Source organism: Adelges cooleyi, unplaced genomic scaffold (assembly GCF_023614345.1).
Source record: "Adelges cooleyi isolate 19-005CV unplaced genomic scaffold, UGA_ACOO_1.1 ACOO_flye_CR_arks_rails_tigmint_CR_PRNA_376, whole genome shotgun sequence".
Taxonomy (NCBI): Eukaryota; Metazoa; Arthropoda; class Insecta; order Hemiptera; family Adelgidae; genus Adelges; species Adelges cooleyi.
The window spans coordinates 5,966,269-6,214,464 of record NW_026096053.1 but is presented as its reverse complement, the minus strand read 5'-3'; the positions used below and the strand labels follow the sequence as shown (position 1 = coordinate 6,214,464).

At 30.6% G+C, this 248,196-nt stretch overlaps 24 protein-coding genes across 47 annotated transcripts; 9 read left to right on the top strand and 15 right to left on the bottom strand.

Moving 5' to 3' along the window:
* Positions 1–702: 702 nt before the first annotated feature.
* Positions 703–5,197, bottom strand: LOC126840672 (uncharacterized). Its single transcript, XM_050576559.1, has 4 exons — positions 5,187–5,197; positions 2,889–3,006; positions 2,353–2,509; positions 703–1,061 (listed from the first exon to the last, which is right to left on the bottom strand). The coding sequence occupies exons 2-4, from the start codon at positions 2,964–2,966 to the stop codon at positions 970–972; spliced, it is 327 nt and encodes a 108-aa protein (XP_050432516.1). The 5' UTR covers positions 2,967–3,006; positions 5,187–5,197; the 3' UTR covers positions 703–969.
* Positions 5,198–7,127: 1,930 nt separating this feature from the next.
* On the top strand, positions 7,128–13,243 carry LOC126840604 (glucose dehydrogenase [FAD, quinone]-like). The gene is made up of 3 exons (XM_050576462.1): positions 7,128–7,220; positions 8,700–8,741; positions 11,173–13,243. Exons 1-3 carry the CDS (start codon positions 7,188–7,190, stop codon positions 12,961–12,963), a joined length of 1,866 nt encoding a protein of 621 aa, XP_050432419.1. The 5' UTR covers positions 7,128–7,187; the 3' UTR covers positions 12,964–13,243.
* A 2,816-nt stretch (positions 13,244–16,059) lies between these two features.
* LOC126840340 (glutaminyl-peptide cyclotransferase-like) lies at positions 16,060–20,679 on the bottom strand. Of its 2 annotated transcripts, XM_050576004.1 has the most exons (7): positions 20,304–20,679; positions 19,034–19,058; positions 18,039–18,170; positions 17,627–17,893; positions 17,345–17,500; positions 17,069–17,279; positions 16,060–16,701 (listed from the first exon to the last, which is right to left on the bottom strand). In XM_050576004.1, exons 2-7 carry the CDS (start codon positions 19,040–19,042, stop codon positions 16,553–16,555), a joined length of 924 nt encoding a protein of 307 aa, XP_050431961.1. In that variant the 5' UTR covers positions 19,043–19,058; positions 20,304–20,679; the 3' UTR covers positions 16,060–16,552. The 2 variants fall into 2 exon arrangements, with proteins under 2 accessions (XP_050431961.1, XP_050431960.1); XM_050576003.1 differs by lacking the exon at positions 19,034–19,058 and having other exon boundaries at positions 20,304–20,674.
* A 4,295-nt stretch (positions 20,680–24,974) lies between these two features.
* LOC126840716 (uracil-DNA glycosylase-like) lies at positions 24,975–26,117 on the top strand. The gene is made up of 2 exons (XM_050576629.1): positions 24,975–25,631; positions 26,046–26,117. The coding sequence occupies exons 1-2, from the start codon at positions 24,975–24,977 to the stop codon at positions 26,115–26,117; spliced, it is 729 nt and encodes a 242-aa protein (XP_050432586.1).
* Positions 26,118–26,944: 827 nt separating this feature from the next.
* Positions 26,945–43,668, bottom strand: LOC126841136 (E3 ubiquitin-protein ligase UBR5). 9 transcript variants are annotated; one of them, XM_050577442.1, is made up of 43 exons: positions 43,425–43,668; positions 41,535–41,879; positions 41,093–41,470; positions 40,801–41,030; positions 40,491–40,726; positions 40,143–40,414; positions 39,824–39,975; positions 39,488–39,742; positions 39,277–39,387; positions 39,025–39,212; positions 38,840–38,957; positions 38,621–38,775; positions 38,266–38,539; positions 38,070–38,183; positions 37,052–37,183; positions 36,721–36,988; positions 36,261–36,610; positions 35,589–35,836; positions 35,242–35,480; positions 35,033–35,154; positions 34,712–34,953; positions 34,484–34,644; positions 34,233–34,407; positions 34,020–34,164; positions 33,580–33,928; positions 33,421–33,515; positions 32,676–32,998; positions 32,425–32,611; positions 31,973–32,232; positions 31,604–31,880; positions 31,273–31,377; positions 30,691–30,810; positions 30,503–30,630; positions 30,333–30,418; positions 30,035–30,251; positions 29,754–29,942; positions 29,390–29,692; positions 29,092–29,299; positions 28,810–29,020; positions 28,266–28,472; positions 28,052–28,199; positions 27,743–27,976; positions 26,945–27,670 (listed from the first exon to the last, which is right to left on the bottom strand). In XM_050577442.1, the coding sequence occupies exons 1-43, from the start codon at positions 43,484–43,486 to the stop codon at positions 27,458–27,460; spliced, it is 8,832 nt and encodes a 2,943-aa protein (XP_050433399.1). In that variant the 5' UTR covers positions 43,487–43,668; the 3' UTR covers positions 26,945–27,457. The 9 variants fall into 9 exon arrangements, with proteins under 9 accessions (XP_050433399.1, XP_050433401.1, XP_050433406.1 ...); XM_050577444.1 differs by having other exon boundaries at positions 30,503–30,627; XM_050577449.1 differs by having other exon boundaries at positions 34,712–34,926.
* Positions 43,669–44,618: 950 nt separating this feature from the next.
* LOC126840579 (uncharacterized) lies at positions 44,619–48,427 on the bottom strand. The gene is made up of 7 exons (XM_050576428.1): positions 48,135–48,427; positions 47,506–47,628; positions 46,351–46,555; positions 46,174–46,266; positions 45,670–45,970; positions 45,539–45,579; positions 44,619–45,355 (listed from the first exon to the last, which is right to left on the bottom strand). The coding sequence occupies exons 3-7, from the start codon at positions 46,543–46,545 to the stop codon at positions 44,741–44,743; spliced, it is 1,245 nt and encodes a 414-aa protein (XP_050432385.1). The 5' UTR covers positions 46,546–46,555; positions 47,506–47,628; positions 48,135–48,427; the 3' UTR covers positions 44,619–44,740.
* Positions 48,428–51,090: 2,663 nt separating this feature from the next.
* On the top strand, positions 51,091–111,622 carry LOC126840699 (histamine H2 receptor-like). Of its 2 annotated transcripts, none has more exons than XM_050576606.1 (4): positions 51,091–51,228; positions 94,283–94,556; positions 108,781–109,118; positions 110,036–111,622. In XM_050576606.1, the coding sequence occupies exons 2-4, from the start codon at positions 94,289–94,291 to the stop codon at positions 110,612–110,614; spliced, it is 1,185 nt and encodes a 394-aa protein (XP_050432563.1). In that variant the 5' UTR covers positions 51,091–51,228; positions 94,283–94,288; the 3' UTR covers positions 110,615–111,622. The 2 variants fall into 2 exon arrangements, with proteins under 2 accessions (XP_050432563.1, XP_050432564.1); XM_050576607.1 differs by lacking the exon at positions 51,091–51,228 and adding an exon at positions 91,712–91,853.
* A 3,612-nt stretch (positions 111,623–115,234) lies between these two features.
* On the bottom strand, positions 115,235–118,336 carry LOC126840698 (queuine tRNA-ribosyltransferase catalytic subunit). Of its 3 annotated transcripts, XR_007686087.1 has the most exons (3): positions 117,992–118,336; positions 115,817–117,711; positions 115,238–115,729 (listed from the first exon to the last, which is right to left on the bottom strand). XR_007686087.1 is itself a non-coding variant. In XM_050576605.1 (2 exons), the coding sequence occupies exon 2, from the start codon at positions 117,683–117,685 to the stop codon at positions 116,498–116,500; it is 1,188 nt and encodes a 395-aa protein (XP_050432562.1). In that variant the 5' UTR covers positions 117,686–117,711; positions 117,818–117,956; the 3' UTR covers positions 115,235–116,497. The 3 variants fall into 3 exon arrangements, 2 of the variants coding, with proteins under 2 accessions (XP_050432562.1, XP_050432561.1); XM_050576605.1 differs by lacking the exon at positions 117,992–118,336 and adding an exon at positions 117,818–117,956 and having other exon boundaries at positions 115,235–117,711; XM_050576604.1 differs by having other exon boundaries at positions 115,236–117,711.
* A 184-nt stretch (positions 118,337–118,520) lies between these two features.
* Positions 118,521–121,679, top strand: LOC126840688 (transcriptional adapter 3). 2 transcript variants are annotated; one of them, XM_050576589.1, is made up of 10 exons: positions 118,521–118,710; positions 118,793–119,064; positions 119,130–119,326; positions 119,418–119,495; positions 119,557–119,646; positions 119,709–119,923; positions 119,995–120,104; positions 120,174–120,400; positions 120,467–120,625; positions 120,693–121,679. In XM_050576589.1, the coding sequence occupies exons 1-10, from the start codon at positions 118,700–118,702 to the stop codon at positions 121,392–121,394; spliced, it is 2,061 nt and encodes a 686-aa protein (XP_050432546.1). In that variant the 5' UTR covers positions 118,521–118,699; the 3' UTR covers positions 121,395–121,679. The 2 variants fall into 2 exon arrangements, with proteins under 2 accessions (XP_050432546.1, XP_050432545.1); XM_050576588.1 differs by lacking the exon at positions 118,521–118,710 and having other exon boundaries at positions 118,717–119,064.
* Positions 121,680–124,298: 2,619 nt separating this feature from the next.
* LOC126840696 (juvenile hormone epoxide hydrolase 1-like) lies at positions 124,299–129,088 on the top strand. The gene is made up of 5 exons (XM_050576602.1): positions 124,299–124,606; positions 126,053–126,591; positions 128,126–128,340; positions 128,403–128,634; positions 128,712–129,088. The coding sequence occupies exons 1-5, from the start codon at positions 124,421–124,423 to the stop codon at positions 128,923–128,925; spliced, it is 1,386 nt and encodes a 461-aa protein (XP_050432559.1). The 5' UTR covers positions 124,299–124,420; the 3' UTR covers positions 128,926–129,088.
* Positions 129,089–129,854: 766 nt separating this feature from the next.
* LOC126840691 (putative inorganic phosphate cotransporter) lies at positions 129,855–135,594 on the bottom strand. The gene is made up of 8 exons (XM_050576594.1): positions 135,306–135,594; positions 133,980–134,428; positions 133,548–133,635; positions 132,644–132,867; positions 131,688–131,840; positions 131,475–131,607; positions 130,969–131,207; positions 129,855–130,382 (listed from the first exon to the last, which is right to left on the bottom strand). Exons 1-8 carry the CDS (start codon positions 135,367–135,369, stop codon positions 130,176–130,178), a joined length of 1,557 nt encoding a protein of 518 aa, XP_050432551.1. The 5' UTR covers positions 135,370–135,594; the 3' UTR covers positions 129,855–130,175.
* Positions 135,595–136,037: 443 nt separating this feature from the next.
* LOC126840690 (sialin-like) lies at positions 136,038–141,043 on the bottom strand. Of its 2 annotated transcripts, XM_050576593.1 has the most exons (8): positions 140,838–141,041; positions 139,569–140,023; positions 139,215–139,302; positions 137,627–137,850; positions 137,389–137,541; positions 137,178–137,310; positions 136,626–136,864; positions 136,039–136,541 (listed from the first exon to the last, which is right to left on the bottom strand). In XM_050576593.1, exons 1-8 carry the CDS (start codon positions 140,863–140,865, stop codon positions 136,320–136,322), a joined length of 1,542 nt encoding a protein of 513 aa, XP_050432550.1. In that variant the 5' UTR covers positions 140,866–141,041; the 3' UTR covers positions 136,039–136,319. The 2 variants fall into 2 exon arrangements, with proteins under 2 accessions (XP_050432549.1, XP_050432550.1); XM_050576592.1 differs by having other exon boundaries at positions 136,038–136,541; positions 137,178–137,541; positions 140,838–141,043.
* Positions 141,044–142,246: 1,203 nt separating this feature from the next.
* LOC126840692 (sialin-like) lies at positions 142,247–149,825 on the bottom strand. Its single transcript, XM_050576595.1, has 8 exons — positions 149,090–149,825; positions 145,605–146,059; positions 145,251–145,338; positions 143,959–144,182; positions 143,721–143,873; positions 143,518–143,650; positions 142,725–142,963; positions 142,247–142,638 (listed from the first exon to the last, which is right to left on the bottom strand). The coding sequence occupies exons 1-8, from the start codon at positions 149,115–149,117 to the stop codon at positions 142,414–142,416; spliced, it is 1,545 nt and encodes a 514-aa protein (XP_050432552.1). The 5' UTR covers positions 149,118–149,825; the 3' UTR covers positions 142,247–142,413.
* Positions 149,826–158,381: 8,556 nt separating this feature from the next.
* LOC126840693 (lysophosphatidylcholine acyltransferase) lies at positions 158,382–176,571 on the bottom strand. 5 transcript variants are annotated; one of them, XM_050576596.1, is made up of 12 exons: positions 176,438–176,571; positions 174,120–174,635; positions 168,070–168,215; positions 165,971–166,188; positions 163,351–163,463; positions 161,106–161,260; positions 160,840–160,977; positions 160,636–160,761; positions 160,413–160,572; positions 160,221–160,322; positions 160,025–160,151; positions 158,382–159,102 (listed from the first exon to the last, which is right to left on the bottom strand). In XM_050576596.1, exons 2-12 carry the CDS (start codon positions 174,225–174,227, stop codon positions 158,966–158,968), a joined length of 1,530 nt encoding a protein of 509 aa, XP_050432553.1. In that variant the 5' UTR covers positions 174,228–174,635; positions 176,438–176,571; the 3' UTR covers positions 158,382–158,965. The 5 variants fall into 5 exon arrangements, with proteins under 5 accessions (XP_050432553.1, XP_050432554.1, XP_050432555.1 ...); XM_050576597.1 differs by having other exon boundaries at positions 174,120–174,627; positions 176,438–176,556; XM_050576598.1 differs by lacking the exon at positions 176,438–176,571 and adding an exon at positions 176,155–176,171.
* A 687-nt stretch (positions 176,572–177,258) lies between these two features.
* LOC126840700 (ras-related protein Rab-23) lies at positions 177,259–185,085 on the top strand. The gene is made up of 7 exons (XM_050576608.1): positions 177,259–177,572; positions 181,973–182,039; positions 182,127–182,248; positions 182,858–183,020; positions 184,112–184,191; positions 184,273–184,451; positions 184,858–185,085. The coding sequence occupies exons 2-7, from the start codon at positions 182,007–182,009 to the stop codon at positions 184,974–184,976; spliced, it is 696 nt and encodes a 231-aa protein (XP_050432565.1). The 5' UTR covers positions 177,259–177,572; positions 181,973–182,006; the 3' UTR covers positions 184,977–185,085.
* LOC126840702 (BAG family molecular chaperone regulator 2-like) lies at positions 184,441–186,810 on the bottom strand. Its single transcript, XM_050576610.1, has 3 exons — positions 186,563–186,810; positions 185,688–185,900; positions 184,441–185,592 (listed from the first exon to the last, which is right to left on the bottom strand). The coding sequence occupies exons 2-3, from the start codon at positions 185,893–185,895 to the stop codon at positions 185,234–185,236; spliced, it is 567 nt and encodes a 188-aa protein (XP_050432567.1). The 5' UTR covers positions 185,896–185,900; positions 186,563–186,810; the 3' UTR covers positions 184,441–185,233.
* An 868-nt stretch (positions 186,811–187,678) lies between these two features.
* On the bottom strand, positions 187,679–189,923 carry LOC126840689 (ATP-dependent RNA helicase DDX24). Its single transcript, XM_050576591.1, has 2 exons — positions 189,757–189,923; positions 187,679–189,679 (listed from the first exon to the last, which is right to left on the bottom strand). Exon 2 carries the CDS (start codon positions 189,672–189,674, stop codon positions 188,040–188,042), a length of 1,635 nt encoding a protein of 544 aa, XP_050432548.1. The 5' UTR covers positions 189,675–189,679; positions 189,757–189,923; the 3' UTR covers positions 187,679–188,039.
* Positions 189,924–194,405: 4,482 nt separating this feature from the next.
* Positions 194,406–200,159, top strand: LOC126840701 (transcriptional repressor scratch 2-like). Its single transcript, XM_050576609.1, has 5 exons — positions 194,406–194,718; positions 199,060–199,214; positions 199,289–199,453; positions 199,543–199,669; positions 199,775–200,159. Exons 1-5 carry the CDS (start codon positions 194,685–194,687, stop codon positions 199,969–199,971), a joined length of 678 nt encoding a protein of 225 aa, XP_050432566.1. The 5' UTR covers positions 194,406–194,684; the 3' UTR covers positions 199,972–200,159.
* A 595-nt stretch (positions 200,160–200,754) lies between these two features.
* LOC126840685 (ubiquitin carboxyl-terminal hydrolase 47) lies at positions 200,755–210,479 on the bottom strand. 2 transcript variants are annotated; one of them, XM_050576579.1, is made up of 25 exons: positions 210,269–210,479; positions 207,310–207,386; positions 207,008–207,247; positions 206,614–206,916; positions 206,212–206,536; positions 205,949–206,127; positions 205,699–205,873; positions 205,356–205,477; positions 205,092–205,285; positions 204,850–205,030; positions 204,573–204,788; positions 204,342–204,509; positions 204,101–204,280; positions 203,858–204,038; positions 203,543–203,778; positions 203,354–203,477; positions 203,120–203,233; positions 202,936–203,056; positions 202,807–202,870; positions 202,620–202,746; positions 202,023–202,291; positions 201,836–201,954; positions 201,486–201,750; positions 201,280–201,419; positions 200,755–201,212 (listed from the first exon to the last, which is right to left on the bottom strand). In XM_050576579.1, exons 3-25 carry the CDS (start codon positions 207,242–207,244, stop codon positions 201,107–201,109), a joined length of 4,146 nt encoding a protein of 1,381 aa, XP_050432536.1. In that variant the 5' UTR covers positions 207,245–207,247; positions 207,310–207,386; positions 210,269–210,479; the 3' UTR covers positions 200,755–201,106. The 2 variants fall into 2 exon arrangements, with proteins under 2 accessions (XP_050432536.1, XP_050432538.1); XM_050576581.1 differs by lacking the exon at positions 210,269–210,479 and adding an exon at positions 207,835–207,942.
* Positions 210,480–213,287: 2,808 nt separating this feature from the next.
* Positions 213,288–216,262, bottom strand: LOC126840697 (cyclin-dependent kinase 12-like). Its single transcript, XM_050576603.1, has 3 exons — positions 216,030–216,262; positions 214,006–215,129; positions 213,288–213,944 (listed from the first exon to the last, which is right to left on the bottom strand). Exons 2-3 carry the CDS (start codon positions 214,871–214,873, stop codon positions 213,505–213,507), a joined length of 1,308 nt encoding a protein of 435 aa, XP_050432560.1. The 5' UTR covers positions 214,874–215,129; positions 216,030–216,262; the 3' UTR covers positions 213,288–213,504.
* Positions 216,263–216,592: 330 nt separating this feature from the next.
* Positions 216,593–222,803, top strand: LOC126840687 (cyclin-dependent kinase 11B). Of its 2 annotated transcripts, none has more exons than XM_050576587.1 (11): positions 216,593–216,788; positions 217,801–217,915; positions 219,197–219,255; positions 219,336–219,516; positions 219,892–220,075; positions 220,270–220,509; positions 220,785–220,977; positions 221,366–221,655; positions 221,740–221,969; positions 222,044–222,315; positions 222,385–222,803. In XM_050576587.1, exons 1-11 carry the CDS (start codon positions 216,766–216,768, stop codon positions 222,650–222,652), a joined length of 2,055 nt encoding a protein of 684 aa, XP_050432544.1. In that variant the 5' UTR covers positions 216,593–216,765; the 3' UTR covers positions 222,653–222,803. The 2 variants fall into 2 exon arrangements, with proteins under 2 accessions (XP_050432544.1, XP_050432543.1); XM_050576586.1 differs by having other exon boundaries at positions 219,859–220,075.
* A 1,512-nt stretch (positions 222,804–224,315) lies between these two features.
* On the bottom strand, positions 224,316–232,146 carry LOC126840695 (histone deacetylase HDAC1). The gene is made up of 9 exons (XM_050576601.1): positions 231,755–232,146; positions 228,464–228,576; positions 228,276–228,393; positions 227,863–228,218; positions 227,265–227,466; positions 226,843–227,151; positions 225,513–225,687; positions 225,354–225,445; positions 224,316–225,121 (listed from the first exon to the last, which is right to left on the bottom strand). Exons 1-9 carry the CDS (start codon positions 231,798–231,800, stop codon positions 225,057–225,059), a joined length of 1,476 nt encoding a protein of 491 aa, XP_050432558.1. The 5' UTR covers positions 231,801–232,146; the 3' UTR covers positions 224,316–225,056.
* A 209-nt stretch (positions 232,147–232,355) lies between these two features.
* On the top strand, positions 232,356–233,913 carry LOC126840703 (uncharacterized). Its single transcript, XM_050576611.1, has 4 exons — positions 232,356–232,503; positions 232,567–232,680; positions 233,481–233,567; positions 233,632–233,913. Exons 2-4 carry the CDS (start codon positions 232,582–232,584, stop codon positions 233,704–233,706), a joined length of 261 nt encoding a protein of 86 aa, XP_050432568.1. The 5' UTR covers positions 232,356–232,503; positions 232,567–232,581; the 3' UTR covers positions 233,707–233,913.
* Positions 233,914–233,967: 54 nt separating this feature from the next.
* Positions 233,968–246,143, bottom strand: LOC126840686 (myosin-6). Of its 4 annotated transcripts, none has more exons than XM_050576582.1 (29): positions 245,735–246,143; positions 243,039–243,137; positions 242,801–242,955; positions 242,602–242,732; positions 242,390–242,512; positions 241,494–241,634; positions 241,153–241,418; positions 240,684–240,837; positions 240,487–240,597; positions 240,288–240,416; positions 239,908–239,995; positions 239,748–239,842; positions 239,514–239,651; positions 239,357–239,446; positions 238,523–238,676; positions 237,655–237,781; positions 237,479–237,593; positions 237,240–237,398; positions 237,063–237,175; positions 236,786–236,990; positions 236,570–236,725; positions 236,167–236,322; positions 235,989–236,096; positions 235,410–235,849; positions 235,148–235,250; positions 235,017–235,087; positions 234,811–234,937; positions 234,638–234,738; positions 233,968–234,569 (listed from the first exon to the last, which is right to left on the bottom strand). In XM_050576582.1, the coding sequence occupies exons 1-29, from the start codon at positions 245,830–245,832 to the stop codon at positions 234,464–234,466; spliced, it is 4,059 nt and encodes a 1,352-aa protein (XP_050432539.1). In that variant the 5' UTR covers positions 245,833–246,143; the 3' UTR covers positions 233,968–234,463. The 4 variants fall into 4 exon arrangements, with proteins under 4 accessions (XP_050432539.1, XP_050432540.1, XP_050432541.1 ...); XM_050576583.1 differs by having other exon boundaries at positions 242,608–242,732; XM_050576584.1 differs by lacking the exons at positions 242,801–242,955; positions 243,039–243,137; positions 245,735–246,143 and having other exon boundaries at positions 242,582–242,719.
* Between the last annotated feature and the right edge of the window lie 2,053 nt (positions 246,144–248,196).

The window sequence follows — 248,196 nt, the reverse complement described above, 5'->3', positions numbered from 1 at the left end:
TTTTCGTGGGTACATGAAAAAAGTATGGCTAGGTATAATGAAAAAACGATTATTTTTAATGAGAGTACTAATTTGAATTTGTATTTCATTAAATTAATAATATTGTATTTACATTCGAATTTCGTATACAATTTATTATTTAATCAATTTAATATATCAATCAATCAATTTAATATTATTCAATCAGTGAACAATTTAACACATTCTAACGGAATACCCAAAAAGTTGGTTATATTATTAACAACTTTAATTTACTTGGTATTCATTAAAAATTGTCTACTTTTATCAAGTATCGTTCTAAAATATGTAGATTAAAATTAAAAATAGCAAAAACCCTTTTTAATGTATGTATATACAATGTATAGTTTAAATTTATTGACCGATTTCTTCGAGTAACACATTTTTTGATAACGTAATCACTAATTGTCAGTACTTTTAAGAGATCGGAAGTTTAAAAAAATTGTCTTCTTACTCTTAAAATCAAAAAAAAAAATTCACTTTTTTCAACTTTCAACTTTGATACTCATTAACCATGTATCTAACAATAGCCTGAAATCCAAAATTCAACAAATCCCCAGTACCACCTAGAAGAGGGGTGGTATTTGGTCTTATATATTATAGCTGCAGTTTAGGAACTTAAAAGCTGGAAATTGTTTTCAGAAGATTGATCTTACGTATATATTAAAACATAAAAAAAAAAAATCATGAGGATAAACTTTATTTATTGCGGAAAGACTATTTATTTAACTAAAACTGTGTAAGGCTTAAAATTAACATTGGATTATTATCGTATAGTATTACAGTTGTATTAAACTTACTCTTATATAACGAGACATAATTTGTTTTAAGTATAGTTTTAAGTATAGTATATAACATGACGAAACATTTTTTTAATTACTCAAACGCTTACATTTTTTAAAGTAATATGATCTTAACATTAACATTGAATTATTATTGTAAACACATATTTTATCCCCTCATTTCATAGAGTGAATTCCTTAACGGTTCCACCAAATTTAAAGCTGATATAATAAACTCAAACAATGGAAGTTGTATGTCGTCTAAAAATTAAACAGATGTATTTTAATTTTAAAATTCAATTATTACTTAAACTTTTATAGTAGAGACAGCAGATGTACATTAGGAAATAAAAATAAAATATATATGATTCAAGATTATACAGAAAACAATTTTTTTTAAAAGTACATCTGCGTCGAAGCTAAAATGTTAAGACATTTAAATTTGCTTAGAATAATAGGTATATAAGATAATATGTTGCTTCTTCTTAATTATAATTAGAAATATCTCTATTTCTCACTTTTAATATTCAAACTAATTATTTGTTATTTTGAACTAAAAGTACCATTCTTAGGTCATACCCGAATGCTGCAACATTAATGCTAATATTATACTTGTTCCAAAGAAAATTAAGTGTTTAAAATAAATTTTAGTTTTGGTAGATATGACATTAGGATTTTTTCAATCAGATAATAGTTATATTTCACACAATTTTCATAATATTCTAAATAGTTCACCTGGTTCAATTCGAAATTGAGTAAAAAATCTAAAAATATAATTCATGTTTAAAACTAAACTTACTGCGCGCTATAACTTTTTTTAAAAAATAATCTAATTAGTTCCAAATTTGTATGGAATATTCTCTAGATCAAGTAAAATTTTTAAGCGGAATTTTAAGAATTCAGGATATAGGAAAAAAATTGTTTTCTAATTTAGATTTTTTAAATTTCTTTACTCAAATTTTGTTTTAAGTTTTATATAATAGTTACTAAAACTCATCATTAGATTATGGATTGTTAAGATGATTAGTACATATTAAATACCTAAACAAACACTTGTGACCACTTTTAGCGTTGATGCCGAAATCATTGAAACAGTTTGTCATTTTTGTGCTAATATTTTTTTTTTTTAATAAATGTTTTAATTGTGCAACTAATATGTATAATAAAGATTTCTTTAAAAATGATTAGCTATATATAATAGTTCTCTTTAAAAAAATTACTGTAACATAAAATTTCGATCATTCTGCCAAAACAGCATACAAAAATGTAAGTTTCCATGGGAGGTTAGGTTAGGTTAGGTTGGGAACTGGGAACTGGGAACATGGGAACTGGGAACTTATATTTTTCTTTTTGTGTTGTTTACTTGGATGTATTTAGTATACAGCATGATGATTATTGTTTATCGAAAAATATAAATTACCATATTATAGAAAAATTAAATAAATTTAAGAATAATTGTTCAATGCCATAAATCGATCAGTAAAAACTATCATCAAATTATTCATATTTTAAAAAGTTATTTATATAAAAATGTATAACGTCTAATAGTTACTTCGTTTTTGTATTGAATAGCTGTGTTCATTAAAAAAATCGTGTACTTTTTGTGAATGCGAGGGACCCACAAAAGCCACCAAATTTGCTTCTGAAAGGCCTTTGCCCTCAGCAACGTGGAACGATTCTTTTGCTTTTTCGAATCCTAGTTTTAGAACCTGTAACAATTATTTTTATTAAAAAACATTTAAAAAAAATTGTCATTGCAGATATTATGCCAACTACACATAGTAAATATACGTTTAAATGTTTTACAAAAACATTAACATTACAACTTTTTTATGGTAACCGAAACTAAAAATCGTACAAAATTAATCTAAACATGTGTTTTAATGTGTGTTACATTACTCAAAAAACCTTAATCCATTGTCAAACACTAAGACAAAGTTTATGTAAAATTATGCCCAATCGGTTAAAATATTTCCATAGAAAAAAATTACTGTAAACCATAACTTGATCATGAGTAATCTAGTGAATGGTTGACAAAATACTGTAGTTTCCGAATAATAATAGTCTAAAAATATTATTAAAAATTACTTGGTCTTTAGTTAGATGCTGAGCGGTATTAGCAGTTAGAATAAAAGAAATTAACAAAATAAACAATTTGAAGTACATTGTGATTTGTAACCCGCCAGTTTCTAATTGTACAAGAGAACTGAAAACAAAAATCGGAAATATTCAATAAGTGTATCTTTTAAGAATAGATTTATTAAGACATTTTCAATCTGTGGCATATTTCAAATGCATATTTAAACAGTTATATAAATAAATGTATATTATAGTATTTATTTTATGTGAATTATACAAACATATAAACGGCAAAACGCACATATTATGCCTAGTGACGTGTTTTTTTCTCACACCATTTTAACCACCATGAAGAAACTGTTTAAAGGACCTCTATAATAGCGTTTATTAACGCGTATTGTATAAGCAATTTTTCTCTAATACTCAATATTAAGCTAAAATTGTTTAACGTACCTAACGTATATTCCCATAGGCGAAAAGGATCTATTTAGATATTTACAATTTTTTTCCTAACTTTTATAACCTATGTAGGATCTTTTTTTGTACAAAAACATATGTTTCTACTTTGAACAGAACTTACCTAAAAATACTCAGATTTAAGTTTTAAAACTATTTTTACTTATTTAATTATTTTAATGTAAAAAATGCAATTTTTAACTTTTTTAAACTGATATAATTAAAGAACAAAACAAAAAAATTTAATTATGCCACGATCGATGCCTTGCAAATGTTATGAAGAATTCAAATATTTGTTCAAAACTTAAATCGGAGTATACTTAGGAACAAGTAGAATGAGTTGTTTTTGACCAAAAATACGCATGTGTAGAGGCCCCTAATTAAAAACTGTTTGATATAATTCATTTCGAATCTACCCAAAATTCAAATCAGCCCCATAGCATGTTAAATTACAATAATTAATTAAATATTTTGCTATTACATTTGATATTACTACTAGAAATGCGTGATTTACAGGCAATAAGTAACATCAAAGTATAAGTTCAGAATTCAAACAACAAATGTAATTATTTTTACAATTCCTTAATTGATGTATATTTCGTCTAAAGTTTCAATTAAAGGCATAAAACAATTAATGGCATACACAATAGCTTAGGTAAATATAATGTTTGTCAACTCAAATGTATCTATTTTAGTTTTTTTTTTATAGTTGGCTGGCAGTAATTGTTTCTTGTGACGAAAAGAGTTTAAACATTTGAAACCAATTTTAAAAGTACCAAACTCCGTTTTCATAGAGACTATTTAATTTTACAAGTTTATACTAGTTTTTATTATTAAAATATATTTTTCAGTCTTCAGTATTATTTAATTAAAAAAAAAAAAACAACATCAGTTATACCTAAGTAATTTAGTTTATTTTATTATTCATAGTTATTTTAATCGCTGGCACAAGACTGTAAATAAAATAATTCAACTATATAAAACACCTGTATTTGCTTTTTTTGTAAATAATATAAACATAAACATTTTTTATACTGGTTTTACATACATATTATATATATTAATTATTAAGTATTATACATATTATAATTTACAGATATGATCTATATCACATTCACTTATATATATAAAACTATTTGTATATTCTCGGGGCTTAGAATTATTATAAAATGTAAAAAAATACTGCCTTTAACGTATTTTTTAAATGCGAATTAATTTTCTAAGATCCTCTATGAGAACGACGGGTAAATTAAAGTATTTTTCTTTTTCGTAGAAAAGCAAAAAATCAGTTTTGCATACTAATTATAAATGAATACTTTGTTGATTGTATTATACTGTTTTGAATACTACTTCAACTCTAAATAGCACCTCGTTATGCCACACAATATATTTGTTACCTCTTGCTGTCTCATACCCAACCACACTTTTAGCATAGCAAAAAAAAAGTAAATTAATAACCTCAAAATGTTGTCATAGCGTTAATTAATACATTAAAAAATCAAGTTTTGAGATTAGATTTTTAAAAAATAATTTTTAAATAAATGTTAAAAACGTATTAAAAGGTGAAAAAAATAATTAAAAAATATAGTTAAGTTATAAAATGAAATTTAAACTAAATAAAATTTAGTTATATTTAGACAAAAAAAAAAAAAATACACAGTTAGTTAACAAATTATTTCCCTATGACATGAAAGAATTTCCTAAAAACATTTGGAAGTAACTCGACATTATTTTAGCGTGCATTAAATTTAAATTTGAAATTATTTATATTATTTGTGTTTCTTGATTTTTCAACCAACCTTAGGAACATTTAAGTGCTATTACTGATCTATTATACAACTATCTACCTACTGATATATTACTGACTGGCTATACAAGAATAATTCGGTTCAACGGTCGATGGTAGGTGAAAGCTCTTAGAAATGCTTAGATCTAAATAAGGGCATTTAATGTTTAATATTTTTTTTGTCATATATTTAAATAATACAATTATGATTTAAGGTTTTGTATAAACATAGTTATAAACCCGTTTTAGCTACGATGCGTAACTTAGAAAAGATGCGTAAGTATTATTTTTACAATAATGAGTTTTTATTATGTATCTATAATTTATTTATTTTTGTGTCTAGACCCAAAGGTGTCTCCTCAACCACTGACCTGATTTCTTCGTGTAGCAAGTGTCTGTAGTCGTACATATTATTTACAATGTAAATAATTAATTAACTGTTTAAATAAAGAATAACTTGCTGAACATTTTGTCTTGTCGATAAACAGGCTTGGATAATTATTTTTTAAGTTATTAGAGTTTAAAACATAAGACGGGAGGTAGGGTGCAGTGTAGTAACAATTTTATCAGCGTGTTTTAGTCTAACACACTCCACCTCGTATCCAAGTTTTAAACTATAATAACTTTAAAAGTAACTTTCAAAAAGGTAATTGGTCAGTCAAAATGTTCAGCATATTATTCTTAAATAAAACATTTGATTAGTTATGTACGTTACCGATTAAGTTTGAAAAAAATATAAAACTCTGGAAAATACTAAAAATGTAGTAATTTAGCGTAATTTTCTAATATAGCAAAATAAAACAATCAAAATTGTTTTCAAAAAGAAAAACTATGAAATTGCAATTATTTTAAGAAAATTAGAATGTCTAACTCTTAAAGATTCACCCGTACACGGATGGCAACAAATTATCATAGACAGACGATCAACCCTATAATCGCGTCAATCATAATACAGTTCATAAAAAACTAATTTAAAACACTTTATCGCCATTAAAATTTTTTTTGTTGTGTCTAAAGACACGATAACTTTTTTCCTGTGGACCGATTTACTTGTAGATCTCACTCTATAGATCCGAAATCGTATTCGAATTGTTGTAGGTTTAACGTTTAAAAAAAATTGCAATTCTTTCACTCCCAAAACCGGGAACACTCGAAAAAAATTTTTAACGGTTTTTCAACCTTCAACATTGATATACTATAACTTAGCGAAAAACTTCGGATCAAGTGGAATTTTTTATAGAATATTTATTAGGTATACTTCTATTCACGAATTACCTCAAACCTAATTTTTTTACCACCCTTTGGAAGACTTAAAGTTTTTTAAATTTATTTTAGCAAAATTTTAGAGGATTTAAGAGTTAAAAATTAGTTTAATCTAGTCTAAAATTGTATGTTAGACCTTTATATAAAATGGAAAACTGATATATTAGATTACAGAAAAATCACAGATTTAATAATTGCTTTGGCCCAAGTTTGCTTACTCATTCTGTACAATACTGTATTGATTGGTTTAGACTTTGCTAGCTTACACTGCACTGGTATTTTTATATCTAATTATCCAGGCACTCGAGAAATCTGGATTTCGCTGTCCCGTTCCCAATTTTTATCCATACCAATATACTATAAAGAGGGTGTTTCACTTAATACTTCTAGGTGTGATCTAGGTGGTTTTTTGCCAAATGGTGACATTGACCTTTATTTATACTCTAAGTACAGACAATATATGCGTAATCAGGTGTCGGGTCAACTTGTACATAAAAAAAAACCGAAAGCGTGCCGGTGAATTGATCCGTTTTCGTCGCATGTTACCTACTCATTCCGCGGTTCAAAAATTATCTGGATCAATGATCTATTGTAAAATATTTAGGTTATTCGTGCAAATGTCGTTTAAACACTTATACGTGTCCCAATTTTTATTCATTCAAAGACGATAATAACCCACACGAATGTGCCAAAACATATAAAAGCCGTTTGAAAACATCAGCGCCGTGCAAATTGCGCGAACGCTTTTGCCGATCTACAAGTGTCTTTTGTTAATCCCAACAAAACAACAGGTATCGACAGCCATGATCAAGATAACTGCCGTTATCCTGGCCTTGGTGAGTAATATATCTTATGTATCATCTATAGAAGTAGTTTAAGTACCAATTATAATTAATGTGAAGTAACGGTAATTTAGATTTTAGACCGCAAACATTCTGATAAAAGCCCGATAGACCAATATCACTAATATTAACATTATATAAATTATTATTAAATGCGTTGTTTTGAATACTTGAACCAAATATTAGTTTTTTTGAACTAGAACGGGGGAGCCTCGTTTGTAAATAATACGCCATTTCAATTCTGAATTGTTTCTTCTGTCCCTTTCTACCTTAATGGTTGAGAGGAAGTGCCTTTGATAAGGTGTTAAATCAGTAGAAATCCACATATCTTTCCGTAGTGGATTATTAAACAATATTTTTTTAGATTTTAAGATTGAAAAGACTGAATTTGGAGATTCGAAGACAATACGAATAGATCTTGGCCTGTCGCCTATTTTACCAAGGCGGTCAACGGAGGTAACTGGTAAATTAGACTTCAACGATTTCAGCATATTGTCCACCAAAGCCCTAATGTCATTAGTATACTCTCTAACATTAAAAATCAATATATTCCGAGACTTGGTATCGCGATCTTGCATTTCACGCGCCAAATCAAAACCAACCGACCGTGAAAAGGTGTCATAAATAGGCTTATTATTAGTAGAATTAGATTTAAGGAAATCTAACTCCTTTTTCAGTTCAGCATTCTCATTTTTTAGTAATAAAATAGATTCAGCAAGTTGATCCATTCTGGATAAAATTGCATCAGATGTATTTTCTTGAGTGGTTAGTTTTGTTTTTATTACTTGAATATCCTTATGTAAGGGTGTTCAAAATATCGGCATTAGAACATTAGTCTAAATTGGATTTAGATTTTCCACTCACAGAAAAGGCCGATTTTATAGGAGTTTTGTTTGACATATTTAAGCGTACACAAAACTATTATGGTTGGCGTTTAGATATAAACTAATTGAGTACCTTGGATAAACGACAACAAAATGGTTTTAGATCTTGACTGCGGTAGCATGAACTACGAAGAGAACAACCTTGATCGAAATCGCAACAAAACCCGACGTTTTACTATGCACTTGTATTATTAAAAATCATTAAATTTAATTGAATTAATAACAGATTTAACGAGATAAACTTGTAGTTAAGCTACAGATATTATTGACAAAAACTCTGAAGATGAATTCACTTGTAAAAATAATTTATAAAAACAATAAGTTGATGTTTCAACTACAAAATAAGAGCAGCAATACACAAAGTGTGTGTACTGGTCGAACGCTAGTACTGTACTTGTAATCAGTATTTTACAACTTTGTGTTTGATTTTTTTTTTGTTTTAAGCAAAAAATAATCTTCATATTTTACAACAAATTTTTAAAAATAGTATGGCCAGGTGTCAATATGGCTAGCAGGATGTAATTAATTTAAAAAAAACAGTATATTCAATCTTTATGTGTAAAACTAATCAATATTTCTGTTGTTATAGGTGTTTGCTTTTTATTTAAGCGAGCCTCTACTTCGGAAATATGTAAGTACCTACCTAGTTATATTTTTTTTATTAGGATTAATTTATTATAGAAATACTATAATACGACTCAACCATAGTTTAATATATATTATCAACAATTCACATGATTAACAATAACTAATAAATAATTAGGTAATGTAAATGTTTTTTTTTTTTTTTTTAGTAGCCATTATTAAAAAATAGAATGACTGAAAATGCCAACGTATATATTAACTAGTAGTATTACTACTGAAAACATATACTAACAATGTTTGTTCGTTGCAGTAGGTTTGACTTCATCATCCATAACTCTCCAATTCATTTTGGTTTCGACAACTTGGGGTGGTACAGTGTTTCCACAAAATACCCGCATTACCCCCCTCCCCCCTCAGCCGTCATTGTTTATTATTTGTGAAAATATGTGTACAGCTTAATTTAAATTTCAATTGATATAATGTAGAGGCTCTATCCTCTATAAGTTACTTTTAGCATACACTATAAGTAAGGTTTAGCCTTAGTTCTGATTGTGGTCTTGGACTTGTTTGCCGGCCCCTTCTTTAAGATATTGTGTATGTATTCATCGATCGATACTTCTGAACTTAGCATCAGCTCGTTCATGGTTTTCGGCTCTAAGTTTTCCCCAAAATGCAACGAATAAGTCGTCTACCCAGTGGCACAATTAGCCCTTTTATTAAGGATCGGTCAAACAGAAAGCGGACTGTCCGCGCGGACAGGTCGCCGGTCCGCCGCGGACTCTGTACTCTATTTAAATGCATCATTCAGCAACATTAAACAGACAGCAACCTACAAACGGACAAACGGATGGTTGTATTTTTTCACAAAGTTCGCGGCGGACTGGAATAATTTTGTAAAATAAAAAATATTTACTATAGACAATACACTGGATTTTCCACACGTATTAGCACTTCTAGAATATTATTATTATATAATTATCGAACATAATATATACAAACAATATTGATGACAATATATTGTACTTAACTTTAAAATTTTTTTCATTTTAAAATTGTGCACTGAAAATGATCGATGAAACGGAACGATTGATTGATCTAGTTGGAGAATGCGTTTATTTGTATGATACGCGGCATCCACTGAAAAATGGACAGATTCGGCAAAAGACTGGTATCAACACTTCACAAAAATGTAAAATTTAATAAAATTTTTCAGCCGAGTCTGCAACCACGAAAGAGCATTTTCATGTCTCGTTGAAGTACCAAATTAATTTATAGTAGTGGTGGAATTATAGATAATCATAGATAGATAATGGTGTAGTATATTAACAAGCAGTAACAAGCTAATATCTAAGGTGGCTAGTATATTAAAACATCAAGTTTCTGGCTAATATTTTAGTGTTTAACATCTGGCTTAAAACAATTCATAAAAATATTGAATTATTAAATTATTGAATTCAATTCAATTCAGTTCAGTTCTAGTTTGAACGTTGAGAATACAGCATAGTCGGTGAAACTCCCCAAATTATTTTCTTTTTTGATTTAGTTCATGTATCCATTTTCTTTTTTTTCGTCTTGCTTGACTCAAGGCAAGCAGAAGAAGCAATTCTTCTTTGTCAGAAGAACTGCTAGACATTTTGTAAAATAAAATGAAAACAGAAAACGTGAGATAAAAAAGTGAAAAATAAAAAACAACCAGCAGTACACTCTTGGTTGTGGCAATTTTCACACTGGTTCGCTCAAACTTGTCCGCATTCTGTTTGACCGATCCTTAAGAGGACGCCGCATTTACTATTTCAGTCTAACTAATTAGCAACGTAACAAAATTACGTTACTTAGAGTTTAAATTGTGGGGTTTAGGTTAAATAAAAAAATAAAATTTTTAAGAGGAGAGCATTGTCGAAGTCATCTTATTAATTTTTCAATCAAACAAAGAAGTTACAGCTATTTAAAAATGCAAAAACTAACATGAATGTATCTTAAATTTTTATTTAAAACTATTTGTTTAAGTTTATGATTTACCTTCTAAATAATATATACTATTATGCTATTATGGTTATTTAGCATGACCATTTCAACACCAAAACTGCTTCTATGTAATTAATAAAGATACAATTGATAAAAAGTTCATGCTCTCAATCTGCGCCTAAATATTTTTACTCCTATATAATTACAAATATTTTTTTACAAACTGTACTTTTTTAATATAAATCTGTCTAAGAAAGGTATTCATGATATTAATAAAAAAATGCATATAACACAATCACTTATAGGTAGGTACTATAATCACTACTAGGTATATACCTATTACCTAATATGACTTATGATTTTGAAGAAGTAATGTGAAAGCAATTATTTCACTATGTTATAAATTTCAGGGAGCAAAGACTGAGGGCATCATAATATTTAGTTATGCACTAGGGCACCAGTACATCTAGTTACGTTGACCTAGCCTAACTTACCCGTTGAAATTCTTACAGTTGCCTTGGCCGATGTCCCGGGCAATCGTGTACCCAAAGGACTACGCACCCGAGTTGGAGTACGGTCAGAGCAACGTGCAATTCGACTTCATCGTGGTGGGTGCGGGAAGTGCCGGCGCTACGTTGGCCGCCAGACTCAGCGAAGTGGCCGAATGGAACGTGTTGCTTCTGGAAGCCGGCGGCGATCCACCAGAAACAGAAGAGGTCCCTCTTTTGTGGGAGACGATGCTACGGACCGACGTTGACTGGAACTACTCGACGGAACCGGACGAAAAGATGTTCAAGGGTATGGAAAACGGACGCGTTTATGTGCCTAGGGCCCGCATGGTGGGAGGTAGTTCATCGTTGAACGTCATGATATACTTAAGGGGCACTAAACGTGATTTCGAAAGATGGGTGCAAGCCGGTTGCGACGGATGGGATTACGATACGGTAATGAAGCATTTCAAGAAATCAGAGGACTTTGTCGACAACATGCGTTTCAACAAAACCATTCACTCTCGGGGCGGTCCGCTGACCGTATCGCCTTACGTACCCTCCGACCCGGCCATCGCAGTGTTCTCAGCCGGTGCGACGGAGCTGGGAATGAACCACGTGGCGGACTTTAATCAGATAGATCCAGTTTTAGGCTACGGCATGGCCGACAGCACTACCAGAGACGGTTTGCGGTGCAGCACGCTAAAGGCATTCCTGTTGCCGGCCAGTGAGCGACCCAACTTGTACGTGGCCAAAAATACGAGGGCCACCAAAATATTGTTCGACGAAAACCGCAGGGCCACTGGCGTGGAGATCTTGATGCCAGGCGGCACCAAAAAGGTGGTCAACAGTAGGCTGGAGGTGATCGTCAGCGCCGGAGTGATAGGCAGCCCGCAATTGTTGATGTTGTCGGGAGTGGGGCCCGCAGAGCACCTACGAGAAATAGGCATCGATTTGGTGGCCGACCTAGGGGTCGGAGCAAACTTCCACGACCACGTCGTGTTTTTAGGTCTAGTGTTTACCGACAGGAAGAACCGTCCTAAAGAAGAGATACAGGCCGAGAGCACAAAGCGAGCAGCAGAACATATGGCACTGACCGCACAAGGCAAAAGCACCCTTGGGCTATCGGGAATGCTCACTTTCATTAACACGAAAATGGAGCAAACGTACCCCGACGTGGAAATGATGAAGATGCGATTATCGTATAACATGTTAGACAAGAGCATGAACGGCAAGAACATGCTGAGCAACATGTTCGGGCTGTCGGACGAAGTGGCCGCTCTGTACAAAGATCTGAACAAGCAGAGCGACTTAGTGTTGATGATGCCAATCTGCAACAATATTATTAGCACCGGTTACGTGCAGCTCAAAAGCACCGACCCGTTGGAACACCCGAAAATCGTGGCCAATTTCTTGAAGCACGAGGAAGAACTAGAAACAGTATTGGGAGCCATCGATTTCGTAATTCAACTATCGAAAACCGAAGCCGTGATGAACGCCGGTTTAGTGTTGGAACACTTGAAGTTCCCCAATTGCGCCGGTCACGAATGGGCCACACGCGATTATTGGTTGTGCAGCATCGAGCAAGTGGCCACTTCATTGTATCACGTGGCCGGCACAAACAAAATGGGAGCGGTCGAAGACACAACAACAGTAATCGATCCTCAAATGAGAGTGAAAAACGTCACAAGCCTGAGGGTTATCGACGGTTCTGCCATACCGCATTTGGTAGCGTACAACCCAAATGCGGTCACTATAATGATGGCGGAAAAAGGAGCTGACCTCATAAAATCCAGTTACGGTAAAAACGTATGAACGATGTAAAACACAAATTTTTTTATTTGTCTTTTTTTTAAACTATTATATTTTTATACTATTTATATATAACGTTGCCAAACCTGACCCACTGCAAGGTACTTACTGACATTTGTTTGGAAATGTATTTAAATAATATATTCTTTACCTATTTTTAAGTTCCCATACCATTTTCATCTTATATCGTACAAGAAATTAAATTTACACAGCAAATTATAAGTTATGTGCCAATAATAAATACTAATATAAAATTATTATGTAAATGAATAATTAACTTTTCAAGTGCACAATATGTTATTATATTGTTAATATTAAAAATGTGATAAATCTAATTTAATGAAAATTGTTGGACACTATTTGTTTTCTGATTACTATGCATAACAAATGTTGATTGTAACTGGAAGATGGACATGTTTTCTTTCAAAAATAAGTTTATTCGTAAAAAATAAGTTTGCATATTGTCACAAGTCACAGGTACCCTATACGTTTTCACATTAATGAACACACATACTTAAAAAAAAAATTACTTAAGTTTTAAATGTGCTTTCCAGCAGTAAAAATAATTGTTAACAATGAGCACTATAATCTCCGGTTAAAGGTGACCGGTTTGGGCGTCTTAATAATAATATTTAAACAGATTCTGTTCTCCTTCAAATTTATTTTTATTTTGTTCAAAACGGTTTTAAGTATGTGATCGTATTACATTGATTCCCCGTACAAACTGCATTGCAAAAATCAAGTCGTAAAAAACAGGTGTCCATTGTGAGAAGTGAGAAGCTTTGAGACCAATGTATCTCATTCATGTACATTGATCCCTGATTAACTAAGCCCCTGAACAAGTATATACTTGGACGAAGGTAGCCTCGAGACAATTCCTCCTTTGTCTTTTTTAATTGCCTGCGTTTATAAGTCTCTTTTTGTTGTTTTTAATAAAATCATAATAATAATTAGTGTCACATGAATAATTTTCGGATATATCCGCGTCAATGGTTGTTAACCATGGTGGGTTAACACCGTCACCATTGACGCGGATATATCGGAAAATTATTCATGTGATATTTCAATCCGCGAAAGCTTCAACACATTAATAATTAGTGTATTAAAATGTTATCGATCTGAACCTCAACCGATATCACTCAACCCATACAACTCTGTTATACTATAATATTTTCTCAGATTAGAAAACATTAGGTAAAAAGTTTAAGAGAAGCCCTTGCCCCTTTATACTCAGACAATAAAAAATTATGGCTATGAGGATTGCATGCGGTCTATTTTTAAGGAATTTTGTATAGACAATATTTAAGAAAAAAACGATTTTAATACATTTCGACCATGTTAATTAATTTACCGGTTAATTTGTATAAGCTTCAAGGTATTTTTTTAAATTTAAATAATTTTTTCTATGAGTAACAGCCATTTTTGTTTATTTTAGACCAAAAAGCTAGAAAACATTTCTACTACATAAGATGGTCTGATTTCAATTCTATAAAGAAATTCGAGTTCTTTGGCTACTTTATAGAAGAGCTTACATGTCCTACTATTAAAACTAGATACTTTGATTCCTATTCTCATAGGTAGCTAAAAAATCCATTTAATCATTTAAAAATACTTGCCATATCTCTGAATATAATAGTTTGTAGTATAAAAAAAAAATTGTGATTTATAGTATCATTTATAGTTAAACCTTAATAGTATTATTCAGCATAGATATACATAAAATTGTTTTAATAATTTGATACATTTTTTTAAGATTTTAGGGTTTTTTCTGTTAAAATGTACGCAATCTGCGAAAACACAGTTTTCCGGAAATTAAAGGAAAACTGTAGAGCCGAATTTTTTTTCCGTTTAATATGTTATGATTACATATGAGTTTTAACTACTGGCAAATTTTCAACCCAAAGGTCTTAAAATTACGGCTAAAAACCCCAAAAAACAAAAAAACTTGTACCCCCTAGGGGGAGTGTGAAATGGGTATAATTTAAATTTGATACAACTGACGTGTGCGGGCATACCAAATTAATATTCCTAACAAATTTCAAATTTCGACCGTGAAGAAGTAAACTTTTTCAACCTTTACCCCCCCCCCCCCCAAGTACCAACTAGATGAAATTTGTGATTTATAGAGTTGCTACTCGAAGGAATTGGTCCAGTATTAAAAAAGTTAGTGTATACAGATAAAAAAAAGCCCACATCAGAGTAAAACCTTCGGCACTTTCCATCGAAGCTAAAAATTGTGAAAAATTAAGATCACATTATATAAAAACAATATAAAAAAAAAAATTTAATTTCCTATTAAACCCTATGAGATATTGAACGGCCAATGATAAAATAATCACCCTGTATACATATCTTTACATCTGTATACATATATCTTTATATATAAATTTCTTCTGTCTGTGTGTAAGTATGCAAACTCCTCCTAAACGGCTGGACAGATATTTATGAAATTTTGTGTGCGCGATTAAGTTGATTCGAGAAAGGTTTAGTTTCACAATTTGATCTGATAGAACATGTTTTTAATTTTTAATTAATTAAAAAGAATAAAAAAAAATTTATTTAATTTCGAGTGGACTTATTGACCGGGATTATAGCTAACGTGGTCCTCACCGGTCGGCCTAGTGGTGTGATTTGCCACTAAAAACCCGGGTGGTCACCCATCCGGGATCAAGCGGTACCAGTCGCAGCTTAACCGCAGGCGCCTTGCAGCAGCTGCGGTATCCACTGCGCCACATCGTACCGGTAAAAAAAAGATTATTATGATTATGAATAGTATCGATAGTTATTAATCACATCTCTATGGTTTTTCATACCACAGGGATACAGTGATCCGATCAGCTGATTGTGTGTCTATTCTAATACACGGGCAACGCCGGGTCGGTACAGCTTGTATATATATATATATATATCTACGGTTACGCACTGAAGCTTTTATTTAAAAGTGATTTTACTTCTTTTAGTTTAAGTAATACCTATAGACCTATGACCTCCCGTATGTACTCAGTATACACTATGCCCCAATTGCACTCTACTGGCTTTTTTCTATTTTTATTATACTTAAAAATAGTAACAATTTAACAAATGTATAAATCATAAAAATCTCCAGAACGTATGTTTTATTTATAAAGCGTATGTTTGAAATATCATAAAATACTTAAAATATAAAAACTGGTAATAACAATTAAAAAACGTTTCTTTAATTAAAAAAAAGTTACATATATTTCTTAATTTTGTACCTAACATATCATAGTACTTCTCTATCAATTAAAATAATAAAAAAATAACAACAACAAATTAAAAATAGGTAAAAATAAATTGTTAAGTACCCAATACGTCTAAATTACTCTAAAAATACCCAACTTGAAGGACTGTTGGCATGTTGGAAAACAATTATTGAAGAACTTTTTTTCAGAAAAATATAACTAATTTGTTTTTTTTAAACATAATAACTGTAAAAACTATTTTAAAGTAGATCTTATTCAATAGTCATTATAGTTACTATATATAGTCAAAATATGTGCCACAAAATCACCAACAGCTAATTTAGACGTATTGTTACTTAAGAATCTTATTTGGCTTATAAGCCAAAAAATTACTGAGTTTCCAAATACGCAACTAAAAATACCTGAAATATTTTCATTAAATTTAAAATAGTAGGCATATGTAATGCGTTCCTATTATCGGTAGTTTTGTGCCATTCTTTTGGAAATGGATTTGGAATGATATGCAAAATTTCGATACCTGCCATTAAAAACACAAAAGTAACTTTTATATTATTTCTTCCAAAAACAATGTATTAATGATTAATATCATTGATAAATTAGCTTTTGGTACAAAAAAATAATCATTATCAAAATGTTCAAAAATACTTTAACTTTATTACTTCATTACGAAGTTTTTTACAAGCATGCTTGAATTATTAATTTTGAACTGTAAATTTCTTTGATTACCATTTATACAAACAATTTTTTGTGCTACTTTTTTGCAAAGCTAAATTAATCATTTAAACCCATTATTCATATTTAATTAAACTTGTAACCAAAATTAATTTTATATAATCGAGTTATTTAATTGTAATAATTCTTTATTTATTAACTTAACGTTATACCTTTTTCATAAAATGGTATATGATCATCATCAATTCTGACATTAGCCGACATTGGAAGGAAATAATTTTTAGTATAATCGGTAAAACAATTGGTTTCATTTAATACTTTTTCAGCTGTAAGCATAGAACGATAAAGGTCAACAGTTTCGATAAAGTAATTATAAAAGGTTGGATTCTTTGTTCCCAATAAATCCAACAACATTAAAAATTCCTGAAAAATATTATAATAATTAATATCTAATTTAATTAAAAGATAATGTGCCATTATAAACCAACTATTCTATGTAACTGATTCAATTGACGTCCATTGTGCACAAATCTAAGGTTTTCCATTTTTGAAGCTAAATGTCTCGAACCATACAACGAATCGGACTCGTTCCATTCTACAAATGCTTCTTCTCCATCAAAAAACATCATCATCAAACTCAAAGGCTAAATAACATAAACAATACAAGTAAAATATTTAACACTCACATTAAATAATTAAAATTTAATAATCGATCAAGGAGATTTGTAGATGTTCAATTTTTGTAAGGAAAGATAATATTAAATACTTACAGTAGTTTTGAACATTTCAAGTCGTTGTTGTAATGTTTTAGCCATATATATCATCATTGCACAAGGTACTGCAGAATCGGTAGCACCCTCAAAATAGAAGTCCATTTTTTTAGAATCGTAATGACATGCGACAACTAAGTATCTATCGGCCAAAGGATTCAAAGTTGCTATCACATTAGTCATATTATGAACACCTAATGGCGTTCTAGCATTGAAGGAATCTAATTCAACTGACCATCCGACACTTTTCATTTCTTCTGCTATAAACTATAAATAATAAATAAAAATAACTAATATATAGTAAAACAATGTTAATATCTCTCTCTCACTAATAATTATGTGTTTATTTATATTTTAAATTTAAATAATGTAAAGTTAGTATACTAATGTTTGAAAAAACATAAATAAATACCATTTTAACAAACTCATGTTTGCTGGTTCCAACTACTCTTTCTATTAAGATTTCATCTAATATTGGCTTGAAGTCATTTTCAAATCCCAAATGACATAATTTTAAAATAGTGTCTTGTGAGATTCCAGCACCCTAAAGTGTATAAGTCAAATAAATAAATAAATACTGACTAAAGTTCCAACTAAAAAAATTTGAATATAAATTATAAATGGCTATGTTATGGTTCATTGTTTAAAGGCAAAGATCCAGGGCTTCGGCTAAGTAATAAAGTTAGGCAACATTTTATCATCTTTCGATTTCATATTAGGTGTTTTTGTTCTAAAACTACCATGGACTAAGTAAAACGTAATCTACTTAGCTCTGTTTTAATTAAAAAATGAAAAATGCCATTAACGGTAGCTGTGAATAAAAACATGAGCTAGTAATAAAAGATCGTTATTACTGTACTAATAAATTTACACAATAATTTTAGAATTTACATGAGAACTTTCGATAAATTACCTATTTTGAATTCCTTTATAAACTTTGTGTGTAATGTCATATTAATGGTCATTTAGGTAGATTCATTAAATATGTATAACTCACTTATTAAAATATTAAATAATATTCTATAAAAATCTTATATAACATTATTAAAAAATCCATAAAATGTGTTATAAGTTATTATACAAAATTTTAAAGTAAAATATGATTATTTAGTGATTCTACCTAGGTATGTTTCTGGGGTTTACACTGGTTCACATAAAAACAACATATATTTTCTTCAATGTAATTTTTTTTTCTCTAACTTGTTCATTCCTAATAGTTCAATTGATTAATTTAAATTTATTTTTAAAATCTATTTTTTAACAGGAATGTCATCTAAATATCATCATAGCATATATATTAATAAATATGACTTAGTTTAGCTGTATTCATTAATAATATCTAAATTCAAGCATGATATTTTACTAAACAACAATGTCATCAAGACAGTTAAAATGTCTACAACTCACCTTTGGCATCACACCTGGAAATTATCTACAAACCAAAAATATATTAGGTGAAAATTATTGACATCAACAAAATTAAATGTACATGTAATCTGTAGAACATAACATATGTTTGTTGGGTATAATAAAAATAAAAAAATTATAAATTTAAATACCAAACTAGATTTTAAGTTTTTTTACAGTGTTGTAATATTTATAAATTTACATTTTATAACTTTCATATGCCACACACAAAATACATATTACGGCACAGTTATATAAATAATAAAATATTTAATATGTGCATGTTATTCAACACATGTAAATCAAAGATTAAAAACAACAGGTTTTTTTTAGAAAGTTAGGCAGGCAGATACATCTTACCTACAACACATTATACGAATAATAATATAATGTATCTTAAATTTTCTTATATTCAGTTCCTAAAAAAATACTTTGTTGTTTGTACGTTATAATATAGTTCTTAAATTTAGCTTTGAAACCTATATTGTTATGAAATTTAATTTAATACTTCCAAAAAAGTATCTACTATATTCAATACTGGCCTCTTTAAAACATTCTTGACAAATTTGAAAATAACTCAAAAGTATATATTTTATGTAACTAATATTATTTATGATCAAATTAAAACTTTAATAAAAAAAAAAATTCAAGATTTCACTATAATATGAAACACCAGATAAACTGAAAATCTTAAGCGATGAAGTAGGATAAGTTTTTTTTTTAAATCTAATACTTTTTGGTTGTAGAGAATATGAACGATTTTAAAACTACTAACAAATTTCATATGTTTAATACCTAATTGAAGTATAACAATTAAATGATATATAATATGTATGTATTTTCCAGAAGATAATTTTATTTACTTTTATAATTATACTTTACTAAGAAATATCTAAGAACATGTACCTTTAATCTTTTTTTTTTTATATGTAGCCTATTAATAAAAAATATTTGGCTCAACAATTAAACATACTTTTAATCTTAATACTATAAGTTTGATTGAATCTTTTATTTTTCAAAAGATCAAATACATTAAAATTCCCTAATGATAAGCTATGCAAGATATTAAAATTCATTTAGGGTGGATTAGTATAACAATTTGGGCAGAAAATAGAGAGTACCAAGCTCTTTTAAATCCAATTTACAAACTTATTTTTTAGTCTATACCTAGATTATTGCAGTTCCCAGTTTACAGTTACAAATTAGGAATAGGCACCTATTTAAATTTAAAATTGTAAAAAAAATGTATTTATTTGTGCAAAATTCTTACCTGCTTATTTCTCGAACTTATTAATTGTGAGGCTGTGAACGTGGTCATCAATACTACCATGGAAAAATTAATTAATATTGCCATTTTGACAAAATAAAAATATTAAACCTGACGTTACATCCACTAACGCAATGGACAACGTTTATACTGACGAAAATGACATAACAACATAAGAGCTAACCGAACTGCTGTAACGACAATTTGCATATGATTTTGCTGTTAATATAGTTTTTGACTGGCTTCAATGCATTGAAATGGCTTCAGTGGCATTAGCGTGCCACCGTGGACTGTGTGCTATATTTGCATAGACTTCCGACTTTATATTATACTTCACGTAGTATAATGTATATACATTTGTTTACTAGTTGTTATCAATTTATTTTTTAATTCTTATCAGTAATGTTTACGGATCAGCTGGTTACATTCTTGCACCTTGCAAGACGTTCTAACCACAGAATACATTTAACGTTGATTAAATACAAATAGATAGCCAACGTCGTGTTTACAGTCAGCCGCTCATAAATGGGAGGCAGAAATTTCAGTAGGAACTAGTGTGGGAGCCAAACCGTAAATGGGTGCTCTGGCCTCTGAACACATGACATTCCGGCTCAAACCTGGGCGGCCAATGCATTTTTTTTTCGCAACGTTTTCCTTTCTTTTTTTCTTTTTATTTACATTTAATTAAAGTACAACTGTTATAATAAAAATAAAATACTTTTTTTCGTATAAAATATCATTTAATACATTTTTTAATAAAGCATAAACACAATATTAAGCATAGGTCATGTACTAATAAATGTGTATGCACATGACTACCGATTTAAATTGTAATCCTCAAATTTACATAAATTAATGTTATATATATGGGAAGACTATAGAGGCCGGGTGGGATTATTATCTGTTTAAAAATAAGTTCTCAACAGGAATCGAACTCAAAATCGTTGAATGTGAAATTTTCACCATACAAAATGTTTGAAATATATAAGTATGGATGGAGTGGGCTATATCTCCCTCCCCCTGATTTTACCTATGTCAACCAGCCCCCAACAGGTTGACTTTTATTTAAAAATTACATATACGTAGGTATACATAACAATAATAATAATAGCAATAGGAAAATAATACACAAATTCTTAACGTTAAAAACGAAGATGAAGTCAGATTTTGGTGGTCGAACTTTCTTTTAAAGTTATAAGCCAAAACTTAATTAAGGTCATTCATTTTTTTGAAAAAGACGTCAATGCTCATAATTTTAAAAGTAAATCGTTCAAGCTTCGTTAACATAATTTCTTTTTTTGTAACATGCTTAATAATAGTTCTATTTAAAATAATCGACTTGTTAAATACATACTTGAATTTCATATATTGTACATTTAAATTTGAATCGCTAAATTTAGTTTTAATTAAATCTCATTATTCCATGTCTTTTCAATTTTTATTCAACGCGATCCCCAACCTTTCTATTCTTCTCTTTCTATCGATATTAACCCCGTGGTGGTATAGGGGAGGGGGTATGTAGGAAGTACAGACCATTTTTTCAAGTCGTTTTATAAGTAGGAGATCATCAGAAACAATCGTAAATGGTGGGGATCACTCGGAACAGAGTTAATGAAAAGTCAATTACCATCGGCGCAGCCGCCAGTCTTTCTGGTTCATCTCATTTTCCTATACGACTTGCAATATGGTTTTTCTGTAGACTGTAGCAAGCCATATACAAATGAGATGCAATCCAATTAGTGTCAGATATTGTACTTTAAATCGAGCTTTTTTTCTTTCTTAATAAACAGGATAAAGTAACACAATAAAAGTATAAAAAAAAATACTACAACATTTTAGTTTAAGTTGTATTGTAATTATTTTTAATTAGTTTTTGTAAAACTATTTATGAAATAATTTATAAATAAATAAATAAAAAATACAACACGACCAATAACTTCAGAATACTGCTATAATAAGTAAGTGAAAATTTTACTACCATATCAATACAAATTAAAAATATCTATTTAAAAGGAAATTCGAATTTGATGTAATAAATATTACATTACCTGCGCATAGTTACTACTGACCAATTTAAAATACATTTTATCAAAATTAACAATTTACCTTTCCCCACTTAGGTTTTATTTTATAAACAAATATATCGGGTAGTGTTTTTGATTAAAGGAGTACTAATATTTGTTGGTACATATTTTACTGTATTTATCAATACGCTGAAAATTTTTTACCATCATTCCTTATACGTAAAACAAGTATGGATCTCGTTTTTTTTTTAATGGGGAACATATGAATTTAATTCCATTAATATGTAAAAAAAAATGTTTTAAAAATCTGCTAGCGTTCGACGTTTTAATTTTCATCTATTTGTTCGTATGCCTTTGCATATTACATTTCCTTTTATGATTATCATAGGTAATATGACTTCGGTTTTCCAAATTCCAGTAGCCCATAAAATTCAAATCCATGTTCGCATTGTTCGATAGGCGAGACACCAATAACCAGACACAATGAGATGTTTTGGGGTAATGATAGATAACCGGACCTTATCTACCTATACCTATTCAAACACAGTAACGGTGACAGGGTTATCGACGGGGCAAAGGCGCAACTAGGGGGGTACTAAGGGGACTTTAGCACCCCCAGACTCAAAATTAGCACTCCTAAAAAAGCTCCAATCCTTGATTTGTACGCATACAACTTTTATAATGTTTATACTCTGTTGAAATTTGTTATTATAGATTTTTTTTTGTTTTCAAATGTTTTATAAGAAAATGTTAATAGTGTCTATAGTATTGTAAAATAAAATAAACTAAAACTACTACAAAGTTGTAATTATTTTAAGAGAAAATTAATGTCTATTGTCCACTCTGTACACGCGTGTGACAGCCGACAGGATAATACAATTTTTGGCTTACGTCGACTGTTTTTGTGGGTTCAGACACTCATGGCCGGTCATTTGACCAGTTCTCGGTAAACATTTATTTATGATAAGAAATTAAAAAAAAATATATATATATACGTATAAACATTACATTGTATTATGGTATTAAAATCAACAATTTGTAATATTAACAAACCATTATGTGAATCAGTGAAATGTAAAATATAATATTGTATTAGTAGTAGTTATCCTAATTTTTAAAAAACCACCAAGTGATCGCCGTTAATATTTTTACAATAGAGATTTTGTTTTGCCCGTACAAATATACTTTGCCGAAAAATGTAAAAAGTTTACCCATTTTCCTTTAAAATCGAGGAAAACGCCCAAAACATTTACATATTAATCAACTTATACACCTAATGTATCGTGTTAAGGCTTGCTAAAATTAGCTTAGGTTTGCACAAATAGCCGATTTCTCCTTGAATATTAATAATATTTTATGTACAACCTAAATGGGTTTCTCTCTACTTTGTATGTAACCAAAAGGTTAACAACACTATAAATGTAAATTATAAATTCAGTTTATTTATACAAATACTAAGAAACCGTATACTTTGTACAACTGGAGATTGCGAAAATGCGCAAAAACACATTAAATATTGTATAAATTATATGTATCCGACAATGTTCCGCGAATTACAGTGGACAGCTTGCCAAATCATCTTCGAACCGGACTCCACGGATTGAAGATTGCACAATGCCAAAAGGTCACTCAATGCGGGGATGCCAATGACTCCTTCCATTTCACCCGGATGGCAATTTTGCGTAAATACCAGCCGATCTGCAGGGCAGAGGCAGAAGTGTCCTGGCTGTGTTATGCTCAACATACCTGCAACAAGACACTCGTTATACTGTTTGTGTATTGAATTTATGCTTGTGAAAATACATAGCTTACCATATCTTTGTTATTGAAAGTATTCTTTTATTTTAAAACATCCAAATTCCATCTTCAACCTTTGTGTTCAAAGTCTTCAAAGGCCATAGACTTTACAATCGTCTACTATATTACCTATCGATTATTATTGTATGTTACAGATTTAACAGTGTAATGGATTACTGTAATTAGCTAAGCTTTACGACAAACCGATTTCTCCTTGAATATTAATAACATTTAATGCACGACCTAAATGGGTTTTTTCTCTACTTTGTACGTAACCAAAAGGTAAACAACGTCATAAATTGTAAAATCCAATTATAAATTGTAAAAACCAATTTATTTATGCAACTATAAGAAATCATATACTTTGTACAACTAGAGATTGTGAAAACACGTAAATAAACACATTAAATATTGTATAAATCATCTATCCGACAATGTTCCGCAATTAACAGTAGACAGCTTAGCCATTCACCAACAACCCAGACTCAAGGATTAGCGGTTGCACAACTGGAAAAAGGTCATCGATGCGGGGATGCGAAAGACTCCTTCCACTCGACCCGGATGGCCATTTTGCGTAAATACGAGCTGCTCCGCCATAGTAATTCAGAAGTGTTCTGGCTGCGTATTATCTATGATATACCTGAAACAAAACACTCATTTTTACTGTTTGTGTACTAACTTTATGCTTGTTATAATACATATCTTACTTTATTTTTGTGATTGAAAGTATTCATTTTATTTAAAAACTTCCAACTTCCTTCTTGAACTTTTGTGTTCTAAGTCTCCAAAGGCCACAGACTTAAGCAGACATTACAACAGAATAAAAAAATTAAATTTAGGCACAACTCCGAAAATGGAACAATTTGTCGAGGAATATCCTACGCTTTTCCCGTTTGTCCAAGTGACTGAAAAAAATTGGTTTTACAACGTGTTGAGAACAATTTTTTACAGAAACGAGTCGACGCTCAGGCGCATCGATCGTTTCTTGTCCAAGCGTAGTTACCGCGACGCCGACGGACAGACGAGATTCCGTTCGGTCAATCCGGACACGGCCGAGGCCATTTGGTCGTGGACTTACCGGACACCGCTGGACAAGCTAAAAGTAGTGGTCGTCAGACAAGACCCGTACGTGACCAATCACCCGAACGGATCGGTGGCCGACGGGTTGGCTTTCTCAACCAAATGGGGTTATTTGACGCCCAGTCTGTCGCGCATATTCGACGCCGTGCGCCAACAGTGCGGGCGCCACGTCAACTTGGGCCATACCAATTTGGACAACTGGGCCAGACAGGGCATACTGCTCTTGGACACCGCCATGACGAGCGGGACGAGGCCCAAGTCGCACCGGCATCTGGGCTGGACCGCACTGACCGAAGCCATCATCCGGTCAGCGTGCGGATATGCTTTGAACGTGTTGCAACGGCCCCTGATATTTCTCCTGTGGGGATACCATGCCGCGTCCCTGGCCAGACACCTGTATGCTCACGACGGCTCGGTTACCAGGTATCCGGTAATAAATAGTAGGCTCCACACAGTACTTATATCTCGACATCCGTCTCCCGTGGCCGATCGTTATTTTAGAAATACTTTTTCCGAAGCAAACGACGGCCATTTTTTAAAGGTCAACCGAATATTAAATATGTGGAACGTCAGCAAAATCGATTGGGCGACGAAAAAAAAAAGTTATTGTTTTCAGTATTAAAAAGTGTAAATGTACGTTGATTCAGTGGCGCACATAATACGAGTAGGTACGAGCAGGTATGTGGTATGTATTCATGGAGGGGTTCTCCCTCTATGTCCTGGTGTAAAAATAGTTTTGGAATTTGGAACTTAACCTAACCTAACATTGATTTGGATGAGTTAACCGTTTGATTATTTTATATATCTTTAAACTTCATTAATTTCTTGTGTATTATGCATGCAGTTCAAATCAATTGCACACAAAGAAGATGCTGTCATGCATAAAGGAACTTTACTTACAACACCTTGCGATTGAATTTCAGTTTGACCTAACCTAACCATCGTTAATAAGTCGATCAACAAATGGGCCAACATCAGAACTACTTCAGCCATTTTCTTTGGTAGAGCATTTCAAGCTTATAAATTGGTTTTCCGTCTGCCATGATTTCATAATTTGATCACTACTTTTGGCAGTTTTTAGATAGAATTTTTAATACCTTTAAAAAATGTGGTTTGGCTGTTTGAAAAATACTTTTAAAAAAGCTACATTTGGCCTTTCATTAAATTAATTTCTAGCACTGCTTAGTGTTAAGTATATGTAAACCGTGAACTTAGTAATAGTTCAATAGTGCATTTTGTTATAGAATATGTTTGTGTTACATACGGTGAGAACACCATTAGTATTGTATTTTAACTAAAAATTTAAATTATATTTAATTTAGGTACTGTGAGAAATATATTTTTTTTAAATTTCCTATTAATTTTATCGTAATTTATTTATTAAGTAATTAGTAATGTACTCGTATTATAGTTAAGCATATTATATTGTGTAGTTTCTTAAGTGTGCCAATTAATTTGTTTTAACGACTCGTTTCCATACAACCAAAGACTGTAAAATGACTATTTTATTATTTTATTTTTACCTACTACTACTTTATGTGTGTACTAGTTTTATCATTATACAATAAAAAATTGATAAAAACGGCTTCATTTTTAAACTTTTTATTGTAACCGCCCATTTTACCAATGGTAACCATAATACAGACGTATTTTAAAATCTCATTTTTTTTGCTATGGCACCACACTAATATCATGACCCTTATTTTTATTGTTATAATAAAATTAAAAATAATTATAATACGATTGAATAAAAGATTTATTTTTTATTTTACATTACATTCGAGAAAAATAATCCGATAAAAACGTGTTCTTAATAAAACATAAGGCATAAATTGTTTATATAAAGCACTAACAAATAACAAAGTCATAATATTACATACATTTTTTTCATTCCGAGAAAATATGAGCGTAGAATACATATTATTATCATTGGGTGTCGTCGCACCATACAATATAAAATGACCGATAAAATATTTTTTCGGATCAATCGTAATTTTACCCAATTTTCAAATTTAAACGTCACTTCAACATAACATGAGGGGAATTTTGTTTTTAAATCTATTAACTGGGGCAGAAAAAAAAAGGAAAATATTATCGAAAAATAACCAACCACGAAAATAATAAATACATTTGGAATTTGAAGTTAAAAACAATAAATCATGATTCTTTTAACTGGTCAAAATTTTTTTTAAATATAATTTTTTTTTTTTATAGAGTATTTTCTTTTGTGTAAATTTTATATAACAAACTAAAAATTCAAACAAATCCAAAATGTTTAGTCTTTATGGCAATTAATAGCTTGTGTCGGAGTATGGAACGACTGCTGTAAAGTGGTATGTACAATCTGGATATGCAAGTGTTGGCCGTCGGTAAATGTGAATCATCGGCAGGGCGCATTGTGACACTGGGCATCGGTTGGAAGCCTTCTTCAGAAGCAGGCAGTGCAGGCGAACCAGTCCAGAAATAAACCTGGAAAAATAAAAAAATAAATTCACTTTTTAATTCTTTAAAAAGGCACAAGGCAATTTTTTTTAAGCTTACCAAATCTTGACGTTCCGAAGGGGTCATCTTGTCGACTATGGACCAAAGCCAACGTTTAAATTTTATCTGTCTGTCGCTGGTGGCAAGACCGGACTCGTCATTGAAGCTCGTATAAGAGATCAATAGTGGAACGTTTATATCACCGACGCCATTCAACAACAATCGTAAATCTTCTGCAGTCAAGCCATCCAACGAACTCTCCGGAATCACATCAAACACACCAGATCTTAAGGCCTGCAAAACCGTTACAAAATAATTTGTTGATACTTCATGATAAAAAAAAAAAATTGAGTAAATTTGTCAACATACGAGGAATGCTTTGTCTTGAGTTTTAAACATCCTAAACTCAGCGTATCTTCGAACGTAGTCATAAACATTGTTGGGTGTTACTTCAATGTCCACGCCACAATTTACTAATTCTACACTACCACCTCCTTCTTCTTGACTAAGATCAATACTGAAAAAATGTATGATTAAATTATAATTTGTTCGTAGCAAGTGTAGTTAAGTATTCTCCCCTTACCTAAAGTTTAAATCCAATGCCGAGAACAAAGACTCTTTGTCTTTAGACTCTGCGTCCAATACGAGTTGCCTCAGGCTTTCGTACATAACAGGATCGAAGAACGCCAAGTCGTGGAATCTAATAGTTCTACCCAAAATCACTTTGAGAACGTGCCGATTGAAGTACATTGGGCATAATTCGTTTTGTAGAAGACAAAGTCCAATCAACCTGCAAAACGAAATCAAGGTTAAAATAATCTACTACTATTATTCAGGGCTAAACATTTATTTTGGTTGAGGTTATATTATGTAATCTTATTAGTAAGCGTTTCGTTCTTTATTAGATAGTATATTCCATAACCCATCTTCTTCATAACTATGAAATACCCTCTGAAAATGCACATACACTTTTTTCAACTTATGTATAATTAACACATTTATATGTGTAAACAAATTATTTATATTTAATAGTTTTCTATGTTTTATCACAATAAGTTATAACAACTCTACAACCTCACTAGACAGCCATTTGTATTTTGTATAGCATAGATGATTATTAAGCTTACCTTCCGGTGTTTCTAAAAGCATTCAAGCGCTCATATGACGCTTTTCCTTGGCGCGGCGAATAGAATCCTTGTTTTCCGGGGCAATAAAACAATGGCATATTGTCATCTAACGTTTCTTCAGCAGTATTTTCTTCTGTTACATTTTCTTTTGCGGGCGTTGCAGTTTTCGAGCCATGTTGTTCAGATAAACTTAGGAACAAGTCAACATCTTCTACAATAGAATATAATATACATAAGATAAAAAGACAAATTATTGTATTTAAAAAGAATATTTAAACTAACTACCAAGTAAACTATCAGCCGGTGGTAGAGGATGAGGAATATCTACTAGTGATGGAATCTCAACAGTTTGCATAAGTAACGAAATAGCTTCGTTTACACGTATTCTTAGAGTTTCTTCCGATGCCAACAAAGTTAACAGTTGGGCAGGCGATAACTCCAAAAGCATTCCAGTGATTTTACTTGCCAAGCTCGGTCTAATTTGAACAACCTAAAATTATTTCCATCAATAAAACATGTTGTTATTACTTAATACAATTATGTTTATTATGAGTTTTAAGTGAAAGCATTGACATCACACCTTGGGATAAAGTCGTTCCCCAAGTTGTTGTTGATGAGGAGTAAGGTGGGCATTAGGATTTACATCCGATGTGCCGGAATTAGGAACAAATGAACGAGCGTCCACTGACAGCGTTCGGCGTTGTTCACGATCGCTGCGTTCAGAACGTCTGGATGGTACTCGAGGTGATAGCGGGGCATGTCTAATCCGTGGGGACTCTGTACGTTCACGATTCCTAAGACGCTGAAGGACGGTGTATTGAGAATATCGACCGCCAACTTGTACCGATTCAAGATTTGGTAATTTTTCACTTGATAAAAGAGCCTACAATCATGATTAAATATAATTATATATTTCAATATTAAGCTTTTTATATATATTTTACTTCAGCCAATGCAGTGTAAAATGATCTAGCAACGCCGGAGCCTTCCCCAGGCTCGTCCTTGAATGTTACTTTTACTCTATTTACGGCTAGACATGGTTGAGTACTAGATGTTCTACGATGGTACGAATTATACTGATTGTTCAATTCTTTGAAAGTCATTAAAATCAATTGACTGCGATCACGTTCTAACTGAAAGATTTTAAAATGTTTGATAAGTTTTAATTTGTATTTTAGTTAAGATTTTAAATATAACATAGAAGAAAAAAATTTAATAAATTTACTTTTGACAATGTTAAATCTCGGTTTTGTTGATTCCTTAATTTTTCCATGTCCCTACGAAATTTAGCTTCTTTAACAGGAAAACCTCCGAGTTCCGACACAACTGATCCGGGTTCCAAGCCGACATCTTCCATGAATACACGACCGAATAAATCCAAAGTTAACCGCCAACGACCCAACAACAGATCATGTGACACACTTTCACCTAAACGACTTCCCCTTTAATGCAAAAAAAAAAAAAAAGTTACATTAAAATATAAAATAGCAAAACATATCAAACATTTAAGTGTTAAACTTTACTTGTTCAATATTGGTTTTATATTTTCGGTATTGGAGTTACGACTGTCTTCGTTCATTTCAGAAGAAGGTTTTGCTTGTGATGTACCCTGAATAACAATATATTAATGTATTATTTTTAATTATTTTCGTTCATAAAGTAGCAATGATTATTTTGAACAATTATATCTTACCGAAGTAGATGGAGTACTGCCTGAAGGAGCACGTACAATGACACTTTTAAGTACAGGCGATACGGTGTCCATTGGATAGGCAGTAGTCGGAACTATAATTACATCTCGACTTCGTTTTATTTCAGCTGCTATACAAAATACGATTAAATAAGTATGTACACAAAAATAAAATTACAATTTCATCTTACAATCAGGAATTGGTTGAGAGCTTTCAGAGTCATCGCCACTACCATACACAGAAGCAATTTCATTTAACTGCTCAACTATTTTTGGTCTTACCGAAAGATCTTCTGGCTCAGTATCATATCCTAAAATAATTTTATTTGTGGTTAAGTAATTTGCAATATATAATTTAGCACACAGCACGCTCTAATGATCGTAAGACACAATAAATTATACAGGTAGTAAAAATCAGGCAATAACGAAGATCGTCACAGATGTCACAACACTCATCAGAATCTTCTCATTCATAACAAAACTACCAAAAAACTCTATGAAACCAGACTTAACAAAAATCATAAATAATAAAAGACAACCAAAATTAACACACAAATAAAATATATTTACTGCATTAAAAACAGACAAGAAAAAGCACGCTTATTACTTTGGAAACTAATACAAAATTTAAATAATTTTTCTAATTAGATTTATAAAGTGTACCAAGAATCTATTATAATTAAAACAATTTTAGATATTTGATCGAATGTAAATTATTATTCGACTAAAAACAAAAGCAATTCATGTAATAAATTCTATATCAATATACATACTTTTTCTTTCACGTTCTTTAGGCAATTGTTCACTTCCATTATCGCTACGACCAGACAAACTAAGCCTTGACGGCAGACCGCCTTCTGACGAACCATCTAACGGTGCTACAAAATCAATTAGTTTAGTAACACCAAAATGATATAAATTTTAATAATCCAAAATTACAATTCCTATTTAGTGTACTTTTTAAGTATTATGACCATTGATGTTTGACGTAGGCATAACAGATGTGAAATTATTTATAATATAAATCTAAGCTAATCATTTTCCCCTCCACTATTTTTCTTTCTTACAATTGTTTATTTATTATATTTTATTTGTTGGTTTTACCTGTTAATTTTGGAGAACCGAACATGTCTTCTTTTCTAGCGTTTGGCTGTAATAATTGTGGTTGATCCGCTAGAGGCATTGCTTGAGTCATAGGCGTTTCAAAAGGGTCTGGTGGAGGACATCCCAAACATAACGTTGAATCTGATCTTTGGAAAAAGGCATGTCGCCGACCTCTAACTCCTGAATCCAAATCAACAAACCTCAGATTAGACGACTGATTCATATTAGTCACAGAACTGTTAATTTCTTCATCATTTTCTTCGTTGTCATTTTCATCCTGAAACATTATTTGTCCAATAAAAATTATAAAGCATTAATGTTTGGTTATGATCAAATACGTCAATCATAAATAAAAAAAAATGTATTTACCGGGTCTATATTCCATCCCTCGGCTTCAATAACTTCGGAAAGTATTGATGGAGTTATCGCTTGACAATTAACAGCAGCTGTATCGGCCCGCATGTAATATACAAGAGCATCCAGAACATAAGCAACATGTTTCAAAGACGAAACATCAAGCACGGGTAACGAATCTCCATGTTCATTACTATGAGCTCGCATGAGTGACAAACAATAAGATATAAACTCACGACGAGGTTCTATCGCAGGATTATTGCTATTGCTTGTACCTAAAATTTTTAATTCAATATTATTAAAAAAAAAACATTAACTATACTCTGTTCGGAATAAGAACAGAGTATATTTCAAGCTTGGACATTATCTAAAAACAATTGACAAATAAACTTGATTTTTGAAAAAAAGAATTTTCCACCAGATTATGAAATATTAGAAATACATATAAAAGTAAAGAAAAAAATTACCTATGCCTGAAGAAGCTGGAGGAGATAATGGAGTATTGGCAATAGTAGACGGATGTAACGGGTGTCTGGGATGTTGTGGATCAGATGTTTGAGTAAGCGAAGCACCAAATCTAAGTTGAGCTTCGGTTGAATCCATAATTGCCATTAACCAATCCCAAGTTGGTTTCAAAGATTTTTCAATTATTGTCTAAAAAAAACACGAACAAATTTTATAATAAAAATTATTTCTAAAAAAAAAATTATAACATTACCTGCAAGTTGTATGTATCTTGAGCCGAGATACGTACAGGTATTGGCAAAGCTGGTGGGTCGTTAATAGATGTTACTAATAAGTCTGCGATTTGTCTAATAACTACAGCAAACGCTCTAGCTAAACTTGAAGCGGTAGTCGCCATTGTGATTGAATCGTTAAGACCAGCTGCAGCAGAAGCAACTGCGGCAGCAGCTGCAGCTGCTGCGTTATTGCTTCCACTGCCAGAATTATTTGCACTATTACTAACTGCAGCAACAGCTGAACGTCTCAACGATGATGGATCAATGAATACTAGTGAATTCCCTGAAGCAACTCTAAAGCCTAAAAATTTAATTAAGATTAAAGACCAATTATATTCAAACAAATATTTATCAGTGTTTGAAAAAACGCATTCTATTTTTGTCAACAATTCGACTCTGAGTGCATAAATGTTTGAATTAAAAAATTGTATTTTTAGTTTCACCCCTAAGCAAATAAATTAGTATGACGACAACTATATTGATAAATAATTAATAGCAAAATAACTCCTGCTTTCTCGAGTAAAATGTCTTACTAAAAAAGTAGCAGCCATATTGTGAATATTGTCAATTAAATGAATGCTTTGGAAGAATGACATCACTTTTTGAGCGAACATTTCTAAACACTGATTTTTATTAACTTTTTATCATCCAGTTACAATTTGTTTGGATATAAACAAATATTTAGAATTAACTGAATTTAAAAATTAGTACTATAATGTTTACCAGTTGCGGTTCGTGTAGCTGGATCTCGGTTTCTGATAGCCCATTGCATCGACTGAGGAGCTAAATTAGTTCTATGTCCTTGAGTTGTAGTAGTGCTGTAAATGCAAATTAATTAACGATTATAAACATAACATGAATAAGTAATCTAGATACACTTACGCTCTTCTTTCTAACTGATCTTCCGACACTAAAAATTCTTCTGTGTCCAGTTCATCTGTTTCACCAGCTTCAGATTCTTCGCCGTCTTCTTGTTGAGTGGACTCTCCAGATTCGTCATCGGTATCTGATCCAGCAGTAGCTCCAGTCTGAACACTTCTTTGACCACCTCCGTCTTGGTTACTTTGATCAGAGTCTGAATCTGTTTCAACTAGCATATCTTCTGTATCAGATTCTGGATCAACTGCGCCTTGTTGATTTGAATCTGGGATACTATTTGGTCCTAAATCGCCGCGATTGTCAAGACCGTTACCCATAACGTCTTCTGCATCACTTCCATCGCCGTCATTATCTAATAAATTATTCACAATATAATATAATTAATGTATTAACTATTTAAAATCCCACTCTACTAAAACTATAATAAACTTCTAAGTACTTACTATCAGCCATTTCGTCTTCCAATTCTATATCAATTTGAGGTTGATCATTTTGAGATTGTCCACGATCGCTAGCATTTTCTATTTGGTCAGATGCATTTATAGTGTTTGGTGCCATTGGTTCAACAAAAAATATTTCTTCGTAAGACTAAAAAGAAGAAAAAAATTATCAAATTAGTAAATAATAACTGAAGTGCTATAAAATGTCTGCATTACTGATTGGTCTGGATTTGAATTGGATAAAGTAAATGGAGCGGTAGGTCTGGCTACACCAAGACGAACTGGTGCAATTAAGCTTTCGGCGGTTTCACAAAGTTCCTCCACCGAAAGTTTCATTAATGATTGGAATATCCGTCTAGCACGAGCAAACGGGGAAGACAAATTGCCGAGCCTAAAACAAAATATTCAAGTATTTAATTGATTTAATTGATAATAACGTTACAAATTATAATGAAAATTACACTTACATGCGTCGTTTGTTATTTTGGGGTGCCAGTTCAACGCTATAAACAACAAACACTCGTATTACAGACCTAATGAAACGTCTCGCTATCAAATTTACTTCAGCAGAACTAGACATTGGATTATGGAGCTCCTTAACAATTGTTGAAACTATAGCATCGACCATCTAAAACCAATACATAATACTATAATAACAAGTTCAACAATATATCAATTGAAAATAAATAAATTACCAAATTTGAGCTGGCCAATACTTCGGCATTGCATTTGAAAAGTAAACAGTGCATAAACTTATCTAAAAATGTAGTACCCGATTGATTTTTTAAATACTGTTGATCTGCTGGTTTGCATTCGACATCGTTTTTCACTCCAGACATTATCATAGCTTTAACCGCAGGCCAATCATTTAGTAATCTTTCTAATGCTTTTCGACTAAAACGTGGTGGCTCTAAATCATGATCAGGCATATCCATTTCTTTAAAAAGTTTTCAAAAAAAAAAAAAACAATGACATACAACTATCTAATTTAGACAAAATTGTAGTATAAACCATACCGATATCTGATGAAGGAGTTTTCCGCGAAGTAGCTCGCTGTCTTGACGATCTGTTATATTGACGTTGTTCGTTTGTCTGCCGTCCAACAGTTTGTACCAAGAACAACAAAATGCTTTCTCCTCTAAATAATTAGTAGGGTATGTAAAAAATATAGCTCATTTATAATAAACATATAAAATAATTTCTTCTTTTTTAAAGAAACCCATACCTTGAATTATAGTGAGTAACTAGATCGGTTTCATTTATTAATCTATTTAAAAGTTGAAATCTAGACACTTGATGACCTTGCACGAGTGCTTTGCAACGGCATTTTTCCCAACAGTCACAATATGCAGTTGGTGAAGTTCTTTTCAATTTGCAATCGTGGCCACGATGGCAAACTCTAGCACATTCTGTGCAACAACACAACGATCCTGTCAACCCACATGTACGGCATTCAAATATATCCTTAAACAAAATCACAAAACAATATATCATTGAATGATAATAAAATACACTTAATTGTAAAATAATATATTATAACATATATTAAAATACTGCATTATTGTTTTGTACCTGATTAATATGTTCTGCTCCAGTCCAGGTGAAACTACACGTGTCGTTACAACATAGTACATGTAATGGACAGTAATCGGGGTTCGATCCAGTTGGATATATCATTGAAGCTAAGACTTCTTTAGCTTTGATTATCTTTTCCTTATCGTTTTCGATGTACATGGATCTATCGGTGTACCACACGTGTGTCTTATAAAGAGACGTCAATGGAAGCGGTGGTGGCGGCGGCGGCGGAATGGTGAAAAATCCTGAAAAAATAATATAAAATACAAACGATTAAGAAATAATTTAAGTTTAGAATATGAAATGAGACAATAAATATTATGTTGTTTTAGCTTCAATGCAAAAACGAGAAGGTATTTTTTTTACAACCTTATTTTAATTTTTTTTTTGGGCCTAGACCCAGTGTTTTTTTAAGCGACAAGATAGTTTCTTCATGTAGCAAGTCAACAGATCAGAACTTGTACATAAAACAAGTTATACATATGTTGCTAATTTTAAAAATACATTTTTTATTCAGAAAACCCTCCAAAATACTAAATAACGCAGCTACTAACATACTTGACATCTAAAATCTGATTTTTATTTCATCTTTTTACTAACACAAAACTAATGACCTCACCATCCCAAAATACTGGGGCATTTTTTAAAATCTTTAGTTATTAAGATCACCTTTAGAAAAATCATTAGGTTGTTGTTGTTGTGAAAGTCCAGGAGATGACCATTGGTAAGTTGTTTCAGGATTGCTAGCTGAAGAGTTTTTAAATAAGGACACGGGTTGACTGACGTCAGTGGCGACTTTACTGTTTGTAGAACTTGGACTAGTTCCGGCGCTAGAAGATCTCCATGCATTCATTACATTTTTAATAGCGTGTTCTTGATCATTGACAGATGTACCTGGCATTTCAGGAGGTATAACCACTTTAGCAACAACACGGTGAATAGTATCAAGTAATATTAACGCAGCTGGATAAGCTCTGATTGTAATGGCTAACATAAATGGAGTTAATCCTTGAGCATCTCTGAAAAATTTAAAAAGAACAAATTTAATTACAACACATGTATTTAAAATTATCTAATCAAAGTGAACTAGAATATATCCAACATTAGTCGTTAGTAAGATTCAACTCACTTAGCCGTTAATAGATCTAATAGATATGGAGACAAAACATTGGATTCACATAGTAATCGTAATATGGCCAGAGCGTTATTGCGCCTTTCTGTTGTTGGATTAACAGCTGGAGTAGAGGGAATTGCGTCGTCCTCAATAGGTAAAGTGGTAGGTGGCTGGGTAGTTGCGTTTACTGGTTCTTGCCAAGGTTCTGGAGCTTCCCTTAAGGGTAACTGAGCATCTTCAGCCATTTCCATTGGTTCAGAATCTGATGAATTATTTGTAGTACCTGATGGTTAGTAAAAATAAATTTACAAAAAACTTGTCAGGGGAAAAAAATCACAAAGCATACTTGATCTAACAGCAGCTGATGCGCGTCGCATCATTTCTCTCAAGCTAAATGACGATCGGACACCAAATGCTTTTTGAATTACATTTAAAGTATCCACACTGGCATTCGATTGGTTGGATACATTTTCTCCTTCTAAGACAAAAATTTTAATAAAAAAATATATTCAAAATGAAACATTAAAATAAATAAATATACAAAAATATCAGGCCTTTGAACAGAAATAATTTGTCTTATGTTTATGGATTAAGTTTGATTTAGTTGTTGACAAGTACGAGTTTTGGGAGCTTAAATGTTTATACACAAATAAATTATATCGATGCCCGCCACAAAAAGGCATACATTTCCATTAAATTTTGCCTCCGAAATCGATTTTATATTTATTTATTTATTTATTATGATGAAGACGATATGATAATCACTCTTTTTCTTCAAAAAGGTCGTTATTACAATAAAATATTGAAAGTTGTGAATTTTTTTTTTAGAAAATTATCTTTAAGATCTTACCAAGAATGAAAAAATACTTTTCTCACAGGAACATTGTAATAAAAGGAATGAGAAAAAAAAATAGTTAAAACAAAGTACCACACTACAAGCGGATACATATGTCTTATGACCCGAGTAAATGTCAATTTAAGTATACCTACATTTCTATTTTTCTGATTTTTAAAAAAAAATGTTGTTGGCCAAAAGTCCGACACCACGGGAGACATTTTATCTCTAATCTCTCATTTTTAATACATTATCTCTAATTTGTTATCTTAAATACATTTCTCTATTTTATTTCTAATCTCTTATCTCTAATCTCCGCAGCCGCCGAGTGTGAGATCTATCATTACATTTCGGATAATTTTTAGTACCTTACCCCCAGCCATATAACATATATACACTTTAAAAAATGTAAAATTGTCTACCTAACTAAACTTGTTATCTTAAAATGTAGTACAAATCAAGCAATGCCCTTCTTCGTTGAGGGTGTCAATACTTAGATATTAAAAATATATATAATATAGTACTTTACCATTATCATGTTCTTTATTCGAGACGGGTGCACATACAGATACACATGCATGCAAAAGATTTCTATTACCGTCGCAACGTTCTGCCAAAATTTGGGATAACAGTTCTCCATTGTCTAGTAAAAAAAAACCAATACAAATCATATTTTTAAAAGTGTTCCCTTATTTTTTCACATAGTATAATTTGTTTTTACATACCATTTTCAACAGACAACTGTTGTACTAACAATTTAACGGATTCCAAGTTTGACTTTAATACTCGTGACATTAATATTTGTTGTTCAACATCTAAAACTATTATGGCGGTAGTAGTTTTAACGTATGGAGACATGACAGTATGGGATCCAATACCAATGCATCGCACTGGACCTAAATCTAGCCATTGGGGTTCTCGCATTGAATCAGTGCTGTCTTTTGCCAAGGGATAAATAGTTCGATTACCATCACGTAGTATACATATGTTATCTTTACTCTGAAAAAAAAAAACAAACAAATTTAAGTTAAAAAAAAAAATCCATTTATTATTTATTTACCAAATCAGCAAATTATATACCTCAGCAGTGCATAGTATCTGCATGTTGTCAGGGCTTAGTCCTATTAAAGCAGTAGAATCAACTGGGAACGGACTATCTTGTTCTATTTTGCCGCTAGTAACATTGAACTTAACGTAACTTATTTTAGGGCCGTTTTTAACAATCGCATGAATTCCTACAAACAAATGTTAATACCAATTTTTTAAAATACAATTTTTGATAAAAATTTTTTATATTACCTTGTCCGTCAATTGTCAATGTCAAAATTTGATTTCCATTGTCAGTTGGTATATTTATTCTTCTTGGGGTTCTTTGAAAACAATCAGGTACTTTACTAGCAACAGCTACTTTACATACCTAGACAAACCAATGTTTTATTAATAACAACATATAGTTTTAAGTAGTTAATTAGCACTGCATTTACTTGTAAATCGTCTTTCTTCATTAATCGAACTTCATGTTGGTCCAACATTTTAATTATATTTGTCACGACATCATCACTAGCCGGTGCTGCGCTATCTTTATCTTTTGGAAAGATTCCTGAAACAAGGTCTTTTGACGCACATGGGAATTTCACTGCGGCATATGAACCATCCACGTGAACAACCCGGCCTGCAACACAATTTATTTCACATTAAATGTCATATATATATATATAAATTCTCAAACTACATACCAATAGGTAAACTTTTTTGATCTTCAACAAACACAACATCTTTCAACGGCCAATCTTCTTCCAAATTTTTGTCATCTTCTGGACCCTTCATAGTCACTCTTTTAGTTCTCTCTACATAAAAAAAAAAAAATAAAAACAATATTTAGACATATTTAATGGTTTTTTTACTTCACAATTATGATATATAAACAAAGCATCTCTAAAAACTCACTAGAACTTTGAACAGTGCTCCCAGTATCACTGCATGTACTAGACGCTGGAGAGGGGGGTGGCGGCATGTCAATTCTGTCAGCAGTCTCTTTACTTTTATCAACTGGAGTGCTAGATTTAGAAGCATTACTGTTAATATTTTGTGCTTGGAAAATTTGTGGAGGAGTCAAAATTTGAAATCTGCAAACATCAGCATATGTCCAAGCCGAATTCAATAGTTGTCCGATTTTGGGTTCACCGCCGTATAATGTAATACCTATGTAAAGAATTTTTTTTTTTTTATTAAATAATGTCAATTCTTAAAATTAAGAACTCGGTACATCATTTTTAAACATACCTATAGCACCGGGTTGATAAAGAGGGCTATTTTTCATACAGACTTGACTGCCAACTATAATATCGGAATTTAAATTGCTTGTTTTTTGTTTTCTAGCTTTAGTTCGATATTTATCCCAAATTTTACGCCTCTGATTAAACGGCAACACTCCCCTAAAATTTTTTTTTATAAATACCAGTAAAAAATGTTATAAAATTATTTAACAAATTTGAAATTTTGATTTATTTTTTCAAATGTAACGTAAAGAGGTAAAATGATGTAAGTAATTAATTAGTTGTAAATTGTAAAATATACTGCAACATCATAAATCGGAACTTACCACCAATAAAGAGCTCCACTTTCTAAACGGGCCAATGTATAGAGTGGACAAGTGTGAATAGAAATTATATGGTCTACTACAAATTCCGAATACAATTGTGCGGGGTGTTCAAGTTTAGCAGCAGTAGCAGCGTGTGTAAGACTTTCGTCCATCCACGTAGCTACTTTGTTTGATTCTGTGACAACGGACACTCGTATAATAGTCCCGGAGAGAAGAACTATTTTTTCATTGTTCAGGCCAAGAGCGCATGTTTTCGGATGATGCACATTATTCTATAAGAACAGGATAAATTGATTAAAAATAATTAAATATAGTACTTTTTTAGTAAGTATTTTTTTTGAAAATTACATCTAATGTTTTATACGGGTCAGCATCATCCCATTTCCATTGATAAAGTTGTCCACTAGCTGAAAGTGCAATTAGTTCTGAATGAATAGCAGCGATTTGAACAAATTTAACAAACGGTTCAGGCCAATATTCTATTTCGTCAGATAGCCATAAAGGGTTTCCAATATTATTATCTTTCTTTTTGGAGTCTGCAGAAAATTCAAAAGCTCCAACGTTAGATTCTTTCTTTTTAGAGTCTATAAAGAAAAATTATTCAAATATATATTACAACAAAATACTCCTAATATTATTATCAAAATAAATTAAATACCTGTATCTTTGTCCCATGCCGAATCTCGTAATGCTCCTTCCAACCACTGATGTTGTCTCTGTCTGTGTTGTTGTTGTCCATAGCAATGACGATCCCTCCACCTTGTGAAACTGTCTCTATCATTCGGTCCCAAATTACGATCATTAGAAGTACTGTCACTAGCGCTGTTGTTAACACGATCACGATCACCTAACCGCCTAGCTCCACTCCTACGAAATGTATATACGGGTCTAAAACCAATGTAGATAGCCTATAAGCTGAATAAAAATGTAATACAAAATACTACATTTACCTTCTAGATGAAGAATACGAAAACATATCTTCTGAGAAAATTGCATCAGCATCAATTATAACAGAATGATCAGAATGAAAGCCGCCGCCATCCAACAGAGACATTAAGTCTTCTGGAACATAGGAATCTCCGCCTGGACCACCTACATCGTCACCACCTTCTCCGTCTCCTTCCTCGTCGTCGCGGGATAAAAGATTGTTAACAGCTAAATTTACATCCAAATTTGTTCGTTGCAATTCCCGTATTATCAAGTTACGACTTTTGCCTTGTAACACAACCTGTGCTTGTGCAACTAGCTCTTCTGGCACAAATTGCGCTGGCATAACTGGACGTCCACTTGATGAGCTGCTACTCATTATTACACCACTTCCGGAAGACCTATCAATTAATTAAATTGTTTTAGGTATAGTAAAATTATAATTTATAATTTTTTAATATTCACCTTGAAGTTCCACGAAATGTACCAGACCTCATGATTCGAGCTCGCCTAGTTAGGTGACGAGTTGCAGAACTCAAACTTCCACCTCCGCCCGTACCACCACCACCACCGCCACCACCTCCGCTGCTAGTTTTCGAGGGCAATTTGTTTGAATCTCCAGTGGCTCTGGACAAATCCAACCTATCTGCAAGTACAGAGAATGCAACACGTGCCACTCTGCCATCTTCAAACAATAAACCAATGTGGTGTGGTCCAACTACTATTTGTTTGATAGGAGACTTGATACTAGGTAGCCAAGAAGCGTTCCCCGAACTGTTTCGGTTAAGACGTTCAGAAATTTCTTTAAATCTGTAATAAAAAATAATAAAATTAGTCGTCTAAATATTTACGATTATTATTAAATTTTCAAGTGTAATTTGTTTTCCTAATCTAGTTGAATTATATAAAACATTGCTTTTTTTTGGTATCCTTTACTTTAAAAACAATAACTGGAATATTGATGTATCTTGTTGGAGCTGTTTTTTTCAATAACAGAATCAAACAACAAAGAGTTTAGTATAAAATGCATTTATTGTTTGATAAGGTTAGGTATCTTTAGATAGATATGAAATCTTTAACATAATTTCTTAGTTTAAAGTACATAGTACAAACTAGTTCCATATAAGACTTCCGCCACATTATCTGTTTTTTATCAAACCGTTAAAAATACATCCGGATCTTATAAACCATAATACATTAGGTGTTCGTTAAAGCGGCAAAAAATCAGACGACCACTTACTTTTAACTAGTTTCAATTTTACACCACACACGTTTTTTATTGAACCAATAATAATGAATAGTGTGATGGTTGGTCAGTACTACAAAAAAGTTCACCTAAACCTTCCATACATTTTTTTTAGAAAAATATGGACAGGAATATTAAACAGATCAGACATGGATAAAATAAAAATATTACTAGTATTAAGTAATATAATTTATAATTTATTTGAACTTATGCATAAAAAAAACATACGGTAGCAACATATGTTACTTTTTTCAGATGATCAATCTAAAAACAAAATACTAGCATCTACTTCAATTTACTCTCCTCAAATATACTCAAAATTGGTTCTCACAAGATAACCAATTTCTAGAGCAAGACAAGGTAGTTAAACACATTCACCTTTCCAATAGACCAATAAGGATGGACGTTAAGTTTTAACTTTTCAGATTTTAAGTTCAAATTTTTAATTAAGATAGGAACATATATACAAACTATAGCTAAAATAAGTAGAAATGTCTTTTATTTGGCTAAACAATTTTTTTTTGTTGAGAAAATTCAAATTTGAATGATTTTAACTCTACAGCCAGCATTTTACTTCTTTACACTGTTGGAACGAAAATAAAAGGATGTCATATTGATGTAATTAGATTTAAAATCTATAATAAAACATTGTCTAAAAACAACTAATTAACATATTACAATTAATATATTTATATATTTTTTTATTACTAAAAACCCACATTAATCATTTAGTTAGTTGCAATTATATATACATAAATATATATATACATGTTAAAATTTAATAATTTATTTAAAAATAAAATTGATCTATTTTATAGGTAATCTGGGTAATTATGGTTATAATTAAGTAATAGGTTATTAGACTTTTATTAGAAGTGCAAGTCTAGGATAAAGAATCAACAAAGTATTTTTCACAATACATCATACCACACCCAGGAAAATCTTCACACACAAGCATGTTGAATAAAACCACCCGTGGTCGTCGGGTGAGGACAGTGAAGTCGTTATTAATAATTTGATATGTTAACATTGTATCACACGGTAATCGACTGCTGCCTAAAGCCTATGTGCAGGACCAGATACAAGACTGAGAAGGGTGATATACGTGCCTGTCATTTAATTGATCGTCCGTTCCAGGAGCTGGATGCACAATAAACTGCAAGGACGACATTTGTTGTTATCCAGAAAACGATCTGGAGGTATTCATCAACACAAATGGTTGTTTGAACACCACGTTGCTTGCAAGTTTTCTTGACGTTAAAATATCACATAAAATAACTATCGGCAAACAAAAAATTATATTTACTGAAACATGCACAGCGCACACACGTTCAATGAACGAGATATGCTATCGCCATTTTTGATGATCACGACGAGGGGGGTGCCGACTATGAGACGGTGGTGGGAGAGACACCGACAACAACCATGCCGCTAGTAGAATATGGTCACCGGTGGTAGCCAGTGATTATATATATTTTATACCATGGTTACAAACATTTTTTTTTTTGATTAAACAAAATAAAGTACCGGATTATTAACCCTTTAACGGGCAACGCACGATGTAGAGAAGATATCTTCTCTACATCGTGGGGCAACGGCAGAAGTAAGAGAAGTTTGAAGTTTCCCACCTCTGTTCGTGTTTAGGGTTATGACTCGCTTATTTAAAAAATCATTAATTCGTACATCTGTCTATGCTGCATAGACTTTACATCAAATAAACGAGTCGACCGGACTACTTCTCGTCCGGCGATATTATATTTAAATCTATAATCTCCTTTTACGCATAAAAGCTTTATATAATTAGCCAATTTATTACCTCGGTAATTATAAAAATGTCAACTAAGATTTATATCTAATTTTTATAAAACAACTAAATCTCACCACTTAACCCTCAACTTGGTAACGGTCAATTTATAAATATCAAAAATAATTAAAATAATAGTACTATTTACTATTTAGATTGGTCATGGTAAGTTTTAAATAAAATGTAAGTATATTTTAAGTGCTTTTAACGAAAAAAATTATTTTCATCTTTATGGACAAAGGATTTGTTAGTTAAATTTAATGGTATATCCTAGGAATGACAGTAGCTAGATTTATACTTACCATTTTTTATTTCACATTAGGGCATCTCAAAGTTATAGTAACAATTAATAAGTTTATGGGTTTTTCTTAAGTTTGGGAAGGTTATGCATAAAGTTTAAATTATTTTCAACTTATCATTGACCAAAGAAACAACAAGCTTTATCAGGTTCATATGAAAGCTAAAGAATAATGGATGTAAAATAAATTATAAGAAATAATCGAATTATAATTTTTAATTAAACAAAAACACATGTTATGACAAAAAAAAAATAATAATGAGTAGTCATAAAATATAAAATGAAACATAATCAATGGTTAGGTATAAAATAAAAACAAAAATCTACTCTTCATCAGACGACCACCATACATTGAATTCGTCGTTTATTGAAAGTTGTTTTAATTTTTCCTCTAATTCTTGAGGTACTGGAAGATTTTTGGAATTTTCTTGAAATTTTCTTCTTCTAGAGTCACGAACCAATGAATGCATCGAACATCGACTATAATTACTTGCAAGAGAACTAGATGAACTATTCGTCGTTATATTGCTTAATTCTTTTTTTGATGTGTCTATATTGCTTATTGCTGATTCGATGCCAATAAAATTTGCTGAGCTTGATGCATTCCTATTGAGGTTATCAGAGCTATGGGGAGACTTCATTATTTGACTAGAACTAGAGCTAGTGCTTGAAACAGCACTTTGATGTTCTGTACTATTAGATGAATAATTTGATGAGGAATATACTTTTTGTTTAGCGATTGGTATCAAGTCGTCCGTTTCATGAAACTTTTCACTGTCATCTTTATAATTATATTCGTTTAAGAACTGTTTAGGTATTAAACGATTAAAGGATGAATTATCACTTAAATTAATATTATATATATCGAAATAACTGGAAACTAAATTTCCTTCGAAAACATCTGTTGTATTGTGATCTCTAGGAGCAAAAATAGGTACCTAAAAAATATAAATATCAGTATTATTATTATTTAATATGTATAGAGCTAGTATTTTACATTTATACATATATAATTTTGGATGTAATTTTATTTGGGACGCCTTTTAAATTTGTTCAGAATACATAAAAAAAAAGGACACCCAAATATTTATATATAAATTATAAAATAAGAAGAAACAAACCATATGTGCATACTGCATCGGATCAAAAATTTTTAGATTATCTAAAAAACACAACAGATAAATTAGTAGGATTATAAATTTATTTATTATTTACAGACTTAATACTAGAAACACAATATTGTTATAATCACCTTTAGAGTTTGACTTTGAGTAGAATGATTTATACATTTTTTTAAATGGTATAAACGATTTGTTATTTTCTTCGTAGACGAATAGTTCACCTTTATAAATATTGTCGTCAATACTATGTGGAACAAAACCGAAACTTATTTCACCATGTTGATTTTTATTGATTAACATGTTTATCATAGTCCTAATTCTGTCATTATTATTACATAAGTCTAGATCAATATAATAAGTGGGAAGTTTTAGTTGTAAAAACTTCGGATGGCATACTCTTAATTCGAGTTCTTCACGACAATCCGTTAATCTCTACATAATAAAAAAAATACAAAATAGTGAGACGTACGTAACATTTTTTAACTAATTTAAACTATCACATAGAAAATTAATAATACTCATTGAGATGTAATTGAAACCAACCGACTAAATGGTTCATTAAATGATCAGTGAGCCATAGTAAATTTTAAACACATGTGCCCCAGAAGGCGAATTGAATAAAATATAATTATTACCTGTGTGTCAATTAAATATAACTCGGGTCCATTCGGATTTGAAATAATGCTTCGCACCCATTTATTATGATTTTTTTTTTTGGAAATGATTGCCTGAAAATACATTCATCATATTATTATATATACATATTAATAATCATTTATTATGAATAAATTTAGCTGTGTGATTTAACCAACCTTCCCAGTTTCAATCTGAGGAAAGTTCATGTTCAAAAACCATTCATCGCAGTCTTCGTCGTTAAATGTTAACAGCTCTTTATGATACTGCATAAAATAAGGTGATGCATTATTACAAAATTTTTCTACAACTATGAAATATCCGTTTTTCAATTGACATAAAATATTAATTGTATATCTTTTTTCCAACTCCATTATTTTGTCACTGTAAAATACATTAGAACAACAAGTTAGGTAGGAAACATAAGAGGTATGACAAAGTTGATTATTGCTATATGTCCCCTTTTAGGTTATCTTGTAGACATATAAAATATGTTGAAAAACCAAAACCAAAAGATTGACAAAAGATAACACAATGACTTTTGTTATCGTCAGGGTAAAAATTGAGGGGAAGGGAGTTTACTGGGAGAGAAATCGTCTAGTGACGGACTAACAACTTATTTGGGAATAAACAAATTCATCATGTGTTAACCTCCTTCTCCAAATTGAATGCAGCAATAAAACGTTCTAAGAATCGAAATAAAACATTTAATTAGCTAAAAAACATAAAACTTTATTTAATAATAAAATGATCCCACCGTTTTTAAAAAGAAAAGATTAAATGGTGCCAAACTCTCGAGAATTTGACACACTAACCTAACACAAGTCCACTTCAAAAATGAAAATCCTCCAAGAAAATAACACAGCAACAATTTCTTGAGGGTTAAACAAATTCTATGTGAATGACCCAGACAGAAACAAACGAGGAAATTAATCAGAGAAGTCAACAATATTGCAAGAATACTTTCACCCGAGAACACATCCCGATTATTAACATTTTAAAATGACATTTGTTTATATAAACCAATTTAAGAAATACATTTAAATGTTTATATCAACTATATATATAATTGTAATTAACAAATATTAAATTTATGTATTTTAAACTTGAATTAGAAATTAAAAAATTATTATGATATACAATATTATTATGATACATTTCTAGCTATTCGATTTTTTTTACTTTATACAAAGGAGGACGTTTTTGCATAGTGTAGGGGAATCAAATTCTCTAGATACAAGTTTGATATCTTGGGTTAGGTTAGGTACACTTCATATGTTGACTAATAATACGTTAACATATTAGATGTAATATCAAATAATCAATTCTGTTACCTTGATTGAAGATTTTATTTTCAACCGTATTAGTATGTAAAAATCTAGAAAATTTCCCAAATTTGGTTATAATAATTTTGTGTCCTCCATTTTTGCAAGGGAGTAGGACAATATTACACAAGTCTAGAACAAAAATTCAACATGTTATATATTAATTATTGTGTTTTCATTTATAAGTCATCGATTGATTAGTGGATATTATAACATTCTATTCTACAATTAATACAAACACTTAGGCTAGATAATCAAATATTTTATAATTAATTAAAAATTCAAATAAATATTTTTATGTAAAAGAAAATTAACGAAAGAACAAAATAAGTAGAAAAATTAACTGGCTTACATCATAGATTATAAACTGTACATTAATTATTTACAATATATTTTGACTAGTGGCGGAACACCATACAATCGCATTTAGGTAAAACAAATCTATGATTAACTGATACAATAAATCAATAAGAGCAGTTTATTTATACAATCTAATTTATTATGAGGTTTTGTTAAATTTTTTTTTTTATTAAAAATAGTTTATAAAGTGTATGTTAGTAAATTATTACGCGGCTGTACTTAGAGAATTTTCCAGCCTACTACGAATAAAATCTTATACAATAATAATCTATACTTACTCATGCGGCCAATAGCAAGTAATTAATTTTCATAATAAATATTCAATAAAAGTACTGAATTTTGTGTTGACGTTTATACTTAAGGTACAAATTATGCTGACTAAAGCAAAATGTTAGGAATTAGTATGTTTTACTTTTTAGTTCAAATAAATAAATGATGATGATGATGTATTATTATTGTAAACATTAAATATTTTAAATGAAATTAACTACTAACAGATTCTGTCATTCTGACATATATTAACTTTATTCGTTATTTTTTTTCGACTGAATAGTGAATACAGAGCTGACTTGATTGTGTTACCACGACAATCATAGAAGAACTATATACTGATAAGAACGTTAAATTTCATGGCTTAGAATATTACTCTTCACGATCTAATGTCGAATTGTTGTTTTAATTTAAAACAACTTTATTTTTTTATATTCTTTCGTATATTCGGAACAGGTATTTAATTTTATATTTTGATAATTTTAGTGCAAACGTAGGGACACTATTTAATATTTTCTCTTTCCCTTCGAAGTACCTACCTAGTTGACTTTTTTATATATTTTAATTTTTGTGGGTAGTTTTTAGACTTTGGATGTGAAATTTGGACTCGTGGTATTTTTATACGTACCTATTTAAACATTAGTTATAATCAACATTGTGTAGTAAAATATTTTGTTATAGGGATGTAAAATCAAAGCATATTATAACAAATGTATGCAATTTGTATCCATTTACAAAATGTGCTGGTCATCAAAACATGATTGGTTAGATAAAAAGAATCATTAAAATTTTAATTTCTACAGATTTATTTTTTATAAATGTTTATTTATTTATTCGTATTTTTTTTTGGTTTCGCCCAAAACATTTACGTTGACGGCAATATACCTGTTTCTATTATATTGAAGATGGAAATTTTGTTTTTTTTTAACTTGTGGTGTAAAAAGTACCTACTCAAAAGTAGTGTCACAAAATAATAAGTAATTTGAAAAAAAATCTATAATACCTAGTAATAATATAATTAATATATAAAATGTATGGCAAATGACCCCAGAAGTCGAGGCCCTTATTATAATAAAAAAAATATATATTAATAATAAGAGTTGCATCAAAATCATTGTAATTTGTACCACTGGTTTTTTTTTAGGGAGAGGGAATTTAAGGTTATTTAGAGTAATTTTTATTATTAAATCATACTATTATTATTACACTATTATTTATACAAACCTTCAAATTTCGATTAAGCTATTTATCCGGATAAGTGAGAGTAAAGTATGTTTAAAAAACGACACAGCGGTGATGAATTTTTCTGAAAACTTGAGCGGTGATATCGAAAAAGACCTTTTCTAATGGTTTATAATATAGCTACATTTTTTACATGGACGATTTTTTATAGTTAAATATAATAATTGTAAACGTAAAACAATAAATTTGTTACTACCTCATGTCCATTGAACGACTATACACGTTTATTTGTAATACGCGTTGTCGATATTTCAGGATGACAGATTTGACATGTACCGCATGTTTGTGCGGTTGAAAAAAAAGTATACACGCTACCAAAATAATATTATAAACGTTTTAAGTCTACCTTTGTATTATTTACGTACATTTTCCTGCTACTGTCCCACACGACGGACGTCGGCCAAAAAATCACCAGGTGCGGCGGTCAGATGACTGCGACTTGATGAGATTCAGGTAAGTTCTTTTTAACAATTATTTTAAAACATAATATAACACTAATATGTAATTACTACTCAATCAGTCCATCGGTGAGTAATGTTTAAGACGAAATATAAATTTAAAGATTACACGGCGGCAGGGTTTAGGTATTGATGCCACGACGTCTTAGATATTTAAGTGAAGCAAAATCTAAAATATGAAATACTCGGAAATCGGACCATCCTAAGTAGTCAGCATTTTGAACGAAGCAGGTAAGAATAGACATACGTCAGTTCCTACCGGTATAATAGTGGTGTACAATCAATACTACCTATAAGTACGATATTTCATGTGTATATTGTCAAGAATTCATATGGATATTAAAATCGTTGAGGTTTATCGCTGAAGCATTTTACGAAGTCAGATACCGATATATTTTTTGAGTTATAATCAGAAAATTTTCATTTATAAATTTATTGATATTTTTCTGATTTTTTTGTAGGTTTTTGTCGTTATTATTTGTATGCAAGTGTTTGTTTAAAAAAGTTTAAAGAATTTCTATTAGTAAAGATATAAAATCTACTTGAACCCTAAACCATAAAAATTATACACTTCTTGCGTACACGTGCTACGACAACGATGTTGTCATCTTCAGCGCTAACAACAGACTGATTTTAGGGTTCAAGTAAATTTTATATCTTTACTATATATTTAACCATAAGTTTGCTTAACAGTTTTTTCTAGAATTTCTATTATTTTAAGTATGTATAATATGCGGATGTTGGTGGTAAAATTTGAATTAAAATCGTCTTGAAAACTTGTGCAAGCGTTTGTCGTATGAATGATGTTAGATTATGCATGAACCCATATTGTCGGTGGAATAACATTATCGTTCGATACATAATATATGTAATACTTATCTCATATTTTCCACGGTGTACAAATTCAGTATGTATATTATATCACCTGCTATACTCGTGTAGAAATTTGCCGTTTCCTATAATGTTGTCATGCTTTTTGTTCGAAATGGGGGAGGGGGGGACCAGACAACTTTCATTCCACTTGAATAGATCATCCTGGAGATATGCAATAGCCGTCAGCGGGGAGGGGTAGGTAATAATAATTTTCGGCGGGTTAGGGTTTTGTTTTGGGCGATTTCATAATATTATACGTGTGTAAAAGAAGGCCTAGTGGTCGGGGTAAGGGTGGAAAACGTCCCTGTTGCCACTAGTAGCGCGGGGTGGTCCGTTTTCACATCGCCGATGTGTGTTCAACCCCGGGAAACAGTAGTGTTGTCGACCACACTGAGAGTTGGCCGTACCGATTGTGCGGTGAGTTTTGCTGTGTATTTGTTGGATCTTCGGACTTCACGTTTGCCCAGCTCCAGTATAGGCGAACACCTGTAGATTCTGCGTTCAGTAATCGTTTTGTGTCGACAAACAGGTATTTAAAATATTCATTAGAAACCTTTTCGGCCATTTTTTAGCTTCAACGCGCAACCGAGAAGGTGTTGTTTACGCAATGATGTTTTTTTTTTAGATTAAATTTAATTGTTTTTTGTTGTTGTGTCTGGACCCGTGATATCTTTTAAAACACCGAACCGATTCCTTCCGTAGCAATACAGTTCTAAAGTATCACTTAATAATAATATGTTTTTCATTGTGCTAAAAAAAATTGTTTTCAACACTTTGACATGTTTAAAAATACCGATTATGTTCAGATAATAAGGAGTATATTGTTATTTAGTTTAGATTTTCGAATGCATATCAAAAAGCGATGACTATATTATTATTCGAGAAGAACCATTTCCAATGAAATTATTATTGAGAAATTCGCGAGACTCTTCACGGTTAGAAAGTTTAAAATTGGTTCCAAATTTGTATGGAATATTCTTTAGATAAAGTACTATCGACAAACCATCAAAATATTACTAACTTTTTCCCACAGAAGGAGTGGAAACTTCTTCTTTTTTTCACTTTTTCGAGCGTAGTGTTAGGAGTTAAAATTTGTGTGTAGGTAGATAGGTAGGTGGGTAGGTAGGTGTGTCTAATTTAGAGTGAGGTTATAACATATTCAGTTTTCTCAAAAATCTGCTGTCAAACTTTTTTTTATCAAGATAAGCATAAAAAAATAGCTAAACTACACTTTGACCGTAGTAAATTTCTAAATTGCTATGTGATAATCAACAGTCAATAGGTATCCAAAAAATATTTCAATCTAATGTTGACTTTGATAAATGGGTAACGCAACAAACTATTATAGATAGGCGGTCAACACTATCCACTGTAACCATCCTAATACTCAAAATAATATAACTTTAAGCACATTATAGCATTAACATTGCTTTTATAAGGTACTTCTTTTTTTTTTTTTTTTTAATCGTTGAGCCGTCATATTGCAAGCAAATAAAGGCTAATTAAAAAAAAAAATTATAATTATAAAAGATTATAATAATGTATTATCAAACAACTATCTATATTATAAATTACTATCTCAATAAAGTATTAAACACTACAACACAAAACAAATTAATTTTACATTCACAATTATATGTATAATGTACAAACAAGTTTTTTGAATAATGTGTTACAACGATAATAATTGTAATAGGTAATTCATTTAGATAATTTATCCTTTTCGATAATGTTTGACGTTTTTAATTTGTATTCATAATGAATATTATCAATCATACTTTAAAACTGGGCAAATGAATGAAAGTAAAATTAGATATCCAGGATAATGTTAATTATTCAATATCTGAAATATGATTCTAACATAAAGAGCTTATTTTAGCTGTGCAATTTACCAAAGTGTACCTTAACTAATCTAAATACATTTATAAAATGTACAATTTGTCAGGCAATCTCCATTATTTGTTTTGAGTATCATTACTATTAATTAAAACAAAATATGCATCATCATTTAAGCGTAGCAGGTAATGCAGTATTAAGGATATCTTTTGGGTAAACAACAGTATTTACTTTCCTCTTGGTCTTTGCAACTTAGGGTAAGTAACTGTGTTGGATTAAAAGACATTATTGTTAAAAGTGTTTTAACTTCGTATTTTACATTTCACTATTATATTACAATTGTATACAAATATTAATTATATTATTATACTCTACGTAATAGTTTTTGGACGTTTATCATACTAGCCCTCGTAGTTCAAAATATAATGTTAATAACCCTTCACAAAGGCAAAAATGTGTTGGTTTTTAAACATAATTTTAGCCTTTGTAAGCTTGTGTAAAAGCCATGGATAGTGGTAACAAAATTCGAAAAATAAAACACTTAGTTCATTATCGTTTGATTTTTAATTAAAAGTATTAGAAATCCTGAAAATATTTCTATTATATCTAAATAGGAAATTTGGAACCCAATTGTTTTTAAACGTTGATATAGTGAAATTGCCAAAAGAGGCGGTCGATTTGGCACGTTCTAACGAAAAATTAGTATCGGATTCCACATATTATATAATATATATATATATTTAAGTTCCTATAAAGTAATTGAAAATTTAATTAAGGTGTTTGGAACTACTGAACAAGTAAAATGCTGAAAATGTATTGATAAACTTAAAATTACTTCTTTTGATGTTTGAGAAAAGTATATTTTTCTAATTTATAGTGACATAATTTTTGAGCTGTTGTGACTTTACAATGAAAGTTTCTAAACTAACTTTCTCACTCACTTTATTTGTAATGGTTATTTTTAAATTTAGTGTTATAGACCATATGCCTAATTTCAAGTTTTTATGCTCACAATGGGCTTTTTGTCACTGGCTTTTTTTTTTTTTTTGTTATGTTTTATCTTCTATAGATAAGACTAGATCTACCTTCGCCTAATTTTCTGCTCTCAAATTCTGAAAGTGCGCATCAAAAATAAAATAAAAACCTATCCTAACCTAACCTTACCACCCAAAGGACGGGGGGGGGGGGTTAGACAATATTTAGCTTGAGGTATACAGGTTTACTGCCGTCAGATAGTTGAACATTGTTAGTGAGCTACACAATGTCCATCTATGAATCACTATATATATCTTAGAAAAATTAATAGTCCTTTGTCCTTGAAATGTTAATAAAACAGCTAAATCTCTAACCGAGTCAGCAGTACACTGTATTATTATACATTTTTTTTATATAGTTTTTATACATTTATTTTTCTTATCATACACGTTACATTTTACAATGTTATGTTCGCCTAGCGATTTGTATTTTTCCAGCTTTTTTTTTGTGCATTTCGTGGACTTTTTCATTCAACATTATTAATCTTCATTTTCCTTTTACGGCTTGTCTTTTTTTAATTACGATAATGACTTGTTAATCCGGGCCATTCGCCGTTTAACCTTTTTGAATTTCAACAGCACAACATATATACTTATACTTAGCATTTTGGAAATTATTAGCAAAAGGTTATATGCAATATATGAAATGCTATTTAGCCGGCTTACAAGATAAAAAAAAACACAATAGAATTTCAAATGTTAAACTAATCTTATGTAAACAGCAAATGTTAATGTAATATTGCAATTTACACAGTTTATTTATTTTAGAATATATTGACATAGATATCTGATTCATACGTTTTTTTGTTTAATTTATTTTGCTGTTACTTAATCTAATCTATTGTTTAATTGAATGTTAATATTTACTCTAAATTACAATAATAAAAGAGGTGACCTTCTACCTACTTAAAGGCCTAAATTAAGATAGTTAAGATTTTTCACATGTGTTTACTATAAAACTTTAAAAATTGTAAAAATGAAGATAAAAGGGGTTTTCCAAAGTAATACAATTTTGCTAAAATTATTCAATTTGGTAGAAATCCTTCAATAATAGGTAGTCCCTTCTAAAAAAACTGAGAAAAATCTTGTGGCTTATAAATGTTTAAATAATAAGGTATTGAAAAATATAATGATAAAATATTAGAAAATATACTATACAATAAATATGACATTATTTTTCATTCTGACTTGACTTTAAGTTTACTCTTACCTTTAGTTTATTAAAAAACATCATAACTCATTTATAATTTTGATTACATATTTACCAATTCATTAACTTTATCCTATTACAATAATGTATCAAAATTTTAAGAACCTTATAATTCTCTTTTTTTAGTCGTGTTTGGCTTACACAGAGTATTATTATTAAATAGTTAGAAGGTGTGCATTTAGTATTGAATATTATTTATTGACATATTAATAACATATTGACATATTGAATCTCATTCAATACATATATTTAGTATTTAGTTGGACATTGACATATTTTGTTGGTTTAGCTTGGTATTCTCAGATAGATTATTAACTATATTGTTAACTCTTTTTTTAAAATAGTCTCGAACTGAGATATGCAATACACATCGAAGACATGGACTTTTAGACGGAAAACATAATTCAACTGCCCCAACGAAAAGGGTCGTATCTCGTTTTTTGTAACTTTTCAGGATGAACCAAACAAACATTCAAATTTAAATTCTTATTCGGTTTTTAACATATTAGTTTGAAAATTTTGATACATGTTATAGCATAATTTATTTATTAGATAGATTTATTTGGGGGTTCCGCCATCAATAGTGATACCCTTGGCATAGTTTACCCCCCGCCCGCCCATAAACTATGACGAGGGTGCCTCTATTGACGGCGGGAATCCCCTATAAAATCGGTAGCCGTTCTTGTTTATAGCCTGGCTTGTCTGTACACGTATGTTTCAAAATCAAAGGTATCGTTTAGGTTAAATTTCAAGTCACAGTATCGGAGCCAGACATTTCCATAGATAGACACTTTTTGCATAATTTTAGCTTCGGTATGGAGCTGAGAATGAATTGTTTTTACTAAGTTGTGTTTTTATTTTTGTGTCTGCACCTACGATTTCTTCTAAACCGCTGACCGTTTTCTTCGCGTAATAAGTCTATGGATCAGAGATCGTACCCAAAAGTTACTCTGTCGGGCAATCAATTTAAAAAGTTCATCCTTTACCTTTTAAAACTGAGAAAAACACCCAAAAAGCTTACATGTTTTTCAAATTAAAAATTACGGAGTACTGTGACTTTTTTAAAATTAGTCGACCTAACCTAACCTCCCAGCCCTTTAAAAATTTAGTTTTAATTTTAAAATATGATATTTATGAGCTTGAAATATATTATGGTAGAAATCGATATAAAAAAAAAAACCTAATAACATCCATTTTGCGGGCACGTTATTGAATATAAAAAAACGTGCGTGTTATGATATTGTTTAGCCATCACGTTTTATAATTTATTCAGGTTGTAACGTTACAATGTTTTAACACCTTTATAAAATATTCCACAACTATTGATGTTGTGGGGTTTTCGTCGAAAACGGCTATGCAAACAATGTACTTTACAAGCAACACATTCAATAATAAATTACTCCACGCTAGGTTAGGTTAGGATAATGTTTATTATGTTTTAATTTTTAAACGTGTTTACTCTCTCTCTCCCCCCCCCCCCTTTTATCCAAGACTAATAACATTCTTTGGAAATAATAAAATATTATAATCGGTATAACATTATGCAGCTTCAACTTGGAAAATGTGACCATTTTTTTATTTTTGGTCAATTTTTAGGTCAGATATTTGGTAAAGGGCGTTAGGTTAGGTTATGAAAACAGCTTTTGCATATTTCGATTTCTTCAAAGTTCAAAAATTCCCCGTAAAATAGTAATTTATAATTTATAAAATAGTTATATGACGGCGACACGAGAACCTACCATTAAAGTAATAGAAAAAAAATCACACAAAATCAATAATGTCTCGCCATTTCCATTTAAGCCACATACGTTATAATCGTTCTCATAATTCTTGATTTTATTTATACTTGCAAAACTTTGGTTATTATGATAATTATAATAAATAGTGAAAATAAGAATAAATGAACAATTTTAACTATTTAAGTGCGTTTATTGTCTGTAATTGATAAATTACAAGAAAACTCTGGAATGCCGCGAGATAATTTTTTTTCCATCAAAATATCAACCCCTATGACATTACCTTTACTGGTGAGCAATAATAGTGAGAGTTGTAGTTTTATTTATAATTCTTAAATCTATAAATCTCTGTTTTCACTATTTAAGTCTAACACCAATTTTGAATAACTATTATTTATAATTGTTTAACTTTAAAAGTAATTACTCCAAATTTTCAGTAAATTAGTTTTTAATTAAAAACTTAACTAGATATATATTATACGTTAAGTTTAAGTTACAAAAGTCGATAGAGTTCAGAAAAATAAACAAAACATTAATTATTTAATTTTATGATATTGTAAAAAAAAGTACAGAAAGAAAACCCATAAAATTGTAATTGTTTTCCGGGAAAATTAGTGAGCTAAAGCTTGAAATGTAGAAGCATATTGATAATGTTTACAGACTCGGTTTAGTAAATTAAGTTAATGAGTAACCGAATCGAGTAAACGAGTAAATGAATCGAGTAGATGAGTATAAAAATCCAAGATGAACGTCTCGTAAATAATTTCATAAAGCTTCTCGATCGACCCAGCTCAGCCTAAAAACATCATGTAAGAAAATGTTGAAATAAAAAAAAATACTAAGAAAGGTGTCTTGTTTTTTTTTTTTTTTTATGTTCAGAACTGGCCTTTGGATCATCGTTTTTGTCAAACGAATGTGACGCATTATGTACTTGTTCGGTCCGTGACACTTATTGAGTAATGCGGGTTGCTGTCGGTAAACCTCGTTAATAATAAAAAAAAAAAAAGCGAAAACCAAAACGTTGTATAAGTCACTATTGACTAAAGGGTGTCCTTTTAGTCAAGAATTTCCTTCTCCGCAGTAGTTATCTATCATTTTGGACACGTTAATACCTTTAAATTTGCCCCGGACGTACTCCAAAGTTACCATATTAATTAAATGCGTTACGGCTCACCGATTTGGACAAATTGTTAAATAAACGCTGTCAGAGTAAATTATGTACTTTATTAATGCCCTTAACAATGGATGGCGTTTTATATTTAATAAAAATGCTCACAGAGCTAAATTATCGCATTAAGCAAACACGTTTCAACGAAATTGTCTAACAAGGAAGGTGTTTACTAATTTTGAAATACCTATCTACCCTCATTATAAAACCTTTTTTATTTTGATTCGATCAGGTCTGGTTTTTGTGTTACAGCTACTACTAGTAAAATTGAACGTTTATCGTTTTTACTTACTTTTTTTGATTTAAGGTGTTTTGTTTTCCAGTAAAGAGGTTGTGTTTTCTGTTGGGCCTTCAAGACCGGTTCAGTTACCGGTCTGAAAGATTATTTACCGAATCAACGGTATAATTGTGTACCGTCTGCTGTGTTTTGAAGCCCTCGATTAAATAAACATTTACTATTACAAGGGATCTGAATTTGATTTAATCGTTTATCGTTCAAGTGGCTCGAAGTGACCGTTTTTAGGTGAAGTGGTCCCTGTCTGCTTCAACACACTTAGAAATTTCTAATAGGTACCTCCTATAAAATTCCCCTATATCATCAACTGTATAGGTTTCAGTTAAAGATGCAACAAAACAATTTCTTTCTCCAGATACGTTTTTAGAACTTTCTAAATGGTAACCTGAGATAAATGTAAATTATTAGTGTTAAAAATATTTGTCTTTTGCTGCAAGTTTTTAGTGTTTAAATGTTGGTTCTATATAAATTTCTGAAATCTCTGATGATCAACGGTCAAACAATTTGGTTTCGCTTCTTGATTGGTCCAATCATTATTATACATTATATGATAAGTAATTAGTAATTACCGGCTATAAATAATAATTTTATATTAAAATACTCATGAACAACTATAAGATCTTTTTTTTATACATTTAAAACTCTTAAAAATACTTTTTTTTTATTGATTAATAGGTCAAGGAAAATCATAGGGTAAAATAGATTGGAAACATTATAATGTTTTTTTTTATGTGAAAATATATTTCTCTTAATTTGTGAGGACAGGATGGAAAAATCGTATGTACTGCTACAAATAATCGTTTTATTTAAATAAATTAACGATTTTATTTTATACATAATATTTTCGAGACACTGTAAATAATACTACTCGTGTTTAGTAAATATATTTTATTTATTAGATTCGCGTTGTATACTTTAATGTTTTAGAATATATCTAAACATTAGCGAGGTTTAAGTTTATGCAGTAATACTTCAAAAGAAACGCAAAAGTTGTCGGGGTCTATTCATGGTATTTAATTTATTAATTATATTACTTAAACAGTAAACTACTATTTTATACAATGTAACGTGACTGTTTGGCTATGTGACCATTACAATAATTTCCTTAATGTAATGTGTTCAAGTGTAATGGATAGCGAAAATAATTATTTTAACGTGAATATGTTTTATGGCTGGGATCAGTTTAAAATGTCTATAACACTTAACAGTAATATTGCATTAGGATTGACCATTGTTTTATGCTTTTATATTTTAACCGTTTACTCGATCCATTTATTTGACGTTATATTATTTACTCATCTACTCGATTTATTTACACGTTTTCGCTATTTATTTACTCATCTACTTAATGTAATTACTCATTTATTATATTTGTTCACTCAGTTTGATTACTCATTGACGCAGTATTATTACATGTTTTTCTATAACTCGCTTACACGTACGCTTGTACGGGTATTTTTCAAATCTTGTAAAATTAATTTAGTATTCTATTCAAAATTATTAAGTAACCTTTACCATTTAACCTGTACCTTTAATAGGACCATAAAGTAAAAATAAAATAAATAAAAAACTTTTTTAAAAACACGCTTTTCAAAAAATAGTAAAAAAGTGAACTAAAAAGTAAAAAATAATTTGATTACAAGAACAATTTACCAATCAATTGTAGAACATTATTTTTAAATGTCAATTACTTTGAAAACAACCGAAAATTGACTACAACTTAAAATAATGTTAAACATTTTTAATTTTTGACTAAAAAGAAAAGCGTGGGCCCCATTCAACAAAGTCCCTCGTAAATTTATCAGATAAAATTTCAAATAATGTTTTATATTGTAATTTTTTTGGTAATTTAAATTTGCTTCAATATTAGTGTGTGACACATACATTTCATGACACAATGAATTTGGACTTTGTTGAATAGGGCCACTACGCTTTACATTAATCCCTTAGACTATAAACGATTGTTTTTTCTCAATAGTGCGGACGCCCCAGTCCAATTAGGTCAGTATTGTTCTTCTGTACCCAAGAATAACCTCCTGCACCCTTGGACTACAATACCGTAGCCTCTCCACGCTTTCTTGGGGGGGGGGGAGAAGAATATACTTTCGTTTAACTCTCCACTTCGTACCGTATATAACGTTTGGACAAATGGACTTTCTTTTAATTTCCCGACCGACCTATTTGTCTTAACGTCCTCAAGCTCCACGCGGGCCGCCGGCTGTCTTTTAATAACAATAATACTAATGGATACAACGCGGTAAGCGAAAAGTCGCTGACGGTGAGGCCGGTCGGACACGGTATGGACAAGGTGTATATTATAACAGCCGAGACATGGTGGTGCAACAGGGACTCTCTGCCGGCACAATCGATCGGATAACCCTCCTGCCGCCTTTTTCGGAGCTGCCGCCGCCGCCACCGCACGTCACCAACAAGAGAGCCGACTGTCAAGACTCGAAATCTCTCCTGGAAATTACCATGTTTAATACGGTTTACCCCCTTCTCCACGTTCGTCCCCTCCGTCCTTTATCCCTTTTATAACTGGACTCGGCCGGGATTCATTCCGTTTGGTTCTCCGCCTCCCATCCACTCCAATCCCCACGAGGCCTATGATAAAATCGCATTCAGATGAACGCTTTCACTTCGAATCTGTGTGCTGTAGATGTACGAACAACGATGAAAATCATTGTAATAAGACCTAAATGGACTTTTTTATTATTAGCACGGACACGATTAGGGTTAATCGTCCGTCTATAATGATTTGTTGTTCCGTATAATATATCTCAATTTATTAACAATATAATGAATCCAATTTTAAGAAACCTGTTGATTGTTGATTCACTCTCACATAGTGCAATTTACACTTTTTTTTTTAAATTTTCCTTAATAAAAAGTTTGCTTACAGTTTTTTTTTAGAAAATTGTTTATGTAATAGCTTTACTTTAAAGATCTACCTACTACGTGCTCCCCTCGCGTAGAAATAGATCAAAAGTGTACCGTAGAATTTTGATAATATTATTAAATTGAAAATTCGAATATTTTATGTAATACAATGAAAAGAAACGACAATTCTTGAGAAAGTTTCTGCTGGTAATTTTATTTAAATAGTATACACTATTGCGGTAAACTTATGTTTTAAGTAGAATTTTACAAGTCTGAATTATTATTCAAATATAAGGTATAGTTGGCAGCGGTGATTCTCACAATCAGCAGCAATGGTAGATGTTAAATATTTTACTTACACAGTATGAAGTAGTACGTTTTGCTGACAGATGAAAACGAGGCAGACTTCACGGCTCTTTTGAGACGTTAATGTATAATAAATTATAGCAGAATAAATTATATAATTCTGCGGGCTTTGCCGCTCTGAATTGCATGATACAAATGTTGGCAATTCCTGTTGGAGCTTAGAGCGTTTGTTTTTTTTTTTTTTTACACCAACCAACTTAAGGGACTTTTGGAACTTTCATTTTTCAGGTGTAATGCTGCACTTAAAAAGTTTTTATTAGATTGAACCGAGTGACCTTGTTTTTAGCAATAAATTTAAATATATTTCAATCAACCTTCATCGGGTGACGTGGTTAGAATAATTTTGGATATTTTATTTGATAAAATAGTCCTCGAAAAAAAAAAAACTACAAGCGACTAAAATAAACAGAGGTAAAAATATGATAAAATATCCCCAAGTTAATAAAACTTCAATAATCGGAACCCATATCTAAAGTAAACAGATAAAAGTGGATGATAAATTTGCATTTAATAAACAAAGTTAGAAGTAACGTTAAAAATTGATTTCGAAATACTATGAGACTATAAACTACATTATTAGTTATGTGTAAGAAATTGTTTCTTTAAACTCTAAAGTCCCATTTTCGGTATTAGTCTTGACCAAAAGTTCTTGGGACACACACAGGCATAAAATATGCATTTGAAAAAGAAGAAAAAATGTTTTTTTACTAAGTTTAATATAATTGAAAACTAATAAAGAATGCATTGTTTTACTATTTGCTTGTGGTCGAATCGGTTACTAAATCTTGTTTATTAATTACTGTTCACAAACACACGAGTAAAATTATTCTATTTATTTAACAAATGTATTTACATTATATAGTCAAAAACACAGTTAAAACTGTCTAAAAAAAATACTTAATACATTTTATTTTAAAATAAATATATTTAACTGAAACTTAATGAGATATTTTAGATTCGATACGAAGCTAAGAGAAGGTATTTTTTTACAATAATGTAAGCCTGTACGTTAGAAATTACATCTGATAGATACTTTATTTGGCCAATAGTTTATAAAACTCAACCATTCCCCCTCAAAATTGAGATAAACACCCTAAAACGTACACTGTTTACTCATCTTGCAGTTACTCCTATTTGAATATATTGACAAGTCTGAAAACATTTTAGAGCACATCAGTTCGAAATGCCATGGAATGTGCAAGTGTTCCAAAACGTTGGCAATCAATCTATTCAAGTGGGACTAACCGTAAGATGTGTAAATGAATTAAATAAAATACCCCACTCAAGCTTCAATAATGTTTTAACCCTAAAACTTTACATTTTAGTCTAATTACTACCAAACTTGTATGAGATATTTTTTATGTATAGTACCACCGATATACAGTGAAAACCTAAAAATATATCATTAACCCTCTCCTCTAGAAAGGATGGATACTTTTTCGGATGTAGTTTTGGTAATTAAGATATTAGCATATAAACAACTTTCTTAAAAATCTGTAGTCAAATTTTTATTTTATTAACGGCCTTTTTAGGGTTATCATTACTTTTTCGAAAGAAGAGTTTTTTCCAAATTCAATTCAAGTTTATGGGTAGTTTTTTTTCATAAAACTTACTTTGCATTGTTCTATCGATTTCCTATTGTACTGTTCGTGTCGTGACTTATTGAACTTGGCCAGCGGACATTAATCGATTTTAGTTTCAACCCGATAACCCTTACTGAAAAAAAAGATTATATGCTATACCTATTATAGTTGCTACCGGTGGCCACGCGAGATCTACACAACCATACCGTATAGTAATTAAAATTTGTAGGTAGCTAATCGCGGAAATGGAGCCGGCCAATTATTGTGAGTGCCTCGAAACGTACAGTAATAATTAGGGGTGTGAATATGAATAGGTATAATAACTACCAAGTTGAAACCGCCCCGATGGTGTGAGTTTCCTCATAATCAAAATGGTACATATTGTATACATTATAATATTAAAATACAGCTTTTAAATATAAGATTTATAATATTCAGTTAAAATACTTTTACTCATCAGTAGCTCTTAAGCCACTACAGTTCAACCAATGACGAGTTTAGTACTATCTACTTAATACTTAAGTGACTTAAAAGTGTTCAGGCACAGATTTAGTTCATCGCTGTTTTAATACATGAGTAGATAACTAATACAATTGACTAAAAACCGATTTTAGACCTGTATTATTAAAAAAATTGAGAGAACAGGGAAAAGGGTGCGGGTAAGCTAAACTATTTGATTTAACCACTCGACATAACATGCATGTTACACGACTAGTTATTTGTCACTTCAGTTTCAACTAAATTGCTGGTATAGCGTGAACTAGACTTCGAGCCTAAGAATTATTTAAATTTAATTGATTAAAATTCTCTAGCTGTTATTCTCGAGGCATTTCTCATGAGCGAATGAAGAAAAGCATTCAATAATGCTTGCCTTCATTGCTGGATTTAACTTCCAACGTTCACAAGCAATAAAAATATGTATAAGTATATACACTATGTGCTACACGACGTTTTTTTTCAAAATAATAAAACACACATTGGTCGGTCATATCTCTTTAGTCGGTCATTCCAAAACATCGACGAGACATAATATTACACATGTAAAATATAAATGTGGTTTTCGTATGTTGTGTCAGAACAATACAACTGTTTTCTGTACAACCACAAATGATATATATATAAAAAAAAAGGTATTTACCTAAATCAAAACCACGTTTCTTATAATGCGGTTTTGTTTCTGTAAAACTTAACTGTTTTTTTTTTAAATTTTATACCACTAGCTAATAATGAAAATTTCATACCTTTATTCATGTTACGTTTTAACGAGAACCGCCGCAATAAGTAAATCTTTTGTGATTATAATGGCGTGGAGAGGGTTGAAATTTCCACTGAATAACAACCCGGTGTCGCAGAATAATGTAAAAGCCCAACGTTAAAATATATATTTAATAGAATAAACACTGAAAACCCATAACCTGTTTATTGTTGAGATTGTATACACCGGTAACTGTATAGTACTAAATTAATAACACCAAATGCTGACAGAAAAGCTTCCCCTCCCCCCCTTGTAAATATCACCCCCGAGAGTCTTGTGGGGTCTTAAAATGTATAACAAATTATAAAAATCGGTAAAACGAAAAAAATATATCGTTGATGGCATTGAAAGTGTTTTGTTTTTTTCTGACGTTTTAGAATTAAATCTGGTTCTAAGTCTACACTATGAACGGCAATTGTTTTGCTTTTTCGTGTAAAACGTCATTATAATTTTCCTCCATATTTAAAAAAAAAACCAAACATCGAATTAATTTCAATATACATAATTGTATGACATTTTGATTTTATTTAAGCACACAATGATATTGTATAGCAAATTGTAAAAATGTTAAACATATTCATTTTTCTTCATCCCTAAATATTATTTCTTGAACATTGGAGTCATATGAAAACATTTATTTTTTACTTATTTTTTTTCACCCTCAGGGCAACTGCTCCCTTTGCTCCCCACATAGCACATCACAGTTAGGTTATTTTTACATGTCACCCCTTTCCACCCTCACTCTAGTAGTGCCCCCACACTACTAGAGCAAATGGGGAAAACACTCCCCAGTGTTTTGCCCATTTTTACCCAGTCCATAGGTCATATCACTACTAAGTTTGGTTGAAATTGCTCCAGGCGGTCCAAGTGTTATGCTTGAACACAAACACATTAACAAAGTTTTCATTTTTTTAGGTTTCCTACCCATACCTCCACACACCCACTCCTCACCATTTTGACTTTTCCATTTTTCTGACCGCTTTTTGAGACTCTACGCGTGCACTTTCCAGGATTCAAATAAGGTTTGTTCCAAGTCTGATAAAAATGTCTGAAGCCAAATCGTGTCAAAACGATGAATACACGTTGTTCTGACGTAATATTAAAACAATTTGTTTTAGTGAAGTTTAACAGCTATGGTTAAAACGCGATGAACAAAAGTTAATAACTTGTTAGTCGTTATAACCGCCACAAAAAGTCATAAAACCCTCTAGTGCGGTTCATCATAACTTTGGAATAGTTAAAAGTTCAACTACTTCTCTTCCAGAAAGGTTCATGCAATTGTAAAACTAATCTAATTATAAATTTAAAAAAAGTTAAAAATTATAAAACATAAAAAATAATTTGAATTAATTTCATAAAAACCTAGTATCTAAAAAAAAATTAAAAAATGTTCATTGCAGAATTGAAGAGACTTTATAATTTAAATATAATATGAAGGGAAAAAACCAGCAGTCATTTTTTAAAAATGACAATTTTTTGTTATAAAATTCGTTTTGATACAAAATGAATCTGTTCTTTACTTTTAAGCACGATTATAAACAAAAATATACAATATTTTTAAAAGTTTTAAGTATGTCTTTAACATTTTAAAACATATTTTAACATTACTTTAACATGTTTTTCTTAGATTAGAAAAAAGTGACTTGGCTGTTTTTTTCCCTGTATACTTCATATATTATTTGGACTGTTTTTTAAAAGTTGTTTTTTATTAACCACATTTTTTCTCACCATTTCATCTTGTGGTTTTGAACTGGATAAAAGGATTTATGTTGGCATATGTTGTATATTTTTCCGAAAAAAAAGACTATTTTTATTCTTTTATGGACAATGAAGTAATTATGTAAGCTAAAAGGAGTTTCTAATGGAATACTGATTGTATTTAAAGAAAAAAAAGTTATATTTTATATTTAATCAAAATATTTATATTATATTAAACGGTAATTGTTAATAGTAAAATAGGTACAATAGGTATATTTTAATAACCGGTTAAAAGCTCAAGTTCAGACATCAACGCCTCTAAAAATTAGTGTCTTTTATAAGAATACGAGGCCTCCTCCAGGCAATAGGCGACCAACTCTAAAACACACTCTGGTCCATTCGTGCTTATAAAAATAGTTTAAAACAATAAAATTCAATAACGGTTTAGGTGCAGCTGTCATCTAGTGAATATTAGGTAAAAGCATGGGCTTAGACCGTTTATGCATTGAATTTTATGGCGTACCATTGCTATTGCCTATTAATGGCATTTAGTTAAATATGGTAATTTGTCGCTTAGTCCATTACGGTACTGAAGGCCACGTATTATACGGAGTGATCCATCACTGATGTAAGACACTCGTTTTCTGGGAAAATATGAGTATTTTAAAAATTATAGTAAAACAAATATTCACAATATTATCCGAGAAAATGAGTGTCTTACATCAGTGATGGATCACTCTGTAAATTACAGGGTGATACGAACAACGCGACACCGAGATGTTATGCGTGTGTTTATTGTCATTTTGCGTGCATTGCCACAGCCCACAGCTACCGTTATTGCCACCGCCACGACGGCGGTGTCCTGGCCGTTACCGACGCCGCGACGGCAACAGACATCACGCGGACAAGTGCCGTAATCGATCGAGCACGGTTGGCGACGGCGGCCACCGACGAGGCAGACGCGTCATCAGAACTGCGTACACGCTCCTCCGTAGTAACCGACAACCGGCACACATGTTGCGTCGGATAAGCCGCATCCGACGCAGTGGCCCTAACCTGCCCCAAAGAAAATGTGACACACTACCGCACCGGGGGTCACATATTTCGTATGACAGTGTTTTTTCCCTTTTATTAAGTAATTGATTTTGGTTAAAAATTGTTCAAATAAAATCTTTGTATCGTGTTTTTAATAAAAAACGATTATAAATAATACACTAAGCTGTAAATACATGTACAGGGTTATGCAAATGTTGTGTTACAGAGTTTTTTTCTATGGATTATTGGTTTAGCTCAAAATTATAAATTCACATTAAAGTAAACGCTTCAATGCGGATCTGTAGACGGTAGAAGTACAAATATCGATAAAAAAAACATTGTATGGCCAATAAAGTTTAAAAAGAAATGTATTTCGCGTATTAGGGTTGATCGTCAGTCTATAATATTTTGTTGACGTTGTTTTGCATTTATCGTATTTAACGATATAATGGAAATATTTTTCACATATAGCAACCTAAAAAATTGACTTCAGTGAAATAGCAATTATCCCCCTTTTTGGGTTTTCCTTAATAACAAAAAAAAGTTTATTATAGATTTTTGAGAAAACCGTTTATTAGGTTATGGCCCTACACTAGATCTGACTTTAAGTCTAAAACTTTGCTAGTAAAAAATAAATAAAGAAAAAGTTTTCACCCCTTCTGTGGGAAAGGGTTATTGGTATTTTTTCGGTTTGAAAAAAAATCAAATTAAATTTATTTTTGCTCCAGTAAAGCACCATTCAGGTACAATTTCTGATTTATAGACTTGGCACTTAAAGGAACCGGATCAGCGGTTCGGTAGATGTTGTGGGCCCTGAAACAAAAATGAACACATCATTGTAAGAACTAATACATTGTCAACTACGCATCGAAGCTAAAAAACGCGTCTATCCAAGACCAAAATAAAAAATAATTATCAACAAATATCTCATAAGTGAATATCAACAGGCACCCAAGTCAAACGTTATGAAAATTATTGCGTTTAAATTAATGACGTTTTTAGGCTTTTTTTATGAGAAAAGTTTGGCTTCAGATTTTTGCAAAAATTTACCCTAATACTGAAAATACAATAATTTCAAACACAGTTTTGTCTACGCAATGCTCATATCGTTATTTATTATTTAATAAAATCTTCAGATTCGCATCAAAACGTTTGTCCGTATGTAACTTTCAGTTTTTTTTTTACCTTTTTTTTTTATTGTTAAACATATATATTAAAATAAATCCCAAGTACCCGCATCCAGACGGTGTTGGCGCCTCTGACAGTTTTCTAAAATCAATCCGGCGCCGCTGATTTGATTTAATTAAATTCCGGTACATACTAACTAGTAACTACTATATAGGTGTATTTTGTCCGCTGTTTTTTATTAACAGCATACCGTCTGGAGAATTCCGGGAAATCTGATCGAACAAACTTGCTTTATCACCACGGATATATTATTATATGTATACTGCGTAAAGTGTACGATTGCGTTTTGAGTACGGGAAAGACCGGAAATGCCTACCGGAAGAACAACACAAAATATGTCACACCAACCACAACCGAACGTTTGCCACGTGTTGTTGCCATCTCTTTTGCAGCAAATAATATAGGCGAACAATGACGATAAATTAATAATAATTTCCATCGATTTCTTATTGAAAAAAAATACGGTTAAACCTCTTTAATTTTAAATTTACTCGTTTTTTTCTCCCCGAGAAATAATCGGAAAACCAAAACTTTACTCATTTCGATTCTCTTCTACAAAAGCACTAACGCATACGCTTGTTTAGTTTGTTTGTATGTATGTAATATAAAAATGTATATATAAATTCAATGAAAAAACACATAACTTGAGTAAAATTTAAACTCGAGACATTTACCTTGTATCTATGTACATATTCTATTGTAATGAACTGTAGAGTCCAATACAAACACTATCTTAACAGTATACGAAATATAGTAATTAAATGATTTAGACTTTAGTAAAACAAATAAACTGCCAAGATAGATATGGTTCAATTTAATATATCACTTTTATAAACAGTACTTGCACGGGTAAAACAAGTAAGAGCAATTGAATACATACTCGCTGTTTCATTGGGGTTTTATAGTACAAGAATGCAAGCTAGCATATCCTAATACTTGTGGTAAACAAGTATTAACAACGTCATTTACATAGAATTGAGTACAATGATAAAATGCTTAAATGCTAACTAAGTCTTACATCTTAATTAAAATCTACCCAAAACAACAGTAAGCAATAATGTTTTACACGTGCCATGGTCAATATTGTATCTCAAGGAGATCTGACCATTACACTATCTATAATTACAAATGTATTGCGTCTACTCTTCTTTAGTTTGATCAAAATATGTCTTAATTAAATATTGTTTACGCTTTTATCGATTTATTAACTCGTTTAGTCGAATTTCTTGCTCGCTTACTAGATTTATTTACTCGTTTTTACGATTTATTTACTCAATTATTCACACAATATTATTTACTCATTTACTCGATTAATTTCCTCGCTTTAGTTACTCAATTTATATACTTGTTTACTCGTTTATTGGCCGTTATAATATTTACTCGTTTACCGGACGTTATATTTTTTTACTAGTTTACTCGATTACTCGATTACTCGATTAATTTTTTTAATGTATATACTCGTTTACACAGTCTCAGTCTGTAATGAGCGCTGATGATGGAGTATTATTTTTGTGGATTTTTTTAAATATTCCAATGTTTTGTTTACTCGACATTATAATTTTTATTTGTTTACAAAATTTATTTACTCGTTTACTACCTACTAACTACTACGGCCTAACATAAACCGATTACCGATTTATTTACTATAGTTGTTAACTCGTTTGCTTGATTAATATACTCGATATATATACTTGTTTACCCGTTCATAGACGTAATATTATTCACTTAAATGCTGGATTTATTTACTCGTTTGCTCTACATACGATTCGTATTCACTTGTTTACTCAATTTATTTACTCATTTAATCGATTTACTCGCTTCTTAACATAAGGAAAAACATTTGAATCGTATGAAACGTTCAGTTAAGATTAGGAGCGTGTTGCTGGTATACAACATTCATTATTCAAATGTATTTTCTTTTGAAGGAGAGAAATACAGATTTACAATATCTTTTCTGCAAACAAGTCCTTCGATCCTGGAATATTATAACGCTTTATCAATAATAGAAAAAAGTTTCATAGGTTTTTCCTTAGAGACTTTTTCGATAACGTGAGAAATTAAAGCAAACAGAAAGAAAAAAATGAATGAAATTTCAAAGGCTCGTCATAGTCAAAGCGATAGAACGCGGTATAACAATAGGTTATATGTAATTTACTACGCTTTATCTAGTTCGGGCGATTCGCATTAGATAGAGAAACTAAATAAAATAAAAATAGGGAGAGAGAAAATTGCATTATCATCGCTCTTTTTGTTGTACTTTATGTCAATATCTTTTGAGCGTGGGATTTGACAGCTTACTGCTATAGTAAAAATTGAACTGGAGATTTATAAGATAAATAACCATAAAAGAAGATTTATATAGGCAATTATTGTCGAACGTACTAGAAACACCATATTAACAAATAAAGTTTCTGAAAGCTTTTTTGAAATCAATAATTCGGGAACACCAGGAAAAGTATTTAAGTACTTTAATGGTTCTTGGAGCCAACTGTCGTCATTGTACCATTTTAAAACAAAAACAGCAGTTTAATGTAGATACGACGTTTTGTTAGTACGTGAGTCATCCCATCTGAAAACAACGCAAACATTTTCAATAAATATTTTCAAATGTTTGGATATTTAGTCAAGATTTTTTGAGAAAGCTTATGGATGGATCTATTGATTGTCCTGATTTATTAAGTGAACTCAACTTCAAAGTCCCTAACTTCCATTCTAGATCACCATATCCTTTCTTTGTACCGATTTGCACCACTAATTATTCATATAATAGACCTATTTTCAGGATAATTTTAAAATTAACAAAATATTATATATAACTTGTTTTGTTCCCCTGCGGGTAGGGGTTAGAATACACCTGCGGTAGTCCATGCCAGTCGTAAAAGGCGACCAAAATGGACCAAACAATGGGCAGCAGCGTTGTTTGTATCAAGTATAGATTTATCTATACTTGAAAAGCACCTCATAGAAATAAGAGGTGCTACTGCGATGCAGAAGGCAAGGGGAAACCACTGCATTACCATTCCCAACACACAGCCATTGATACGCTCTTCTAGTAATATAAAAAGTACTAGCCATGAACCCAGAGAAACAAATCTGGGGAATATGAAGAAGCTATTAGCTCTAGCAAGTTATAAAGAAATGAAAAGATTAGCAGATAAAAGAGAAGATTGGTTGAAGCCTTTAGACAATAAAAAAAAAAAAACTTGTTTTTAGTAAAAAAAAGAATAATTTGCCCAAAATGCTGACTTTTGAAAACTGGTTATCGTTTTCAAAAGTTGATAGTGTTTTAGAAATTACAATTGACTAAGAAAATGTAAATATCAGTGAATTTTATAACTATAAACAAAACAGAGATCGACAAGTTTTCAAAAAGAAAATCTATAAAATTGTAATCATTTTCTTAGAAAATGAGTGTCTTACGATAATGAACCACTGTTTTTTTTTTATTAAAATAAAGACATAATTTACAATCTGTATACAAAATAATACAATAGGTTATTAATAGGTATCAATAGGTAGGAGCTGAATATAGAAACTAGACAAGACGACGTGTAGGAAGGGAGCGTTCATTACACTAAAACTTCCAAAACTGTTTACTTACAAAAAAAAAAAACCACCAAGAGGTAGAACAATGTTAACGGTTTGTGCGGATATAACACGAGGGTTGTAGAAATTAACAATTTGGAGGGAAATCAACCCCCCCCCCTCCATCACACACCACCATCGTCTATCCACTTTAATCTTCCGGGTTAACTCCATTGTTGTTCACGCACAAACTTCATACTATAACGTGTGACCTTTGTTGTTAGAATTGTGTTTGAACAGTAGCGGCTCACGATTTCTAATAGCAAGTGTACAAAGTTTTAAATTTCCTAAAAAGTATATTTCATTTTTTTTATGTTTTATGGACTGATGGTCAACCGATAAAAGTTTTTTGGGGCACTATAATTTTTTACACTCATTTGTTTTACTCGTTTACTTGGTTTGTTTACTCATTTATTCGATATTATATTTCTTACTCGTTTATTTGATTTCTTCGCTTGTAACAAGACTCAAAAACATAATCATGCTTCTACATTTCTAGCTTTAGCTCAATATCATATGAGTTTTTTCGTTTTCCCCACTTTGGAAAATCAATTGATATAAAATTAATATATTTTGTAAAGGACAAAGGTAGCTTTTTGTTTGTTATCGCATCTACTTATCACAATCGTTTGGATGATAACAATAATAATAGTATAATATACTATACATCTATTCAGTCAATGCTGGCGTTATAGGGACAATAGAACGTTAAAGTTCTCAAACGCTCCTTTCGAAGAGCTCGTAGTATATCCTACCCAACCTATCCTATTATATTGATAAATGCATCAATCACGAGCAGCGTTTCGCTCTACTTTTTTCCCCCTGTAAAATAAACGTACATTAAGAACAATTCCCGTCAATCAATGTAAAAAAAAAAAAACAAATTAAAATAATTTCTTTATAAACAATACAAGTAATTACATTAATGACGGCTAGAAAAATGAAACCATCACGGAATATATAAAAACTAGTATATTAAATTTAAAAAAAAAAAACGATTTTTTTATTATTTCGCCTCAAGGTTTTTTTTTTATTGAACCAAGTTTAACCAATTTAAAAGAAAACGGTACTGAAACTTTTTTCCTGTAAGAAGAATTTGTTCCTTTTGGAACGAGCTCTTTCTGAACACTTGCCTCGGGTATAAAAGCTATATGCTACGATTATGTCAGATTTTCCAATTAATAATGCTTGCTGTGTTAGAAACCGCACCGTTTAGTTAAAACAGTATTTAATGAGGTTCATACACATTTAACATACATGATATGATATTTTTGCCATGTTACAAAACCCTTTTATTCGGAAACATATATTTAATAAATTAAAACATGTTTTATTTGTGTAAGTTCAAAATCGGTTAACTGGGCTTATTATTTGTTTACCGTTGTTTTCAATTAATTACATATTATGGATGTTATTTTTGGTCGATCAACATTTCTGTACAAAATATCTTTTGAGGTAAAAATCTATTCACTGCACAAATCACAATAATATTGAACTGAGCACTAGGAATCACATGTTTGTGTACACAAAAACACAAAAGAGACTAGGCAAAATATTTCACAATGTTTGAACGACAATATGATATGTGAACATAGTAAACTACCGTTTTGGATTTGTTTTTTTTAATATTCTTTAAAAAATCCATTGGGTTCTGCAATCAATGGTAATAGAAATAGCTGTTTTAAATTAATTTATAAATACAAAAATAAAAAGTAATCAAATTGTTCAGAAGAATGTTGTGAAGTGCAAATGACACTATTATTTTCTTCAGAAAAATTCAACATCTTGTTTTTTATTAAAAAGAATAACCGCACGGTTTAATGTGTTTAAGGCGTTCACTAAGGCAAAAGAGCACAATATATATTTTTATCTTGGTAATAAAAATAAGTTTTTTGTAACACTGATGATGAGTTAAGCCGCGTACTACTGTAATAAAAAGTATAATTATCGTCACAGTTTTTTTTTCATTAAACGCCTTTTATAGATCTTTTAATAAAGTCAAAAAATCGTAAATAATAATTGTAAACTGACAAAAGAGACTTTTGTATGTAAATTACTTCTATAAAAGATTTTTAAAGTATTATGTACCCGAAATCCAAAATGCAATACATAGTTAAGTATCCTATAAAAAATATAACGTTGACCTTATATTTGTTGATCTTTGCGTATATTTATTTGGGAAATCGTCCTTTGTAAGTTGTTATACGGCGTTAAAAGAACTCCACTGTTATTATAGTCTAGTTTTTTTTAGTAATTTATAATTTAATCTTAAACACATAATAATATCTACAGTAAAATTCAGTACCGAACAAACAATTCATTAATTTATTTATTATATATCCCCAGTTCGAGAACCGTGCACTGGTCGTAAAGTAATTCAGACATAAATAATTTATCTGTTTTTAAAAATATTATCGGTTGCTCAAATGATGCACATATTTTTTCAAGAAGAAAATAACGTATTAAAAAAAAATCTCAACGGTAGACATGTGTGGTTTTACAGTAATACTTTTCAGTTGTTGTTGTTGTTGTTTCTATAATAACTTTTTAAATTACTTTCCTTGGCTCTATGAGTTTGTTTCATTGTATTCGTCTAACGATTAAATAAATATTAACTATAAAAAAAGTTATACTAAAGTTAGTATATAGTTGATATGTTGTATTTTATGAGTAAATCTGAAAATATCACTGTACTAACAAACGACGATCAGAAGTTAAAACATATAATACCATATTAGAGTTTCTTAATTCATTTCTTTTTACGACTAAACATTTTTACTGTAATTCATCAATCACGACAATTATTATTATTATTATCATGCCTAATACATTTAGAGAGTCATACTGTGGAATTTTTTTTTGACTTAGTATTTGCTGAATATGAAATGTTTGTAGAGAAATTGAAAAAGACAAGTGAAAATAGTTTTGTGTTTAAGTGACATCGCCCAAATAAATAGGCCAATATCATCTTTTACCTAATTTTATAATTTATTATTTAATTATAAGTAGAAACTAAAACTAAACTGTCATCGTATTCAACGTGTTATCGATTGAACCATGTGTAAAATCATATCTAACTGGTGATAAGAGGGTTAAAAGTATCTAAAAAAAGTTATTATGGAAAATTAAAAAAAACCTTGGTAAAGTCATAACTTTATGACAAGGGTCGGGTGGTGTAAAAACACTTTTGGATGTTCACTGGCACACACTGTCTACTATTATTAAACTAACGACAAAAACTTTTTTCGGTAAAACTTAAAAAACGTTTTTGCCTAACTATTTAATACTTTAGGTCAAGAACAGTTGGAAATTCGATATTAATAAATATTTCACTAAGGGTTTTCAACATTTTAGATATTTTTAACGCGCCCTTAGTTTTGTTTAGTATTTCGTTTTTTTATGTCGAGAATAATCGCATTTTTTTCGACATGAACTTTTTGTCTTGCTCATTTGTCTTTTGGCTGGGTGTCTATCTGATATTCGTAGGCTTTTTTTTTTGTAACAACTGATGAAGTCATCAACTGCTATGTCTATTTCTATAGATAAGAGAATCCACTGATATAAGATATAAAAACAGATGATAGTAAAACATTCTTATGGTTCAATCTCTTTCCTTCGCGGGAAAGATTGAATTTTTGTTCATTCATTGACTAAAATAAATTAAAACGTTTGTTAACAACAGATCTCTTTAAAAAAAAAAACAAGATTTTATGGTAATATCTTGTGACATACTCGAGTAAACACACTTGGGAAACCACTTGTACTACTCTGTATCCACAAAATCGTTTACACACATAATATTTGTGCACTAGGTTAATACAGTAGGTATTATATCTGATAAATATATATAATAATATAATAAACTTTACTTAGCGGTAAAATTTAGCACTTCAATACATTGCAATCCGAATTAACATTTAGAATGGCCAGGCACTCGTCGCCCGAAAACTCGAGAAGGTTGAAGCGATGCGTTGAGAAGTGGAATTAAAGGATCTATGTGCTCATATTTTATGTATTTCTATATTATGGCGTCGAGGAGATTACGAAGTCCGTGTCGAGTTTTACCTCCGACATATGTTCTCCTTGCCCAAGATACATATTATTATACATCAACATATCATATTATACAAGCACAATATATCATAAATTGCATTGTACCCACGCGTTTCGGTTAACCGTCAAGTGTTTTGGACGCCCTGTTTTCCACCAATAACCGTTGCTCGCCCCCACACCCTTCGTTGTTATATATTGGGGTAGTCCTTATTTTACATTTTTAAGTTTTCCTATCCGACTCCCCCATTATACATTTCTGAACGTAATTGTGCCAATTTTGATTATAACTCACCGATTCGAAGTGTTTAACCTGGAAATAGGGAGGGGAAATGGGGAGGAGAGGATAATGACGGGCTGGGTAGTGGATTGATGATTAGGTGCGGATGATCCCGTCCATGGACGATGATAAGAGCAAATCATTAATTCCCGGATAACTGGTGATATAGTGGTCTAATTTGATCAATTATTTAGCTTAACACGTTCACTGTCCGATGACCCTTATGCGGTTCATGTTTTATTTATAGATAAGTCCCTAATTAATTAATTAATTAAGTCCCTATCATCTCACCTGTCCAACTGGTGTTATTATAAATTTTATAGAATATAGTCCACACAAATAAATCTCCAGAGAAATAAATGTTTGAAATGAACTACATGTGGATCATGGACTCTAAAATAGGTTTAACGTGACCCATTATAGATCATAGGACTGATAAATTTTGATTTAATTTAACATTAGGACAGTGGACGTGTTAATCCCTTGTATCAGATTTGTTAAATTTTTTCATAGACCTAATTCTGTATCCGATGTATATAAGTATATTCAGGATTTAATTAGAGTGGCAAACATCTAATTGCTATAAATTTATAATGCTGTCGATTCTCATAATTAATTTTCATGACATTGTTATTTATAAATATTTAAATATGTATGAATTCTCTAAGTCAAAAATATAAAAAGGTGATATAAATAAAATGTATAAGATTATTTGTTAAATTTTTTCATAGACCTAATTCTGTATCCGATGTATATAAGTATATTCAGGATTTAATTAGAGTGGCAAACATTTAATTGCTATAAATTTATAATGCTGTCGATTCTCATAATTAATTTTCATGACATTGTTATATATATATATATTATATTAATTATATTATATCCTGTTGGTTCAAGGCCGGATTTGTTATTTGGATCCAACCCCTCATAATCCAACAAATACGTTTTGAAAATAAGTATACTCAATAAAAATAATAATATAACTCAACGACTTTATAACTCAAGTGTCTCAGCCCCAAAAAAATCTAGAAATCACCAAGAAAACTGAAAATTTGTAATTTGTAATATATTTATCTATTTTCTAAAAATGTGAGGGATGCCCCCCTTTTGACCCCTTGGACATGAAAATAATTGTCCTACATTACACAATTTGAAAGTTGGCAACCCTAATAGTGAGTCTAAAAATTATCAGAAATATCAAAAATTTCTTCTGCGTATACTTGGTAAATACACTTCTTGGTGTGCAAAGTATTACAATTTTCAGCTAAAGATAAAAACGTCGAAGCGATATAGTTTTTATCTTATCAGCCGACTCTCACCGCGTCTTATTACTTGTCCGTAATTATCGTTTGATATTTTCCTTTATCAATTGTTTTTCTTATTACTATCATGTCTATTATCAGTTGAATTCTTCTGTGTCCAATAGAGCCGCGCTATCATAGGTATTTTTAAGGCTTTGTGACGTGTTCTGTCATCGATCGGTTCATTTGAAGTTTGGCATACTCGCGTTTTTAAAAATAATAAATAAATTAAAGCGGAAGGTGGTCGGGTAGAAAAAAAAAAATTAATATATTGACCACCCTAATGTTTATACATAGTATGTTTGCTTCAACGACTCAGGTCCGTATGTTATATAGGCAAGGCACGCAACCCTTAATATTCATTTGAACGGCGCGGGGGATGCACGACGATTGTGGGGTAGGTCTTAAGAGGGTAAATCGATCGAGAGGTGATGTACTTAGGTATGTATATACGAATATAGGTACCTATATTAAACAAGAAACAGTGCTAAGGACCACACGTATGTGCTTTATGGTTTTCTTTGGAAATCAACCGCCTTGGTCACACAACACGTTGACGTAGTTTTGCAACAGTTAACTGTCGAGGTGGGAATATGCAGTCTCATTAGGTCTTGCGCGTTAACCTTGCCTTATTGATCACGAAATTGTACGTTTAATACTTAAGAGCACGATCCACTACGTGTTAATTTAGAAAAGAAACTTGATAAGACGCTAGAATTAACTTGTGTAATATAAACATTAGGGATGCGACTGGAATCCGGTTCATTGAAGTATCTTGCTTAACGAACTTGATGGATTTTAACTTACATATGTTTTATTTTAGGGGTCAATCTAAAATTTGCAAGGACATCTTCGCATCACGAAATCTGTCTTGTTGACGGCTGATAAGGGATTAACGATAAACTTTAAATCTTTGGTTTTTAAATATTTTTGTTAGATAAAATTAAATTTAACAAAATTGTCTAATCGACAAAACATTTGTAGTTCTCAGCTTAAAGATGATGACATATTTATATACATCTTATTCAGTTTTTCTATTATATTATGAAAAATTATAAAACAAATTAAATCCTTTCGCCTAGAAAGAGAAAAAGCTTTGTAACTATTTCGAACTTAGTGTTGGGACTTAAGATCTGAAAACTAGATTGAAGGTAAATCTACACTGGGGTAGTGTATTACTTTCTCGAAAATCTGTAGTCAAACTGTTTTATTTTTATTAAAGAAAAACAAAAAAAGGGGGGAAATTACACTTAGACCGTATTAAATTTCTAGATTGCTACGTGCGAATGAGTCAATGCCCATTGGGTCAACAGGTATCGGAGAAATTTATTTTTCATTAGTACCTAGTTAATTAGAGGAAATACAGACAATCTCATCACTCTTAGCTATAATTATTCCTGTAGTCCAGTGAATTTACCCTACAAGAGGTTTTTGTGAAAAGTTCTAACGTTTGCGCAAAAACAATTAGCCGTTTCGGGACACAAATAAAATTATAATTACTGATCCTCTAATTGCAATGTACGTGTCGGTGTAAAACTCGAACTTTACCAGTAAGCCTTCACTTCAGTTCGTGATGGATAGATATGAGCTAAAGGCACGTATGACCTCTCACGTAAAACAACTAGAAGCGTGTTTACACAAATCAAAGTAATAGTTGATGAGCAAACTCAGAGTTGCAACTTTGACACACACACGGTATTCACTCGGTCTGATTATTCGTCATGGTGGTCATCAGCAAAATAGCAGAGACGCTTCAATGTTGGTGGATAATAGCTATCAAATGTGTACTTTGTGACTAAACAGAACAGATATTGGACAAAAGTAATTTTATTCTTCTCTCATGCCGATTAGTCTAGCACGAGTTCTAACAAATATATTTCACAAACCATAAAAACTTAAAGCGTTTTAGTAAACTAAATATTATTGCAGCAATTAACAAATACGGGCATCTTCAAATAAATAATTATGTATACAAAATAAAGATTATCAAAATTAATTTTAAGTTTGACAATAATTTTTCGAAGAAACCAAGTCAACATAGACTGCTATTATATGCTAAAATCTACAATGACTAAGTGTACATACTTAGCGGATTCATGACTATTTCCAATGTGTTTGGGTTTAGTCTGTAATTAGTTGCGCATTGGCCGAAAGTTTATAACTATGTTACATTCAGTAACGAAATTCTTCTGTAGTTCTGCCGAGTTAAATTATTTTACAAACGTGTACAACAGCTGCGAGCCCGTATTATTTAATGTATTCATGATGTTCTGGATGTAGGATTATAATTTAGTGTTGTTGACAGATTTAATAATGTTGCGCTCTAATTACTGTAGTAAAATCAATTATCAGGTACCTGCTAGCTATTGTTGACAAGTGTATACATTGTCATTTCGCAAGTGTTTCTTACACTAAGGTGGACGGGTAGATGTGGGAAACAACAGCTTTAGCACAGATGGCAACTTCAGAGGTAAAGGCATGGTCGCTGTCACATATTAAATCGTGACCCGAGTTGCCAATGACGTCATAACCGCATCTAAATTTCTAACTGATTGGGAAAGCTTCTATATGCTATTTTTGTCTTCCTAGATAGTAACTTAGCTTTGATTGGTGGCATCAATCCATAGTACTGCGATGAGCAATTTGTTTTTTGCCTTTTCAGGTTCCTAACCTATAATAATCCTCTACTTTTAAATGGTTAGTTCAACGATGGAACACCACATGGACTCATTATTCTTTCAAACCCACAATACTCTACTGTTAAGTGGTTAGTTCAATGATGGAAGTTGGAACATTACAAAGACTCTGTATGATATCCACTTGAGTGTTATAAACTGCGTCCGTCAATTCTAGAGAACTAGTTCAATATAATATAATATACATCAACTCAATACTATTGTTGCACATTAGTGATTTCCCTAGCGAGGACGGTCGTTTCCTTACAGAGCAATCCCGTTAAACGACAATAATACCATATTTTATCAAGCATTTATGAAACCGTCGCGTCTTGATCTCGGTCTGACATCTTAGTGGTTATTTGCTTGCAGTACATTGTTATTAAACGACCTTAAATTTCCGGACACCGAGCCATAGGCTAATCCTGGTCCAAAATTATTCGGCGACCCCCTTTTGGTAGGGTTACTCCGAAATTGCTTCAACTGTATATGCCTCAGTGCATCCCACCTAATAAATACTCTCCGTTCGACTCTGATCGAACCAAAAACGTTTGCTAAGTAGTCGGATAAACAGTATAGATTCAGTTATAGTGTATAAACCTACGCTATTAATAAATTCGTACCATTTTCACTTGACAGCAGAACCCAGGCTTAGAATACCAGCTCGAATTTACTGAAATCTAGTTAATATTTCCCAATGCAAACGGGTACCTTTAAAGCTAAGTACAGGTAAATCTAAGCCTAGCGCTGCGAATACATATTTTAGTTAAAGTACTCTGCCATTTATTGAAGGTTTAAAAATAATTTTCAAAAACGCTTGTCAAGTCGTGATCGGCATACAATGGTAGACTTTCTTGATTTTAAATGTTTAGAAAACTATTTAAAATTCATCTTTTATTATAGTAAGATTATACCAAATTGTATCTAGTGCATATTAGTTGATCTATGTGTGTAATACGTGTTACTTAAGATAAGCTGACGGCAGTAAAATTACATAATACATTCTATTCACAAAAAAGCTCTCAAAGGTATCAGCACCAAATTATTTTTCATTTAGATAAGCATACTTACTTAATTTTTAAACATCAAGAGAGTAAATAAATTTAAACTATATTACTTTGTATGTTTTAGACCATTAAATGTGTAATAACAGTGTTAATGTTTTTTTCCCAGATAAAAATGTATTTGCTTGAGATTTTCGTTCAACCCCCAACCAAAATAGCAATTCAAAAAAGTTTCAATACCTTCCGGGGGAAAGAATTTATGATACTATTTTAGTTTTTGACTGCAGATCGAAACAGTTTTTTATAATAATTATATTTTTTATTTGTACTAACATTAAGTAATATACCTAATGGAAAAGGCAAAAAGTGACTTTAATAACAGCAAATTATTTTTCTTTTAAACTTTTATATTTAGTATGTCTAGTGGATATTTACTTTTTCGAACAGTAAAGAATACTTACCTTTTTGTTCTAGAATCAAATAGTTTATTATGGACATATTTTAGAAACGAATAGCAAAATATGTCCTTGCCATATAACTTATTAAAAGTAGATTACGGTGTACTTGTAAATAAAAATAAAACTCGAGAAAGTTGTTAACATACTTTTTTTTTAAAAAAATGTCACATAGTATGTTTTTCGTTATGCTAAAAAAATTATTTTCAAGAGTTTTACAAATATCGATTTGACAAGGTCAAGAAGGAGAATATTGTTATTAAGTTTTGATTTTGAAATACACACAAAAAGACCATGGTAATATTATTAATTCGACATGGACAATTTTGAATAAAATTATTGGAAAATGTATGCGACTCGTTTGATTGGCAAAAAGCTAAAAAATAATGTCATTTAACAATGACATTATCACATTGGCACATCACATTGTTTTCCCTGCTTTATTTTTTTAATTCTAAAAGTTTGACCATAGATTTTTGAGAAAAATTTTTCATGCTATAACCCCACTCTAGATCTACGGTCTGGTCTAATAATTTTCAGACTTGAGTCATAAAACTACGCTCGAAAAAGTAAAATAAAAACATATTTTCCAATCTTGTTTTAAAATCGATATATTGTATGTATAAATAATCATAAAAAATTGTTTTTACTTGACATGCGCACGCAAAATATGATTATTTATTAACGGTCTACGAAAATTGAATTAAAAAAACAAAATTCGTGACAGTTGATAGTATTAACCATGTAAATAATTTAAAAATATACTTATATATACAGGATGATCCATTTACGTAAAAGACTGATTTTATCGGAAAATATGAATACTCAAATAAGAACATATGTTTTTAATTCTATAAATATGTAGTAAACTTGTTTTAAAAAATGTTAGCGTTTGAATCGGGTTTCTCGCCTTTCGGACAATGTGAATATAAATATACTTTTTTCGGGTTAATGGATTTTGAAAAACCAAAGTCATAGGACAATTATAATTGATAAGGGCAAATGTACCTAGTATCTGTGCAATCGAACAGCTTGAGGAAAATTAAAAATTCAAACGATAATTTTTTTTTTTTTTTAATGTTCTACTTATTTATAGGATTAAAAACATATGTTTCCATTTATAAAAACGAGGCCCATTCTTGTTTTACGTATAAAAGGGTAGGTAAAAACCAAAATTAAAATGTTTTCATGTTTTCTGAGAAAATATGTATTTTACATCAGATGGATCACCCTGTATATATCCAATTATCAACACCTTAACTAGATTTTTTTTCGATAGGTTTACCCTGCGGATAATGTTACAGTATTGATATTTGTTTTGGTATTGATTGATAATATTAATTTAGGTTATAATAATATTATGTTTTGACGTTTGCTAACTCGTATTGTAAAATTTACTTTTGCGGTGGTCTTACCCTTCGGGTTACAATAATGTCTTTATTATGCACATAAATTATACCGACTCTATTAATGGTAAAACTATATAAGGTAACGGTGCTGTGCGGTCGACTGTTAAATTAATCAGACATTTGATATTCATTATTCGGTTAGTCGTCGAATCGTCTGTGGCCGGTCGGATGGAAATTTAAGATAAAGGGAAATTTTCTTACCCGGTATCGTCTTTTGGGTATATATCTAGTACTTTGTGTATGGTTTAAAGCATTACATTTATTTAAAATTGAGACAATCATATTATGTAACACTTGATTTCCCGCCAAAATCACAGTACATTGGAATATTTTGACAAGCCGCACAGTGGAGGCGAATAATATGTAAATTTAATATGGCCAAAGTGTGATATTTTTACCTTTTTTATGGTTACACCTACTTCCATTAAAAAAACTAGGTGTATTCCAGAATTTCAAGAATATTTTCTATGATGTATGTGTCCACTGTAGATACACCTTCATTCTAACAAAATTAGAAAAATTAAACCACATTATTGTAGAAACCATACTGTCTAAAAGCTAATGCCATTATGACCATTATTAGGAAATACTATTTTTCAAACAAAAAATTATTTTAATTTAATAAAACACAGTTGGAATGTGTCTACTCTATACTAATGACTTTTCGGATAACCCAATCAGTTGAACATGACTAGACCTCATGAGGAGACATCAGTTAGGAGGGATCTAATTATTGTTATTATCAGGTTTTATTTTACAATTATTTTATTTTAAGATTATTATATTTTTTTCTTATTTATATGTGACTTATTAGATTTTAAACTACATCAAAATAATTCTAAGCGCAGTTTTAATTTAAAAATAGTACATCGATTTAGCTAAGAATGACCAATAGCTTCAACGAAGCAAAGAACTCTGTCGAGATTAAATGATGAGAAAAAAAGCAAGAAAATCGGCTTTAATTTTCTCTGGGTTTTCGTAGAGGGATTTATTTTTGATTAAACGATTCTTTAATGACAGAAACGTATTTCTTTTTCTTTTTTTTTTTCCGTTGGTTCGAGTTAACGCAATAAACTTAAGCACTTAAGTCGCTCGACGCCGTTTTACGGTTATTACTTTTCTATAAGATCACACACTCCGTTAGTCGATAATCCGGTTGTAAACAATTTGAATTGAAGTCGACAAACGACAAATTTTATTAAAGCTCTTTCCACACGATTATTGTTATTGTGCTATCCTATGGTATGGTGGCTTTTATTAGTACTAGCCTCTGGGTTCGTGTGTATTAGAAAAAGTATACTAGTTTAAGGAATGACGAGCTAGCGAGTACACGGTTTTCGTTTAGTAGAATATGTCCTATTTTTCGCACCATTTAACAGCATAGACATATTGACGGCCAGATTACAGAACATTTGTTTAATGGTACGTCATGACCAACTACCGAGTATTTTGTATTTTATATTGGTTTAGAAAAAAAATTATTTATTTATTGGGGTTCTTTTTATAGTTTATACTTTTAATGACCACAATGTTTGAACACATTGTAAAATTTAACTTTTAATAATTTAGAATGTAGTTGTATTTTATATATATACATATATATATGATTTTGATCAGAAGATTTGTATGGATATGTAATTTTTTTGTGGAATCATTAATAATAGGTTATAGTTTTATGCCTGTAGGTAGTCGAAGGTCTATGTGGAGAGAGTCATTTGAGATATACCATGGAGTTTAAGAGACTAATATTTTGGAAGGCATGAATGGGACAGACATTGGAAGGTTTGGCAGGACCCCCAAATTAGGATACCGTTGCACCATATAGGTTAAATATTAGATTTGTAAATTAGGACTTTATCGTAAATACATAATTTAGATTTAAGGGTAAGTCTAAGCGAATGAAGACGGGAATCAGGTTGTTTGTGTTTAAACTTAGTGCGGTGAGCCCAAGTAAGGCGCTTGTAAGAATAATAATTAAATATTTAAAACAAATATATTATAAACAATTTTTACAGGTTGTATGTTTTAATAAAATATATATTAAAAAAAATGTAGCTTAATGTTGTACCGGTATAAATTTATTATTAATTTGAAGTTTAGGGCCATTTATTACCACATAGTCTAAAATTAACCAGAACAGACTTTTCTTCGTTGATTTATACTTTCCATTTATTTTCCCAGAAATGTATTTTATTGAGATAAAGCTGATAGTATATTATTTCATTTTATTATGACGATTGTGAAGTCAGGAAACAGAGTTTCTATTAATGTTATATATATTTATAAATATTTGTTTAAAATTCATAATAATATATACTGGTAAAGTAGTTTTGGTTTACATTACTCTATCGCACACAACCCGTTTATGATTTAGTAATTTTATTTATGAAAAGGATAAAATACGTTCAATTAAAAACTCTTACTGTTGGTTGAAAAATACATTTAAAAAATTGGTATTCACAAATTTAAATAAATATAGGTAGTGCATGTGAAAGTTTACTTATTTACATACATACATACATACATAGTAATATACACACAGTGTGGGCTAGCGATTTTGTCAAATTTATAAGCAACTGGCGCCTGCGGGGTGACGGAGTTGATGTTTATGTAAATAACACTATAATGTATACAAACAGGGTTGTGTAAAAAAAACGTTAAATAACAACATACTTTAAAAAAGAAAAGAAAAAAAACCTAGCACGAGTGATAAAAAAAACGCTTGGAAGCGATATGTTAGTGATAGAAGTACAACTATCGATTGAAATGTTGTATTGACAATACTATAATTTCTATAAAATTATGTTTTTAGAACTAGAGTAGATACGATTGAGGTCGATCAAGTCTGTCTTTCCTAATAATGCATTGCCGTCGTTACCATTTATAAGCAAATCAGTCATTTAGAATATATCTTGGGTAAAAACAAAAACAAATTTAAATTAATTTAAAAAAAAAATAATATCATTATAAAAACAATATCTTCACTGATAAGCAACGAAGGTAATATTATAAATGGCAGTGGAAGCAGACTGAATAAATTATTTTATTCAAGCCGACAAGTACTACATTATTGACTTAATGTTTGAATCGAAAGTTTTCCTTTAGTTAAAAGTGTAAATATTTATTTTTTTTTACCAAAGAATTATTGCTGTTAAGTAGCCGCTTCGAGTAGTTTGTATAGCCTTTTCAATTTAAAACTGCTTTATTATTTTTTTTTTTTTAATTAAATTAATAAATTTAAAGGTTATGAATAATAACTGAAACGTCCAAACAAATTATTATATTATATATTCCAGTTTATAAATGGTAAAAGTTTTTTAATCTGATTAAATCATTTTTAGTACATACAATGAGTGTTTTTTCGTTTTATTTAATACAGTCCTCGTGTTTCCATTATGAAGAGTGAATAATATTTATACGTTACTTAATATAAGTATACTTATAATTATTTCATTATCTCCGTTTGATGTTAAAAAAAAATACTCAAAACCATACATATAAATATATATTTTAAGAGAATGTGCTTAGATCGTACATTGGCATTTTGTTATAAGCAAGAAAACCAAATTGAGCATTTAAAAATGTTCACTTCTTTCAGGCGTGTAAAAATAAAATGGTAAATGTTTAATTAGAATTTTTCTCAAAACGTTCATTTGGTTTTTCTCTAAAGCAAAACAATTTTTCTTTTAAGATTTGTTATATATTACAATATTTATTAAATAATATAAAAGAGAATAAACAAAATAAACAAAACAATTTAATGGAGTAAAGTTTTACCGTTATTTTTTTATTCTCAGTCAGTTATTGTTTTTTTTTAACTATGCTTTTAAAATTTAAAACCTACCTATGTATTGTTGTTACACCGAATAAAGTATATTATAAACATTTTCTGGTATACATTTAATATCAGTCTTACTACAACAGTAAACTTTTAGTTTCTGCTATTTTCCGTATTTTTTTCATATTTGATTTATGAGAATAAGCCCACCAGGGACAAAAACCTAAAAAAAGCAAAAAACATAACAAAAATGTCAAATGCAATCAGAACAAAGAGCTTTTATGTGTTTTAGCTTTGTTCAAAAAATTGCGTTTTTCCAATTTTTTAAATTTCATTTACTCTCATTCTCGAATAACCGTTTTAAATAATCATACTGTATTAGCATAATAGTCTTTAAATCGTTAGATAACTCAAGAAGGGGCACTTCTTATTAAAGAACCGACAACATATATATTTTGTTCTTCATATTATGCCACTTTTCCTAGATGAGTATCAGAATTTTTTACATTAATCACGGCTTTTTTATTTTAAATACTTAGATGTTTTCTGATTTTTTTAATAACCGTTTCGTTATGTGTACAATATAATAATTATAATAATGTATACACTGAATATTATTTTTTTAAAGAATTATCGATAAAAATAACAAATGTGACGCGTACCCACTCGAGTATAATGTAAACATTAAAAAATTATTATTGAATTCCATGTACGACTCGAGGAGAAAAACACTTTCACGTGCCTTGATAAAAAATACAAGAAAAAAAAAATATATCGAATATGTATTCTGTATTTATATTTTATTATGTATGCATTAAATTTGTTTGCAATCGACTTTACATCGAAGACAAAAACCGGCTGCTGCTTTTGACACGTTTAACAAAGCCTTTCCGTTTGGTCTTAAGGCCTTAAGTACAAAGTGAAAACTGACTTAAAGTCGGATTTGTCTAAACGGTAGCCTAAATTACTTTAATATTAGACACTCCGAGACGACACCAATGTCAAATGTGAACATATACCAAAACAGATTTAAATTTGGCTCGATGCCTAACGATTATTAAATTACAGAAAACATATCGCTTACAAAAATCTTCAAAATTTTCCATTCAACTACTGTTGCTAAACACCGTACTGTTGTGTTTAAAATAACTGTACTAATTTGCAAATAATTATAGCATTAGTAAACCAAAGAGTACTAATTGGGCACAGCTCTATCGACTTTGAAAACTAACAAGAAACTTTTAATGTTTTTAGACACGAAAAAAGTCAATAAATAAATCATCAAAAAATATTAATTGAAAATGTTTTCAAATTACACAACAGTATACAAATATATTTCTTTCCTTCTGATTTTTTATTTTTACTAAAATTTTCAGTAAGGCAAACTTATTTATTAGGAAAATAAATAACTATATCTCAAAAAAAAAAAAAATTAACTGAAATGTTTATAGGTACTTAGAGGTAATGAAATACCAGTCAAAAATATAATATTATTATACAAATTACTAAATAATAAAGTGGTGATAAATCTTATTAAGTACCTTTAGGATCTTGCCACATCTGACTTGCTATACAAAGAATATGATGTGTCTATATAATTATTAGGAAACCCAGCTGAATGCTGATCAACCCTAAACGTGTCCACTCTAATTAGTAACAATACAATTTTAAGCTCATGTTGTTTGTATAATGATTTTTAGCGTTTTTTTTAATAATCCTTCCATCTATGGATTAGCATTTAAGCTTTTATTTGAAAGTGATAATATAACTTTCAATTACCTATACATCCTACAGCTCTATCTCCGCTGTACTGGCTTTTTACTAGTCGTGTATTAGATTCACATGTTTTATATTTTAAAGATACAATATTAATCACTTTATTGTATTACCTCACATTATTGAATTGTGAGTGGACACTGTTCGTATGGAAGTTATTTGAAATATAAACATGACAGAGGGTTGTTGGTTCTTACATACTGATTACCATTATAGCGGTTTAATTTATTTTATCCGGCACGTTTTTAGGCTTGTAAAACGTCCACGAGGGAAACGTGTATAATATAATAATATGCCTAAGTAAAATAATGGAATTGCGTTACAATGAAGGGGGAAAAAACAAAAAAGGCGTGAGACGAATAACCGAAAAAATCACTTTTCTTTCTTTTTTCCGTTCCATCTAAGAGTAGACGTTTTATGCATTACTTGTGTTGTCGTCGACAAACGCACCGCGAAAAATATCAAGCCATTAATCAACCTCAGAAACAAAAATATTTTAGGTAGATTGCAGTGGCCCTTCACGTGGAACTATGGAAGGGAAAAAAATGGGAGAAACAGTTTGCGCCGGATTTAATGAACCGAACCCAACGAAAGTGTGCCTATAAAGTTTTGCGGGTAAAAAAAAAAAAATAAAACTATAAAAACAATGAACTAAAATGAATTGTTCTCCAACATTCGTTCCGGCGTCTAATGTATGGAAAACAATGAATTACCAAAAAAAATTACATCGCAGAATTTACACCACCATAAGACACAATATACGTGTCAAAATCTGCGTTTTCGAATGTTAAATGAACAAAATCACAAAAATAGTGTAAACAGGATCTTATTATCAGCTGATTTTCTGTCTCTTATCATCTGATTATCTTATCAATAACCTCCTATCAGTTTTCCAAGAATTATCGTTTTTCCCTTATCATCGTTCCATCCTCACCTCATTCACACTCATGAAGAATTCCATCCCCCCCCCTTTCCCTACCCCTCCTTATTGTTTCACAAAATTGGACTCCCAATCAAAATATAGTTCATGTCTAACAAAAAAACGCACACACATACAAGAACTAATTATAATTAAATTAACCGCTCTTGAATTTTTTCGGCCCTGTTGTCTGACACCTGCTTAGCTGGTCAGGAGTGTACCATTGTGCAGACATTTTTGGTGAAGTTTTACGTTATACATTCATCGGCCAAGAAAACATAATGAAAATCGACACTTTTGTAAAGCCAGAAAATTACAATCGCGTTAACCAATCTACTTGGCAAACCTAGTTGTTCGTGGGTCACGTTTCCCCTCAGAAACAACAAGACGAGAGAACTGAAAATTTCGACACGTTGGCACGTTACCGAATCGGTTCGGATATAAGATTTGGGATTTCCTTATAATAGTTTTCCATTCACGTTCATTGGGCTATGACGTTTATCGCGTTTGTTTGGTGCGTTTACCGTCGAATAGAAATACCGAAGATAAACATCAAAATGTGAGTATAGAACATCCTGACCCTACAAATATAGAACAAAATCCAGCACGGGGTGCACAGGATGTACAGGAGTTTGGAGAATATTGAGGGGAATATTGGAAAGGGGTAACATTACAGGACTTCAGCAATTATTACAACTGAAAGTGTTAAAATCACTTTCAAATAAAGGTTTCGATGTGAATCTGTACAAATGTATATAATGTACCTAAAATTATATATTTTTAGCATAAGGGTTGATCGTTTGTCTCACCTAATAATTTGTTCCCATCATATGATTAAACATTCGAAACAAATGTTTATTTACTAAAAAAACATACAACTCCAGAATGTTATCATATTCTGTATCCAAAAAATGTTAATAATATACTTTATTAGGTGTAACAATAAGTAGGTTTTTAATTTTAAAAGTAAAAAATAAAATAAAAACAGTAAAAACTTTATACAATAAAACTTTTTTGTGTTTAACCTACACTATTTAATAAATATAATACATCAGTCTTAAAAAAAAGATTGTATTGTTTTACCATTTCATTATTATACGGCCTGAAAAAAGTGGTGGATTTTTTAAAATTTATTTTTTTGGAAAGGTTTTAGATGCTTGATTATACTTTTTCTTGCTAACGTACGATTTAGGCACATTCTTTTAAAAAAGATATATAGTTTTGAGTACATTTTATTTTTGACATCAAACAGAGAGAATAAAATAAATATATTAATGAATAAAACATATTTACTTTAAGGAGTGTTATTAATATTTTCCTCTCCGCATAATCGAAAAACGAGGTCTGTTTTAAATACAATAATTAAATACTTTTTTTATTTACTAAAAATTTAATCGAATATAAAAAAACTTCCGTTTATAAACTGGAATATAAAAAAAAAAAAATTAATTGTTTTTACGTTTCAATTACTATTTATAACCTTTAAATGTATTCATTTAATTAAAACAGGCAAAGGTAGGTTTAATTTGAGAAGCTTATAAAAAACTACTCGAAACGGCTATCAACTAATATTTCATTTTAACTAAAAGAAAAGCGCAAAAACTTTTTGACCGAAGTCAATAATGTAGGACTTAAGGTGTGGAAATTAATCCGTAGACCTAAAGTGGGGTTATAACAAAAATCTTCAGTTAAACTTTGCTCTAAATTATGGATAACACAGAAAATAGAGGACATTACACTTTGTGAATTTCTACGTTGCTATGTGTGAGTTTTTAACATTGAACGGGTATCAGAAAAATATTTTGATCGAGTTGTTGATTTGCCCGTTGATACCAACGGTGACGAATATTATTAAGAAAGACAGACCAGATCAGCACTAATCTTATTGTTCCTAGTGCTGAAAATACATTTGTATTGTCTTTACATGGTATTATTATCGATTTTCGTACTGCTATCATCTCTGCAAAACGGCATTGAAGCGTTTATTTGAAAATGATTTTATCAGTTTCGGTTATAAGAATTCCTGTAGACCCGGACCTCAATATTATCCGTCTCCATTATGCTCAGACCCCAGCGTACTGTCTTTTTATTTTAACGGCGTTGTAAAAACGGTATAATATATATATATATATATATATATATATATCTGTAATAAATTCACATATCTTTTGGTTTTATAACTTTGTTTTGTCCGGGCTCTCGTACACTATCGATCGGTCGGTCTACAGCTATATGGACGGCTGTGTGGCGTCAGTGTCGGGTGTTTGACATGTTTATTAAAACAGGCATTCAACACGTTCACAGCACAAGGTCGCCCAACGGAAAACTCATTAAAAGTCATTTTATTAGAGTAGCTTAACACACGATCGAATGGCAGAATGTCTCCTTGTGAGCTCCGGCAGAGTATACATGGCGCCGGCCTGCCGAACGCATCGCAGTGTTTTCCAATGTTAATCAACTCGACGACCCCTCGCTTTTACTAAACGTCCAGACGAATAGAATGCAGTATACAGTATGCCCCATGAGTCCAGCAAATTATATATAGCTTAATTTAACAAACAAACAAAAATACGAAATCAATATCAATAATGTATTTACACAGACAGACACGGAAACAAGTTTTTGAAAGTCAAAATGGGTGAGTGATCTTTTATTAGATAGAGAGAGACACACACACAAAATATTCAGTATATTTTTTTGTGATATAGGACTAGGGTAGATTTATAAAGACCCGATAAATACTATTATAATACAATACTTAATGCACATTTAAATTTACTCAAAAAAAAATTCCGGTGCTCTTCAATTCTTCAGAACTGCCATCTCCAATGCTTGGCTCGCTAAGTGGTCCTACCTTCCTCCTAACTTTGCAAAATGGCATTGGCTTGCCATCCCTAGTTCCCTAAGTTATCTTTAGTTCCACCATACTGAAGTTACTCCTCAAATATAATTCCTCTTTTTCGTAACTCACAGCAGGTCTAAAGTTTTACCTACCTAGCTAGAAGCTAAAGTGACTTTTTCTTTCCTAAATAATCCTAAATTCTGGTGGTCTCATATGTTTTTCATTAGATATTGCTTTTGCAGATACTAGATAACTGCTATACAAAAAACTCTTTATATTCTTTTAAAAAGTCCAATTTGTGAATATTTTTAATTTTTTATGAATTTGGAAGCTATTTTTAACGTTTAGTGCAAAAAAGGAAGAATACAAAGCAGCGTTAGACTGGAAAATAGAATAAGACCTGTCCTTCTTGCATAAAACAATTTAATTAGTTAAAAAATTCAACTAAGCTACTAAAACATTTAAAAAAAAAAAAACTTTGAAAAAAAGAAATTGTTAAAACCTGAAAAACAAATTATTTTATAAATATGATTTAGTTTTTTTTTCTTAGTAGTATAATTACAAATAAAAGTTCACTTTTATATAGGATATTTTAAATTAATAAAAACTATAAAAGGATGAAATCGAACACTCCCTTTGCTGACCTCATCCATAAAAAAATGAATTACTGTAATATAAAATGGAAATATGTAATAATAAATCACCACGGTGGCAATTTACTAAATTGCTTCATTGCACAATTTAAACCGATTTTATAGGTCAATTGGGATAAATGCATGCAAATAGGGCAAATGTGATTATACTTACGTTTTTTTTTTAAATAATCAATCCGTTTAAATTGAAAGCTTTACTTTTTTAAGATACTTCACATGACCCTACCTAATTCCAGATCACATTTAATACTTTTTAATGTATTGTATTGTACTTTAAAATCCGTTAAAACTATCCATATGATAAAACCAAATTACGTCAGGGTTCAAAATATGTTAATAAGATAAATTAAAAATTATACTTAATAGATTAATGTTACCATATGTTCCGTTGTATCTACGATTGATATGTATGAAAGTATTAATTGTATATTATAGTAATATGTATCATTGTGATTTTCTTTCAATTGACATTATAGCTTTTGAAGAGCAGGTAATTTATCATTTCTAAACGTAATTTTGCTTCCAGTTATCCTAGCTATCTTTTTAATAATAATATACTGTGAAAGTTTACAGTATCAAAGGACGAGATTCACGATATGTTTCTAAAAAAACCTAGTAACGTCCATCAAACGTCAGTAAACCGGGAAATTCTATACAAGCGTACCACCCGACGAATAATCATAAACCTTTATACTTAATACCGAATGATATATAATTTTTTTCTAATGTACAGTACATAAGTACAACCACATTAGTATTTAAAGAATGTATTAACATGAATATGTTTAATGGCTGCAGGTTAGTACAGTATTTAAGAAGACTTTTCAGAACCCTTATCTCTTATCACCCCTCTTTAACACACTTCCTTATCTCTTATCATTCCTCTTTTTTACCAGCCTTCTTTATTTCTTACCACACAGATATAAATGAGAAACTAGAATGATAACTAACATTTTGGAAAGAAAGTTTGGTGACACATATTTTCCACCATCTTAGTTGTGAGTTCAGGGTAGGGCTCCCTATTTCACGTGAATCCGGCTCACGGATTCACGTGAAATGAATCACGAGTTTATAAGACCCGTTATTGGAAATTGTCCGTGAATTTATAATTTTATTCACGTGATTCAGGTGATATTACGTGATATCACGTGAATAGGATTAATATACGTGATCACGTGAATTTCGTACAACGAATTCAACGAATATTACTTTTATTCACGAGATCACGGAATCGTGATCACGTATGTATTACTTCACGTACGAAACCGAGACCCCTAGTTCAGGGCAATTTATACAAAGCCCACAACCTAGAATGACCGGTTTTTCGCGCTACCTATAATCAAAAGTTAGCATTAGAGTTTCTTGTCTATAACCGTGTCTTATCATTTCTCCTTATTCACTCATCCTAATTATAAACTATTAGGTTTGGTTAAGTATTCATGATTCAAATGTTTTTTTATTGAAAAGGAAGGGTATTTCTTCTACTCTTTCTTTGTCTTCCAACTATATTCCTAGGACATTGGCAAGAGCTTTTGGTCTAGATCTTTGATTTTTTTCCTTTTCGATTTACAGTTCACCATGTTGGATGATTATAACGCGACGGACACCGCCGTCAACGACACGTCAACATTATTCACAACGGCAATCGTGGAATCAGTATTGAGCACAACCATGATGACCGATGGCCCATTGGCCGACAGCGATGCAGTCTCTCCGGTTACCTTAAGCATGGAATGGAGCAGGGTGGCCAGGTTGTTGATCATGATAGGGCTGTCAGTGATTGGCAGCATTGGCAACGTGTACATGATCAGCTCGGTAATGATCGAAGATCACCTGAATAAGAGAGGTAAGATTTTATTAAGTCTAAAAAGAAGTAATCAACGCCTAAGAGTAATTGATAGTAATAAATAGTAATAGATTAGATAAAACCAGATAGTGCACTTAATTGTAAAACAATAGATTTTCAAATAACGATTTTTGATTAGTTTACTCTTAATGCAGTAAAGCCAAAAATATTGTACACGCTATTACAATAATAACGTAAACTGATAAGAAATTCTTGTTAATTAACGACTGTTGATGGTGATAATATTTCTTTGACCACATTGTATAACAGGAGGATTATCTTTTTTCATGTTTTGGTCACACTGGCCTGAGAGTATAAAAGTTTTATTTACATTTTTTGATTTTTTCTAAGTGCACTATTTGGTTTTATCTAATCTGTGGTAATAGATTGATTATTTTTGTCCACTTCTTCCGACCACACAGTCTAAAATAATATGTCTATTGATAGGCTGTCTAGCTATTGCTAGATTGTCTTATCAATAATCTCATATCACCACCCCCATCCTCACCTCTTCCCCATTTAAAACTAAACCGAATAAGGATTTTTGTTTGTTATAATTATTTATGTTGAAAGAGGAGAATAGGGAAAAACTGACAATTAGTGACATATCAACTTTTTCTATCCTACCACAGATTTGATAAAAACAAGTATACTGTAAAAGTATTAAATACTTGAATAGTATTAAATCGGTTCGGTCTAAGATATTTTCAGGTTTCATTACTATTTTAAAGTATTATTATATCGTTTCAATTAACTACATACATATGTCTAGAAACAATATTTTAAGTAAACCTCATAAATCATTTAAAAACGTTTTTTAATTTAGATCGTTGTTTTAAGGCCTCGACACTAATATAACAGCGTTAAAGTATTATTTTTCCAACCTATTAAACAAGTTTTAACGTTATTTTCTTATCTTAAGTCATTAATTTTCACGTCTTAAAACTATTATATTACATTATATACTTAAGTATAAATTTTAACATCCGAAATATACCAAATTAATTTATACATTTTTACAGCCGACCGAAATTAATCATAATTTTCACGCCACGCCATTCGGTAACTAATAGTTTAATAATTAATCAAAGGTATATATATATTTAAAGTTATATATTCTCAATTAAAAACGAAATAAACAATTATAATGTCTGACAGTTTGGCAGAAATGAATAATTATTTTAAGTGTATAAAGAATGAACATATTGTCTTAAAACTATACATTAAATACAACCTATTGTAATTTTTCTATAACTGAAAATATATTAAAATCAACAAAACTACATTTTTTTTTATAATTTGCTATGGTGTTATAATTAAGACTTAGCTGTCAAATTTCAAATACAAACACAACATTATGTACTGTTATACTTTATACAGTACTACTAGATAACCTATATAAATGATTATGTATATGTATACATTTAATGAAATTAAAAGTGAAATAATGTTGCTTACGTTTTCAAAAATATCAGTAAGTATTTATTAAAATTAGTATAATATGTTAAATAAAAAAAAATTTTAAATAAAACAGAAAAGAATAAATATTCACTCTTAACCATTATATTTATAGAATTATAAATTAACTAACTCGATAATATTTACTGATATTTTCGAAAGCGTGAACAATATCGTGCCACTTTTAATAGTAAAAAAAATATATAGATTGTTGTTTGACTTTTTAAAGTTACCCTTTTAAAACTACCCTTTAAAATAATATTGAACACTAAAGACTAAGCTTTGAACCGAAACCGAACTTTTTTATAACACCGACAAAAACCCAAAACCCTAAAAATATAAACGGTTTTTTATGTTAAAAATAAACACATTGTTTATTACATATTTTTATTTTAGTTTATTTTAAAGGAAACCGCAAAAATGTAACCAAAATATATATTATGCTAAGAAAATGTATTCCTAGTAACGACGAAAGAAAAATTGGGGATTTTCTTATATTCTTTGCACACGCAAATAGTGTGAATAAAATCAAATTCACTTTACACGAACACATTTTTATTTAATTTCGGCCTATTGTTCTGGAAATAACAAATAGGGCAAAAAAATCGAATCACGTTCAAGTAACGCTTTCCTACAAATATATGTAGCAAAAAATATCTTCAGACTACATATCGAAAACCTTTTTTAAGAAAAAAGGGTCAAGCGAAAAAAGTAATTTAAAATAGACATTTTATGATAACAGTATTCAGACGACGGGTATTGTGTGGTGAATTTTTCTATAAATATCCTATATACATGTAGGTATTAATCCATCTGACACTCATTTTCTCGGAAAATATGAATATTTTGAAAATTATTCTTTTCCTATACTTGTAGGTTGGGTGTTCAAAGGCTTCTTTTTAATAAGTTCGTTTTAGGAAACGGTTTAAATTACTTATAGTAAAAAAAAAATTAATTCAATAAAAATAAAATTTGGTTATTAAATGTAGTACAGATTTCTTTTATTTAAACTGGTGTTGAAAACGGACCTTAAAAAGAGGCTTGTAAGAAATAATATTGTACACTCATCTTTTTTATTACTACTAGTACTTAAACCAATGTAATACAACTAAATTGCTAAAGCACTAAAATGAATCCGAATTATTTTGTACAAATTCAAATAAAAAATTATAACCAATTGGATTAGATCAATTAATAATTATTCGATCGTTCTATTACAATAATAAATAAACGTTGCCCATATTTTATCATCCACAGATACGCATCGCAACGATTATTTTAAAGTGATTTTATCGCTTTCATTGATAATAATACTTAAACCTTTAACCCCTCCGACCATACTGTGCTGGCTTTTTTTTAAGTAAGTGTAATATAACTTGGTTATTTAGCTAATAGAGTTTAGGTTAGATTAAGTTAGGTCATTGAGATTTGGTACGAATAAATAAATATTTACATATATTATATAAAACTACAAAACCAAATTTATTTTGTCAGTCTCACATCCAACATATTGTGTAAGCTTACACCGCGTGCAAATGTCAAATGTTAGAGGAAAAAGCCTTTTTTTTAAATAATGTTGGTCAGTATACTGTCGGTATACAGCCCTTTCTTTAGCTGTTTAGCATAGTTCAAACCTTATAAAATAATGTGAAAAAAAATGTGTCACACCATCTGGTATGTGTCTGTAAAAAAAACTTTGCAATTCGATATGACGATGGAAGTAATGTTTAGATGTAGAATAACAATAAACCAGTAAAACTAGTAAACCAAGTGTATAGCAGTAAAACGTTTTGACAACTTTGAATATTATAATAAAAACAACAAACGGGACAAACATAAAAATTACAATTTGTCCATTAACTATGTTTACAGTCGCCTTTTTGCATATTAGCTTCGATGTGAGTTGAGAAGGTATTGTTGTGTACAACGACGCGTTCTTATTTTATTTATTTATTTTATTACTTCTTGTCTATGGACTATGGGTTATAAACAGTACCTGAAAGATACTTTATTTGGCTGTAAATTTAAAAAGTTCACCCCCTGCCTATCAAAATCGAGAAAAACATCCAACATATTTACATAAATTTCAACTAAAAATAAGATAAAGTACTATCGATAAAAGTTTACACCCCAAAAATACATCATAAACCATTTTCTCTAGAACAGGTGAATTCCATTAATTTATTTCACGTTTTTAGGTTTGGTTTTAGGGTTTAAACTTTGAAGTCTGAAAATTAGACCAAATGTATACTTAGTCGAACGAGACTGTAACAAATATAATTTTTTTTCAATAATCTGTAGTTATTTGTTTTTTATTAAGGAAAAACAAAAAAAGGAAAAATCTACTCTTTAGTCATGACCAGGCTACACCACAAGCAATGCACGTAATTTTGGTCCTTGACTTTTTTGTTAAGAAGTTTCGTATATAATACAGTAACCAAACCAAACCGTTGAGGAGTAGTTAATTTCACTTAATAAATAAGAATCGTTCACTTCGTTATTAAGTATTTTTTGTAAAAATATAAGGGGAAAAATAAATTAACTTTTTTTTTTTAACTTGTTTGTCTTCTATCGACTGAAATCCAAAGTTTAAGAAATTATTTTCGAGTTTACTATTCTCACTGTTCTTAAGAATACTTTCATAACCCAAGTATCGTTGGTAGACTCTGATAATTGTAAATATAATATAATACGAACTTGAGAATTATATTTTAAGCTGCCGCCAAATAAGAAGTATGATATTTCCCAAATAATAACTGTTGCTTATTATATTTGAGAACGCACAAGCATTTTTTAAAGTTAATGGATCCACCGGATATTACTATAGATAATGACTTATTTTTTATGTTGTTTACACGGTATAAAAAAAATTAATTTAGGATGAAAATAAATACCTACGCCTTATAGTAAATAGCTATTTGATAAAAATACAAAGTCTAATTTTTGTCCTTTCTTGATTATAAAAACTAAGGGTTTTCAAAACCGATTTTTTTTAAAAAAAATTTCAATTTATAAAACAATTTTTGGGAAAACTGCTGTGCGGACGGTATCGGTTAGACTATCACTTGAATCAACAGTGGTATTACTTAGTACTTTACTATAAAAGCGGGGCAAATAAATTACTGCGTGAAACGAAATAAAGACGAATAGTGTGATAGAAGAAAGTCTCTATCGAGCTAAGCCTTACAGGATCAGTGGAAAACATTTGCCGGAGAAAAATTACTTGCTTCTAAACTGTTTGTTTGCTCCGTAATAAGGGCCACTCGAGCCGGATTATTTTGTTTTGTTTTATCACCCTTTGGTATTTTACAAGCTTTCTTTTAAATCCCGTCTCAGTACTTAAATCACGAGCAACCGACTAATGCCACAGAGACATATCTCTCTCTGCACGTCGCACATTACACAGTTATATAATTAATAATATATATTGTCAACGACTGTATTTATTTTTTTGATACTACCATTCTCTCTTGCTACTCTTGTTGCTATAAGCCATGATTACGCTATAAAACGTTCATAATGTTTCATTTAATTTATTATCATGGACACAAATAGCCCGATATGTTTTAAGAGAATATTGATAAGAAAACGAAGAGGAGCTAAGCAAATATCGAAGAAAAAAAATATCACCATTTATATTATACACAAAGAGAAAGATAGTTAGTGAAAACAGTTTTTACATTTAATAAATTTCATAGAACAATATGAAATAATAATAAACAAATTACATAGTATTATATTTCGTTATATTGTTTGATATAATTGGTAAATATTTATATAGGGTATTCAGAATTCCACGTAACTCCGGATTTTTTGATGACTATAAATTCTCAATTATTACATCCTATAAATTTCATATACCATATACTATAATCATTAACCTCTGTTGTACAATTATCCTTGTTAGGTTAGGTTAGCAACACTGTCATGGTTCACCTCCTTATTAACACTTCTAACATCATCAACTAATTTTATACTTCATGTCTTACAAGAATATAATGTAGGTGTTAAATTGAATGCGCATATTGCTTATCGCATGCAGAAAACACTATATATGTGTTTAGAAACTGTTAAAAGTTTATACTGTTAATTGGACATCGGCTTATAAAAAAGCAAAGTTTTAAACAAACTTTGGCCGCTTGTGATTGTTTAGTCACAGCTTCGTCTTTGAAAAAATATTTACCGCCTTTTTCACTTTGTTTGTTGCATTGTTTTTGTTTTATCCAAAGGAAGATTTTTTCTGTAATTGCGTTCGTTTGTTTTACGACTAAAAAAACATTAAAACGACGTCGTTTCAATAAAAACGAAGGAAATAAAAAAAACAATGAATGTAAAAATACAATAATATACTAGATACACTGCTTTACTCTTATACAGTTTGAGTGGCTTAAAAAAAATAAGAAAACTTAATAATAATTAATTTCTTGATTTTATTATAAATGGTATTTTTTAATAAAAAAAAAGAAATTTGACTAGAGAGTTTTGAAAAACCCTGTTTTGAAGGTGTTTACCCTCCTTTGAAAATTTTACAGAGGGGTGGGATTTGGATTGTCAGTATGTTAGTTAGAGGACCCCCTTAATGATTTTCCAAAAAGTCGATAAATGAACAATAAAAAAACTCATCCTAATAATTTATCAGTCCAGCATAGGCAATATTTTATTCCAACTCCTCGGTGTACCTATTTTACATATGCCTTGCGCCCTATAAACGTTACCCTTAAACCATTAGTATCTTCAATTATTGACTTAAAAACTGCTACTAAACCTGCTCATTGAAATAATGGTTTAATATATATTTATTTAAGTAGGGTTTTTCGATTGATAAATTCAGTACTACAACCGAAACACCCTGAACGATATTCCATTGTAATAAAAAACGGTTTAAATATATACGATCATTCGTCATAAACGCAAATGTATAGTTGAAATTCAATCAACCCCATTGACCCCTACAAGTAATTCTTGGGCTGGGAGTGAGAATCTTTAACAGAAACGTTAATGGACTTGAAATTTAAAACAATCATAATTGACAACATCGGACTCTAGTAGAATATATAGATTTAAACGCTGTGTTAATAAAAGTATTAAATTACAAAACGGATAAATGCCCACCTTCAGGTACTCCGGACGTTACCTTAATCATATTTGATGAAGAACCAAAAAAAATGTATAAACTGTCATCTACCAACCAAGTAAAAGTGGACCAAGACAAAAGCGAATCACCAAAACCTAACTTTTCTAATATTGTACAAATAAGAAAATAATTATAATAAACCTAATCAAATTCTTTCGAAAAATCGATGAAAATAGTATCAATTAGTATTCTAGTCTCAAAAGCATCGAGAATAAAATAAGGGAAATCCAAGGAACTATATATTCTAGAGTAATCCGAAACATAACCATATTATGCTATTGATGACAAAAAAACTGGTTCAGTCATCTGACAAAAGAACAAAAATAAGAAAGTAGGAGTGGAAAAAATGTTCTTCTTTTTAAGGAGAAACATGTGAATCATGAACATTTCACTCGATTCATCTAATAGTTTGTTATAAGGATACGTGATAAGATAAGAATAGATGATAAGATATATGGAAGTGTGATAACGAGGCACATAGATAAAAACGTTAGAAATCAACAAAGGGACAGATTTTCAGAATCCAAAGGGTAAAAATGATTAAGTCATTAGATCTTGTCGATAATAATTATTTGTGCTACTTGTACTTCTATTAAAATTAGTTTATATAAAGCTTTTTAAGGATATTAAAAAAATCTTCTCTTCTTGGAGAAACATATGTAGCCGTATTTTTCCAATATCGCGGCCAACGTGCCTGAACAATGACATCAAAACTCAAAAAGTTTGCTAAATAATGGAAGATCAAATACCTATATCCCATAGGAATGTGACTCGAATGAAATGGGTCATTAAAATCAACCTAATCAGGGATTGTATATGCAATGCATTTTGTACATTGTGTTTGTGTGACAAATATTAAGGACTTGAACAGTTACGTAAATATTACTCTTAAAACAAAACAGATGGAAAGAAGAGAAAATAAAATAAAAAAGTTTTAATTAAAAAAAGGTAACTCGACGCTCCCGAATTAATTAGCATTTTAGATGCGGTTATGACGTCATTGACAACTCGGGTCACGTTTTATTATACTAAGGCGACCATATAATTCTACATCTAAAGTTGCCTTTATGTGTGTTAAAGCTGCTGTTTCCCACACCTACCCATCCCAACACTTATGTACGGAACACTTGCTTAATAACAAGGTACACACGTCGACAACAGCTAGTGGGCTTAGCAGCTACCAAATAATTGTGTTTACTATGCGCACCGTTATTAAATATATCAACAAATACTAATTATATAATCCTTACCAGAGCATATCGACGGTATAATAATACAGACACGCAGCTGTTTTAAACGTTTTAGAATAATATTCAACTTAGGAGAACTGCTCAAGAATTTCGTTACTCAACACACCATAATATAAGCTCTTGTCCAACACACTACTTATTATCAGGGTTAGGGACTTGAAATCATCAAAACAAAAGCTTAAAATGTATTATAGTCACCCAAATTAGCACTTTTAAAATATTAAAATAAGCTAAAAAACAATATAAAAAAAAAAAAAAAAAAAAATAGCGCATCACCTTAAAAATACAAAGTATTCCTCTAATATTATAAAATACTAGAGATTTGTGTCTATGCTAAGTATACTTTTAAAAAACTACAAAAACAATTAACACCGAATGACGTTTAGTGAATTGAAAAATGTTTAAATAATTTCCGATGTAGACAACGCCTTATTTCTTATTTTAAAAATGTAATTTATTTACTCTCAATATTTATTTTTAACGAACAAACATATGAAGGGCTGCGGAGAAAAAAGATCAATGTCAATTTTTTTTGAAAATGAGTTTTTGATATCAAATTATTTGCATTGACATATTGTATCTTTTATGCGCTCGAACCAGGGAAAAACAGATTAGTCGAGAGTAACGACCGCCGAAGGTTTAGGCAAAATGTATTACGTTTTGAAATTAAAAACATGATTTTCTCAGAATGAAAAAAAATTGACATTGATCTTTTTTCCCAGCAGCCCTTCATATTGTTCTTGTTCTAATGAATTCGATAAATGTTATTTGGTTCGGTGTACAAACTAATAAACTACCCGTACCGGATTAGTTTTGACGCTAACTACAAGGTAAAGCAGACGTGGCCCAATGTATTTACGTTTATCGTTTAACTCGTTAAGAAAACTTTCTGTTCAAACAATTCTGGTCGAAACGGTTGTTTCCCCGGAGACCGTAAAGTTTAATAACATCGCCAATTTTCTGTCATTCCTTAATATAATATATGAATTATATGTACCAGTATATTGTACAGAAGATAAATGTTGGTATTTAGATGGAAAAATTAGTCAATGTATAGTGTGAGGAGACACTAAATGTATTTATAAGACGTTCGGTCTGTAGATATATTTAAAGGGTTGGTTTAGTTATACTTTGTTATACAAGATACGACGTTGAAAAACGACTCCTTTTAAAGGCAATTTTTCAGAAACTCTTAATTTAGAGATAAAATAATTTTGAACTTTACGACGTGAATAATATGTCTTATGGTTGAGGACGTGTCGATATTTTGCATGACTCTTTGGTAGCACTTAAGTAGGATTGATAGGGGATGGGATGGGAAATAGAAGGGATCGGATAGTGATAAGGGAAAATCAATAATTCCGGGATAACTGATAAAAAATGATTGATAAGAGAAACAATTTATGAGGTGTTATTGGTATGAAAATAACCCGCTAAGTGTTGATTGATATGGGACATAACATCAATTGGTCATAAGACGCGTGCATAAGCCAATGTCTTGTTCAAGGGAAACATTGAACCGATATTTGTATTTTTATCAAATCAATGTTTATAGATAAAATGATTTTCGATATTTTTTTAGGTAGTTTCGAGGATAATTTATTGGTACTTAATTTTTTATCAGACAATCGCAGCGTTTGTGTTAGCAATTATTTTCCAAAAAAATAGCTTTTCGTTTTGTCAGCACCGCGTTTATAAGACAAATACGATTAGAAGATGTTTACTGAATGTTCTCTTGTAAGCTAATACGAATGTTATTTTATCCAAATTGAGAACAGTTTTGCGTTAAATATAATTTTGAGTGAGTTTAGATGTACATTAAGTATTGGCATAGGTTAGGTTAGGGTATATGTATAAAAAACTCCATCCTCACAGGGTTCTTTAAAGGTGGCAGGGATGGTATTTATTTTTTATTTTGAAATTATTTATAACATGTATTGTATTATAATAGTATTTATCGGGTCCTTATAATTTTTAAACCTAGCCTAACCCTATATCACACAAAACTAAAAACATATCAACAATTCTGCTAATATGATTGTAGTTCCTGAATTGTTTTATGCCTCTCAAAAATAAAGGCCACGCTCCCACTTAAAATTTTGACATACTGACGCCCTTGTTAGTCTGTAATACATTTTTGAGTTTGATGTGTTCATAATTAGTTTATTGTCTACACCTTATCGGATACTAAAGCGCGTTGCTAAGTTTTAATGTATTTTTTAATAACGTAATACTGTGTTGTTTTATTTTATTGTCTACTGGCTGTTCACAATGTATAACAACAATTATTAATAATTATTTATGACAAAAAAAATATGAAAAGTTTTTTTTTTTTAATGACTCGTACCTACGCATATGCACGCACATAGGCGTGCGTGACTGGCAAATTAGGGTTAATTAATATTATTCTAGCCTGTCCCTCAAAAGTGTTTTGTTTCCACGGCTTTGGATACATTATTATACAACCTATCCGCTTTGTGATGATTATTTTAAATTAAATGTATTTATTTTTCAACCCGCTCGTTTTTCTGATTCAGTTGGTAAGGGATGATTGATACGAGACAGAAAATTAGCTGATCATAAGACATGCATTATGAAAAACGTTGGGTTCTTCCTTCTGATGGGAAGATTGAACATTTTTTTTTAATAATGAACTGCGTTAATTTACTTAATTTAATGACTTCGAATACTAATCAACCTTTTTATGTACCGCCTGCGCGTGTTATGAGCTGTATAAACGCAACTGCCTCACAACACACTCGGGGCTCATGAATATTCTATTAAACCCACAATAACCGTATAAACAAGTCCGCTAGGCGCAAACAGAGTAAAAAAATAATGACCGGCCTAAAGTTTTATTAAAGTAGATACAATACAACGATGAATGTATATATATATATATATATATATATAACTTTAATGTATCTAATACTGGCCTGGAAAATAATTTAGGAAAACTTCAAGGTTACCTAACACGGATCCAACTTGATATTCATGAATATTTTAATATTGCTCGTATATTTATAACCTACCCGTACTCGTATTTAAAACCTACCCGACTAACCCCATGGATTTATACGGTTATACTCGAGGTGTACTTACCCTTAAATTTATCTTATTACTATATAGTCCCATTCAGTCGTCAAGCGAACAAACATCGGCCGACTAGATAAAAGTATACCTATTGTAAAAAAATTTAAGAGCCCCAGCCCATTGGTGAAATTTGAATAAAACATATTCAGAGGCTTTGGCAGTTTGTATAATTGCCAAAAAACAGTGGGTTAGGACAAACGTGGAGTGAACGGGAATTGTAGGAACTCTTTGTACGGTCTTTGGAAATAACTCAAAATAAAAAATGTGTAAAAATATATTTTAAATAATAAACAAAAAAATATGTAATTTTGTTTTAGTTAATGAAGAGGGTCATTTTTTCTCTTTGTTGCGGATCATTCCTCTGTACTCTGTGAACTAAGATTGGCACAGTAATAATTGTCTCGGCCCGAATATCTGCGCATGTCCATATTATGTTAAATAGATTGTTTTATGCTAACTAATACTGCATGGTTTATTAAATCAATAGCAGTTTCCTTTTGGTATAAAAATATATGTGCGATTATGTAAATAACACTTGTCGGACACGTCTTGTTTAAAACTTATTTTTTTATTATTATTAATATTTGCACACGCACAGTTCGCTGCTGTGTAATGTCCTGCTAACTTCTTCGTGCTGTAGACATGGTGGTTTTATTTTTTAGTTAAATTAATCTCAACTTGTGTAAAGACGGAGGGTTTCATCACAGGTCACCCCGGGTCTATGGGTCATTTCACCGAAAGTGGTGCATTTGTGTCCATGGCAAATCATAAGTCGTTATCATTATTTTTAGCATGTCTAAAATATTTTCTATTTAGGATGTACAGTTTTACAGGTCAACAAAACGCTTCGACCAGTATCATTAATATGCTTCAATAAAAAATGTAACAAAATCACCCCAAAGCCTTTTCATAGAGCGCTTAAAAAAAAAATTACATTAGAATAATAAGTCAGCGTTGTCTGCTAAGGGATGGCTTTTGAAGGAACAGCAATCCATCATCAGTAAACTATAGAGATCACATTTAAGGTGTGTTCTATCGATGGTACCTCACTCCCTTGTCAAGTTATGAATTTGCCGCTAGGGTAGAGATGGTTTGAGATATATTTTTTTAAGGAGTCGGTAACCGTAACCCTAAATTCCCACCGAAACCATCCATAACGTTGGCTTTGTCCGGGAAGCAGTCTATTTTTAGTAAAAACTGAACTCTCCTCATAACATAACCGAACCCTCTCAACCTATTCCCTCTCATTTTGCCCACAATTAATGCAATTTCTAGACTCCTCCTTATGTATTCATTTCTTATTCCATCCACCTTAGTCACTCCACTCTTCCATCTTAGGATTTTCGTCTTCACAACACTCATCCTCTGTTCAGTTTTCTTGTCTACTGATCAACATTCCCGGACCCATATAACATTGGTGGCCTCACTACCGTCCTATAAAACTTACCTTTCAATCTTACAGGCATCCTCCTGCCATACAAAACACCTTACGTTAATTTATAACTCAAATAACCGAAGAATGCGCAGTAACGATTTGTAAAATGCCTCGCTTAAGCTAATAGCCGATAAAACGATCCAGAAGCGATGGGTTTGGTAAAAAAGAAGCACAAGTTGTCATAATTTTATTGTGTCAAATTAGTTAATAAGATACACCTGAAAAACTTATTGTAAATGTATAATGTACAGATTGCTTTCTACAAACACGGAAATAAACAACAAGTTGTTTCTTTCAATATAATTTTTTATATTTTTTGCCTCCTGAAAATAAAATGAATTATTTATCGTTAACTAAATGGGAGACACCATTAAAAAAGGTGTAATCGTGCATGACTGCTTTCTATGTATACATATATATATATATAAACCAGACAAAATAAAATTTCAAAACGATCGCTGTGATAGTCTATATAATAACATACTACTGTATATTATAGCTTATCCGAATTGATGGTATGATAAATTATGACAATAAATTTTGCACAATACATATTCACGTTACATTATACAATGCACGGAACTTATAGAACGCCGTATATATTTTTGGCTGTAGGTAAAATATTTTATTATTTCTGTCAAAACGGTAAAAGATATAGTTTATACGGTTACTTGCTCTGTTTTTTGTGAATACGCCAATTCTTTTACCCCGTAAAATACATTAGATGTCTAAATTCAACTGGGGAAACATTCGACACATTTTGCAAGTTTTGTCAGAATTTTTAATACAAGATTTATGTAATGCATCAGAAAACATTTCAGAAACTCATTTAGCCCCTCTTTCATTCAGGTAAAGTTCATATAGGTTACCTTAACCTAACCCATTCCAAATTTATCTACTTTCAAGAGTTTATATCTCGAAACAAGGACCAAATTTAGACAATTATAAAAGGTGAAAAATGGAATTCGTTCAAGTTTTTCGTTCCTTGAATTTAAAAGGAAGCAATTCCCAACGTCGATTTTACGAAAAAAAAATTGTTCCAGAAATCCGTTTCTTGTACAATACGGTTTCTGAATAATAATATTATTGCTTATGTTGCACATAAAACGTATGTACTTTGTTACACTAAGTATTACGGAAAAGTAACATTTATTTTACGGTCGCCATTTTGTAAAAAATTAAGGGGCCATTAGAGTCTATATAATATTATATTTTGTTTGGCTTTTGTATTTTACTTTGTCATTATATCAAAAGTAACTTTTTGATATTTATACCATTCATATTCGTCTTCCGGTGTTTGCATTTTAATGACTGAAATCAACAATCCTTAAGCTTGGGATAATAATTCCAAAAAAAGTAACTCAATATTCAAAGGTATGGTTTTTTATTACATTTTAAACAAAGATGTTATGTTTTTTTGCCAGAAGGTCAATCCAAAATTCACCGAGTACATTTTGACGTCACGAAATTGTTCACGTTTGATAAGAACCAGCTGACTAAAGGTCAGTGATAAGAGACTATCAATAATTTCTTATCGCTGATCCCTGGCCAGCTCGCTTAAGAAGGGGAAGGGATATGATGGAGTAATGCTATAATAACATAGCCATGGTTCAACGTTATGTTTTTGGACTGGGAGTGATTCCATAATTTGCGTCACGTCACGGATATGTGACGAGATAAGAGATTAAATATCTAGAGGGGAAGGAGAATAAAAAGAAAAGATAGGAGTTTTATTATTTTTATCACGTTCATGCCACATATAATACATTTTTTTTAAATCTAAATTCAAATAATTACATTTTTTTTTTCATGTAGTAGACGTTTCTTTATATTTTTAAAAAAAAAAAATTCCAGGCAATACGTTCCTAGCAAACGTAGCATTGGCCGATTTGCTAATCAGCGGTCTGGTGATTCCGGCATCGGCTGTGGTCATACTGGCAGGCCTCCAAGACTCGCCTCCGGTATGCCAATTTCAATGGTTCCTGTCCATCTTGTGTTGTCTGGTGACCGTGATGACCATGACTGCGGTAGCGGCCGAAAACTACGTTCGACTGTGCTTGACGCCTGAATGCTACGCAAAGCTGACCGTCACGAAAATCACGACTTTGCTGTTCGCCATTTGGATACTCAGCGCGATACTGGTCACCCTACAGTTCATATACCACATGGGACCTAACTACTGTGCCAAAAGAGTAAGGATATAGTAATAGTTACAGTAATACCTAACCTAACAGTCGCATGATAGTATGTACCTGTTCATTCAAATTAGCTCCATCACCGATTGCCTTCTGCTCCAACCTGACCTTTACAGCGTTCGTTTGTATATTGTGGAATTCCTTGATCTCCTCATACCTTAATGTCCTTTTGCCGTTAATTAATTAAGCTTAATGAGTTAATGAACATGAATATGGGATTTTTATGAGTACGTGACTTGGGTTTCACTTAACCCGTTCAGTCAAACCCATTCAGAAAAGTTCAACGCCCTATTGGTACTTCCAACAGGATCTTTTATCATTATCTCCGTTTTTCTCCAGTTTTCCTATTAATGAGTACCGCCTACGTGGATGCTTCTTTTTCTATTTGCTAACTATTATTTTTATAATTTTGTAACCATATACCGTTAAATATTATATTATATTATATATTGACGTGAATCATATCGCGTGAACGGTTTGAAATAAAATAACTTCTCAGCTTCGCATCGAAACTAAGACCAGAGAAGCTTTTTTCTAGTGAGTATACTCTTCTTCCTTCGTGAAGCCTCTTCGTTATCGGGTATCCCGTTGCAATTGCAAATTTTATTGCATTTCTTTATGATCAATGATTGATGAATATGAAGTGTGAGAAACATTTTTCGAGATGCCGTTTCCATTGTGCAGGATTATTTAGGTATATCAAATGAAATAATAATTAATTTTGGTTTATAAAATTGTACTGATTCCGTTTTTGAACTAAATAAGGAGGGCATGAGTGATGGGTGAAGCGATCAGAAGCTTAAGTCCTAATTTATTCTGGACTGGTTGAATGTGGAACTCAAATCGTAGAGTGAACATTAGGGCCCCCGACATAGAAAAACAACAATGATAAAACGACGGTTTGTCTGGTGCAGGTGAGCGGCATCGTTCCTGTCCAAGCGCTGGTGGCTGGATTCATCGTGCTGGTACCGTTGATCATAACGGCTGCGCTCTATTTGCGGATCACGTACCAGGTGCACGTAGCCCGGATGAACCCGAGCTTCAAACCGCCGCTGGCGTTCAACTGGGACTACTCGCTGATGTTGGCCAACGCGTATAGCTTCGTCATGTTCCTGTTGTTCTGGGCGCCGTTCGCCGTCGTGCTGGCCCTGGCCACCGTGCAAAAGCTGTCCGCGCAGATGTTCTACAACCTGGCGTGGCTGGCGCTGAGCAAGTCATGCTTCAACAACCTGCTGTACTGCGCCGGCAACCGGCACTTCCGCAACGCCTACGTCAACCTGTTCCATTACTGCTGTTGCAAGACCACCGTGACGTTTTCCAGGCGTGCCCGCGACGGCGCCAGCCGCCCGTCCGGCGACGTCCGCGTGCACATCATTCCCGGCTACAACATGTACTCGTACACCAGTCCCACCAGGTCCAGGGAATCCGGATCGTGTCCGGTACAGAACCGACCTCGGACCCGGGCCAACGGCAGGGACGTGTACGAACTTTAAGAGTTTAACAAAAATCCGGCGATCGACTTTTTTTTTCTATTTTATACTCTTTTTACCTATTATTCATAAAAAAAAAAATATTTTGAAAAAAAAAGCCACTCGGGGGTTAGTTCCCGAGCGTTTAGGTCTATATAATCACCGAAGCAATTGAGGAGAACTAATACTCACTTGAAGTCATCCGAAACCGATACGAGAAAGTAAAATTACTAATATTGGAAAACGATGAGGACCAAAAGGGTACAATCACTGATTTAAGGACCCCGCCACTTCGTAAAACAAATCGTCTCTCCTTATTTCCTATCACTGCTCATCTGTTATCTCTTAATATAGGTCAACAATGAGACAGACTTAATTGATCTTACTGAAAAGTGGTCTGCAATTAATATTGAGATGACCCCCGGCCATAAAATATATTCATGTGAAAACTAACAAACATAATCCATTAGGACAAATTGAATAGGGTGCAATGCGGTAAATGCAGTTAAATAGGGCAGTGCAACTGCTTAATTTTAGAAACTTAGAAATAAACATTTTTTTATTGAACGTCAAAATGCTTTAACATAGGATTGAGCCAAATCGTTCAATTAAAATCTAATATTTTTTATTATGCCTTAGAAAATTTTAGCGATTACACTTGCCTCACTTACCTAATATAATTTTTATTTCGTCTTTCTGTACATTTTTAAAAAAAAATTCACTTGTACCCTTTTGATTCTCACCGCGGTGGTTGTAAATCTACAGTGGTTGATACTTGGATATTTTAGTAAGGCCGAAGAACCCCACCATCTCAAAAAAATTGGAAGCTTATTGCGCCACCGTCTATTTATTATAATAATGTATGCCTAAATGAGCGCTTTTGTGTGTGTTTTATGCTCGCCAACGACCAATTATCACTATTCATTCTCCATAATATTACATTTTATTATTATTATTATATTCTCATCCGTGGCAGTAAAACGCGGCGACAGTGTGCCACATTAGTAATAATAGATTATTTTTACCGTTTTATTTATGTGCATGTAAAAAAAATACAAAGTAATATAATATTATCAATATGGCTCTCACGTACCCCCCCCCCTTCCCCTCCCCAGACAATATCGGCAACAACAGTCATAAAAATCGAAATACCAAATTTCAACAATAGCAAGTTACATATTGTAATGTTTATAAATTTAATTCGTCGAACTTTTTTTTTGACTAACTCTAATATTGTAAGTCCCAAAAAAAATATTTTTAAAACAAATGCCATCCGCAAAGTAGTAAAATCTACGTCACCTCACGTCATTGCCCATGTACTAGCTTTTATACATATCCTCTAGGTTTTATCTATGACTAGATAAACGTCATCGATGAAAGTATAGTAAAATCAGAAATCGTTCACCAAAGTCTTACTGCCTACTCGGCTTGTTGAAGACAGAATTTTGATTTTTTAACTTATTTGACTTTGATGGAATACTTTCCATCAAAGTCAATACTTTTCATCAATACTTTTTTATTGAACATAAAAAAAAATAAAATCATGAATTTTTTATTTCATTAAAAAGTCAAAAAAGCTATTACAAAAAATTAGGGTTTCCTGTACATATTCACTTAGTCTGTTATCTTTATCTACCAAATTGCCAACACTAATGTAGAGGGATTTTAAATGAAAATCAACTTCCTCGCAGAATTGAAATTGGACTATCCCAAGTAGTCAAAATTATGTCTGGGTTTTTGGTCCAAAATAAGCCAAAAACGACTTTTACTCATAGATAAAATTGTAATAAATTAACAATAATACCTCGAAGTTTATACAAATTAACCGTAAAATCAATTAACACGGTCGAAATTGATTAAAATCACTTTTTTCTCGAATATTGCCTACACAAAACTCCTTAAAACCCGACCGCACGCAATCAATTATGCAATTATTATAGCTGATGACTGTGCTGTGGGATGTAAGTATTATATGAAATGTCCAAAGAAACCAAACAAATACTTGGCCCGACCGTTGTAACGACTAGAACGTGCCACAAACGGCCGTTATGTAAGTGGAAATTGACTTTTCGATGGGCTTGGCAATGGTCTTGTGATGTGACGTGTGCAATCGGACAAAATTAGAACTTGGCATTCCGCACTTTAGTGGCACGTCGTTGTTCCCCGGACAATATAATAAAATATAATGCAGTCCATTCGTTATGGCACTCTCCTCCCCAAAATTCAACCACCCCTTCCGCAACCCCTTTTCGGGTAGGTATTAGCGTGATGTATATTTTTACTATCTCCGTTCAGCGCACATTCCGCAAAAGCACGACTTACAAGTATACTTAAGTACATACTATACATTCCAACCATTGTTGTTAATATACAATGGTCGTTCTCCCAATAACACTGCTAATAAATATACTAACCCGTGGCTTGCTGTAGGCGGGTACCGGCCAATTAAACTTCAAGGGAGACCTCACACCAGTTGCCCACAAAAAACGTATGACACATAAATCCTCTGTCCCGTTAGGACCGCCTATCTATTTCAACAAAAGCTAGGACCGAAATATTTTTAAGACGAACAAAACTGGAATTTTAATAGAAAAGAGAGCGTTTAATAGTAACTTGTCTTGAAAGGAAAACTTAATTATAAAACAAAACTTTTTTCATGGATAAGTTTGAAGTTGGAAAATTGATCGCAACGGGAGAACGACCCACTTACTACAAATAATATTATTACATTATATTGTTACCCGTCCACAATTATTATTAATTTTTATCTTTAGAAATAAATGATTTAACTAATAAAAAAAATGTCCCCGAACTGCAAAATTGTACGAGGCGACAATGCGGTGTCAATTAAATAGTTAACTACCTAATTACTATAAACATATAATTCGATTGACGATTATATTTGAAAATTGATTTTATATTAATACATATTTATATTATATATATGCGATTTAAACACGTACTTACTTATATATATATATATATATATATATATATATATATTACATTGTTTAAATTTTATTTTGTTATTGTCTATATTCGGTCAAACGTATAATTTATTATTATAATATAATATATTAGCTACAACTGTTTACTACACATCAACCGAACATGAAACTAGTCATCTAAATACACCATAAGTATTTTAACTTTGTATTAGGTTTAAAATTAAAATTTGCCATGCAATTTTTTATCGCATCGTCAAAAATTCCCCAAGTATAATATGCCAAGTCAATTAAAAATATATATTATATCGTATCTCGTTGCCATAATAAAATATTTTTAAAATCAAAAGCAAATATCTTATTGAATCAATAGATAAATTAAACGAAGTCAAGCTTAAATATAATTTTATGAAACATTTTTTTCTTCTACCTTTGATAAAAAACAATTTAGTTAAAAGCAAAAATATAACAACAAAACAAATAAAATTTAATTAATTGTTGAATAATATAAAATATAAAAATATGTTATTCGATTTATAATAAATTTTAATTAGATTGAAGTTTTTTGTCTGTAAAAAAACTGAGTTCCAAATTAGTTAAACACAATTTTTTTTGTTAAATTCAGAATTAAGGGGAAAAAATGTTGAAAGCGTATTTTATGTGTATTAATGTGTTTGGTAGTACATATACTGGTAAAGCACAATCAGCGTTAGGTTATTTTGATTGTACTCCAGTAACTAGATAGACTTTAATATTTATGTAAAACAATAATTCTATAGTCAATTAAAAATACATTATTATACAAAACAACAAACTTCTTCAATAAACATTTTATATACTTCAGTCGACACTCTTGTAAATGGTTAAATAACAAATAATTATGTAAAGCTATTAAAATAAAATATATTTCACTAAGTCTAAGTGTATAAAATTTAATCTACATGTTGTATTGAAAAAATAATAATAACAATTTTTAAAATATAACTTAACAGAGGATTGCATAAATGGTTTTCTAACGGCTCGTTAATATGTTAATTTCCCAAAACTATTACCAATTATTTGTGTAAGAAATATTTTATTATTTAATAATTTGTTTACAATTGTCATTTTTGTTTTTAAGCACTTTGAGTAAAACAAGTTTGATTTACTTAAACAAATCTCATTTTATTTACTTTAAAAATAATTTTGTTTTATTTTACTGCTTCACATCATATTTAAACGCAACGATTATTGATCGAACTTATCTGCAAAAAATCAATGGGACCATGATACTTTGTTTTCAATATCAAAACTTCAAAATAAGTTCAGTAAGTTATTTAATTTTTTTTTTTTTACTAAAATACTATTCAAGGGTTTGCAACACTAATTAAACATAAAATAACATCATAAATAATTGTTAAGAAATAAAAATCTGTGATACAATTTAAAGGAAGAATGTTTTAAAAAAAAAAAAACATAATATGTAGATTAAGTATAATTATACTTTGAAAAAAAAAGTAAACATTTAATAAAAAAAACCTTTAAATTACATCATTTCCAAAAACTTTGTACCACTTGGTCACCGACATGATTAAAAACATTCTAAAAATTCAATATCTGAAAAAAATTTTTACAGATGATTTTTTTTTCTTATCTTCTAAGTAAATGTTTGCAAATTAAATAATAGTCAAAATTGTATTATTTAATCGATAAAAAATATGCGTACATATTGCTATATTATGTATATATTCGACTAAATAACATTTGGATTCGTACATTAAATTGAGTGTTTAAGGATAAAAATGATATACATTCAAATAGAGTAGGACTTTTTTTTTTAGAATTGCACTGAAACTGAAAAAATATATATATATTATATTAAATAACGCGCATTGTTTAACAAACTGATTTAGCTAAGAGCACATTGGATAGTTGTTAATTAATTTTGACCGATAAGTTAACTTGGTTAAACTGTGATAATATATTTTTATTTCTAACTAATTAAAAAAAAAAATTGTAATTCAATAGTTAAGTTGATTTTATATTTTATACATATAATTTTTTATAACATAAAATATTGCACTGTCGGCGAATTATTTAATTTTTTTCCATTCCTACAGCGATTAATAACAATATAATATTATATTTATTGTTTAACGTATACATTTTTATACATCTCGTATCACACAAATATTTTTAACCAAAAAAAAAAAACCTTTAATGTTCCATTAAAATAAATTCCAAATGTGTTTTTCTTTATATCTGTGTGAAATTATTGAATATATTCTTTAAAAAAAAAAACCTTTAATGTTCCATTAAAATAAATTCCAAATGTGTTTTTCTTTATATCTGTGTGAAATTATTGAATATATTCTTAAAAAAAAAATACATTAATCAATTTTTACATGTAAGGTCATAAAATTTAGAGCTTGACCGGTGTTATTTATACAATAATATTATGTACCAAATAATGTAACATAAACAATTAATATAACATTGTAAGGTGCTTATTACATGAATTGTGAATGTAATTATTTCAATGCCTGTTTGTGTTTAAACGAAATATAAACTAAATATTCACATTAATAAAATTTACTTTGACGTCGACAATATGTTGTTTCTTGGATTACAATAAATCTCATAATATATTTTACAATATATTATTATTGTTTATTTTATAGTAAACCGAAAATATATTATGTAAACCTATTAAGGGAAAATATATTAAGGTAATAAAACATGAAAAAAAAACAATTAAAATGTAATCTAAAATTATATACGTGACAACACTGTTTCTTACTTTATTGTCTTAGTATTGATTGACAAGACCTAAGATAAAAAATGAGGTACGCAAATAACAACTAGATTCACCCAAGTTCAGTCCACAACAAGGAATTATATTAACTAAAATTAATAGTAGTTTACTTATTGACTCAACCGTCATACCATTGACAGAACAAAGCAAGACGACAAAATCTATTTACTAATTATCCTCTTGTAAACTTATATTGACACTTTGCAACGCGTCGATACACCACTGAGGATAATTTTTGCTAGGGTACATATTCGACATGAACTCCTGTACGAATCGTGGGAATCTATTTTCTTTGATGCTATTCCTGATGCCTTTCATTAAGTCCATTTGGTAAGTCAAGTTGTGCACAGACAAGAGATTGCATGCCACCGACTCGACAGCAACAATCTGGTGTAAATATGCACGAGAATAAGTTTTGCAAGTGGAACATCTACAATTCTTATCGATTGGGTCAAAATCCATTGTGTACGTTTTTTGTTTTAAATTTATTTGGCCGCTTGACAGTAACGCACATCCAAATCGAGCTGTCCTTGTGGGAAAAACACAATCGTACATGTCGGCTCCTAGCGCACAACAAATTACTAAGTCAACGGCAAAACCGACTCCCATCACGTATTTCGGTTTGTTTTCAGGTAACAAACCTGTCGACAACGAAACCATCCGCCAGAAATCTTCTTTAGCTTCGCCGCCGACGAGTCCGCCGATTGCATAACCGTTCACTTTTCTCTCACAATGTAGATTAGCACTCAACGTTCTCAAGTCCTTGTCGAGCCCTCCTTGTACTATTGGGAATATATTCTGCTTTTCTGGATGTTTGTGCGATTTTATACAACGATCTAACCAACGGGTGGTACGATACGTCGATTCTTCCATCCTGGCACTGTCTTGTAACGTTGTTGGGACAACATCGTCCAGTTGCATGATAATATCGGCACCAATCGCGTTTTGTATTTCAATAGACTTTTCTGGTGTCAACATGCACTCTGAACCGTCCTCGGGTGACTGAAACTTAACACCGTGCTCGTTGATTTCGGCTAAATGCAACAATGAAACCATTTGAAAACCTCCAGAGTCGGTTAAGATGGCTCGGTTCCATCCCATAAAATTATGTAGTCCGTTTACTTTTTTAAGTAACTCGATACCCGGCCGGAAACCTAAATGATACGTGTTTCCCAAAATAATTTGACAGTCGATTTTCTCCAATTGATCGGGCAGCAAAGACTTCACCGATCCTTTGGTACCGACGGGCATAAATATTGGAGTTTCCACTGTGTAATGAGGCAAGTGCATTAGACCGGTACGAGCTCTAGTAGAATTGCAAGTGCTGAGTACTTCAAATTTTAATGTATTCTCCATATTGTATTTATTTTTCAACAATTAATCTAAATACAAAATAAAATTAAAATCCCACATTATATTCGTTCATTTTTAAATATAATAAAAAATACAAATATTTAGTAAAGTAAATCAGTATTTATAGAAACTCACCGCCATAATGAAATTTTAAACGTTACAAATTACATAATATGTTGTGGTCAGGAGAAGCATACTATTTGTAGTTTTATAATAAAATAGCAGTTATCATAACGAAAATACTATTATTTTTCAACAAAAATGGAAATCGAATAATAATATATTTTACAGAATGTTATGTATACTTACAAAGTATTCAATAGTATGAACTATATGCTTTTTCAAAAAGAAAACTGAATTAAACAAGTTAAATTTTAAGGGAATGTAACTTTTTCAAATATTGTACTATGTACTTGAACAAGTTGAATCAACTTTTAAACATTTTAATAACAATTCAATAGTAAAATAATTTTTAAAGACTAAGTACAAAACATTAAGTCTCAACTCTCAACTATTACCGGCAGATACGTTATTTGCCATAACAATATCACGTTTTACGTTGTCAGACTTATCAATCAAGTAACCATTGATAAACTTCAACGAAGCACAACACGACAACATCGTGCCGAAAATATGATAAACACAATTAATTTTAATTTACAGACAAAGATATAGCATAAAAGTTTACTCGACACAAGCTGTTACTTACAACAATAATAATATTTATGTTCATAGGCCGTTTTTAGCGAAGACATTTCACGCTCGCTATTGTGTACACACTGTCGGTTATCAACTGTTGTTTATACTATTATCATTTTATATGATAACGGTATTTTTGCATTTTCCAAAATTTATAAGTCGTTTATTTTTTGTTCGTTTCGGCGCTTCGATAATTCATAATAGTTTGACGTTAAACGGTAATCGCCAAATGTTTCCTGACGTGTACGGTGAAGATTCGTTTAGAATGCCCGTTTGAAGTGGCAAGCCCGTTTGTGTGTATCCATACAAAGCACCACTATGTCGCCCAAGTATGATTATGATACATTGAACGTTTACAATTAAATCGATTAAAATGAATAGTTATAATAACGATCGTAAAACATCTCATAGGAAACGATCGCGGCGTGGAGGTAGGAGCGGCCGTGGCAGGGGCATAACTAAGAAAACCGGGCAAAATAACAACGGGCAACCGTTGGGCCCTGACGACGTAAACGCTGAGGAAGCCGACGGAGATGAATCATCAACGGACATTCCCTTTAAACATTTAAAATCACCCGTTGTGTCACCCAAACCAAGAATCGAAGAGATTATAGAAGAAAAAGAACTGTCGTTACCTCAATTAAAACCATCGAATATTGCAGAAAATTCCATGTATTTATCATGTAAGTGTAGCGTTTACCTATAGAATATTTCAACCGCTCGTACTTATAACTTGTCTTTTTTTTAGTGTTAACCAAAGAAAAAAAACCCGGTTACCTAATGACTGACGATGAGTTAGATCACCTCCAATGGGATCTAGAATCTATGTTAACCGCCATAATTGTGCGGAAGCAAACTATCAAAGACGAACTTGTCACGTTTTCAACCTTACAAATAGCGCGCTCCCAACAAAAGAGATCAAAGGGTTCGAGATATCCCAAAATTGTAAGTTACATATATTATATTACATATTATTATACATATATGAATTGTTTCGATAGACATTCCGAAGTTATCAATGTTTTTTTTTTGTCAGAGACCGAGAGCAGCGGCAGAAATTTCTCCTGTAAACGAATGTCTTAAATTGAGGGTCGAAATCGACCCTTCAGCTAAGGTAATTATAATAAATATTTACAACTGGTGTTGATTTAGGTATTATAAATATTTTTTTATAGGAGTTGCCTCCGAGTAAAAATGATTCAGCGAACAAATTTTGGACTCTTGTTGAACCTTACGTGGCTCCCATAGAGAAAGACGATCTAAATGTAAAATTTATCGTATATATTAATTGCTAACAGTTCATAATTTACAATTCATATACTTTTAGTGGTTGGAGGATTTAGTAAAATCGTATAGTTCTAACTTGAACTTGTTTGAAATACCACCGTTGGGCGAACATTACACGAAACAATGGGCCAAAGAAGAAATGGAATTACAAAAAAGTCAATCGTCTTGTTCACCTCGTCCAGCCAAAAGGCTTAAACTAGCCGAACGCGTTTCGCCCGAAGTGGTCGAATTGGTGAACAAAGTCAATTATGTCGTGTAAGACCCAACATTTTTAAGAGATTATTTTTGAACATTTTTAAAGTTTTTTTTTTTTTAACATATTTTAGTCATGACGGCTGTAGTTATACGCCATTATTGCAAAGGCTCACAGCGGCGCTTGTGGAAGAAACTCCTATTCCTCTTGAAGACATTGAAGAAGAACTACAAGATTACGACGGTATTTCGCAAAATTTTTTTACTAACGGTAATTTATATCAAATTAAAAATATATATTATTATTTTAAAGATTCAGAAGAAAAACTTCAAGATATGAGCAACGTGTGCACAGAGTTTTACGCAGAACAATCTATTAGAAAACAGTTAATCAAATTAGGACTGTTGGGTCGTAACGTTAAAATTCCGCCACCGTCATCAACTACTCCTCCACCTCTGCCGCCACAGGTGCCAACACCACCGCCGCTGCCGCCAGTAACGACAACAACAACAACAACACTATCGTTACCAAACTCCGAAGTAACCTAATTGAGAAATTTAAAAATAAATATATTATTGTTTTTGATAATTAAAATGTTTTTTTAGGATTACGATGAAGTATTAGAAGAGCTAAAGAAATGTGAAGCTTCTTTGATTGAATTAAGAGCGATGAACAAAGAGCACTTAACACAGCTTTGGGAGAAATGCCGACAAGAATATTGTCGTCAAATAGTAAAAATCCAGCTGGAGAAAGTAAACGATGAGGTAAAATTTTCTTATGCCGACAAAATTACTTTTTTATAATAGTTTGATAAAATCAATTTGTTTTTAGATTTTACACTTCAAAAGAGAAAAAAACGAATCGTTGACAAAAGCAAAAAAAATTACTCAAATTCGCAAAGAAGATGAACAATTGTCACTGCTGTTGCAACAACGAAGCGACTATCTTCGGCAACTGCAAATGATGGGCCCCGAGCCTGGTTATCACGCCGCTTACATATCGGACGATTCTGAACTCAGTGAAGAAGGATTGTATCCGTCTAGCGTGTTCATAAAAAGTGAACCAGACGAAGAAATCAATGAAGAAACCAGTTGTGAACAACTGACCGAGGCTGACCTAGAACAACCCGCGATTACGACAATTAAACAGGAGATCGTCACCAACGACGGGGTTGAGAAAGACGACGCAGGTATCGCAGAAAGTGTGATTTCTGAACCCATTATTATGAATGGAAAAATGGAAAATAATGAAATTGTAGAACGAGCCGACGACGACAAAAGTAAAATTGACAACTCAGCAGACAACATAAGCGATCAGGATGGTATTTACTTAGAAGGAATTTACCTGGAAACTGATACGGAGTTCAAAGAAGAAACTAGAGTTGCGTTAAAAAGACAGGGTAGAGTTCGAACGGATTTGTACGGCGATTTAAAACGCGATTTGAGACCGCGTAGGGGAAGGCGTGAACCTATTTATTTTGAACCTTACGATGGCGACAGCAGCGAAACCGATTTCTCCGAATTGTCAGATTGATCGTGTAAGTAACGCATTGTCATCTCCGATTATATTATATTCTATATAATATACCTTGTAACTTAAATGAGCTACTATTAAAGACATATAACGGTATATAGAAATGGTCTCACTATTTATACATTGATTTTGTTTAATTTTTTTCTTAAACTTATGTGGATAATTTTATTCTTTTTGTAATAATACAATGTACATTATTATTGATATAAGATTATGTTTTCGCGTTTAAATAATTATTTTTATAGAATTTTTTATTTTACTCATACTTATAAAACAATACAATGTGTGCATATAACGAGTTAAGTTTATTAATTGTACATAATTGTCATAATTCAAAAGATAGACTGAAAAATTATATTAATAATAATAAAGAGATGCCTAACCCAACTACGATTATGTCTTTAGCATCCTAGATTTTGTAACGCCAATGACCAATGAATGGTGTTTATCTCCATGAAAAGGGAACGTGTGAACATTATCATTTTTGGCTTCATAAAGTATCTTTTATGTATGTCTTCTGATTAATAGACTTGCTACAGAAAGAAATCTGCTTAGCGACTTAGGAGATTCGTAGGTCCAAACATAGAAATAAAAAAAAATTAACAGTTTCCTCCCCTTCAATGGGAAAAATTCGAATCTTGGAATTTTTTTATGGCATCCACCCACTACTACTTAATCTTAACTGAATTTTTCACACAACTCGCACATTTCTTATTGTTGAGGAAATTGAGTAACTTGTAAGTACATCGACTAGATAAATTGAGTATGCAAGCAAACAAATAGAGTAAAAGTGTAAATAAATTAAGCAAGTGAGTAAATCAATAAAATAAACTAACAAAAGCATAAAATAATGTTTTAATTGGACTAATTTTGATCTAATTGAAAAACGTTATTTAAAAAATTTCGAACTGACCGCAGCCACAGAAATATATATTCATGTTAATAAAACCATTATTTTGAAACCAATATTTTAAATTTGGGTAATTAATATTTATATTTAAAAAAAAATTGCCAATACTTTTCTAGTCTTTATGAAAAATCGCATGTTTTCTAAATATAAGAAAGCGTTTATATTGATTGAACATTCAACATATCAAAATATTATGATCGATGACGTCTATATCGTATCGATATTATCGTTTTAAACTATGAGATCACTATTCAAAAATAGTTACTATGTGATGATCCAGTTAAATACTATAATACAGGTGCTGTAATACTGTAGCTGTAAACAGACAACATATTATGTATAATTATTGAGGTTAAATCATTATTGCAAGGTCAATAACAAAACATTCACTGTGTAACAGTCGAGAAAACATTTTTTGAACATCTCTTATTATAAATGTACCTACCTATTTATATTAAGTGACGTCACTTCGACTTAATATAAAAATATAATGTTGGGCTCCCGACAAGTAACACAATAATAGGTTTTGTTTAACTAATGTCTGCATAGTTAAATAATACAATTATTGCTATATTACTAATTATATACATGTACCTATATATTATATAAATTAAGATTTAAGAAGACCTTAGAACAACTATTATCGTCAAAATGTTTTTTTTACTACCCAAGCTACCTATATCATATTACACGAGTTGGCTTACTTATATAAAACTAATTATAAAAAAAATATATATATAACTGTATAAATTAATTCCTCGGCTTTTTTTTGTCATTTTCAGAATAAATGATTCAAATATTTACTGCAGTAACGAATGTATGTTACGGCTAAATTGTAACTGTATTACAAAAAAAAAGTTGTTAAAATTGATTTGATCCATTTCTACAGTTTGTGATTCGATTTATCTTTTCAATCATTTTTACTTAACCAACTGCTGCACGAATGGTATTTTTATTACTTCATGATTTAATACTTTTAAAAGTTAAATCGATTATTTATTAGGCGCCTTTTTATAATTTAAATAATCTGTAAAAATAAAAATATAAATAGGGAATTAAGTATATTTTCATTAGTACATTAGTTATTTTTTTTAAATATTATATACACTTATATATTCATTTTTATATAATATATTACTTGGATTGCAATAGTAGATTAAAATATGTAGGTACTAAAAATATGTTGAAAAGATCTCCAATTAGTTTTTTGTTTAGTTTTGTTTAAGAATACCGTTGTTGATTGACCTTGTACATTTCATGAAAATCTAATATAATACAACCGTCAATAGGTAGTAATATTTTTAAATAGCTGATATCATAATAATATCTGTCACTATACAACACTATACGGTGTAATTCATTTGATGTGAAAATGTCTAAACTTTAGTCTTTTATATTTTTTTATATAATATTTATCTTGTATATGAATATGTATATGTATTCGGCTTGGCGGAAATAATAATACTAACGATAATTATAAATAAAACAAAGACTTGGAGATAAAAAATTAAATAACACAATACCTAAACATATAAAACCTATAAAGATACGAACATGAAATTTAATAAAATTATAATAAATAGTAGAATAATATAATGTTAAAAAGATTTATAATAAGATTAAATTTCGTGACATTCATCGGGGTATCTCTAGCCTCATCACTTTTGATTTTTTTAAGTCATCTCAACACTTTTTTCTAATTTATTTTTAAACGATTTATAGGTCATCAAGATTCAAGTTCCGGGCCTTAGTTTTAAGCAGTTATCACTCATTTTTGTGTAAAAAAAAACAACGACTCGAGTTGTTTTTGAAATAACCGATTCAATACATGATTATTTTTAAAGAAAACGAGTGTCTTGCGTTAAATCGATCACTCTGTATGTAACGTAATCATTGTAACAATAATATTATGTTAGGTTCAAATGATGTCCCCTCCATTGAAAAAAAAATTAGTTTTATATTCGAACTGATAGGACTAGACCAGTTAATGTTCGGTTATTGTATTTCAGTGGACTGCCGATAGTTGGTCGACTTTGACGGCTGGTGTGTGGTCTGTCTAGAAATAATTTTTAAAAGTTTTTCGTCTTAAACATATTAGTTTATTTCGTCCCGTAAAATGGGCAAATTAATATATTTTCCCGGCTTGATAGCCGTATTAGGGGCGGCTGTTTACCTGAAGTGCAACCGACCGGAAGTCCAGCCGGAAGTGATGCCCGAAGACGTGTGGTGGGGACCTAAGTACGACCAAAACTTGGACGGAAACACTGAAATCCGACCGTTTCGCATTAACATCACTAACGAGGTACGAAATCCCAGTTGGCAAAATTGTTTAAGTTTAATTTTATGTTTCCGGCGTTTATTAAAAAAATATATATAATGATACAATTCTGTGGCTTGGAGCAAGAAGGGCCAATGTCACTTTTTGCAATTTTCGAAAAATGAGCTTTGAAGTTTTTATTTTCCATTAGGCTCTATGTTAATTTTTTTATCAAACTTTTCATGAGTAATTCATTTTTTGGCCACATAGTGTGATTTTTTTACAGTATATAAAGAATGATTCAATTTTTGCATCTAGCGGACTAACTCGTTTATGCACAAAATTGACATTGGCCCTTCTTGCTCCAAGCCACAGAATTATATTGTTATGAAAATTTACATTCGACTGTTTGCCTTGAGTATAAATCATTATTAGAGGTAATATGTTATTGTAGATAAATATCGGCTATTAAGTCACAAATTCAATTTATTCTAATTTCAAAGTAATAAAAAACAGTTTTTATTGTATAGTATATAAGTATTCAATAAGGGAAACTGCAGCTGAAATATTTTATTTGGATACTTACAACTTCCATTCCTACATAACGCATTGGCTCTCTGTTTCTTCTGTTCTCTATATTGGTTAGGTGAATTCAGTTTTTTTTAAATATTTCGCAAAAAAATATATAGACTGTTGTTTTTATTTGACATAAAGAGTGTGTAAATGAGGCGAGGCCCTTTTAATTTAAAGCCATAGGCAATTCCCTATTTTGCCTAATGGAAAATATAGCCCTGAATTAAAATATTCAACTTTTCTCATACATCTGTAGTCAAATTATTTTAACATATATAATAATAATTATACTATAAATTAATTTTTGTAAAAATAATAATAAGATCTAAATTAAGTGAAATTTGTTTAGTTAATAAGTAATGCCTAATGTCTGTTTATTATTTATAAAAAAAACAAGTGTAAAACAAAACTACTGGTCTATAAACTTAAGAAACGGTTAAATAATATGATTTTGCGTCTTAAAATAAAAACGTCTATTATCAAATCCAATTAAAATAATATTTTTTTGGCTGTACATTCTGATACTTTAATGGAATAGTGAGCAAGTGAAAAGGTTCTGTAATATATCATAGATAAGAAGGATAAGGGGAAAGATGAGAGCGGAATAGTGATAAGTAGGAACGAGACGAGGATGAAATGGTCGTGTAGGTAAATCGATAATTGATTATTGAGAATCAACTGATCATAAGACATGTACACGACCATCATCACGATCCTTCATGCGAAGGATTAAACATATTTGTATTTGCTTTTATTGTGTGATAATTGTAAATAGTCATGTTATAGTATTCAGTGAAATAAAGAATTCTCACGGTGTTGATTGGACTTCTGGGGACTTTCTCTTAATAGGACTACGTTTATTACAAGCTTGACCTTTGCGAATTAATAACACCGTTCTGATCGTTTGTGTTGCCATAGGTAATCGATGATCTCAAATACAGACTGAAGACGGCTAGGCCTTATACCAGACCGTTGGAGTCGGTGAACTTCGAGTACGGCTTCAATCACGATTACCTGGCAAAAGTCGTCGACCACTGGCTGAACCGGTACGACTGGGCTGCCAGACAGGCGCATATGAACGTCCTGCCGCAATTCAAGACCCGCTTGTACGGCCTGGACATTCATTTTATACACGCTAAGCCGGCGACCACCAAACACCGGCTGATACCTTTGCTGATGGCTCACGGATGGCCAGGATCCGTTGCAGAGTTCTACCGAATCATACCGTTGCTCACCAAGCCCAGGGACGGTTTTGATTTTGTGTTCGAAGTTATAGCGCCGTCACTGCCTGGTTACGGGTTTTCCGACCCTGCTGTGAGACCGGGCATGGGACCTGCACAAATAGGGCAGGTATTTGTGAAACTCATGGAGAGGCTAGGTCATAAAAAGTTCTACGTCCAAGGCGGCGATTGGGGAGCGATTATTGTAGACGCCATGGCCAAACTCTTTCCGGATAAGTAAGACGTTTAAAACTATTTTGAGATCATTGTATAACAGTCGGATCCCAAGATCCTGGACCCTAATTTTAGGTTAGCTAAGGTGATGGCACCTGGAAATTTCCAGAGTAACTCATCGATTTGCAGACATTTAGGTATGCTAACTACATCAGAAGATGCAGATATTTAATTGTTGAATTTCGGCAAAGCTTGAATAGGTTATCTTGTTGCCCGAGACGAAGACAATAATAAAGAAAACCCCGAATTGTCAACCAACCTACCCCCTCCTTACCTACGTGTCTCATTCGGCGATTGTAAACTGCGCCCGAGGCACAGGTAAACACAAAATCATATTTGTAAACTGCACCCGAGTTTTTATCAAGTGTAAAAAGGTTACATGTAAACTGCGCCCGAGTTCTTATCAAGTGGAAAAAGGTGACATGTAAACTGCGCCCGAGTTCTTATCAAGTGAACAAAGGTGTTATGTAAACTGCAATGAAAACTTTGTAATTTTTCATGTTCTTGTTTTAGAACTTTAAAATCAAAAAGGTTCATTTAAATTATTTAATTTAATGTATGTTTCTATTTGAATTTCTTTTAACTTTTCTATAAGCATAAAAATATTTGGATGAATTGTATAAAAGCTAGAATTAAAGTGGGAATGGAAAGACTCTCATGCATTGATGGTTAAAGTTGGCTCTGCTGAAGCTTGAGCCCATATTTCAAGTGGATACTGAGCTCTTCACTTATATATACATCTACTAAATAATCCGCAAATCGTGTCACTCTTTCATCGTCGGGCTTAGATTTCATTAAATAATTTACAAAATACTCAGATAAACTTTCTGGGCTTAAAAATGGGGTATACCGTAGCATGAATTAACACCCTTCTAATATCACTGTTCTTATTTTTATAGTCAATACTCAAGCCATTTTGTTGGATATTTCTATTCCACGATTGTGTTAGATGAAGCAACATCCGTGTATCTTTAGTTTATCTGAGGCCAAACAGCATGGACATTGGTAATTTATGCAATTTGGTAAAAGTGGTAGCAACCCTAAAATATTAATATTTCTGTGATTTTATTGATTTGGGCGCTGTTTGTATTTCATAACGATGATAAGAAGCTGGGCGCAGTTTACATGTAACCTTTTTCTACTTGATAAAAACTCGGGCGCAGTTTACATACACCCTTTTTGAACCAAATTATAATCGGGGCGCAGTTTACCTAAAACAAGGTAATTTGGGCTCAGTTTACGTATGCCCGTCTCATTCAATGGCATGAGACATCACAATGTCGATGATTGGTGCTTAACAGTTATATTGTTTATTCTTATGAGATTTTCGATTTCTACTATTCCATAGTTGAACAATGTTAGCTTCGGACACTTGGCTTTACAATATGTTTTCCTTCAAGGGAAATATAGAATTTATCATATTATGAGAATGACTTCATAATTTATAACTGCTGATCGACAACACAATGCTGTTCTTTTTATATTTACATTTTGTTATAGGAACTAAGTATATAAATGATTTTTTTACGAATTACAGGTTATCTGGTATGCATTCTAACATGTGCACGGTTGCAATAGGAAATTTAGATTTATGCGACTTTACGCGACTAATATTGGGTTCATATTGGCCATCGTTGGCTGTCAGCAGTGAAATGGAAGAGAAACGAACTTATCCTCTGAGCAAAATGTTATCGAACACTCTAGAAGAAAGCGGTTATATGCACTTACAAATGACCAAACCCGATACTGCAGGTGAACTACTGATGATATTAGGTACAACGATCGTGGTATAACGTTTTGTGTCTTTTGCTTAGGAGTGGGTTTGAACGATTCGCCGGTAGGATTAGCAGCGTATATTTTGGAAAAAATTTCCACTTGGACCAAATTAAAACACAAACACATACCGGACGGCGGGCTTTCGACTTACAACCTGGACGATTTGTTGGACAATGTTGTTATTTACTGGGTTTCTGGTTCTATGACTACATCAATGCGATTATATTCAGAATACGCTAGTACTAAATACCGGTCCCTTCCGAACAACAAGTAAACACAAAATGACTTTATCTTTAGCTATACTTACGATCAGTTTAATTTTAAAATGATAATTTTCACGATTTCAGGGCTTTAGTCAAGGTGCCAGCAGCTTGTGCTAATTTCCCACACGAGCTGAGTATTGCTTTAAGTTTAAAGAAGTTCTTAAAAAAGAAATACACAAAGCTGATTAGAGTGACCGAAATGGCCGATGGTGGACATTTTGCTGCTTTCGAACAACCCGAATTTCTATCCGATGACATATGGACATCGGTTAAAGAAATAGAGGAAAAATATTACTAAAAACCCTATGGTAATTATTATTGTTCATTTTACTATATTATAATAGGCGTTTAATATTTATTTTACGATTCGAATTAGGTTCTATATACACCTAATAGAAGTTCTTGAAATAATTTCATTATAGTTGTTTTGTAAATGCATTCTGTACGATTATTTTTAATAAATCATGTTATCTATATTTTGATTGATTTATTCGAACAGCATATTGTTATCAAGCGATCAAAAATATTTTCCAGGTATAAATAATAACTATAGGCACGTCAAAAACGGGAAAGTTCAATTTTTCTTCCTAAAAAATAAGAAATAATAAAAATTGCTCAAATTTTACAAATTATTTTCGAAAATAATAATTTATCATAATAATCATTACAATAAAATTATTCATACTATAAATTTCAACAAATTCAACTCATGGCATTTAATTTGTAATGGCTGAAGTATTTGTCTAGTTGTGTATTTAATGACACTTCCATGAAATTATACAATACCTATAATTAGGTACTATATTATAGTACCTAATTCCTCCGTGCATTTGACCGGTCTTTTACCTTCCCACCGTTTGCGGGAAAACGTTTTTAGTTATAATTTAAGCTTTAACAATTATTTTTATACGCAGAACCATCGCCATTAAAATGTATTGTGTATATTATAAAACAGAAATATAGTACACTTTTTCTTACCTTAATTTATTTTCGAAGCACTTAACAATAAGAACTGAAACAAAATATAAATGCCTAGGCGGGAAAACGTTATCATATAATACTGTTCCGTTTTCAGGTTTAACTTATTCAGCACTTTTTTAGGTACCATAGTTACAATTTAGCGTTGTTAAACATTGGCCGCTATTCCTAATATTTTAAATGAGCTCCATTGTAATAATACCGTATTAGTAAGGACCTTAACTAATGTATAAAAAATAAAAGTCGAAACAATTTAAATGCTTATTTAATTATTAAAACACGGTTTGGGGTCATGTTAATTTTGTTAAAAACAAAACTTTTTTTACGACTTATATAAACTTGATTTATTATACTCTGTCTAATAGCTACTACGCTTTTCAATTTTTTAAAAACACAGGTTATTAATTTTTTCGTTTATGACTGTTAACGATTTAGAATCATTTCATTCGTGTAAACATATCTAAAAAAAAACCCTTCGGATTCTGGCTATTAACATTATTTAAATAGGTTACACGCCCTTATAGGCTGTTGGGTAACAACGAAAAAATCGAACTTGCTCTATCGCAGGACTTATGTCTTCTGTAGGAGTAAGAAGTCTGTTTCTTTTAGTTTAGAATCATTTTGTAATTGTTTAGGGGTTTCCGGATCTTCTATTTGAATGTAGTTCTTGTCCCAAATTTGCTGCTCGCCACTGCCTAGTAATGAATAGATCACCGTGGAAGTTATCATCACGCCAAACATGATCCAAAACACTACACGCCACTCTAAAACGGTTCTCTGAAATATTCGAAAACTAATTTCGTTTGTATACCATATTACCACAGAATAGATAAATCACTAATCTGTGATATTATGTTAAAAGGTGGTGTAAGCAAAAATGGTTTTTGCCTTGTCATGTGATAAATTTGGTACTAAAACTTTACACTCTTTTTTTTACACCTCCACATTCACCTTCAGTTCTTACTTCTAAATGCTGCGCTGGCCTGATTGGATTGAAACCCAATATGAAAACATCCACTAAAGACTTTCACCTAGAAAAGAAAACGTCAAATAGACACTGGAAACCTCACCACCTTCAAGATAGCTTTCAAATACTTTTATTGTACTGAGCATCGATTTGGTCTTATCGCTTGTCTCTCATCAGCTAATGTTCTTATCGATTATCTATTATCCGTTATCCGGGGAATATTGATTTCCTCATACTACCATTTCATTCCCACCCCTTCAAAAACTGTTCTCCATCCCATTCACATTCCAATAGGGGAAGTCGTCGTAACATTTTTTACTAGTTCATTACCTCTCTAAAAAAACCTGAATAAGGTTGAAAAAATTGTTTGTGTTTTTGTAAATTGCTAAGACTTACGTTGGTCGTTAAGATGCCCGCCACGTAGGGAGATACTACACCGGGCAAACAACTTATGCCGTTGACCAATGCCATAATGGTGGCTGAATAGTTGGGAGATAAGTCCAAAGTGTTGACCCGGATGCTCGGGTAACAAAATCCCATTAGTGCCATGCCAAGTGTGAAGAATATAATGGTGGCCACACCGTCGCACCCGACGAACGACGCACATATCACTCCCAATGCTGGTCCCACATTACCTGGAATGTGTTCATCAAGACATTAGGAGTGCATTTTTAAAAGAATGAGTATTTTGGCCAGACCAAAAAAGTGGTCCGAGAGTGGTCCTACTAGTAGAAAAAGAAAGAGAGAAAAAATTGAGATGGTTTGAGCATGGTGGTAGAAAGAAGGAAAGTGAGATCAGAGAGATTAATGCGGAAGGATTTAAAGGTAGATACGAAGACTGAAGAAGATGTTTTCAAGGGTCTGACGTTCCTAAAAGATGGGAAAGATGGTTTTTTATTTACCTATAGCCGCAAACACTTTTCTGACTGTGGTGATGTCCAAGTATTTTTTTTCCAATGTCCAATCGGCAAGTACGCTGGAACTTATAGACGTTATCCATTGAGCTATGTACGGGGCGGACGAGTAGATACCATTCTGAAAGCATTACCGTCATTTGTCGTCATAATCCAGTGCATTTGAATACACGGTACCTTACAGTAAGTTAGATTACCTACTTGTTTTACCGAGAAATGCAATACGTCGCTCATGTACTTAGGCAAATCGGTCATGACCGTGTAAACGCCCCAGCCGTGTCCCGATTCAGCCGCGATCAACGCCCAGACCGGCCACGAGGTCAGAATAGATTTCCACGGTGTTGGTGCCAAATTCTAAATTAATAAACATATAAATGAAAAAAAAGTCATCATACTGGTGTAGAGACAATGATGTCACATATGTCATTAGGAATTATTAGGTATACCGTATAACTGTACAAATTAATCACTTCCAAATAAACGCTTCAATGCAAAACCGAGGATGGAAAACAAGGACTTATCATTTGGGGAAACTACAATATTCTAAAAAAGATTTATAGAAAAACAAAAAGGTTTGCCAGTGTAATTTTCTAATTTTTTTTTTAGTTCTAACATTGATATGTTATTTGGTTGGATATAAGAAATTTCATGTCGTTATTTTTGCGTTACACTTTCACTTTAAATTATAGGTAAGAGATAAGACATATCATATCCATGATTAAATGGTTTTCCGTGGAGCAGAAAAAATAACTAGGTTTTTTTTTCTTAAGTCAAACGCAGTGTTTTGATAATATTGTATAATATAATATAAAAGCCTCACTCTAGATCTATTCTAATTTTCAAAACTTCATTCGCAAAATTCCACCCGAAAAATTAAAATAAAGAAAAAGTTTTCACCCCTTCTAGTGGGAAGGGTTTATGATATTTTCTAAAGTGTATCGACTATCGGTAGTATCATAACTAAAGAATACCCAACACAAATATTGAAAACTAATTCGACTGTTTTTTTTTAAGTTACAACGTGCAGTTATATATTAAGTTGGAAAATGGGGAAAAAAAATAAATTTGACAAAAACAACATAACATAAATCAATTCAGCGTTCAATTCGTCACGACTGTTAATACCTAATAATGATAATTTTGTTTTTATCTCTTACACAATTTCTCTGAGTACCTCCGATGGTTTGGCACAAGTAATTCCGTTCTTCCACAGAAATGAATGGATGTGAATGCGGATCGTTGTAGACCGTACAACACCACACACAGAACCATACCAACGACGTGAAACCAAAGAAATAGAAAACGTTTGGCCAACCTCCAGACGTGTAATAGATAATGTATCCGCTCAGCGAGTTCGCCAACACGTTTCCCAGTTGTACGCCTGTTTTGGCATAAGCCATCAGAATAAAAATAATCGATAGGTATTATACTACACATTTAATACAAACAATATTGATAATAAATTATGATGACGAAAAAAAAAACTGGGAATCCTAGCCCTATCCCTCTTATGGTCCGTTACGCAAGAAACCTAATAGAAGTGCCATTCGGGCAACTTGACAAAAAATCATACCGCTTTATAGAAAAAATAGATTTTAATTAAAAGTTTGTTTTAGAACATAGGTATATTATACTAGTCACTTTGTGTGTATTATCACCTAAACCGAGTGGTCATTATAGTAAAACGTGTGTTATTTAATAACAATGATCAGTAACCTGTAAACTTATAAATTATACAAATCTATCTAATTTAATTACATCAAGCTCATGTTCGTGTAGTGTTTGATATGTTTGTAGACAAAGAGACACGATCAAAAAGTAAATTAAATAATACTATGACGGCGAATATGTGTACCATAGTGCAACAGTGTAACAAAATTGCATAGCTAGAGTGCCGTTTATGACATTTAAACTATAATTTATATACTTTGTGTATTTCCGTGAATTTTGTCGGCAAAAGTAAATATTATGCACTATAAATGTCTAAATGTAGGTTGCATTTTTGTAGCCAGCACTCTAAAAAGAGATTAGATCTGTTTTCTTGGTGATATTATTCCTCACCTGCAAACACGAAAGTCGTAAGTCTTCCTCTTTCGCCTGGTGGCGTCCACAAAGCCAAAAGTGCACAAAGAGCCGGGAACGTCACGCCCTGTCAGAGTAAAAAATGACATTGTATTTTTTGTAAAAAGATACTATTTTGATTTTAGGGTATTATAAACTGCTAGTTAAATTCAATAGGTAAGTTAAATTCTTTCCATGGCTTGTGGTATTCGCCTACACGCCTCACACAAGCACTGCTTATTTGGTAAAAGGAGATATTTTATGAGTTAGGAATACAAATCTAAAAAATTAATTTCATCGTTTTTCTCATATTGAATCAACGATTTCCCTTTTATCCCATTCCCATTCCTCTATTTCCTTTCCCCTGCTAGCCGTAAGATACGGTTTGTCAGGGCTGGACGCTTTCAAGTTAAACGAGTAGAACTTAAGTACTTCTCCGAGTCCTTCGGCGAACCGCAAAGCGATCAATTGCTTGGATCCCAACCGAGCCACCGCCGGTGTGATTAGCGTAAGTACGGCTGTGGAGAGTATGCCCAAGCCCAGTACATGTTTGCCACCGTACTTTTGGGCCATTAGTCCACCTGGCACGTGCGTGATCACGTAGCCGTAGTAGAAAGCCGACAACACCAACCCTTGCGTCTCTTCGTCCCAATCAAAGTGTTCGTTATTGTATCCACTGGTGACAGCAGTTCTTGTACCGTTGCCGTCGTCGGTGTACTCGGTTTCGGCCATTGGACAATAGTCTAAGCCTTTCACAGCCACGTTTTCCACGGGTTTCACCATCTGCGTTAACGTGATGCCCAAACAAATTCGCATCATAAACGCCATTGTCACGCCCAACATGGCCATTACGGCCAGCAGCCATCTTTGAGGTATGCCTCCTGAACATTTTTGGAAATTTATAAAATGTTGTTAAAATACATTCCTGTAGTTAAAAGCATTTCCGTAATATTTTATTACAATATTATGAAAATATTTTCAACGACAAATGAAAAAATATTTTAGAATTTTTGAAGTATTCAATCCCCAGAAAACAACTGTTTTTAAAATTTGTTTAACAATTAGTTTAAAACATTTAAAATTGTTACCGTAGGTTTTATATTATATTAGACAAGTCAGTTTAAATTTTCGTTTGCCTTTGAAGCTACAGATGCATATGTTATTTGAATACAAAATTTATCCCAGACAACAAAAATATATTTATATTCTATAAATGTTGTTACAATATTTATTAATGTTTAAAAAATATTTTACAATACGATTTCGGCAGGAAATGAAATATTTTTGTTTTTTTTAAATTCTCCAAATGTTTACATTATTGTTTAATGTTAAGGGAATATTCCTTAAAACAATAAAAATATAACATATGTTTTCCTGCCAAAATATTATTATAAAAAAATAATAATAATAACATTGTGTATAAAACATTACTATATTTTTGCTGTCAAAAAATACTCCATGTAAGTAAGTAATACATAAAAAATACAAATAAATAGTAATACAAATAAATCTTATCAATTATTTGATGTGTATTGTAATTATTAGTGCGTTGTGATGTTTATCTAACAACAAAAGGTTTGTCTGAAATATAACACACTCAAAGTGTGTGCTGTACGTTCGATACAGTTCACGTTTTTTAAATAATTTTTATTATTGTGTTAGTTTTGTAGTAATCTCGTCGAAACGGCGAATACCTTTCAATATTATTATAGACACTCGAACGAGTAATGTTAATAATAAATGAAACCAAGTACTCACTGTAAGTTAAAATGGTTGTAGCCTGTCCAGGGTGTTCCGATTCCGAAAAACTGGTACCTTTCATGATTGGAGGTAACAGTTAATACAATCAATCATACGATACAGTGTACAATAGTTATTATAAACCATCGAAACTATCAACAGCGACAAAATAATAATAGTAAAATTAACTTAAGTAAAATCAAGTCTAGTAAACCGCGCTGGTATATTATTATTTTATTTTATCTACTAGTCATTTGAGTCCTTATCTCGTTTTTTCACCAGAAACAAACTTAATTCACAGTTATACCTTATCGCTTTGTTATAATTCATGCAATATAATATAATAGTAAAAACCGTATAGTGAACGTTAGAGGTTCTTAAATAGTGGTAACCTTTACAGTAAATAGTTTATCACCATAACCCCCTCCTATTTAATGAAACTATTATGTATTTTGTTAATCTCCAACAGTTTTATACTCATCTTTTGCATTGAAGTTTTAATATACAAATTAGTAAGTATACTATTAATTGGCAATACCATTTTAGAACAATAATTGAAAAACATTGCGTTTTTGTAAATTAACTTTAATGAAATAGGTATTTATGATGCGTCTTTTAAAAAAAGTATATAATGAGAATGAGCATTATAAATAATTATTATTACACTGATAAGAGAAACAATAAAAACATATTATTATACAATTATGCATATTATTAAAATAATATGTTGTCAATTTCATAGGTTGACCTCAATGAGTCATAATGTCTTGTTTCGAATTTATTGTATTTTTTTATTTAAGACAATATTTTGTTGAAATAATTTAGTGTTATAATATGGAAAAAATTTGATTTTGAAAAAAATGAATAGCAAAATTATTTTTTAACAATACCAGGGTCAATACAAATGATTACAGTCAAGAATAAACTTAATCCTATAAATTGTATTATTTTTGTTAGTATTATGGCGTTGTTCGAATCCGAAAATTATTTACACATCAATATGATAATTAGGCCGGTAGGTAGGTAAGTACATCAATCCGGCTTTTTCATCGACGGGTCATCTCCGACTGTTGGTTCACTCTCTTGGTAGTTTTTTTGCGACTCGTCCTTTTCCTGATAATTTTTTCTTTTTTCATATTCCATGTCGTCCCAAAATTGAGTCTCGCCGCTTCCGATTACGGTAAACAGCATCGAGGAAGCCACCATCACTACCAGCATGATCCAGAACACCAAACGCCATTCCGAAATTGTCCTCTACAACAACTCTCGGGTAAGTATTAACTATATAAATGGTTTTTTACCAGGTAAACGAAAACAAATATCATCTTATGTAATTACATTGGGAGTTAGGAGTCCAGCCACATAAGGAGTGGCCATTCCTGACAGGCATCCAATACCGTTGACCAAAGCCATTATGGTGGCTGAGTAGTTTGGCGACAAGTCCAGTGCATTGACTCGTATGCTGGGATAGCAGAACCCCATAAGTGCCATCCCCAATGTAAAAAAGAATGTTGCCGTCAACTTGTCGCATCCCACGAACGACGCGCACATCACACCCAGTCCGGGTCCAACGGTGCCTATAAGTATGTGAAAAAGTATTTTTTTTTAAAAGAACAATTCTTGCATATACTGAATATATATGCTTATATATATTGAACAGAGTGTACGTTAAATGTATGTCACTGTTTATGTATATAATCTATAATATATTTTGTGAATACACATTTTAGCTTCGATGAAGAAAAAGAAGGTATTGGTGTTAAAATAATCTGTTTAACCGCTGTATCGATTCCTTCATGTAGCAAGTCTATAGATAAAAAAAAACCGTACCCTAATAATACTTTACATTTACGATACATCCCGTACAACGCATTAGCCAGTCACATTTACCTATGATAGCGAATAGTTTCCTCACTGCTGTGACACTCATGTGTTGTTTTTTAATCGTCCAGTCGGCCATCACGCTACTTACGATCGACGTTATCCACTGGGCGATGTACGGAATTGACGTCAGGAAACCGTTCTGTAAAACGAAATGAGTCGGGTGTAAAATCTGTATTACAAAGAAAACAGCAATAATTTCACCCATTGAAAATGGTACTTGTTCCACTGAGAAATGAAGCACGTCGCTCATGTATTTGGGTAAATCACTCATGAGAGTGTAACCGCCCCAGCCGTGTCCGGATTCCGCAACGATTAGCCCCCAAACTGGCGCAGATGTCAAAATATGTTTCCACGGGGTAGGTGCTAAGTCCTGTTAAAACATAATATAAGTAAGCCGAGGTTAAAACACACCTAAGTGGTATTCGTCACAGTGTCATTGCAATAATATCACTCACCTTTTTCCTCTCGATACTTCCTATTGTCTGTAGCAAATAGTTGCGTTCGTGCTCGGAAATAAACGGATGTGACAACGGATCGTTATAGACCACGAGGCACCAGATGACGAACCAGACCATGGATATGCCACCGAAAAAGTAGAAAACGTTTGGCCAGCCGCCGGGCAGGACATTAATGATGAATCCGCTAATGGAGTTGGCAAAAATGCTTCCCAATTGTACGCCTGTAACATATTGTTCAAAATTGTCACTTATCCCAGGCCGATCTATAGAATCTAAGTTTTGAAATACATTTTCGTATCAAAATTCAGTTTGATTAATGTGCTTAACGGCAAGACATCATATTGTGCTAAGAAATACGCTAACATTTAACCACCGCTAGTGAGTCTAGGGATGGACCGAATAATTGGTAGTTATTCGGTATCCGGCCTATTCGGCCGATATTTTGAGATCAATTTATAATCGGCTATTCGGCATCGGTTATTAATATTCGGCCATTTAAATTAAATTATATAATCACTAATCAGTACAAGAAGAAAAATGTATCTGCCAAAGTAGCAACAGCTAGCAACACCGTTTGTAAATTGTAATATGATATGAATAATTGATTTGACTGAAACCTTATAAATTATAACCAATACATTTTATAAAGTGTTGTTATTTGTTAAATTTTTTTTAGATACATAAATAGTTTATAAATGGTTTAAAATTATTAGAATAGTCAATAGATACATTTTATAAAATGTTATTAAGTTAAATCGATTAAGAAAATCTTGTCATTTGTATTGTATAATATAAAATACTTTTTATTTTATATATAGTAATAGTTTATAACAGTTTAAAATTATAATAAGTACATTTTATAATTTGTTATGAAATAAAATTGTTTTTGAAAAGTACATATTGTTGTACGTCTTTAATCTTCATAGCTAAAATTAATTTAACCTATTTAGTATTTAGTTTATTTAATAATATGAAAATCTTATTATTAACTATTAAGTATATTATAATATTTTTTATCGGTATTCATATTATTTTTTAACAATCTACTCATGATATATTTTGTCATGATGTTAGGTATCAATATTTTGTTAAATATTCTACACCGAATTTACAACAAAATATTTATCTAATTCTAGAGTAACCTTTTTTTTTTTTATTGAGATAAATATTTAATAATTCTTTGTACTTTTACATTGTGACCATATCAATAAAAATACAATTAGATTAAAATAGACTTAAATCAATTTGTTTTATCAGCAGAAGCAAATACTACTTTTAGATAAATACATAAACAAATATTAAAGTCTTAATTCTTTATTTTCAAAAATAAAACATCAAAATTGTACATAATTGTCTTGGGTCAGTTCAAAAAGAAACATCTTACTATAACTCATAGCTTGTACTAAACTATATGAATTTGGTTCAGTACTTAAAATGTACGTGTATGAACATGATTTCATTAAGACAAATATTCGTTATAATAAAAATGAGTGATGTCCTCTAAGTTCATCAAGGTAGCAAAAATGCGTGTTAGAGTTGGTTTGAAGTGCATATGGTTTGAAAAACAACCCATAACATTAATTACCTGCAAAAACTAGCGTCGAAAGCTTTCCTTTTTCAAGCGGTGGTGCCCATTGAGCCAAAAGTGTGCAAAGTGCCGGAAACGTAGTACCCTGTAATTATAGGTAGTCATATTAGTGTGCGATTACCGAAGAAAACAGATAGGTACTATGGAGCCAAAAGTGTGCAGTGCTGTAAACGTGACACCCTATAAGTAGAACCCCTTGAGAAAACACTAGTATTGCCGTTTAGGCTCGTCATAGATTCCTAGAACCTTACAGGGATTCCTGACTTATAAAAGCAGCTAGTAAATTGAGTTGGATATCATTAGGATTCCCAGTGCTATCGAGGTAATTATAAGATATATATATATGTATACCTCTCCCAGTCCCTCGACGAAACGCAAGATCATCAGTTGTGTGGAACCCATGCGAGCCACCATCGGCGTGAACATGGTAAGAACGGCTGTGGAGAGAATTCCTAGGCCCATGGTGTGTTTGCCACCGAACCTTTGGGCTAACAAACCACCAGGCACGTGGGTTATTATGTAACCGTAGTAGAACGCCGACAGTATCAAACCCTGAGTTTCTTCGTCCCAATCAAATCGACTGCTTGTGTCTTCTTCATAGTGTGTTGAGGTGGTGTTTGATTGCCTTTGTGGTACATATGGCATGGGGCAATATTCTAGATCTTTCTGTCCAACTTTTTCTATCGTATTCACTACCGGTTTTACCATCTGCGTAATGGTAATAGCTAAACAACCTCGCATAACGTAAGCCATCGTCACGCCCATCATACCCATCACAGCCATTACCCATCTTTGAGAAACAACACCTAGATAATGTATGCTTGTATTTCGACATACTTCTAATTGTAGATAATTTAAAGTTTTGACATACAAAATGTTTTAGTCACATTTCATTCTAATTCTACATTTATTAATTATTTTATGATTTTAAATTTTAGAACGTATTATATCATGATAATTTATGTATGCAAATGTAATTCTAGTTTTCTTATTTTATAGAGCGGTTTGGTGTAATATATTGTTTGCTGAATAAGTATTCCACTTAGCCAGCCCAGAAGTAATTATTTGGAATATTGGATATGGCATGAAACCTAGATTGTCTAACTACGAAGCATCTAGTGACGTTAAACTGTTAAAGTGCAACAATATATGTAAATTATTTATTATAATTAGTCCAACCTTAATTTTTTAAAGGATTTTAGGATACTATATTAATGACATGCTGATCGTTTAATCCAGAAAAACAAGCAGAATATCCCTAATGCTTACAACTCTGAAATAGTTAACAAATAACCGTTTAACTCGTACTCTATACCATCCAATCCTTTGTCAAGATCAGCCGAATATATTTTACAACAGCGTTTTGTAATAACAGCGCCAATAAAAACATATAGCTATGCCAATAACTTTACATGTATATAATAAAAAATAAATAACTATTATTTGTATGCGCCTTAGTTTGGGTAGGTAAGCTTAGGTATCAGAAATGTTCAGCAGTGCTATTGGCGTAACTTCTGTAAGGTTTTTAATATTGTCTAAATTCTATGGAAGCTTCATGGGTGGATACTAGGTTAGACTATGTTTATGCCACTCAGCGAACTCTGGTTTTGAAGTACTTACATTTTCCCAGATCCGCCTTCTGGGGCATGGTTGACGATGCTAAAGGAGTTTGATTTCGGTCTTGGTCTTCTCCGAAATGTTAAAGCATGTATTATAATGAAATCAATTCGCACTGATGGTAGCTAACCGATAAAGTAAGAAACATTGTGTGCGCTGCAATGGTTTAGGCTTAGTTATAGTGTTAACTGTCGAATGAGACGCGTCCAGCTGTTAGCATGTTCTCCTCGTCTTATCTGTCAGGTACGACCACTAATCGCCATCGATGAAATTTCAAGTACTTTTCGCAACAAAGATAAAAAAATTAAATGATATTAAATATAAAATAAATAAAACCACACGCAAAGCCGGTTTTTGTTTGTAGGCTTTCTGATAAAAACTACACGACATCCCCCACAAAGTCCAATGAAAATGACGGTAGATTTAACAAAATATTTATTAACAATATACCATAAACTAAAACAATTTATACTTTCATTCTCAAATTGTCACTAAATTTTAAAATATTTATGAATTTTTTAACTATTAGTTATATTTCGTGTCAAACCTAGATTTTTACCAAGTCTTTTGCTAATTTCTCAAATTACAATTGAAAGTATTTTATGTTTTTTTAAATGTATGTTGTTTATTAAATTTATGTCACTACTAGCTTGAAATCGTTATTTTGATAAATTGTAATAAAACTATAAAGCAATATATGATCTTATATAGACAGAAAAATGGATAATCCGTTTTTAAGCGCAACCGGAAAATTAGTGCAAATACGGTTTGCGTTGAAGTTTTGAAATTAATGTCGACAGTATTAACTTATTTAACTATAAACACATTTAATTAATTACAAAAATATAGTTGACAATATTATCCTAATAAGTGTAAGTTCGGTTTAATTAAAATTACATTTTTAATATTACCTCTTTATGTATAATAGTATTTGTGTTTTTTGTTAACAAACTATGACGCTATCATGTTATGATATAATGTAGCTTTAAAATGTTATTAAAAGAAATTCAGTTGATATTAGCATACCACAAGACCGACCCATTGTTTAATTCAACAACTTTTCGTAACAATTTCCAATTATTCGTTCCATTACTTACATTAAATAAATAATATTTATAGATTAACGATTTATTACATTTATGTATAAATGACAAAATCATTTTCAAGTAAACAAATCTGTAGATGGTAGAAATATTAGTATCCATAAAAAGCATTGTAAATGGTAAAACTATGTTAAATATTGTACTTTAAGTATCTGTTTTGCAGTATTCATAAATTGTATTCTGCACTTATCCCAATTCAGTTCAGACTCATCTATTATATCTTATTGCCCTTCGAATTGTTTTTTTTTTAAACTGTTATCCATTTTAATTAATTTGTATGAGCAGTACAAAAAATAAACAGAAACAAAATTTTTCAACATGTTTAGGTAAAATTTTAATTGACAAACATACAAAATGAACATAGTTTCTATTAAATTAATAGCAACTGTAGAATTACCTATGTATAATATTATATAGACAGGTTTATTTACAAGAAAATCACACAATTAAATCAGTTGACGAAAACCGACATTACATCAATTTGGCTTTTTCAACGACGTGTCATATGCAGATGTTGGTTTACTGTCTTGGTAGTTTTTTTGCGACTCGTCCTTTTCTTGTCCTATTTTTCTTTTTTCGTATGTTTCTATATCGTTCCAAGGTTGTAACTCGCCACTACCGATCATGGTAAACACCACTGAGGAAGCCATCATCACTATCAGCATGATCCAGAACACCAAACGCCATTCCAAAATCGTCCTCTACAACGACATATGGATAAGTATAAATTATATAAACGTTTTTTTAACGGGTAAACAAAAAAAAATTAATCATCTTATGTAATTACGTTGGGCGTTAGGAGTCCAGCCACATAAGGAGTGGCCATTCCTGACAGGCATCCAATACCGTTGACCAAAGCCATTATGGTGGCTGAGTAGTTTGGTGACAAGTCCAGTGCATTGACCCGTATGCTGGGATAGCAGAACCCCATGAGTGCCATTCCCAACGTGAACAAGAACGTTGCTGTGACCTTGTCGCATCCCACGAACGAAGCGCACATTACACCCAATCCGGGTCCGATGGTGCCTAAGTATATGAAAGTCAATTTTTTTTTTTAAGAAAAATTCTAGCATGTATTTTCTACAGGGTTATTACAAGGACAAAGACAAATGAATGGAGAAGGAAGTTCAGCAAGGAACTTCAAGAGAACTAGGCTTAGCATTAGTCACTAGTTACATTAAAGGATAAAAAATACAGTGGTTGGCCTATATTATAAGAAGAAACCATCAGAGCAGTTATGTAATGGAAACCGGAAGGGAAGAGACCTCGAGGCAGACCGAGGAAGAGATGGCTAGACGTAGTAGAAAATAATTTTAAAGCTTTGAGAGTGCAAGAATGGAAGGAAATTGTTCAAGATCGAGTGAGATGGATGGATGTAGTGATGACGGCAAAGACTCTAATAGATTTGTAAATGCCAGTGGTGAGCTTGTACAGAATGTACGGTAAATGTACATCACTCTATACTGGAACATAGTCCATTTAAATAAATTGTTTCCTAATATTACACTATGCAGAGATTAAAAAGCTAAAATAAATTTACGGTATATCCCGTACAACGTCACAACCCCTTAGTAGTTTACCTATGGCGGCATAAAGTTTCCTCACTGCCGTGACGCTCATGTATTGTTTTTTGATCGTCCAGTCAGCTAACACGCTACTTGTAATCGACGTTATCCACTGGGCAATGAAAGGAATGGACGACAGGAAACCGTTCTGTGAAACGCGTGTACATTTTTATTATTAAAAAGAAAACAGCAATGATTTCGGGCATTTAAAATAGTACTTGTTTCACTGAGAAATGAAGCACGTCGCTCATGTATTTGGGTAGATCGCTCATGATAGTGTAACCACCCCAATCGTGTCCCGACTCCACGACTATCAACCCCCAAACGGGCGCGGACGTCAGAATGTGTCTCCACGGGGTTGGTGCCAAGTCCTATTAAAACATAATGTAAGTAAACCGAGTTTAAAACACACACAAGTGTCGTTCGTCACAGTGTCCTAACAGTAATATCACTCACCTTTTTCCTCTCGATACTCCCTATGCTCTGCAGTAAATAGTTGCGTTCGTGATCGGAAATAAACGGATGCGACAACGGATCGTTATAGACCACGAGGCACCAGATGACGAACCAGACCATGGATATGCCACCGAAAAAGTAGAAAACGTTTGGCCAGCCGCCGGGCACGAAATGAATGATGAATCCACTAATGGAGTTGGCAAAAATGCTTCCTAATTGTGCACCTGTAACATGTTAGGTTATGTCAAGCTAACACTAGTTACCCGTCAAGTCGATCTAAAACGTCTTAGTCAGGAAATATACTGTCGTATTAAAACCCAGTTTGGTTTATATGCATAAAGCCAAGGCATCATATCGTGCTTTTAGGTCAGCTAACATCGAACATAATTACTAAAAGCACAACCAGCAAACTTCCTTCACACTTTTATCTCCTTGACATTCCTATTTCGGCTATTAATATTGTTTTTTCATCTCTTTCTTTTCAATAGTCATAAATTTCCTATTAATATATGACACTTTTTTGTCGCACAGCACTATTGAACACGATAGAACAACTTATTAATTTTTAATATATTGGCTTTAATCAATCTGTTTAATTCTCAGTCACGCGCTTTAACACTACAATGTGTGGCACTTGGGGTAAAAGTCCTTAGGGTAAATTTTTACCATTCGCGTCTAACTGAGGGTGAAAGCACCCAGCAATAACTAAAATATGTAAATCATTGTTGGATAAATGTACATGTTATTTATTGTAATCTATAAGTAGATTTAAGAAATTTACTAAACATATTTGATACGTCATTTAAGAATCTTGTTGTCGCAAAGTGGTTTATAGATATGTATTACATCTTTAATAGTTTGTTTTTTAATGTGATTAATAACCTAATGAGTAATGAGTATTTATATATTTTACCTTGTAACCGTGTTAATAAGATAAAAATTTTAGTTCATAATACACTTGAATAGATATTTTTTTTGCTTTATAAAAGTAATTACCACCATTTGATAAGTACATAAACAAGTCCTGTTATCGTCTATTAAACAGATCAAAGTCTTAATTTTCAAAAAAAAAATCTGTTTAAAATAATTTGAGCCAAATCAAATACAAATTTCATACCATACCAAGCTTAACATGTCAACGTAATCGTAGTTGGTACTTAACCGTATTATGAATTTTTCCAATTCTTAAAATTGATTTAGCAGTTAAAAATGTATGTTTTATCAATTCTACGAGGTAGCAACGATGTGTGCTAGTGTTGGTTTAGTACAAATTGAATAATAAAATGTATTACCTGCAAAAACTAGCGTCGAAAGCTTTCCTTTTTCAAGCGGTGGTGCCCATTGAGCCAAAAGTGTGCAAAGTGCCGGAAACGTAGTACCCTGTAATTATAGGTAGTCATATTAGTGTGCGATTACCGAAGAAAACAGATAGGTACTATGGAGCCAAAAGTGTGCAGTGCTGTAAACGTGACACCCTATAAGTAGAACCCCTTGAGAAAACACTAGTATTGCCGTTTAGGCTCGTCATAGATTCCTAGAACCTTACAGGGATTCCTGACTTATAAAAGCAGCTAGTAAATTGAGTTGGATATCATTAGGATTCCCAGTGCTATCGAGGTAATTATAAGATATATATATATGTATACCTCTCCCAGTCCCTCGACGAAACGCAAGATCATCAGTTGTGTGGAACCCATGCGAGCCACCATCGGCGTGAACATGGTAAGAACGGCTGTGGAGAGAATTCCTAGGCCCATGGTGTGTTTGCCACCGAACCTTTGGGCTAACAAACCACCAGGCACGTGGGTTATTATGTAACCGTAGTAGAACGCCGACAGTATCAAACCCTGAGTTTCTTCGTCCCAATCAAATCGACTGCTTGTGTCTTCTTCATAGTGTGTTGAGGTGGTGTTTGATTGCCTTTGTGGTACATATGGCATGGGGCAATATTCCAGATCTTTTTGTCCAACTTTTTCTATCGTATTCACTACCGGTTTTACCATCTGCGTAATGGTAATAGCTAAACAACCTCGCATAACGTAAGCCATCGTCACGCCCATCATACCCATCACAGCCATTACCCATCTTTGAGAAATAACCCCTGTGAACAAAATGTATTTAGACATAATTTTTTTAAAATAATTAGAGTCGAACAACGAATTGGAAAGTCTCTAAATTTAATTTTTTACAGTTCTAACAAGTCTTAAAGTCCCGTGTATATTTTTACATACAAATAGTAAAAATATATATCAAAAAACTATTCACAGAAGTTTTGACCGATAAAAACCGCAGGGCAAATGCGGGTGAGTTATCAAGGGGTCCACATTTTATAATAATGATGGAAATTAATATAATTTCGAAGGGCGGGGATATGGGTTGCCTAACAGTTCTAATAATGGTGAGCATGGCTCTGTAGACTGTGTCATTTTTTTTAGTAGTATGTTATTATAGTGTGCATTTTTATAGTCCTCTGAAAAATTGTGATTGTCCAATGTTAATAACAGTATTATAGTTTTAAGCGCATATAAACTTATAAGAACGCAGAACTAAATAATATTTTACGAACAAAAGAAAATAATTATTAATTCTTTTTTTTTTAAAGCTTTTTATTGCAGTTTATTGTGTTGAAATATTTTTAAGCTTTGGTGTTACAACTCGACATCTGAATAAATATGTGTGGTTTTATTTATGACGTAAAATAATAATTACCAACTACAATATAGGGTGTTTCACAACTCACATGGTTTATTCGTGGTGTCAGATATAAAATACCATATATAGGTTGCCAAACAAGACAACTTGTGTACAAATTCTATTAATCTCGAGTGCCTAAGGTCACATGTTCAATAATAATTACTTCACTTTACGATACGATTCGCTTAAGCCAAATTTATTATGGTAATTAAACTGTCAATCCAAAAGTACCTAAACGGCTACGTGTAATTAAACAATTTGCAACTGATCCGCTTGTTGATTTTTGTTCTGCTTTATTTGCACAATTAGCTACTACCTTTGAGAGGGGTCAAAGTTCCACTATTATTACTAGTTAAGCAATATTAATTCACAGGAATTTTTTTTTCTAAAAATACTCTTCTAGCCCACTCCCTCCACTGCTCCAACTGAATAAGTTTAAACCCCAAATTAAAAGTTCAGTTGTCGTTATGTTTTAAAATTTAAAACTAATAACTAATTTCAAAAATATTTAGTAATGTAACTTAAATATACATTTAAAATGTCCAAGCACTCGTTTGTGTAATAGTTATAGTCTGTAGTCTTAAGTCTGTAATCAATTTTATTTTTATGTAGATAATTTGTCGTTTTGTTAAGTAATTACTTTTAGCAATTCTAAAAATACAAACCAATATGTATAAAGTACATAATCATTATTTTAGACATGTTTTAAAATAATGTAAAGCGAGTAGTTATTTTAATCGGTTTATGTCAATTATAAAAATTAACTTAAGTTTAAGAGGGCGTCGCCCTGGTGATTTTCAGTGGTAAAAACATGTTTACGCCAACTGAAAATAACTCGCTCAATTATGGTTTTAGAGTAAAAGCACCCGTTATAAAATTAAAAGAAAACAATATTCTGGAGGGCAAAACGGTGCGTTTTTAAAAAAAAATCATTTTTTGAAAAGTTACAGTCATTTAAAAATGTTAAAATAGTCGTTATTTCTAAACTATGTATTGAGCGTTATACTTGGAATATTGAAAAAACGCACTGTTATGCCCTCCGGAATATTGTTTTCTTTTAATTTTATACTGGGTGATTTTACTCAACACCAAAATTAAGCGAGTTATTTTCAGTCAGCTTAAACATGTAGGGATGAAAAAAAAATTTTATTCGCTTTCAACGATGCTGCGATAGTCCAAAAAATAAATTAACTACCAAAATAGAGTTCTAGTTATTGAACTAATAATTACACATCACAGTTTAATCTTTAAATTAAGATTTTGTAAAAAATTGCCTATACTTTACTCCTAAAACTTGGGCGGTGCGACGCCCTCTTAACTTAAAATGCTATGAGTTAACGAATGTTTTTCCTAAGAAAGCCTTTTTGTTTAGTTCAGTGTTGAAGTAAAAGTTGTAAATATAATTTAGTAAAAGAAATAACTGAAAATACCAGAATGTTGTTTTTACATTAAGTATTATTGAATAAAAATAATATAAACCTAAACGAGTACATTGTTATCTAATAGTGCATATGTTAAACACACAACACAGTGGTCATAAATCATTTTATTTGCCTGCATTCATAATATTCTGATACGTTTTACTAGTCTAATAGTGTTTAAACTATAGTGATAACTGATAATCAAACACCAAGATTAGGTTATGAAGCAGTAGCGCAAATATGGAAAGAAGAGGCCTTCAACCCAGCAAAACTCCTTCAAGCCCCCAAAACTATAGACTTCTCCAAAACATATTTTAGGCCTATTTGCATAAAAACCATTCTAAAAAATGATAAAAAAACAATAATTTTTGAAAAAAATAGAATTAATATTTTAAATAATTTGTGTAAAAAGACAGTTAGATATTAGAAAATGTCGCCAACTCATTTCAAGTAGTTTTTATAGGGATTTTATTTCAATCCAAATCCTGTGTATAGAATGTTGGGTAGAGTGTGCTATAATTGCAAGAAGTTAATATGTTGAAGGAGAGAAGGAGATTCCACAAAGGTCATATCATGTGAGCAAGTATGCAATGCGTTGACAGTTACAGTGTCAACCTCACAAGAGCACAGAATAGTGCCTTCAAAGGGCTAACGAGCTTTAGTTCAGAGGCAACTCTCGGCTATCAAAACCTAAAGTCGTGGCCAAATGAATATGCGGTTGATAATTCTGTCCACCGTGAGGCGATACCACACAAAGTAGCAAGAGCTGCTGGCGGAATATATATATATATATATATAAATAAATCCCGCGCTTTTAGTGTGTGAACGGTACTTTAAAATACGGCTCCCTATTGGACTAATGACTATAGTAGCTTAATAAGAGCTTCTTTAACAAGAAGAAGAAGAAGCAAGGACGAAATCGAGATCATGAACCACATTGTCATGGAGAGAATGGAGTAATAAAATGTACGAGAGGTGAACTTGAACCCCTCGGTTTTTATTTTTGGAGTACTTACATTTTTCCGAGTCCACCTTCTGGGCCATGGTCGACGACGGTGGTGACTAGGTTTAATTACAATTCTCGGTCTCGTTCAGAAAGGTCTTTTTGTAAATAAAATATTTTTTTTTATATTCACGGCAATTCGCACTGACGGCAACTAACATTCGAAGTAGAAAACATTGCGCGCATTCGCAACAGTCATTACCGTACACTGTGGATTAGACGTAGGTAGCTGTAGGCGCCACCTGTGTAAACGCCGTCGAATACAAAAACGGCCAGCACGGTGTTCCACGGAAATATTGATAATAGCTCGGCTAATCACAATCTGACAACAGGTAACCAAAGGCTTTTGTGTGTTCCTAAGGTAATCGACCGATGCCTTTGCCGCGACAGAACGTCCTAGGTAGGGAGTGTTACCCGTGTGAATGACACACTAGTCCCGTCGATTGTAGGTTTTCTTCTTTTTATCCGTCGGGTACCACCACCATCGATTGATATCAAGCGCAAAGATAAGAAAAATAAAACTCATACTAAAGCTAGCAAAGTGGGACAGATTGCAACCGAATGACTATAAAAAAATTTAAAAACAAAACGCTTCGATGCGGATCTGTAGATGGTGGGAATATTCAGTATCGAAAAAATCATTGTAATGGCAAAAGTGTGTATACAATTAATAATTGTATAATTTTTAGTGTATTAGGGTGGATAAGAAAAGGATTGATAGTCTGTCTACAATAATTTGTTACTGTCGTTACAGGCAAATCAACCATATAGTTTACAGATACTTATTGTCTGTTAGTTTAATCAAACATAGTAACCTAGAAATTTACTGCGATCAAAGTGTAATTTTCCCCATTATTGTGTTTTTATTTATTTATGTCTAGACCTTCGATGTCTTCTAAACGGCGAACTGATTTCTTCATGTAGTAAGTCTATAGATTAGAAAATTGTACCTGAAAGTTTTTCAAAAATTAAAAAAATAATTCTTTAAATAAAGTACTATTGATGTTTTCTATATTTATAATTTTCGAGCATAGTTTTAGGTAATTTTTTAAGGTCTTAAAATTAGACTGAACGTAGATCTGGATTGGGGCTATAGCCTATAACATACGATTTACTTAAAAAAATTTAGTCAAAACTCTTCTAAATTAAAGAAAAATCAAAAAAAAGGAAAATTATACTTTTGCCGTTGTAAGTATCTAAGCTGAAGTCAACAGGTATTTAAAAATATTTTCATTTTATATTTTTGGTTTTTCCTTAATAATAAATTATAGATGGTAGTAATATTAAAATATATCGATGAATCGTCATTCCATAATAATCCATTTCTTTTATTACCCGTGTATTGTAATCAACAACGTAATGAATCTATTTTTGAGATATGAGTTGACAAAGTGTAATTTCCCCCTTTTTTTGGTTCTTTAATAAAAAAATGTTTATTATAGATTTTAAAAAAAAATTAAATATTTTATAGCTTCGTCCAAAAAACTACCTTCAAGCAATTTTTCAAAACTTAACCCTGAAAGTGCACATAAAAAAGCCAAGTAAAAATAAATTTTCTACCCCTACTAAGGAGAAAGAGTTTTTTTTTCGGAGTATTTTTATCGGTTTTGTCGGGTATGTGGTATCTGAAGAATGTCCCACATGTTCACATGTTTAACTAATTCGGTTAGTTAAGTAAGTTTATTAAGTTGTAAAATGTGTACATTTTTTAGGTTTTCTTTGAACAACAAATCGTTTCGGCGGTTTAGAAGATATCGCGGGATTGGACACAAAAAAAAACACATACTTGTAAAACCAATACCTTCTCAGCTAATTAAAAACCGCACACATCAGCGCCGAACACGACTTCTATTGTCGATAACACATCACGCTTTGACCCGATTAATTTGTCGGCTTCAGATAAGTAACGAATATGATTCATGATTCATGACTATTACTATTATATACACCCGAGTAATAATTAAAACGTCCTAAATCGGTTGCAGCGATGGACGGTCTGGCACAAGTCACAGCCGAACATACCGATGACGATACGCGATACCGTCGTCACGTGTAATATTTGTATAATACACTGTATAAACAACGTTTGGAGTACACAAAAAATAAAAAGGTCATGCAAAATATATTGTATACGGCGCCAGTTTACCGACACGAATACTATTATTATACATATTAACACCCAATGATTAATGTACATAGTGCCGTTGGTCCGAAGGTCGACGGTTATCATTACCTAGACTAGATTGTATTTGAAATTTTTAATAATTTCCGGATTCGGCACGCTTTTTGCAACACAGTAAATTATTCAAAAATAAAAAAAATCCATTCGATTAAACTGCACAAGGGAAAAAAAACAATCTACTATTTTTATAATGTTACAACGGGGGGATAGGGGGGGGGAATTTTACCAAATAAAATAATTAGTAATATTTGATCGTTTTTTATTTCTTTTTGATAAAATTTCCAATTTGATTTCTTCGAAATTAAAGTTAAAACTACAAACTTCCTCCAGCTCGTTTGATGCTCTTTTTTTTAAAAATCCTGCTCGCTTTAAGCCGGTACAGCTCAAACCAAGTACAATATAAACCAGCACAGTAAGAAATTACCTGATCTTACTCTGATCTATCATCTACTACGTCTGACCCATCTTAGTTAACTGGTTTAAACTTCTCTCTGGTTTATGCCGTTCTCGTAACAAATAATATAACACTATTGATCTATTTTACTGTTAGGTCATAATATAATACAATTCAAGTTTCAAATCCACATTTATAGTTTTTGAGTCAATATTTTTTTTTATATAAAATTAAAATAAATATGTTTTTGACTTTTTTGTTTTGTTTTTTTTTTAAATTTATTTTACGGATAAAACTAGATCTAAAGTAGATCCTTAAGTCTAATTTTCTGATATTTTGTTCTAAAATTGAGTCAATAATTTTGTAAAAAAGCAAAACACTATGTTATAGTATTCGTTTTTGATATAAAATTTTTTTTTACCCAAAAGATGGCGCTACCATTATGTACTTTGCTATGACTTAATTTTTTTTAACATTTTGGAAAAGTCAAAATCCAAAATTATAGATTAAAAATTGTATGAATTTAAGGCGTACAATTATAGTTATTTGATAGAATTATGTATGCCGTGATATATTTCATATTTTTTTTTCAATAAATAAAATCTTCCAATTTCCAAAATATTTCTAAGCTTGTTAAAAGTGTACAAATTGAAATATTATGTTTAAATCAGGTCCATCAGTAAACATCTAACGGTTACTCGTTAGTCGGTTGGTCGGTTCATTGTTTTTTCTACTGAGAAAACCCCTAAAAATACACGACTATCAAAAACAATACTTATTAATAATAATTATTTGTTTATTAGATAATATTTGATAACATGAGGGAAAATTAATTTATTACTACACTTTTAGTTTGTATAATAATTAATTAACTTACATTGACGATTATTAATTGATATATAACAATCGTTTGTGTCAAACTATCACAGCAACTGCTTGACATTTTTTCTAAAAAAAGAAACCTACCATTAGGCGTTTAAAATTTTGTTTACAACAAAGTTATCAAACGTTACATTCGAACATTTCAAAATGGAGTCTGTTAGCGCTGAAGATGACAACATCGTTGTCGTAACACGTGTACGCAAGAGGTGTATAATTTTTATGGTTTAGGGTTTAAGTAGATTTTATATCTGTACCATATATTTAACCATAAGTTTGCTTGACAGTTTTTTCTAGAATACTAATGTTGTTAATTTGTATTCACCTAAGTTTAAGAAAACAGAAAAATTGTAAAATTATTTAAGACATTTATTTCAAAAAACCTAATGACAAACCGCAGGCAATGTTCTTTTTGTTTATGTTTTAAAAATGATTGATTGTGCGTGAACGTCGTATTCCAAATTACATTTCTAAAGACAAATACAGTTATATATGTATAGTAAATCCTACATTGTGGATTTCGTTGGATTGTAATATACTTTGATGTCTCAACGAGGAAATACAATAAAGTTATATAATTTTTCTAGTTCATTTAAGAGGACGGAAATTCTGAGGTTTACCACATTAAATTACCGTTGAACAGGGAAACTTATTAAAATTACCAATACTGATAGAGTTACTCGTTAATAGTTTAATAGATGATTAAAATACACATTTCAGGAAAAAATGTTTTTTTTTTCAATTAAATAATAAATAACATAAAATGTAAGTACCCGTTAGTAGTGAGACAGTGCAAACATCAAACCTAAACGGGTTATAAAAAAAAATAAATAAATAAAATAATTCTTGATTGATGGATGGGACAACAACGGGAAAATGTTATACTTGTATAAGCCGCGGTTGGTTCATGAATCAATTGCATAATGTTAAAGGACTATTACTTGAACTTGCATAGTTCAAGAATCAAGGCCAATGTTCCTTCATTTGTTGTCTATACATTATATCATTGATTTTAATTAAAAATTACATATTGTATTCAAAATGAATTATTATATTATTAAAAATTAAAGCCGTAAGTCTTTAAATTTTTCGGTTTACAAAATTCAGTGCAATAATGGCAACGTGTCACTTATTTTGTAGTTATATATGTATAAAACCAGACTTTTTAACTGTACAGATTGTATATTTTTAATAATAATAAAAAAATATAATTAATTATATTTTTACAATGCGCATAACTGAGAATCAAGTGTATTCAATCGATTAGTGTTAATAATGACAAGTTTTCTTCAGTTTTAAATAATAGCTGATACAGGTAAGTACGGTGTTTTTATAGTATTATTATTATTAATGCTAAACACTCGGTACTCACGTTTGTATACTTATATTTTATTAATGGCTATATTGTAGTCATCAGTACGGTGCATGTATATGATGTAAATCTAAATAAGTCATTGTCAATATTATCATTATTCAACCAACATAGTCGATGTGACTTATGATATTTTTCTTATCTATGTTATTGCATATCATATAAGTAAGAACATCAAAGCGTCGATAAATCTATATTTATGTATATGTATAATTAAATAAAATTCATATCTAGACAATAGTTATATGTTATTTTTACAGCAACAGATACCGGTAAAGTGGTGTGCATGTGATATGTAAATCGTCCAGGATAAACCGACATCAATAATTATTATAAGTCCACTTATGGTCGTTTAGCTCTTAAACATTTAAGTAGGGATTAGTCTACAATTTGTAAATCTTCAAACTCGGCCGAGACCGTTCTTGGCCATTGACGTCTAAATGGTAAATAAAAAACAATTTGTTATAATATGTCACGTCTGTTTCAATACTTTTAGAAGTGTAATAAATGTAACCATTTTTTAGTTATAATAGTAATAATACAGTTAAAATGTATGTATACCGTTTTACTATGGTCAACCTATTTACCCTAAAATATTTAGCGTGTTTACTCTCTTTCTTTACTTTAGTACTTGAAGTTTATTTCAAATTTCCATTTTTCTAGTGATCTACTAAAATATTAAGGTTATTAGTCGCAAGCAGATCGAATAGGAATGCCTGAAGAGTTTTGGTATTCGGAGGTTTGTTTTAGATGTAAAAGTGCTTAATAATATTGTGTATACAATTATGTAATATGATATTATATTCATGTAAACTATTAAAATGACGCATAATTGATATTTTTGAATGAAGATACTTAATATTTGTATTCTACTTACTGTTATTATGTTCGGTAAAAATTAACTATACAATTATGAATAAACTTCTAGTCTGCGGGTAGCGCTGATGATGGCTCATAAATCATAAGTATATTTTTACTGTGGTTAGGTTTATTAGAAATTTTATTGTTGTGGTATGGTTTGACCACTACAATTTTTGAAGAGTTATGACTCGTGGGTTGATCTTTGTGGCAATGTGACTGATCAAAAGTCACGACAGAGTCACGAATTTTGGCTACGGCAATGTGCCACTATAGGTAAAGCGCTATTATTTAAACATTGACTGTCATAAAAAGATATGTTTTTTTTTAAATTTCAGGCAATATCGGTCCTGGGTTGGGAGTAATGTGAATAAAATACATTTTTTTTTAACAAAATCAATAAACGCATATTTTTATAATTAGTCGTTCACGAGTTTTGTGTCCATTGTTTTATATCAATACACATTACACACACACAAACAGGGAATAGTTATTAATTAATAATCGCGTTCGGTATAATGCACAATCCCAAACGACGCTTTTGATTTCTTGACTTGTTATAATGTACATTTGAGTGTTACAATGTTATTTTATCACTAACACTAATAATTAACCTTTGTCCTAAATTTTACATTCACTCATATAAGTATAATATTGATATTAATTATTAATACTATTAGTATCGCATCAATAAAATAATATGCAAATATGTAGTAGTGCAAAAATATCTTTCTATATGTATATTATTAGACGTCTAGGTTTTTTTCTCACACTATTTTAAGTAGTACAACTATTTTGAATTTGTGGTTCTTTTAATATATACTAACCTTATCCAACTGTTGTTCATGATATTTGGTCTGCGCCTTTTAAAATGCAAAACACAACAGTATTAACAATTTTTTGTGAAATAATCTTAGCGCCCACGCGTATTTTTTCTTCAAAATGTGTGTGTTTTTACGCTGATGACGGTGCTAATTAGTTTATTTAGTTTATCATATTTAGTCGGTCTGCCTTACTTTGGACGTTATAAGCAAAAAACTCGATTTACTTTTTTTTTAAAAGTACAATAACTTCAAAATGGTTTTTTTCAACATTTGTATTTTTTACAAATATTTGTATAACTTCAAAAGTAACCACCGACAGACCAAATCTGACTTTGTCACCGTCATCAGCGTAAAAAACCCACATTTTGAAGGAAAACAAATCGAACAATACACGTGAGCGCTAAACTAGATTTGTTGTCTAAGGGCATAATAGGAAGATCCTGTAACATAGTTAATACATAGAGAAATGTATATAAGAAAATGAGCAATAAAATGTAGCCTTGTAGGCCATACAGCCAACAAGAAAACAAAACGAAATTGTCAACAACAAATATGTACGTTTCGTTTTCAGATCGGGATACACTAAACGGCGTTATGTATAGGCTATTGTGATACATAAACGCATTGTTCTGTTTTGGTTTTATAGGCACAAATGACACGGTTTTTCATATGTGTTAAGAACCGTGAACATTTTTTTTTTGTACATTTTTCGATTGTACGGGGTGTTGTACCTATTGATATCGATCGTGACATAATTTTTATATTATTTTTGTTAATTTATTATTTCATTTTAAAAAAGTTAAAAATTGCATTTTTTTTTTAATTGAAATAATGAATTGACTAAAAATAATTTTTAAACAAACCTAGCCATCTCCTTAAAGCTAACAAAAACTATGTGTACTGTAATAAAGGCCGCATCTTCTGAGGAAGCCAAAGTACGGCTCTAGGTTCTTACCAGTGTTAGTGTTTGCGTTCAGGCTATTCACCCGTTTATTATAGTTAAATGTTAGGAAATATAGCTGCTCCGAGATCTGACGTTGGATGGAACGCACCTGAAGCAGAATCAATCCGGAAGAGGCGACTAGAGAGTAGAGCTCTGTCCCCTTTCCGCACCACTTGTTAAAGACACCTTAGTTTGTTAGGGTGCGGTGCGGTGAGTGGATCACACCCACGACTCTCTGCCTGTTAGAGCTAAATTAAGGCACCTTAGCAGCGACAGGAAACAAATCATAATCATTTATGATCACTATCAAGTACCTATCTGTTTGGGGTTTTTAAAATTAGTTTTTTACTTAATTTGTGGTTTTAATATTTAATTAAAGCATTACAGTAAAGTTTAGATATTGTAAAAGGTAGGTGTCATAAAAGTTGAAACTATAGTTGGTTCTATAATATTTTTTAATGTTTTATAACATTAAATACATGGATTAATTAAGTAGTATACTACACTATATAATAATATAGTAGTAAATTACATAGGTACCCTTTTATTTCGATCCCAAAAATAGAGTATTGTATCCGGGTCGTGCATTTCGCATAAACTGTATTTAACGTAGTCCACATTATTTTGTGATGTGAATTGTAAAATTTGAAGAATAATTTTATGATATTTTAACAACATAAAACTATATTACCAAAACAAAAGAACTTTTTTAGTTTAGTAAAATTGGTCGCTTAGTAAAATCATATTTTCTGTTTTTATTTAAATGTTGTCGAATGTTACTTTAAAATTTTTCATTTTAAATATAATATTTAAAATATATTTAATAATGTATGCATAAATTATTAAAATACTTAAATTACAGATTGTATCCGTTTTTAGAAAAATTTTGGTTTTAATCAGTTTAAACCAGCATTATTTTAATTTTTAACCGGCAGCCTAACCTATACAGTTGAATTTCTAAAATCTGTTTAAAACCCTACAAGTACATAGCATGCAGCCAAAATTATAACTATATAGTTATATTTTAAGTGTATAAAAAAATTAATTAAAATAAAAAATGACATACATTATATATAATAACACAGAAAAAAAACAGATGTCACTTTGTAACTTTGGTGAGTCGCAAATGTAACTTTTTATTACACGTCAGGAAGGTATTAAATAAATTAAATGTCTATTTTCGTTAGAAAACTTATAAGAATTAAAATTAGTAAAACGAGTAAATTAGGCATATTTATAAATAATGTAGAACTATGAAAAGTATTTATTGTTTCCAACTTGGTCTAATCAATATCCGTAGATCTGAAAAATCATTACTTATATGAGTTAAGATTGAAACCATTACAAATACTACTATTTTAACTTACAATTTAAAAATAATAGTTGTTCATGGTTATGGGTTTGAAAATTTTAAATTGTAATATGCATGGCCTGTCCAAAAAGTCAATTTGTACAAGATGGAAAATAAATGGTTTTTCTTCTGCAGTGTGTAAAGTCCGTGTGGTTGGTCTAAAGAGAGGGGCCATAAAATAGGTGATAAAACCCCAACATTTTTCAATATTATAATTTAATAACAATGAATGGGAAATTAATAGAAGAGTCTTAATTATTAAATTTGTAGATTTTTGTCTTAGTGAAAATACAATATAGTATTGTTATTATGGGAAAAGACGATTAACACAAAATAATCAATATATTTAGACAAAATCAAATTTACAACATTTAATAATAACAGATAAAATGTAATTAGTTGTCAACTATAATTACAAAATATTATTATATACTTTTTTAAATTATTCAAACAACATTAACAATATAATCTGATTACATCTAATTTATCCACTTTGTCTGAAGAGGAACACGAACAAACAAATATAATTGAGTAAAGATAATCACGATAGTTACTTTTTTCTTTACACAGTATATATATTTACATATAGAAAGTCAAAATTCGTAGGAAAATCTGTTTTAATTTTATTGTAATATATATATATATATATAGCACTCATTTAAAAAAAAACTGTATAAAATATGAGTAAATGTAAATGCAGTGGTGTTATGTAGAAAATCCAGAGATGGTAATTTCAATAAACAGTGAACAATATTTACACACAGCATTGCAAAAGATAAAATGTAAAGAGCTAGAACAAGAAAAAGTTGCTGATTGCATGTACAAAACATATATCAAGGACAAACGTGAATTTTCCTAAAAGCATTGACGGTCATGTTGGGAAAGTCTAAGCACTTAAACACTAGACACTGTGCAACACATTTATATGCACAACGTAACAAAGTAACAAATATGTAATAATACAATATATAATAATAATAATAACGTTATTGTGAGACGAGCGAGGAAAATGATGAAACCTTTAATAATAATTAACTTCATTCAGTCTGCGACAGGTACTATTGTACTCGGTGATGTTTCCGTATGTCATTGATACTTCTTTTCCTCGTCAGGGTGTCCGAGCACTGAGAAATCCGCCACTGCCCGAGGTGCCGAACTCATGCTGTGGTTTTGCAGTAGCACAATTTTGTCCGGATGACTTTTCCCATATTGCATGTAATCGGCTAAATCGACACAAATTATAAATTTAAAAAAAAAATTACATCTCAACGTACTTGTAATTTAACCTTAAACTAAAAAGAGTTATTTTTGGCCTTCCAAACTACCTAAGGATAAGATTTCTAATTTGTAGACTAGCTGTACAAAAATAATCGGATCTAATGTTCAATCTTTAATAATAATAGTTACCCAATATTTATAAAGGCCAATTTTGCTTTATAAAACATTTGGAAAATGTTTCACTGTTTACGCAGTGTTTTAATTTACAATTTTTGTTATGCCAAAAAACATAATTTAGCCTTTTTTAACGGATAATATTATTTCATTTAAAAGTAACAGATATTATTTAAAGAATTATACAAATTATTTTAAAAATTATGAAATAGGTAAATTCTTTACAAATATGTAATTTAGCAATACATTTAATAAACAACTACTAAAACCGTATGCATAAGATAAAAGCTGTTTTATTAGCTATTCACTAAAAAATAAATTTTCATAGAAAATAAAAATTGTAATTTTATAATGTTTCCTTTAAATTCAAATCATCTGTCACAAAATAAAAAAATTACAAAATCCAAAGAAAAAGAAATTAAAATATGCCCAAATTTATGGAAAAGTATTTATTTATACTTCATAATTGAGTATAGATTATATAGTATTATATTTTGTATTACAATCTATAGGTACTTAACGGTTATACTTAATGGTTATAAATAACATTTTATTTGATATTTGCCTTAAAAATAATTTTTGAAATGTGTTTAAAAGGACGCTACACTGCATATTTCTAAGGAGTAAAGTATAGGCACTTTTTCGTAAAATCTAAATTTATCGACATCAGTAGCTATGTTTATCTGTTAAATATTTAATGTACGCTTTCACTTTCTTTATTGTTGTTTGTAAATATGAAAAATAAATATTTACACAGTCTTATTTCGTCCGGCTTGTTAGTCATCTCTCTGTACAGAACCGACGCTTCGGGTTTCGGGGTATTATACATGAGGTTTAACACATACTCAAACATTTCTTTGTTAAAACACCCGCCGTACAGCTAAAAGTGATAGGCATAATGAATTGGATGAGCTCACAATAGTACAAATTAATCAAAACGACGTTATACCTTGAACGCCAAAACTACTAGGTCTTCTTTGGTAACCGCTTTCTGTAGGATATATTCCGCCAATAAGTATTTTTTGAAATCAATCATCGCCGAATTTTCGTCCTGAATAAAAAAAAGGAACCGAATAATTATTATAATCGAATAAAACCCCCCCTTTTGTTTGAGATTTGGAACGTTTTGTTGGTTATTTACCTCTTGGTGCATTTTGAACAAGCCGACAAGGGAGCTGTCGTCAACGGGCACATTTAAATGTTTAGCGAACTCTGACAAGTCTACCGGATAGCCCATATGGTTCTGGAACAGTAACATGTTCTTTGCCAGAGCGGAATCATCCAGCTTGATGCGCGTCAATCTGTTAAACGGAAAACGATATTCGCGATTAACAGGGGTAAAACACCGGAAGTGTCGCACTTACCCTAATCGGCTTCTAAGTCTTTCGATTGTGATCAAGTTGGAGGACATGGGAAGATTAAGTTGGCCCGCTTTGACGGCCACTCTACAATCGTCGTACGTGTAATCCGCTGTAGGCACTGCGAGAGCTCTATAAATTGTCAACATGGTTAAGTTTTATATATACTGTATAGCCTTAAATTTTAAACAATTGTACACGGTTGTTTACTTGGCCATCACATTGCGGACGCCTTCGGCGAAAACTTTGGGGTTTTGCTTTTCGTACTCACTAGGAACGTAAACGGGCAAAAATTCCACTTCCACGGTTGTCGCCGGTCGGGTCATTGTCAGCCACAAGAGTTTCAGCCTACAAACAGATATGACACACGGTTATGATGAGCAAACCAGGTAGATTACAATATAATGTACGATTTTGAACGAAGGTACGAAAAACCAGATTTTAAGTCATGTTATGAAGCTAACGGAGAAACTTACGCTCCAGGGCCGTCCCAAGTCCATGTGACAGTGTCAAGTTTGTTTGGGTAGCGCAGTAGAACCGGTTGTACTGGAACTGCTGGATAAAACGCACCCGGTTTGAATGTGATTAAACACGAACGATTAGTGCAAGTTCCTTCTGGAAATATGAGAATCTGAAAAAAAAAACAACAAACTTTTTAGCTTTGATGTGGAGCAAAGAAGGTATTTTTTTATAATTTGTTATTTTTTATTTCCGCTGCCATATCTCTATAACCGATGAACCGATTTCTTCATTTAGTAATTCTATTGATTAGAAATCGTTCACTTCCCCTTCCAGAAAAACACCCCAAGACATTATTTACATAGTTTTAGGTTACATCTGTATTTACATATTGGCTTTGCTAATGTTCCAGAAGTTTTTCATCTTCCGAAAAAATTTTTCTGAAACGTTAACAAAGGCGGCCAAGCCAAATGTAAATATAGGTGTTACCGAAAACTGTAAATAATTTAAACGCACCCAGTAAAACTTTATTGCATAACTAGAAAGTCTTTCAGATTTCACAGTTTTACTGAAAAACAAGACATAAATAAAGGTAAACCAGCTCCTAAGTTTCCAATTTTAAATCAAAATGTAAAAAAATTATCAATTCAACTTGTCTTGTAATACCTCGAATTTACTCTCGTAAACTTAACCTCGGTTTACTAGTTGTGAAAAAACTTATAGTGTTGGCCTTGTCAAAAATTTGTTATGTTAGAATTATATTGAAAAGCAAAATGAGACTGTAAAAATTAATCAAAGTCCGAAGAAATCCATATTACATAGAAATCCAATACTATCAGGAAATACTATACTTAGTAATAACTAATGAATACTATAGTATTTCCTAATTTATTAGCATTTATTTTATAATAATAACATTACATAATTGGATCAGTTCTAGCTGTACGGAGCCAGGGAGCTTTGTCAGAAATTCAATTTAAAAAGTAACAAAACCGTTTAAAAAACTAAATTTTGTAAAGATGTTATCAGTGCCGTATTTACGGGGTGGGGAGGGGTATATCCTCCGCCCCCGGGGCCTGGGAGGTTATTTGAAACATAATTTTGATAATTGTATGAACGAAACGAACGATAATAAATTCAATATTGAAAAAAAAATGTAGTTCAACTTTTTTTTTATACAAATTTTATCAATTATGAGTTAAGACTATGATTTGATAACAAATTAAAACTTTGTGCCACCCTCAATTATAGATAATATAATCTTGTTCTACCCGAGTAGATGTTACAGCGTTTGCACTACAAGAATTTGTTTTTATTCTGAGTAACACCATTGGTTATAAAATATATAATTTATAATCAATGGTAACACTGATAATCACGATTTAAGATGATTTAAGATTTAATAATTTTACACTTGCTGTTGGTAATAATGTTCCAAATTTTTGTCTTTAGAATCGGCTAAATGGCCTTTGCATGCTATCAGTACACAAACATATTACAGTCACGCCTGATGAAGTACTCAATATTCTTTCACTGTCCACAAGAAAATTAGACTTTAATTTGTAGTTAAGAATCCAAATTTTTGTTTACATGCAACATGTATACTATAATAATATAAATAATATATGTTTATATTGAATAGGTAAGGCTGTTAAAATCTGTATATCCGTGAAAAAATCCAAGATACGCTACTGGATGTAATAACTTATGGTTAAAAACTTTTAAAATGAAAATTAAAAAACAATAATTTTTAGTAGCACATAAAACTACGACAAAAATAACAGAAAAAATGTACTGCATATTATTTTACACTTTTCAAAGTTGAGTAGATACGCCGTTTATTATGCTAAGAAAACCCTCAGCGATTTTAAATCACGTTTTAAGTATTAACTATTTTATTATTAACGTACTAAACATATATGCGTGTCAACAGGCAACTTTTTATGTTCTGATATAACTTATACACACCTTTAGAATTTTTATTTTATTAAAACGGTTTTAGTTTGGGTTTTTTTTTGGTCATTGGCCTCTGGTTCTGAACATAATGCACAAAGCACGGTCGGCTTTTATACAACAACTATGATTATAGTTAATTGGGAAAATCGTCATACTATTTAATATTTGGATTCTTTCAATTTTAAATCACTACTACAAATCGACCGATAACAACAATACAAATCTTTACCATTTGATGCAAAAGTTAATACGCGGTTGTGAATCCTATTAATAATATTGTGGCCAGTACATAATAATATATCATACCTGAGGCCAGTCCTGGTCGGATTTCACGCGGCGAATGATCTCTTGTATTGTGTGCTGTCTGGATTCTGGGTCGTCTCTTCGCACATATACAGGCTGTGTGAAGTTGATTACTCCTGCGGGAGAAACACATTATAAAAAAAACTACCGTTAACGGTACGTCATGGTTTCGTTTGTAACACATCAAACACTGTTTAAGCGCCACTATAAACATAATAATAATAAGACAAACAACAATACGCCAAAGACAAAATAAAAATAATAAATTTTACTGTTAACAATATTTTTGACGACATGTTTGGTCACGTTCAAAACGAAGACGATTCCAAAAGGTACTGCCAAAAAACAGCTGCGTGGTTTTAATTATAGAAATTCAAGCAAGCTTCAATATGTCTGAAAATGACTTTTAAGACTTTTAGTCGAATACAACTACATTTGGTCAAACGAGCACTACTGTAATACGCACATGCAGCAGCCATATTTTTAAATTATTGAACACACCATTAAGTAGTGCGTTTAAGTATAACAAAAATGTTTAATTCTACTCGAATATTTGTGCTTTTTATATTATTATGTCTAGTATTCGCCAGTCATGATTTTATATTTTGTATGTGTCTTTTCTAAACTATCAAATTTATAATTTTTTTATAGTTTTTATTTGTTTTTTTTTTTTAACATACTTCCCAGCCAAGGGTTTAGTCCGTCTTCGATCCTGGCGATGATGGAAGGGAACCCGGTCACATAACTTATGCATGAGTCGAGAAATGTGGAATGGGGAGCAATGACCAGTAGGGGGGCTTCTTTGCGGGAGGCTTTAACCCCCTTGATAACTATGTTCATGCCGCCCGCCAGGTACACCGCGCGGCCAACAATACATATCCAATGACGGAAATAACTATAAAATAATAAAAAAAAAAAACAAATAAATACATCATAATCATTATAATGAACAATAACAGTATCAGCTATCGACGCTTAAAGTTAAAGTTCAAATTATAAATCAAAGATATAAATGGTCCAATTCATCTGAGCGCACGGTAGTGCGCCGGCCAAGTTCTAACAATGCCAGTGTATCTTTACACGAACCAATTCACCCGGTATTTCTAAATCTTATATCTCTGCTAGTTCTTAAGATAGGCTTTTAAAATTTGAAACCTAAATTAAACTTAAATAGTTTAGGACACTGTCTAAAATTGAAGCCTTAATATTTAGTCGTTTTAAAATGGGAGGATTTCAAAATTTGCATTTTTGTTACTCACTCACTCACTCATCATCAAAATTATAAGACACTTCCAGTATTGGTAGAAACGTGAAATTTGGCACAAAGGTGGATCTTATAGTATAAGTAAAGGGAAAAATCTGAAAATTGCAATTTTCTCAAAATTAATGCGCTAGGTGGGGATTAATGACCTTCGCCGCGCTACAGTCGGTACAGGGCGCTGTTGATTCCCTCGTCTCTAGTCAGCCATCATTTGGTCGTAGTTTGTGTCTTTGTTAATTCGTGTTCACATGTATGGCAGTGTAGCAGTGTTCTTTGTTCTTGTTTCGTTTGTCACGTGGTTTATTATAAAGTGTAATTGTACACCTAAACGTTTAGGTTGCGTTTATACGTTTATAATACTAAACTAGATTTATAGTGGCTACTTGTATAAATTCTAGCTATACTACAATAAATTCTAGCTTCACTAATTTATTAATTAAATTACAATATATTAACTATGACTTATTTAATTACTATCATGGTTTATTAATAATTAAATGATTAATCATTATGCAAGTGGCTACTTGTATAAATTGTAGCTTCACTACAAAGTGTAGATTTTTGTACATATATACATTATATATACATATACATTATGTACATATCTACGTAGTTGATATAATAACACGTAAAAACAAGAGAAAATCTACGACGTACAATATACATTAAATGACTCTTAATAAAAACCTCGCCCACCATACTGAAGCCCGCAAAAAGGAATGATATCCCCAACAAAAACCTAACAGTAAAAAAGACCAAGTTTCAGACCCCCAAAAATGTCAGCCTATCAAAGTAGTGATATCTACATTGTGGTCAAGTCTGTTATTTCTTTAGTTCATAATCACACTTCCTCCTACTTTCATGAGCAACACTGCTCTTTTATTTGTATTGCTTAACACTTGGCCAATATACTTTAAAATTTTTTTTGCAAAAGGGCTAAATTTTAAAATCTATACAAAGGATAAATGATAATCGTTTTGCGACGGGTTTTGTACTAATAAAACTGATTGCTGATGGGCGAAGTTTTCTATTGTGTAAAGACAAGACTTCCAAAGTATGTACATAACGTGATGTGGGTTTATTTTGTTTAAAAGACCAATAGAAAATACGCCTCGATTGGTTTTAATTCGGACCTGACTAGAACTATAAATCTGTGGAGGGTTATTCATTAGATGTGTAAAATAATAACTGCGCGTAACATGTTAACAAAACTAAATGTGACCATGCAAGCAAAATATTATAATACTTTCGTATGAAAAAAGTGCTATATAGTGTTATAATAATTATGTTTTAGAGCTTTAGAGGAAAAACACCAAGCCATGCATGCGATATAGTGAAACAGGCGATGATGACCATTCGTACTTCCAATGATTGGTAAAGACGAATTCTCTTCCTTGGCCACAATAGTTGGTCCGCCTGCTGCAATTGCGGCTAGACCGTCGCAAAACGAAGAATGAGGTGCCACGACTAGTACGGGCGCTTGCTGCCGCGTGGCCTGTTTGCCGAACACGCGTATCCGATGAAACCCAACAGCGAAGAACATAAGTCGGGTAACCGCGTAAACTGCACGCCTGAGCCCACTAAAATGCAATAAAAAAAAAGCCCAACACCTGAAGCGTGCACGATTGAAAGAATGCGGGCTCTATACTGTATTCAAAATAAGAAACGACTTCGGCGGTTACCTAAAAACCGGTTTTTTTACGAGGCTTTCAGGTAGCCGCCGAGGTCGTTTCTAATTTTGAACTGAGTATAGGCCCGCGAAATTGTTAAATAATGTACTGACTGATAAGTTTGTTATGGGTACATGTTTATTTCATAATTAAAAATATATGAAGACCACAATGCAAAAAAGATGAGCCCCCATTAAAACTACATGTGCGGCTCATTAAGTTTGCTTTGTGGTCTTCATATTTTATCTCTAAGGTATGCTTAAAAAAATGTTAGTTATAAATATATATTTTACTTTCTACTAAAAATGTAAAGTTTGGTAGGGCAACTAATCTTTCTCTAAATTCTGAATACAATAGTTAGGGTTTTTTTATTTACTTGATTTAAAAGAACGTATACGCATTACACGCGTATATATTCAGAACAAAAATAAAAGTAAATGTATTGTCTCTCTTAATCCACCCAATTGTTTATACAACGCACTTCCAATATAACTGACTAACAGGTTTACCTGTTTTGTTGTAACCGACCAAACTAGTGCGTTAAGTCACGCGATTTTTCTATTATTCATACATGACAAGATTACTTACTAGAGTATAATTGTTACTACTAACAGATATAAGTTCTCATCTGATTATGAACATGAAAAATAACAGCAGTTTGTTATTGTGTCAACTATACACATACTTCCTCATACATATATTACACTACACTTTACTAAGTAATATAGTATACATATCGCAGCAGTAGAAAATGTATAATATTATAAATAAAAAGCTTTTGCATAGAAATTATATACAATTTAAATTAAGTGCCTAACTTGCCCAAGTTAGGCACTTAATAAGGCCCAAACAAAACTTTTTCAATATTTCTTTGTTTAAATTTGCGATGAGACATTTTTTTAATTTTTTTATTGCAATTATTTTTAAATTAATAATTTTAAAAAAAGCTAGTTAAACGATTTTTTTACTGACACAGATGTATTGCATTTTTAACATGCAGTTTAAGCATACATAGATATTAAACGTGTGCGCTTGTACAGAATTGTTTTTATTCGATTATACAATGTGTTGTGGTTCAAGTTAACGGTCAAGGAAATCATTCATGACCATATATTACCACAATATCAATCGAAAATCTATAAAAGCATACTAAAACAACTCAGAACGACATTTAAGAATAATGTAGTTTTATTTTATTTAAGCAAAATATTTTTAAAAATTATACAATATCCCACAATAAATTTATATAAATGATTGTTAAAAAAGTTTGTTTTAAGCAACCCGGAAACGACACAAAAATGTTTATGTTTGAAACTCGTTTCAAGGATACATCAAGTCCATGTTTATTTATCTGCACGATATCATATTTTATCATTAATAATACAATCGAAATGAACCCCCAGCTCCAATTCTATTCGAAAATAAATTTTATCTCGAATGTCATTCCACATTATATTTTATGCATCAGGTACAGACAAGTATTACTATAGCGGAAATATTAAGTGGCCGTATAAATGGCAAGTACCCTTTCGCTAGAAACACACAACAGCCTTGGCTTTCAAAAAGAACATACAATACGGTCAATGTCCAATCGGTTAGGTTAGGTGATTTTGTTTTTTTAACTGCCAAATCATCGTTCATAACAATTGAAAATATTATGGCCGTTTAAACGAAGGTTTCGACTTTAAATGCAGTTAACCAAGATATTTGTTTATTTTACTGATAAATATGACATTTAATTCAACATTTTTTTTTTAACAAAAATATTAAAAGAAATCGTATTTAACTTACCGTCGCCATCCAGAGAGTGGCTTTTCAGATAAATCGTTATGACTTATTCCAATCAGCCCGATGGTGGCCAACATCCACGCCACCGTCAATAAAAACATAATGGCCGCAATTCTTATGGGAAGAACGACGATAGTAAAGAAGGCAGTCTGTAAAAAAAATTAAAATTAACAGAAACCGAGTCTTTGTTGAATTAAAAAAAATTATTTTTATAAGCATTATAAAATATTACACTGAGAAAATTCCCAGTACAGTAACTAAACTTAATGTTGTTAAACATAATTTAATAGGTCAATGAATAAAGGTGTTAACTAACATTTTTTCGAAAATGCATTTTATTGCATGAATAAAAGGGTTATAGTGTTATAGTATAGTATAGAGGATCTCTAGACCGATATTTTTCCTCTTATAAGTTATTTCATCTATTTAATGTACAAAAGTTCCATAGCTTTCGTGTAATATTTAGTTACAAAAGTGGCGTTCCTGAACAATTTCAAAAATGTCAGTTAACACCATTGACCCCTTCAATTGTGAACACATATTTATGTCTTAAATCATAATTATCATTTTTATCATGACATTAACTTTGAATATATAAAACAAATTCGAACTTAACTCGAGATTAACCTTGACCGCAAAATTCGAACACAGATTGAAACACACTATACACACTAGCCTAATGTAAATTTACTAATTTTTTAATATTTAATAATTTTAACTATTACCCTGGTTAATAAAGTTTAGTGTTTGAACATTTTTACCCATATAGACTCGTTTCTAACTGTTATTTTCAAGTTACATAAACTGAAAAATTGTCAAATTCATTCTCAGTTTTTTAAGGGGAAAGGAATGAACTTTTAATAGTTTGATTAACAATTGGAAACTTATACTGTGTAGAAACATACTTGGTACTTATTACCAAAATACGTTAATAAATATTTCTGAGTTATTTATTTTGTCTAGAAAATAACGTTTTTAACTACTGTGCAGCCAAGCGTTCAGACATAAATCGAAAGTGTTATTATTTAGATTCATTCGAAAACCTAACACGCGCTGTCCGTGACGCAACGATATTTTATATGATTTTTATTTTTATGTCCACTCCAAACTCAAATTACTTTGAAACGAATACGGAATATTGAATAATGTATCGTAGCGTTTTAAGAGGCAATAACAGTTAACACGATTGATGTTGAAAGCCGTCGAGCTCATCCTGCAAAAAAGCACACACATTACAGACTTTCTATGCACTGTAACTAACACGTGTGAAAAGCACCGAAATAAAAAACAGAGAAAATCTCTCCTGCCCAAATGTCCGATATCTATTCCGGTTGGTCTCGATAGCTATGGACCATGCGTTCTAATTGGTAATGACTTCGACTGGGTCAAAAAATAAATCTAATAATAAGCAATAACATTATACACTTAAAATTGGTAGATTTTTTTCTATAAGAAAATTCGCCGTGCAACTCATTGGAAAATGAATAATTATATTAAGTTATACCGATTATTACAACACAACGGCAATCTCACTTCCGTATAAAATTATTACATTTACCAAAAACCTACCTGTTGTTCGAGGAAAAATTAAAAATAAACGCAAGGTTATATACGTCAGACATAACAATAGGCAATAGCTGGTAAATCAATAATCCTTTGATTTCCAACCCTAAAATAAATACCTCTATTTTTGATTAATTACACGAATACCCTCTACTACTAATACTTAAGAGTTTCATTGGAACGCACTGCACTAATGGAACTTTTACTAAGCCCGTAATCCGTACACATAATATATATAAAATCGATCGACCACTATAGTATAGTTATATTAATAATTAATATTAAATTAAACAATGAACAAAACAAATAACAACGGCCGATGAAACATATCAAAGTAGTTGAAACCAAGTAATAGGTTGTTTTTATACACTCATTTTTTTGCATTGTCCCCCAATCATTTTTTGACATGATTTAAAGTTGTTTATTCTATTTTTAAACACTTTTTTTTGCTACTCCATACTTTTTAAAAAACAAAGAGGATAAAAAATATCGCGTTAAAAAAATTAAATCAACTTAAAAGTTTTATTTATTTTAATTAAATAACTCAAACGAATTGTACACTTAACATGTCATTCACTTAATAATATGTCAGGCTAAACGCTTTATAATATAATACATGCAAAATTGTGCCCCAAATGTTCCATTTAAATACACACTAAAAACGATTGACAACTCAACTTTAACATGACAAAATGTCATGTCTGACACCGAGGTCATTATCCCGAACCGGGTTAGAACAAGGGCCAAACACCACATTAACGTTAGTATTAATGTAATCGGAGCATAATAAAAACTGTTCACAATCTTTTACAAGCTTTAACAAGTATTTTGGAGATCAACAAGGTTAGAATTTGAATAAATAACAACAAAGTTTACTCATACTATATCAGGTAATAATTATCAGATCATACTAGAGCACACTCGACTGCTGTTTTTTTTTTTTATAAACTGTATTGGATACAAACTAGTATTACATAACTATTACATTATATTTTAACATTAGAACAAATTATACAATATTCGGACAATTCTCTCGCTTTCTTCTGAAATTTGTAACTCAGCTGAAGTGTACAGTTCACGGATAATTCGTCAATTATATGAAAGAAATGTAAAGAAAAGTTAACTGATATTTTAAAAATATAACACTAATATAACTTAGCTTACCACTAAACATCATAACTCATAAGTCATAACTAATAGAAATATATTTTAATGTAATGCGTTCAAGGGCATGAGTTTGTTATTTCCTGGTTGCTAAACTATTTTAAAAACTGAAATTTTTTGTACAATCGTTACCCTATTATACAAGAATGGACAAAATTATATACATTATACTTTTTCAAAATATAATATAAATAAAGAAGTATATATCTGAAAAATTGAATTTCAAAAATAACTTTTTTGTGTAATAACATGGTAAAAAACGCTATTTATTTGGACAGTTACTTAGACATACTATAAAACTAAACTTTGAATGTATTAATAATAATTATATTAAAAAAATCATACTGAATACGTTGCCAAGATAAAATGTACACTCCTTGTTATAACTACTACAAACGTTGATTTTAATGATTAGTAGGTAGTATAATAGTCTGATAACTTAATTTATTTTGAACTGGACAAAAATAATATCATGGACACCTCTTGGAACGATATAAACGTTTTAATCCAGGAATAAAATTTTATATCGTTTCAAAAACGTATTTTTAACTTAAAAATCTTTTTTATTGACTTTTTTTCAAGTTAAAAATTAGTTAGGCTATCAGGCTACCAATCATTTTAATCAACGTTTGTAGTAGTTATAGCATATAGTGTCGATTTTGGCTTGATATTTTTAATTATATTTTGTTTATAAGCTAGAACGGTTTTTAATAAAAATACTAACCATACACAAAACAATCACGATTTCAACATTTATCATTTACATATAGTCTGGCAATAAATCATCTAGTAGTTGCTGCAGAACAACACAGGAGTAAAATATAGCAAGTTTTGAAAACAGTGACTATGCCTCTTAAGATAAATTCCACCTTTTTCTAATCTATACTTATTGGATATTTAAAACTATTTTGAGATTTTTCACCCAAAATAAATTTTCAGAGATAACTGATATATATTATAGTTACATGGGACATAGTTGGCGATTTATTTCGTTACAGGAAAATTTATGTATTTTCACAAGAGTAAATATTGTGTTTTAAAATACCACGGATAAGTTAGCATATTATAATTTGATATCGCTATAATCGCATCGACAGAATGAAACAAATGCAATTCAAACCGAAATTATGTTTAATGTTGTTTGAAAATGTTTTTATTGATAAAAAAAAAATTAAAAGGACTGTCTAGCCAATCCTAAAACCAATAAACAACAGTGATTATATTATTATATTGTTCCTTCCGCGTTAATCTACGATAAAAACACGTTATTTGACGCTTGTCCAGAGGATGCTTCTACTTCGACCGGTCCGACAAAAATGTTTTATTATTTTTGCTACAAGGACGATAGTGTGTTATATTATAGTAAGTTCAACCGCGAAATACAAGCGAACGTCATCGAACTATTTACCGGAATTAATTTTGAAGTGTAATTAAGTATAATTAAATATATTTTATATTAACAACAGTTTTCGCTTCGACGTTTTGCGGCAACGAGATGCGGCTATTGAATATATAATAACGGGTCGCACGCCATACGTTCATATTATATACCTTTTAGATTATAGGCAGATACCTACTACTAATACTAGTATAATATGTGCTACGTTAATACACTTCCGTAGAAATCCATTGCGTCACCGTCATAGCTGATATTGCGAGAAAAAATTAAAAAAAAAACTACCGGGTTGCCGGCTCCTTAAGCCTTTCTCGTCTTGCGCGGACGTGCAATTCTAAACTTTCGAAAAGAATTTGTTAAAACGATTATTATGTCTGTGTGTAGATAAGCTAATCAACACTCTAGTGTATATATTAAAATTCTATAAACATTTGTTTTTATAGATATATATTGATTCTATTCGTGTAATTTAATCGTATTCTCCATTTGAGCTAAAACCGTCAGGTACTTTTTTAGTGGCAAATAGTTAAGAAATATATTAAGATAACATGCGATATAAGTGCATATTCCTTTTTATTATTTATTAATATTTGACCCTTTGACCACACTTTTTTTTTTAATTATTTTGACGGTGGTTTTAATAAGATGTCACAATTATTAACAATCGAAAAACAATTATATTAAAATGGTGGATTTAAAAGTAAGTTTTTTAGCTCCGGCGTTGATTTTACAATGTTCTTTTATGTGTATGTGTGCGTGTCCCTGAAAACACAATTACTTTTTTTTTTGCTATACTGATTTACTCGAATAACATCTCTGTTAAATCGTGTGTATGTAATACTTTAGTAAGTAAAAAGTTGTTCAACCAAATAAAAGTAAACAGTTCCAAACAATAATATCAAGCTCATAAAAACGATACATTTAAATAAAACAAAATATGAGGACTATTTAAAAACAAGCGCTATACAGCTGCCTCGGTAACTTTATTCCATAGTTGTAATGTACACAACAACGGCATTAATTACTCAAACCGCATCTGGCATGTACAACAAGTGTTTAAAACGTAAATAGTTTTTATTGTTTGCCAAAGGATAATAATTTTTTTACGTTGCACAACGAGTTGCAAACAAATAATATACATAATATTAAAACGAAACGACGAAACTAGAGCTTATTAATGATACAGTTATACTATCAAATAATAATACAACTGATAAATAATACGCTTTAAACGGGTTTTTTTAATCCCATTGAAATGTTGATTTGGTTAATGATTAAACAAATAATGTTTAAACAATTATTTAAAAATTCCAGCAGTTCTGTAAACACATCTAATAGCAGCCCGACATTTGTTATTATCATATCGATAAAATATAAATTTTGGCCTTAGAAACTATAACGGTTACTGCTTTGAGCTAAACCAGCCTAGCAAAGTGTTATTAATAAACTGGGACGATACAACCCCATAACACCCCAAAATTATTGTATTTATAGCAAAACCTAATTCCAGACACAGGGGCAGTAAACAAGCAAACAGAAGGCCTTTGTCGTGGTGATTGATGGATAAGGTCGACAACCCGTATTGTGGTGGGGTAGATGCGCGGATATTGCACGGCTCGTTGGTATGATGTAATGTGAAGTGATGAAAACAAAAAAATATAAGTGATTTTTATGAAATTGTATGAAATTTTACAGGAGAGAAAATTACAAATATATTTGCAATATGTTCTTATAGATGATATTGATTATTTGCCTTCAATGAATTTTTTAAAAATTGAGAAAAAATTATAAAATAAAACTATAGATAGAAATGTTTTCTTCTTAAATATCGCAAGATCAAAATCTTGTTTTTGAAACAAAATAAACCACTTGTACTCGTTTGGTTCTTATTACTCAAGTCAATATATTCAGTTCAGTAATTTGTTCTTACCTTGAGTTTGTCGTAGGTGGATGTCAATTCCAGATGATGAACGAACGGGTTTAGCATATCTTTTGAGGCGACCATGTCGTTGCTTATTAAAAGTTTGGTTTCGCTCATCGTCGTCCGCAACAGTCGTGGTAGAATCTTAACAAAAATTGGCGGCCGACACTTTCGGCACACCGTTACTATGTTGTATTGTTAATAACAATAATAAAAGTAGTAGAAACTATTAACACTATAATGACTACAACTGCAAATAATGTCAAATGTCAGCGTCGTTATCGCGGGCTGTTCAGTCCATTATCGACAATGTGCGGCAAACTAAACGCGCGGCCGTCGACTGCGGCTTGAGTTGACATGTGCAACGACGCCGTTCGGCAGTGGCCATGCGCCGCTTTCACGACAGGTGAACGGTAGTCGCGCCCAAACATAACAGTGGCTTCTCTCCCTCTCTTGGCCAACTTTCACTGTTTCCCAAGCCAATTTTTCCAAAAGGGATTCGAAAACAAAAAGTAACCTGAAAAACTGACACAATTGTTGATTAAGTAATGGAATTTAACAATTGCATTTTAATTTCAAAAAATCCTATTCTATTTTAAATTATTTAACCTACATTGGAATAGTTGTAATTCAAACACTTAAAAATGTCAAGTTATACAAATCATATTTCCTTATTATGGACAAGGGTTGGAAACGTTTCCAAGGCAAAATTACTAAAAACATATAACTACAGAAATTTTTTTTTAGAACTATTACTATTTTATAGTATGATATTCAAACAGCTCAGTTGATTTCGAACTAATTTAAAACATTTTAAAATTAAGTTTTAATCATTTTAGAACGATATATCTAACCGTGTTTCATTCCCGAAACGATATTTTATGGTTTTTTTAAAAGTTCAAAATCAGTAGATATCAGAATATCATACCAGTTAAACATATGTATATCCCTCATTTGTTTTATTTATGACAAATAATGTTTATGACAAATACATTGATTGAATAGAGGTAATAATAACTATAATTATGGTATAGTTATTATTATTATTTTGTTCTATAAAATACAAATTGCCCGCATTGCATATTTTATGTTTTTTATACACGTTATTATTATACAATATTAAACTTGCACCTTCTTTATAAGGAAGGGTTCTTTTATAAACATGTTTTAAAATAAAAACAAAACGTTTCTTTGGCATTAGTGAAGTCTACAAAAAAAAGATTTGTTTACTAGACCTACGATATATTTTTAACCACTGGACCAATTTCTTAATTTAGCAAGTCCTTTTAACACCTCAACTGTCACTACAGCCCTAACGTTTATTTTTTATTCTACTTGTAAATATTTCTCTTCGGATCAAATTACGATCTCGAACTGTTACTGACAATGTATGATTCATCATTTATTGTAACATTACCAACAGCTAACAAATAATTTTGTGATACCTGTTTCAAAATTTAAGCACGACACATTTTTTTCGAAATACATTTTTAAACGTTCTTGAACGCATAATTGATACCAAAATGCTTTTTTATGATGCGATTCGGCCAACGTGGACATTATTAAAGTCGGCAACGATAAGCAATATAAAAATTACAAACTACATAAAACGTGTCCTTGATGCTTTTTTTAACCAACTGTCAACTGTGTCAAAAGTCACCAAAGGACCATATTAATAAATATTAATTTTAAAAAATCATCATTGTTTTAAAAATAAATCTTATTTTCCAACTAATATTTTTAATAATCTATAACTTATCATTTTAGGGATAGTTTGGTCGTAACTTTTTATTAAGAGGCAAAATATAGATACAATAACATGTTCGATTATTATTACCTAGAATTGTTCCGATTGATTTTTAAGACCGTAGTCTGTATAGATTACGCATATTTGGTAAAACATCAATATATCATGATTAATTTACTTTTAGACTTCTACCCTTTACATAATACTAATACTAAGTTATCTACATTGATGTATAATAGTTTAGAAGCCTTAAAAAATTAAAAATATATCACCAATCGCTTAAAAAAACTAACTCACATCTGCCAAGTACACCGATGCCTACAATAAATAATAGTTCTTATTAATTCTTATCCATTAATGAACGTATAAATTATTTTTAAAAAATCTGGTTCAGAAAAATACGATATTTAAATGTATTTTTTAAGTTATAAATTATATTAATAAAATAAACTAGGCGTGTGCCATTTTTAAACTAGCACATTTAAGTGCCTGGACAATTAATCTATAATCAAGTGATTGTTTTAATTATAAAGACAATCAAGATTGTGTTATAAGATATAATATAATTAATATTACTCACAGTGACGATAACCTAAAGACGAAACTGGATTTACAAGTTACAGCAACACACTGACACAGTTCGACGCCACAATATTTTACTTTTATTATTATTATAGACATCAAAACATATGTTAACAAGTGATAAATGATAAGCACTTTTGCACCAGTTGATACTATGGCGGGAGTTTGTAGTATAGTCTTTATTAAACCTCCCTGGAATCATTCGATTGGAAGAATTTAAAAATATACAGCTGTGTACAACCTACTTTTTTCTAACTAAAACAAATTTATTAGCGCTTAAGCGATCGGTACATTATTAAGATTTTAGAACATATATTTACTTCAAAAACTACAATGGATATTGCACTTTAAAAAAAAATATATAAAATAATAATAATAAAACAATTTTATTTAACTAGTAAGAGTGACATTATTTCTTATATCATACGATTACACTATTTAATAACGTAATTTTTAATTGCTTTATCGTTAAGTATTCCGGTTAACTCAAAAATTATTTTATTATTGTTTGTTATTTGTACACTTTACAATATATATACACATATATTTATATTTGAGTACCTACTTTTGAAAAGTAATTTTCAGAACACTAAATTTGGGTACTTCGATTTATGTATTTCATTAAATTATAACTTATTATATTAATAAAAAAAATGTGTCATCAAGAATGTATTATCTATTACTCTATGGTTTGGCTCCAACATTTGTTTTAGAATTTTCTTTACGTTCAACGTTTTTTTCTTCCATGAAAATACCTGGTGGATGTTGCACCTGTCGGCGTTTGCCTGTCCACATTCCGCCGTAGCCGTAAATGGTTGGATCTTCGCCACCAGCGTTGATATCTTCTACATCCGTTGTGTGCTCTGCTCACTTAGTGTTGACTGTTGTGCCGTCGTTTGTTTACCTACGGTCCTCATGTAGTATAAGCACCTGAAAAAAAGGGGTGGTGGTAATTTTGTGTTTGTTGTTCATTAAAACAATAAAATAAAATAGTGTCTTCGAAGGTCTCAATATTTTTGTACTCACCAATTAAAGTTTTAATCTTGTTCATACCGTCGAGGACAAAATATTTAGTTTTCGTGAACGTTTTTAAAATAATTTTTTGTAACCGTTACATCCATAAAGTAAATCAGGTAAGAACGTAATAATAAATAATTAGTGGATAATCGTAAACACTATGATAGTGCGTGTTAATAAGAATAAGCTTCAAGTATGTAAGGTATAGTAAAAATTCGCTAAAAGCCACTGTATAAGTGAAATCGTAAAAACTTTACTTAATTGGCATTTAAATATTGTTCTTGTCACCTACCACCTACGATTGCAGTTAAGGATATACATGTTATGTATACCTATTACTTTTTACAACTATGAGTAGTAAAAAAAAAAAAAGTGCCTCAAAGCATACAAAGCATGTGTAACCATGTTCTATTCGTGTACAAATTATAGTCCTACCTACGGTTTCACAATCGTCGAGAAAGTATCTTTTTACACTCAAGTTCAAACGAATACAGTCGACGAATCCGTGTTAAGTATAAACGGATCCACTGATATCCAAAATGTCTTCTCTTACTCTTCCTAACAATCCTCATCGTCGTTTAAAACGAAATTGGTCACGACTCGAGCGACCTAATAACTAATAGGTAACATAAACAGTAATTGAATCTAGTTGAAATAGTGTCACTGGACACCTTCTTTCACGTCGTCCTACCACTATAAAATGTTCAACAAATGTTCTCATTGTTTTTAATATTACAGATTGTAAATATATTTTTAATGAAAAAAAAAAAGTATAAACGGAAACAAACTTGTACCTATTATACTAATAACGAGGTAGTAAATTAATTTAATTACCTGACCATATATTTGCCTAATTTCAGAACGGCATAAACTCAAAATAAACAAAATCTACAATTCCTTATTTGGTATTATTTCTGGATTCCTACACTTGTGTTCTCATTTGACTGTATTTGTATTAAGTAAAAAAGATACCACTGATGTAAAACGAATAAAAAAAAGTGCGAAATTGTAATTGTACCGTTAACAAACGTATTGTCGAAAAAAAATGAATTCCTTAAAAACATTCCAAATATACGTCCATTGTATAAACATGTCCAAATACATAATATATATTTTAATATAAAATATGGACTAATTCTTTCAAATCGAGAACATGATTAGATATTTTGAGGATGATACTGCTAATCTAACCTAATCTAACAAACGGTTAGCCACAAATTAATAATAATCACAACAAATATTAATAGAAAATTTAACATGCGAGACCTTTTTTTAATCCTATGTTTTCATTAAAATACATTAATAACAAATATTAACAATAATTACACTCGTTTACAGCCAAAATATCTTCAAATTACTGAAGCATAACAATAAAACATTATGATCGATGTTTGTTTTTCTAAACGTATTATAACTATTGGGATTTTTGTTTTATAAAGACGTTCCCGATAAAATGTTTAAATCGTAAACATTACAAACGGTAATTGAGTCTCTAAAGTAGACGTTTGTTTTCTAAAATTTAATTGCTGGTTATAATTTGTCTTTTTTAAGGACTTGTTTTTGATATCTTGTTTAATTCTACTCAGATAACACGCATAAAGAAAATAGCAGCCTGTGCTAAGTTAATAGTGTCTTCAGATTTGTGATTGTATATTGAAACACATATTTTTTAAGTCCCGGAATCTTTACAGACCAATTTCACGGTCTGAATTGTAAACTTAGTGTCAATATAATTATTATCGTTTGAACAAAGAAAATGTTCGGTGCAATGGTTACCGTAGACTTAACACAAATATAACGTTTCTGGGCTGCATAACGAAATGTAAATGTCCGACAGCAGAGCCACTGTGCACTAAAACAAGTACAAACGAGTACCTACTACCTATAAAATAATAGTAGGTAACAATTACATGATTACATTTTCTCATAAATTCAACTCTCGTACCTTGCGACGAGTTTATTAAAACTTACTTAACGTTCTTGGCCAAATGATGGCATGTGAAAAAATGACCAAGGTCAACGACTTCATAGAGAAGAGGAACACGAGGGGCAATGCTAGTCGAATAAGACTCTTGATATCGACGCGTGGTTTCATTATACATAATTTACACGGTTTGGATTTATATTTTTTTATTATTAACGTCTTCCCCGTGCACAGTGCACTGCTACTATAGTTCAGTCAGTTATCGTGGGTATTATGTATGTATGTTTATGTATAATACATAGATTTACCTGTCGTGCTCGTATTATATGCAAATGCGTGTATTTTAAACCATGTGCCCGTTGGCCCCTAAAACTGTATGTTTACAACGGTAAATTGAACGGTAAGAGGGAAAAACAACAATAACTAAAAATCGCATCGGATCATGATAAAAAGGTAAACCTGTTCGCAAAGTAGGTATAACAATAATTACCATGGAAATCGAAGAATGATAGTCACGAACACGGCTCGAGGTATATATGAGCCGAGAAAGTCTAATGAGAAAACAAGCGGGATAAATTACAATTATCACAATTTACAGACATGTGTTACTGGCTAATCACATAAGCGAACAAGACGGTCGCTCAAAATAATATGTACACAGTAATTTTTGACACTATATTGAAAACGCTTACGATCGGTCACGGCTTACGATCCGGTTCCATTCATCTTAATCTTTGTTAACCGTCTAAGATCAAAACAATTATGTCGCATTAACAAATTACAGAGATTGTTGAAAATTGAATCCATTCGTAATACTATTAACACAGTTATCAGAATACGTACTTATGATTCCTGCGCGTTTTAAAATTCCAAACTATTACCAAAGACCAACACAAGTAAACTCTCTTATGCTTTCGTTTTTAATAAAAACGTTTTAATGATGATTCTGACATTCCCCCATTATACAATTTGTTATATCTACAAATAAAATAATAAAAGTTACCTATGTGAATGTGGTCAAATATTTAAAACATGAATTGTGCTGTTGTTCTTATAGTGTTACCCTTATTTCATACATGATGCTTACATATTTTTTGTTTTTGTAAAGTGTTAGAGCCGCTATTAGATTCAATACTTAACTTTATACGTAATAAGTTAATATCACTTAAGTATTGTTAACCTACACAGTGTTACCAGTTGCGCTGTGTTACCAGTTGTTGGATTTTTTTATGTCATTATACGACTTAAAAGTAAGATTAAATTTACTGAAATATAGATATTATTTATTTATATGTCTTGAAATACCTAATGCCATAGATTAATGATCATATATATAACACATCTGTTATAAACCAAGTCAGACGCACATATACCTATTTCAATTGTAAGGATATTGCATTACCAAACAATTTTTACATTTCAGAGCCAAAGTGTTTCACTAACATTTTTAACCTACTGTTTTTACATTATTTCACATTAAAATTTCAATTGGAGGGTTCAGAGAAAAAGTGGTGAACCAAGTCCATCACAGCTGATTTTCAATAATTGGCGCCTAAATTTTTTTGCATAATCTACTTTGTGATACATCGTATACATGTTACCATTTTGCGGTATTGAGATGATCTAAAGACTTGGTTTACCGTGATATGGAAAGATATTATATAGGTAATAACCTTTATGCCTATTTTAAGCAAAAAACCGCAGTGTGAAAAAATGGACTTGGTTCACTTTTGAACTGAACCTTCCAATTGTAAATCGTGTACAATGTAGCATCATTGGAAATATTTAAATTTGGATTTAAATCTTAAAATATAATATCGAAGTTTACTATATATTACGAAATGGAATCACTTTTTGCAAATAAAACATAGAAGAAAGACAGTAAATTACCTATTTATAACAATGTACCATGCGTTTTTATACATGTATTACTTTCTACTAATTATGAAATTATCTTTTATTCAATGCAGAATGATTGAAAATTCTCAACACAAATAGTGAGGAATGATTGCAATTTATTTACAATAATAAATGTAACTGATCAACTCGGAAAGTTATTGGCTAATAAAGTATAATTGTTGTTATTATTTCTTATGCTAGCATTCTTCATAAGTCACAAACAAATTAGTTTTATTAGTATTACACTTACAGAAATAAAATAATACTTACCTTCTATAAGGCTCGGTTCTTAATATATGAGCAGTTGCACAACTCACAAAATGGGGGGGGGGGGGGAATAACTGATTTCCTTACCTCAAAATGTCGGATGGTCCGATGATTATTTAGGGGGAGGGGGTACAACAATTGAATATTTTAGAAAACTTCTCTTACTACAAAAAAAAAACAAGGGTTTGTGACCGAATTAACCCGACCCACAAACCAATAGAAAACCCTGAAACAAAAAAAAAAAGATTACCAGACTTAGGGACGTGTACAAGGCAATTCGTAATTACAACTTATAAGCGTAACTTTTTGAGTTACATGCTGTAGGTAACACGTGTAAGCACAAAATGTATAAATAGAGATGCGTTGTTTTAGACATAAGTCCACATTTAAGTTTAAAGTAATTTTATTTATATTTTTTATTTATAGGACATTACTCAATGGAATAACACAATTATGAGTAATGAGGGAAGAGGATTTGGAAATAGCGTTAAAAGTAATTCGTATACTTATTTGTTTACCAACCGTTAAGTGTAAATAATATATTTATGTACGCTATTTAATTTGTATTTAACTATTTAAGGTGGTTATAGTAGGAAATGGAGCAGTTGGAAAATCGAGTATGATCCAGCGTTATTGCAGAGGAACATTTACTCGGGACTATAAGAAAACAATTGGTGTCGATTTTTTGGAAAGGCAAATAGAGTGAGTTCGCGATTACAATAAAAAATAGTCCATACCTTAACGCTAATAAGCATAAATTGTAAATTTACACATTCAATTTATAAAAAATGTTTAGTTTAAAATTTATTAATTTTATACTCTTCTTGAAATATATTTATTCTATATGTATGTATAATATTATTCTGGGCCAATTTTTTTAAAATTTCATAACTTCAAGTTGCTCGTGTTTTTTTCTCAAATCCTGATTTTAGCAAATTCAACCCTGCTACCCTCTAATAATTCAGGGGTTTTAATTCTACTATGAACAAATACTCTAGGTATCTTTTTTAGTACTTACCTGCCAACTACGAGTACAAGTATAAATTAAATGTTGTACCAAGTTCAAATGTATAATAAAATGCATATCTATCTGTTTAAATTAAAGTGGATAATATATTGTTTTGTTTGAATATTTACAAATTAAAAATATACATCAAAACAACAGACATAATGTAAGTTTTTAATAGTAGTAGTACCCACTATGAAATATAGGCATTTTTTTTTAATTTTAACCCAAGGTTTTATTGAAGAACAATGTACAAATTATGACCTTGATGTCTGTAATTATACGTTATAATTTATACTTATTAGATGTAATGGAGAAGACGTCAGGCTTATGTTGTGGGACACAGCCGGCCAAGAAGAATTCGACGCCATTACAAAAGCATATTATAGAGGCGCCCAAGCGTGTGTATTAGCATTTTCCACTACGGACAGGGATTCATTCGAAGCAATTCATTCTTGGAAAATAAAGGTGTTTACTTTGTTAGCTTACCCAGCTTTGGCTTCTATTCAGTAACTCATTGACATTTTATTGAAAAAAACTTAACGCTTACAAAATTAATACTAATAAAATGTAGTATGTATCTATAATTATTTTACCTAAAATACTTTTGTATTTTCTAACTTCCCAACCATAAAACTACTAACAGAAAATAACCATAACCAAGTCTCATTGGTCTATCAACAATGTATAACCATATACCATATCGTATCTTATAAGAAATAAGTTATCATTTCAAATTTTAATATTTTTCAATAAATAATTTATTGGGGTGAACTGTGAAGGAGTTGCATTTTTCTACTTTTGACCCATCTAAGTAGAAATTGCATGCGATTTCGGATCTATATCTGAAATACTTATTGTGACCCACACAAAAAAAAACACTTATTAAAACCAACACCTTTTCAGCTTTCGCATCAAAGCAACAAATTTAAATGAATGTTTTTTTATAAAATGTACTTTTATTTATATAACATAAATGATATAATATAGACAGGCTAATGATCTAAACTGCGCCAAAGCCTTAGTTAATATAAAAAAAAAACAGTTTTTTTAAATATGATTACTTATGTAAAAAATTGGGTATGATTTTGTTACATAAATTATAAAATTATGTTTACATTGTAATAAATCATTCTGGATTAAATTATTTAATAGTCAAACCACATTTTTTTCAATCAATAATAAAGTAAAAAATATTTAACTATAGAATTACTATTTCTTTAACAATCATAGTAGCCCCATGTATATGTAGACAAATAATGCATGAAAACAACAGACATATGCTTTTTACCTAATAATGTACTTTATTTATTCTTTAAGGGTGTATGGTCATAACTTTTCGCTTGATTCTCTCTTCCAATATGCTCTATATTCTATAAAAGGTGTATGAACAGCTTACAATACACTTATTATGTAAGTTTTTACAATTGCAATGCTGTTTAAAATTACCTTATATTGTTGTATAATTGTTGATGTACAAGTTACTTATATTTAAGCATTTAAGATAGTTAAAATATTATTATAATAAGTAATAATTCATTTCCGTTTGGAAATTTTAGGTAGAAGATGAATGTGGAAAAATACCAACGGTAATAGTTCAAAACAAAGTTGACCTAATAGAACGCAGTACGGTCGATCCGTTAGTATTAACATTTACTACTATCTTTTTTATTTTAAGTTGAATTGTTGAAATAAAATTGTATGACATCTCTGTTAACAGACAAGAAGTTGAAATTCTTGCACGATCCTTAGGATGTAAATTAATTCGCACATCAGTCAAAGATGATGTAAATGTCAACAATGTATTCAGATACTTGACTTCAAGATGTTTAGTTGAAATACAAAAGGAAGAACAAGATTACATGTCTGGAAATGGACTACACCAAACTTACACTATAAGTACGTACATTTAATTTATATTACATAAATATTGTAACCTACATAAATTTAAAACAACATTTTCAGTAATAAAAAAGTTTATTGCTGAAATAAAATATAAAATAAAATGTCAACCATAAATAACTATATTTACGAATCCCAGTTCTACATTTAATTCATCTCATCCACAGTAAGGTACTAAACTCCAAACGTGTTGCAACAGCTATATCAATTATCAAAATGTTGCACAAACGACACATGTTATTCATAACAGTTTGCTGGTGTGCCTTAAATGATAAAAAATATTGCTCTACTTAATTGATTTTAATCAAATATTGTTATTATAGTTTGATTACACTTATTCTATTTAAAATATTAATTTTTATGTACAAATTTTAATACAAATATTTGTTTATTAATGTTGTAGGTTCATTTGGTGCTGTGCCCTACAGGAATAAAAATGCATCAGCAACTATAAAACTGAGACCTGGAAAAATAAGACAAAAAAAGAAGAATGTCTTTAAAAACTCTTGTGTCATACCATAAGCATTAGATGTTTGAATTTCAGTGCTTACATCAACACAAAATATACATATTTTTGATAATGTAATATCATATATTAGGAAAATAAACAACATAGTTACATAACACTTAATTTTATGTGATTAACATGATATTTGATTTATGATCAAAATCTTAATAAAATAGGAATACATGTTTATAGTTATAATTAATATGGAATGTATGTCTTATAAACATCAAGCAGTGCAATTTTTTAACGCTAGTATATATTGCACTATATTTTACTGATCTTCACAAGCCTCAGTTACACAGGTGCTATGAATAATATAATCCAATAGTCCTTGTAGTCGTTTATGAATACGTTTTTGATCATCAAGTGTACAACCTAAAATAGCTGTCTCAAATACTTTGTTACCGACTTCATGTTCAGATGAACTACAAGAAGCCAAGTAAGACTGACAGTAAGATTTGGCAGTATCAGCATCCACTTTCAATGTGTTGACCATATTGTCAATTAAATTATTCACCTCTTCCAAACAATTTTGTTGACTTTCGCTCCTTGTAGTATGCACTGTAATCTTAATAGTGTTGCAACGGTTCACAATACGTTCAGCAGCCTGATAAATATCATCTTTATCAACTGCAAATAATCAAATTTAGCAATCATTATAAACAAATAAAAACAGATATTCTGAAGAAATGTGAGTTTTATTATTATTTTACTGAGAGACTTACCAGAGTTAAGATAGCTTAAAGAGTCTGATGTTTTTATAGCGTCTATAGTTGTGTACATATTGTCGATATCTTCTTCCATTTGTAGAGCTTCTCGTCTAATACTTTCAACAAGCAATTCTACACGGTCCAACATTTTAATTAAGTGCTGTTTGGAAGAAGTAGGCTCAAAATCATCATTAGACATTATGACTTCTCCCGCGTTTTCCATAATGACTACATATAAATAAACATTATTAACAACATTTTAGTTTAACAAAGCAGTGAAAGAGCTTATAACTAAGAAGATAATTCTAATCCAATAGTTTGCTATTGAATATAGCATAAGTAACCCATGTAGAACTATTGCCTACCCCTTCTACGGAAAAGGTTTCCTGATGGATTCGCTAGCCAAGACGGGTCGCCGGTGGTAGGGGAATAGTGGCTTCTTTTCACCGGCAAACGGAGCACCTATGACTGAGTGACTAACCAGCGTCAGTGAGTACCTAACTAATTAGTATTATACAAAGTTCTTACGAGATAAAAAAAATGATTTGACTAGAAGTATACATTTCCAGTAGCATTGAAAATAATTATTGTCACGGACGTATCTACATAGACACAAATTTCATGGGTACTAAGGGTGCTTAGCGCCCAAGGTTTGTTCATATTATTTATCTACAAATACCATTGTAGCCATAAAGAAAAGTCTGTTGATGCATGCAGTTAAACGAGTGCTTAAACACACCCGAAATTTAAGGTGAAATTGTGCAAACGAGCGTTGACATAACTTAATATATAATATTATACCAAATGAAGAAACTGATTCAAACAATTTTGATGGCATGACTCACGACTGTTTTGGTTACTGCTTATTACAATAATATAATTATACTTACTGATGATTGAAAAATCCGAATTTCAAATAACTGTATTCGAATATGCTCACTTATAAACTTAGAAAAATAAAATCACAAGTTCATTGAAAACAGCAAATCGAATACACATTACACAAAATATTAAAATAAACAAAAAAAGTTGACGGTAAAATGATAAGGTCGAGGTTCGCAGTTTATCACTAAACGCAAACGACAATAGCAGTCATTACTTTCTGGTTACTGATACAGCTGATACAGTGTCCTACGACGTCTTGACAAATATTTATGGATATTGGATAGGTAAAGAATATTCTAGGTTGTTGTGTGCAGAACCGAGAACATTCTAGAATTTTCTCGATACCTAATCCGTATTCGTAACTTTAACTAGCTCACAGCGGCCAGCACAATCTTTGAACGATTTTAATTCATTTACAATGCCCTCTGGTCTGACGAGATTCATAATAAAATCCAACAATAACTACATCTTAATAGAGGCGACCGTGCCTAATTAATCAAATAAAATATTTTAATTTGTTATCTTAACAACTTTAAGAATTTAATTATTTAGTAACTTTATAGTTGACCAATCGAAAATGAGGTATAATAATGTCATGAATCATGATAGCAATGAAGTAAGAATAATTTTATAAGTAAAATAGTATGGTAATTGGTGTGTAATATAAAAGACTGAGTGGTAAAACGATGAAGTTATAAAGAGAGAGAGAACATGGATTCAATACTTGAGTTTTTGTAGCAGCTAGGGCTCACGAAGGGTATTGGCAAGCCGTGAATCAAAAAAGATAAATCTTTGATTAGTCAATATATTTTTACTTGCAGTAAGAAATATGCCAACATTCAAAGTAAAGGTTTATTGTTTGATCTATTAAAGTGCAGCTTAATCCTAAATTTAGTACTGTCTAAAATATCTTCAATAGAAAATTAGAATAAAGGACTAAGATTGAAGTTGAATAAATTATGACTCTTTTTTCGATTTTTTTCTAGCTATATATATATATACATAGCTATAAAACTAGTTTAAATGTAGTTAAATTAAAAATAACATTCACAAAAATTACTTTTAAAAAAATCATTAAGAGAGAAGTAACTTTTAAAATGTTTTAATTACAATTTTTACGGGGGTTAGATAAAACTTTAAACTAGTTATTCCTTGTGAGTTTTTCGGAGTAATTATTACCATACATATTATAGATAATTATAAACACATATTGCACTACTTTTCAAAGTAAATCATTGAGTTGTTTGAGCCTTTTTGAATTACTAAATAGTTATTATAAATTAAATTTAGCAATGTAATTCAAAATCAAATTTTTAAAAAAGAAATGATTATATTAAAATAAGAACATTAAAGTGTACTTATACTAATTTGATAGTTAATATAATTATACCTATATATTTAACTTAAAAAGAACTTTAATAATTTAAACTATATTTAAAAAAAAAAAAACCATTTATTATGGATAACTGAATAACAAAAGAATTACTTGATTGTTGACAAAATCTTATCTAAATGCTTACGTTTAGAATTTAGAATTTTTTTATGCTGATCAAGTTCAGTTTTACTCATACTCCTTGGCAGCTCATCTTCATCCAATAAAATTTCCATTTCTTCAGCGGCTTTACTGAACCAATTTGTTGAAGTTGTATCTTTCTTTGCTTTTTCTTCTAACATACTAATTTCTTGGGCCTGTTTAACACAAGTAAAATAATTTCGAAGAATACGTTGCTCAACCTGTAACCTAGGTAGTTCTTTGTCCCTTTTCATTGTTCTTAATACATTAAGATAAATATTTTTTTTTTCTGGAGTGCAAATGAGTAACGACAAACCAGTGTTTGAAGCCCTCGCTGTACGACCACTGCGATGAACATAAATTTCTGCTGTTCTAGGAACATCATAATGTATAACACTGTTGACACCGATAATATCCAAACCTCGAGAAGCAACATCAGTAGCTAACAACAATCCACGGTCATTAGCACGGAACTTGTCTAAATTTTTAAGCCTTTGTTTCTGTATCATATTAGAATGAATAGGTAATGGATTTAGTTTAAGAGTACTAAATACACTGGCTAATCGTTTGACACAACTTATGCTATTACAAAATACTAAACTTCTTCCCGGGTTCTGTTTCAAAAAGTAATACAAATAACAATCTTTTTCATTAACTGAACATAATACTTGCATTTCATTTACAGTACTAGTAATACCACAATTATTTTCCGTTAGATTTATTACATGAGGATTTTTCATTCCGATCAATTCTATTAAACTTTTAAGTTTATCTTCAGGTGTAAGGTTTTTCTTCTTTTTTTTATTTTTAATATTCATTCTATAAGGAGCTTTATGGACCATAGCCAATGTTGCTGAAAACACAAAGTTTTGACGTTTAGAATTTCTTTTTAAATTTATTTTTTCAAGCATGAGATGGAGTTCTGGAAAATGTGCTGTTTCAACCATACGGTCAGCTTCATCAATTACAAAATACTTAACCTTATTAATTTGACTTAAATGTGGCTCATTTCTTTGTATTAATTCCCAAAGACGACCCGGAGTTGCAACAACAATTTCTGGACCTCTTTTTAATAATCGTTCCTGTTTTTCAGTTGATAGACCCCCTACAATAGCTGCTACACTAATTTTGCTTAATTTTGCTATATCTTCTATGTGCTTTTGAACTTGCATGGCTAACTCACGAGTGGGGACAAGTATAATAGCCCAAAGCTTTTTATTACTATTATGTTTATTATTTGATGGTAAGTTTATAACTGAAACACAGCCTAATCCATTTTCATCAAGTTCCATCATTTCAGGTACATCTTCGACACCACTAAGAGAATTTGCTTCAGAATCCGAGTCATCCAAGTCTGATTCTGATTCTGAATCAGGTTCAGATCCTTTATTTGACAATCTAGCATTCAAAATACCATTTAAAATAGGTATAGCAAAAGCCAATGTTTTACCGCTACCAGTTTCAGCGGCCCCAAGAATATCCCTTTGGTCATTAATTGCTGGAGGAATTGATTCCAATTGAATTTTTGTAGGTTTAGTAAAATGTTTTAACTTGATGGCATTCAAGATTTCTGTTCGAATATTCAGCGCTTTCCAAGATTCCATTGTAACTATACATGATGCAAAATATTAATTATTTTTCCATAAGACTACCGAGTATGTTTTGAGTTCAAAATGTATGACTTACATGAATACCTATAAGCTATACAAAACGCAGTTTATAAATTAAGTGACAATCGATATATAATACTTATTACTTCACGAATTCAAATTCTATTTCTAATTTGTATGGTACACTTTACAGTTTATAGTTTACACTAATAATTATGATTTTTGAATAAAATTTTAAGAAAATAATGATAACAGTATCAGACTTAAACAACACGTGGGTAAAATCAAGGTTATAGACTGTTATACAATAACGTCATTTGTGCCACAAATCACAACAGTGTTCACTGTTCGAACGGTTATAAAAATTCAAATTTGGTATGTGGTTTTATATTTTTTAAACGCGCAATAATTTATATGAAAAAAATCATGAATCAAATAATCTAAAATTTAAAAATAATCTATAAATTTTATATTATTAAAATATGATATAAATGTATTATTAAAATAACATAAACCTAAAACTAGCAATTTATGATAACCGATAAAATTGTATTTACTGAAAACCTCAAATTTGAAATTCGAAAAGAGGTTATATAAAACAATTTTGAATTAAAATAAAATTGGAATAGAAAACAATTTACTTTTTAGGTCTAAGTCGTCTAACGAGCGTAAGAATACATAATGTGTACAGATCATCTAATCAACTGACAATTAATAAATATGTGTCTCAAAATATTATTTTAATAAATATTGGCAGGCCCAGATTAACGCAAGTGCAGGCCGTGAATGTGCACTTGGTCTCCAAAACGTAGGGGCTCCATAGTACTCAAGACCAAAGGAGTTATTCTACATGTCCTCAATTTGTTTTATTCAGTTTATATAAATATATTCAGTATTATATCTGTAACAACTGTGAATAAGTGCGTAAGTCAAATTTTTGTCAAAATTGACCAAGTACGCTAGGATACATCCTACAGTACTATCGGACTACAGTCCGAGGCATCTAGCACGCCTTGAATAAATATCTAACTCGTAGGACCAACAAGAAAACCTTGAGAGAGATGTGACTTATTTGCTAAGTTGGGATTTATGGCAGCTGGTTAAAGTTTAAAATCGCTCCTCTGTAAAATCACTGAAATCGACTTAAACACTTATTCATAGTTGTTACATATATAGTCCCCAAAAAGCTAGAAAGAAATTATCATAAACTTATGTATGATATTTGTGTATATTATTTTTTATTGATGCATATTATAGTCTAATCTAGTAAAAAGAAAAAGTTATATTAAGTTTTTATATTTATAATATAATTATTTGTTATTGTTTCATTTTTAAAAGTACTACATGGAACTGGAAATGCTGATTATCCTACAAAAAACACTAGGAAACCAACCTCACAATGCAGCAAAATCAATCGATTTTTTTAAAACTATACAACTGTACGACAAAAATTTTGTTTGTATGTATTATTATTTGATAATAATAAGGGATGCAAGTTGAAATAATGTTGACGTGATGTTTACCTACTTCTGTTTATTTTGTTTATAAACATTAAACAGATATTATGTAAAAAGTAAGTAACAGAGCAAATAATTTTGTAAAACATAAAAACTTAATAATTAGGGCATATTGATGCTATTCAATAGACCCCGTTGAAGATTATTTGAAAAGAGGAAAGAGAAGTTCTTTAAAGAGTAATATCAAATTATGTAGGTAGGGTAGATAAAAAGAATATGGACTAGGGCCCCAAATTGGAACGTGCTCTTGGCCTCCATTAATAATATTAATTAATTAATCAGACCTTGATGAATGGACTTTCCTATTTATGATAATAGAAATAGTCAAATAAATAATTTAACTGCTGGGTATTGAAATTGTATTATTGCATATATAGAACAATATAGTCAATATATAATTAACATCATAACTTTTATGTATACCTAAAACTCCTGTACATTTGATGGACCATAAGTCTAAATTTTTATTTTCACTGTTTCTGTGGACGTGTTTTTTTTTCCGGCATTTTTAAAACAAAAATACCCATCAGCTTCAGTCATCGATACTGTTTCATAACTGGGTTCTTGAAAATTAAATATTTCGTTCTCTTGATCGATGAGGCCTTCACTTTGCAACTCATGGACAAATTCGTCGAAAAATATTTGAAATCCGTTTTTTTGTTCACCCGAAGCAACTGTACTTGCAGATGTTTTTTCGGCATTTTTAATACAAAAATACCCATCAGCTTCAGTCATCGATACTGTTTCATAACTTGGTTCTTGAAAATTAAATGTTTCGTTCTCTTGATCGACGAGGCCTTCACTTTGCAACTCATGGACAAATTCGTCGAAAAATATTTGAAATCCGTTTTTTTGTTCACCCGAAGCAACTGTACTTGCAGATGTTTTAAGGCACTGTCGACATGATTCAGAACTGTCATCTATCGCAGAGGTCAGAGGAACTTTAATTACATCAGTAATTTCATTTCTTGGTACATTTAGTTGTTCGACTTTTGGCGGAAGCTCATTAGATAACATACTGCTGTGGTGGTCGTTTTCTAAAACAGCTAGTAATTCATCTATTAAATAACAATCGTCCAATGTCGTTGGAGTGATAAACTCGGTTTGGGACCTGATATCATCTGACGATAATGTACCACACATTGTTTCGTTTTGGTCCAAATCGAAAAATGTGTTCAGGCTATCCATAATATAAGTAGTTTCGATTAATAAAAATAACTAACCAAATATATCCGATTTCCCGTGATTATTATATACAACAATATTATTATTACTTGACAGTGCAATAACGTTAGTTTTGTTTCCGAGGAAACCACATCGAGTACATAGATATATAGAAAGTGGAATTATAATTTAGTAGTAGCAAGTAGAGAAGCTGTATCCTAATCCCGTTACAATACCTAAATTTGTTTTACATAAATTCGACACCCATAAAAAAAAGTAGGGACATATCAGTTTCGTTTCCATGCCTATTAGGTACAATTGAAATTTGATAATAAAAAAAACAGCACAGTATAAATCAAGCACATAGTAAATCAGTAATTAGTCAATATAGTATAATAATGTTATATAATATAATCTTTAATATTTTATATTATATCGATAAAATAATGTTCGTGTACATTTATATCACTTATAACAATAATATACTTAGGGAACCCCTTTATAATAAAATCCTTATAAACAAAATGAGTAGCCGACTTCCGGCGTGCAAACGGATCTAACAAAGTCCCCACCCTGCGTAAAATTCTTGAAAGAGGTGCATCTAGATTCTTTCATAATTGAGACGCTCGAATTATTCATTAAAATTCTCTTAACTATATTTTCACGTGCCACTGTCAAATTCTTTGCCTATTGAATATTATAATATACTGATTGACATCTAGATAGTGCATTATGTTTTTTAACCCTGCTTAAAAATTCAGGCCCAAGGCGCCCGCAGGTGGAAATTCAGGGGGAGAACCGCCTATGATTTTATAATCGATTTTACAAATTTGGAATATTGGATATACATTTTTTTAACTTGCAACGAAGCTAGTTGTCCCTCCCTGCCTCTCCCAATGGGTGCCCTTGTTCAGGTCTCTAAGTAACCGGACAATACCGGTGACTCAAGTAGTAAATCATGCTTATTTTAAACTTCTGAACTTTCTGATGAACTCCCGAACCTTATGACTAATCGGTAATCCTCTCTCGACACGATGTCCCATATCATTCTCTCATACACCAGCAGTGTTTATATCATTCTCAATCGCATCTAACCATCGTTTTTCGGTCTACCTCTTGCCTCCCATGTTTATCTTCATTTCCATTCTTACTACTTCCAATTCTTCTCTTCCCATAACATGCCAAACCATATCAGCCTATTCTCCCACATTTTGGACACTATTGAAGGCACAATTATGCTACCTCTTGCGTATTCGTCTCTATAATATATATACATACTATGTACAAACGATAATACGCAAATAAGTAGCCACAAGCAGCACCGGAACGGACAATATCGTGACCAGCACGCAATACAACCCTGAAGATAGAAGATGAAACATTGGCAAAGCTAATATGCAAATATAGATGTAACTGAAAACCATGTAAATATTTCAGATTAATGTTATTTCATACATTACGTAGGTACCTATTATCTAAAAAGTTGGCTGTTACGGTGATGAAATAAACATTTTTAGTTCATCAAGTGATAATAGTACAGTATAGAGACGAATTTAGACATATATTTTTCTCGTGGGGAGTGGAGGGGTGGAAAAGTTAGTGGCTGATCCACTACACCGTTGGGCATGTATATGTACTCATGTATATAATTTACTGGATCTCGATGTGCGTTGCACGTGTACGTTTTGAGCTGCTCGTTTTGGGGGGTTGCAAATGAGCCGTCGTGCCACCAGATTACTGACGTTATTATTATTTCAACGTAGTGGCTGCGTGCGTCTTGATATAGTAACACGTTATGATCGAGTGCGCTGGCCGGGGGGGATCGTCGACCACTTGCTGGGAGTCGGACGCGATAAATATAATATTGTACTAATAACGGAGGCGCACGTGTTTTGACGCCACCGCTGGCACGCGTCGGTGTTTGTAGTCCACAAGTCGTCGGGTTTTATTTTTAACCCGCTGACCGGCCTGCCGGCGGCGTGCGCGTATGCACACGAATGTGTATATATTATATATATATATATATATACCCTGAGGTGTACGCTCGGTGTCGCCACTCCAGTATCCTGCACTGTGCCCGCAGCAGATCTGCCTCGTAGTCGTCGGTACAATAGAACTAGAAAGGATTCGCTACTGAACTTGGGACGTCGTTTCACCGCAACGTTTTCGACGACAAAGCGTAAACGTCAGGTTTTGCTTACAAAAATGCCCCCGGCAACACTGTCTCCGGTACTGAAATTATGGCGAACGCAATGAGCGCCTTCGCCTCCGAGGGATCAACCACCGATGAGCGGGTTAACAGCACAACGAGCCTTAACGTTTTATGACCGACCCGAGTACAACAACTGCAAAACACGGTAAGAGCCTTTCGCCAGTATTAATATTGTATATTTTATAATAAGCACTACTCGTTAGATTTTACTGTAGTTTTACTGACATACATGACGTGTAGTAGGGAAGTGGAACTATGACTAAACATTTAAATTTTTTTCTGGGGAAGTGGCGGGATCATATTTATTATTAGGCAAGATAGGCACGCGCCTACGGCCCCCAAATTAAAAGGACCTCACTTCACTTCACATTCTTTTATTTAAAAATAACAACCACAATATATATTTTTATTTTTGTGAAATATTAAAAAAAGAACGCTAGAAGGCTATGGCTATTATTATTGATACTATTACATGAGGCTAATGCCTTGTTTAAGGGGGGAAATAACTATCGAGAGTCATACGTATAGAGGTGGAAAGTTGGTCGATTTCTAGAGTTATGTTAAGGAACAGTTTTATAAATTAGGATAATAAAAAAAAATAGATTAACTGAGTAGGAATTGTTTTCACGATGATGTTTTTGTTTGTGTGTCTAAACCAAGTATCTTTTCTTAACTGCTGAACCGATTTCTTTATGTAGCAAATCTATCTATCAGAAATCCTACTTGATAGGAAGTACTTCATTTGATCAAACATTTAATAAGTTATCAGTACCCATCCCCTTCAAAATCGAGAAAAACACTAGAACAAAATACATATTTTTCTACTTAAAATTACTGTGCTCTATAATTTTTTAAAAAATAGTCGAATTAGTTCCAATGTAATATTCTTAAGATAAAGTACTGTCGATAAATGTGTACGTGGAAAACCATATTATATCATAAAGCTTTTCCTCTAGAAGGGGTAGAAACTTTTTTTGTTTCTCTTTTTTGAGCTTAAGTTTTGGCACTTAATGTCTGAAGGTTGATTTAGATCGGGGCATCATAATAACATATAAGATTTTCTTAAAAGTTTGTAGTCAAGCTTTTTAATTATCGAAAAACAAAAAAAAAGAGGTACACCGTACATTACCTTTTAAGCAACCCTAAACTTAAAATATAATTTTAAGCACATTATAGCTTTTATAATGTTTTTATCTATTTTTGTACTTCCACCATCTGCGTATCAAAGCGTTTAATTGAAAGTGATTTAATCAATTTTAGTTATAATAATTCTTACAAACCTGCTACCTTTCCCAACCTCATTGTACTGGCTATATTGTATATACAATTATACATACTGAGTAGTTTTTAACATTGGCAGTTTTGCATCAAAACATTTATTTTTATATTTCAAGTAAAAAAATATTTGAAATAATTTAATGAAACAAATATTTAATTTAATGAATAAACTGATTGTTACTATAGAAACGCGGCAATAATAAATTCTTTATACGAAAATGTTCAATTTTTATATCGAGTGAATGGTGATTTAAATAATAAATTGTGATTTTGACCCTTAGTTGGGGTGGAATAGACTTTAATATCTTTGAGTTAGGTGTTTTTATTTGTTAATACTTTTGAAATTTTTATCGGCATTTAGCTATGACGGTTATTAATGGTTAAACGTGTAAAAACAAAATTCGCATTTTAGCTTTTTATCTGGAAGATAGCCATTGGTAAGTAAGTAAGGTTAAAAGTTAATGAATCATGTTATACGTGGTTGGCCAAAAACAGTAATTATAGTTTATCGCTCTTTTTGTCTCCGCAAAACAAATATTGTGATAATATTATTCTGTAGAAAACGCTTCAGGAATTTTGGAATATTTTTTCATAGACCTATTAGTTAATACTTAATAGGTCTATGATTATTCGATTTTGTTCATGAAACGTGCCGACATAATATTATTATATAAATAATTTCCTTGTCCTTGTTTGTTGGTATATTTTGCAAACCGTTTAAGCCACAAGATAACGTAATTCCAAGAAACATATTATTATTCTCATAATATTGTTATTTTTAATTTTCGGTGGTTATTTTTACAATAGTCATATTATGAACTACTTTTATATTTTGTTATTTGTCGTTAACCGATCGTAGAGACGAGATCAAATGGAATTCAGTTGATGTATTATATTTTCCCAGTATGTAATCAATACTTATATTTTACCTCGAACTATTATTAATTATTGTGACAATAAATTCATACCGTTTGTTGAAAGGTACATTTAAACGGTTATAAGTGCCACAACAGGACGCAAGATTCGGTAATAATTATTATATACAGGTATAAAACGTCATAATATAAATATTAGGACATAATAATATTATGTTATATGAATGACAGTAGTCAATAAGAAACAAAAATGTTTAGCTTTTGCATGTTAAAGTACTAAATGACCTTTAAAATAGTATTTATTTATAAAACACCACAAGCTTAGGCATTTAAACAATTATCTTTGTAGTTATTGTAATAAATACTATAAAAATACAATTATTATGTTTTTATCCGTTTATATATCTGAACATCTTTGAAAAACAAAAATTTCTCATCAGTCATACCTCATTTTCTATAAACAATTTTGTTTAAGACTAAAAATAAATTGTTATAAACATTCAACCGTGTAGGTATCGAATAGAAAAAAATAATGATTAAAAAAACGTTGACGACTGGTCTTCTTCCTATTCGCGGTCGTTTGCCTTTCTCGCGATAGTCGTTTAGTTTTTTTTTAAATGTTTCCAGTTGCTGATGACAAAAACAAATCCCCTTAGCTTAGCTGCTACGATTGTTACGAAAATAAATCACGGATAAATTTAGAGTGAATATAAAACGAAAGGAGGGAGGAAAATGTCACCTGCCGCCGTCCCGTTATACCGTTGCAGGCACATGTACAAGTCTAAATAAATCAAATAAGACACCATTACACTTTACTACACAAGTCACTCGACACTCCGTATACGTGCGCTGAACAAAATCATTGACAATTGTTTGTATACATAAATATAATATAATCCTAAATCTATACAGATAGATTCCTTTGTAGGCCTAAATTCGAATGCGCAAAATTAAAGTCTATTATGGAGGGCGGACTTTTATTACAAATATTTTCGTAGCCCCTCCTCCATAAATATATTGTGATCATTTTTAATGTCAAAAATAGTAACATAGATAATGACTTTTACGGATAAATACACTTTTTGAAGGTTATTTTCTATAATAAAGGTTATGGCATCTATGCAATTGGAGCAATCGGATCAATTCAAGTCCGAGACAAAATAATATATTTAGAGTTTAGTAATAAAAAAATATTTTAGAAAGAGTTCGAAAACTGCTTGGAGAGGAAATGGTAAATGGACAAGTATATTATTGGGACCAGCCGTTACGCATTTGAATTGTGGAATTGAAGAAGACGCGGTCGGACGAGGTGAATAGAGACAACAGGAATGATGGGATAGGTGTAATATTTATACTGTATGGAAAATTGTATAAATCGGTAGCGAAGCCAGATGAGGTATGGAAGTGTGAGTGGTTGGGCAAGGGAGGCGAAAGCTTTAAATCTTAAAATTTAAACTTTTTAAGCGGTTCTAACTTAAAGTTTTAGGGGTATGAATACATTTAGCTCATACTTGAAGTGCGCCAATTGGCGAAATGAACGGCATAGAGGTGTATCTGTGGATTGAATGGATCAATGGCGATGGACAGAGATTTGTGAAGTGAGATAATTTGGCTGGCCGTCTCACGATAACTTTATTAATAGACGGATTTCTTTACGTAGGTATAGAATATTGATAGAAAGTAGATAAGAAATAGTACACGCAAGGAAAGTACATAGATAGGCTGAAAATCAAAAAACTTCGGCCTTTCCTCTCAAAATCGAAAAAAAACACTAAAATGATATATTTTTGGGATTTTAAAAAATGTTCCTCAAAAACGTATTGAAAAATATTTAAAATAGTTCTAAATATACAACCACAGATACCGATACTGATAAAAATGTATTATCTACCATTCTGCGAAAAGGATAGACTTTTTGGACTTGGGGTCTGAAAGTTAGTTAGACCAATAGTAGATCTAGTATGTGCACTTAGAAACAAAATGTAATCAAAAAAATCTATAATCACAATTTTGTTTTGTTTAAGAGTGATTAACAAACATAATGATATGTACAATGATTTTAGATTTGTACACATATAAATATACTTTCCAATTGTTTCCACCACTGTTTTTTTTTCATATTTTTAAAGCGATAATCTTAAAATATTCAGTTTTAATAATTCCGAAAGACTTTTGATTTCCCCGACCTGATATTTTTAGCTGATCCAAAACAATAAGTAGAAAAAAAATTATATTTACAATTCTCGTTGCTATTCCTTCTCCACATTTCCATTTTCCCGCTTAAATTCAAAATTTACCTTTTATAATATGGAAACGTATAAATAATATTGTAGTTGTTTGTTGTACAGAAATGCCACACTCGAACGAACTTATAGATGTACAACAGTCGGTGGGCGATGAACTTTATAATCTAACCCAATTGGCTGAAGTCAGCATCGTTTATTTTAAAAATCACGCCAGTTCCGAAAAAACGGAAACATTTGAAAAAGTAATCGGTCACTCGGCCAACGGTCGTTAATGATCAACGTCCATTGACAATAATTAACAATTATTTTGATCTAGAGAAACGTCGAAAACACACAAACGAAAAAACCGGCATCTTGTAAAGAACGACAGTGTCCAGACTGCGGCAAGTGTTACAGCACGACCAGTAACTTGGCCAGACACCGTCAGACGCATCGGTCGCTTGCCGACACCAAAGCCAGACACTGTCCACATTGCAACAAGGTAAATACTGTTAGTTATTATCGAGTTAACAAATTTAAATTAAACGCGTATTTATATTATTGATAATAATTGGATTTTATTTTTTTTAGGTGTACGTGTCGATACCGGCGTTCTCCATGCACATGAGAACGCACAGTCAATCTTGCAAGTGCCCTTTCTGCGGTAAATGTTTCTCAAGACCGTGGCTTCTACAAGGACACATTAGGACACACACTGGTATAAAATGATACAATAAAGATTTTATTTAACGTACACTTTAAACAATAATTTTTTTAATGATAACAACAGTAGTTAAGATTAAAAACGAATCAAATATTTTAGGCGAAAAACCTTATGAATGTGAAAAGTGTTGTAAAGCATTCGCTGACAAGTCCAACTTGCGGGCGCATTTGCAAACACATTCTTCGGAGAAGCCGCACATTTGTCAGAAATGCAGCAAAGCGTTTGCCCTCAAATCGTATTTGTACAAGCATGAAGAGTCGGCTTGCGGAAAAATGACGTCAAACAATAACGATTGAAACAACATTTTTGTACATAACCTACTTTTTTTTCTTGTACACTGAAAATGTAGTTTAATTTAGACATTTAGCTGAAAGTACTTGAATACAAATTTATTTGTTAATATTTAAATGCAGTATTTGGGATGAAAATACAATGTTCGAGCAAAAATTTCAAGTATATTTTAAGAACAATGGAAAAAAAAGTATTGTATAAATATAATATATATGTATAATATATATAGTAATAAAAATTATATACTTTTTTTTTTCTATTTGCTAAAGTATACTTGTAATTTTTGCATGTATATATATAAAACACCAATATTAAGTAATATGTTTTCAATCAATTTTTTACATGATAAACATAGCAATCTGAGTAGTATTTACAAATATGTGATTGTGTAAAACTGTACAGAGTTCTTGGCAGATCTATAAAAAACTACAACAATAGTTTAACTAATAGTGAATTTATTGGTGAAAAACACAAATTAGAATAGTATATCATGTATAAGGTAACCATTTTATATCAACTAGTGTTTTTAGTATTAAGAAAACTAGCTTTAAAAATATTTTTTATTTGTTTAAATTTGTATAGTTAAAATATATTCATAGCAGTAGAACTAGTTTATTAAGCAAGACATTATATGAAAATAAATGGACGAGTGCAACTAGTCACACTTTACATTTTTATTTAATTATTTTTTTTGTAAACAACAAATTCTGTTGGATTAAAAAAATATATAATAATTTGTATAACGTACATGTATATTTCTTAATTTTTTTTAGAAAATATAATTTAGATTTTAAGACGCGTGAAAAAATATATATTTTTTAAATTCATTAATAATTATACAAAATCTATACTTCATTATTAGTTATGTGTATCACAGACAGTTAAGACAACTTTAAGCCAGAAAAAAAATCAAGTATACATTTTTCATTGACAAAAAATTTAAATAACTTAGTTGCCCATATTTATTGAAAAAAAAATTAACTGAAAAGCATTATTGAAGGAGTATAATGGTTTGATAATAAATTAATTTCTTTTTCATAAGAAAGATTAAAAAGCAAAAGTTTACAAATGGACATCCTCCTCCAATATAAATAAATAAATAATTATTATTTTATAATCAAAGTATTCAACAATCATAATTCAATCGTTGCTCAGTGTGTGTATTTTCAGTGAACGTTCTTTACGTTGCGTTCTGCGTTGTGACCATTTAGCTTGTGTCGCATCTTTGCTACAGGAATTACCACTCCTGAGAAATTAAAAATGTTTTAATTTATAATAGGATAAAACAGACGTTTATATTTTTTAACACTCACCGACAAAACAGTATAGTGTTGTCATCAGATAAACTAAATGAAGCATTGGAACTACTAGATTTCCATATTATATCACTTGAGTTACCATGCGTGTAACCCAACTCCAATTGATCTTCGGAAATATTAAGTTTTTTTGAGATCTAAAAAACATAACATATTTAGTAATGTATTAGAATCCTAATATTATATTTGTTTATATTATTTACTTCACTCGCAAGTTGTGTATTTGCAGATGTAGCTGACGCTATGTCAACAACAAATTCCATTTCTGAGATAAGACGTTGTTGTGATCCATTTTCTTCAACGTGATTGACAAACATAAGTCTTTTTGTTTTGCTTAACTCTAATTCAGGACGATCTTTTAAATCTAAAATGACCATCTCCCATCCTTGACCAATATCTTCATTCCAAATTTCTTCATTAAAATAACATCGCATTAAAGCTTCGCTTCTTTTTTTACGTAATCGACATCTGGAAAAGACATTTTAAATTCAGTATTTTATCCACAAAAATGAAAAAAATGTATGTAATAAAGTATTAGTAAATAATGTCATACCTTTCTAATGGTATATCAATATTTTGAGTTTTACTCAGTTTGGCAAGCAACTCTTTTTTAGTATCCAAAACTGATGTACCGACAGTGATGATCCAGTCAAACATTTTCTTCATAACAACCTAATAAAGAAAAAAAAAATTAAACTGTTTATTTATTTGTATTTACACATATATAAACCGTAATTTACCCTAGTTTGTTCAACAGGTTCTGGCCAAAATATGGCCCCACGATATTCACCATCTTGTAGAGCTTGTCCTATTGTAATATACACAATATCGGAGTTGTTCAATTCTTCTAAGGAACTACTAGGCAAAGCTAATTCTTCAAATGACGTATCAGATTTATATCGTCTTAGGATGAAAAAATTAGTCTCTATTTTTACTAAAGACAACAAATTATCTTTGAGTTCTCTAACTGTCATTCGTTTATCAACATATGCATATATCCGGTCTGAAACTAAAACAATAATTTTTTTTTTTAATAAAATATCAATTATTACGGGATGGCTTAGGGTGCAGGAATTGTTTTTAAATTGTAATTAGTTGGCTCATATAAAATCTCGTTTATAATTAAAAACTTTTTTACGATTAATTAAAATATCTGTCGTAGATAAAAATAATTTGAACAGACAAGCAAAAGAAAAAAAAGAATTTGGGGGGGGGGGGGTGTCCAGTTAAAAATCGAACATTTTGCCAACTTAACAATTACAATTTTTTTATCCAATCTGATCTGCTTGGGTAGACTCATTCGGTTAATAACATTAAATTATACATTCAATTTTTACCATCATTGTCTTCTTGTGGCAAAGTTGTAGTTTTAAAAAAGTACTTTTCGTTTAACTGAAAATCGTTATCATCATCATCGTCTTCAGTTCCATCCCAATTTTCATCCAATTTATTATGTTCGTACACCTAAAAACAATATGTTTTTACGGTTTGTTTATTTTTTAAAATTTTTTTATTAATAGATACCTTCATGGGATCATTTTCAAAAGCAGGAGAATCTATTGGATAGTCTTCATCACCTTTGATTGTCCTACAAATTAAATTGTGTTTTTCAAAATAGTATCAGAAATAATATGCATTGCACTTAACAATTACCTCTCGCTGTCAGTGATACTACTATCTTCGCTTTGATCACCACTGCTACAACCATTAGCCACGACACACATATCTTCAGGACTTGTTACCAAATTACCATCTTCAGTAGATAATACACAATCTTTAAGAATAGAATAGTTAGCATTTATAAATAGATAATAAAGATTTTTTGCATTAGTTGTACCTTCTAACAATATGTTAAGATTTTTATGTTTTTGAACTGAATGTATTGATATACTATCGGCATGGCCATTGAGAGTCTTATTTTTTTGACTTGTTATCAATTCTTGTAATAGTTCTAAAATAGAAAATACATTTTACAGACCATTATTGTACTTAACAAATAATTCAATTTAAATGAATAGCAGACCGAAAGGTTCCCCATTTAATTTATTATTTGGAGTATTAATAAACAAACCTGTGTCCTGAGCCGGTAATACAAACTGCAATAAGATGGTATTTTCGTAACGTGTAATTATACTTTTAATCTTCTGCATTATAGCCGAGTGACTCATGATCCGACGTTCAATGAATACAAACACCTATTGCCGGTTATATAAAGTGTAAACGTACATACATGATGAAATTTAAAACTATAAAAACATACATAATGATTGAATATCGAAGAACATGATCTATCATTTTCGAGTTTCAATGGTTTTGAGTTGCTTTGCATGGCGAAATGCAAATTAGACTCTCTTGATATATCAAACTTTGTAAACAGCAATGTACCAAGATCCGATAGTAACTTATGTTCTTCTATTTCTATTTCGACTGGATTGATTACATCAATGTCTTCTTCGTTGTCATCCAAATTAATCATAAAAAGCTTCATGATTAGGACTGAAAAACAAATATAATAGTTTTAATCAATCAGAAAACAAATAACTGTGTTAGAATGTGCCATTAGTAATGTATTTACATCCAGGAGATGCTAAGGAGCTGCTGTCAACCGTTTCAATTACTTTGAGAAGTAATACACTAGGTGTGTTATAACGCAAATGACACACTAAGTAACTATTTTTCTCTTCTAGATTGTCTGTTACTTCACGTTCATGTTTATTATAAATAACTAGTTGACAGGGTTTTGTGATTTTAAATTGCTAAACAAATCATAATAATAATAATATTATATATGTTCAAAAAACTATTAAAAGTAATTTACTTGAATGGCCATTAACTTCAACTGTTCTACACTCGTGGTTTTGCTACAGTGAAATTGGTAGGGTTCTGTACCAGTATCTACAGAATCAGCTAAATAGACAGCTACTTTACACATATCACGTTCTTTTTCTTTCATCTGTCTATCTTCTTCGGCTTTTCTTTCTATCAAGTTATGAAGATCCTTAAAAAAATACACAAATACTTAAAAATTTACACATACAAGTCCCATAAAACCGAATTACTTTTAAATGTGGTGGAAATTCTTCTTGCGTCATTGCATTTTTATTTCTCCTATGATCTATTTGTCTGTACATTAGCATGTAAGCGTTAGTACTAGACGTGTACTGACCAGAATAATATCCACGTACAGGACCACCACCAAAACTTCTTTCAATATCATCCATAGTGATCTAGAAAATAAAAATATTTAAAAATAAACAACTATGGTTTTTCGTTTAGACATTTACACTAACAACTGAAACTGATTGGTCGTTGAAACATAACCATTGGTCTGTTTTAAAATCTTTAATATAGGCATAGTAATGTCCTCCAGAAGCGCTTCCAGAATGTATCATTATAGCGTAAAGTTCATAAATATATGGCCCGGGTGGATCATTTTCCGAATTTAAGTCTGCCATACGTTTGTCATCATGCCTATGTTGACTTAAATCAATGCCTTCATCTTCATCCTATTTTCATTTATTTATTTTATTATTAATTAACATTATTGGGGCTATTTTTAAAAAATACCTGGTCAATTTCGTCCAATGCTGAAGAACTATCAGTGCCAGTGTAACTGCTATCATCACATTTGCTATTAGAACCAAATAATTCCTCAGGAAATCCTTCAGATAGCACTTCGTCTTTATCTAGACCATTTTTGTTACTCGATATAAAACCATTGACGTTCAATTTTAAAGGGAATTCAACTCTAAACAAAATTAGAAAATCAATCAAAATCAAATTACTTAATAATGTTTTAAATATATTACTTGTCGTTAAGTTTAATACGATACATGGTGTTGTAGTCAAAGTCAAAACGCATTAAATGTAATGTCATGATATAAGGAAACTTGCTGAATTTTAGACCTTTATGTGCATTACATTTTTTGTTACAACGTTCACAAAAATATTGATTATTGCCATCTAAGGTTTCAGGTTGAGTGAACCCTTGCAAAGCTTCCATCTATATCAGTAACAATATTATTAAATAGTTAAAAAAGTACAAATTTCAAAAGCAAATATAAAATACTTACGATAGAGCCATACGCATTAGTACTCCCAAATGGACGAATAGGTAATGGTATGTCCAAGAAGGTATCTTCTCTAGACTTCTCAATGCCACATTCTTGACATTTAACATAATCTATCATTTTACCTAAAAAAAATCAATAACCTAAATTAATTAACGCTCAAATTATTCTCCCATAACTTATTTATAATTAAACAGCTTAAGCTAGAAGGGACTTGGAGATAATTGTATAGATATGTAATTTTTAAGGAAATAATAAATGGATGATATTGGAGACATTAACTATTGCTAGAATAAGAAAAACAGTCCCAGAATAATAAATGGTTGGTGCTAATTTTCTTATATACCTTGATAGAGTTGATTTATGAGATCAACGTGGGTAGTATTTTTAAACTCCTGTTCAAGTGCATCGAACATAACTCTGCAGAGTTCTTGGACATCATGTTGTTGCCAAGCTTCACTTGAATCCCAACCGAAACTACGAGTGAGTTCAGTCGTTTCAACACTATGGCGGGGTGAAGTCTAATAGCAATAAATCAATACATATTATAAAATTAAAAATATTTGAAAATTGTTAATCGTGAAATAAAAACTAACTTGTAGGTTCAAAAACAACTTTTGAAGTTGAAAAGGGATTGATTTTGACTCATCTGTGTTGGCATTAAAATCAAACTTCCATTTGTATAACGCATTTCTAAATTCCGGTGTCATATATAAGGCTTGCAATAAACTATTCAAATAACAAGTCATTGCTTGGTTTACTAAACCCCTGTAACCTAAAAAAATGCTTATACGTTAATTACTAGATAAAACTTGATAATAAAACACAGGCTAATAAAAAAATCAAATAAAAACTAAACCTGTAAGTGTTCTTTCAGTTGACCGATTATATAGCATACTAGTTGTAGGTAAAGCAAGCATTGGCATCGGGGAAGATGACTCCAGTGAATTATTTTCAATAACAGAAGATACATCCAAACCATTTCTACGCACTGAAGAATGAACTTTTGAATACGGTCCATCAGCTTTTATATCTTGAGTAGGTGAACATGATTTTGAAGATGTACCATTTTCAATACTATCCGATAAACTACTTGTCATCAACTCAAAACGATTATTAACTCCTTGACGATACACTACGCCAATATCACTCAGCAATCGGGTATCGTCTTCTGTTATTTTCAGCTAAATATTATAAATCAGTATGCATTAGTGTTATACTTTTAATTAAATATAATTTTAAGTGCTTATTGTTAGCTTACTTTAAGTAATTCGGTGCTCGTTTCAATATCATAAGAGTTAAATGTCAGAACAAAAGCATCGGTATTGATATCGTTTGATTGACAATATTGAAATACTTTTTTGAAAAGATCTCCAGCAGTTTGGTTTTTCTCTACTGTTAATGGATAAACTTTCATGGACTTATGTATTTTGATCACACATTTGGCTTGATCAGATTCTTCGTGTTGACAGTTGTCTGTTAATACAAATCGATTTATGGCACCATCACCAAAAACCAAACCAATATCACATAATTTACGATCATCGCTTTCGACTAATTCTGGCTAAAATGTTTAAAACAATACATACAAATAAATAAATGAAACTGTAAAATTATATTTTCATCTAATGTATAATATGAGTTATAATTGATACCTTTTCAGTAGAATCTGACGAATCCGATTTAAATGAACTTAATGTGAGAAAAAATGAATCGACGTCCAAGTTATAATACTGCGCTACAGTATGAATGAAATGACGGACAGTTTTATGCTTATCAACGGTACATTCAAACTTATCTGAATCAAAAGATTTGTCATGGGGATTTTCAAATTTCCGTACCAAGCATTTTGCATGGTCATCGCTTTCTGTATCCTCTATAACACTCACCATGATCTAAATAATAAAAATTACATTAAAAAAAATTAAATGTTAACAAAATGAGATTTTTGTCTTACGTCAGTTCATAAATGTTTTTTGTCCAAAAAAGGGTTGGTTCCAGTCAATGAAAGTAAGTATTATTCTCACATTTTAACTGTAAAAAAAAAAAAAAAAACAAGACTATAAATATTGTATCAAATTACACAGCAAAGAGGAATATTCCTCTTAATATGTAAGTCACACGTAAATATGATGTTTCAACCGTGTGATAGGCAACTGGCACCATGTTACAGAGCTTCCCACCACAACAAAAACCACTATTTTTATCTCATCGTCTATTGGTGTAACTGTTTGTTTCCAAGTCTATAGAATGAAGTGAGTCATTACCCACAAAATGTTAGTAGATGGTTTTATTTTTGACTTATAAAGGAATGCTAACACACCTTAATATTTAGAATGGCTAGATGGTTTTTTTTTTATAACATGGTAAAAGATAATCATTTGCCAGGAAGAAAAATAAATAAACAAATATATATATATATATATATATATATATATATATATATATATTTATTATTTAAAAATGCGCAAATTACACTCACTCTAGCAATTGAAATTGGAAACAAATTTTGTACACTTAAATTTTTATTAAATTTCTTACAGAGCTATGACGGTATTAGTGTGTTTAAAAATCTATGAGAGAATAGTATGATTTATTTCTAGGCATTTGATACTGTGCCAAGTCCCAGAAACAGCCAGTGACGTGTTAACGGGTCAGAGGGAGTGTCAAAATTAGACACTAATCCAAGCTCCAAACTCACAGACCACGTCTGACTGTTCTCCTCTACACGGTAGATTGCAGATTTAGCAAGATTTAATTTATATTTTTAGCCGAATAATTGTGTTTATGCAAAATAAAAAAATAAAAAACTATATTAACGAGCAAAACACAAAACGAGTAGAACATTTGTTTTTTTTTTTTGAAATATATTTTACTTATAGTATGAACATATTCAAAGCATAACGTAAATTAAAAAAAAAACCCCACTAGAGTTTTTGTGTCTGTAGATATTGATTTTTTAAATCATTTTAGGTGATCATTTTATAAAGTTTGTTCATGTTAAAAATGTTTTACTATATTATTATTATTTATTTAAAAAATGTATATATTTTATCGATAGACAATAATAAAGAAAAGTTCTACACAAAATAATTTGCATTTTTGAGCAAGTTAGAATTGTATAATATAATAAAAAATGGTGTATTTCTTCGAGTTCTAAAAAAAAAACAAAATTATGGGATGCCATACGAAGCTTTTTTCCATTTATTTTAACACTGTTGCTAAAAAAGATAGTCAAAAATATATAAAAGAATAAAATAGAGGAAATTTTTATTTTTTTTAGTATTTTCTGGAGCTCTATCAACTTTTGAAACTTAAATGGTAACGTATATATTTGTAACTTTTTAAATTAAGAATCCTTTTTGAAAATGTTGACTGGTAAATAACCAGTTTTGAATAAATAGCTTTAAAGTTGTTAGAGTTTTTAATTTAGGACAGGAAGTAGGGTGGAGAGTAGAGTTATTTTTATGTGCGTGTATTTCTCAACCGCAACTCCATTATTTTTATTTAATGATTATTGAAAAATACAAACAAAAAAATTAAAAATATAATATCAACGTAAGTATGAAACAGTGATAAATATTTACTAGTTTTACATTTCTTGGCAACAGAAATATAATGTGGGTTGCAAATAGTTAAAAAATAAATCATAATACTATTTTCAATGAATCCTTGTGGATTAAAAACATATTTTGAACAATTATATTTTAGTAGATCCATAAATAAATACATTAAATAAAAATATCAGGTAATGGTAATGAGCAGTTATTTTGTTGAAACATAATTCATTATATTATAATATAGTAGACTTAACTTCTTTTAAGCATCATTTATTTGGTTTTACTTATAATATCTATCTATCAAAAGTTCTAAAGCCCTTGAAATTCAACTGGTATGTCATTCAATTGACCAAACATTTGTATTTAACATATTTTATGGAAATAAAAGAATTTGATACCTACCAAATTATTTCAATACCGGTAACTACTGGTATTGAAATAATAATAATAATAATAATAATAATAATAATAATAATAGTAACAAATAATCCCTAAAGTAATGTAATAGTTTGAAATACATTTTCTAAAAAAATGCTAAACATATTGATAGACCTATGATAGCTATTTTGTATTTTAGTTTAATGATAAATGTAGAAAACATTTAACTTAAATATTATTGTCAGATAAAAGACGTTATGATAGGGCAAACCACTTATTATAAAGAAATAAAAAATATAATATAAATTTTCTATCCTTTCAGTTTTGTATCAGATTTATTTTTCTTTGGTGTAGGTTAAACTGAGTTTAAATGTTTAATACTAAAATATTTCTAAGAGGTCATCACAATGTCGTAAAATGTAATTTTGTTAATAATTCTTTGTAAGTAAAGCATAATAGAATAATTTTCAATGCTTAAAAATAATAATTATTAAACCTAAAAATTCCAAACACATGAAATGTAGTAAAATATACAATCTTTATGCAAGGAAAATATGTAGGTATAAAATGTACTGTGTAACTTGAAACTTTTACAATGTAAAATTTAAATATCTATATTACGATACCACCTAGGTAACATAATTAGATATAATATATGTTGATGACTGAAAAATATCACTAGGAATACCGAGATAACCCAACGAGATTAATCATATCATATAGATTTAAGTATCTTGTAAAAATACTTGATACCTGTCTATATAGTATACTTGAATAAATATTCAAATTTAGTTATACTTAGTACTCTATTTTTGTAATAACTACTTACCTATATGGTATTCATTGATGCATTAACATTATGCAATATGTATCAATATTCCATTTACGAGCCATGCCCGTTTATGTCCAAACAATGGTTAAACAAGTTATATCTACAATATTGGATTATTAAAAAAAAAACAATTTATACTAACTTACCGTTTATTTTATGTTCTGGTAAACGTTGTTTTAATCTTGGATACGTTTTTGTTAGTGCAACGGTTTAATAGCTTATAACAAAAATAACTTCGTTTAAAACAGAATCCATAGACAAGACAGAATCCTAAATCCGTATTGCCAAAAAGATTATAATATTATATACTGCAGATTACATTGTATGGACTCAAATGTACCTATTTACTTTTTAATAATTTTCCTTATCATATTTTCAATATCTTATCAATTTAAAAATGACCTTGGTGACCAATTAAAGAATAAATAAGTAGAACTTTGTTATTCCATGAAACCACTCATATAATTTTAAAATAACGTACTATATATTTCTATTAATTTATTAAAAAAAAAGTAAATTATTATATTAATATTTTAATAGAATGGAGATTTTTAGTTATTTTATGATTATTTTTCTTCATACTCTTTTCTCTGTTCACAAACTATAGGAAAAAACTATTATGGTTTTAGCTATGTAACATTTAAACTAAGAATGAATACTGTACGCTTGGATCTATTATTACAATTACTTTCAGGCTAAATAATTACAAATTCCCAAATTGTAACCAAATCTGGTAATAAGAATGAACTATTTTACTATCGATTTACCAAGTAAAATGAAAATAAGCTGCTAATTTTATTTATTATTAAAATAATTTTGTTTATTATAAACGATAAGCTATATTGATTATAACAATAAATGTAGTGTTTCTCTTAATAAAAAAAAAATTACTGGATTTCTCATTTGAAGCCAGGTTATAAGAAATATATTAACTAATTTTCGTTAAATCATTTATAAGTGCAATTTTATTCTAGAAGTTTTAGTGTTTTTGCAAAATAGTTTTTAAATATATAACCAGTGTACAAAATAATAAGTATAAGTAGGTATATTACTGTAGTTTTATAAATATTTTTCTATTTCTACTATTAAATGCTAGCCTAAAAATTAGTATGATATCAATAAATCAAACTTCTTAAAAACGTCACATATTTTCTATAGACAAAACAATTGTTTTTTTCATTAGTTTAAAATTTTTTTTTATTTTTGGGTTCTTTGTAGTAGGCACTTGCAATAAATATACTGGTGCTTAATATAGTGTTTAAACAGAAATTGGTGAGCAACATTTTGTCAGCGGAATCCATAAATATTGTAAAAATTCTCGCTAAAACAAAAAAATGTAATTAATTAATAGTTTTAAGTTTTATTAGTTTTTTTTTTTTTGATGAATGAATTATAATTAGTTTAAATATTTTCCTACTAAAAAATTGTACTTAGACTTCGTATGTTTCTTAATAAATTTATTCTATAATACATTTTCTAATAAATTACCAGCATTTGTGTATGCAGAAATAGACCAAGTTGTTAAGCTTATGCTATCTGAATTTTTCAGTTTCATTATAGCAAGGAGCTGCAAAATTTTGCTCGATAATGATATTGGAGTACAGAGAGGCTGAAAATTGTTTTAATAAAATGTAAAAATACAATTAATAGCATAAATATGTAAAGACAGTGACACCAATTCTATTTATTGATGGTGGTGGATACATTTTTATATTTGCTTTTGATCATGAGGAGTATAAGCAACCCAAAATATAGTTTTAGCGGCACTGCGTTTATCATTATACATACTATTAAAACTGTTAGTACAGCAGCAGGCAAGGTTCCGTTTAGAAATAATGTGTAGAAAACAATGTATATTATACTTGAAAGAAAGGTAATAACATCAAAGCGATTGTTGTAAAATAGAACTATACTGATTAAAATGTATTGTTGTAAGAGTATTATCGGATACTCCATGTATGACATCGGGGAATAACCATTCACATAGTTGTAACAAGCTGTTGTACTTAGACTGCAAAATAAAAAAAAAATAGTTATAAGATATTAGAAATACGACATATTTGTAAATCGAGATTTACAAAAAATGATAGATGGTCCTATTTTTAAGTCATGAAAAAATGGTATACTAATAGACAGAAGTCTAAATAGAAACACACTGAATACCTATATTATATGCATTAAAGACATACACATAATTTACGATTTTTGTAATGCTATAATAACAACGTTTTCCTACGCATTATAAAAATACATCATTAATGATACTTTTTAAACAATTAATAACTAAAAAAATTAATACTTATTGCTTGTTGCATCTATTAAGTATTATAATTTATAACAGTGTCGACTAATAATTGTTAAATTAAACCTAATGAATTATAACAATAATAATAAAAGGTCAATACTACTTTGAATTTATTGGAATATAGGAATATAATAACTTTATTTTCTAAATGTTTTAAACTTTAATTATTTTACATAATACATTTTTAAAATACATAAACTACAGAGTAGGCAAGATCTAAAATAAAACCAAAAACGTTTCTAAATGTCTCTTAACTAACGGCCATCGATACTTGCTACCATATGTTATTGTTGGCTCCACTAGTTACGAAAATTTCTTGCTGCCACTTTATTCTACTAATTACATTCCTTAATTGTCTTGAAAATTATTATATAAAGTCAAATACTTAATACCCTTAAATGGTTGTCGGCTAAATCTGACATTGTAATTTTCACAATTTAATGCAAGGCTTTCTTTTTTAGCAGCTAAATAACCATTAGTAAGTACGGATTTAAAATATGAAGCAATTATGTAAATTGCTTTTTAATAAAACATGATATCTGCTTACTTACCATAAGCAAAAATCATCTCCAACTGATAATAAATTTAAAATAAAAAGAGCATATTAAAAACACTTATTTACTTGATAAGATCCAGTAGCAGGGAACTTAAACTGATGCCTTTGGTTTGTTTTTGTTTGTATATTTGTATAATTTGAGGTGCTTTCATGACAACACTCAAAAGAATTGTAGAAATACTTAATAGGTTCAATAACATAGATAATATCATTGTTTTAGGTATTTATATGTATATATATTTTTACAATTTTCTATCTGAAAATAAAATTGTGTATTAAAAAAAAAAATAATAATAGTCATCACAATAATAATAATCATACAAAAATTAACATTCTCTTTTTCAATAAATCTAGATTACCCTATACAAATGTAACAGTTATAACAAATTTTCAAGATACATAAAATACTTTTTAACAAATTTCCTAACAATATAATATTTTATAATTATACATGTATTAATTTAGGAAGTTAACCCTATATTGATAATAATTAAAATTCGTCAAATTACAAAGTTTTATATTTAAGTTCGTGTTTTGTTCTCTGATTTATTTCTATCTTTTTTCATGATTTTGGAAGATGAATTTTTAGACGTAGGTCGAACTTTATGCTTTCTACTCCATAATTCATGACAATCTTGCCAAGTTGGTAATGTTATACAAGTCTTGCTATCAACATTTGTCAACCAAGAACATTTCAATGCTTCTTCCGCTGTGATACGCTTACTAGGGTCTAAAGTCAACATGTTGTCCAATAGTTCTAAAGCATCATTTCCAATAAACGAGTAATGATATCTAAGTTTACGGCTATGTAATTTTTTTTGACTAATAAATTGCCATAACGGTAGTTTGGTAACATTTGGCCAATTAGCAGGGCAAGGACTGCCGCAGAGTTGCGATATTAATTCAAGCTGGTCAAATTCATCTTTCCCATGAAACATGTTCTTCTTTACAAATAATTCTCCTAAAAAATTCAAGTTCAATAAATACCATGTTAATGATTAAAAAATTATTTTATGTCTTACCTAAAATACAGCCACAAGACCAAATGTCTACTGAAGGACCATACTTTTCTTCACCTAACAGTAACTCGGGTGGTCTGTATCGCAGTGTAACCACTTTGTTTGTATACAAACGAACTTGTTCATTATCAAACAGTCTAGCAAGTCCTAAATCAGCTAATTTGAGTTCGCCTTTATTATTGAGTAGTATATTACTACATTTAATATCTCTATGTATAAAGTTTTGTTTGTGACAATAGTTCAACCCCTCTAACAATTGACGCATTATACTAGCGTTGTCCTTTACTGTGAAATCTACTATACCCGATTCTATTAAACCGGTTAAATCATGATCCATATACTCAAAGACTAAATAAAAGGAGCCTCCGCCTTTTTTGAATTCTAAAATGTCTTCTTTATCAGTGACTACTTCTTTTAGTGTAACGACATTTTTGTGATTTAATTCCCTTAGAATTTTTATCTCTCTAATTGCAGTTATAGGGAAACCTTCCGATTCATTTTCTAATCTTACTTTTTTTAAAGCTACAAAAGTGTCGGATTTTTTTTCTTTGGCTTTGTACACTTGACCATAAGAACCCTCTCCAATTTGTGAAATGATTTCATAAAGATCCACATTACGAAGACCTGTTCTAGTTAGATTAATGTCTGTGAATGTCCTCAAAGGGTTTAAAACAATAGGTCTTCTTAAAGTTGGGCTTTTTGCTCGTTGTCTAAGAGTATGTATGAAATCATGTAAAACATTATTTGGAAGACAATCTGATAAAAATGAATCATGGTTTTCAACTAACGCTGTGTTTTCTATGTCTTTGGGTTTGATCAGTGACGATTCATTTGGCAGTGGTATGCTTTCAATGCCATTTTTCGTTTCCATCTGTTTTGTAGAATGGGTATGTTGAAGTATTGACTAGTTTTTTTACCAGGTAAGTTTTGGTGCAGTAGTATTTCCAAGGAATTTTTAGTTCTAATGATGTTATACAATTTATGATTAAGAAAGACTTCCATGGACTTGAGAGTAGCAAAATGTTGTCGATTGGCTATGTGCTTGTTTGTAGATAACTCTACTTCGGTTTTTGTAACAAATTCTGATGGCATATCAAACATTTAACAGTCATTTGAAAAGCGGGATCCTGAAAAATGTTTTGCCATATTTTGCATTGTTATATATATGTATACTAGGATTATGTACAAAATATATTATGATAGGTTTTTTAATTATTTTAATACATAAATAATTGGCAAAGACTTGGTAAAATGAAAACAATCAAAATGCAAAATTATAAGGTTTAGTCATAAACTTAATAATATGATCAAGTACATATTTAAAATAATTATTACTAATTACTAATAACTTAAAAAAAACAATATTAAAATATGACTAAAAATTAATTACAAAAATATTATAAAATATACATAGATATTGTTATTTCTAAAATTAATATTTTTTTTTTTAAATCAACAATTTAATTTTTTTAATTGTTTGACAAATTTTAATTATACTCATCGCCCAGTATTAAACTAATACCCTATCTAAAATTTAAATTAGATACATTTATTGATTGTTAAAGAATGCTACAAATCAATTAAAGTATAAATACATCATTTTTAAACATCTTAAATTACTTTTTAAATTTACCTAACCCCCCTCCCCGTTGTCAATATATTATTGTTTTAAATAAATTTCACAAATTTAGTAAGAATGATTATATTAAAAATTTTTTTGGATCATGAAGAAAGTTCTAAATAAAATACAGCGAAGTTATTTTTAAATAAATAAATAAAATATATTATTTTAAATATATATGTATTTTGTATATATATATATATATATATATATATATATATATATATATATTGGATGAAAAGGAGACAAGTGATTCGCCACGTCTAATTTTAATAGTCCAGAGTGTTATAATGTGAAAAAAACTCAAGTCAATTACCAATTATTAATTTTACAAATAGATGGTTTTTATAACGTTTTTATTTTCAATAGTTTAGTAACCGATCAAATGGCTATTTTTTTAACTTACTTAAACGGGATCGGCGCACCAGAAGTGAACACAAGTCTGAGCTAAAATGCTGTCGTCTTCGGGTTGTTGTAAAATTAAAGATAGGAAACCGTAGACCAACAGAACGCGACCAGACGCAAGTCTTAATGAGAAGTAGAAATCTTAAAGAGAAAAAAAGTGGTCTGGAAAATTCCTAAATTGATAACGTTATCAGTTAAGTTCATCTATATCATTTTTTAAAAATAAATAATTAATATTAAGAATTTATAAATAAATGGAATTTGCGTTTAGTTCATACAATTTAAATTGTAAAAGTTGATAAAATAATTGAAAAAAAAAACCTGTAAAAAATCTCATTACGCTAATGACTTTTAAAAAATGTTTAGAAAATATCATAATTTATTTACCCGGTTGTTCTTTCCCCGTCTTAATACAAATTTTCATTGACACAATCTTTAACGACATTTTTAACTGCTATATTGGCTATGCTGCACAATGCATCTTTTGAATTGCACACTGCAATGTCGAGTGCAGAGAGCCTCATGGTTACCTTTTTCTGCTATCAATATTATCATAATTTTGTTGATATTGCATTTTTTTGATAATATTTAAAAATTAATATATTAATAAAACACATTGAATTTGGATGTATTTTGGGCTCGCACTACTTAACGAAAATATTAATGTTATAAGTCAAATAGTTTTATTGTTGTGTATATATGTTAAAAATTAAATTGCTTGGCATTTTCATTTAATCATGGACGATAATTCTCCTAGCAGGTAATAATTATTATAAGTACTAAAAAGAAAATAACGCATACATATTAACAGATGGGTTATTAATATTTGGTGGCAGCCATTTGCTTATTTGTTTGGTTTGATAATATACCTTATGCTATACTAAGTAAACTTCTACACTTTATTCCATAACTATTGCAACTCTTTATTTGATGCCAATAATAAATAGTAAACATACCAACAAAATTTATCATTAATGGTGAGCCATAATAATTATTATTTTCACAGTTTTTTTTATAATGGTCTTAACAAATACTAAAAACTATTGTCCATTAACTGTATCAGGACGCAGTTGCATTAATCACAGTATAAGCATTAATATAATACTCAATAGTTGTGATTAGAAATAGTTCAAAGAAAATTAATTTTTTTGTAATCCAACTGAAGGTATATTTCTCGTCATGTATTTAACGGGCCTCACTTATATACCTTTCTTTAATTGACTGAGTAATAAGGTTTTCCAAAAGGACTTGTTATTGTAGAATGTCATGCTTATTTCTGGAATGACTCTTATAAGAAATTTTAGAATGTATTCACGTCAAAAATGATTGGATACATATTACAAGTGCTATGTAAATTGCAACTTAGAAAATAGAGAGTTGAAATTTCATAAGTACAAAAATTCAAAATAAATTAGATGTTTTTTACATTTTGTTTCTTCAAAAAATGTTTTAATATACCCGAGTATATCTGCAACAAACTTTATGTTTATGAAGGTATAATTCCAGTTTTTTTAATTTTTTTTTAAAAAGTAACATAAATGGATTTGGTCCTTTCTGTCTTAGAAAGCTTGTAATAAAGATTATTAAATTTATAACTTCTAACCTGTTAACTATGTAGGGTATTGCATGAAGACAAAACACGAGAGGACAAATTGCATGCCAGTAAAATGTAAAACTAATTTGTTCAATAATGTTTATTATTTATTTCTTTATTATGGTTTTACAATTATGTACTACATAGTATTTTTACTAAACAAATATTTTTATTTTAGTGGAATCACGGATGAAGAGGAACCAGCCTTAGACCATACTTTAACTATAAAACCTCCTCAAGCTAAAGTGCAAAAATCAAGACACAAAGTACCAAGTCATCATAAACATTCAAAAGTGATTTTAATTTTTTATAAAATTCATTAATTTTCACATAAATAAAACTTAAGTGACAGGACTAGACTTAAGTTGACTAAACATCTTATTAAGGATGAGGGGGTTGAAGACAACATTTTTATACTCATTGTTGTAATTTTTGATCATGTTATTTGCTTAGGAATAATTAATGAGAATTACAAATCTCATATTTTATATATATATTTCATTCTACTAGACACAATGTATAAAATAAGCGCAAATGTATGTATTTATGTTTATGCCCCAAATGTGAATGTGTCTAGCTCACAATATAGATTGAAGATGGGAATTGTATGAACTTAATAGACATTAAAATTGCTTGACATGTCATAAGCTGGATTAATAAAATGTTATTCTAAGTTTATTATAGACAAGTAAAGAGTAAATTTGTAAAAATTACCAAACTTTAAGCAAATTTTACTCACGTTTTATTTACTACAAGTAACAATGATTTAGTATGTTTTACAAGTGAGGAATAGGTCATTCATAAATAACATTAAAATAAGTGTTTTTACAATGCATGTAGCAACTGAAAAATTCCCTGTGGACCGGGCTTTGGTTACACATGCTAGTGTATTACTTATTAGAATAGTCATTGACTAATTGTTTTAGCTTCGGTGCGGAGCTGAGAAGGTATTGTTTTTACAATGATGTGTTTTTATTTTTGTGTCTGGACCCACGATATCTCGTAAAGTGCTAAACTGATTTCTTCGTGTAGCAACTCTATAGATTAGAAATCATACCTGGAAGGTACTTTTTTAGGCCAAACATTTAAAAAAGTCCCCCCTTCCCCATCAAAATCGAGAAAAACCTAATAAATGTACACATTTTTCAACTTAAAATTACGATGCCCTATAACTTTTTTAAAAATAGTCGAAAAAGTTCCAAATTTATATGAATTGTTCTTCAAACATAGTACTCTATATAGACAAAACATAGTTACTATTGATAACCATTAACAAACCAAACAAATATCATAAACCCTTTCCCCTAGAAGGGATAGAATTTTTTTCTTTATTTTACTTTTTCAAGCAAAGTTTTAGAGCATCGTAATTTTAAGTTGAAAAATTCCCACGATATCTTCTAAACCACTATAACTGGTTTGAACATACTACCCACAGATTCGCATCGAAGCGTTTATTTAACAGTGATTTTATCTTATTCAGTTATAATAAAATCTGTAGACCTGTGACCTCTCCGTCCCCACTATGCCCCGACCCCACTGTACTGGCTCTTTTACAATGTATTCATAATTTCTAGGATCCAGCAAAAAAACATCAATCTAGACATCTTGACAAGAGGAAACACAGGCATACACGGTATCAATTAATATTTAAAAAAGTTTTTAGATAAGATTATAATGTATATATTATGTTACTAAAAACAAACAAAATTTCAGGGAAGAAGAACATGATCACAGAAGTAAAAGAATAAAAAAACCTGATGATTATTACAAATTAGATTCTAGAAATCCCGATAGAATTGAGAATGAAGATTGGGATCATTATAAGAAAAGAAGTAGCCATAGCCATGATAAACATTCAAAACATGAAAAATTCTCTAGAGAAGAGGGTTTGAAAGTAAGTTTCTTTCTATTGTCAAATGAATAATTTATTAATTTTAGTTAACAAACTGTAGAGGTCTAAACAAGTGAACAGTGACCAGTAGTTGTATGAGAATGTGACTTTATAAGTGGGCACATAAAGATCTGTGTGGTTTTGTTAGCATATATTAAAAAAATAATTATATGATATTGTTCTTAAATTCATTGACCAAAATTTATAGTACTTTGATGTTGTTTTCTTAACATTGTGGACATATTTTTATTTGTCATTGGTGTACCTACAGATTTGAGTACTGGAATTAAACAATAATAAATATAAGCATACATTTATATGTATGACTATTCTTTATTTGTAAAGGAAAATGATTTGAGAAATTTGTTGCAAAAAAAGAAAATGGAAAAAGAAGAAAGATATCGTACATCAGATCATAAACATTATCATCAGTCAAAAGAGGGAAATGATAATGAATCCAGGGATGCACGAAAAAAACGAGAAGAAGACGAAAGGGACACCCGTCGACACAGAGAACGTGATCAATATATCGAACAGTATTATAAAATGATAGACCGCCCTAGTAAGTAGAGATTAAAATATATCAAATTCGTATTGTATTGATTACAAATTAAAGTTAGTTACTTGAATATTGTCCAATTAATACAGAGATGTCGAAATAATTAAAAAATGTAAATCTAACCTTCATTACATGTGCAAGTTTTTCAAAGTTAATACTGTTAGTAATAACATGTTGTGTCTTTCTCTATGCTATAGGGCCAGATATAGCACCTGATTTGGTGGTTTTATCTAACGATTCATCTTCGTCCGATTCTGAAAAAGAAAGTGGTGAACACGAAGAAGAAAATAATAAATCAAAACCAGAAGAAAACTCCCTTACTCCACCTCTAGAAGAAGCCAAATCAGTTCCTAACAGCGAAGCGGAAGAATCGGGCGATGAAACTGATAGTTCTGGTTCAACTGCTTCGAGTTCTTCTAAAAGTTCACAATCTAGTGGTAAAATATTAATAAATAAATAATTATTAAGTTGTATGGAATTATAAATGTATTTCAATATAATTTTAAATTGAGAGTTAGCGGTTCATTTATCTTGATGTGCTCGCATAATTAACCCTTTTATGGAAAATATGGTATACAGTGCCACTTAGCGTGCACTAAAGGGTCTTTATGGTCTGTGGAAAAAAAGCCAATAGTAGGGCCTTCTTCCAGAGATCACCTCATTAAAGAAAACAATTTCTTAATTTATACAAACAAATATTTTTTTTGTTTAGAAAAATCTGGCGATAGATCTAGTAGTAGTGCTAATAATTCAGTAAAAGAAGAATCAAAATCACCAGAAGTTGACACTGAAATACAAATGGATATTCCATTGGAAAAAAATTCTTCACCGCCACTGTTACCTAAAGAATATTTACCGGCTTTGCAAGGATGTCGAAGTGTAGAAGAATTTCAATGTTTAAACAGGTATTTTAATAAAGAATTAATTTTTGTCAACTTGACGTGTAACCCAACGGATATAGTGTGCCAAATTTCAGAACAAGGGATGTTTGGATTGATTTTTGCATGTTGCTAGTGATTATTTCAGGAGGGTGACCGGATAATCCCCCCTGGAGAAAAATGAAACCCCCCTCCAGGATATAGCACCAAGATGATATACAAATTAAATTTTTCATTTTTTTTACCCTGATAATTTTTAATACACCCCCCTCAAACAAAAAATCTAAAATAAATACTGTACGTCACTTAACTATAGATCCATAATATGCACAAGTACTTGATTGTGTTCAAATAAATGAGTATAGCAATAATAATCATTAAAACAACAGATATCATTTAAGTATATATTTTTCAGAATTGAAGAAGGAACATATGGTGTAGTTTACCGTGCAAAAGAAAAACAAACAGATGAAATAGTAGCTTTAAAGCGGCTTAAAATGGAAAAAGAAAAAGAAGGATTTCCAATCACTTCGTTAAGGGAAATAAGTACTCTACTAAAATCTCAGCATCCTAATATAGTGACTGTGAGAGAAATAGTTGTTGGTAGCAATATGGACAAAATTTTTATTGTGATGGATTATGTAGAACATGATATGAAATCGTTAATGGAAACAATGAGACAGAAAAAACAATCTTTTACAGCAGGTATTAATAGTTAAACACTTATTTTGTAGGATATTTGCATAATACTTATTTTAATACTCATCAAACGTGTGTTGGACATTTCAGCTGAAGTCAAGTGTTTAATGCAGCAACTTCTTGCAGCTGTAGAACATTTACACGACAATTGGATTCTTCATAGAGATTTAAAAACATCAAATTTGCTTCTAAGTCACAAAGGCGTTTTAAAAGTTGGTGATTTTGGTTTGGCAAGGGAATATGGTTCGCCATTAAAAGCATATACACCGGTTGTTGTAACATTATGGTATCGTTCGCCTGAACTTTTATTAGGTGCTAAAGTGAGTAAACAATTCGAGTTGTATAATTTCAGTAATTTGCTTAATAATAATAATAATATCAATTTTATTTATAGGAATATTCCACCCCAATTGACATTTGGTCTGTGGGTTGTATATTTGCTGAATTTCTTTTGATGGAACCTTTGTTCACTGGAAAATCTGAATATGATCAATTAAAAAAAATCTTCACTACTTTTGGTACTCCTAATGAAAAAGTTTGGCCTGGATATTGCAACTTATCATTAGTGACAAAATTGTCAATGCCAGATTTTCCTCCTTCAAATTTCAAAGGAAGATTTATGAAAGACGGTGTTTTGTCTGATATTGGATATGATATTCTTAAAAAGTGAGTATAGATTTTTCAGTTTTAAAGCTGGTTTTTTCCCCCTAAATATTTGCTAATAATTCATAATAGGATGCTTACGTATAACCCAGCAACTCGTATCACAGCAGAAGAGGCACTTGGCCACAAATATTTCTCAGAATTGCCCCTCGCTATAGATCCAGCAATGTTTCCAACATGGCCTGCCAAAAGTGAAGGCGGGACACGCAAAGCTGCTGCCAGTCCAAAACCACCTTCTGGAGGAAGAGACTATAAACAACTTAAAGAAGATGAAGGATTCCATCTCGGAAATAATTTATCAAAAATTCCTGCAGCACCAGCGTTTAGTCTCAAGTTTTAATACATTTTAGTTTAAAAATAAAAACACCATAATTATTTGGCTGTACCATTTCTTTTTGCTTATTAAACATGTATTAATTAGTTTGACTTATGTAATTTCTATTGATAAATTCATATAAATATGATAAATATATTATTTTTCTTTACTCATTTTTATTGAAGCAAACGTTTAGAAATGAGATATCTATATACATTATTTTTGTATTTTCAAATTAGCCAAATCAACTCCTTTACTATAAATATATTTCGGCTGTACCGGGAGGTGTGGTGCAGTGGACATCTCAGGTACCGCATGGCACTTGAGGTTATGCTGTGTCCGTTGCTGCTTGATCCCAGATGGGTGACCACCCAGGATTTTTAGCGGCGACCCACACTATCAACCCCGGATGCATGGCTGAAATGCCATGCAACCCAGTGACCAAACTGGCATAAAGTTAGCCATAGCCACTCCCGGTCAATACGCCATATGCATTATTATTATTATTATTATTTCGGCTGTGCTGATGCAAATTTTGGTGGTTTTAATTCTTTTTTTATAGTTCTTCTCTCTTCTTTTTTACGTAAACATCCATTATTCCTACCGATCGGGGCTTGGACGGTTTAGATTTGGAACTTTTGGGCTTATAGCTTTACCAACTATGGAATAACACAATTGACATTATGATTAATTATTAGTTTTATAGTCTTAATCAATATAATAGACTAATAATATGTTAATTATAAATATATTAGATATACATAGTTTAAAATGTATACAGGTCCAGCATAAGACTACTGTATAGTCTCATTTTTCAGTCTTTGTTAATAACCAAGTAACCACAAAAAATTATTGTTTAAAATGTTAAACTTAATAACTTATATTATAACAAGCTGTCCCGACCCGGCGTTGCCTGTGTATTAGAATAGACATACAATCAGCTGATCGGATCACTGTATCCCTGTGGTATGAAAAACCATAGTGATGTATCAATAACTATTGATAATCATAATTTATCATTTTAATTTATTAAAAATTAAAAACATGTTCTATGGGATCAAATTGTGAATCTAAACCTTTCTCGAATCAACTTAATCGCATACACAAAATTTCATAAATATCTGTCCAGCCATTTAGGAGTTTGCATACTTACACACGGACAGAAGAAATTTATATACAAAGAGAAGATAATATCTACAATTTAAAACTGTGTTAATAAGTCGGGTTTACGTCTTCAAAATAATTTTTTTTTTAGTTATTCCTAATTGAACCATGTAGAACTAGCATCATCACAGACCAGGTCCAAAAATATAATAAAATGTCATTGTTTTGTACAAAATCCATTTTTTTTTTATAATGTATAATAAACTTTTTACTAAAAAATAATAAGGGTTTTTTTTTCAAATAACTTTCAGCTTAGCTAATTTGGATTACTAAGTCACTTAACGTAATCTGGTAGAAAAAAAAACTGGTGTTTTCTTTAGAATGAAACTATAATAGCTTAAACATGAACCATTAAATGTAAAGCGGCGAGTGTCTCTTGCTTCTCTTTTTAGAAAAAAAAACAATAATAATGATTAATAACAATAACAAACTGACCAATTTTATAGTAAAATAATAAATAAGTTATTTAATTTTTTTGTATATAATATAATAGTACAAAATAAAAATACATTTTTAGGATTGACAAATGATCATGATCTTACATCAGGTCTTATTTTAAAACTAATTTACTATTAATAAAGCTATTTTATTTAGATTACAGATATGAAAAAAATAATCAGTAGATTCATAAAATTGTACTGTAAATTTCGCGGTAAAATTCATACACCTGGTGCAGAAAAAAAACTCGTTAAATTACTAAAACATAATACAAGAAATTGAATTTAATAATGTCTGTTCTTACACACGTTGTTCATATTGGATAATAATATTGTGTAAAAATGAAAATATTCAAAAGAAAAGCTACATCTTACAATAAATTTTACCTTAAAAAACCATATTTTAAGTTCATTGGTGTATATCTAGTAGGCCAACAATATTAACATCCATTCAAACATTTTTTAGCTGTGTGAAATTTGACAGTATGCATTAAATAAATGTACACATAAAAAAATACTTATCAGAATTTATAAAAATTTAACTATACATAAATATATAAAAAAAAGAATTCTGATGTCAATTTTTAATGTCGTTGCAGCCTAATAATTTGTTTTATTTTTCAAATGAATGAAGATCATTGTTATTATCACTTAAGTTCAGCATCACAAGCTGTAAGTCAGTAACTAATAAAACAAATCTACTAAATTACATTATACCGCCATATTAGTTAAGTGTGTTATGTACACGAACGACATTGTTCAGTTAATGTCAAGAAATAATGTTTTTGTTTATTATTATTTACATTTTTGTTTTTAGTGTTGTACAATCACGATTTTACGGAGTCTTTTTTATTTGAATCATCAGAACTAACAGACTTATCTTCTTTGTCATCTGAAAAATTAATAAGTTCGTTTAAGTTGGGTTAAACATTTTTTTAAGGAACTTTCTCTGGAAATGTCCATGATTTTTCATTCCCAGGAAAGTACCCAGTCTTAAAACTAAAAAATATGAAGGCCAAGAAGAGAGAAGAAATTGGCCGTAGAAACATTATTAAAAATTTGTTTTGATAAGTTATTATATAGAAATAATAGTTATATTGCTTGATAAATATTAGTAATGCTACCTTTCATAATATTGAATTCTGGCTCATCAACTTCCATTTTATTTGAATCTAAACGGGCTTGTTTTCTAGCAGGTGTTCCAGATTTATAAGATCTAAATTATAAAATAAAATACTAATATAAAACATACATAACATAAAACTAATAAACAATGGTAATACCTATTATCTTTACGGCCACCGCCACCAACACCAGCAGCCATTCCTTCATCTTCGCTATCACTAAACTCGTTATCAGGAGCAATACGTTTGTCTTGTAATGATTGAGGGTTTCTATCATCAGGATTGACAGTATCTTCATCTTCGGAATCATTCTGTACAGCGTCTTCAGGAATAGCTGGAATGAAATACCACTTTTTTGTAAGTTATAATACAATAATAACTAGATTTGACCATAGTTTATTTAGCCATTATGTAGATTATTAAGCAACTTTTTGATAGTTTGGCATCAGACAATAGACATCATGACATGTTATAACTTATCAAAAAAGCTTTGTCGCTTTTTAAATTATTTATAATTATAGGTTATTAATCTAAACTTAAAATTTTTATGTTTCTTTTCTTATTCTATTTTTTGTTTTAAAAATAGTGTCAGTAAATCACATTGAGCTCAATATTAAATCCTTTTATGGTATTTGTTTTTATTCTACTTTTTTTTATCAGTATTTCAATTTTTTTTTGTTTCTTTTCTAATATTTGATATTTGAATAGGTTAGATGTCACGTATTTTAAGAACTTTAGATTACGAATGACATTTTTTCAGTTTTTATACTTATTTTGCAGATCTCTACAAGATATGTAGAACATAATTTTTTTTTTATGACACCAGAAAAAAGCAGAAACCATTATATAATTATATTATAAAAGTCAAATTTTTTTTATAGAAACACTATTTTGTAAAAAACATAATCTAATGCGCCTCTATAATTTATAGTCATTATTTTGTATGTTTAAATTATAAACAAATTATATTCCTTTTAAGCTCAGTTTCAAAGATAAATTAATAGTATAAGGTTTTTTTCATCAGTGCTACTATTAGATACTTTAAGACCATTTTGACCTCCTCTTTTTAACAATTTTGATTTCATATTTAATTTCAATCCTCAATGTATATGCAAACATATTTTGGTCCAATTACAATTTTATATAAAAATCATTTAACTTTTTAAAACACTCTCTGCCACTGGGTACTTTTTTAATAGGTTATATAATTGGATTGTATAGCTGATAACAAAAAAGTATCTACTATCAAACAGAAACAATTCAACTATAAACCTCTTAGCTTTTCAGTATCTATTATACTTTAATTGATAAAAATAGTAACTTATTTAAAATAAATATTACGTTTTAACTATTTTAGATTTAGTTTGAGTAAGATTTATCTTATTAATGCTCTTTCATTTTTTAAAAGTTTTAAGTTGTATTAAGTATACACATGTAAACATACAAAATAAAATTAGAGGCAATCATTTAGTTTATTTAGATAATTTACCTTGAACTTGAACACCTGGAGCGTGGGGTAACATTCTTAGGTTTTCAAAGAGCCTGTTCTTAATTTTTTCCAAGTATTCAGTAGCATTTGTATTTGTCATATTTGAAGGGCTAATGTGAAGTTTAAAATCTGGACCAAAATACTCAAAATAATCATTGTAAGGCAATTCATTTGCTATTTCAGCCCCCAAAGCAACTGCTGTTTCATATGTCCAACATCGGGATACGTTTCTGATTGTATAACCACCTCCTCCAACCATTAGGAATGGTAAACCGTAGCGTTTAACAAACTCAACACATTTTCCATGACCTACAATGAATTTTAAGTTTCATTATAAAAAAATTAGTAAAAACTGTTAAGTTATTAAATTATTAAAACTATTAAATAATTAAATTATTAAAGAATAAACAAATAAATTTTACCTTTCACAGTGAGATTAAAACAACCAAGTCTATCTCCCGTTAGCGAATCAGCACCACACTGCAAAACAACTGCGCTGGGTTGGAACGTTTCCATGACTTTAGTAATAATAGGTACAAATATAGATTCATAACTATCATCATCCATTCCATCCCGTAAAGGAATATTAACAGCGTAATATTTTCCTTTGCCCGCTCCAATATCCTACACATCAAAATAAGTAATTGTTTATTATGTTTTATCATTTGTAAGGCGGAATCCAAACCGCAGGAGAGGCCAAAACATCGATCAAGGTTCGAAACAAATTGAAGAAAAAACAATTGTGTTATTTGCTTAATACACTATATTTTAAGTTTTGGTTAAGTTTCATTTCTGAAGTATAGTTAAGGTTAGTTGGACAATTCAAAATTTTAAAGTGTTTTTTCTCAAAATTAATTTGGCCAATTTTCAAGATAGGGGAACGATTCTGGTCTTAAAATGTTCATAATTTAGTGCAAAGTTTTGAATAGTCAATAACTCAAAATTTAAGTTTTGCAAAATAAGGCCCCTTTTCGCTTCACATAAGAACCTTAAATATACATTAATAGAAAAATAACATACTCTGAGGTCTCCAGTACCAGGGAAATATTCTCCATACTTGTGGAATGAAACTGTCATAACTCTGTCTGTAGTGTAAAAAGCTTCTTCGACACCATCGCCGTGATGGACATCAATATCAATATACAAGACACGTTGATGATACTTAAGCAACTCTAATATGCCTAATACAATATCATTAACATAACAGAAACCACTAGCTTCAGATTTCTTTGCGTGGTGGAGACCACCACCCCAATTAATACAGATGTCTGCCGATTGTTTATTTAGTTTTACAGCTGCCGCTACTGAGCCACCAGCAGATAGCTGACAAAATTCATATAATCCATCGAAAACCGGACAATCTTCCCCAACGTTAACTATAATGACATTAGTTATTAAAAATCTTAACAAACATTTGAAACAAATAAACTTACATCTTTGCATTTGTTTATTGTAGTCGTTCATGTTATCAGGACGAATACTTCGAAGAAATCGTATATATTCATCACTATGAAATTTAGTCATTTCTTCTGCAGTAGCTTTGTGAGGTCTCTAAAAAAAAAAACCATTTTTAATAAATTGTGTAAAATATTTCTTTTCAATTTTTTGCTGTGTTACTAACATATATTTCCATTTTGCGATATAAACCATAATTTAAAAGCAAATTATGTGTCATTCGAATTCTGTGAGGTTTCATTGGATGACCTTGTCCATAGTAATAATTTCCTATGTCACCTATTAGGAAAAAATATAACTGTTAATATTTAATAAAAGTATTAAAAGGGCCAAAGGCCTTCTTACTAGAGAGTAGCCTTGAGGCCTGTTTTCCCGGACGAGTGAAAAAAAAACTCATAATTACATTACAAAAAACATTTTATTAAAAAAATTAACTTATATTCTAGCTCAGCAGTTCCCAAACTTTTCCTGGCACATTCCTTCCTTTGGAAGGCTTAAGAACTTAACATGTTTTACATGTTTAGTACACTTGTATTTAGACCAAATTTGTGGTTGATAACAATTTTCTTAAAACGTTTATTAATTATCATCTTATATTATACAAACACGTTATGTGGGTTACATCACAATGGACATTGGCATAGTGCGATTATTTAAAAAATGAATACATGGAAAACAAGCACACTGTTTGCATACATTATTTTGTAATAATTCAAATTAAAATAGTTACTGTTTTTTTCCATAAAATATTAATCCAAAATATAACGGAGTCTTAAATATAATAATAATAAATCTAAATTAAAACTTGAGTAACTTTGTGGAATTATTATAATTTACTATTAAAAACCCAATCCACATAATATTAATCAATTTTAATCAATTTTTTTTATGTTACTCAAGAAGAGCGTAAGAAAAATGTGATAGATAAAAACATACTACTCTCTACCCTTCCTTCCGCCTTAAATTTTAAACTTTCATAACTTTAAAAGTCGTTACCCAAAACTGGTTATCGACTAGTCAAAATATTCAGTAAATCATTCTTAATTGAAATAATTAATTAAATTTATAAGATACTCTTTAAGTTTCAAAAGTTAAGAGTTTTATTAAATACAAAAAAGGTAAATATTTTATAATATTGTAAAATAACATTATCAAAAATGTTTTCAACAAGAAAAACTACAAAATTGCAATTATTTTAGGAGAAATTGAGTGTCTGAGAAAATGAGTTTCACCCTGTATAATGCATTAAATAATAAATACCTGTAAAGTTAAAAAAAAGAACATCCCATCCACAAGACAAATTTGATTTAATAACATTATAAAAATACCAAGTAAGACATTAAAAAGATGTATTTTATAATCTTGTAAAATAACTAATTTTTAACATAATAGTTAAAATAAAATGGAAACAAAAATATAAATAAATATACATAGATAAATATGTCTATCACTTCTCTTATTGGCCACAAAATTCTATTAATAATTTAACTTAATTAAAGAACTCAAAATTCAAGTCCCTTGCACTTACACATTTAATAAATGGCTATGGGGAAAAATAGTCATAGTCAATATACCCTAAGTTTTCAGTATTACAGTTTTGAAGTTTTAGAACTAAAAAAAGACCCGGAGATAAAGTATAACGCAGATAAAATAATATTGTTTTTTTATTATATTTATTGACAAGTTTAATTACACAATACTCAAATTTATTAATCTAAATTTTAGAAGAAAAAAAATGTAGAGTGACTATAATTGTTTTTCCCCTTCATTTGTTATGAACAATGATGGTTGAATATATTTTTTGATATAAAAACTTATTTATATCCATCATTTCTTTCCAGAATAAGATTTCCAAAGAGGATAGCTAGATCAATATTTAGAATATAAAAAATATTTCTTAGTTCAGTCGGTGTGAGCAGAAATATGCTTAGCTAAAGAAAACTTGGCATAAATTTACTTTACCAAACAATTTTTTTTTTTTTTGTCAACTTATAGTTCTTTTTACACTGATTGCGAATCTGAAGTCAGTAATCGGTAGACTCCTCTAGTTCAAAAGTTATAGCTATTTAAATTTTGCTGCATATATAACAGTAGGCCACGGGCAGGGGTGACTACAGCGGCAGACATTATCGTTCAGACAGTTACATTAGAGCATATTACTTTTTGTTATTTTGAAAGGTAGGTTAGGTTAGGTTTGATTTCGTTGATTTAAGATTTAAATGTTTAGGTTTAAGTGAAAGGTTGAGTGGGTGTGTGGAGCACCCACCCAAACAAAGTTGTAAATTTATTGATTTCAATAAACGGCATCGGAAAACTGGGGGGAAGTAATGACCCAACAGGCAAGTACCTCCCCAGTTTACTATGGATGCATGTGCAAAAAAAGAAAAGGTTTGGTATCGTTAGGTGGCTAACGCTTCCAGAGTAGTACCAGGTTAGTTAAGTCTTTTAAGCAAGTTATTTTTTCTTCTGGGGGTTTGAGGGTTTAAGCCCCCATCCTAACGAAGAGCTATAGTGGCTGGAGTCAGCTACCGGAACTGACAGGCGTGGAGAGTTGTTTTACTTATTTATAGGTTATATATTTGCCAGTGTTCATTTTAACATGGGATATTTTTGAGAATTTTTTCCTGTTCTAACAAATTACCACATTAAGCGTAGGTATGTAAATTAATTATTTCCCTGCCCTTCGTGGTTTTTTGCTACAACCAAATTGGGTTGGTATAATATTATGATCATGGTAATTTATTGATAACGAAAATACTGTGATTGTCAACCTAGAGTCACGTCGCAGACAACAACTGCATGATGCAGCAGACGCCAACTTTAAAAATGTTCTTTGCCTACGTAATTTGTAATTCGTAATCAGTTAAAAAACACTATAAGAAAGCACAATAAAAATCGTAAAAAAAAGATGCATGGTAAAGTAATTTTGTTCCATACTATTTTTTGTGCTTGAAGCATTTTAAAATATTTCTTATTTAGTTTGATGAACTGTTGTTTTGGCCCATCACGGCGTGTACTTTTTTTAGAATAAAAATATAATTATTATTAAATAATAACATCAAAACAAAAATAAAAAAATTGAGCATACTATAGGGCTTGTTTAATTTATACGTACATAACATATATTATTAAGCAAATTAATACAAACCTTTTTCATAAATTATTTTTGATAACATATTGGTCATAAATGCGTGAAGTTTGGTGGAAATGTTAGTTTATAAATGTATAGGTATTCAGAAATCCTACGGTTTAGATGGTTTACATAATATTACACTACTAGAAAACAAATTTTAGTTCAACCAATTGGGTAAATATTATTTCTATCTAGGAACTTTCCAGCTGAGTATTACTACTTTTGACAAGAATAATAAATAATCGCTAAAAGTCCATCAGACCGATTTCATTTCTTTAACTTTTAATACTACATTTTTTTTTTTTTAATACTTGAAGGACTCACTATCATAGTAGTAGCAAACACGTTTCTTAAATGGTGTTATAGACATGATGGATTTATTTGGACGACAGGACAGCTATTAATGAATTGGACACCGCAACGACGTTGACTAGCAGCGGTAGTGTTGGCCAAAAGAAGCGCGGGCCAGCTTTTTTCCCTTAAGACACGTTTTATCAACAAAGTGAACGCCGTTAAAGATAGAATTTTCAAATATAAACAGTAATTTAGGATATAAACAACCGCAACGGACAAAATAAAACAACAATTTATTTCTACAACATTATGATTGCGATGATACAACTTAATTATTTAAATGGCCATAACGCGTACGGCGGCCGCGTTCGGGACTCGGGTGTCGGAACAAGCGCAAAAACGCACCGTAAATTTTGAGAAGCTAATGAATCCGAAGCCAATAAGAAATAGCCAGTAAACAAACAAACGCCATTGAAAGAAACAGTGCAGCCACTCGACCAGCGTGATATGTCGGATCCACAAAAATTTGCAAATCAAGGGTTGCACGTACTGTCTACGACCACTGGTCGGTCTCGATGTATCAAGATCCTAGATGTCAGGCAAATGGCTATCAGCTGACTGCGAAAAAACAAAATCCTCCGTCAATGACTTTTAATCACAAAACAAGTCCTAAGATAAAAATTAATTAATATTATAATAATTATATTCAGATTGGGATAGTCAGAAGTTTCGCTTTAAATCTAACTAGTCGGACTAGTCGGTTTCTTCAGAGTTCAGAGGTAATTGGGCTTTTAGATTCTTTATCGTACCAAAGTATATAATACATTTTTTTCTTACATAAGGTTACAAAATAAAAAATGTGGTACGAAGCTTTGCCGCCGGCAGTCATTGTATTCGTTTTATTGAATATTCCAGACAAAGTATGCTCGTTTACTAACAAATTGGCCTTAGGAAACGTAAGTATTTCATATCAAGTGGAATAAATTTACTTTGCTGGATGCTTGAAATTTTAATTTCGAATTGATTAATATCATTATTGTTTCAAATAATAAATAAATGAAATACTAATAAATTAGATATGGTGAAGAGGTATTATGCTATCATTCACTGTTGCCTGTTCAACAATCACGTTTGGGTGACTTTGTTAGGCGATAAGCGTACGTTTAAAAGGAGCCACCATTCTTTTTTCTGGCGGTGGATTAGCTACCCATCTCAGAAATGTGAATATGTTAAGGAACCATCTTCAGTGATGACTAAAACTTTTAGATACTTCTAACGCCAGCTGTTTATTATTGTTTGTCATCATACGATAAATAAAATGTTCCTTAATCATTTGTGAAAGAGTGTTGGGTTTTTTAATTTACATTCTACTGATTTCCGGACAAATTTCTGGGTAAACTTGCTTACCTCCACAATTAGAATCGCCAAAGATCAAGTAGCTTTAACTTTTAAACCAACGCAATCGCAATTTTGTATTACAGATTGAAAGACAACATTAAAAATAACTAATCTATAATATGTTTACAATAATTAAAGAAATGTAACACCTAATAATAAAATAAAAAACAAATATTTCTAAAATTCTTATCTTGAACTTGAATATTATTTGAATTGAACTTGGTTATTATTTTTTTAAATAATAAACATGTCTTTGACTTTGTTTATGACTGTTTAAATATTTGCGTTCTCTGGATGTTAATTATATTAAAAACATAATTTTTCATACATGTTAAGCGTTATTTTTTATTTTTTATAGAAATTCCGACGTGATATTGGTACACCATGGATTCAAAGATATTATACAAGAGACTGGGAACTTACTGGTCATCCATACAAAACACAAGTAAAAACTAGTTTTTTTAAATTATTTCTTTAGTAATAATATTAATTTAAATGATTAATTTTAGGGACTTGAAGCATTGCCAGATGAACCAAATACTTCTGGAATCAACTGGCAGAAATTTATCCGAAACTCTAAATAATATTATACAAATTGATAGTTAACATACATGATGTTATTATGGCTGAAATTGTAGGTATCTACACATTAGTATACAATTGTGTTATTAAAAATGTATATTAAACTACTACCCTTGCAGATTTTTAAAACAGTTTTAAAAGTTGTAATTATAATAAAACACCAAACTAGGATTAAAACATAATATATTTGACATGTTTCAAAATTGTAACATGGTTATTTTTAATTATAATAAGTTAAGATCTACACATCTTTAAATTTGAAATTGAACATTTCTTAGTGGTGACAATTGTTTAATAGTACATGCTTAAATAAATACGCTTTTGAAGTAGTATTAAGTAAATTATAAAGTCTTGCTATAGCATGGCAATGATTTAAAAAAAAAATTGAGTACTTAATTTTAAAAGGAGGATGTGTTTACCATGTAGTATTAATGAATTTCTATTTATTTAAAACTTTTGAAATTTAAAAACGGTCACTGGACTAGCATATAAGTTAATTAATTTTTTTTCACTAAAGAACATTTATGAAATGTACAATTATAAAATGCTGTGGGAGGAATGGGCGATGCTAGCAGAATATTTAATATTTGAAACCCTTAATTCTATGATAAAATTACCAAAACTTAAATATTGTGTAAAATTAATAACAAAAATTATTAAGGCCATATAAAACATGATCTTACTATAAGCTATCACAATATTAATTTGTTTTAATTCTAATATGTCAATTTTCATAACAGCTACTTTTTTAATCACTAATTAAGGCATTTCTTCATATTCATCAGATTGCGCTGAAGGAGCTGGAGAACTCCTTAAATGTTCAGATCTTCTAAATATTGATGGAGACATTGCTCTCTTTTTTAAGCTTAAATATAATAACAAAATAAAAATGCAAATATCTTTTTATATTTGTTTTACAATTATAATTTTTACTTTGGTAATGTCGACGGTTTAAATATATCAGTCAATTTCCCTTTGGTTTCTTTTCCAGTTGTAATATCAATACTGTGAACACTAGAGTTGCTTTTTACCGACTGCAATAAATTAAAATAAAATGTAATGCTAATAATAATTTATAAAAGTCACCTTATATTAATTTAACATACTGAATCACTATCTTGATCAAAGCTTTTTGAGCTTTTAGTCAACTTTTTCAATTTTCCTAGAAGTCCTTTCTTTTTAGGTTTTTCTCCACTAACAATATCGCTTTTTGAAGAACTATGAGACTGCTGACTAAAAATTAGTACATTAAGCAAAAGTTATTAGCTTTGTTCTTTAATACAGCTGATTAAATGTAAATGGCTGTAATTACCTTTCGAAACTATTTGATTGTTTAGTAATTTTCTTTTTTGGTTGATTAATTTCTTCTTGTTTCCAAATATCCTATATATTATTTAATAGGTACTTTATTATTTTTATTATTTATAAAACTATAAAACTAACTTGTTCAGTGTTTCCAAAGTTTTGCTCTAATGATAAACTTTTTCTGTATAAACTTCCTCTAATTGGAGGTTTCTCGTGTGGATCATTTTCACTCGATGCAGACCTTTTAAAAATTTGAATTATTCAAATAATTTATCTTGTACACAAACAATTATTTTACTCAACTAGGTATGGGATATTTTGAAAATTCTATTGCAGTACAAATTAGAATAGTTATTACTTATTAGAGTAATTACTCTAATGTTTTATGGAATTTGCTTACCTAACTGAGAACACTGAACGTTTACTTTTAGCATCTTTTTGAACTGTAGTGTAGGCTATGTCTTTAATTAAATCGTTTACTTTAGTAAGTAAAATTGTTATTTTCTCTGTGTTGTAATTTGTTAAATGATTAGTAGTTATATCTGGAGATGATTCTCTTGACATGGAATTTTTTTTCCTAATTGGAGGTGTTGGCGTTTTTAATGTTGAAGATTTATTTAACACATCAGTGTTATCATTTAAAGTAGCCATTAAATTTTTAATTAATTGTGACAAACTATTTATTTTAACTTCCATTTGGGGATCTGATCTTAGTCGAATATTGCACAGTTTTAATGATTCACATTCTTGTTCAATTTTATCTTTTTCTTTTCGTAGTTTCTCATTAAATGTTCTTAACTTGGCGTGGGCATCGCGTAAATCCATAAGATCACATTGCAACTTAAAGTATAATTAAATTTGTATTTTTAAACAAAATAAAACTAACATTTAATAAAGCTATATATTATGTTAATTATGTTCTATAGTAAAATACTATATACATAAAATCAACTATAAACACATATTATTCATAATTTACCTCATTAACTTTTTTCCTATTTTCTTGTTGATCAGTATCCATGCTTTGGGTTATATGATCAATACGTCTTTTTGTTTCTAATCTTTCTTTATCTCGTTCTCGTTCGACCTAAGAGTATAGATCAAAGTAATATGAATGTAAAACAGAATTAGTCATAGCTTAAGGACTTGTGTTATACTTCATATAAAGTTTGCCTCAAGTCTCTTGCCAATGTAGATGTTTCTTGTAAAAGGCGTTGCTGATCTTCACGTTCTTTCTGCCAGGCTAATTCCATTTTCGCTTTTAATCCTTGGAGTTTAGTTCTTCCTGAATTAAGAAGTCGTTCTTCTTCCAACTAAAATTTATAATGTAATTAATTAATTTTGATTAGACAAATAGTAGCAAATGGTATTAAAAAACATAAATTAAATTATGTTTAAAAAAAAAAAATATATATATATATATATATATATATTACAAGATTTACTTTTAATAGTAACTGAAAATTATATACATTATGCCTTTCTAGTATTATTTGCAAATACTACTAAATTAAGTATATCCTTACTTAGAGTGTTCATTTGTTGGCTCTGTAAATATACCTGGTTAATTCGAGACGTCATTTCAGATTTTGTTATTTCCCATGATGACTTTTCTGACACGAGTTCAGTTTTCATCCGGGAACACTCTAACCTGGATTCAGATAATTGCTCTTCCAAGCAAGATACTTGTTGTTGTAGCATTTGCAAATCTTCATCCTAAAGAATATATTTATCAAAAAAAGGACATTAGTATAATGTGTAAAAAGAAAATCATACATGATTTATATTTTTATTATCTTGATTAGTTTCTTTTTTTGGTGCTGAATCCAACATTTGTTTGAAGGAATCACGTTCTCTCTTGAACCGAAGTGTTTGAAACTGGCTATTTTTTATTTCTTCGGAAAGCACTGCTATACGATTGTCATAACGTACTTTTAATGCAGAGATTTCAATTTTTCTAGCTTGCTCTTCGCGGTATAATCTGGAACAAAAAATTGTTTAATTATTTATTATAGTATTTTAGTACACATTATTTTATAGTTGTGTCATTTACTTAAGTTTCATTTCTTTTAAATTATTTTCTAACAATTCAGTCTCTTTTGACATGTGGTGTTGTACTTGAACCACTTTTTCAAAGTCATCTAGATTTCTTCGAAGATTCTCATTCTAGCAAAAAATAAATTATATCAAATTGGTAACTCAAATAGTTCACCAAATACAATATTTATACTTCTTTTCTAAGTTTTTCTATTTGTTCTGTATAATGACTGCATTGTTTGTTCAAAGCATTTATTTCTTTTACATTTTCCTCTAAATGTCGTTTCATAATTTCTTTCTCTTTTTTCCATTCATCAGTAGAGTGAGACAATTCCATTTCTTTTATTTTGTGCTTAACCATAATTTTTTTTAAAAATTTATAATTAAAAAAACACAAAAAAAATTTGAATTTTAAGTTTTTTTTGTTTTTACTTGTAGATTAATTTTTTCTATGTTCCATGAATCCTTAGAGCTGGTAAAGGTATCATTTAATTTTTTTAATTCCAATTCGATTCTTGTTATATCTTTTTTCTTTATTTCCATTTGACTAAAAAAATATAAATACAAAATTTAGTATGACAATATTATGTTATAATTAATTAGAGCACCTTCGTAATTTATCTTTTTCGGCTACCCATTTAGATTTAACATCCATTAGTTCTTTTTGCAAAACTCCATGTTTACTTAACAAATCTTTATAATTTTTACTCTCGGTTGTTAATTCGTTTTCCAGTTCTAAAAATAAATGAGGAAACAATAAAAGATTGCAGAGAACACATAATTAAGTCAAAGAGCCAATTACACTTAGTGTTTAACTATTTTAATTAAGAAGATTTTTTGGCGTTAAAACCAAAAAGCCAATATCAATTCTGTCAAGATATACGAGCTCTTTGAAACATTACTAGGTTATGTAAAAAACAGATTTTTAATTTTTTGCTTTTTTTATGTAAAAAAATTGGATTTAGTATTGAAAAATTGTAAATTTTATTTATTTAATTATAAGAAACTAAAATGTTTAAATGAAAATCGGTTCCCCACATAACAGTAAAGTAGCCAAAGAACTCGGAATCTCTTTACAGAATTGAAATTGGACCATTCTTTGTAGTCGAAATATTATCTGGATTTTTGGTCTAATTAAACCAAAATGGCTTTTACTCATAGAACAAATTATTTAAGTTGAAAATTTTACAAATTAACTGGTAAATTAATTTTCATAGTTGAAATTTATTAAAGCCTTTTTTTCCTTTAAATAGTACCTATACAAAACTCACCGCATACAATACCTTTAAATACAAAATTTTATCAGTATAAAAATCAATAGCAACCCTAAAATTCAGTAATACTTAGTACTTTCAATTCTAGTTAAAAACAATTTGACAATAAAAATTAAAATGGTCATTCACTTTATTAACTTTGATATTATAATTATCAAGCTTACTTGATCATTTTAAGTTTTAATAATTATTTTAAGCTTACTTTTTATCTTTTTATCATATTCGTTTTGTATGTCGATTATTTTCTTATTTCCTTCGTTCAATGATTTTTCTCTTAATTGTATTATATACTGTTCTTTATCAGTTATTTCTTTAGTATGCAAAGATTTCATGTTTTCAATTTGTTGTCTCTCATTCTAGGAAAAACAATTACGTCAAAACATAGAAGTTATCATTATGATTGTTAAAGCAAACTTAAGATTAATATTCTCAGTCAATTCACCATTAAAATATAAATGTCATAGGAGTTTAAGATATGTACAGTTTTCTTGTTTTGTCCTCAATGTGCAACTGAAAAGGTCTTCTTTTTCAGTGATTTGTTTTTTTAATATACATATAATAAAGTACCTTCTTGCAGATAAGATTTTTAATGTCTATAGCAGGGGTGGCCACTAAACTTAATTTTGAGAGCCGGAAATTTATAAAGCTAATTCGAAGCGAGCCACATTTTTAAGAGATGTTTATGAAATGAAGAAATGAAAATTTATTAATTTTACTCAAAGCTTGGTTTAAAGAGCCGCATGCAGCTCGCGAGCCTCTTTGTGGCCCCTGGTCCCCTGTAGACCCCTGGTCTATAGTATAGACTCTATACATTAGACATAGACTTGTTACATAAAGAAATCAGTCCAGTGGTTAAAGACATATATTACAGGTCCAGGCACAAAAATAAACCAATACACCTTCTCAGCTCCACATTAAAGATAAAATAATCATGTAAATATTTATAATATATAATATTATAATAATTACTTAACATATAGGTATTTGATCACTTGAACAACTTTTAATTAATAAATAATAAATAATAAAAAAAAACCTTTAGTTGAGATTCAAGTTCCGAAATTTTAGCTTCCATTTGTTTTATAGGTTTTGTTTGTTTATCAATGTCTGCCTTGATATCTTTAGTCTGAGAACAAACCAGATGCATAATTAAATATAAAATGAATCTATAAACAACAGATCTATATTTTTACTTTAGATTGTGTAGTTTTAGGCGTTGGTTTGTTTATGACTTTGGTCGATGTTTTCATTTGATACTCAACGACTTTAGCTTTCAGTTTATCTTTTTCTATTTCAGTACCTTCTAGTTTTCTTTTCAATACAATTATTTCCTAAAATTTGATAATAACACAAGTTTATATGTTACTTATAAGTACCAAATTAAGAAGCTTATAACATTGATCATCTCAATAATTTTGTCTTTATACCTGCTCGCTTAGTTCAAGTAATAATTTCAATTCCGTCGCATCTTCAACGTCAGATATTCCTTCATCTCTCTCAGTTATGTTCGACGGACGATATTCTGTTTAGAAAAAATCCATAATTTTAATGAGAATACATAAAATTTTAATGAAAATGTATAAGTACTAGTTTTTGTAGCCATTTTCTTCAGCTGCAACACCATTGATTCATTGTCTTCTTCTAACCGACCCACTTTCTTCCTCAACAATTTTGCCTAAAGGTGTAATTTATAATATTTGAAATCATTTAAAAGAATGAATGTATTAAAACTTTCTTGAATTATTAGTTTTATCATTGTCAGATCTACCCATGTTGACGTCATTAACTGACGTTACGAACCCATTGCAGTGTCCATCTTCAAAGACATAGTCACTGTTCCACTGTCACGACTACATTGTATCAGTATAGTCGCACCCTGCAATGGGTTTGGAACTTCAGCTAACTAAAGATAACATGGATAAATCCAAAAATTATAATCTACAGGAAATTGATTTTTGAATTCTTACTTCTTCTTCAGAAAATCGTAATTGTTCTCTCATATCTGCCTCTCGTTCTATGGAATCATGTAAATCTCTTTGCAATTGAACAGGGTCTTCTTGTGAATCACCTCGCGTAAGAGATTCTCTTGACATTCTCTAAACAAGCATCTCGATATTTCAATGTTTTACACTCACTATTTACCGGTTCGGCACAAGTATATCTCACCTCCCCCGATGCTGATTTTGCTATTGTTCCAAGCATAGGTCTTTTTTTTTGTTCAACTTGAGGGGTGTTACATTTCATTTTTTCTAAATCATTTTGTAACTTTTCTATTAACTAAAAATTGTATAATCAATGTCACATTTTTTTAAATTTGTAAAATTTGAAAAACATTTTCTATTTATTATCATTATTTTACTAACTTCTTTGTTCTTTTTTTCATTTTCAGTCTTTTCATTTTCCAATTCTTCCATGCGTCGTTCAGCTTTTTTTAATTTAAAAGCCAATATACGACAATTCTTTGACACTTGATCGTATTCTCTTCGTAACATAATGAATTCATTATCTTGTTCTTCCCTAAGTATGATTTATTTAAATAATATTTAAGAAAATAAAAAAAAATGACTAAACTATATTATGATAATATTTATTAGTGATTACTTAAAAATAAAAAATAAATAAAAGTTTTATAAATTGCTTGAAATAATATTCTTAAATCGGTTACCAGAGAAGGTAATTTTGGCTCCTTTATCCTTATAACTAGAACATTTTTTGCCTGGCACCCAATTATAATACTTAAAATAAGGGCAAGTTTTTAATAATTACAGGGTAGTTAAAAAATTATTACTTATTCATAAGACCAGTTAGATATAAATAAAAATACTGAAATACCTATAATTGTCTCTGATTTCTTGTTCCACATTGGCTAATTCCTTGTTTAAATCATTGTTTTCCTCTATTAATTCTTCAATTTTAGTTTCGGCAGCTAACAACTTGGAACGAACCATTTGTACATCGGGTGTTTCTATTTTATTATTTTTATACTTTTCAAGTACATTTTCAAGTTGGCAGACTCGCTGCGTAAGAGATCTTTTCTCGTCGCTAAGATTTTCACAAGTCACTTTCAGCTCATTTACTTTTTGTTGATGCTTTAACAACTAAGCAGATTCATATTAAAAATAATTTTTAAATATATTTTATAATTCATTTTTTTGTAAGTTTTGTTTTATTACTTCAGTTGCAGTGGTACGTGAAGTTGGGGTTGTATCTAATGAAGCCAATCGTCTTAATAATATATCACTTTTTTCACGTTCGGCTTTCTCACATTTTTCTTTCATAGTTTTTAATTCCGTTTTTAAACTTAACAGTTCATCCTACAACAATTAACTAAATATCATTGACGCCAATTTCTTAATTTTTACATTTACATATAAAATATTATATTTTCTATCCAGCACACACTTGTATATTAATTGTTAAAATACTAGATAAATTTAAAATTAAAAAAAACACAAGTGTGTACAATTTTGTACAGTGTTTAATTTACGCAATCAAATTATAAGGTTTTTAACTTAATAGTTTATAGCACTGTTAAAAATATTATATTAAAATAATTTTTAAAAATCTTTGCTTAGTATAAATAAATAAGCTGAAATTAAAATTGTTCATAAAATGGGAAACTGGGTTTAACGAAACACACCAGAAAAGACGAGATTTAGTCTTGAAAGTAGAAATTTGTTTTAAAACTAACAAGTTAAAAACTCACAGGATTTAATCCTGTGAGTTTTGATACTGAAGGCTCTTTCAGCAGTACTTTATTTTTAACTAATTTGTGTAAAAACTTGCATGTTCTAAACTTAAACTTTTAACAAACATAGATAAAGAATAAACTTTAAAATGTTGATAGTAAATTTGAGTTCTTAGCCTATATTACATAATAATAAAACATTTTCTATTTCTATATTGTCTAGGTAAACCCTTGATTTCAGCCACTCAAATATAATAATACAAAATAACAAAAATTGAATAAAAAGCAAGAAATTATTTGAAAATAATGTTTTATGAGGTTAACAGTTCTCGTGAAACTGGATTTAGTATAATAATATGTATATAAAAAAGATAAATATACGTGCAAATCTTCATCGTTGACAATAGTAGCAAAAGTGTCAGTAGTAGTATCAGAATCGGCTAAGCTGATAGCATCGTCATCACGATTGTCTGCTGGAAATTTATGGCTTGTCAAGTGTTTATTCTAGGAATTCAAAATCAATTTATCAGTATATAATCTTTTAGACTTTAAACTCCCTAAGTGAATATTAACATTGTTATGATGATATTAACATGCACCGGAGTATAATGGGCGATGTCCCCGTTGTAACTATTTCTTGGACTGGTTCTGTCTATGGAATCACTACGTGAAAGATTAATCCTCTTTTTAACTTTATAATCTGTATTTGTATTGTTATCATAGTCTATTAGCATATAATGAATGTTGATTAATTTAACAGCTAGTATTATATTTTGGTTCTTTACGGCTTACCAATTTGAGAAGTAACCGTGACCGAAAGTTTTGTTAAATCTGGCGAGGATACCCATGATGAAGTCTTACTACTCGGTCCACAGCTTTTGTCTGTTTTAAATTGTTGTTGAATACTGTTATTGGACAGATCTGGCGATTTTTTGAGTGAAGGTTCACTTAAAATTTAATAAAAGTTAGTATACACTTTATAGTTTTACAACTTATACTATTGTATATGATAATAAATTATTATACATACTCATTCGTCAGTATAGGAGTTGATACGGTGGTAACATCATCTTTCCTAAGTGATGGCTTACCATTATCTTTGTTCCTATTGGAATGGTCTTTGTAGTCCCTGAAAAGTTAATTACTATAATTACTATGCAAACGCTCTATCACGTATGTATCAAATTAGAAGCTCTTTTTATTCTATTTAAAAAAAAACACAATTGTAAAATATTAGAAACCTATACTTGTAATATTTTATCATTTTTGTTAGCAAAAGATGCAAACCTGAGAGGTACTCTTTACATATTACATTCAATTTCCAAAAATAGCTAGGGTTTTGAAATATTTGTAACATTAACATTAATTTTAAGTATGTATTAAATAAAAGCAACATATAAGTATTGCTGATGATATATATAGTAAAAAATGTCAAAATAATAAATAGCAAAGGTAATATATAACTTAAACGCTACACAATTTTTTTATATTAATTGTTATGTTTGTGTATAATTGAGCAGTTTTGGAACCCATCATAGCATGGCTGGAATAATTCACCTACTTTCCAATTTTTTTTAAATAAAAAAAACGTACAATTTAAGCTAATTAATTATTAAATCCTATGGATGCAGTAGCTTATAATTAGTTATGAAGAAACGGTCTCGGAAGACTGATGGAGATAGCCGATAGATCCTTTCAGAGACTTTTTTTATCAGTTAATAATATACTATAGAATAAATATTAATAGGTACACAATTTACATTTATTCTCAGGTCCGGATTATGAATAGTCGAGGACCCAGAATCAAATTTAAAAAAAAAGTAAATTTGTTAACGAGTTTTAGTTTGATGCATATTGGAAAAAAAGTTAACTTCGAGAATGTTACTCCCTCCTAATACTGTTTTTATTTCTTTATAAAAGTTAATTCTAAGATAAAATGTAAGTTTTATCTTAGAATTATTTGAGTTCTATAATTAATATCGAATAAATACATTAGGTTTTTCTTATGTTAATATTTAGACAACAATAAGGATATTAAATAAATTATAGGTGATAAGAAAAATAATTTTTAAGCTATCGATGATAATTCTTAAATTTTCAGCGAATAAATTATTTTACAGAAAAAAATGCAGGTATTTTAATTGTCTATAATATCAAAACTTATCTACTTTAAAGGGGTTTGCCAAATTTAAAACTTCAAATATTATTTATACCGATAAAATAATATGATTCTCTAATTCTAACCTTTTTATTCCATACAATATAAAAAAGCCTTATTTATCTTATTTGTAACTTTTTTTGGGACGTTTGTGGTCAAAAAGTTATCGACATCTTCTTATTAAACATTCCTCTATTAATACAATTTGCTAAATAATATGCAAGTTTTCATTTGAAAATCAAAAGTTAATGATAATATAACAAGTTTGATAAACGTCAAATAAAATGCAAATTGTGAAATTTTGGTTACTGCAGAAATAAAAAATTAATTATTTTTAGAGCGAAATTGAATGGGCCGATTTTTAACCAAAATTCCACTGTTTATAAAGGTGTTGTGACGATATTTTGATTTTTATACATTTCATATTATGCAAGTCTGTCAAATAATCTTGATGCATACCCTTGTGTAATAAATGCTTCTTTTTGGCATTCTAGTTAGACTTATTCATGTAGCAATAGATTAGGTAGATATCTATATAATAGCATCCGGATTTCATTGTTATTTATTACAAATATTGGGATCTACTATCACATCTGCGATATGCACCAAAGCATTTGACTGGATTTGAGAAAGTTTAACACTGAAAGTACACATGGTAGTGATGGTAAACATAGGTATAGGTAGGACGTAGGTACATTTCATATTTTTTAATATCTTGCCGATTTTGTATTGTAATTATAACAATAATTAAGAGATTATTATATACTATAATATTTTAGCTAACCGCTGTTGGATTAGGATAAAAACATTAGTTTTTTAACCATCCTCGCTATGATAATTCTGTTATGATATAGTTTATATTATATGCTTTTCCAATTGTTAATAGTAGGTAGGTAGTAAATGTGGGCAGTATATTGCCAAATAAATAAAGAGACGTCGTAGGTGTAAGTAGGTATAGTTTTCTGTAGGTATATACCTATTTAAAAATATGATATTATATTTTATATTATAATATCATATTATAGAAGCCCAAATATATTGAATGAATTAACGACTTTTAACTTTAAATTGAATGTTCTTATGCAAATAGCGTCCATCCCTAAAATATTTATCCTTATTTTTATATTTTTTAAAAATAAAAACCCGTTCAGGCGATTTTTTAAACCCATTATATCGTACAGTACTCTGCAATACTTGGCCGTTTTTATTTACAAAATATGGTAAAGGTATTTTTCTAGATAATTTCGTGAAAATAGCGTCTTAATTTGGTCTTAGCTTTTGCGATGGCCGCTTTTTGCATAACGCTATTCAATTATGTATTGTAACGACACGAACAAAAATAACACAATGTATTATCCTTTAACAAAATAAATGAGTAGGTATGTCAGGAACTTGTGTTATCAATTTAAAAACATGGCTGCTGGTGTTCTCCCGCATGAAACACGTGGCCGAATGACATTTTGTGGTTTTATCTTCATATGTTGCTGACATACTGATACCTATCTTTTTTTTTCATGAGTGTTATAACATTATAAAAACTTATCTAGCAGCAAGTACAAGCTGTTCACCTGTAACAACGTTTGCATCTGGTCGGCCAACGGACTTGCGGATGGAAGCCTAGAGGACAAAGCGGGTCGCCTTTGATGGACGGCTTCACATGCTGCATGTTGCTATAACCGTTGTAGGTTGGTACTTGCGACTAAACGTGTACGGTGCGCCCGTTAAAGACCAAAACAAATGGAAGAGAAAAAGAAATACTATATAATAATATATATTGTACATATATAATTTAATCGTTTAACCGCACACGATCATATTATTATTATTAATATTGCGTATAAACGATTACATACGGTTTTGTCGCTATAATTAGAAACATCCGAGCACGTTACTCGGCAAGCGGGTACCGCACATCACACAAGTCCGATTATTACTGCAGCTACACTTGGTACTTAGTAGGCCATTTCGATACGAATAATAATAATAATAAAATATATATACATTATATTCAGCAAGAGAGATTTGGCGTTAATGGGACGCTGCCTGGGATTTCGCTCCGCCCAAGACTGCCTCACTCGGTATAAATAAACTTTCCTCTCTCTCCCGTGAGCCTCTCTGCCCCTTCTCCGTCCTGTATATACAAATATAGTATATAGCAAAATCATTAGCATAGCGCTTAAGAAAAATGCGTGTGCGGCGCATGTGCTCTCGAGTAGTATAATATCGTCGGCAACCAGTAAATAGATCTACCAAACTGCTGATCTAAAGAGTAAAATATTTTTTTCTTCAGAAAATGTGCTATTTAAGAAAAAGAAAATGTTATACAGTATATGCGCTGTATACCTTGTAATCAAATAATGTACATCACATATACAGTGACCAAGTGTTGTTCTGAAAAAGCGAAAACGACAAAATCTTTTTATTTTGGCTGTAACATGACTGGGGGAGAGGGAGTACAATTTCCCCCCTCCCCAGATTGCGCGGGGGGAGGACTTGGATGTTACCTACTAGTACTCCTAGTTTTAAAATTAGCACCCTCAAAAATATTTATGTTCCATACCATAGGTAAGTATAATGGAAAGTGGACTTTTTATAATATCTTCAGTGCTTAAACCGTAATTATTTTAGCAAAATTCAAGTTCTCTGAACTTAGACAAATGTGTAGACTAAGGAATGAAGTATAAAATAATAAATCTACGATATTTCCTATTTGTAGGACACTAGACTAGTAACTGCTTTAGTGTCTGTATCAACTTGTTTATTTATACCAATATTGTTCAACTTTATATCAAACTAGTATATATAAGTACATAGCCTTGGGCATAAATAGGTATAGTATTACACTTATAAGTATTTTATCGCGATTGATGGACCAGGAAAACTATAGCTGATGAAAATAATTCAATTTTTTGCCATTATTGAAATTGTAAAATTGTAGTTTATTCCCTTTGAATCATTTTTAAACGATTAGCTAATTTAAATTAATGAGTGAAACTATCGAGTAAAATAAGTACATTTTAATAGTATTCAGCTATCATTTTTAAAGTGATAGCAAAAAGGAATTCATATGAATATTTAATATTTGATTCCGAATATTACTACGCAGTTGTTTAGTCATTTTTGTAAAACGTTTCTAAGAGAACCTGTGACAGTAGGTATTACCGAAAAAAATACGTCTATACAAAATTATAGAATGAGACTTTAGTTTTGACTTTATTTGGTGATTTTTATAGTTATTAAAAACTGCAAGTGAGTTTTATCTTATATAGGATATTGAATTTTATACATTTTCGAAGTTTTATATCTTTGGCCAACATTTTTTTCAGTCAAAATCGCTTATGCCCAAATTTAAATTTATACTTTACTACAAGTTACAACTGCTCAGTTCTTCAATTAAGTGCATCTTTCGAGACACGTTTCACAGTACAGAGTTGAATAATAACTACTAAAAAGTAAAACTAATTTACAACATCAATAAAAAAATGTTTGACGAATGAACAAAAATTAAATATTACAATTAAAAACAAAAATTATTTATACGGGTCCGTAATAAGATGAAGTATTGAGGGGCACGCCCTTATAGAGTGCATGACGCAAGGCCCGTCATGTTGAGTCAAAAAATTATGTTGTGGTTAGTATCTACACATTTCAGCAACACTCATACAAATACACATAATGTGTTATTAAGCTTTATAGTTGTTGACCGCATTAGCGTTAAAGCTGACTTTGACATGCATTATTTGAAGAGCTTAGTTAGGTATCATGGTAATTTCTCGTAAAAATCAGCTAAATATCTTCTCGATATTCATTTGATTATCTTTGATTGATTTGATTCACAATCTTGATCTTGTAGCCTGTTTCCGAACAAACCGAGTTGAGGAAAAAATATCACGGTACGGACTTTAATGGTTTTTAAAATTCCTATGAAGAATGAAGCAAAAAATTAGAGTTCTGGAACTTTGAATTGCAATACTGAACATTTGGGAATATTTATAACTGTTTAATTATTAAACATTTATTTTATTTGCTG

Bases quoted from the DNA above. Each gene is read 5' to 3' on its own strand.
- LOC126840701 (XM_050576609.1), top strand. From the start codon at position 194,685: ATGACCGACCCGAGTACAACAACTGCAAAACACG. The intron at 199,454-199,542 runs GTAAATACTGTT...TATTTTTTTTAG, and splicing joins ACTGTCCACATTGCAACAAG to GTGTACGTGTCGATACCGGC. The intron at 199,670-199,774 runs GTATAAAATGAT...CAAATATTTTAG, and splicing joins ACACATTAGGACACACACTG to GCGAAAAACCTTATGAATGT.
- LOC126840685 (XM_050576579.1), bottom strand. From the start codon at position 207,244: ATGGTGAGTGTTATAGAGGATACAGAAAGCGATGACCATGCAAAATGC. The intron at 204,510-204,572 runs GTTAGTGTAAAT...TTTATTTTCTAG, and splicing joins ACGACCAATCAGTTTCAGTT to ATCACTATGGATGATATTGA. The intron at 203,478-203,542 runs GTATGTTTTTAT...AACCGGCAATAG, and splicing joins CTTCGATATTCAATCATTAT to GTGTTTGTATTCATTGAACG.
- LOC126840687 (XM_050576586.1), top strand. From the start codon at position 216,766: ATGGACGATAATTCTCCTAGCAG. The intron at 219,517-219,858 runs GTAAGTTTCTTT...TTATTTGTAAAG, and splicing joins CTAGAGAAGAGGGTTTGAAA to GAAAATGATTTGAGAAATTT. The intron at 220,978-221,365 runs GTATTTTAATAA...TATATTTTTCAG, and splicing joins GAATTTCAATGTTTAAACAG to AATTGAAGAAGGAACATATG.
- LOC126840697 (XM_050576603.1), bottom strand. From the start codon at position 214,873: ATGGAAACGAAAAATGGCATTGAAAGCATACCACTGCCAAATGAATCG. The intron at 213,945-214,005 runs GTAAGACATAAA...TGAATTTTTTAG, and splicing joins GTCTTGTGGCTGTATTTTAG to GAGAATTATTTGTAAAGAAG.
- LOC126840688 (XM_050576588.1), top strand. From the start codon at position 118,755: ATGAATAGTTATAATAACGATCGTAAAACATCTCATAGGAAACGATCG. The intron at 119,496-119,556 runs GTAATTATAATA...ATTTTTTTATAG, and splicing joins AAATCGACCCTTCAGCTAAG to GAGTTGCCTCCGAGTAAAAA. The intron at 119,924-119,994 runs GTAAGACCCAAC...AACATATTTTAG, and splicing joins AACAAAGTCAATTATGTCGT to TCATGACGGCTGTAGTTATA.
- LOC126840579 (XM_050576428.1), bottom strand. From the start codon at position 46,545: ATGGAGTTGGAAAAAAGATATACAATTAATATTTTATGTCAATTGAAA. The intron at 45,580-45,669 runs GTGATTATAACA...TGTGTTTTTTAG, and splicing joins CTCAAAGTCAAACTCTAAAG to ATAATCTAAAAATTTTTGAT. The intron at 45,356-45,538 runs GTTTGTTTCTTC...TATATTTTTTAG, and splicing joins CGATGCAGTATGCACATATG to GTACCTATTTTTGCTCCTAG.
- LOC126840703 (XM_050576611.1), top strand. From the start codon at position 232,582: ATGTGGTACGAAGCTTTGCCGCCGGCAGTCATTGTATTCGTTTTATTG. The intron at 232,681-233,480 runs GTAAGTATTTCA...TATTTTTTATAG, and splicing joins ACAAATTGGCCTTAGGAAAC to AAATTCCGACGTGATATTGG. The intron at 233,568-233,631 runs GTAAAAACTAGT...GATTAATTTTAG, and splicing joins GTCATCCATACAAAACACAA to GGACTTGAAGCATTGCCAGA.
- LOC126840686 (XM_050576582.1), bottom strand. From the start codon at position 245,832: ATGCAGCATGTGAAGCCGTCCATCAAAGGCGACCCGCTTTGTCCTCTA. The intron at 237,594-237,654 runs GTGCTCTAATTA...ATATTTTTTTAG, and splicing joins GAAAAAGATAAATTACGAAG to TCAAATGGAAATAAAGAAAA. The intron at 236,323-236,569 runs GTATATTTACAG...TATAAATTTTAG, and splicing joins TGACGTCTCGAATTAACCAG to TTGGAAGAAGAACGACTTCT.
- LOC126840696 (XM_050576602.1), top strand. From the start codon at position 124,421: ATGGGCAAATTAATATATTTTCCCGGCTTGATAGCCGTATTAGGGGCG. The intron at 124,607-126,052 runs GTACGAAATCCC...GTGTTGCCATAG, and splicing joins GCATTAACATCACTAACGAG to GTAATCGATGATCTCAAATA. The intron at 126,592-128,125 runs GTAAGACGTTTA...TACGAATTACAG, and splicing joins GCCAAACTCTTTCCGGATAA to GTTATCTGGTATGCATTCTA.
- LOC126840690 (XM_050576592.1), bottom strand. From the start codon at position 140,865: ATGCCCCAGAAGGCGGATCTGGGAAAAT. The intron at 140,024-140,837 runs GTAAGTACTTCA...TACATTATCTAG, and splicing joins GAAGGCGGATCTGGGAAAAT to GTGTTGTTTCTCAAAGATGG. The intron at 136,865-137,177 runs GTAAATGTGACT...ACATACTTATAG, and splicing joins GAAACTATTCGCTATCATAG to GCACCGTTGGACCCGGACTG.
- LOC126840700 (XM_050576608.1), top strand. From the start codon at position 182,007: ATGAGGGAAGAGGATTTGGAAATAGCGTTAAAA. The intron at 184,192-184,272 runs GTTAGTATTAAC...CTCTGTTAACAG, and splicing joins GAACGCAGTACGGTCGATCC to ACAAGAAGTTGAAATTCTTG. The intron at 184,452-184,857 runs GTACGTACATTT...TTAATGTTGTAG, and splicing joins ACACCAAACTTACACTATAA to GTTCATTTGGTGCTGTGCCC.
- LOC126840692 (XM_050576595.1), bottom strand. From the start codon at position 149,117: ATGGCCCAGAAGGTGGACTCGGAAAAAT. The intron at 145,339-145,604 runs GTATACATATAT...CTATAATTACAG, and splicing joins TCGTCGAGGGACTGGGAGAG to GGTACTACGTTTCCGGCACT. The intron at 144,183-145,250 runs GTAATACATTTT...AACATGTTACAG, and splicing joins TTCGACGCTAGTTTTTGCAG to GTGCACAATTAGGAAGCATT.
- LOC126840672 (XM_050576559.1), bottom strand. From the start codon at position 2,966: ATGTACTTCAAATTGTTTATTTTGTTAATTTCTTTTATTCTAACTGCT. The intron at 2,510-2,888 runs GTAATTTTTAAT...TAATTGTTACAG, and splicing joins AGCATCTAACTAAAGACCAA to GTTCTAAAACTAGGATTCGA. The intron at 1,062-2,352 runs GTAACTATTAGA...TTTAATTTTTAG, and splicing joins CTATTCAATACAAAAACGAA to ACGACATACAACTTCCATTG.
- LOC126840689 (XM_050576591.1), bottom strand. From the start codon at position 189,674: ATGGAATCTTGGAAAGCGCTGAATATTCGAACAGAAATCTTGAATGCC.
- LOC126840716 (XM_050576629.1), top strand. From the start codon at position 24,975: ATGGAACAATTTGTCGAGGAATATCCTACGCTTTTCCCGTTTGTCCAA. The intron at 25,632-26,045 runs GTAATAAATAGT...TTATGCATGCAG, and splicing joins GCTCGGTTACCAGGTATCCG to TTCAAATCAATTGCACACAA.
- LOC126840702 (XM_050576610.1), bottom strand. From the start codon at position 185,895: ATGGAAAACGCGGGAGAAGTCATAATGTCTAATGATGATTTTGAGCCT. The intron at 185,593-185,687 runs GTAAGTCTCTCA...GATTATTTGCAG, and splicing joins TTTAAGCTATCTTAACTCTG to TTGATAAAGATGATATTTAT.
- LOC126840604 (XM_050576462.1), top strand. From the start codon at position 7,188: ATGATCAAGATAACTGCCGTTATCCTGGCCTTG. The intron at 7,221-8,699 runs GTGAGTAATATA...CTGTTGTTATAG, and splicing joins CTGCCGTTATCCTGGCCTTG to GTGTTTGCTTTTTATTTAAG. The intron at 8,742-11,172 runs GTAAGTACCTAC...AAATTCTTACAG, and splicing joins AGCCTCTACTTCGGAAATAT to TTGCCTTGGCCGATGTCCCG.
- LOC126840699 (XM_050576606.1), top strand. From the start codon at position 94,289: ATGTTGGATGATTATAACGCGACGGACACCGCCGTCAACGACACGTCA. The intron at 94,557-108,780 runs GTAAGATTTTAT...AAAAAATTCCAG, and splicing joins AGATCACCTGAATAAGAGAG to GCAATACGTTCCTAGCAAAC. The intron at 109,119-110,035 runs GTAAGGATATAG...TGTCTGGTGCAG, and splicing joins CTAACTACTGTGCCAAAAGA to GTGAGCGGCATCGTTCCTGT.
- LOC126840698 (XM_050576604.1), bottom strand. From the start codon at position 117,685: ATGGAGAATACATTAAAATTTGAAGTACTCAGCACTTGCAATTCTACT.
- LOC126840691 (XM_050576594.1), bottom strand. From the start codon at position 135,369: ATGAAAGGTACCAGTTTTTCGGAATCGGAACACCCTGGACAGGCTACA. The intron at 133,636-133,979 runs GTACTTAAGTTC...TTACTCTGACAG, and splicing joins TCGCCGAAGGACTCGGAGAA to GGCGTGACGTTCCCGGCTCT. The intron at 131,208-131,474 runs GTAAATAAAAAA...AACACATTCCAG, and splicing joins AAAAGTGTTTGCGGCTATAG to GTAATGTGGGACCAGCATTG.
- LOC126840340 (XM_050576003.1), bottom strand. From the start codon at position 20,387: ATGGCAATATTAATTAATTTTTCCATGGTAGTATTGATGACCACGTTC. The intron at 18,171-20,303 runs GTAAGAATTTTG...TATACACTTTAG, and splicing joins TAAGTTCGAGAAATAAGCAG to GGTGCTGGAATCTCACAAGA. The intron at 16,702-17,068 runs GTATAACGTTAA...TTTTAATGGCAG, and splicing joins TATACCATTTTATGAAAAAG to GTATCGAAATTTTGCATATC.
- LOC126841136 (XM_050577442.1), bottom strand. From the start codon at position 43,486: ATGTCGTCCTTGCAGTTTATTGTGCATCCAGCTCCTGGAACGGACGAT. The intron at 39,743-39,823 runs GTATGTTTAAAA...TTCTTTACATAG, and splicing joins TTATCAACCCGGTGCTATAG to GTATTACATTATACGGCGGT. The intron at 32,233-32,424 runs GTAATTTTTTTC...TAAAAATTTTAG, and splicing joins TCCAGCTTCTTCAGGCATAG to GTACAAGCAATAGCAATAAT.
- LOC126840693 (XM_050576596.1), bottom strand. From the start codon at position 174,227: ATGAGCGAAACCAAACTTTTAATAAGCAACGACATGGTCGCCTCAAAA. The intron at 160,762-160,839 runs GTAAACAACCGT...GACAATTTATAG, and splicing joins GTCCGCAATGTGATGGCCAA to AGCTCTCGCAGTGCCTACAG. The intron at 159,103-160,024 runs GTAAATATTTAT...GTGTCGATTTAG, and splicing joins GCCGGACGAAATAAGACTGT to CCGATTACATGCAATATGGG.
- LOC126840695 (XM_050576601.1), bottom strand. From the start codon at position 231,800: ATGTCTATAACACCATTTAAGAAACGTGTTTGCTACTACTATGATA. The intron at 228,219-228,275 runs GTAAGTTTATTT...ATGTCATTATAG, and splicing joins CAATAAACAAATGCAAAGAT to TTAACGTTGGGGAAGATTGT. The intron at 227,467-227,862 runs GTATGTTATTTT...TTTGATGTGTAG, and splicing joins CTGGTACTGGAGACCTCAGA to GATATTGGAGCGGGCAAAGG.